Here is a 278,403-nt window from a genome sequence, read left to right on the forward strand (position 1 = left end):
GCTGCAGTGTCATGTGAGAGACTGAGGGGGGCACTGTGCTCTCTAAGCACAGCCCTGGATGCACTAAGCAATTCTTGGGTTCTTGGATGGTCATAACACAAACATCATCACTGTGATTGTATTCCGTAATGCCATAGAGGAGAACGACATTTCTGTGCCTAACCAGCTTTATTGTGGACCCAGCATTGCTTTTAATCTTTCATGTGACGTACATGCAAGCTCAGTTATGTGTCATTGTAACCCTGACAATGCCTTCATCTGCTTTTCTCTCCAGAAGGACGGCACCATCTTTGTTCAGGCATCATCCAGGGTCACCATTTAATTTCAGGACTGAGAGGGTCAGAGCTGACACAATCGGGTAAACCCAGGGTGCCTGCTTCTTGGCTGTGTTCACAAAATGTCTTACACAGCTCAGCCCCCTTCTGCATCCTCTCACCTTGACACAAAGTCACAATGTTGCAGTCTGATCACTGGGGGGGAGGGGAGACTGAGGAAATGCTTCTTCCTGCCTGCAGACTGATGACATCATCTCAACCTAGGCAAAGTCACTGATTTGAGGACAAAGACGGCTTTTTCATGATAAAAGGTGGAGCTTTTTCTGAATTATGATACTGTCACTGTGTATTGTGACATGTCAGGAATTTATTATGGTTGACAATAAAGTTACTGACAGATCCCTGAGTGTCAGTGGTAGTCATGCATTATATGTGCTCCCCATACTGCTGATGGCTATGCTCAAGATTACCTCCTAATTTTCTTAAGGCCCAACTCTACTTCACCCCCCCCCCATGCCCTCACCCCTACCCTGCACCCATACTTAATATTCATCGGTCATGAGGCTGGTCCTCTTCTGCTCTGGTGTCATCAATGGGCAGTCAGTGCTCTACACAGTGCTCAGTACCCAAGGCAAAAAAGCCCAAACTATGTCCCTTTCCCCCCTCAGCAGCACAGGTTGCAAGTCCCGCCCTTTATGAGTGCTCCTCCTGCTGAAGCACCCAAGGCGACAGCTTCCTCTGCCTACCCCTCAGCCCCAACTTGGCCGTACATATCAACCTATAAATGCAATTTGCAGATTTTGATGTAAATCGCGTATCATTCAGTGTTACTTTTCAACCCAGACAAGTCCCCATCTCCCAAACTGATCCCGGAGCAAGCCCCCATCTCCTAAACTGATCCCGGAACAAGCCCCCCACCTGCCAAACTAATCATGGACAAGCCCCCACCTTCCAAACTGATCCCTGACAAGCCCCCCTCCCACATTGATCCCAGACAAGCCCCCATTCCCAAATTGATCCCGGACAAGCCTCCACCTACCAAATTGATCCTGAACAAGCCCCCAACTCCCAAACTGATCCTGGACAAGCCCCCACCTCCCAAACTGATCCTGGACAAGCCCCCACCTCCCAAACTGATCCTGGACAAGCCCCCACCTCCCAAACTGATCCCTGACAAGCCCCCCTCCCACATTGATCCCAGACAAGCCCCCACCTTCCAAACTGATCCCTGACAAGCCCCCCTCCCACATTGATCCCAGACAAGCCCCCACCTCCCAAATTGATCCTGAACAAGCCCCCAACTCCCAAACTGATCCTGGACAAGCCCCCACCTCCCAAACTGATCCTGGACAAGCCCCCACCTCCCAAACTGATCCCAGACAAGCCCCCACCTCCCAAACTGATCCTGGACAAGCCCCCACCTCCCAAACTGATCCCAGACAAGCCACCACCTCCCAAACTGATCCTGGACAAGCCTCCACCTCCCAAACTGATCCCGGACAAGCCCCCACCTCCCAAACTGATCCCGGACAATCCCCCACCTCCCAAACTGATCCTGGACAAGCTCCCACCTCCCAAACTGATCCTGGACAAGTCTCCACCTCCCAAACTGATCCCAGACAAGCCCCCACCTCCCAAACTGATCCTGGACAAGTCTCCACCTCCCAAACTGATCCCAGACAAGCCCCCACCTCCCAAACTGATCCTGGACAAGCCCCCACCTCCCAAACTGATCCCAGACAATCCCCCACCTCCCAAACTGATCCTGGACAATCCCCCACCTTCCAAACTGATCCTGGACAAGCCCCCACCTCCCAAACTGATCCCAGACAAGCCCCCACCTCCCAAACTGATCCTGGACAAGCCCCCACCTCCCAAACTGATCCCGGACAAGCCCCCACCTCCCAAACTGATCCTGGACAAGACCCCACCTCCCAAACTGATCCTGGACAAGCCCCCACCTCCCAAACTGATCCCAGACAAGCCCCCACCTCCCAAACTGATCCTGGACAAGTCTCCACCTCCCAAACTGATCCCAGACAAGCCCCCACCTCCCAATCAGATCCCGGTCAAGTCCCCATCTCTCATCCCCCCAATCACCTGTCTGACCAAACCACACCCATTGGGAGAAGCAGCACGTTTATTGAAAGAAAAGCATACAAAACACGGGGTAAAGGTCTGTACATTATGTGCCCCCACAAAAAAAGGAAAGAAAAGGGGGCAACCAGCCTGAATCATCTGCCCCAGGCAGGGGTAAATACAGGGTTCAAGAAGAGGAAAGAAGCCTGCCCGTGTATATACAAGAGATTCCTCCCAACCGTAAAGCGGACCTGTACTCTCACTAATGAGGGGGACCTCTATTTATTATCTTAGAAAAGATGGTGTTACTGGGGGGATGTGGGGGGCAGCCAGAGAGAAGGCTATCCAAGACTCTCTTTAGAAAATTTCTGCAGGAAATATTTAGGTAGCTTTAGAAGCACAGAAAAGCGTTAGCTGGTGGTGACAGGTCCACTTTAGCGGAGGGGGTGCCGGGGGTGCTGAAAAGTGAAATGGAGTTATGATGAAGTGTACGATGGATATGAAGGGGATCTGTACATTTAGCCCAGCATCTATCAGGGAAATGAGGGGGGAGGGGATTCTTCTAACAGTGCAGTAGATCTCTAGCAACTAAAGGGTTAAAGAGTAATGCTTGGCCATAGCAGTGGAAGGGTTAATGGGGCGATGCGATGGGAGGTCAGCGCTGCAATTCTCTCTAGTGGGGCGGCAGCGGCATCTGTGCTCCTCCATCTGCTGCCGACCCGTCTGGCGGAGGAAAATGTTAATGACACGATGGCAGAGAAGCCCGTCGCGATGGAGGGAGAGGAAGGGTTAATGACGGTATGCTCTGCGGTGAGTAGGGTGTTGGCAGTTTGGATGGTCCTCATCCGGTGCCGTCAGGAGAGGGGCTGATCGGGGATGGCGTTTCTTCGGCTGGGGTGCTGGCGGGTGATGGTGCGGGGGTAGTCAGGCCTGGCGTCCGCTCGCTGTCCATGGATGGAGATGGGGTCTTGGACTCGGTCTGTTCTGGGGCCCTCAGGCGCTTCATCATGGTGGTCACCCGCACAGCTTTCTGTAAAGAGAAAGGAGGAAACATGAAGCAGGTCATCCAGCAACCAGGGCAAAGGTGGCAAATTGTGCCTCCCCCCACCAGGTGGAGTCCCCAGTAGAGTCCCCCTTTACATTGGGTGTACCCAGTAGAGTCCCCCTTTACATCAGTTGTCCCCAGTAGAGTTCCCCTTTACATCAGGTGTCCCTAAGAGAGTCCCCCTTTACATCGGGTTTCCCCAGTAGAGTCCCCCTTTACATCAGGTGTCCCCAGTAGAGTTCCCCTTTACATCAAGTGTCCCTAAGAGAGTCCCCCGTTACATCAGGTTTCCCTAAGAGAGTTGTTGCCCCCTCCCCTTTCCCCCTTGTACTGGGAGATTGGTACTCACAGCATCTCCTTCCTCTCTCCACTCACGTGACAAGTCACATGACAAAGGAAAGAGGAAGAAGGACACAGCCCACCCTCCTCCCTCAGCAGCACAGCACAGCACTGAGACTGAGGACAGTTCTGTCTCAGCACTGACTCATTTCAACCCCATGCAGGCTGGAGGAAGGAGAAAAAAGAATCCTCCCTCCAGCAGCAGCTATCAGCCACTGCTCCTTCTGACAGGAGTGACACTGCAGTCACTCCTGTCAGTAAAGAGTGGAACGAGTGGCCAACTCGGCAGCGCCCCCCTTCAACACAGCGCCCAGGGCAGGTGCCCACTTGCCCCCCCCTTAGTCCTGGCCCTGCTACCAAGCTGGACCAGGGGGTAGGTAGATGAGATGGCCATCTTGACTGCTTCAGTTAGAGGGGGGGTGCCAAAAGGGCAGCAGCTATGGGGGGTGCTCTTTGGCCTTTTCACCTTGGGTTCTTTAGGCTATTTTCTCTTCTGAAGGAATGCTCCTCCCCTATGGGCAGTCATAAAATACTGCATTATGGCCACTAGATGGAGCTGAGGTGCACATGAAATACATACATCTAACAAGAGATACAATGTAACAGTTCTAGAGAACATCAGGAATTAGCAAATAAATGTAACCAATACCATTGGTACATGATTACATTCAATCTCTTGTTACAAAAATATTTATTTCCTATGCGCCTCAGTTCCATCTAGTGGCCATAATTCTGTATTTTTATTACTGCCCTTAGTGGAAGAACATTCATAACAAGAGATACAATGTAATCATGTACCAATGGTTACATTTATTTTTTAATTCCCTCTAGCATTCTCTAATACTGTTACATCTTATCTCTTTTTACAAAGCCTATATATTTCCTAAGCTCCTCAGCTCCTTCTAGTGGTCATAATGTGGTATTTTACTACTGCCCGAAATAAAAGAGCATTATACACAGTGTGCCCAGAAATTGAGAATGCATCTTAAGCAAATCATTGTTGTTGCTCATTGCAACCAAGCAAGACTGGTCCAAGGGGTAGGCAGAAGAATTGGCCCTCTTGGCTGCTTCAATTGGAAGGTGGTACAAAAGGGGCAGGACATACACATTGTACCCAGAAATTAAGAATGCATCTTAAAGGGGTTTTTCTGACTGCAATTTTTTTAAAAAAAAGTCAGCAGCTACAAACACTGTAGCTGCTGACTTTTAATAAGGACACTTACCTGTCCAGCGAGCCCGCGATGTCGGCCCTCCGAGGCCGATCCGTCTATCGGATTGGCTGCTGGCACCTCCATCTTAACGAAGGGAAACAGGCAGTGAAGCATTGCAGCTTCACTGCCCGTTTCCTACTGCGCATGCGTGAGTCGCATGATGCTTTGTGAATGGCGCTTTTGTATTCTGGGACACACACATGTCCCAGAAGGCAACGTGGCCGCTAGCTGAAAAGGAGGAAGCGCCGTGGAATAGGAAGAGGCAGATTAGGAAGAATGCCTAGCAACAGGGGTTTCAGGTAAGTAAAATTTTTTCAGATACTGCAGATATCTATGCCCAGAAGTGGAGCAAATACCTGGATTAGACAGGTATCTGCTTCCCTCTACCCCCAGGAAAGATGCCAAATGTGACACCGGAGGGGGACATCCAAAAAGCGAAAGTTCCATTTTTGGGTGGAACTCCGCTTTAAGAAAATCATTGTTGTTGCTCATGGCAACCAAGCAAGGCTGGGCCAACGGATAGGCAGAAGAATTGGCCGTCTTGGCTGCTTCAATTGGAGGGTGGTACAAAAGGGGCAGGACCTTTGGGGGGGTGCTCTTTGACCCTGGGTGCAAAATAACCTTATCCCAGCACTGAAATTGGTCCAGGGAATCTGCATAATCATGCATTCTCTGTGGATTGGGCAAAAACAAATGTTCTTTAGACTATTTTCTCTTCTGAACAAATGTTCTTCCATTATGAGCATCAGTAAAAAAAAAAGAAAAAAACATTATGGCCATTAGAGCACAGGAAATACATACAGTAAGACTTGGTAAGAAGAGATACAATGTAACATATCTATAAAAACACTGGAGGAAATTAGCAAATAAGTGTAGCCATTGGTACATGAATACATTGTATCTCTTTTTGCAGACATGTATTTTCTATGCTCCTCAGCTCCATCTAGTGGCCATAATGCCATATTCTACTAGTGCCCTTAGTGGAAGAACATTCATAACAAGAGATACAATGTAATCATGTAATAATAGTTACATTTGTTTTCTAACTCCCTCTAGTATTCTCTAAAATTGTAACATTGTATCACTTGTTACAGACCTATGTATTTCCTATGTTCCTCAGCTCCATCTAGTGGCCATAAGTGGAAGAACATTCATAACAAGAGATACAATGTAATCATGTACCATTGTCACATTTATTTGATCATTCCCTCTGGCATTCTCTGAAATTGTTACATTGTATCTCTTGATGCAAAGACCTACGTATTTCTTAAGCTCCTTCGCTCCATCTAGTGGCCGTAATGTGCTATTTTAGTACTGCACATAATAAAAGAGCATTCATTCAGAAAAGAAAAAAAGCCTAGAACAGTTGCTTTTGCTCAATTCACCAAGAATGCATTTACATGTAGATTTGCTGGACCATGCCGGGGGGTGTACACTAGACATGTGCACTACCAAAAAATGTGTTCGTTTTCGATTCATTAGTTTTTTGTTTTTTTTCGTTTTTCGGGTCATTCATTATGACCTCAATTAGTAAAATTTGTACATTCGTAAATTCATAAATTTGTACATTCATAAATAACAAAATTCGTATATTCATAAATTAGAAGATTCATATATTCGTACATTTGTACATTCGTAAATTAGAAAATTCAGAAATTTGGAAATTCAAAATTCGAAAATCCGAAAACCCAAAAATTAGAAAATCTGAAATAGTGACTATTAAATTATAGGTATTGTATATTCGGAATTTATCCGAAATTACGAATTATCCGAAATAACGAATGCCGCATCTAAACAAATGGAACAGAACAAATTAAAAAATAAATAATAATGATAAAAAGTTTTTCTTCTTATTATTGTTATTTATAATTATTAATTTATTACGTTACATTTGTTTAGATGCGGCATTCGTTATTTCGGTTAATTCGTAACTTTGGATAAATTGGTATTTGTTACGTTCACTAACAGCCAAATTTGATAGGAAATTCCAATACCTATAATTTAATAGTTAGTAATAGTTAAGTTATTATTAGTTAACTATTATTTCAGATTTCCGAATTTACGAATTTACGAATGTATGAATTTTACTAATTGCGATCATAAGGAATGACAGAAAAAAAAACAAAAATGAATGAAACAAAAAAATAATAAATAATTTTTTGGCAGTGCACATGTCGAATTTACGAATGTACGAGTTTGCGAATGTACGGATTTACGAACTTGCGAATGTACGAATTTACTAATGTACAAATTTACAAATTTTAGAATATTCGAATTTACGAATATTCGGAAAAATTTGTTAAGCGGGTTTTCGTTAATTCGTATACTTCCAAATTAACGAATTTGTCGAAATTCGTTTAAAAAATGAATTCGGAACGAAACGAATTGCGCATGTCTAGTGTACACATGCCGGGGCCGCGATGCCAGGAATTGTCTCGGGAATTATATTCCCTGATGCTTTCGGCAGGCGTAGCGCCCGCCGAACATGATCTATTCAAGTGAATGGGGGCGCTCTTCAGGCGCCCCACAACTGCATCGGGGGAAGGGAGAGTAAGGAAATGCTGTTCTTTGGGGTTATAGTAACCCAGGTCCAGGACAAGGGGTGGGCCTAAGGGACGGCTGCCCTGGGCACAGCGTGTATTGTAGGGATGGGGGCGCCACAAGTTCCCTCTACTATAAGGCTGGCGGTAGTGACAGCGGCATTGACTACTTCTGTCAGCCCAGCGCTGGAAGCGGCAAGGAGAGTAGTAGAGAGCCGGGAGGAGTTGCAGGCTGTGCTCTCTCTCTCGCCCTCCTCCTCATAAGCTCGCACATAATGAAGGGTGGGGGAGGGGTGAGCAATTTGGCATCTTTGCCCTGGGCACTGGATAATCTTGTCCCGGCACTGTAGTAACCCTAATCCCGTATATTGTATTAATTCATGTATACTTGCAGAGATTTCTGATAGCCCCTCCCCCCGCGTACTCATAGTTATAAATTGCCCAGACAAAGGCGGCTTATAAAAAATTAACGAGATTCCTGAGATGACACTGATCACATATAATCATATCCAGTACAAAAGTCTTCCGTTTTCTTTCTTTAAACACTTTGCTGGATTTGAATCTCTCATCCGAACGTCTGCGGCGAGGGCTCGTGAAATATGCATCAAACCGCCGCTCCGAATCTCTTAAATATTACAAAGATGATAAGCAGAACTTGACTTTCTTCTCATGTGAAAAACATGAACCCCCAACGCGGGAGAATAATAGAATTAAATCCCAATAAAACAGCGACAATGTCGACATGAAAATGCTAATCGAGCCAACGAATGCGCGGGGTTCCTACGGCGAGGTGACGCGATTGCGGCGCACCTCCGCTAATCGCACGCGGCTGATGTTAATTTATGCATGTATTTATTGCTAAACCGATTACGGGGCCCTCACCTTTTCTCGCTGTACATAAATCACGCTGGAATTAGCGCCAGCGGGCTCGGACGCAAGGATGCGTAGGTATCTGGTTAACCATTGGTGTTCCGGCTGTACGGCGTGCCGTGTGAGGCTGGATTACAGATAATTCCTCATTACATTGGAAGGATTTGAGGGTCCGGATGGCGGCAGCTGCTTCTGTCGACAGCTGCGGGACGTCAACGCTGCGAGAGACCCGGCGAATGTGCGCCTTCTGCTGGAAATTTCCACTGTCTGGAGATCTCCGAAAATAACTCTGTATCTCTTATGGGACTTTGTTTTTTATTAAATATTAGAGTCCGGATTAAAGTGGACCTGTCATCAGATATATTAAAGGGGAGATTCACACCAGCCGCTGCTTTATGACGCAGCAGTTGGCACACGGCGGGATGCGGTGGAATGACAGCAGTGCCAACGCACCAATCGCAGCGCATCACACTATTCACTTTTTTTTTAATTAACTTTATTAAAATGTCACACAGTAACATTTCATTAAGTTCTTTTGGCTGCCACAAGGTGCAAGGTAGAGGATTGCCTCCCACCACCGTGGGATACAGACGGGAAGACGGCGATCCCCCCTCCCCCCCGCAGGAGATGGACGATCAGAGGCCTCCTTACTTTAGGGGGCAGATGACAAGGATCCATCCAGGGAAGGGCTGCTACTCCTTGCTACGGGGCCATTGCTTCTCCTCCTGGCCAAACAGCAAAGTGGGTCCTGAGACTTGATTGGCCAGGAGTCCTAAGACTCCCTGCCCAATCGGGTCTCAGGACCGCTTTCTGATTGGTGCTATTGCCACGCAGCTGGGTGGGCTCAGGGCGGAGTGCTCTGCTCCCCGAGCCCACCCTTTTTTTAAGCCAATTAGAGCCTCAGGCCCTAATCATGTGCTTAGGAAAAAAAAAAACATTGGAATCCATGTGTTCAGCGCCCTGCATGTAGATTAGGGGCCACGCGCATGAATTAAGGGGCGGTGCCCCTGCGCCACTGCCTCCCACTGTGCTAAAAAATTATTTTGACACTATTCCCCTGTCGGAGCTAAAATCCCACTGACACCAGTGATTTTGGAGTTTTTCTTTCCTAGAGCCATAATCCCAAAGATACCAATGATTTGAAGGCCATTCTCCCCTGTGGCCACAATCCCACTGACACAAACGAATATTGGGGCTATTCTCCCCTGGGGGCCATATTCCCACTGACACCAATGGTTTGTGGGCTGTTCTCCCCTGTGGTCCAGAATCCTACTGACAAAAATGATTTGGGGACTATTTTCCCCTGGGGGCCACAATCCCACTGATACCAATGATTTGGGGGGGTATTCTCCCCTGAGGGCCAAGATCCCAGTGTTTCCAATTATTTGGACACTATTCCCCTGTCGGAGCTAAAATCCCACTGACACCAGTGACTTGGGGGTTTTTCTCCCCAGAGGCCACAATTCCACTGATACCAATACATTTTAGGGCTATTCTCCCTTAAGGGCCACGACCCTACTGATACCAATGATTTGGGGCTTTTCCCCCCTGGGGGCCAAGATCCCACTGACACCAATCATTTGGGGGTTATTCTCTCCTATAGTCCAAGATTCCAGTGATTGCAATGACTTGGAACATGGTAGTTCTGGCTTAGCTCCAATGACCATAACTTTCCCCTCCCCCACCGTCCCATGTGTGGCCACCTTAGGGTGCCTCTTGCTCCTAAGTGTTTTGTTGCATTATAGGCTTCAGGAATTTCCACAAGGTATTGGATTCTGCAGCTGCCCACTTATTAGTATCAATTGAGAGGATATTCTCCTCTGGGGACACAATCCCACTGACAACAATGATTTGGGGGCTATTCTCCCTGGGGGGGAGACCAAGGTCCCAATTACTCCAATGATTGGGGCACTATTCTCCCATGGGGGCCACAACTTCACTGACACCGATGATTTGGTGGTTATTCTACCCAGGACCACAATTCATCTGATACCAACGATTTGGTAGCTACCCCCCTGGGGGGTCACTGACACCAATGATTTGGGGGCTATACTCCCACTGACACCAATGATTTGGGGGCTATACTCCCACTGACACCAATGATTTGGTGGTTATTATACCCAGGATCACAATCCATCTGATACCAATGATTTGGGAGTTATTCCCCCCCTGGGGGCTACTGACACCAATGATTTGGGGCTATACTCCCACTGACACCAATGATTTGGGGGCTGAACTCCCACTGACACCAATGATTTGGGGGCTGAACTCCCACTGATACCTATGATTTGGGGGCTTTACTCCTCTGGAGGCCATGACCCTACTGATACCCATGATTTGGGTGCTATTCTCCCATGGGGGGCCTGATCCCTCTGACACCAATGATTCAGAGGACATTCTCTTGGATCCCCATACTTTTATTGTATGAGTATAAACTGTTTTTTTTTTTTTTCCTGTTGGGGCATGGAAGGTTTTGGAAGAATTCCCTGGGTCCCGGGCTCACTAAGGTTGAGGACCCCATCTCTAGAGGTCTACATTGCGTCTTCCACGGTTCATTGGCAATGTGTGATCTGTACCTTGACCAATGAATAGATTTCCCATAGAATGAATACAATTGTTACCTTCCATTTGGCTTTAGCAAAGTTCTTCTCAATCTGCGCACACACTCCGTCCTTGATGTTTTTATCAGAGGCCGCATTCCCTGAAATCCTGAAACACAACAATGTCATTGTGGCTTCTATGTGCACTGGAGGAGGCCATACTGTGGGTATAGTTAATACTTAGCCAATCATCACAGATAATGCAGTGGTGCCACCAGGTCTAGGAGAACGGATTGGTTGCACTAAGCTGGCACGGTGCATTGATCATAGGCATGCGCACAGGGTGTTCCGGGTGTGACTGGGCACACCCTAATCACCCCATGTGCATTAGCATTATCCAGGAGCAGCACCAGGTGGGTTGCTGGGGGTGCCAATGTAAATGCCCCCATTATATTACAGTCTAGGTTCAACTCCTAATCAACTGCCTCCCACCACCAGAGCCCCCTTCCTGTGACAGCAGGTGGCATTCATGTGTGTTTGAACTTTGGGGTGCACACCCTAATGCAATAGGCTGCCCACACTTATGGCATTGATGAATACATTGTGGGCTCAATTCATAAAGCTAACACACCAGGATACAAAGAACAATATCTGCCATGCACCGCTTCCTTAATTTATACAATTATAACAGTAATATATAAAGTGACCACTTCAGTGATCACACCCAATGAAGAAGATAACGTCAATGTATCATGCTGTAGAAAATTTGGATTCATATCATGTTTTAGCTAAATTATTAGATTAGCAATAATAATCATAGAACATTAGAGGCACTCTGGCCTCCAAAGAAGAAGAGTGTCTCCAATACTTGCACTTAAATTTATTTAATTAGACAATAATCAGCATCACCCCCCCTAAAAGCCAAACTCCTACTTATGTCATTGGCTACCATAGTGCGACATTCTGCTGCTGCAACGTATCACCCTGAAATTCAGACATTCATCTCAGGAACGCTCTTCAGTAATTTTTTTCAGTAAAATAGTGTTTGAAAGTCACAGTCACATGGATAAATTAAGGCATGGGTGGACGGTAGAGCTGCACGATTCTGGCCAAAATCAGAATCACGATTTTTTTGCTTAGAATAAAAAGATTCTCGCAACATAAAATCTTTCACATTATACAAAAAAAAATTGGGCTAAGTTTACTGGTTAGTTTTTTGTTTTTTTTTAATTCATTAAAGTAATTTTTTCCACAAAAAAATGCATTTGAGAGACTGCTGCGCAAATATAGTGTGGTATAAAATATTGCAACAACCACCATTTTATTCTCTAGGGCAGTGATGGCGAACCTTGGCACTCCAGATGTTTTGGAACTACATTTCCCATGATGCTCAGCTACACTGCAGAATGCATGAGCATCATGGGAAATGTAGTTCCAAAACATCTGGAGTGCCAAGGTTCGCCATCACTGCTCTAGGGTCTCTACTAAAAAATATATATATATATAATGTTTGGGGGTTCTAAGTAATTTTCTAGCAAAAAAAAAAAAATTTTATCTTGAAACCAACAAATGTCAGAAAAAGATTTAGTGTTTATATGGTTAAACTGTCCTCGTTTACACACCAAAGTCTATTCCTTTGACAAATTGTTACAAAGTTTATACTTAAGTTCCACTGCTAAAGAATGTTGTGATTCTTGGCAGACTGCCCGTTTTTTTTTTTTTTTTCTTCCTTTCTTTTGAGGGCTGTGGCTTCAGAAGAGCAGAGAGAATTCTTTGCATAGCAAGAATCGTGAAAGACTTTTGTCAAGATCGCAACGGGGAAAAAAGTTGTGATAACGATTCTTGACGATTAATCGTGCAGCTCTAGTGGAAGGGCTTTGGACTTGTGTTGATGGGCTTTTGAGATCATTCAGAATTCATTGACATTTGACCTGCAGTTGACCTCCCTCTGACCTCCCTGCTTTATGCAGGTTTTGCTCTCCTATAGACCTGTATGGAAAGCAAAACCGTTTGACGAAAACAAAAGCCATCAGCACAGATCCTACTGCGATCATCTCCTTGTGTTAGCTGTGAATTCGAGCCTTGTACCTGTTGTTTCTTGTCATGGATATTTACTGCAGAATAGGATATTGGTGTAAACTAGACATCATGATAGGTGACGGTAGGTGACGGCATGGGAGCCTTACCATTCATGGCTAATGGCATCTGCTGCTGTGACCCTCTGGTCCTGGTCCACCTCCATCAGACGGGACACCAAATCTTTGGCTGCCAGAAGAGAACATTGTTCAGAGAAGATACACCACAGATATATATGGACATGGTTCTAACTGCTCTGCCATGTTACAGATACCATGTGGCTCAGTGGTTAGCACTTTCCCCACCAGGACTTGGCTCCTCTAATGTAGAGACTGATTTAACTTCTTGCTTACTGGGCACTTAAACCCCCCTCCTATCCAGACCAATTTTCAGCTTTCAGCGCTGATGCACTTTGAATGACAATTACGCGGTCATACAACACTGTACCCAAATGAAATTTTTATCATTTTTTCCCCACAAATAGAGCTTTTGATCACCTCTGCGGTTTTTATTTTTTGTTAAAAAAATGTAAAAAAACTGAATTTAAAAAAAAAAAAAATATTTTTTTTTTTATATTTTGTTAGAAAAAATTTAAAACAGGTAATTTTTCTCCTTCTTTGATGTACGCTGATGGGGTGGCACTGATGGGCACCGATAGGCGGCAGTGATGGGCACTGATGGGTGGCAGTGATGGGCACTGATGGGTGGCAATAATGGGCACTGTCAGTTACACTGATAGGCAGCACAGCTAGGTGGCACTGATTGTCACTATTGGTGGGCATTGATAGGTGGCACTTGTGGGCATTGATAGGTGGCACTGTGGGCATTGATAGGTGGCACTTGTGGGCATTGATAGGTGGCACTTGTGGGCATTGATAGGTGGCACTTGTGGGCACTGATAGGTGGCACTGTGGGCATTGTTAGGTGGCGCTGTGGGCACTGTTATGTGGGCACAGATGAGGCAGATGTGCCTCTTCCACTTCGGGGCCGATGTCCCTCGCATCCGAGCCAGCGATCGGGTTTTTTTTCTACTCACGCTGTCAGCGTGAGTAGAAAAGAAAAGCCGATTACCGATCTTTTGTTTACATCATGTGATCAGCTGTCATTGGCTGACAGCTGATCACATGGTAAGCGGCCGGGACCGGCCCCTTTCCGTAGATCGGTGATCACCCGAGTCTCAGTGACTCGGTGATAACAGCGCGCTCAGCGCGCCTTACACAGGGGATGGCGTCATATGATGGCCTCCCAGGAATTCTGGTCCGCACTGTGGCCGTCATTCGGCCATAGCGCGGATGTCAAGTGGTTAAATGGCTCACTGTACAGCACTGCAGTATATGCCAGAGATATTTAAATGTATAATAATAATAGCATGTGACTGTGGGATGACATTAGAGTGTAAGCTCCTCTGGTGCAGAAACTGATGCAAATGGCTTTTTGTACAGCAGTGTGGTATATGTCAGAGCTACAGTACTCACTTTTGTTGCCAGCGGTTTAGACATTAATGGCTGTGTGTTGAGTTATTTTGAGGGGACAGCAAATTTACACTGTTATACAAGCTGTACACTCACTACTTTACATTGTAGACAAGTGTCATTTCTTCAGTGTTGTCACATGAAAAGATAGAAGAAAATATTTACAGAAATGTTTATATATATATATATATATATATATATATACACACACTGTGCCTTGAAAAAGTATTCATACCCCTTGAAATTTCGCACATTTTGTAATGTTACAACCAAAAACCTAAATGTATTTTATTGGGATTTTATGTGATAGACCAACACAAAGTGGCACATAATTGTGAAGTGGAAGGAAAATGATAAATTATTTTCAAATATTTTTTACAAATAAATATGTGAAAAATGTGGGGGGCATTTGTATGGCGCCCCCCGGAGTCAATACTTTGTAGAACCGCCTTTCACTGCAATTACAGCTGCAAGTCTTTTTGGGGATGTCTCTACCAGCTTTGCACATCTAGAGAGGGACATTTTTGCCCATTCTTCTTCTTTGCAAAATATCTCAAGCTCTGTCAGATTGGATGGAGAGCGTCTGTGATCAGCAATTTTCAAGTCTTGCCACAGATTCTCAATGTGATTTAGGTCTGGACTGTGACTGGGCCATTCTAACACATGAATATGCTTTGATCTAAACCATTCCATTGTAGCTCTGGCTGTATGTTTAGGGTCGTTGTTCTGCTGGAAGGTGAACCTCCGCCCCAGTCTCAAGTCTTTTGCAAACTCTAATGCCGCGTACACACGGTCGGATTTTCCAACAGAAAATGTGTGATAGGACCTTGTTGTCGGAAATTCCAATCGTGTGTAGGCTCCATCACACATTTTCCATCGGATTTTCCGACACACAAAGTTTGAGAGCAGGCTATAAGATTTTTGTCGGAAATTCCGATCGCGTGTACACAAATCTGACGCACAAAGTGCCACGCATGCTCAGAATAAATAAAGAGATGAAAGCTATTGGCCACTGCCCCGTTTATAGTCCCGACGTACGTGTTTTACATCACCGCGTTCAGAACGATCGGATTTTCCGACAACTTTGTGTGACCGTGCGTATGCAAGACAAGTTTGAGCCAACATCCGTCAGAAAAAATCCTAGGATTTTGTTGTTGGAATGTCCGAACAAAGTCCGACCGTGTGTACAGGGCATAACAGGTTTTCTTCTAAGATTGTCCTGTATTTGTCTCCATCCATCTTCCCATCAACTCTGACCAGCTTCCCTGTCCCTGCAAAAGAAAAGCATCCCCACCACATGATGCTGCCACCACCATGTTTCACGGTGAGGATGGCGGGTTCAGGGTGATGTGCAGTGTTAGTTTTTTGCCACACATAGCGCTTTTATTTTAAGCCAAAAAGTTCAATTTTGGTCTCATCTGACCAGATCACCTTCTTCCACATGTTTGCTGTGTCCTCCACATGGCTTCTCACAAACTACAAACAGGACTTCTTATGACTTTCTTCCACCAATGTCTTTCTTCTTGTCACTCTTCCATAAAGGTCAAATTTGTGGAGAACACGACTAATAGTTGTCCTGTGGACAGATTCTCCCACCTGAGCTGTGGATCTCTGCAGCTCCTCCAGAGTTACCATGGACCTCTTGGCTCTTCTCTGATGAATGCTCTCCTTGCCCGGCCGGTCAGTTTAGGTGGACGGTCATGTCTTGGTAGTTTTGCAGTTGTGCCATACTCTTTCCATTTTTGGATGATGGATTGAACAGAGCTCTGTGAGATGTTCAAAGCTTGGGGTATCTTTTTATAACCTAACCCTGCTTTAGGCTGGGTTCACACTATGGCCGCATCCGTCGCACAGCAGGGAGTTCTAGTTCACCGTTTTTCAGGTCCGATTTCAGATTTTTGGGCTGGATTTGGAATTGAAACGGACCAAAAAAGGCACACGTTTTTCGTGCAAAACGCACCGGACCTGCTGTGGAGATATGTGAACCGACTCCGTAGAGAGCCAGTCACATTCTCCTGCTATGTGAATTGGATGTGGAAAAACCCACTTCCAATTCGCATAGGGGTGTGACCCCCACTTTAATCTTCTCCACAACTTAATCCCTGACCTGTCTGGTGTGTTCCTTGGCCTTCATGATGCTACTTGTTCACTAAGGTTCTCTAACAAACCTCTGAGGGCTTCACGGAACAGCTGTATTTATACTGAGATTAAATTACACACAGGTGGACTCTATTTACTAATTAGGTGACTTCTGAAGGCAATTGGTTCCACTAGATTTTAGTTAGGGGTAACAGAGTAAAGGGGGCTGAATACAAATCCCCCCCTACACTTTTCACATATTTATTTGTAAAACATTTTGAAAACCATTTATCATTTTCCTTCCACTTTGCAATTATGTGCCACTTTGTGTTGGTCTACCACAAAAAATCCCAATAAAATACATTTACGTTCTTGGTTGTAATATGACAAAACGTGGAAAATTTCAAGGGGTGTGAATACTTTTTTAAGGCACTGTGAATGTATAATAATAATAGTGTGTGACTGTGGAGGGGGCATTAGAGTGTAAGCTCCTCTAGGACAGAGATTGATGTAACTGTCTTAGTGTTCTCTCCACAGCGCCACGGAATATGTCAGTGATATATACGTAAACGTATGAAAGTTACACAGTAGGTGAGGCTGAAAAAAAAGACACAAGTCCATCAAGTCCAACCAATGGAAAGTTATATAGGCCTCAAGCACCTGTGACCAATTAAGCACTCCCCTTAATTAGTAGGCTGTTTAAAAAGTGACAGAAAGGGTGTTAAAAAAGCTGCAAGGAAAAAACTCCCCCCAAAAAACTAAAAATGCAACACAGCAATCACCAGCAGTCAAAAGCAAAACTTGTTCACACTCTCCACTCAAGGTTCCCACTGTTCAGCTTCCAACCAGCAAGTAATAGTAATAAAAAGTAATAATAAGTACAGTCATTCATGTACATCTCAGGTTTTGCACTTACCTGCTAGAGAAATATCATCCCAATATGGAGAGTCAAACTCATAATCACCATGTAGAATCTTCCGGAACAGGTTCTTGTCATGACTTTCGTAATCTTCCTCCTCCATCTCATCGTAGAACGGAGGGTTCCCAGAGAGTCTACAGAGGAGACACCACAAACAACGCCATCATCACACTGGAGATCCTGTACACAAGTGACTGAATTCACTTTGCTCCTTAGATGGTTAATCCTTATCCAGAGTTGGCACTGACCTCTACCCTCTGATTGGTTGCTTAGAGTAAATACAGATGCTTTCATTGAGGATAGCTCCATACAATAGGGTCCATATGAATATATGAAGGTGGCTGTGATTTTAGTTTAGCTCATATTACTCCGACTGCCTTAGGGTACTCTGGAAGTTCATGGTCCAGTGGTTTAGGAGTACATGCACTGGTATAGGTTTTTATCATTACAATCACAGTACTTCTCTAGATGAATTGGTACATGCAATGATGGCTTGAGGTAATAAAACAAAGGAGGACTCACAGTATGTACATAATGACTCCGATGGCCCAGCAGTCAACAGGCCGACCATATCGCTGGCGTGCAACCACTTCTGGGGCTGCAAAGAGACAAACGCGTGAAAGAGTTAGAGAGGATGAATGTCATGCCAGGGCAACACACGCAGGGGTCATATAAGAAGAGGACCTCACCCAGGTACTCAGGGGTGCCACAAGGCTCTTTGATGAGGCTTGTCTCCACTTTAGCCAAATGAAAGTCGCTGATGACTATTTTGGAATTCTTCAAACGGTTATAATACAACAAGTTCTCCAACTGGAAGGAGAGAAGGTCAAACACTTAAAGGTATCAGAAGGTCCCAAAAAGTACAACCTGTCTGAATTCACTGCTGCACCAGCCTTTCTGGGGCCCTCTCCACTATAGAACATGGGACCCTCCACCCTGGGGAACTGGGCCCTTTCTACCCTTATTTCTGGTGCCCTTTCAGTCCTAGAGTACGGGGTCTTCTCCACCCTGGGTCTTGAGGCCCTTACCTCCCTGGGTCATAGAGTCCTCTCCACCCTGGGTCATTGGGACCAACCCAGTCATGTCCTTTGGCCCTCTCCACACTGGAGCATGGAGCCTTTTCTACCCTGGGGGTCTGGGTCCCTCTCCACCCTGGGTCCAAATCCTTCTCCATTCTGTAACATGGGGCCCTCCCCTTTTTTGATCTTGACACCCTCTCTACCCTGGGCCTCAGGACCCTCTCCAGTTATGGCCTTAGGTTCTATCCACACTAGAGCATAGAACCCTCTTTACCCTAGGACCTGAGGGCTCTCTCTACCCTGGGGACCAGGGTCCCTTTCCACCCTAGGGGCCCAATCCTCCCCTTCAACTTGAGGTTCATGTGCACCCTGGAGCATAAGGCCCTCTCCACCCTAGGTCCAAAGCTATAGAGCATGGGTCCCTCTTCACCCTGGGTAACTTGGTCCTTTCCACCCTTAGTCCTGGATGCCTTTTAACCCTAGATTATGGGGCCCACTCCACCCTGGGTCCTCAGTACCTCACCACCCTGGGGCATAGAGTCCTCTCCACCCTAGGTCCTTAGGCCCAAACCATTCTTGTCCTTTGGCCCTCTCCACACTGGAGCATAGGGCCCTCTCTGCCCTGAGGGCCTGGGTCCCTCTCCACCTTGGGTCTAAATCCTTCTCTGTGCTGTAACATGGGGCCCTCTCCTCCTTTGGTCTTGAAACTCTTTCCACCCTGGGTCTCAGGGCCCCCTATAGTTATGTCCTTAGGTCATATCCACACTTCACCCTAGGTCCTGGGGCCCTCTCTACCCTTGGTCCTCAGTACCTCACCACCCTGGGCATACAGTCCTTTATACCCTGGGTCCTGGGATCCTCACCAGCCTTGTTCATTGGCCCACTCCACACTGGAGTGAGAGGCCATTTCCACCCTAGGTCCTGGGGCCCTCTCCACCCTGGGAGCCTAGGTCCTTTTCTCACCCTTGGGGCCTAATCCTCTCCATTCTTCCCTCACCTTGAGGTTCCTGTGCACAATACACAGTGAGTGAAGATAGGCCACAGCCTCCAGGACCTGCCGGATGACGTTACTTGTGTCCTTCTCTGAGTAATAACCCTGATCCAGGATCCAATCAAACACTTCCCGGCCTGAAGCTCTGGATGTGGAGTAAATAGTAAACAGATGTTATCTGGGGCACTGTAAGAAGATACAAGGATTTTCTCTATCATAAAGGGGATCTATGGTCTTTTAAAGGTTTTAAGTTGTCCATGTGAATCTGATCAACTGGGATATCCTTAGTAATGTGTTTTAATTTCTATAAACCTGTTTTTCACTCTTTGTATTCACTGCTACTGCTGCCTCTGCCATACTTGATTCCATAGCTGTAATGGATCATATGATTTTTATGGGGCCCAGAAGCACAGTGGGGGCCCAGAGCTGTCTAGTTAAATAGTGTAGGCAGGAATAGTATTTTGCAAATAGATTTTGATACAATTCTTGTACACATACATACATACTTACTCTCTTGTGTTTTCTTTCAGTGTAAGTCTTTATGATAGCTTAGGCCTCTTTATACCAAAGGAACCCTTGAAATCATTTGTAAGGTCTCAGGGTTCCCCTACTAAAAATGATTATATTTACAGCTCAACGTACCTGAGCAGAAACAGTAAGTTGTAGATGTATGCATGAAAGACATTTTTTTTGTAACCAAAAAATTATAATAATGACCAAAAAAGAGAAGCAGACAGTGAAAACCCTAACTAAGAAATGTCCCCTTACATTGGTGGCCAGTGAAGAAATTGCCTTTACGTTGGTGATCAGTGAGAAGAATGTTCCTTACATTGGTGATCAGTGAGAAGAATGTTCCTTACATTGGTGATCAGTGAGAAGAATGCTCCTTACATTGGTGATCAGTGGGAAGAATGTTCCTTACATTGGTGATCAGTGAGAAGAATGTTCCTTACATTGGTGATCAGTGGGAAGAATGCTCCTTACATTGGTGATCAGTGAGAAGAATGCTCCTTACATTGGTGATCAGTGAGAAGAATGTTCCTTACATTGGTGATCAGTGAGAAGAATGTTCCTTACATTGGTGATCAGTGAGAAGAATGTTCCTTACATTGGTTGTCAGTGGGAAGAATGCTCCTTACATTGGTGATCAGTGGGAAGAATGTTCCTTACATTGGTGATCAGTGAGAAGAATGTTCCTTACATTGGTTGTCAGTGGGAAGAATGCTCCTTACATTGGTGATCAGTGGGAAGAATGTTCCTTACATTGGTGATCAGTGGGAAGAATGTTCCTTACATTGGTGGTCAGTGGGAAGAATGTTCCTTACATTGGTGATCAGTGGGAAGAATGTTCCTTACATTGGTGATCAGTGGGAAGAATGTTCCTTACATTGGTGATCAGTGAGAAGAATGTTCCTTACATTGGTGATCAGTGGGAAGAATGTTCCTTACATTGGTGATCAGTGGTGGGCAGTGAGAAGAATGTTCTTTATATTGGTCATCAGCCGAAATAATGCCCTTATATTGGTGGTCAGTGGGAATAATGCTCCTTACACTGTTGGTCAGTGGGAAGAATGTTCCTTACATTGGTGGTCAGTGGGAAGAATGTTCCTTACATTGGTGGTCAGTGAGAAGAATGTTCCTTACATTGGTGATCAGTGGAAAGAATGCTATTTACATTGGTTGTCAGTGGAAAGAATGCTCTTTACATTGGTGGTCAGTGGAAAGAATGCTCTTTACATTGGTTGTCAGTGCAGAAGAGCCCCATTTCATTAGTGGTCAGCAGAGAAGGGCCTCTTACATTCATGGCTGCTGTGAGAAATCATGGGACCCCATACAGCCTAGCTGACAGAACACTGAACATAGCCTAACAGGCAACTCCAGCCACATGAACAAACTGCTCATTCCTGCAACCAGAATACCTGTGAGAATGAGCTCCTAATTGTGATTTTTAACTATTTTTTTACATTTTAACAGCTGTCTGACCTTTGAGACAGAGAAAGAAAATGAGGAGACAAATTGTTCAATCCTTTCTCTACAGCCTCAGCCTCAGAAGGGATGAACAGGAATCACTCTGTACTGAGGCTCCCTGTTAATTCACAAACTAAAGCATTGTAAACACAGGGTGGGTCACAGGGGGGATTGGTTCCAGTTCTACTCTGTTGAACTTATAGGGCCTGGGGCCTGTACAGGAGGGCAGGTGCTACCACCTTACCAGTGGCCCTGCCTACATTTAGGGTGGTGGGGCAAAGGACCCCTTTACATTGTAGACAGTTGATGAATGCCCTTTTCATCATAGATCAGTGAAGAAGGACCTCTTTCACACTGCTGGTGAGTAGAGAAGAGCCTCCTTTACCTCGGTGGTCAGCAGATAAGAGCTCCTTATATTTAAGTTTGAAGGACAAGGGCCCTCACATTGGTGGTCAGCAGATAAGAGCTCCTTATATTTAAGGTTGAAGGACAAGGGCTCTCACATTAATTGGCTGCCCGTGAAAGAATGGCTTCTGTTCAAAACTTGATGTCTTGTCCATAAGGCATTGCATGGATGTGGCCCAGTGTACCTGAAGGAAAAATTCATCAAATATGTGCCTACCCGATCCTTGAGATCGGCGAACTTGGCCATATTGTAGATTCCAAAATTCAAAAAGAAAACATGCGGAGGGAGAAATAGTGAAGTACAAGGAGCTGAATTTTGGAACTCCTTGCCTCTGAAACTGAGACTTTGAAACTGAAAGAATGACTTTCTGAAATTCCGAAAGAAATTGAAAACCGTACTTTTTGTACAAGCTTTTGGACTCCCAGGCTTTTATTCTGAATGTTGTCATGCTGGTATGTTGATTCTCCTAAGATTTTGTTAATGTCAATGTCTTTTGTTTTGAGCATCGAGGCCTTCGGGTAAGACTGCGTAGGTTAAGCATTTTATTAAATAAATAAAATAAATAAATAAATAATGGACAGTTGGAGGAATTATGTCCTTCAAATGAGTGGTTTTGTTAGAGGTTAGTCAAAGAACCCCTAGTAACCTCAGAAGGAACCCTGGTTGAGAAAAACTGGCTTAGAATGACTGGAAGCAATACCTTTTCTAGTTGTCTCAACCTGTAATTGGTTTTATTTCAGCAGCTGTTTAGCAAGGACTCTGAAGGCAGCTGATAGAATAAAGACATCTACAAATGTGTTTGGGAAATCCTGAAATAGTAATCAAATAAAATGTGCAACATTGAAAGTCACTTTTAGATGATGTCATGGGGCCTCTCCTGAAATCGGTTCTCTTCAGTTGCGAGGAGGTTTCTTCACCCAGAACAGTCTGAACACGGAAAGTTGTAAACATTTCTATACATCCATTTATGTCATCCTGTTCATCCCAGGAGATGTGACCTGGATAAGTGCAGAGTTAATTGGCCCGTAGATTTATTGAATGGCTTCTAGCAGTGAGTGAAGTTGGCTTTGGTGTCCATTGTTGGATGATCAAAGACAGAACACTCAGGTTGACCTCTATTCAGAGTCCTGAGTGACATGGATCTACCTGACAATAGCCATGTTTACTATAAACTCAGGAACAATCAGAGAGCAGTGTATGGAAAGGGAAGGTAGCCTGAGGGGGGTCTGGGACTCGGGATGAGAATCTACCTGCCGGCAGGAGAGACCTTCCCTCATCTCCCGTGACATCTGAGTGTCACTTGGCTTCCTGTGTCCTCATCACAGCTCAATGGAGAGAGGTTCTCCTTTATAATTAGGACTTGTCAGGTGGGCATGGAATGTTCTTCTCAGTAAGGGAAATCTTCTTGCCAATTTATGTAAGGAATTTTAACCATAAAGAGTCAACTTTCAATGACCTTAAAGTGAACCTTTCCATTCCGTAGGAATGTTAACATGGTGGTACCTCCATAACCCGCTCCATCAGATCTCTCCAATAGTTCTCCTTCTCTTCCGGAAATGTGGAAATGTACAGCTTGAGCACACTACACCCTCCTGTCACAATCTAGAGCATTGGTCTCCAAATTGCGGCCAAGGGGGGCCAGATGCGGCCCTTTGCTTGCCTTTATCTGGCCCTTGGGGCAGCGTTCCTCCCACTGATACAAGACACTATTCCTCCCACTAACACCAAGGATGGGGCATTATTCTTCCTACTGACACCAATGATGGTCCACTATTCCTCCCACTAACATCAATGATGGGGCACTATTCCTCCCACTCTTAACAGGGCATAATTCCTGCTACTGACACAAAAAATGGAGCATAATTCTTGCCACTGACACCAATGATGGGGCACTATTCCTCCCACTGACACCAATGATGGGGCACTATTCCTTGCACTGACATCAATGATGGGGCACTATTCCTTCCACTGACACCAATGATGGGGCACTATTCCTCTCACTGACACCAATGATGGGGCACTATTCCTCTCACTGACACCAATGATGGAGCACTATTCCTTCCACTGACACCAATGATGGGGCACTATTCCTTCACTGACACCAATGATGGGACACTCTTCCTTCCACTAACACCAATGATGGGGCACTATTCCTTCCACTGACACCAATGATGGGACACTCTTCCTTCCACTGACACCAAAGAAGGGGCAGTATTCCTCCCACTGACACCAATAATAGATTACTATTCCTTTCACTGACACCAATGATGGGGCATTGTTACCAACTCCAGGACATTTTCTTCTCCCACTGACCACAGTCAGGCCCCTCTAAAGTCCAAAGGACAGTAAACTGGCCCTTTGTTTAGGAAGTTTGGAGACCCCTGATCTAGACCAAAATAAATAAGCAGAAGTTACCTGTAGGCCATGCCCAAACACCAAAGACAAAGATGTATACTACTGAAGTTATAGGCAAATTTTGACTTTTTTTTGTGTCAGGCTTGGCCCAACATCCTTCTTCCTCCCAGGTTTCTCTATTGGTCAGGCATGTCTCCCATCAGATTAAAGGGACTCTGTGACTCTGGCCTGAGAGATGAATGCGCATGCCCAAATGTTGGACATTCTAAATCTGCAAGTGAAATTCTGATTTGTAAAATAAGTCTCTGTCGGTGATGGAACTACCAGGGCTGCAAAGGTTACACTTGCAACTGGGCCCTGGCGTTGTGCCACTGTGGGGGACCCAAAGATGGCATGAAGGGGGCCCGCTGCAGAACATGTGAAAGGGTCCTGCTGCAGTACCATAAGGCTCAGTTTACACTGCTGCGACCCCAAAGTCGTGCGGCTTGCTTGTGATCCACCGCAAGTGCAGTTGCTCCAGAGCTCAGTAAATGAGTGCAAACTCTGCTGATTTCCATCATCCATTGTGTACACAGTCTATTCCCCTTTAGTAAATCAACTAATATGTTTTTGGTTAGTTACAGGTACAGCGGGTAAAATAAGTATTGAACACGTCACCATTTTTCTAAGTAAAAATATTTCTAAAAGGTGCTATTGACATGAAATTTTAATCACATGTCGGAAACAACCCATGCAATCCATACATACAAAGACACCAAAACAAATAAGTTCAGAAATGAAGTTCTGTGTAATAAAATGGAATGACACAGGGAAAAAGTATTGAACACATGAAGAAAGGGAAGTGCAAAAAGGCATGGAAAGCCAAGACACCCGCTGAAATCTATCAGTAATTAGAAAGAAATCCTGACCCTTGTCAGTGCAAATTAATATCAGCTGGTTGTGTCTCAACGGATGGCCTATAAAATGGTGTCTCATTACCGAGGTGCCACACAAGAAACATCTCATGATTCTCTCTCGAGACCTTCGCAACCTTATTGCTGCAAAACATACTGATGGCACTGCTTACAGAATTAGGATTTTTAAACTTCTGAATGTTCCAGTGAGCACTGTTGGGGCCATAATCCGGAAGTGGAAAGAGCATAATTTCACCATAAACCGGCCACGACCAGGTGCTCCTCGCAAGATTTCTGACAGAGGAGTGAAAAGAATTAACAGAAGAGTTGTCCAAGAGCCAAGGACCACTTGTGGAGAGCTTCAGAAAGACCTGGAATTAGCCGGTACAATTGTTTCAAAGAAAACAATAAGTAATGCAGTCACCCGTCATGGCCTGTACGCAAGCTCACAATGCAAGACTCCATTGCTGAAGAAAAAAGCAGGTTGAAGCTTGTTTAAAGTTTGCTGCACAACATATAGACAAGCCTGTGAAATGCTGGGAGAATATAGTCTGGTCAGATGAGACCAAAATTGAACTCTTTGGATGCCATAATACACACCATGTTTGGAGGTCACATGGCGCATCACCCCAAAAACACCCCCCCCATACCAACAGTGAGGTTTGGAGGTGGGAACATCATGGTGGGGGCGGGGCGTTTTTTCTGCATACAGGACTGACAAACTTCATATCATTGAAGGAAGGATGAATGGAAAAATATACAAAGACATTCTTGATAAAAATCTGCTGCCATCTACCAGGATGATGAAGATGAAACGAGGGAGGACATTTCATAGACAATGATCCCAACACACAAAGCCAAGGAAACTCTCAATTGGTTTCAAAGAAAGAAAATAAAGCTGCTAGAACGGCCCAGCCGATCACCTGACTTGAATCCAATTGAAAATCTATGGAAAGAACTAAAGATCAGAGTTCATAGAAGAGGCCAATGGAACCTTCAAGATTTGAAGATTTGTTTGTGTGGAAGAATGGGCCAAAATCACACCTGAGCAACGCATGCGACTCGTTCCTCCATACAGGAGCCTGCGTCTTGAAGCCGTCATTACCAAGGATTTTGTTCCAAGTATAGAAATAAATTTCAGTTAGCATGTTCAAAACTTTTTTCCTGTGTCATTCCATTTTATTTCACAGAATTTAATTTCTGAACGTATTTGTTTTGGTGTCTTTGTATGTATGGATTACATGGGCTGTTGCCGACATGTGGGGAAAATTTCATGTCAATAGCACCTTTAGAAATATATTTACCAAGGAAAATGGTGACGTGTTCAATACTTATTTTACCCGCTGCATCTGAAACCCTTTGAGGAAACTTCACAAACCTGGGGAAAAGGTACAAACTCCAAGCTAATGGAAGTCCTGGTGGGAGTTAAGCCCAGGACCCCAGTGATAACCACCAAGATACTGTGCTTTTCTTTATATGCTCAATAACCAAAAAGAGACACATTGCCACCAGTTGAGAACTGTGGCTTGCTGAACTTTGCTGAGGAACTCTTGTGACCTGCTGTTACTCTCTATATCAGGTCTGCAGCGCACTTCCTAGTTCTACCACTGTGTGTCGCCCCAGAGCTGTGTAACTCTCACAGTCCCAGAGGCAGCAAATGTTCTGAGACTGCAATGCGCCTATGTAGTGCAGCGCCGGGAACTGCTCTGTGCTATTAGATACCAGATAGCACAGTCAAGAATGACAATTTCCTGTCCACAAGAATATATCAACTGCTGCAAGACTTCTGATTCCACTCACAGCTCCTTCTGCATGAGCTCTGACTGCCCAGAACATGATTGGAATTTTATAAGTGCTGCAGTGAAACACCAGAATAAGACAGTCTGATGGTACTGGATGCTTTACCTAGGTAAACCGAAATGTACTGGTTTACTGGAAATAACCCGGCAAGAACTTGCTTCCATATTTTCAGTTTTATCGGGTGACGTAACACGTAAAGGGTCGGATTCACTCAAACTGGGGGGAATGAGAAGAGACGTTGATACCCAAAGTGGCCAATTACAATTCCAGCAAAAAATTTTAATTGGCCGTTGGCATCATTTGTTAGCCTCAAATCCACAACGGCCAATTAGAAATCATTTCATGGTCTTTTGATTGGCCTACACTTTGGAAGTCATCAGAGTTCTGTTAATTTGGATAGAATATATCCAAAAGGACACTTCAGACTTTTCTCCTGGTTTCTAAACCAACCAAACTAACCGAAGTTTAGATCAATCACACAAATTCTACACACTGGTGAAAACTACGACATAAAACATATAAATTGTTATGTTTCTCAAATTTGTTACATTGTTTTCAACATTGGGGGTGAGATAAAGAAGTTGAAAACAATGTAACAAGCACATTTGTGAATACTTACATTTTATGTTTTTATGATACATTTATTTTTACAACATTCAGAAAAGGATAGAAGTGCACCTACATCCAGACCATGCTCTGATTCCCGCCCTCTGCCATGCTGCAGGAGTGAGGGCTCTGACGGGATGGTGGGACTCCGACATGAAGGGGGGACATCTGATGTGATGGTGGGACTCCGACATGAAGGGGGGACATCTGATGTGATGGTGGGACTCCAACATGAAGGGGAGACATCTGATGTGATGAGGGACTCTGACATGCAGGGGAACCTCTGACGTGACGGGGGGGGGGGGGGGGCCTGATGTGATGGTGAGACTCTGACATGAAGATTGGACTTTTCATGTGATGGTAGGACTCTGACATGAAGGTTGGACTTTTGATGTGATGGTGGGACTCTGACATGAAGGGGGGGGGGGGGCTCTGATGTGATGGTGGGACTCTGACATGAAGGTTGGACTTCTTATGTGATGGTGGGACTCTGACATTAAGGGGAACCTCTAATGAGATGGTGGGACTCTGACATGAAGGGGAACCTCTAATGATATGGTGGGACTCTAATATAAAGGTTGGACTTCTGATGTGATAATGGGACTCTGACATGAAGGTTGGACTTCGTATGTGATGGTGGGACTCTGACATGAAGGTTGGACTTCTTATGTGATGGTGGGACTCTGACATGAAGGTTGGACTTCTTATGGGATGGTGGGACTCTGACATGAAGGTTGGACCTTTGATGTGATGGTGGGACTCTGACATGAAGGGGAACCTCTAATGAGATGGTGGGACTCTGACATGAAAGGGAACCTCTAATGATATGGTGGGACTCTAATATAAAGGTTGGACTTCTGATGTGATAATGGGACTCTGACATGAAGGTTGGACCTTTGATGTGATGGTGGGACTCTGACATGAAGGTTGGACTTCTTATGTGATGGTGGGACTCTGACATGAAGGGGAACCTCTGATGTAATGGGGGAACCTCTGACACGAAGGGGGTGGTTGTGTGCATCACCCCAGGCTCAGGTTTCCCATTGATAAGCAATATTTCATTCTTTTACAATATAGACTGGGGGGCCTTGAGATTTTGTGTACTTTTAAAGGTTCTTGTGCCTAAAAAAAAAAAAAAAATTGAGGAACACTTAAAGTCCCAGTTGGTTTAGTTGATTTAAGAGGTGATGGTATTGGGATTTTGGAACATTTAGAATTGGAGATTACCTTCATAACCATATGGGGTTGGGGTTTTATATAGGATTTCCTCCTGGATTGTGGAGACACCAAAGCGGGCCCCCCGGCGCTCAGTCCTGACCTGCTGTGAGCTCCCTGATAGCACGCCATGATGAGGGTTTTACTCCAACCTGCTGGCGCATGACATAACACAGAGCACAGTGTGAGCGTTGTGTCATCCTGTGCTGCATCAATGCCAAAAATGGTTGTGACTTCCATTGGCGCTGGAAGCCATGAGAAAAGTCATTGGTGACGTGGTGTGGTGACTCCACAATTAAGAAGATTACATTTTCGATGTGTCTCACTTCTATATAAGAATTATTGCTGCAGCTCCCCACTGCAAGTGTGTTGGGGTGGCATTCAAAATGAATGGCACGCAATGCATGCAAACATGCGTTGCCACATGTTGCAGGAACATGTAAGTCTAATTAGCACCCCCACATTGGAAATAATTTCTATGCACAGAGTAATATTCCATAACGTGGAGGCTCATCACATCTATCCCTGGCTCCGGTCATCTATTATACAGGTGCAGTCATTAGTTCCACAGCTCTCTGAAATCATCCCCCCTCTGCTCCAGGGAGGAAATCCATAAAACATGGCCTGATGGGGGGACAGAAGCTTCACATCACACATTTCTGCTTCATCAAAGTTTATTACAGCTTTGTTCAAGGCAGAAAAGAGAACATCAGAGTCTGGGGACATCTGCTGCAACTCTGAGATGACAACATGGTTCTTCCATTGTAGAGAAAGTCACGGCCTCCATAGTGATGGGGAATGTGGATGTCTCTGCAGCTTCCTCAGATTATAAAAGAGCAACACACAGGAGGGGGCCTGTGCCCAGATGGTGCTGTGTGAGGGGAGGAAAGAGGTACCCCCTTCCACCCGGCCGTACTTTGGTTGGTCATAACTCTGTCTCTCTGTAATGAATAGCTCTGGACTTCTAGTGTATTGGGGTCTATTACCCCGACCATTGTTGTGCATTCTGCTCCTATTATGCATGCAGGGGGGTTGAAGACAGATCTGGGGACTGGGCAGCGGTCACGGCTTCTCTAGAGACTGTAGAGTGGACAGGGTGTCTCTAGGGACTAGACGGTGGTCAGGGCTCCTCTGGGGACTGGACGGTGGATAGGGTGCCTCTAAGGACTAAACAGAGTAGTGGGTGGCTTTAGAACAGTATGGTAGTTAATGTGGTTCTAGGGACTGTACGGTGGTCAAGGCTTCTCTAGAGACTGCACAGTGGAAAGGATGACTCTCGGGACTGGTCAGTGGTCAGGGTGCCTCCAGGGACTAGATGGTGGTCAGGGCTCCTCTAGAAACTGGACAGAGTAGTTAGTGCTTCCCGATCAGGATGGTAGTTAGTGTGCCTCTAGGGACTAGCCAGTGGTCAGAGAGCATCTATGGACTTGACAGTGGTCAAGGCTCCTCTACAGACTGGACAGTGAACAGGGCACCTCTCGGGACTGGTCATTGCTCAAGGTGCCTCATGGGAACTGAAAGGTGGTCAAAGCTCCTATAAGAACTAGATTGTTGTTAGGGCATTTCTAAGGACTGACCAGCGGGTGCTTTCTAGAGACCAGAAAATGGATGGGATGCCTCTCTGGACTGGTCAGTGGTCAGGGTGCCTCTAGGAACTAGATAGTGGTCAGGGCACCTCTAGGAGTCAGACAGAGTAGTTAGCATCTCTAGAACAGGATGCTTGTTAGGGTGCCTCTAGGGACCAGACAGTGGCCAGGGATCCTTTAGGGAATTGACAGTGGTCAGGGCTCATCTAGGAACAGGATAGAGTAGTGAGTGCCTCTAGGGACCAGACAGGGTGCCTCTAGGCACAGAACAGTAGAAAGGGTTCCTCTAGGGATTGGTTATAGGTGAGGGAGACTCTCTGAACTAAATGGCAGTCAAGGCTCCTCTAGAGACCGGACAGTGGACAGGGTGCCTCTGGGGACTGGATGGTGGTCAAGGCTCCTCTAGAGACTGGACAGTGGACAGGGTGCTTCTAGGGACTGGACAGTGGTCAAAGCTCCTCTAGAGACTGGACAGTGGACAGGGTGCCTCAAGGGACTGGAAGGTGGTCAAGTCTTCTCTAGAGACTGGACAGTAGACAGGGTGCCTCTAGGGACTGAACAGTGGTCAAGGCTTCTCTAGAGACTGGACAGTGGACAGGGTGCTTATAGGAACTGGACGGTGGTCAAAGCTCCTCTAGTAACTGGACAGTGGAAAGGGTGCCTCAAGGGACTGGACAGTGATCAAGGCTCCTCTAGAGACCTGACAGTGGACAGGGTGCCTCAAGGGACTGGACAGTGGTCAAGGCTTCTCTAGAGACTGGGCAGTGGACAGGGTGCCTCTAGGGACTGAATGGTGACCAGGGTGCCTTTAGGGACAGGATGGTGGTCGGCATGCTTCTGGGGTGTCAAGGACAGTGTTGGTTAGGCCTCTCCCACTGTAAGCACAATCTTGCCACACTCACAATTCACTGCAGTTCGCCATACATTCTTCCCCATAATCCTCTGGGTGCCCAAGGGTGCCTCTTATATTTTTCAAACCTTGGGATGTTTGCAAAGTGAACTATCTTATAATTCGAGAGAGCTGAACTCCCCCGCCAAGGAAAAAATGATCATTGCCCCCGTGTATATTGTGTTCTATGCTGTCCAGGTCCTTTGTGTTCTTGTCCTGCTCAGGTTCTCTTTATATTTTTTGGTATGGGGACATGGTGGTATCTCGGTGTATTAGGAGCTGAGCTTTGCTTTCAGGGTGCTTTCAAGATAATTTTATATCGGCTCAACTATTCATGAAACAAAACACAAATGTACTTCTTCAGATCACCCTCAAATATGCAACGAGCAAACAAAAAGTATCCAAATGTATTAAGACCCAAAAAGAAAGGGCTCTCAGAAAACAGAAAAATGCAAACACTTTGGAAAACCGCTGTCAGTTAACGTGGCTCTATTAAACTGTATGTCATTAGTGGGGTGATGATCCTTCAAAGTCCCAGGCGAGGAGAGGACACGGAAGACTCTGAAGAGCGGTGGCTCCCTCTGTGTCAGGAGTGTGAACAGCAAAGGTGTTCTTATAGATTATCATACATTTTGGTGGGATGAAGAATTGCTGTATATGTGTTGTGTGATGTGCAGCTCCACATTGATAGGTCAGACTGTAAACAGGATGGAAAATACTCACAGCTCCATGAAGATGAAATATTCCTTCTTTGTCTCAAACACATCGATCAGCTGCAGGATGTTGGGGTGCTTCACCCTGCGGAGAATGAAAGGGGGCGACACTAAGAGTAGGGGGCAGCAGACAGAAATTACTGGATCGAGGACAGGTATATAGGATATACATTACCACAACAGAATATATACAGGTGTATAGGGGATAATCCTCACAGTGGGATATATACAGGTATAGAGGGGACAATCCTCGCACTGATATACACTATATTGCCAAAAGTATTGGAACGCCTGCCTATACACGCACATTAACTTTAATGGCATCCCAGTCTTAGTCCGTAGCGTTCAATATTGAGTTACATAGTTACATAGTAGGTAAAAGACACAAGTCCATCAAGTCCAACCTATGTGTGTGATTATATGTCAGTATTACATTATATATCCCTGTATGTTGCTATTGATGCCCCCTGCGATGCCCCCCTGCGGAAGGGAATTCCACATCCTTGCCGCTCTTACAGTAAAGAACCCTCTACGTAGTTTAAAGCGGGATTCCGGGCGTAAAAAAAAAAATTAAAAGTCAGCAGCTACAAACACTGTACCTGCTGACTTTAAATAAGTACTTACCTGTCCTGGGTGCCCGCGATGTCGGCCGCCCGAGGCCGACCCGTCCCTCGGCCCTCGGGTCCCAGGACACCGCCATCCTAGGTAAGGGAAACAGGCAGTGGAGCCTTGCGGCTTCACTGCCAGTTTCCTACTACGCACGCGCGAGCGGCGCGGCGCTCTGTGAATGGCCCCGTGGTGTTCTGGGAACACACACAGTTCCCAGAAGACAACGGGGCCACTCACCGAGGAGCAGAACATGCCGCGGAATAGGATGAGGCAGATTAGGAAGACTGCCTAGCAACAAGTTTTTAGGTAAGTTTAAAAACAAAGTTTAATTTTTTCAAATTTTTTTAAAATTTTTTTTTAGGATCTTTGGTGAATTTTTTTCTTCAGGGTGGCCCTCCACTTTAAGGTTAAACCTTTTTTCTTCTAATTTTAATGAGTGGCCACCTGTCTTATTAAACTCCCTTCCACTGAAAAGATTTCTCCCTATTGTGGGGTCACCAGTACGGTATTTGTATATTGAAATCATATCCCCTCTCAAGCGTCTCTTCTCCAGAGAGAATAAGTTCAGTGCTCACAACCTTTCCTCATAACTAAGATCCTCCAGACCCTTTATTAGCTTTGTTGCCCTTCTTTGTACTCGCTCCATTTCCAGTACATCCTTCCTGAGGACTGGTGCCCAGAACTGGACAGCATACTCCAGGTGCGGCCGGACCAGAGTCTTGTAGAGCGGGAGAATTATCGTTTTATCTCTGGAGTTGATCCCCTTTTTTTCCAATATTCTGTTTGCTTTGTTAGCAGCAGCTTGGCATTGCATGCCATTGCTGAGCCCATCATCTACTAGGACCCCCAGGTCCTTTTCCATCCTAGATTCCCCCAGAGGTTCTCCCCCCAGTGTATAGATTGCATTCAGATTTTTGCCACCCAAATGCATTATTTTACATTTTTCTACATTGAACCTCATCTGCCATGTAGTCGCCCACCCCATTAATTTGTTCAGATCTTCTTGCAAGGTTTCCACATCCTGCGTTGAAGTAATTGCCCTGCTTAGCTTAGCAAATACAGAGATTGAACTGTTTATCCCATCCTCCAGATCATTTATGAACAAATTAAATAGGATTAGTCCCAGCACAGAACCCTGGGGGACCCCACTACCCACCCCTGACCATTCCGAGTACTCCCCATTTATCACCACCCTCTGAACTCGCCCTTGTAGCCAGTTTTCAATCCATGTACTCACCCTATGGTCCATGCCAACTGACCTTATTTTGTACAGTAAACATTTATGGGGAACTGTGTCAAATGCTTTTGCAAAATCCAGATACACCACGTCTACAGGCCTTCCTTTATCTAGATGGCAACTCACCTCCTCATAGAAAGTTAATAGATTGGTTTGGCAAGAACGATTCTTCATGAATCCATGCTGATTACTAATAATGATACCGTTCTTATTACTAAAATCTTGTATATAGTCCCTTATCATCCCCTCCAAGAGTTTACATACTATTGATGTTAGGCTAACTGGTCTGTAATTCCCAGGGATGTATTTTGGGCCCTTTTTAAATATTGGTGCTACATTCGCTTTTCTCCAATCAGCTGGTACCATTCCAGTCAATAGACTGTCAGTAAAAATTAGGAACAATGGTCTGGCAATTACTTGACTGAGTTCCCTAAGTACTCTCAGGTGCAAGCCATCTGGTCCCAGTGATTTATTAATGTTAAGTTTCCCAAGTCTATTTCTAACTCTGTCCTCTGTTAGCCATGAGGGCAGGGGCGTCAGGAGGGGGTGGCTAGGGGTGGCTGAAGCCCCGAATGTGACCCCGAAAAGCCCCGAGTCTATGGAATGCTGCATTCCATTGTTGGCCCCGAGTGCCGGGACCGATCTGATCGCGAGTGCGGCCGAAAGTGGCCGAGTGTGGCCGAAAGTGGGTGAGTGCAGCTGCGGCCGAAAGTGGCCGAGTGCGGCTGAAAGTGGGCGAGTGCCATAGCGGCCAAAAGTGGCCCAGTGCGGCCGAAAGTGGCCGAGTGCCATAGCGGCCAAAAGTGGCTGAGTGCGGCTGAGTGCCATAGCAGGTCCCGCCTTCTGGAGCCTGCAGCGCTAATGCCAGGACCGCAGGACGTGTGAGTGACGTCCATCTTAGCCTGCAGGCTCCAGAAGGCGGGAACGCCACATCCCCGCTCTCCGCTTGGGCGGGCCGCTCTCCTCTCCTTCTCGGCTCGGCTCCTCTCCTCTCTGATGAGTGACTGACTGCCTGCTGTGACCACACACCACGGCTGAGCTGAGGTAGGTCAGACAGTGTGTGTGTATGTATGTCATTGTCAGTCTATGTAGGTCAGTGCCCATAGATATGACGGACTCTGAGGCTGGTGTATGCAGAAGGTCTTACAAATCGGGGCCCCACAGGAATAAAAATGTCTCAACCACTTTTCACTACAACCTTCCCAGAAGAGTTGAAGCTGTTATAGCTGCAAAGGGTGGGACAACTCAATACTGAACCCTACAGACTACGACTGGGAAGCCATTAAAGTACATTAAAGTTCATGTGCGTGTAAAGGCAGGCGTCCCAATACTTTTGGAAATATAGTGTATATACAGGTGTATAGAGGACAATCTCCACAGTGGAATATATACAGGTATGTAGGGGACAATCCTCACAGTGATATATATATATATATATATATATACTGTATATACATTACACACAGGTGCATAAGAGATAAACCTTGGGGTGGTACATATACGGGTGTATAGTTGATCAGTCCTCGCAGCTCACATTTTTAGGATGTTAATTTCATTTTTGGCCGCCTTCCGGACTTTGCGCCCATCTCTCTTCAGGAAACGTTTGCAGGTGTAGAGTTTTCCTGATGATTTGTCTTTGGCTCTGAAGACTTCGCAGAATTCCTCTCTGTGGGGTAAAACATTTATGATTTCTTATTCCATCTATAGGATAATCGCTGCAATGACCCCCTTTGGTTCCTTTTTTGCCCTGTTCTATTTTCTGTTGACTCTGCTTTTTTTTTTTTTTAATCTCTTTTTATTAATCTGCAGCAAATTCTCTACCATGTTTTTTTTTTTTTTTTAGCTGCCTGTAGACCATGTGACTGTAGTTCCTCCCCCCTATTCCTCTAGTATAGTACGGCATGGCTCCTAACAGTCACTTCAAGGTTAGTTTAGGAATACAATGTAAGATTAGATTTTTTTATTTTGTATTTTTCATGAGACTAGGAAATGCTAGAGGGGGAAAGAATGGAAGATGTCTACAGTTTCTTACAATATATTGATTATTGATTAGGGATAATCAAGTTAAAGAGTAACTCCGCTTTTGTTGAGAAAAAAAATCATCTCCCCCCCCCCCCCCGAGTGATCTGTGTACATTGCAGGGATTTTAACAAACTTTGTTGCAGATTCCTACCTTTTGTTATTCTGAAGAAACCCCTGTTTGTTCCTCTGTGCCCATGTGGGAAAGTGAGTCTAATGGGAGCGGTTTCAGAATTGTCAGTCAGCTGCTGCACCTGCAGGGCTCTAGTGCAGAAAGCTGCTGGGCCTGCATCCATTTAGCTGTGATTTCCTATCGGGAGTATGAATTTTTGTATGACATTTTTGTTGCAGGGGATGCCTAAAAACTGACTTGCATCTTAGTGCAGGCTTCTGGGACAATCAGTGAGCCAATCACACAAGCGGGAAATTACATATCTGGGGGGGAGGGGGGGGCGCTCCGTATACATTCTGTATACAGAACACCTTCAGGTGGCCATATTGCATTTTCAGAAAATGATAGAGCTGTAGATTGAAAAGGAAAGGTCATTTTTAATAGCATTCAATTACAATATGACTTGTATCGCAATTGTATACAATATATATTTTTTTTTTTTTCGTTAAATTTCAAATTTAATTAGTCAATTAGAGCCCAGGGATAATAAGAATGGAATTTTATAAGTGGGATGTGGGAGAGTCACGTCAAGGGGTATTATTATTAAAAAAAAAGAAAAAGAAAAGAAAAAAATGTTTATTTCCACCCCCTGTGAAAGTTAAATATTAAGAATAGGGAACTTCAGTATAAGAATGATATGTTCATCTATAGGAAATGCAATACTGTATGATTTATATACATCAGGAATGTTATGTGTTATGTATCATGTATTTTTTTTTTTAATGTGTGATGTATATACTTGTATTTCTGTATTATGAGACTCCTCTTGACTGTTATGTACTATGCGTGTTTACGTTTTTAAAAAATCAATTAAAAAATAATTGAAAACAATTTATTATTTTTTCTTAATTTGCTATTTTTTTTTCCCCCACGAAAGTGGAGTTACCCTTTAAAGTGGGTTGTACTATGTGGTAGCGGAGAGTGGGCATTTTGTCATTTCTGTTTCATACTCACGTCTTGATGAGCTGGCCCAAGTCATATTTGTCGCTGACTTCTGTGGGTTGATTGTAATCCTTTTTGTCACCTAACGTCACACATCCAAACGGCATTGCCCGCCTGCAGGGAGAGGGGACAGTGTAAGTGATACAGTCCATGGCCCGTCATCCTCCGGGCACAATAATAGAACAGGTTACTTTGTTATCAGATCCCAATATTAATCATGATGAATAACCCACATCTCACTATTCAACCCAAATCACACACATCATTGTCCTGGACTCGAGGGGGGGGGGGGTGAAAGGCTGGGCAGGGGTGGTGTGGGGGGGGGGGGGGGTGAAAGGCTGGGCGGGGGTGGTGTAGGGGGGGGGTGCTGGAAGGCTGTCGGGGGATTTACTAAAGGAACAGAGAAGAGATAGTTCACAAAGCAAAATTATTGGGACATCCACACAATTCTAATCGTTTTGGCTCTATACACCACCACAATGGATTTGAAATGAAACGAACAAGATGTGCTTTAACTGCAGACTTTCAGCTTTAATTTGAGGGTATTTACATCCAAATCAGGAGAATGGTGTAGGAATTACAACAGTTTGTATATGTGCCTCCCACTTTTTAAGGGACCAAAAGTAATGGGACAGATTAACAATCATCCATCAAAGTTTCACTTTTTAATACTTGGTTGCAAATCCTTTGCAGTCAATTACAGCCTGAAGTCTGGAACGCATAGACATCACCAGACGCTGGGTTTCATCCCTGGTGATGCTCTGCCAGGCCTCTACTGCAACTGTCTTCAGTTCCTGCTTGTTCTTGGGGCATTTTCCCTTCAGTTTTGTCTTCAGCAAATGAAATGCATGCTCAATCGGATTCAGGTCAGGTGATTGACTTGGCCATTGCATAACATTCCGCTTCTTTCCCTCTAAAAACTCTTTGGTTGCTTTCGCAGTATGCTTCGGGTCATTGTCCATCTGCACTGTGAAGCGCCGTCCAATGAGTTCTGAAGCATTTTGCTGAATATGAGCAGATAATATTGCCCGAAACACTTCAGAATTCATCCTGCTGCTTTTGTCAGCAGTCACATCATCAATAAATACAAGAGAACCAGTTCCATTGGCAGCCATACATGCCCACGCCATGACACTACCACCACCATGCTTCACTGATGAGGTGGTATGCTTTGGATCATGAGCAGTTCCTTTCCTTCTCCATACTCTTCTCTTCCCATCACTCTGGTACAAGTTGATCTTGGTCTCATCTGTCCATAGGATGTTGTTCCAGAACTGTGAAGGCTTTTTTAGATGTTGTTTGGCAAACTATAATCTGGCCTTGCTGTGTTTGAGGCTCACCAATGGTTTACATCTTGTGGTGAACCCACTGTATTCAATCTGGTGAAGTCTTCTCTTGATTGTTGACTTTGACACACATACACCTACCTCCTGGAGAGTGTTCTTGATCTGGCCAACTGTTGTGAAGGGTGTTTTCTTCACCGGGGAAAGAATTCTTCGGTCATCCACCACAGTTGTTTTCCGTGGTCTTCCGGGTCTTTTGGTGTTGCTGAAATCACTGGTGTGTTCTTTCTTTTTAAAGATGTTCCAAACAGTTGATTTGGCCACACCTAATGTTTTTGCTATCTCTCTGATGGGTTTGTTTTGTTTTTTCAGCCTAATGATGGCTTGCTTCACTGATAGTGACAGCTCTTTGGGTCTCATATTGAGAGTTGACAGCAACAGATTCCAAATGCAAATAGCACACTTGAAATGAACTCTGGACCTTTTATCTGCTCCTTGTAAATGGGATAATGAGGGAATAACACAGCCAATTGTCCCATTACTTTTGGTCCCTTAAAAAGTAGGAGGCACATATACAAACTGTTGTAATTCCTACACCGTTCACCTGATTTGGATGTAAATACCCTCAAATTAAAGCTGAAAGTCTGCAGTTAAAGCACATCTTATTTGTTTCATTTCAAATCCATTGTGGTGGTGTATAGAGCCAAAAAGATTAGAATTGTGTCGATGTCCCAATATTTATGGACCTGACTGTATGCATTTTTTTGTGTGTTTCCAGTTTTGTAGAAACACACTACAGTCCATTTAACATGTTTTTTTTTCTTCTGGTTTTTGGTTCCACAGACTTCAATATATGAAAAGCATGTATTGAAAAATGCAAACTACAACCTGCATAGGTGTGAATCAGGCTTAGTGAACGTTCTTCTTTAATAAATCGTCCTGCTTACATTGGAAAAGTCACTTTAATGTCACTGTAAATACTGTAATACACCGACGGGGGGAGGGGGGGGGGGGTTTTACATCAGATTGTCCCTTTGAAATATGTAAATCTAGAGATGAGATTTTCTTCCATAATGGTTTTTTTTTTGGTTATATTAAGAGCACAAAATACAAAACCCTAAATCATAAACATGTATGATGGGTTTCTCACCGAGATCTGATAGTTACATAATGTTCAGCTGAAAGAACAATAACGTAGAGAATCCCTGTTTGCTCCTCCAGACATAGGAGGAAATAATGCCTTCAGTTTTTTGTTTTTTTTTCAATGTGAAATATTGTAGATTGGGGGAAATGGGGTCACGGGAGAGGTACGAGGTGTCTGCATTTATTTTATATTACATGTTTAGAGTACCAACAGTTTTTGTCATAGATTTCAGGACCATATCAAACTATAAAGTTCCACCTTGCAACAGAGCTTACAATCTAATGCTCCCCCCTCCCCTCCAACCCACCTTCACAGACGTGTGTTTACCTTCACCTCTCTCCTTTACACATACTCAATCTTCCAGCCCTTCTTCCTTCTTACTCCTCTCTCTCATTCTTTCGTTTCTTCCTTCCTGCTCTCTCTCCTTCCTTTCTTCCTTCCTGCTCTCTCTCTCTCCTTCCTTCCTTCCTTCCTTCCTTCCTTCCTTCCTTCTTTCCTTCCTTCCTTCCTGCTCTCTCTCTCCTTTCACTCCTGACCTCTCTCCTTCCTTCCTTCCTTCCTGCTCTCTCTCTCCTTTCCCTCCTGACCTCTCTCCTTCCTTCCTTCCTTCCTTCCTTCCTGCTCTCTCTTTCCTTCTTCCCCTCCTGCCCTCTCTCCTTCCTATCTTCCTGCCCTCTCTCCTTCCTTCCTTCCCTCTCTCCTTCCTTCCCTCCTGCCTTCTCTCTCCTTCCTTCCCTCTTGCCCTCTCTCCTTCCTTCCTGCTCTCTCTCTCCTTCCTTCCCTCTCTCCTTCCTTCCCACCTGCCTTCTCTCTCCTTCCTTCCCTCTTGCCCTCTCTCCTTCCTTCCTGCTCTCTCTCTCCTTCCTTCCCTCTCTCCTTCCTTCCCACCTGCCTTCTCTCTCCTTCTTTCCCTCCTGCCCTCTCTCCTTCATTCCTTCCTTCCTGCCCTCTCTCCTTCCTTCCTGCTCTCTCTTTCCTTCCTTCCTGCCCTCTCTCCTTCCTTCCTTCCTTCCTTCCTTCCTTCCTTCCTTCCTTCCCTCTCTCCTTCCTTCTTTCCTGCTCTCTCTCCTTCTTTCCCTCCTGCCCTCTCTCCTTCCTTCCTTCCTACTTCCTCCGCTCTCTCTCCTTCTCTCCTTCCTTCCTTCCTTCCTTATTCCTCCATGCTCTCTCCTTCCTTATTCCTCCCCTCTCTCCTTTCTTCCTTTCTGCTCTCTCTCTCTCCTTCCTTCCCTCCTGCCCTCTCTCCTTCCTTTCTTCCTGCTCTCTCTCCTTCCTTCCCTCCTGCCCTCTCTCCTTCCTTCCTGCCCTCTCTCCTTCCTTCCTTCCTTCTTCCTCCGCGCTCTCTCCTTCATTCCTTCTTCCTCTGCTCTCTCTTTCCTTCCTTCCTTTCCTTCCTTCCTTCCTTCCTTCCTTCCTTCCTTCCTTCCTTCCTTCCTGCCCTCTCTTCTTCCTTCATACCTTCTTCCTTTGCTCTCTCTCCTTCCTTCCTTATTCCTACGCTCTCTCTCCTTCCTTATTCCTCCCCTCTCTCCTTCCTTCTTTCTGCTCTCTCTCCTTCCTTCCCTCCTGCCCTCTCTCCTTCCTTCCTTAAGTACACAAGGGTGATAATCTCTAGGCATTCAAAACACAACATAGATGGTAAAAAGATGGTAAAAAACAAATTGCACATAAAGAGGACCACAATATGAAAAGAGATAGTATCATGTCATAAAAATATAGATATATAAGAACAAGTATACAAAGTATATGGATATATAGGAGAAAAAAACATGTTGAATGGAAATAAAATATTGATAGAGCCATGTGTGGGAAAAAAAGGCTGCATCGCGTTGAAGCTCGGCGCGTTTCGTCGATGAATACGACTCATCATGAGTGAATACGACTACAAATATATATAGGAAATGTGAAATGATATATAAAGAAAATGTATTATGGTCTGAGTAGAAGCCCATATTGTGGGGAAAACCTAAAAAGGAATGGATGGTCTATCCCAAAAGTCTTACATCCTATAGAAGGTTCAAACTAAGCGATGCTGGTGTAGGAGAGTCCCCATATATGTCTAACCCTGGAGCTGAGGTGTTGGGATCTGAAGGGACACCAGGCACACATGAGAGCGTCTCCAGGAGAATAAAAATGGTCATTTGTAATAAGTATTGTGCCAATGATTGGCTTCAAAGAAATCTGTAAGGTAAAAACATTATATGTGTAGCAAATCAGGTAGCACTGCTCAAGAATAGTGTAGGAATACCAATGTCCACTAGGGGTGCATAGGAACCTGAGAAATAGAAAAAGGAAACATAGGTGGATGTGGTGAAATAAAGAATGGGACATGTGCATAAAAAATTTACTCTCCCCCTCCTCTCTCTCCCCCATCTCTTCTCTCTCTCTCCCCCTCCTCTCTCTTCTTTCTCTCCTCTCTCTCTCCCCTTCTCTCCTCTGCTCTCCTCTACCCTCCCCTCTCTCCTATCTATCACCCTCTTTCTCCTCTCTCCCTCCCCCTCTCTCTCTCCCCTTTCGCCTCCCCCTCTCTCTCTCTCCCCTTTCGCCTCCTCCATCCTTTCTCTATCTCCCTCTCTACTCTCCCCCTCCTCTCTCTCCCCCTCTCTACTTTCTCCCCCTCCTCTCTCTCCCCCTCTCTACTTTCTCCCCCTCCTCTCTCTCTTTTCCCTCCTTCCTCCACTCCCCTCTATCTCCCCCCTTCTCTCTTTCTTCTCTGTCTCTCTCCCCCCGCTCCTTTTTCTCTCATCTCTTTCTTTCTTATCACCCTCTCTGTTTCTCTCTCTGTCTCTTCCTCTCCTCGCTCTCTTCTCTTTTCCTCCCTCTTCTCTCTCTCTTCTCTCTCTCTGTCTCTCCCCCCCTCTCTCAATCACTCCATCTCTTCCTTTCCCCCTCTCTCCCCCCTTTCTCCCTCTCTCTCCCTCCCCCCTTCTCCCTCCCCCCCCCTCTTCTCCCTCTCCCCCTCTCTCTCTTCCTCTCTTCTCCCTCTCCCCCCTCTCTCTCTCCCTCTCCCCCTCTCTCTCCATCCTCTCTTCTCCCTCTCCCCCTCTCTCTCCCTCCTCTCTTTCTCTCTCCTCTCTCTCTCCCCCTATTCCCTCTCTCTCTCTCCTCCCTTTCTATCTCCCCCCTCTCTCTCTCCCTCTCTCTCTCTCTTCTATCTCTCCCTCCCCCCTCTCTCTCGCTCTTTCCTCTCTCTCTCCCTCTCTCTGTCTCTCTCTCTCCTCTCTCATCTCTCCCTCTCTCTCTCTCCTATCTCTCCCTCCTCCCTCTCTCTCTCTTTTTCTCTCACTTTCTCTCTCTCCCTCTCTCTCTCTCTCTCTCTCTCTCTCTCTCTCTCTCTCTCTCCTATCTCTCCCTCCCCCCTCTCTCTCTCTCTCTCTCTCTTCTCTCCCCCTCTCTATCTCTCTCTCTTCTCTCTCTCCCTCCCCCTCTCTCTCTTTCCTCTCTCTCGCTCTCTCTTCTCTCCTCCTCTCTATCTCTCTCTCCCTCTCTCTTCTCCCCCCCCTTCGGTTATGCTGTATTAGTGAAGGTAGTAGGAATCTGGCGGTGTTGGGGGAGCGCAGTGTGTGCTCTTGCTGTGCTGCGTTCCCCCAGGAGCTGGGCACGGTGAACCCGCAGAGCGATGCGTAGTGACAGCACACAGGGGCTGTGCGCTCACTGACCTGGAAATGGAGCACTTAGGGGGAAGAGACGCTTCTACCTCCAGGATTTACACAAACTTAACTTCTGAACTGCTGGCTGAACCCGGCGCTGTTCCACCATGATGTCATTATTAAAGGGCTGCACTCGCTGACAGCTCAGCGCTGTCATCTCTTCACTGAGATCCATTAGAGCAGATGAATGTGTCACCATCAGCAGGACTAAATACCAGACAAAGAGCTCCCAATGTCACCCAGAAGACGCAGAGACGTTTGACAGACACGCGTAGGCTGATCGCAGAAGAGTCGATGACGCGCAGCTGCGGTATCCGATGGCAACCAGATCTTGCCATTCATCAGTTTATAGCAGTTAGGAATTTTGACATTATGCTGACATGCATTGGAGTGAATAGGTGTCAGGGCTGGGCTCAGCCCTTCCTTCTCTGAGCCGGCCGCTCAGCTGTTGGCTAATTGCCAGCTCCTACCTCTCCACAGTTACTCACCTGTTGATGATATCCTGCTCGTCCTCTGCCTTCGCCTTGGTCACATCTCTAGAGACACTATCTGTAAGAGAAGTCCGGCTAACAGACGCGCACCAGTGCGCACAAGTACGGGCACACCAGTGTAAAGAAGGACTTGTATTGGCGAATGCGCGGGCATGCACAGGAGCGCGCACACAGGTGCGCGTTTGGGCACCAAGTAGCCTATTTAAACTGAGCACTGACACATGAACTTTTCTGAGTGGTCTTTCAGCTAGTGCCTGCTTACCTGATCCGTTCCAGTTACCAGTGTTTTGACCCGGCTATACCTGAACCTTCTCCTTGACTTCCGTCTGCCTACCTGATCCCGGCTTGTGTTTGACTCCGCTTCTGCCTGATGTTCCTGTACCTTGCTGCCCGTCTGTGTACCGAACCCGGCTTGTATCCCGTCTCTGTCTCTGTCTCCGTCTCCTGTCTCGGTACCTGCTCTGTCCAGCTGTTGACAACCTCCTGGCTTTCGTCCCGGCTACGCCTCCATCTGCTGACCCAGCGATTCGGAGCTTCAGTTCTCAGAGCCTGCCCAGCGCTCTACAGCCACCTGGTTCCTTCCAAGGCCCAGCTAGCGCCAACAGCTATATCGGCCCTTGTGCCACTCTGTGTCCTTCATTCCTTGTCATCATTACCAGGGGTGTCAGACAGGAGGTGCAAGAGAAGCCCCCTCTCCAGTTTGATCTCCACCAGGTACGTGACACTATCCTGTGTTCCTGTTAAAGACTTGCTTGCCTGACATTCCTTCTGGCTCCAGATCCTGTTTGCTGTTCTACTATGCTCATCTCTGGCTCCCTGGTGTTTTGGCTTGTCTGACTATCCGTTCCGGTTCCTGAACTCTGGCTATGTTTTGACTACGTTTACTTTCTGACAGTAGGCAAAGGCCATGAATTCAGAAGATGCAGTTAATCCACTTGTTGGTAATATTTTTTCCAGATTGGATGAGCAGGATCACCGCATGGATCAGTTTGCCATGGCGTTACAAACGCTCCTGAGTCGCACAGCTCACCTGGAATCTCCCACTGTGGCTTCTCCGGTACAACCTGTGTTGCAGGCCGTCCCTGCTGCTGCTCCAGTCTCTGTGCAAGCACCCGCCTCGAGTATTACCTCTATAAGAGGTATGTCTGGTTCCGCTCCACTTCCCCAGCAATTTGGGAGTGATCCAGTCCAATGCAGAAGGTTTTTTCAACCAGGTTGAGATATACTTTGAGATGCTGCCCCAGGCGTTTCCCACGGACAGAAGCAAAGTAGGTTTCGTTATATGTTTGCTTTCTGAGAGAGCCTTGGCCTGGGCTAACCCTCTATGGGAGACGCAAAAACCTGTTGTCTTGAGTTACCCTGAGTTTGTGGCTTCCTTTAAAAGGGTATTTGACGTTACGGCATGCTCCGCTTGTGCTGCCAAGTGCCTCATGTCCATTAAATAGAGTACGAGAACTGTTCCGTACTCTGGCAGTAGAGGTTGAGTGAAATGATGAGGCCCTCGTGGATGCTTTTTCTCATGGTCTCTCGGATACCATCAAGATTGAGATAGCAGCCCGAGATATACCCACTGAGCTGGAGAGGTTGATCACGTTTGCCATCTTCATTGACTCCACACTCCACACAGAAAAAGACTCTCTTTAAGGGGCGCTTGCGAAAGCCTCCTGTATATTTGTCTCCGAGCTTTGCAGTCCCACCCGTGCCTCCCTCACCTCCCATGCCTCCTGGTACCGAGTCGGTCAGTTAAGATGAACCCATGCACTTGAGCTTCACGCGTCTCTCTGCGGATGAGAGAACCCTTAGGAGAAGCGAGAGATTGTGCCTTTATTGTGGCCAGGCAGCTCGTTTTTTGAAGTCTTGTCCTACCCGTCCAGGGAACGCCCGAACCTTGAAGTTCTGTCACGGACAAACCTTAGGTGGCGTTGTTTCGTCCCCAGTTATCCAGAAGGATAAGCCCCTGGTTTTGGTTACCCTTTCTTGGGCTGAGTCGTCCGTTGAGATACAGGCGCTAATCGACTCTGAGGCTGCAGGCCTGTTTATTGATGCTGCCTTTGTATCAAAGCACTCGATTCCGCTGCAGCTGCGTGACACTCCACTTGCCATTGAGGCTCTTGACAGGAGACCTCTACAGCCTGCCCATGTGACTCATGAGACGGTTCCGTTGTCTATGGCCCTAGGGGCTCTTCACCATGAGATAATCCAATTCCAAGTTCTTTCCTCACCTAAGTTTCCACTGGTTATTGGTTATCCTTGGTTACAGATGCACAATCCCTCTTTTGATTGGATCCATACTGAGGTTCTCTCCTGGTCGCCACAATGCAGTGAGACATGCTTCCAGAAGGCAGCCAAGGTCCTGTACACTTCTTCTCTCTCCTCCCTGCTGGAGGAGTACCGCAATTTTAGCGATGTCTTTGACAAAGGTCAAACCGGTAGTTTGCCTCCACACTGGTCGTATGATTGCGCAATTGACCTTCAACCTGGTGCCATAACCCCTCGTGGCCGGGTTTACCCTTTGTCGGTCTTGGAGGATAAGGCCATGGAGGAGCCTTTTGCAGATGCACTTTCTCGAGGTTTCATCCGCAAATCCTCGTCTCCTGCTGGTGTGGGGTTCTTCTTTGTGAAGAAGAAGAGTGGTGAACTGAGACCTTGTATTGATTATAGAGATCTCAATTGTTTCACGATTAAGAATGCCTATCCAGGAATTTATTAACAATCTCCTCTGAGATTTGTTGCAGTTACGTGTGGTTTTTTATTTCGATGATATCCTCATATTTTTCAAGTCCCTGGAGAGCCACCACACAGATGTTTGTCATGTGCTTCAGAAACTAAGAGAGAACAATCTCTATTGTAAATTGGAGAAGTGCGAATTCCCTCGTTAACAGGTTAAATTCCTAGGTTATGTCATTTCCACTGCTGGTTTTTCGATGGACCCAGAGAAACTTTCAGCAGTCCTACAGTGGCCTCGACCCGTGGGTTTACATCCTCTGCAGCATTTTCTTGGCTTTGCCAACTATTATCGAAAGTTTATTCCTAACTTCTCGTCTCTGGCCAAGCCCCTGACTGACATGACCAGAAAGGAGGGTAATCCACAGTGTTGATCTCCGGAGTCCATTAAGGCCTTTGAGAGTCTCAAGGCTGCCTTTGATTCTGCCCCTGTGTTGGCACATCCTGATCCTACGTTACCTTTTTTCCTTGAGGTTGATGCTTCTGAGACTGGAGTTGGCGCCCTTCTGTCTCAACGTCCTAACTCTGAGAGTGTTATGCATCCTTGTGGCTACTTTTCCAAGAAACTGTCACCTGCAGAGTGCAATTACGAGATTGGTGACAGAGAGCTGTTAGCAATCATTTTAGCCCTGAAAGAATGGCGACATCTCCTCGAAGGTACCACTGTGCCGGTTCTCATTCTTACTGACCATAAGAATCTCACATTCTTGTCTGAGGCTAAACACCTCTCTCCCAGAAGGGGTGCGATGGTCTCTTTTCTTGTCAAGTTTCAATTACATTGTCTCATTCTTACCCGGTACTAAGAATGTAAGGGCTGATGCTTTGTCACAACAATTTTCCTCCAGTTCCAAGATGGAGTTGGTTCCGGTTCCTGTGATTCCTCCTGATCGTATTCTGGCTACAGTTCGCACCAGTCTCACTTCTCCTTTGGGTGACAAAATTCTTGCTGCTCAGGTTCATGCTTCTCCTGAGAAACCTTGTGACCACTGCTTTGTCCCAGAGAGTCTCCGTACTGCCGTGCTCCAGACTCACCATTCTCCCAAGGCTGCTGGCCACCCTAGGAAGAATCAACTCTTTTGGGACATTTCCCAACAATTCTGGTGGCCTAGTCTACGTGCTGATGTAACTGCCTTCGTAGCTGCCTGTTCCATGTGTGCTCAGAGTAAGACTCCACGACACCTTCCAGTGGGCCTCCTACAACCCATACCCAATGGAGAGAGGCCCTGGATATGGATTTCATTGTGGAGTTACCCAGGGCAACACAGTTATCCTTATGGTGGTTGACCGGTTCTCGAAAATGTCTCATTGTATTCCACTTAAGAAGTTGCCCACTTCTAAGGAACTGACTTCCATTTTTGCTCCAGGGATCTTTCGCTTACATGAGCCACCCAAGGGGATTGTCTCGGACAGTGGTAGTCAGATTGTGTCCCAGTTCTGGGGAGCCTTTTGTGCACAGTTGGGAATTCAGCTTGCTTTCTCCTCTGCGTCCCACAGTCTAATGGGGCCGCAGAACAAGCCAATCAGTCCTTGGAGCGAGTCCTACATTGCTATATTTCTGGCCATCATAACAACTGGTCAGACCTCTTACCGTGGGCGAAGTTTGCTCACAATAGTGCCTTGAATTCTGCTTCCCGATTGTCCCCGTTTATGGCGAACTATGGTTTCCAACCTTCCATGTTGCATGACTCATTTGTTCCGCAGAGTATTCCTGCATTAGAGGAGCATCTCTGTGGTCTTCGTTCCACTTGGGCACAAGTCCAGGAGGCTTTGCAACATGTAGACTCCATGCTGACCGCAGACGCCTGCCTGCGCCTTCCTACCAGGTTGGGGACAGGGTCTGGCTGTCATCTCGCAACCTCCGACTTCATGTTCCCTCACTGAAGTTCGCACCTTGGTTTATTGGGCCTTTCCGTATTCTTCGCAGGATTAACCCAGTGGCTTAGGTATTAGACCTTCCTTCTAATATGCGTATCTTTAATGTATTTCATGTCTCCTTATTAAAACCTTAAAGTGTTTTTTTGGTGGTTTTAAAGCTACAGTGAGCTTTAATTCTCTATGGGGGGTTAACACACAGTGCCTTGAAAAAGTATTCATACCCCTTGAAATTTTCCACATTTTGTCATGTTACAACCAAAAACGTAAATGTATTTTATTGGGATTTTATGTGATAGACCAACACAAAGTGGCTCATAATTGTGAAGTGGAAGGAAAATGATAAATGGTTTTCAACATTATTTACAAATAAATATGTGAAAGGTGTGGGGGGATTTGTATTCACCCCCCCCCCGGAGTCAATACTTTGTAGAACCCCCTTTCTCTTCAATTACAGCTGCAAGTCTTTGTGGGGATGTCTTGCCACAGATTCTCAATGCGATTTAGGTCTGGACTGTGACTGGGCCAATTCTAACACATGAATATGCTTTGATCTAAACCATTCCATTGTAGCTCTGGCTGGATGTTTCGGGTCGTTGTCCTGCTGGAAGGTGAACCTCCCCCCCAGTCTCAAGTCTTTTGCAGACTCTAACAGGTTTTCTTCTAAGATTGTCCTGTATTTGGCTCCATCCATCTTCCCATCAACTCTGACCAGCTTCCCTGTCCCTGCTGAAGAAAACCATCCTCACCACATGATGCTGCCACCAACACCGTTCACTAAGGTTCTCTAACAAACCTCTGAGGGCTTCACATAACAGCTGTATTTATACTGAGATTAAATGACACACAGGTGGACTCTATTTACTAATTAGGTGACTTCTAAAGACAATTGGTTCCACTAGATTTTAGTTAGGGGTATCAGAGTAAAGGGGGGCTGAGTACAAATGCCCCCCCCCCCCCACACTTTTCACATATTTACTTGTAAAAAATTTGGAAAACCATTTATCATTTTCCTTCCACTTCACAATTATGTGTCATGTTACATGCACTGTTACCTTAAGTATTGATTACTGATCCAGTACTGCTTCCTCCTCCACTATCTGACATTACACGCAAAGTCACCGTATATATATTGATTACTGATCTAGCACTGCTTCCTCCTCCACTATCTGACATTACACGCACTGTCACCGTATATATTGATTACTGATCCAGCACTGCTTCCTCCTCCACTATACAGCTCACTAATCCAGTGCTCCTCTATGTGATAAGATGTGCACTATCGCGTTATATACAACTTACTGATCCAGCACTGCTTCCTCCTCCACTATTTGACAAGGTATGCACTGTCAGCTTAAAAACATATTACTGAACTAGCACTGCTTCCTCCTCCACTGACAAGAAAAAAACACTGTCACCCTACACACAAATTACTGATACAGCGCTGATTTCTCCTCCAATATCTTACAAGACAGACATGATCACCTTATTTATAGATTACTGATTCAGCACTGCTTCCTCCTCCAATATCTGACAATACACACACGCTCACATTATATACAGATTACTGATCCAGCACTGCTTCCTCCTCCACGACACAGTTCACTAATCCACTGCTGCTTCCTCCTCTTCTATGTGATAAGATGTACACTATCACCTTACATACAACATAAGCAACTTAATAATCCAGTACTGCTTCCTCCTCCACAATTTCACATGACACACCTCATTGCCTCATATACAGCTTACTGACCCAGCACTGCTTCCTCCTCCACAATTTCACATGGCACACCTCATCACCTCATATACAGATTACTGACCCAGCACTGCTTCCTCCTCCACAATTTCACATGGCACACCTCATCGCCTCATATACAGATTACTGACCCAGCGCTGCTTCCTCCTCCACAATTTCACATGGCACGCCTCATCACCTCATATACAGATTACTGACCCAGCGCTGCTTCCTCCTCCACAATTTCACATGGCACGCCTCATCACCTCATATACAGATTACTGACCCAGCACTGCTTCCTCCTCCACAATTTCACATGGCACACCTCATCGCCTCATATACAGCTTACTGATCCAGCACTGCTTCCTCCTCCACAATTTCACATGGCACACTTCATCGCCTCATATACAGCTTACTGATCCAGCGCTGCTTCCTCCTCCACAATTTCACATGGCACGCCTCATCGCCTCATATACAGATTACTGACCCAGCGCTGCTTCCTCCTCCACAATTTCACATGGCACGCCTCATCGCCTCATATACAGATTACTGACCCAGCGCTGCTTCCTCCTCCACAATTTCACATGGCACGCCTCATATACAGATTACTGACCCAGCACTGCTTCCTCCTCCACAATTTCACATGGCACGCCTCATCGCCTCATATACAGCTTACTGACCCAGCACTGCTTCCTCCTCCACAATTTCACATGGCACACCTCATCGCCTCATATACAGATTACTGACCCAGCACTGCTTCCTCCTCCACAATTTCACATGGCACGCCTCATCGCCTCATATACAGCTTACTGATCCAGCGCTGCTTCCTCCTCCACTATCTGACAAGACACATAGCAGTTGATTTACTACAACTGAGGAGTGTAAAATCATCTTCCAGGTCTTATTGTTAAAGCTTAATTGAACAAGCTGAAGATAGAAGCTGATTGGCTCCCATGCACAGCTGCACCAGATTTTGCACTCTCCAGTTTTAGTAAATGAACCTCACACTGTCATCTTTTACCCAGATTAGTGATCCAGCACTGCTTCCTCCTCCACCATCTGACATTTCTTTTCCATATGCAGCTCTTTTTTCCCCCCCGTGTTGTTTTAAGCCCTGATCCCTGTAGACAGAGCTCAGGCCGGCTCCTTTTATCTCTGTATATGGTTCTCTGAACAGCTGTATGCTTCACTCCGCGTGTCCCCAATGTTCCGCTCGCTCTGCACAAAGCAGATTTTTTTTTTTTGCTGTGTAATCTGCCAGCTCCGCTCATCTGACATCTTGCTGGCGAATTACAACATGTAAGAACATTTGTTACATTTCACATGCTACATTTCTTCTCTTCCATCGCGCCGCGTGATATCCAAACACAAGCCTCAGAGAGCCCACGCTGGCTGCATGACCTGGAATATCACACACGGCCAATACAAAGCCCTCGGATTGTGTAGAAAGGCACAAAAGGCTCAATTCACAAAGCTGCCACTCCGGGAAAAGCAGCCTAATTTCCAGGAAAAGTGACAGTTATTTTCAATCAGATGCAATATGACAGTTATTTTCAGCCCAAATGAGATTAGAAGCTGAGCTGCTGACGGAAAAGCTAAATGCATGGTTAACCCCTTTGGCGCCGGCCACATGCAAATATACGGGCCTCTCGGCGGGTGGGCCTTGGCACCGAGTGATCGCATATTTGCATTCATTAGTGTAAATACAGGACCGAGAGCGTGCACCCTGCGCGCTCCCGGGACAGTTACAGGTGGCTAACAGGAAGCTCCCGATCGATACTTGCGATCTGGTGCTTTCCGATAATGTGACCGGTCACATGATTATAAACCCCCGACCTGCCTCCTGACATCCTAAGAGGCTGGGAAGCACCAGCTCCAAGGGGTTAAAGGAAGAGGGAGTGGCGTAATCTTTGCTGCAATTTCACATTCACTTGCAGGTCTTCTCCCCATCCTGTGACTAGCAGAAGCAGCACACTGATTGGAAGCAGCACACTGAGTAACTCATGTATCAGTCATTCCCAGCGGCGGCCGGACCTTGAGGGGTGCAGGGGCGCCACCCCCCCTAATCTCCATGCGGGGCACCGGACGCATGGATTTCTATGAGGTTTTTTTTTCCTTTTTTGAAGCACATGATTAGAGCCTGAGGCTCTAATTGGCTTCAAACAGGTTGGGGGGAGGGGGGCAGAGCACTGCCCCCCCACTTGTGACATTAGCGAATCAACATTTGCTATTGTCTTCCTAGGCAAGCTCCCAGCCAATCAGGACAGGAAGCGGGTCCTAAGACCGGATTGGCTAGAAAGAGAAGCGACCGGATTGCCCAGGAGGAGAAGCCCCCGAAGACCTGGGATGAAACGTGTCAGGCTTGGCTTCCTGCTTCCCACATTGCCCTTCCTTTTTTTACTCTGTGATCTAGGCAAGCTCCCAGCCAATCAGGACAGGAAGCGGGTCCTAAGACCGGATTGGCTAGGAAGAAAAGCGACCGGATTGCCCGGGAGGAGAAGCCACCGCAGACCTGGGACGAAACGTGTCGGGCTTGGCTTTCTGCTTCCCACATTGCCTTTCCTTTTTTACTCTGTGATCACAGTTTTTATTCTTACCGAATGTATGTTGGTTTTTATAACATGTATGGTTTGTTTGCTGCCCCCCCCCCCAAAAAATGGAGCACCAGCCGCCACTGGTAATTCCACTCTTTCATTGGCTGGTCGGCTCCTTGTTCTGCTCCTCCCTCTCTCACTCTGAGCTCTGCTGTATCGGTACTAGTGTACAATGTAAAAAAAAAAAAAATTCAATGAAGTATTAACCTCTTGGCAAATATGCAGCCTCTAGATGGGTGGGCCTTGATGCCGATAGGCCACATATTTGCGTACCTAAATGTAAACGAACATGTGCCGAGAGCACGCGCCCTTCGCACTCCCGACACAGCTACCGACACCTAAGAGAAAGCTCCCGATCGCTACTTGCAGTTGGGAGCTTTCCGATCATGTGACCACTCTGACAGCCAATCACAGCGGTCACATGATCATAAACCCTGCCCCACTTCCCGGCATCAGAAACCCCTTAAAGGGGTGCGCCGGCGTTAAGGGGCTAACGACAAAGGAGCTGTATTCATTTGTGTCTTATAAATCTGCCTGGAGTTTAGTTGAAGTGGAAGTTAAATCCACAGATATTTTACCTTCTCTGCTTAACCTGCACCCCCATCCCCTTCTCCACCATCACATGATCATTATTATTTTTATTTATTTTTTTTTAGATAAACCCTGTTTTCACTATACAGTGGAACCTTGGTTAACGAGTAACGCGGTTAACGCGGTTGAAAGACGGGCAACTTTTTTTTTTTTTAATTCTGACTCGGTTTGTGAGTTTTGTCTCACAAAACGAGCAGAATTCAAGCTAATGGGGTGTGCAGTACCGCATTTGGCCAGAGGTGTGGGGGGGGCGCCGGTGACACTTGGAACGGTTCGGAGCCATTCGAAAATACTCGGAAACACTCGGAAATACTTGGAATCAAGAAATACTCTCTCCCGAGTGTTTCCAAGCCTTTCATAGGCTTTCTGAGTTCAGCCAAGCTGTCCCCGAATATTTCCAAGGCTCTCCGGCGCCCCCCCACCTCTGGCCACATGCGGTATTGCATGCAATAGAAGTCAATGCGGAATGAATTATCTTTGTTTCCATTGACTTCTATGGGAAAACTCGCTTTTATGCTCGTAATCCAAGGTTCCACTGTATACCTTATTTTAGTTCCTGTGATGTCATCACTAGGTCGCTGTAAATCTCTATGCAATGCAGGCAGATCGTGGCTGGCGGGAGGAGCCTGTACATAACTTTCTGAAAACATCCCAGCACCCGGCCTCAGTACTCCTTTAAAGAGCCCTCCAGCTCTGATGCAAGCAATGGGAGGAGTTATGCAAATATCAAAATGCCTTGATAGGTGGGTGTCAGCCTGGAGTTTTGGGCGTTTCCGAGGTGGTCTGTATTTACGTGGGAAACGCCCACTTGTGATGCTGAGCCTTCCAGATTGAACTTAATTGCAATGCCAGGGAGAGTCCAGCTGGGGAGAAAAGGGCTAGAGGATCAGGGCCGCTGATAAGGCAGTACAGCCAGCCCGGCCCAGGCCCCATCAGTTCAAAAGGGGGGCCCCAGACACATGCTGAGGAGGAGGGCCGGCTGTACTGTCTTATTGCAGACACCGATCCTCTTCTGTCTGCCACTGCTACGCTGCCGGCTTCTCCTCCTCTCCCTCCCCATGGCTGCACTGCAGGGGATTGGTTCTAGCACACCCCCGCAGCGCTACCGGCTTCCCTCCTCTCCTCCTGGCAGCAGCTGCGGGCACATGAGGGGGGGGTTAATTTACTTGCCCCTTCCTTTCATGAATGAACACAGTGAGCGATCGGTACCAATCACTCCTGTGTTCATTCCTCATTGAAGCATAGTACACTGTGTTTTCTATGCTTCGGTTTGTAAAAGAGCAGGAAGCCTCAGAGTGCATCCTATTCATTCATCTGTGCAGCTGAGGCTGTAGAGAAAGGGACTGACAAATCTATGTCCTCAGTCACTTTCGGCCGAGGGGGGGGGGGGGTCAGATAGGCTGTATGGGGCCCCGTGATTTCTAACAGCAGCCCTGTAGAGGGTGCTGGGCTTCCTCTAGCCAGGAAATGAGGCGGGGCTTTATCTGACTTGCCGCAGCTTCTAACGCACACAGTGAGAATCTCACAGTGTGCAGAGAAATCAGAGTAAGCCGTTTCAATGCAGGAGAGGAGCCGCTACAACTGTGAAAGAATAAAGAGAAAGCGGGAGACTTTAAAACTTTAAAAAAAAAAAAAGAAATAGTCATATGGTTAAAAAGAAGTTTTATGAATTGGGCCTTAATTGCAGTGAAAGGGTTAAAACTGCAGTGACTCTCAGCAACCAGTAAGATTTCACCTTTCATTAGTTTGCATCGGGTCAGGGCAATGAAAGAGGAAACCCGATTGGCTAGTACAGGTGGCAGTACGCAGGACACATTGCTCCAACGCGTGCTGTTTTGGTCGCCGTCTCAAGGCGATCCACGTGCAATCGTCCTCAATGCCAGACGCCTATAATAATGTCGCTAACACGCTGATTTTCGAAACGGCCGCCACGCAGCGCACGTCCCTTCTATCGGCTTCGTTATGTCTTTGTTCCGTCCCTTTGAGCTCTCCGTACATTTCCATCCGCGGCGTCCGTACTTCTTGATTTATTTTCTTGATTGTCTGCGCTGCCTTTTTCGCAAAAAAAAAAAAGACGACCCGCCGAGGGGAGCGCATCGCGGGATGATTTCATCAAAGCGCTCTTTTTACCTTTGGTAAAACGTGAATGCGCAGTCACGTGAATTCCACTCGGGTCATATTTTATTCATCGTCGCGGTCCTCTTATCTCCCCGCATTCTTTGTCTTGCTCATCTTTTTTTTTTTTTTTTTTCGGTCGTCTTTGCGCTCCGGAGGGGGAAACGCGATGCTGTGATGTATATTTTTCAGCCAGCCGCATTACGTGGGTTGAGTGAAGTATTCGTCTTTTACTTATTAATGACCTACAAAATAATTGATCTGCGGCACGCGGGCCAATAGATGGAGAAACAGCGATATTTACCAGTCATGGAAGGGCGCGCACACACGCGCGGGTTCAGGTGAAGCATTAGTAGATAAGAAGGGTTTAGGTTTAGATAATGCATCTTTAATGTCTCCTGCATCGTTAGCAGGCACTTAACTGCTGAGACGGGTCGGTTAATTGTTACACGGCGATGCCAGTGGATTGGTTAAAGACGCGAAATGATTCCCAAGTCCGCGCTGTCTTCACGATGGATGATTTCAATCCATTTCTGTCTGTAGAAAGAACGGCTTCACTTGGTACAGAATGTTCTCCTTCATCAATTCACACAGTACAGAATATTCTCCCTCACCAGTTCCCCCAGTACAGAATATTCTTCTTCACCAGTTCCCCCAGTATAGAATATTCTTCTTCACCAGTTCCCCCAGTACAGAATATTCTCCTTCACCAGTTCTTCCACTACAGAATGTTCCCCTTCTCCAGTTTCCCCAGTATAAGATGTTCTCCTTCACCAGTTCACCCAGTACAGAATGTTCTCCTTCACCAGTTCCCCCAGTACAGAATATTCTCCTTCACCAGTTCCCCCAGTACAGAATATTCTTCTTCACCAGTTCTTCCACTACATAATGTTCGCCTTCCTCAGTTCTCCCAGTACAGAATGTTCTCCTTCTGCAGTTCCACCAGTATAGGATGTTCTCCTTCCCCAGTACAGTATTCTCCTTTACCAGTTCCCTAGTACAGAATATTCTCCTTCACCAGTTCCCCCGGTACAGAATGTTCTCCTTCACCAGTTCCCCCAGTACAGAAAGATCTACTTCACCAGTTCACCCAGTACAGAATGTTCTACTTCACAAGTTCCCCCAATACAGAATGTTCTCCTTCACCAGTTCCCCCAGTACAGAAAGATCTACTTCACCAGTTCACCCAGTACAGAATGTTCTACTTCACAAGTTCCCCCAGTACAGAATGTTCTCCTTTACCAGTTCGCCCAGTTCCAAATGTTCTTCTTCATCAGTTCACCCAGTACAGAATGTTCTCCCTCACCAGTTTACCCAGTACACAAATGTTTCCTTCACCAGTTCACCAAGTATAGAATGTTCTCCTTCACCAGTTCACCCAGTACAGAATGCTATTCTTCTCTAGTTTACCCAGTACAGGATGTTCTCCTACACCAGGTCCCCAATTACAGAATGTTCTTTTTCACCAGTTTACCCAGTAAAGAATGTTCTCCAAACCAGTTCCCCCAGCACATAATGTTCTCCTTCACCAGTTTACACAGTACAGAATGTTCTTCTTCACCAGTTCACCCAGTAAAGAAAGTTCGCCTACACCAGTTCCCCCAGTACAGAATGTTCTCCTTCACCATTTCAAACTACCCCCCCCTTCTTCCATTTCTTTATTATCCTACGATTTTTTTCATATATTCATTTTGTATGATGACACAAATGAACTACCTACATATGTCTATGTTTCGTTGTATTGTTTTTAATGTTGTTTCTTAATAAAACTTGTTTTTTACTACTATACTGTTGTACACTTCGACATACTTCTATCTAAGCTAAACACTAGTGCCTTTAAAGCCCGCCTAGGGGAACCCCTTTTTTTACATTTATCTTGCATATTGGATGCGGCACTGCTTTAATGACTTATGCCCTGTACACACGATCGGACATTGATCGGACATTCCGACAACAAAATCCTAGGATATTTTCCGACAGATGTTGGCTCAAACTTGTCATGCAAACACACGGTCACACAAAGTTGTCGGAAAATCCGATCGTTCTGAACGCGGTGACGTAAAACACGTACGTCGGGACTATAAACGGGGCAGTGGCCAATAGCTTTCATCTCTTTATTTATTCTGAGCATGCGTGGCACTTTGTCCGTCGGATTTGTGTACACACGATCAAATTTTATAGCAAGCTCTCAAAGTTTGTGTGTCGGAAATTCCGATGGAAAATGTGTGATGGAGCCCACACATGGTCGGAATTTCCGACAACAAGGTCCTATCACACATTTTCTGTTGGAAAATCCGAACGTGTGTACAGGGCATTAGGTTAGCCTCTCGCCTCCTTCTTTTCACCAGTTCAAACAGTACAGAATGTTCTCCCACACCAGTTCCCCCATTACAGAATATTTCCCTTCACCAGTTCAGCCAGTAAAGAATGTTCTTCTACACCAGTTCCCTCAGTACAGAATGTTCTCCATCATCGGTTCATCAATCCAATCTTTTCCCTTTTTTAACTCTGGAGTCACATGGGAGCTTTCTGAAAATTCAACAATAGATTGATGATGATGGTGATGATGATGATGGGGATGATGGTGATGATGATGGTGATGGCGGTGGTGATGATAGTGATGACGATGATAGTGATGATGATGATGGGGATGGTGATGGTGATGGTGATGGTGGTGATGATGATGATGATGATGGTGATGATAGTGATGGCGGTGATGACGATGATAGTGATGATGATGATGGGGATGGTGATGGTGATGATGGTGGTGATGATAGTGATGGCGGTGATGATGATGATGGTGATGGTGATGGCGGTACTGATGATAGTGATGGCAGTGATGATGATGGTGATGGTGATGATGATGATGATGGTGATGGTGATGATGATGATGATGATGATGATGGTGATGGTGATGGTGATGATGATGATGGTGATGTTGGTGGTGATGATAGTGATGATGATGGTGGGGGTGATGATAGTGATGACGGTGATGATGATGATGGTGATGGCGGTGGTGATGATAGTGATGGCGGTGATGATGGTGGTGGTGGTGATGGTGATGATGATGATGATGGTGGTGATGATAGTGATGGCGGTGCTGATGATGTCGGTGGTGATTAGGGATGAGCCGAACACCCCCCGGTTCGGTTCGCACCAGAACCCGCGAACGGACCGAAAGTTCGCACGAACGTTAGAACCCCATTGACGTCTATGGGACTCGAACGTTCGAAATCAAAAGTGCTCATTTTAAAGGCTAATTTGCATGGTATTGTCCTAAAAAGGGTTTGGGGACCCGGGTCCTACCCCAGGGGACATGTATCAATGCAAAAAAAACTTTTAAAAACGGCCGTTTTTTCGGGAGCAGTGATTTTAATCATGCTTAAAGTAAAAAAAAAAAAAGTGAAATATTCCTTTAAATATCGTACCTGGGGGGTGTCTATAGTATGCCTGTAAAGTGACGCGTGTTTCCCATGTTTAGAACAGTCCCTGCACCAAATGTCATTTTTAAAGGAAAAAATCTCATTTAAAACTGCTTGCGGGTTTAATGTCATGTCGGGTCATGGCAATATGGATGAAAATCAGTGAGACAAACGGCATGGGTACCCCCCAGTCCATTACCAGGCCCTTTGGGTCTTGTATGGATATTAAGGGGAACCCCGCACCCAAATTAAAATAAGGAAAGGTGTGGGGCCACCAGGCCCTATATACTCTGAACAGCAGTATACAGGCGGTGCAAACAAGACAGGGACTGTAGGTTTGTTGTTAAGTAGAATCTGTTTGTAATTTTGAACATTTTTAACGTGTTTAGCTCCAGCCAAAAAATCTTTTCTAAGCTTTTTGGAAAACATAGGGAAGGGTTATCACCCCTGTGACATTTGTTTTGCTGTCTTTCCTCCTCTTCAGAAGATTTCACCTCACTTTTTTGTCCCAATGAAAAATGTTTTTTGAAAATTTGGGTTTTTTTGTGGAACAAGGATTGGAAAGCATCAGTGGAAAGGAGAAATTGTTTTCCCATATTAACTCTTACAGGAGAGAATTTCCCTTCCTAGGGGTAGATTTCATCTCACTTCCTGTTGTCTCCTTCCGTTTGCAAGTAGGAGTCGTTTGTAAGTTAGATGTTTGAAAGTAGGGTCCTGCCCTATATACTCAGCAGAAATTTGGGCCTTAGGTGTTGCTGTGGCCACAACACTGTAAGCCCTCACAGGGCCCTGCTGTGAAATATTAGATCAAGAATTGTAATTACACGCCCCTGTTGAACAGGAGCTGAAAAATTAGGCCTTAGGCACTGGTGCTGGTGCCACAACACTGCAACCCCTCACAGACACTCTAGTTGGAACGCAGGAACGAGCCCTGCTGCAAAGTATTGCTTCAAAAATTGTAATTACACGCCCCTGTTAGACAGGGGCAGAAAAATTGGGCCTTAGGCACTGGTGCTGGTGCCACAACACTGCAACCCCTCACAGACACTCTAGTTGGAACGCAGGAACGAGCCCTGCTGCAAAGTATTGCATCAAAAATTGTAATTACACGCCCCTGTTAGACAGGGGCAGAAAAATTGGGCCTTAGGCACTGGTGCTGGTGCCACAACACTGCAACCCCTCACAGACACTCTAGTTGGAACGCAGGAACGAGCCCTGCTGCAAAGTATTGCATCAAAAATTGTAATTACACGCCCCTGTTAGACAGGGGCAGAAAAATTGGGCCTTAGGCACTGGTGCTGGTGCCACAACACTGCAACCCCTCACAGACACTCTAGTTGGAATGCAGGAACGAGCCCTGCTGCAAAGTATTACATCAAAAATTGTAATTACACGCCCCTGTTAAACAGGGGCTGAAAAATTGTGCCTTAGGCACTGGTGGTGGCGCCCAGAACCAAAAATGTTCTTACAAGCTATCAGCGTGATGATTGAGGAGGAAGAGGATAATTACTCAGGGATAGTCACTCAGCATCAGCATAGGCAGTCTTTGAAGGGATCTGAGATTTCAAAAAAAATTATTCGGTTACATCAGCATCAGGTGCTTGGTAGCTGGTGGTGATCCAAGACTCATTCATTTTTATGAAGGTCAGCCGATCGACCGAGTCGGTGGACAGACGCACCCTGTGATCGGTTACCACGCCTCCAGCAGCACTGAATGTGCGTTCCGAAAGAACGCTGGATGCAGGACAGGCCAGTAGCTCAATTGCATACTGTGCAAGCTCTGGCCAGTGATCCATCCTCAAGACCCAGTAACCCAGAGGATTTTCGGTGGGAAAGGTGTCCAAGTCTGATCTTGCCCCTAGGTATTCCTGCACCATGTAAAACAGACGCTGGCGATGGTTGCTGGAACCGATCATACCTTGGGGCTGCGGACCAAAAAATTGTCTGAACGCATCGGTCAGACGGCCACCTTCTCCACCGCTCCTTCTTTGACTGACCGAAGCCTCAGCAACACGTTGTCCAGAAACAGGAGTTTGTAACCTCCCAGTCTCTGGGAACGCGTTGGACAGACCTTTCTGCAAGGCCTCCCGAAGATGTTTCATCCTCTGCTCCCTCTGCGATGGCAAGATAAGGTCCGCAACCTTACCCTTGTAACGTGGATCAAGGAGGGTTGCCAGCCAGTATTGGTCCTTCTCCTTGATACCACGAATACGAGGATCCTTACGCAGGCTTTGCAGGATCAGGGAGGCCATGCAGCGTAGGTTTGCTGAGGCATTCGGTCCGGAGTCCTCTGGGTCACTAAGAACGACATGGTCCGCAGCCACCTCCTCCCAGCCACGTACAAGTCCATGTGTTTCTTGGGACTGATCCCTTAAAGACTGCTGCTGATGCTGAGTGCCAGGCTCCACCTCCATACTGACACAATCTTCCTCCTCCTCCTCTTCCTCCTCGTCCTCTTCCTGTGTGATCGGCGGGCACGCAGGAACACTGTCTGGATAAAGGGGGCCTTGAGAGCTAAGGAAGTCCTCCTCTTCCTGCCTCTGTTCTGCCTCAAGTGCCCTGTCCATTATTCCGCGCAGCGTGTGCTCCAACAGGTGGACAAGGGGGACAGTGTCACTGATGCATGCACTGTCACTGCTCACCATCCTCGTGGCCTCCTCGAATGGTGACAGGACAGTGCATGCATCCCTGATCATGGCCCACTGGCGTGGGGAAAAAAAACCAAGCTCCCCTGACCCTGTCCTGGTGCCATAGTCGCACAGGTACTCATTGATGGCCCTCTGCTGCGTGTGCAGCCGCTGCAGCATGGCCAACGTTGAGTTCCACCTGGTGGGCATGTCACAGATTAGGCGGTTCTTGGGCAGGTTAAACTCCTTTTGGAGGTCCGTCAGCCGAGCACTGGCATTATATGACCGGCGGAAATGCACACAGACTTTCCTGGCCTGCCTCAGGACATCCTGTAAGCCCGGGTACCTGCCCAAGAACCGCTGCACCACCAAGTTAAGGACGTGAGCCAAACAGGGCACATGGGTCATTTGTCCCTGTCGGAGGGCAGAGAGGAGGTTGGTGCCATTGTCGCAAACCACCATTCCTGCCTTAAGTTGGCGTGGCGTCAACCACCTCTGAACCTGCCCCTGCAGAGCTGACAGAACCTCTGCCCCAGTGTGGCTCCTGTCCCCCAAGCACACCAGCTCAAGCACCGCATGGCATCTTTTGGCCTGCGTACTTGCGTAGCCCCTTGAACGCCTACGGAGCACCGCTGGTTCCGAGGAAGAGGCCATGGAGGAAGAAGAAGAGGAGGGGGTGGAGGAGAGAGGTGTGTCACAATCAGCATTTTGGAGGCGTGGTGGCGGAACAACCTCCAACACTACTGCACCTTGTCCTGCATCCTTCCCAGCTGCCAGCAGAGTCACCCAATGCGCCGTGAAACTTAGGTAACGTCCCTGTCCATGCCTGCTGGACCATGAGTCAGCGGTAATATGCACCTTACCGCTGACCGCCCTGTCCAGCGAGGCATGGACATTGCCTTCCACATGCCGGTAGAGAGCCGGAATCGCCTTCCGTGAGAAAAAGTGGCGTTTGGGTACCTGCCACTGAGGAACCGCACATTCCACAAACTCACGGAAGGGGGCAGAGTCTACCAACTGAAAAGGCAGCAGTTGAAGTGCTAGCAATTTTGCCAAGCTAGCATTCAACCGCTGGGCATGTGGATGGCTGGGAGCAAACTTCTTTCGGCGGTGCAGCAGCTGGGGCAGGGAAATTTGCCTGGTACAATCTGACGTCGGTGTACCAAAAGCAGATTGCCCACAAGTACTTGGCTGTGACACACCTAATTCTACACCTTCATTCCTCTCACTGCAGGTCTCAGAGAGGACTGAAGGTCTAGTGGGGTTGGAAATCTCAGCTGATGAGGAGCAAGGAGAGATCCTCTTTGTTCTTTGGTGTGGGTCTTTTAGATACGCTTGCCAACGAACTGCATGGCAGGTCAACATATGTCTGGTCAAGCATGTGGTACCCAAGCGGGAGATGTTTTGGCCACGCGAGATACGCTTGAGACATATGTTGCAAATAGCAGCGGTGCGATCTGATGCACTCGTCTCAAAAAAGGCCCACAACCAAAGAACTTTTTGAATAACGCGCAGAGACTGCAGCGCCCTGCACATGTGGAGCTTTGGGGTGTGATGCAGTCAATGTGCTGCCCTTAGGCTGGCCCCTGGAGGACATCCTGCCTCGTTGGTGATGTGCCGCCGCCTCCTCCTCCTCCTCCTCCTCCTCCTCTCTCCTATCAGGCACCCACGTTGAGTCAGTGACCTCATCATCCCCTCCCTCCTCATCACTGGAGCAAACCTGGCAGTATGCTGCAGCAGGGGGAGCATGACTGCCAGATTGCTGTCCTTCTTGGGCACCCCCTCTGTCCGTGCTCATGTTACTGCCTTCATCGAGCTCAGTATCGTCATCAGAGCCTTCCAAACGCTGGGCATCCTCCTGGAGCATGTACCCAACACTGTGGTCAAACAGTTCGAGGGAATCCTCATGAGGACATGGTGGAGCTAGGGAAGGAGTCACTGATGACATTGAGCTGAGGGAAGAGGCCGCTGCTTTGCCAGACAAAGCACCCTGGGCATGGGTGAGAGAGGATGAGGAGGATGAGGACGGCTTGGTCATCCACTCGACCAAGTCTTCCGCATGTTGCGGCTCAACACGGCCAGCTGCCGAAAAAAAGGCCAAGCGTGTCCCATGGCCACGTGCTGATGAGGATGCACCGTCTCCACGACCAGCACTAGACACAGAGCCTGCTTGCCCTCTCTTATTGGCTTGTGACTGTCTGCCTCTCCTTCTTGGCCTTCCAGACATACTAATGGCCTGTAGCTGCACTAAGCTGGGATAGAACACCTGTAATTTTCTTCAGGTAGCTTTATATACTGTAACCAGACAAGCCTGCCTGTCAGTAGGAAGATAACAGGAACGGATCTAGCTGAACACTGTGAGCAGGACGCACTGTACTAAATGTAAATAGTCTAGCTGCCTGACCGTGGTACTAATAGGATCAAATAGAACACCTGTAATTTTCTTCAGGTAGCTTTATATACTGTAACCAGACAAGCCTGCCTGTCAGTAGGAAGATAACAGGAACGGATCTAGCTGAACACTGTGAGCAGGACGCACTGCACTAAATGTAAATAGTCTAGAAGATAACAGGAACGGATCTAGCTGAATACTGTGAGCAGGACGCACTGCACTAAATGTAAATAGTCTAGAAGATAACAGGAACGGATCTAGCTGAACACTGTGAGCAGGACGCACTGCACTAAATGTAAATAGCAGGAACGGATCTAGCTGAACACTGTGAGCAGGACGCACTGCACTAAATGTAAATAGTCTAGAAGATAACAGGAACGGATCTAGCTGAACACTGTGAGCAGGACGCACTGCACTAAATGTAAATAGCAGGAACGGATCTAGCTGAACACTGTGAGCAGGACGCACTGCACTAAATGTAAATAGCAGGAACGGATCTAGCTGAACACTGTGAGCAGGACGCACTGCACTAAATGTAAATAGCAGGAACGGATCTAGCTGAACACTGTGAGCAGGACGCACTGCACTAAATGTAAATAGTCTAGAAGATAACAGGAACGGATCTAGCTGAACACTGTGAGCAGGACGCACTGCACTAAATGTAAATAGCAGGAACGGATCTAGCTGAACACTGTGAGCAGGACGCACTGCACTAAATGTAAATAGCAGGAACGGATCTAGCTGAACACTGTGAGCAGGACGCACTGCACTAAATGTAAATAGCAGGAACGGATCTAGCTGAACACTGTGAGCAGGACGCACTGCACTAAATGTAAATAACAGGAACGGATCTAGCTGAACACTGTGAGCAGGACGCACTGCACTAAATGTAAATAGCAGGAACGGATCTAGCTGAACACTGTGAGCAGGACGCACTGCACTAAATGTAAATTGCAGGAACGGATCTAGCTGAACACTGTGAGCAGGACGCACTGCACTAAATGTAAATAGTCTAGAAGATAACAGGAACGGATCTAGCTGAACACTGTGAGCAGGACGCACTGCACTAAATGTAAATAGCAGGAACGGATCTAGCTGAACACTGTGAGCAGGACGCACTGCACTAAATGTAAATTGCAGGAACGGATCTAGCTGAACACTGTGAGCAGGACGCACTGCACTAAATGTAAATAGTCTAGAAGATAACAGGAACGGATCTAGCTGAACACTGTGAGCAGGACGCACTGCACTAAATGTAAATAGCAGGAACGGATCTAGCTGAACACTGTGAGCAGGACGCACTGCATTAAATGTAAATAGTCTAGATAGAAGATAACAGGAACGGATCTAGCTAAACTGAATACAGTGTATATATATATATGCAACACCTGGGATGCATATATATACACAATACACTGTAAGTGCAGCTAACTGACTGACTGTTCTGCCTAATCTATCTAACTCAAATCAAATGACACTGTCTCTCTCTCTCTCTATCTCTCAGCACACCGGAACACACACTACACAGGGCCGCCGTGCAGGCGGCCTTATATAGTGTGGGGTGTGTACTAAATCCCCTGAGCCATAATTGGCCAAAGCCACCCTGGCTTTGGCCAATTACAGCTCTCTCTACTGACGGCGCTGTGATTGGCCAAGCATGCGGGTCATAGTGCATGCTTGGCCAATCATCAGCCAGCAATGCACTGCGATGCCGCAGTGAATTATGGGCCGTGACGCGCCACACGAATTTAGCGCGAACGGCCCATAACGTTCGCAATTCGGCGAACGATCGAACAGCCGATGTTCGAGTCGAACATGGGTTCGACTCGAACACGAAGCTCATCCCTAGTGGTGATGATAGTGATGGCGGTGATGATGATGATGATGGTGATGGCGGTGGTGATGATAGTGATAGCGGTGATGATGATGATGGTGGTGATGGCGATGATGATGATGATGATGATGGTGATGGCGGTTGTGATGATACTGATGGCGGTGATGATGATGGTGATGATAGTGATGGCGGTGATGATGGTGGTGGTGGTGATGGTGATGATGATGATGATGGTGGTGATGATAGTGATGGCGGTGCTGATGATGTCGGTGGTGATGATAGTGATGGCGGTGATAATGATGATGATGATGATGGTGATGGCGGTGGTGATGATAGTGATAGCGGTGATGATGATGATGGTGGTGATGGTGATGATGATGATGATGATGATGGTGATGGCGGTTGTGATGATACTGATGGCGGTGATGATGATGGTGATGATAGTGATGGCGGTGATGATGGTGTTGATGGTGATGATGATGGTGATGGCGGTTAAGATGATAGTGATGGCGGTGATGATGATGATGATGATGGTGATGGCGGTGGTGATGATAGTGATAGCGGTGATGATGATGATGGTGGTGATGGTGATGATGATGATGATGATGGTGATGGTGGTTGTGATGATACTGATGGCGGTGATGATGATGGTGATGATAGTGATGGCGGTGATGATGGTGTTGATGGTGATGATGATGGTGATGGCGGTTGTGATGATAGTGATGGCGGTGATGATGATGATGGTGGTGATGGTGATGATGATGGTGGTGGTGATGATGATGATGATGGTGGTGGTGATGGTGATGATGATGATGATGATGATGATGATGGTGATGGTGATGATGATGTTGATGTTGGTGGTGATGATAGTGATGATGATGGTGATGATGGTGATGGTGGTGGTGAGGATAGTGATAATGATGGTGGTGGTGATGATGGTGATGGTGGTGGTGAGGATAGTGATGATGATGATGGTGGTGGTGAGGATAGTGATGATGATGGTGATGGTGATGGTGGTGGTGAGGATAGTGATGATGATGGTGGTGGTGATGATGGTGGTGAGGATAGTGATGATGATGATGATGGTGGTGGTGAGGATAGTGATGATGATGATGATGGTGATGGTGATTATAATAATGGTGGCTGCACCTTTTTTTTTTTTTTTTTTAATCTTTTTTTTTTTAACAAAGGGGAAAAAAAGAACAGCTTCTTCCATAATTGGCATCTAGAACTGATATACAAATAGCAAACTATCAGGTTCAATATCATATAGCAATAAAATTAGATCTGGGATAACATAGAAAATGCATCTCACAGAAAATTAATCTCAGCTAAACCTACAAATCGCTATCTAGTCTGGGCCATGAGGAAATGCATCCCCCAGATCCAAGGCCAGGCGAAATATAACCTACTAGAATATTCCCAGTATAACAAAAAAAAGTATCAAGCCGCTCCCCTCCTTTCCTCTTTTCTTCCCTCCCCCCTCCCCCCCCAAAAAAGGGAGTCCTCTCCCCTCCTCTCCCCCCCCCCCCCCCCCCCAGTACACAATGTTCTCCTTCACCAGTTCCCCCAGTACAGCATGCTGTTTTTCTCCAGTTTACCCATTACAGAATGTTCTCCTACACCAGTTCCCCAAGTACAAAATGTTCTCCTTCTCCAGTTCACCAAGTACAGAATGTTCTTCTTCACCAGTTCACCCAGTAAAGAATGTTCTCCTACACCAGTTCCCCCAGTACAGAATATTCTCTTTCACCAGTTTAACCAGTAAAGAATGTTCTCCTTCACCAGTTCCCTCAGTACAGAATGTTCTCCTTCACCGGTTCAGCCAGTAAAGGATGTTCTCCTGCACCAGTTCCCCCAGTACAGAATGTTCTCCTTCACCGGTTCAGCCAGTAAAGGATGTTCTCCTGCACCAGTTCCCCCAGTACAGAATGTTCTCCGTCACAAGATCACCAATCCAATCTTTTCCCTTTTTTAACTCTGGAGTCACATGGGAGCTTTCCGAAAATTCAACAATGGATTGATGATGATGATGATGGTGGTGATGATGATGACAATGGTGATAATGGGGATGATGATGATGACGGTGGTGATGATAATGATGATGATAATGATGATGGGGATAATGATGATGATGATGGTGGTGATGATGATGGTGATGATGGTGGTGATGATGATGATGGTGGTGATGGGTAGCTGGCAAAGGGAAACCCCTCTCCCTTCAAATCCAGTCAGTACTGGTGGGCCAATTTCTAATTCCATCAACTAGTAGAGCCCACATCAATAAGTTTTCCTCCTTCCTCTGAACAATAAAGAAGTTCCATAATGACCATGTTTTCGTGTATATTTCTCGTTTTTGTCGAGATGTCCAAACTAATACCCCGTACACACGATCGGATTTTCCGACAGCAAATGTTGGATGTGAGCTTGTTGGCTGAAAGTCCGGCCATGTGTAGGCTCCATCGAACATTTGTTGTCGGACTTTCCGCCAACAAATGTTGGCTAGCAGGTTCTTTGTTGACGGAATTTCCGATCGTGTGTATACAAGTCCGACGCACAAAAGTTCACGCATACTCTGAATCAAGCAGAAGGAGCCGCACTGGCTATTGAACTTCCTTTTTCTCGGCTCGTTGTATGTCTTGTATGTCACCATGTTCGTAATTGTTGGCCAACAAATGTGTGACCATGTGTATGCAAGACAAGTTGGAGCACACATCCTTCGAACAAAAATCCATGTTTTTTTTGTCGGAAAGTAAGTCTTCCATTCAATTCCTCTACCTTCCTAAACCACAGTCCCACTGAAGGGGGTTGTGTCTGTTTCCAGGTAAGGGGGATGCAGGCCTTAGCTGCATTCAGTAAATGGGACAAAATGGACTTCCTATATATCTTAGCAAGGATTTCGGAAAACACGTAATAAGAAAAAAGCCGGGTCTTCCGGAATTTCATGATCACTAAATTTTTGAGTGATCTTCCGGACCTCTTTCCAAAAATGCCCAAGTCTAGGACAGGACCAGAAAAAATATGTAATAGTGTCCCCCGTTCCTCTTGACATCGCCAACAGCTGTCTGAAATTTTCGGGAAGCATCTATGAAGTACAACTGGGGTCCTACACCATTGGGAGAGAATCTTAAAATTTATTTCCTGCATTTAGCTTCCATTTTCATAAATAAGGCAACTGAAAGTCCTCCGGAGGTACAACCAACAAAGCATACATCTTTGAGATGCACCTTCTGACTTGCTCCAAAGTTACAATGTTGCAATCTGCCAGAGAGGAAACTGAAGGTATCATTTGAATTGTTGCATTGTATCCCACTGCTACAAAATCATAAACATTTCCTTTGCTCCCCAGCTCCATCCAGTATTTTATCTCTGCCCACAAGGCTGCATTCACACCTGAGCCTTTCCTAAATGTGCGAAAAAAACACAAAAAAAGTGCGCTTTGACTTGCATTTCAGAAACACTCTGCAAACGCGGGTTGCGCTTGCGGTGCCATTAATTGTTAATGGCATCCCAAGTGCAGGTAGCAGTTGTGTGTTTGTTGCACAGCAAAACACACTACAAATGTGCCAAAACGCACATTGAAATATTGCCCGGCACTCCGTGACTGAAAAGGTTCTGGAGCTGCTTTGGGGTGTTTGTCGCCATTCAAGTGAACTGGCTGTTCTCGGCGATCATGCCCGTTCCTGCTTTGCTCGAGTGTGAATGGGGCCTAAGCGGAGAACATTCGCTAAGAAGAGGAAATAGCCTAAAGAACATTAGCTTTTGCTGGATTCATACAGGATGCAGATTCGCTGGACCACTGGCTAAGCAATTTTTTTTTTTTAAATAGACCGTCGAGTGTCTGTTTTCGCAATAGTCGCATAAATGCACCTTGTGACTGGCTACAAAGTTACAATGTTGCAAACTATGGGGGGAGAAGATTGAGGAAATGCTTCCTCAGCATATAAATGGGCTAAAGTTGAAGTGGTTATACCAGTGGCGTAACTAGCAGGGTCACAAAGGTAGCGCTTGTGACTGGGCCTTTGCGTTCTGCCACCGTGGGGGGGGCCCGAAGACAGCAGCAAGTGACCCCGCTGCAGAACATGTGAAAGGGTCCCGCTTCAGCTCACTGCCTCGACCCAAAAGTAATGCTTGTAATTTCCTTGACTCCTTGCGACTTGCTTGCAGTTTTCTTGCAACTTCCTTGGGACTTGCTTTTGCGACTTTTGTGATTTTACATTGCAGTCTATGGCACTCAAATTGCACCAAAGACGCAGACAAGTAGTGCTGGAACCTTTGTTTTTTTTATCGCATTTATTTCCTCACCCAGTGAAATAAATGTGTTTTGACTTCTCATGTGACTTTATGTGTTGCAAGTCACATTATAAGTCGCAGTAGTGTGAACCGGGGCTTATAAAGGGCCCCACGACCGGAGCAAATAGTCCCGGGGCTTATAAAGGGCCCCCCGGGGACTGATAGGAAGGGCCCCAGGAACGATGGAAAGGGCCCTGGTTGTTGGGGGGGTCCCTTCATGGCTTCTTGTATCAGGGCCCTGAAGGTTCTAGTTATGCATCTGGCTTATACCGGGATCAGGTTGAGGCTACAACCATGATCCTGGTACCATTTTTGACAGCAGGCGATTCCCTACACAGTAAAAGAGACCTGAATGGCTATACAACCACTGGATTACTTTTACAGATGGCAGAAGGGGGTCCCCTTCTCCTATCTCCACCACCTTTACCGGGCTCTCCTGTTCGATTGGGGAGCCCAGCAGGGCTGGCCCAAAGCATTGTGCTGCCTGGGTCCAAGAATAAAGTGCTGCCCCCCCCCCCCCAAAAAAAAGGCCCCCACATCCATTATTTTATATCATGATAACTAAAACTAAAATTTATCAGAAAGTCAGATTTACATGCAACAGCACCTTGTCTATATGCAAAATCCAAGGGGTGGGCTAGGCAGTATATAGACAGGTTAGGGTAGTATAGGGGCAGGCTAGGATAGTATATAGATAGGCTGGGTATTATATAGACAGGCTAGGGTAGTATATGGACAGGCTGGGGTAGTATATTGGCAGGCTCCAGTAGTATATAGAGAGACTAGGGTAGTATATAGACAGGCTAGGGTAGTATATAGGCAGGCCAGGGTAGTATTTAGACAGGCTAGGGCAGTATAGGGGTGGGCTAGGGTAGTATATAGACAGGTTAGGGTAGTATATAGACAGGCTAGGGTAGCATATACACAGGCTAGGGTAGTATAGGGGTAGGCTCGGGTAGTATACAGACAGGCTAGGGTAGTATATAGACAGGCTAGGGTAGTATAGGGGCAGGCTCGGGTAGTATACAGACAGGCTAGAGTAGTATATAGACAGGCTAGGGTAGTATAGAGGCAGGCTCAGGTAGTATACAGACAGGCTAGAGTAGTATATAGACAGGCTAGGGTAGTATAGAGGCAGGCTCAGGTAGTATACAGACAGGCTAGGGTAGTATATAGATAGGCTAGGGTAGTATTTAGACAGGCTAGGGTAGTATAGGGGTGGTCTAGGGTAGTATAAACAGGATAGGGTAGTATATAGACAGGCTAGGGTAGTATATAGACAGGCTAGGGTAGTATAGGGGCAGGCTAGGGTAGTATACAGACAGGCTAGGGTAGTATATAGACAGGCTAGGGTAGTATTTAGACAGGCTAGGGCAGTATAGGGGTGGGCTAAGGTAGTATATAGACAGGCTAGGGTAGTATATAGACAGGCTAGGGTAGTATAGGGGCAGGCTAGGGTAGTATCCAGACAGGCTAGGGTAGTATATAGACAGGCTAGGGTAGTATAATGGCAGGCTTGGGTAGTATATAGAGAGACTAGAGTAGTATACAGACAGGCTAGAGTAGTATATAGACAGGCTAGGGTAGTATAGAGGCAGGCTCAGGTAGTATACAGACAGGCTAGGGTAGTATATAGATAGGCTAGGGTAGTATTTAGACAGGCTAGGGTAGTATAGGGGTGGTCTAGGGTAGTATAAACAGGATAGGGTAGTATATAGACAGGCTAGGGTAGTATATAGACAGGCTAGGGTAGTATATAGACAGGCTAGGGTAGTATAGGGGCAGGCTAGGGTAGTATACAGACAGGCTAGGGTAGTATATAGACAGGCTAGGGTAGTATTTAGACAGGCTAGGGCAGTATAGGGGTGGGCTAAGGTAGTATATAGACAGGCTAGGGTAGTATATAGACAGGCTAGGGTAGTATAGGGGCAGGCTAGGGTAGTATCCAGACAGGCTAGGGTAGTATATAGACAGGCTAGGGTAGTATAATGGCAGGCTTGGGTAGTATATAGAGAGACTAGAGTAGTATATAGACAGGCTAGGGTAGTATATAGACAGGCTAGGGTAGTATAGGGGTAGGCTAGGGTAGTATACAGACAGGCTAGTGTAGTACATAGACAGGCTAGGGTAGTATATAGACAGGCTCGGGTAGCATATAGAGAGACTAGGGTAGTATTTAGACAGGCTAGGGTAGTATTTAGACAGGCTAGGGTAGTATAGGGGCAGGCTAGGGTAGTATACAGACAGGCTAGGGTAGTATATAGACAGGCTAGGGTAGTATTTAGACAGGCTAGGGCAGTATAGGGGTGGGCTAAGGTAGTATATAGACAGGCTAGGGTAGTATATAGACAGGCTAGGGTAGTATAGGGGCAGGCTAGGGTAGTATCCAGACAGGCTAGGGTAGTATATAGACAGGCTAGGGTAGTATAATGGTAGGCTTGGGTAGTATATAGAGAGACTAGAGTAGTATATAGACAGGCTAGGGTAGTATATAGACAGGCTAGGGTAGTATAGGGGTAGGCTAGGGTAGTATACAGACAGGCTAGTGTAGTACATAGACAGGCTAGGGTAGTATATAGAGAGACTAGGGTAGTATTTAGACAGGCTAGGGTAGTATTTAGACAGGCTAGGGTAGTATAGGGGCAGGCTCGGGTAGAATATAGAAAGACTAGGGTAGTATATAGACAGGTTAGGGTAGTATATAGACAGGCTAGGTTAGTATTTAGACAGGCTAGGGTAATATAGGGGCAGGCGGAGCGGCCCAGGGGGGCAGTTGTCATCATGACACACAAAACTGCTGGAAAATAAATCTTGGTCGTCAATTTGCTAGGTAAATAGAAGACAGGAAGAGGCGGCCGTGGTTCAGTTTGCTGCCCCTCCCAAAGTGCTGCTTGGGTTCAATGAACCCACTGGGACCCATGGTTGGGCTGGCCCTGGAGCCCGGTAAGGATGCAACCGGTGGCATTGGCTTCCCCAGACACAGCGAGAGGAACGGATGTTGCCAGAAACCGGAAGCTACGAGGATATCTTCACTTCTGGTTTTGATTTGAAGCCCTCACCAGCTTGTGAAAGCATCTGATCCAACCGATCTCAGTTGGATCCAATGCTTTCAAGGCCAGAGGAGAGATTTGGGGTCTAATGGGATCTAATGCAGGGGTCTTAAACTGGCGGCCCTCCTGCTGTTGCGGAACTCCCATCATGCCTCTGGCTGAGGGAGTCATGCTTATAATGGTCAGCCTTGCAATGCCTCATGGGACTACCTCATGATAATTTGGCAACAGCTGGAAGGCCACCAGTTTGAGACCCCTGTTCTAATGGATCTCTCCATAAAGAGAGCCCATGCTATCACAAGGTATGTTTTTCATCTCTTCAATAACAATAAAGTTGATTCAACCTCTTGCCGGCCACCCTATCACACTTTTACTGCTACAGGGCGACCCAGCGGACCCGATGTCTGCCGGCACCCGCCGATCATTCACATCGCCATGTACACAGGCAGATCGCCGCTCTGTCAGTAAGGAAGGCATGGATCCTGGGTTCCCTTAGTACAAGCACCTCCCCCACAGTTAGAAAACACATTTTAAGCACACAGTTAACCCTTTGATTGCCCCTGATGTTTAACCCCTTCCCAGCCAGTGTCATTAATACAGTGACAGTGTATATTTTTTAGCACTGATCACTGTATTAGTGTCACTGGTTCCCAAAAAGTGTCAAAAGTGTCAGTTGGGTGTCTGATTTGCAAGCCGCAACACCACAGTCCCGCTATAAGTCACTGATCTCCGCCATTACTTGTAAAAAAAAAATAAAATCCATAAATCTATCCAATAGTTTGTAGACGCTATATTTTTTGCACAAACCAATCAATATACGCTTATTGGGATTTTTTATACCAAAAATATGTAGCAGGATACATATTGACCTAAATTGATGAAGAAATTTGATTTTTTATATTTTTTTATTGGATAGGTTTTATAGCAGAAAGCAAAAAATATTTTTTTTTTTCTAAATTGTCGGCCTCTTTTTTGTTTATAGCGCAAAAATTAGAAAAGGCAGAGGTAATCAAATACCACCCAAAGAAAGCTCTATTTGTGGGGAAAAAGGACAAAAATGCTATTAAAGTTACAACGTCATACGACCGTCCAACTGTCAGTTAAAGTAAAGCAGTGGCGTATTGCAAAAAAATGGCCTGGTCATGAAGGGGGGTAAATCTTCCAGAGGTGAAGTGATTAAAGCGGTTCTAAAGCCTAAACATTAAAGGAGTTATAAAGGCAGAAGCTGCATTCTATGCATTAAGATAAAAAGCCTTCTGTGTGTAGCAGCCCCCCTTAATTACTTACCTGAGCCCCATCTCTCTTCAGCGATGTCCACGGATGTCTAAGCCATCCGGGACTCTCCTCCTGATTGGCTGAGACACACCAGTGGTGCCATTGGCTCCTGCAGCTGTCAATCAAAGTCAGTCAGCCAATCAGGGGAGAGAGAGGGGGCGGGGTTGGGGCTCCGTGTCTGAATGGACGCTCAGAGCTGTGACTCGGCTCAAGTGCCCCCCATAGGAAGCTAATGGCTGGGGGGGGGGGGGGGGGGCACTCGACAGGAGGGAGGGGCCAGGAGCACCAAAGAGGGACCTGAGAAGAGGAGGACCCGGGGCTGTTCTGTGCACAGAGGAGGTAAGTATAACATGTTTCTTATTTTATTTTGCATTTTTTTAAACGAGACTTTGCAATCACTTTACTGAATTCCTTAATGCATACGTTAGGTATCTATTTACTCACCGTAACATCATCTTTTGTTGTTCTACCAAAAAATGGTGTATTATATTGTGTTTGTGTTCACTAAAACTCAATAAAGTGTGTTTTTTCCTGAAAATTTGCATTCGATAAACCGCTGCACAAATATCACGCAATATAAAAAAACATTGCAACTACCACCATTTAATTCTCCAGGGTCTTTGCTTAAAAAAAAAAATACAAAGTTTAGGGGGGTTCTAAGTCATTTTCTAGCAAAAAAAATGCTGATTTTTACATGTAGGAGATAAATGTCAGAATTGGCCTGGTGTTAAATGGGTAAACAACTTGGAGCCTATAGGCAGGTGCCTACTGTGCCTATTTGGTAATCCAGCACTGGATTGAACAGACGCAGGCTTAGACCTCATGCACACGAGACGCCAGTGCAAACTCTGCTGAACACATGTTTTTAAAAGCTGGAAACCAGCGTTTAGAAAAGCCAGTTTTGCCGCCTTTGCATGCCGCGTTTAGCTGCGTTTGCACCTAGAAGCGTCTGCAGAGCAGAAAATTACAATTTGGGGCCCCATATCTCAGGGCCACTTAGTACTAGAAACCCCAAATTTAGTGTGCTAACAAAATGGAACTAACACTACAACATATCCAAATTTGGGGCTCCTAGCACTAAGTGGCCCTGAGATATGGGGCCCCAAAGTCGGGTCGCAAAATGTCAAGCACTTTTCTGCAGCAGAGAATGACATTTTGTGACCCGAATTTGGGGCCCCATATCTCAAGGCCACTTAGTGCTAGGAACCCCAAATTTGGATATGTTATAGTGTTAGCCCAACTGTATTAGCACACCAAAGTTGGGGTTTCTAGCACCAAGTGGCCTCAAGATATGGTGCCCCAAATTTGGGTCGCAAAATGTCAAGAACTTTTCTGCAGCAGAGAATGACATTTTACAACCCAACTTTGGGGCTACATATCTCGGGGCCGCTTAGTGCTAGGAACCCCAAATTTGGATATGTTATAGTGTTAGTCTTTGTCAGCACACCAAATTTGGGGTTTCTAGCACCAAGTTGCCCCGAGATATGTAGCCCCAAATTTGGGTTGTAAAAAACACTTATAAACGCAAATGCGGCTAAACGCGGTACCGGCGTTTAGCCGCGTTTGGCGTCTGAAACATGGAAACCCATTTTTTTGCTTCTGGAAAAACGAGGTTAAACGCAACTGCCTAAAAACGCCAAAAAACGAGACTGTGTACATGGACACATAGGATAACATTGAATGGGTTCAGGGGCAGTTGAAAAAAGTGTCCAACTGCCTCTGAACGCGAGTTTAACAGCGTCTTGTGTGCATGAGGCCTAAACATGCAGACCGGACCGCGCTGAGCTGTGCTCCCCGCTATGATAACAAAGAGCAAGCATGTGGCCAGAAGCGGCTTTTATAACCAGGTGGAACTAACGACAGGCGAGCGCGGACGCCGCTGGTACGGAACGCCTTGGAGGCCTCTCAATAATGTCCTTTTCCAGAAACAATCAAGTAGAAAATTCATTATCATTGATCACGTCTTTTGTCCGAGTCAGCAGAGGCTGTAAAAGTGATGTAAAGGCGTTGGGGTTTTCGCCGATAGCCACGCTCTTGTTTTATTCCGGGTGGTTCTTGTGTTCCTTGCCATACAGCGCTCTATAAGAGCAATGCTTCCAGCTGCAGTTTAATAATCCTTCCCAACTCAACCGGCATTCCACTTAGAAGAGAGCGCCATGAATTATAGATGAATTTACGGCTTTAATAATGGCGCATTGTGTGCAGATCAGAGGACTAATGAGCGCAGCAATGAAAAGTGCGGCAATGAAGAAATTGTACGAACGTGGCAAGGCGAGGAAAAAGGAGAAGGAGAGCAGATGCTGTGATTTCACCCGGCATGATAAATAGACCCCAAAATTAGAAAGTCCCAATTCAGTTTAATAAACAGCTCAATGAAAGTGTTAAAGCGGAACTCCGGGATACGCGAATATTCTCTATACTTTGTGTATTCCCTCCAGATCTGTGCAGTAATCCAGTGTGAGACTTCCTGTAATAAAGACCGATCACTGCTGCTCTCTCTCCTTGTGCAGGGGGACTGGTCTTGTCTCCGCCCCCTCCTGTAGTTTTCTGCAGGGAGCCTTTGGTGGGTGGAGCTTGCTTGTCCCCTCCTCACAGCTCTGCGCTCTCTCCTTGTGCAGGGTGACTGGTCTTGTCTTCGCCTCCTCCTGTAGTTTTCTGCAGGGAGCCTTTGGTGGGTGGAGCCTGCTTGTCCCCTCCCACAGCTCTGCTCTCTCCTCTTGTGCAGGGTGACTGGTCTTGTCTCCTCCTCTTCTGTAGTTTTCTGCAGGGAGCCTTTGGTGGGTGGAGCCTGCTTGTCCCCTCCCACAGCTCTGCTCTCTCTTCTTGTGCAGGGTGACCGGTCTGGTCTCCGCCCCCTCCTGTAGTTTTCTGCAGACAGCCTGTAGTGGGGGCAGCCTACTGGGCCCCTCCCACAGCTTTGCTCTCTCTTCTTGTGCAGGGTGACTGGTCTTGTCTCCGCCCCCTGCTGTAGTTTTCTGCATGGAGCCTGTAGTGGGTGGAGCCTGTTTGTCCCCTCCCACAGCCACAGCTCTGCTCTCTCTTCTTGTGCAGGGTGACCGGTCTGGTCTCCGCCCCCTCCTGTAGTTTTCTGCAGACAGCCTGTAGTGGGGGCAGCCTACTGGGCCCCTCCCACAGCTTTGCTCTCTCTTCTTGTGCAGGGTGACTGGTCTTGTCTCCGCCCCCTGCTGTAGTTTTCTGCATGGAGCCTGTAGTGGGTGGAGCCTATTTGTCCCCTCCCACAGCCACAGCTCTGCTCTCTCTCTTTGTGCAGGGTGACTGGTCTTGTCTCCGCCCTCTCCTGTAGTTTTCTGCAGGCAGCCTGTAGTGGGTGGAGACTGCTAGGTAGGCATGCGCACTAATGAAAAATTTGTTTATTTTCAATTTCGTTTAATTTATCTCATTTTTTTTGTTTATCAGATCAATCGTTATGATCGGCATTCGTTACTTCGGATTATTCGTAGCTTCGGATAAATTCGTATTCCTTACGTTCACTAACAATCAAATTAGATAGGAAATTCCAATACCTATAATTTAATCGTTTATAATAATAATAATAATAATAATAATATAAACTATAATAATAGTTAATCATTTATTTTATAATAGAACATACAAAAAAACAAAATAATCCGAATGTAACTGATTTGTTAAACTCGTAGGTTAAATCGTTTTTCAGATTTTTGTTCTTTCGGACTTTCGTTCATTCTTTAAATTAGTTTTCATATGCATTTGTCCAAAGAGTCTTTCGCTCATTCGGATTGCCTCCGAATAAAGGAATATGCCGAATTTCGTCCAAAAACTAATTCGGAATGAAACAAGTCGCACATGTCTACTGCTGGGCCCCAGAGGTGGCTCTTTAATTAGGAAAATTGACGGTCGCCTTAGGCCTCGTGCTCACAGGGGCTAATCTGCACATTACCCCAGTTTTGAGGGACAGGGGACCCTAACGCTGCTGTGCTCAGGCAACAATTAGAGTCCTGTCTCACTTAAGTGGGCAGTGTGAGAGTGGCACCTTACCATATTTTGGTGCTCTGGTGGGGGGAGGGGCTTCCAAGGAGCAATAGAGATGAGCAGGATCAGGGGACTGCAGGCAGTATCGCCATCACTTCACATGACACGCAGCCACTGCTTCATGCCTTCTTACATAGTTACATAGTAGGTGAGGTTGAAAAAAGACACAAGTCCATTAAGCCCAACCTCTGTGTGTGATTATATGTCAGTATTACATTGTATATCCCTGTATGTTGCGGTCATTCAGGTGATTATCTAATAGTTTCTTGAAACTATCGATGTTCCCTGCTGAGACCACCACCTGTGGAAGGGAATTCCACATCCTTGCCGCTCTTACAGTAAAGAACCCTCTACGTACTTTAAGGTTAAACCTCTTTTCTTCTAATTTTAATGAGTGGCCACGAGTCTTGTTAAACTCCCTTCTGCGAAAACGTTTTCTCCCTATTATCATCCCGAGTGTCTTCACGTTCACTCTGCGCTGGAGCCTTGGAGAAGATCATGGAGGGAGGAAGTGGGTGGAGCCAACACTCTCACACAAGGCGCAGAGGTGGAAGAAGGCTCTGAATGTGGTGCCTCGCTTTCCTCCTCCTCAGTAGCGGCTGTGATGTGAGTGACCTGATATCACTGGTTGCTAGACACCAGGCGGCACAGGCGCTAACAACCAGTACAGCAGGCATTAGAGAGGCCGGGCCAGTGGCACGGCTCCACCCACCTCCTCCCTCCATCTTCTCCAGGTTCCAGTGCGGCATGAAGAGAAGGGGGTCTCTCTCTCAGCACCGCTACTGGCCTGCTGCTGATGTGAGAGAGACTCGGGAGTCATTAATATTTGGGGGGGGGGCAATTGCCCCATTGCCTCCCTTCCCTGGATCCGTCCCTGCTCTGTGAACTCTGATGTAAGGGAAGGCTCTGGTGACCAGAGAACCTCTTAACATAAGTTCATCTTTATATCAAGGTCCGCGAAGTTCCCCTTTACATCTGGGTCCACAGAGTGCTCTGGGAATACTGCGAACTCTGATGTGAGGGGGGAATCTAATGTTAAAGCAAGAAGGGAGCCTGCTGCAGAACATGGGAAAGGGTCCTGCTGTGGCAGCATAATAAAGGGTCCCACAATGGGAGTAAAGAGCCCAGGGCTCGGGTCGGGGGGGGCCTTCATGGTTTTTTGCACCGGGGTCCCATTATGGGCATGAGTGGGGCCTCGTGTCTAAGTTTTGTCTAAAGCCTCACAAAGCCTAGAGCCGCCTCTGCTAGTCCCCTCCCACAGCTCTGCTCTCTCTCCCTGTGCAGGGTGACGGGTCTTGTCTCCGCCCCCTTCTGTAGTTTTCTGCAGGCAGTCTGAAATGGGTGGAGTCTCTCTCTCTCTCTCTTTCTCTCTCTCTCTCTCTTTCTCTCTCTCTCTATCTCTCTCTCTCTCTCCTTGTGCAGGGTGGTTGGTCTTGTCTCCACTGCAGTCTTATGGCAGCTTCTGGAAACAGGATGAAGGCTAAACAGTCAGAAAAACTGAGAGAGCTCAGGAAGAGAATTCTATCAGATACAATGTATTCATGTACCACTCACATGTAAACCCCTGACATGTCACCATAAACATGAACAGTATCATATTTCAGAAAAAGCTCCACCTTTTATCTTTAAAAAGCCATCCTAGAGCTCCAGTGACTTTGCCTAGGCTGAGGTGGTGTCATCAGTCTGCTGCAGGCAGGAGGAAGCATTTCCTCAAGCACCACCCCCCACCCCCCCCCCCCCCACCAAGCAATCAAACATTGAAACTTTGTAGCATATCTAGGGCTGCTGTTATAAATCATGGGGTCCCCTACATCTTACCTGACAGGGCCCCCTTCACGTCACAAAAAAGTGACTGAGGACATCGATTTATCAGTCCCTTTTTTTGTAGCCTCAGCCGCACAGATTAATGAATAGGGAACGCTTCAACGCTTCCTGCTCGTTCATAAACTGAAGCATAGTAAGTTTACTATGCTTCAGTGATGAATGGACAGAAGAGTGATTGGTACCCATCGCTCACTGTGTTCATTCATGAATTAAACGGGCCAGAAAATGACCGGCATTATTACCGACCCTTTCCCCTGCTCTCCATCTTGAAACATCCCCCTGCGTTCCCACAGCAGCTGCCGGAAGGAGATGAGAGGAGGAAAACGGGGTGGGAAAGGGGCACAGGGGGGGGTCCGGACAACAGATGGAAAGAGTGCATGTGCAAGTACCAATCCCTCTGCAGTACAGCCGGGGGGGGGGGGGGAGCTGGCAGCGCTGCAGGGGTAGGCAGAAGAGGATCGGTGAACTTATGGGGCTGGGGCCTAGTACAGGAGGGCTGGCTGTACTGCCTTATCAGCGGCCCTGAGCACATCACAAGGTGAGAGGTCATAGTAGGGGCTGCTCTGTGTCAGACATTTGTGAACAAGAATACCACAGGCACCAGGATTTACATGATTGTGTCGTCTCTGAGACCAGAAAGTAGGTGGTGACCCTGGATGATAGCTGAACAAAGAGGGTGCAGTCCTTCTGGAGAGGAAAACAGATGAAGATATTGTCAGGGGGTACTCTGATCTCTATGTGAGGTAACAATTACCTGGAAGGACTACACCCACACACGAAGAAACGTATCTGTTGACAGGTCCACTTTGGGTGCTAAGAGGAATTGGAGCTGGAGGCATTCTGTGGCTCTCATTGGTGAATGCAGGCCTCTCGACGCTGTATCCAGCCTGCTCCATTAGGACATCTTCGGTATTTTAGGACACAGCGTTTCCATAATAAGTTTAGAAGCGATCATAAATTTGCAAGTATAATAGGACAATTAGCTGTTCCGCTACAGGCTGCAGGAATGAGATATATTGAGGGCCCCAGGCAAAAGTCATGGAAGCCACCGGATCTTATAGTCCTCGCTGACAACTAGAAGTGGGGGTCACCTGTCTTCAGTAATACCAATCCTCCCCGAGTGCTGCGCGGCGCGTCACTAATAGAGGTCGCAGTGTGACTCGGATCCGTGTCACGCCTCTGCCCGGCAATTTCCCAATGTATAAATAATCACATTACACGTTTCTCAGGCGTCTCAATTAGAAATCGCAGCTCGAGGGGGCAATAAGGAGAAGCGAGCGGCCGATTTCCCCCAAGAACACGGAACAAATTACCGGGGCCTTACTGACTAAACGTGTCCACAGCAGCTGGACAGATTCCAGCAGAATCACTCAGAGACGGTGAAAACAAGGGGAAAAAAATGGGCTGGTTGAAAATAGGTAATATCACGACATTTTCAGACTAAGAAACAAAACCTCATTTTGTGTCTGTGAAAGTTCTCATGCATCCAGGTCATGATATATCAGAAGTCCAAATAGACATGTTGCATAATGTTCAAAATGTTCTGTAGCTCCTCCAATCCACTTCTTCTCCCAGCCACTTCTTCTCCAAGACACTTATTCTCCAAGACACTTCTCAAAAGACACGACTTCTCCAAGCCATGTCTTCTCCAAGCCATTCTTCTCCAAGCCACGTCTTCTCCAAGCTACTTCTTCAGTTATAAGTGCCTGGAACATACCCCAACATTCATACCCACACAGGTAGTCCCAACACGTCCACCTAATCACCATGAATTGTTTCAAGGCAGATGTTGATTGTCCAAGTACAACAGGGTTGTCTTCGAAGGTTCTTAGTTGTCCAGGTCATGGTATATTTAGTAGTAGTCACATCCAACTGGTCTTGTTTTGTAAAGTTCAAAATTTTTTTGTGGCTTTTCCAAGCCATTTCTTCAGTTCTAATGAATGTTAGAAACATATCCCAGAATGTATATCCACACAGGTTGTACCCGCACCTTCATCCAATCATCAAGGAATGTGTCAAGGCAGATGTTGGTTGTCCAAGAACAACAGATTTCTCTGTGAAGGTTCTTAATTATCCAGATCATGGTTCATCTCGGAGTAATTCGTCACTTCCAACTGGACTTGTTCTGTCATGTTGAAGACGTTCTCTAGCCTCCCCAAGGCAACTTCTTTAGTTCTAATGAGTGTCAGGAACATACCCCAACATTTATATCCACACAGGTAGCACCAATACCTTCATCCATCACCCTGGAATGTGTCAGGGCAGATATTGATTGTCCAAGAACAACAGGGTTCTCTGTGAAGGTTCTCATTGTTTGAGGTCATGGTATGTCAAATAGTAGTAGAGTCACATCCAACTGGACTTGTTCTATAAAGATGAAGACTTTTCATAGCTTCTCCAAACCACTTCGTTAGTTGAATTGAGATTAAGGAACATTCTCCAACATTTATATCCACACAGGTTTTACCAACACCTTCATCCAATCATCATGGAATGTGTCAAGGCAGATGCTGATTGTCTATAAACATGGTTTTCTTTTACCATTCTCATGTAACCAGGTCATGGTATATCTAGAAGTAGTTAGTCACATTCAAATGGACTTGTTCTCTAATGTTGAAGACATTTCATAGTTTCTCCAAGATTTCTTTGGATCTAATGAGTGTCAGGAACATAGTCCAACATTTATATCCACACAGGTAGCACCAACAGCTTTATCCATTACCCTGGAATGTGCAAAGGCAGATATTGATTGTCCAAGAACAACAGGGTTCTCTGTGAAGGTTCTCATTTGTCGAGGTCATGATATATCTAGTAGTAGTTAGTCACGTCCAACTGGGCTTGTTCTGTGATGTTGAAGACATTTCATAGCTTCTCCAAACCACTTCTTTAGTGTTAATGAGTGTCAGGAACATACCCCAACATTTATATCCACACAGGCAACACCAACGCCTTCATCCAATCATCACGGAATGTGTCAAGGCAGTTGCTGGTTGTCCAACAACAGGGTTGTGAAGGTTCTTCTCTATCCAGGTCATGATACATCTAGAAGTAATTAGTCACATCTGAATGGACTTGTTTTGTAATGTTGAAGACATTTCCTAGTGTCTCCAATAAAAAATACTTCTTCAGTTGTAATGAGTGTCACTAACATACCCCAACATTTATATCCACACAGGTGACACCAACACCTTCATCTATCATCCTGAAATGTGTCAAGGCAGATGTTGATTGTCCAAGAACTACAGGGTTCTCTGAAGGTTCTCATTTGTCGAGCTCATGGTATATCTAGTAGTAGTTAGTCATGTCCAACTGGACTTGTTCTGTGATGTTGAAGACATTCTGTAGCTTCTCCAAAATTACTCCTTCAGTTCTAATGAGTGTCAGGAACATGCCCCGACATTGATATCCCCACGGGTAGCACCAACACCTTTATCCATCAGCCTGAAAAGGCAGCTGTTTATTGTCCAAGAACAACGGGGTTCTCTGTCAAGGTTCTCATTTGTTGAGGTCATGGTATAGAACACAAAAGAAGGTGCTTCCAAGTGCAGTAAAACAAAAATTGCCCAAAACAGTTAAAAACACAGGTTCATTAAACAATATTAGAAGTCCAGCAGGAGATCCTCCCTGGATTATCCAATCGGTGCGTCTCCTAGCCGGCCAGCATTGTGGAGCTGCGTGTCAGACACCTTGGAAGATCCGCCATGCTGCTGGAACCAGCATGGAATGCAGTACTCAGATGTGACGTCACATCCTGGTACTGTGTTCCTTTGCTGGTTCTGGCAGCATGATGGCTCATGCTGCCAGTGTAGTGGCCTATACACAGCCCCGGAATGAGTATCTATCATAATGCTTGCAATGGAAAGTGGTTATTGATAAGATATTAATAAGATATTGTCTAATGGGAAGTGCTTCTTTCTTTTGGGTCACCTACCTTAACCCCTTCCTGCCGAGCGTACGCAGATGTGCGTACTCAGCTTTCGGGGGATATACCGGGATAATGCCCGCAGCTGCAGGTATTATCCCGGTACTGTTTTTACTATTATCCTGGTACTGCTAAAAGCCCCTCGGCTGTTATACCGGAGGAGCAGGAGGGGGCGTCCCCCCTCCCGCTGCCTCCCGCCGCTCTTAGCAGGCCTCCCGTTCCTTCGGGAGGCCCGATGACCAAGCGGCCACCTCCGGCGGCTGGGGCCGGCCTGGAACGAAGCCGTGAGCGGCTTCGTTCCAGCCTCCTAATCGTAAACATGGAAGCGACGTCATGAGATCACTTCCCATTTACTCGGCTGCCAATGGCACCAGTTTAAAAAAAATATACAGTATTCAGAATCGCCGTTTTCGGTGATCTGAATACTTTGAAGTGCAAAGGAGGGATCGGGGTCTTTTAGACCCCCGATCCCTCCATAAAGAGTACCTGTCACCACCTATTACTGTCACAAGGGATGTTTACATTTCTTGTGACAGCAATAAAAGTGATCAAAATTTTTTTTTTTTAAACACAATATATAAACATAAAAATAAATAAAAATAAATAAGAAAAAAAATGTTTAAAGCGCTCCCGTCCCCGCGAGCTCGCGCAGCAAAGAAAACGCATACGGAAGTCGCGCCCGCATATGTAAACGGTGTTTAAATCACACATGTGAGGTATCGCCGCAATCATCAGAGTGAGAGCAATAATTCCAGCACTAGACCTCCTCTGTAACTCTAACCTGGTAACCGTAAATTTAAATTATGGAGATTTTTAGGTACCGTAGTTTGTCGCCATTCCACGAGTGCGTGCAATTATAAAGCGTGACATGTTTGGTATCTATTTACTTGGCGTAACATCATCTTTCACATTATAAAAAGAAAATGGGGTAACTTTATTGTTTGTTTTTTTTTAAATTCATGAAAGTGTCCCTTTTCCCAAAAAGTTGCGTTTAAAACACCGCTGCACAAATACCGTGTGACATAAAATATTGCAACAATCGCAATTTTATTCTCTAGATTCTCTGCTAAAAAAATATATATACAATGTTTGGGGGCTCTAAGTAATTTTCTAGCAAAAAATACGGATTTTAACTTGTAAACACCAAATTTCAAAACTAGGGTTAGTCATGAAAGGGTTAACAAAGGATGAAGCCTTAGATGTGCTTCTAATTGGTCATCATGGTCACATGGCTGCACTGACAAAGGAGCACTTGCCATTGTGGAAATTAGGATGAATACTCACTCAGGAGCTCTGTGTTGCATTGAATGGCGTCCACCTTATGTAAAAAGTAGTAAATGCAGCCACATTGATCTACTTGGTAATGTGCATTTACTCATTTTTGCAGTGAAGCCTGCAAAACATTGTCAGTGCAATGAATGAGTTCCTGCAATGTTCTCCCTTAGTCTCAGGTCTGTATAGAAGTATGGACCTGCTGGAGGAAGTGATTATTCAACCACAGAGCATGGAGAGGGAGAAGGGATAGCTGGTGCATGCTCTGCATAGTCCCCTTGCTGGGTTGGCAGATAGGACATGTAGGAATTAGCTGTTGGCGATCCCAGACCTTGAAGATGCACCATTCACAGCCACTCTGAATTCAAATCATCACAGAATTCTGCTGAAAGGTGGAACCTGTGAAACTGGGTGGGGGTTGGGATTTGGAGATGGGTTATGCGACCATGCTTCATGTTACACCCTAAATATGAGTGTAACATGAAGCATGGTCTAAAAAGTGGAATTAGTCTTTAATTAGAAACAGGATAAGGAAGGAAGAACAGATATACTGCAATAGTCATTAAAATAAAAATTAGGGGCCCACTCACATCTCTCATTGAGGTAATGAGTGCATTACCACAAAGCATGGCAGCACACATTACGTGCATTGGTGCGATGCCAATCATTTTTAATGGCACCCCAATGCACTTTGTTGACAGATCTGCCTTGCAGCACTAGCAGGCATAGCTGAGACATTGTGGTTGCATGAGTGTTTTTTGTCTGTTGTGGTGCGTTGGGTATTCCATTCAAATGAATTGCCTGGCCTAACTCAACACACATTCATTTGCATGTTCTTAACGTTCCGCAGCGGACAAAGCTAATGTGGATGGACCCTAAAATATATATACATTTAAAAAAAATGCAAAGCTTCTCCAACCTAGAAGCTGTCTAATGGAGAATGTATCTTTCTCATGCAGATATTCAGATGAATACAGCTGCTCTTGACATTGTTGGGGAAGGTATAGGACCAGCTCACTACTGGGGGAATGGTTTTCATCTGGAAGGTTTAGAACCTGCTCATGATTGGTGGAATGGTTCTAATGAAGAAGGTCCAGGATCTACTCACGATTGGTGGAATAGGTTCTGATCGGGAAGGTCCAGGATCTGCTCAAATTTGGTGCAGTGGTTCTGTTGGGGATGATCCAGGACCTACTCATGCATGGTGGAATGGTTCAGATGGGCAAAGTCCAGGACCTGCTCATGAATGGTGGAATGGTTAGGATATGGAAGGTCCAGGACCTGTTCACAATTTGTGGATTGGTTCTACTGGGAAGGTCTAGGACCTGCTCATGCATGGTAGAATGGTTGGGGTGGGGAAGGTCCAGGACCTGTTCACAATTGGTGGAATGGTTCCACTGGGAAGGTCCATGGCCTGCCTATGAATGGTGGAATAGTTTGATGAGGAAGGTCTGGGTCCTGCTCATGAATGGTGGAATGGTTCTGATTGGGATGATCTGGAATCTGCTCACAATTAGTGGAATGGTTTCAATGGAAAAGGCCCAGGACCAGCTCATGATGGAATGGTTCTGTTGAGGAAGGTGCAGGGCCTGTTCATGATTGGTAGAACAGTTCTTTTGAAAAGATTCCAAAACCTGTTCGTGAATGGTGGGATGGTTCTGTTGGGGAAGGCCCATCGCCTGCTCATGATCGGTGGGATAGTTCTAATAGAGAAGGTCCAGGATCTGTTTTTGAATGATGGAAAGGTTCTGGGAAGGTCCAGGATTTTCTCATGATTGGTGAAAAGAGTCTGATGAGGAAGGTTCAGGGCATTCTCATGAATAGTGGAATGGTATGGATGAGGAAGGTTCAGTACTTTCTCATGATTGGTGGAATGGTTCTGATGGGAAAGGTCCAGGACCTGCTACTGATCGCTGCAATGGTTCTAATTGTAAGAATCCAGGACCTGTTACTGATGGTGCAATGGTTCTAATAGTAAAAGTCCAGGACCTGTTGCTGAATGGTGGAAGGGTTCTGATGGGGAAGGTCCAGGACCAGTTCTTGAATGGAGGGAAGGTCCAGGAACTGCTTATGCTTGGTGAAATGGCTCTGATATGTATGCTGGATGATGAATGGATACCTCTGCTGTGTTTCCTTTTAAAGGATGTTAAACCTCACCATTTTGGTATAATCAGCATACAGGGCAAGAGCTCTGACCTTCAATGAATACACAGCCAGGCCCTCTGCACTATTCCTGACACTATGGCTGCTCTGTCTCTAGTTGCTTTGGGGACTTCAGCAATGGTGGCCTCGATTTACGAAAAGTGTTAAGCGGTGTGGGCATCCAGTCATCAACAGAGGAGTTCAAAAGGCAGAGTGCCTTGTCCATGGCTGCATGTTTGAAGTGCACACAGGTTCTCTTTATTGCACTCTACCTCGGTTCACCCTTCAGTAAATCAGGCCGATGCATATAATTAAATGGCGGAAATAAGCGTAAAAGAGATGTTGATGTGTAGGACAGTCACTGGCAGATGTCTCCGGGTCTGGTGATTGACAGATTGATGCCGAGCTCCGGTGCTGCAACTCAGCAATCTGCAACACTTGTATTTACAGCAGCAGATGGATTGGCTTTCGGGAAGAGCCGCGTCACGATGATTTCTTACAGCCCCATAATGTATTCCAGGAACAGAGAGCCGCGGGCCGCGCGCTGCCTCCACCCGTGCCTGACTCTCCACAGCCCCCATTACCTGTGACCTGAATTCGGCTTGTCAGTCACAATCCCTGCGGAACTCCGCTGGAAAATTCTACAGAAACGCAGCAATGTCACCATCTGCCCAGGACGAGTCCACAGATCCCAACTGACCGAATCCCCCGTCCATCCTTCCCCCTCCGCTGTCCCTCCGATGTAAAGACCTCAACAATGTATTATTTAACGATAACTACCATTTACATTTAAAGTGGACCAGTCAGAAACTTTACACATCTCCATAAATTAATTGGAAAAACGAAGAAGGAAAAAAATTCGGAATGTACTGGCCAGATAAGGAGTAAACAACTTCTCTACAAAATCATAAAGTTTTATTCTTTAACAAACATTAAAATTCATGCATTTAGTATGTATTTTGGTAGTTAGAAACAGTTATACAACAGTGCCAATAGAGTACATTGTATGTGTTCATACACAAAGGTGCCACAAATAGTAATGCTGGTAACAAAGGTGTTCATGTGCCGACACGTTTCACCAGACTTAGCTTCATCAGAGCCCATAAAACCAACACAAAACGTATCTAGAACGAGACAATGGCATTTAAATAATATCTATATACATAATATTACAAAATATCTGTGCATCTCTTATATGGGACATATAACAGCAAACAACTGCACCAACAAAGCAGACCCCACAGGGCTGGCCGTCTCATTGTTGCCCATCTAGTGCACCTGTTGCTAATTTCATTACAAACAGGAATGGTTTTACAGGTGGAGGCCATTGACATTTTTTCCCTGCTCATCTTTTCTGACTGTTTTTCACTAGTTTTGCATTTGGCTAGGGTCAGTGTCACTACTAGTAGCATGAGGAGATACCTGGACCCTATAGAGGTTGGTGTCACTACTGGTAGCATGAGGAGATACCTGGACCCTATAAAGGTTGGTGTCACTACTGGTAGCATGAGGAGATATCTGGACCCTATAGAGGTTGGTGTCACTACTGGTAGCATGAGGAGAGACCTGGACCCTATAGAGGTTGGTGTCACTACTGGTAGCATGAGGAGATACCTGCACCCTATAGACGTTGGTGTCACTACTGGTAGCATGAGGAGAGACTTGGACCCTATAGAGGTTGGTGTCACTACTGGTAGCATGAGGAGATACCTGGACCCTATAGAGATTGGTGTCACTACTGGTAGCATGAGGAGATACATGGACCCTATATAGAGGTTGGTGTCACTACGGGTAGCATGAGGAGATACCTGGACCCTATAGAGGTTGGTGTCACTACTGGTAGCATGAGGAGATACCTGGACCCTATAGAGGTTGGTGTCACTACTGGTAGCATGAGGAGATACCTGGACCCTATAGAGGTTGGTGTCAATACTGGTAGCATGAGGAGATACTTGGACCCTATAGAGGTTGGTGTCACTACTGGTAGCATGAGGAGATACATGGACCCTATAGAGGTTGGTGTCACTACTGGTAGCATGAGGAGATACCTGGACCCTATAGAGGTTGGTGTCACTACTGGTAGCATGAGGAGATACCTGGACCCTATAGAGTTTGGTGTCACTACTGGTAGCATGAGGAGATACCTGGACCCTAAAGAGGTTGCACAGGCAGTCCAACTCCTCCAGGATGGCACATCAATACGCGCCATTGCCAGAAGGTTTGCTGTGTCTCCCAGCACAGTCTAGGAGAGCTGGATAGCGCCATAGAAGGTCCATAACCCATCAGCAGGACCAGTATCTGCTCCTTTGTGCAAGGAGGAACAGGATGAGCACTACCAGAGCCCTACAATACTATGGGGTTGATCTACTAAAACTGGAGCATGCAAAATCTGGTGCAACTCTGCTTGTATGAATTATTTATTTTATTTTTTTACTGGTTGAACTAGATGGACTTGTGTCTTTTTTCAACCTGACTAACTATGTAACTATGTAACATATACTGTAAACCCTGTATAATAAAAAAACGATGATTCGATTTCACTTGTTTCTTTGATACATCTTATGTGGGATAATTGTCAGTATTTCTAAACATTGTAACATTGTAGCACTTCTTTATATGTAGTTTGTTTTATGTCACTCTTTTTGGGTTTTTTTAAGTCGCTCTTATTGATTTTTATATTTATTTTTGTGGAGGGGACCGTGTATTTATAGAACATTTATCATTTATAGATGATAATTTTCTGTGTCTGCGATAGTGTCACCTCTGTCCAGGATGGGATCACGGGGTCACCACAGTTGTCGGGTTTTTTGGGTCAGTGCAGGAAGAGCGAATTGTAAATCAGAAGTTGCGGCATTAATATTCTGTGTCCGGGCCTCTTCACCCTCCGATATAAAACAATGTGACAGAGTGCCCTTTACACGGAGAGCACATTGCAGTTTTCCCCGGGGTGACAGGCTTGCTGCATTCAACACTTTAACCTCCTGAAATACATTCAGTGTAAAAAGCGAAGAGCCGCTCAGTGTCGGCAGCAGTCTAGTGATGGCTTTTTTGTCATCCTGGTGTGACTGATCGGTGAGTAAAACTGTCCATACACATTACAATTTCATGGCACAAACTCAATATAATCTCTGTTAGATTTAACCATACTATGAAATATAAGCAGGGCTGCTATTAGAAACCATAGGGCCCCATACAACCTGCTTAACAGGGCCACCCCTCCCAGTGACTCCCCCTACACTCCCCATGTACCCCCCCCCCCATTATCCTGCACAATGCATCTTCTATTACACCTCACTCTGCACCCCTTGCATGCCCTTGACAAACAGCGCCCCTGCTGGCAATATCTGGGCTCTTCCCACCTCCAGGATTTAAGGTGAAACTTCGCATAGAGGGAGTAAGCCCGTTGGTCCTCATTGGCCCCTTCTGTAGCGGACGTCAAGGTGCCCAATTTACAGCATACAACCGGATCCTCTAAACTTACCATTACATAAGCTATACCAACCCCCTTGTTGGGTGTGGGGGTCTCTGGGATTTGTAGTCTGAGAGGCATTAAGAGCAGAGAGAGAGGGGACCTGGAAATGCGAGGATGCTCACAGGCAGGTGCCAATGGGTCCGAATCCCCCTGCGACTCAATAGGGCTGCATGGTGTGGCGCATTTTTGGAAAAGAGTCATGGACTTCTTTTCCGTGTAGAGCAGTCTACTGAAATGAATTGGCTACTCTACTGGCAACGTGCGGGACCATCCAAAAAGAAAGTGGAAAACGCCCATGCCTGGTCACACCTATAGCCTAAGGCTTTAAATTCTGGCAATTTTTAAGCCTAATGGACATACTCCTGTTAAAAAAGACACAGGAAGCTGTCCATGTCAAAACACAATGGGGGAAAATAATGATTTGATTCCCTGCAGATTTTGTAAGTTTGCCCACTTACAAAGAAATGAAGGGTCTATCATTTTTATCATAGGTGTATTTTAAATGATAGAGACAGAATATCAACCAAAAATCCAGAAAAAAACACAAGATACAAAAGTTATAAATTGAGTTGCAGCTCAGTGAGTAAAATAAGTATTTTATCCCCTACCAACCAACAATAATTCTGCCCCCCACAGACTGGCTACAGTAGGAGCTCATGTGGTACACAGATTAGTCCTGTCAATGTAAGAAGTTGCTCCTAACGACAACTCGTTATGTGTATAAAAGATACCTGTCCACAGAATCTCTTTCTTCCATTCAAACCTCACCATCATGGGCAAGACCAAAGAGCTGTCAAAGGACATCAGGGACAAGATTGTAGACCTGCACAAGGATGGAATGGGCTACAAGACCATCAGCAAGAAGCTTGGTGGGAAGGAGACAACTGTTGGAGCGATTATTGGCAAATGGAAGAAATACAAAATAACTATCAGTCGCCTTCGGTCTGGAGCTTCATGCAAGATTTCACCTCATCAGGTGAGGATGATCATGAGAAAAGTGAGGGATCAGCCCAGAAATACAGGGGAGGAGCTTGTGAATGATCTCAAGGCAGTTGGGGCCACAGTTACCAAACAAACCATTGGTAACACAATACACCGCCATGGACTGAAATCCTGCAGCGCCCGCAAGGTCCCCCTCCTCAAGAAGACACATGTACAGGCCCGTCTGAAGTTTGCCAATGAACATCTAAATTATTCAGAGAAGGATTGGGGGAAAGTGCTGTGGTCATATAAGACCATAATTGAGCTCTTTGGCATTAACTCGACTCGCCATGTTTGTAGGAAATGCTGTCTATGACCCTAAGAACACCATCCCTACAGTCAAGTATGGAGGTAGAAACATTATGCTTTGGGGCTGTTTATCTGCTAAAGGTACAGGCCGAATTTGAGGGGCCATGTATTGTAAAATCTTGGATGAGAACCTTTTTCCCTCACCCAGAACACTGAAGATGGGTCACGGATGAGTCTTCCAGCATGACAATGACCGAAAACATACAGCCAAGGCAACAAAGAAGTGGCTCAAGAAGAAGCACATTAAGGTTTATGGAGTGGCTTAGCCAGTCTCCAGACCTTAATCCTATAGAAAATGTATGGAGGGAGCTGAAACTTTGAGTTGCCAAGCAACAGCCAAGAAACCTTAAGGATTTGGAGAAGATCTGTAAAGAAGAGTGGACCAAAATCCCTCCTGAGATGTGTGGAAACCTGGTCACCAACTACAAGAAACGTCTGACCTCTGTGCTTACCAACAAGGGTTTCTCCACCAACTACTTAATCATGTTTTGCTTGGGGATCAAATACTTATTTTACTCACTGAACTGCAACTCAATTCATAACATTTGTATCATGTGTTTTTTCTGGATTTTTGGTTGGTATTCTGTCTCTATCATTTAAAATACACCTATGATAAAAATGATAGACCCTTCATTTCTTTGCAAGTGGGCAAACTTGCACAATCTGCAGGGGATCAAATCATTATTTCCCCCACTGTATGTGCCATAGAGAGGGTATTTTCCTGCGGACATTTTAAAAGGACAACTTTAAAAATACTTTAATCCTTTAAATAGCATGCTTAGGGTAAGCCTTAAAGCGGTATTAAATCCAAGACTAAAACTGTATTATCTCAAAACTCTAACTGCTACATTTGCAGGACAGCTTGTTCTGTTGAAAAAATAGCAGACCTACTGGACAGATCGCCAGGTGAGCAGAAAAGAAAGAAAGCCTTAAAAAAAGAAAACTAATGAAGCCATCACATCTAAGACTTAGTAAGCAGAAATATAATAAATGTTTGTTTTTGGGTTTTATACTGCTTTAAAGCTGTACGTGGCATTACGGAATGATACAATTTTCACAAGCAGTCTGAAAAACAGCGTACAGCGACAATGCATATTTGTGAAATTGATTTTTTTTTCTTTTACAATCTGCATAGCTTACATACAGCAGCAGCTTCCCAATCTGATTCATTTCAGGTTGATTAAAAGTCTTTATTTTTTTCAGTTTTAGCAGTGACATCAATATACTGTAGACCCGCTTTGATCAGCAGATAAAAGTCTGGAAGTAGTTCATAAAGCCCGTCCCTTTTTCTTGCTGATGTAAAACTATCCTGCCCCTGGCCAGTTTCTATAAAACACTTATTAAGATTTAAAAAGACCCTAGATACTACGGCAGTATAAAATTGCAGGACGATTTTAATGAAGTCGAACTGGCCAAAATGTACTGAACTTGAGCAATGTACTAGAGAAGAAGAGTACAATCAGGAGTTTTAGCAACATAATTAATAAACCGCAAATTTTCAAAGTAGTGTAAAACTGGCCAGCAGCAGGGCAGTTTTATTGAACAAGGCTAGGTCCAAATTTACTAGCAACAAGCAGCATAGACTACGTCTTTTCTACAAAAGTGAAGATGCTGCAGAGGATACAGCTGTATAAAATTGGCCAGCAACAGGACAGTTTTATTGCTAGGTCAAAATTTACTGGCGACAAACAGAATGGACTCAGGCTTTTCTACAAAAATTAAGAAACTGCTGAGGATATAGTAGTGTAAAACTGCCCAGCAGCAGGATTTTTTAATGAGGCAAGATTGGGCGAAAGGTACTAGCGAAAACAGTATAGGCAGGTGTTTTAGTAAAAGAATTAATAGACAGAAGATGATGTAGTGTAAAACTGCCCAGCAGCAGGACAGTTTTATTGAACAAGACGAGGTCCAAATTTACTAGCAACAAGCAGCAAAAACTCAGGCTTTTCTACAAAAATGAAGATACTGCAGAGGATATAGCAGTGTAAAACTGCCCAACAGCAGCACAGTTTTCTTGAGGGAAAATGTAGCAAAATGAAGTAGAGAAAAAGAGTACGAGCAGGTGTTTTAAACCGCAAATGTCGAAGTAGTGTAAAACTGGCCAGCATCAGGACAGTTTTATTGAACAAGGCTAGGTCCAAATTTACTAGCAACAAGCAGCATAGACTACGGCTTTTCTACAAAAATGAAGATACTGCAGAGGATACAGCTGTGTAAAACTGGCCAGCAGCAGGACAGTTTTATTGAACAAGGCTAGGTCCAAATTTACTAGCAACAAGCAGCATAGACTACGGCTTTTCTACAAAAATTAAGATACTGCAGAGGATATAGCAGTGTAAAACTGCCCAGCAGCACAGTTTTCGTGAGGGAAAATTTAGCAAAATGAAGTAGAGAAAAAGAGTACAAGCAGGTGTTTTAGACCACAAATGTCGAAGTAGTGTAAAACTGGCCAGCATCAGGACAGTTTTATTGAACAAGGCTAGGTCCAAATTTACTAGCAACAAGCAGAACAGACTCAGGCTTTTCAACAAAAATGAAGAAACTTCTGAGGATATAGCAGTGTAAAACTGCCTAGCAGTACCACAGTTTTCGTGGGGGAAAATTTTGCAAAAGGAAGTAGAAAAGAAAAATCAAGCAGAAGGAATTAACACACTGCAACAATTTTGCACAGTAGTGTAAAACTGGCCTGCAGCAGGACAGTTTTACAGAACAAGTCTAGACCCAAATTTACTAGTGACAAAGAGCATAAACTGAGGCTTGAATGCAATAGGATGCAGCTGTGTAAAACTGTCCAGCGGCAGAACATTTTTATGGGATAATAGGCCTAACTGGCGTATTCCTAACCTTAATTTGGGGATGGGGAGATGCAGTGAATATATGTGATATTTTGTGGGGTGGCTGAGGTACACTCTGTTCTTGCACTTCAATTTTTTGACTGCTTGCCGACCACCTCACGTAGGAGTACATCGACAGAGCAGCTCTCATGTGCCAGATCATGTATCTAGTATGTGATCCGGTAGTTCCGCCGCGCGCCGGCTGTGCTGTGATTAGTCAGGAGGTGCCGACCAATGGATGACAGCACCTGATGATCGATGAGGAGGAAGACAGACAGATACAAACAATACAGAGCTCTGTCCCATCAGCGGAGATGTGCCGGTTTTTGTTTCCCTGCGAAGCAGGGAATAAAAACTGGCACATCCTTTAGTAAAAGCACCTTACAGTACACACATAAACACTGGCTAGGCACACATTTAACCATTTGCATTTGACAGTGCATAATTTTAGCACTGATCATGTATAAGTGTCACTGGTTCGTACAAAGTGTCAAAAGTGTCAATTAGTGTCAGATTGCCTGCCAAAATATCGCAGTCCCACCATAAGTTGCTGATCACCGCAATTACTAGTATAAAAACAAACAAAAATTCCAGTATATATACCATTATTTTGTAGATGCTATAACTTTCATGCAAACCAATTAATATAGGCTTATTGGGATTTTTTTTACCAAAATGTGTAGCAGAATACATATTGACCTAAATTTCTGATGAAAACAGATTTTTTTTTAATTTTGGGATATATTTTATAGCAGAAAGAAAAAAATTTATTTTTTTCCAAAATTTTCTCTTTTTTTCGTTTATAGGGCAAAAAAAAAAAAAAAAACCTAGTGGTGATCAACTATCACCAAAGGAAAGCTCTATTTGTGGGTAAATTTTAAAAATCTGTAATCCATGTACAGCGTTGCATGACCGCGCAATTGTCAGTTCCATTAACGCAGTGCCAAAAAAATGGCCTGGTCATGAAGGGGGGTAAATCTTCCAGAGAACAAGTTGGTTAAAATGATTTTTATTGTTATTATTTTACAAGATTTATAAAGCACCAACAGCTGGTGCAGCGCTTTACAATATAACGGGAGACAGTAGAGTTACAATACAATTAAATACAAGAGGCTTAAGAGGGCCTTGGTCATAGGAGCTTACAATCTAATTATAAAGTATAATAACAGATTATCATTATTATTATACAGGATTTATATAGCGCCAACAGGTTACACAGCGCTTTACAATATAAAAGAGAGACAGTACAGTGACAGATAGTCTGTAACAGGCGAATCCTGCACTTTGAGCACCCCAAAAAAAAACCCTATCAACGTAAAATAACAATATACCCTCAAAATATATTAATACCCCCCCCCCCCCCCCCCCAAAAAAATAATATTTTTTTTAAGTGAAGCACGGGTTGCTATGAACCGGACAGCAAAAGTAACTGCTGAACTCAAATAAACCAACATTTAATAAAATTTTTTAAAAAGTCAAAAAGTAAAAAAATTCCCCAAAACCAAACAAAAGTAGGAAAAACAAAAGGGTGGCTTGGCCAAAGAGCTAGCAATCAGGATTAAAGTACAGTTCCCTAACTGACCCTAATCTCTCCCTATGCAGTTTTTCCCATCCTCGCCCCCACGTGCCTTTCAATACGCTGACACTGTGGGGTGTATTTACTAAAGGCAAATAGACTGTGCACTTTGCAGTTGCTCCAGAACTTGGTAAATGAGGTACCCAATCACGTGCAAGGAAAATTTAAAAGAACAGCGTTTTTGCTTGCACATGATTAGATGATGGAAGTCAGCCGGGCTTCTGCTCATCTACTAAGCTCTGGAGCAACTGCACTTTGCAAAGTGCACAGTCTATTTGCCTTTAGTAAATCAACCCCAATGGCTGCTCTGTACGGGGGTCTTTTTTATCCAAAAGCCTACTTTTTGGCCCTTCTAAAGCCGATCGGATTTTCCGACGGGAATTGTGTGATGACAGGCTGTTGGCGGAGAATCCGACCGTGTGTACGCTTCATCGGACAATTGTTGTCGGATTTTCCGTGGACAAATGTTGGATGGCAGGCTTTAAAATTTTCCGTGGACAACGGTCTGTTGTCGGATTTTCCGAGCGTGTGTACACAAGTCCATCGGTCAAAAATCCAAAGTCCAAACACGCATGCTCGGAAGCAAGGACGAGCCGGAAGCGGTCGGTCTTGTAAACTGGAGAATTAACATTCGTGTTGCGGCAAATTATGAAATCTGGAAATGCAGCGCACAATTCTTTTCTTCTTTAATGGGATAATAATGAAGCTGCTTTGCTGGTGATACTGATGGAGTTATTGCAAACGGATTTTAAAAGGCTTTTTTTTTCTAATGATATCAAGAATAATATTATTATGCTTTTTTATTTTTTATTTTTGGGGCAAGTTACCACAACACCATTATCCCGTCGTTTTTAAGATCAAAGATAGAACTATGTTGGTGTCCCTTGTCAATTTTACATTGTATTTTATAAAATGTAACTGCCGACTCCCAAACTGTCATTTGAAGTAAAACACATAGACAAGTATTATTCTACACAATTTTTTTTATTGTACATTAAAAAAGAAAACAAATAAAATTAGACATGCTATCTGCCAATAGAACTTAACCAAAAAGTGCATTCTATGCATCCAAAAATATAGAAAATATACCAAATCAAATCATTATTATTCAACCAAAAAATAAATAAAAGCCTCATGCATGTGTCCTGCTTCCTAACATAGGGGGTCAGCAATGCCAAGAGTTGGTGAAAGCAGGGGTCCGTCATCCGGAGATAATTCTGAAAATCATCCAGATTATTCTCCTGGAGCTCCCGCAGCAAAGGCATATGACATAATTCGTCACATTTAATAAAGCAACCAAACTTTGGTCCAAGAAATTCTCCTCCTCCGGTTCCTGGACTAGACTTGGGTCAAAGCAATAACTCCAAGGCCAATAATAAATAAAACGTTATCTCCTCCGATTCCGCAACATGGCTGGTTGACGAACGGCCGTTCAGAAACGAACTGAAAAGCGCGAAATGAAAAGCACAAATCACTTACCAAACTTCTACTAACACGAAATTAGGAGAAGGAGCCCAAAGGGTGGCGCTAAAGAGCTGGAAAAAAACGTAGTACGTTGCTACGTTCGTGTTTGTTGGCTGACAATTGTGTGCCGTTTGTATGCAAGACAAATTCCTGGCCAACGCCCTTTGGACAAAAGTCAGAGGTCTTGTCTGTGGAAAATCCGATCGTGTGTACGAGGCTTAAGTCTGCTGGGAGCATTGCGGTTTTTAAAAATTCTTCAGCGAGAATCTGCACAAGAATTCACCAGGACCACGAATCTCGACCCTGCAGGACCTTATGGAAGAGGTGATATTCATTCTCTATACTATATTTATAGTAGTGTAGTACATTTAGAGCACAGGGTGTATATAACTTGCACTGTACATACAGAACATTTGCATCCTGCATTGTATACATGTGACTGTCCCTTCCATGTGCACAGATCAGGTGTGCATTATGTACATACAGATCACGTGTGCATGCCGTGCAGTGCGGGGGTGCTGACATTCTACAGTGAGTCACACAGTAAACATGGCGGGCTCAGGTACATGCGGAGGATGAAATGCATTTAACTTTATAGTGGGGTTAAATCTGCGTGTTACTATGGTAACCTATCCACAGACACGGGAGCCTGCTCCTGCTATTGCTGCATCACTGTGATATCTCTAATAGTCAGACTTTGGGGTACACAGAGAACAGGGAAGCCAGGAAAGGGGGGTCAGGAGACAAAGAGAGATATAGAGAGAGGGGGGGGGCAGGACATAGAGAGAGGGGGGAGAGAGAGCGAGAGGGGAGAGAGAGAGAGGGGGGGAGCAGGAAATAGAGAGAGGAGGACCGCAGGACACAGAGAGAGAGAGAGGGGGGAATAGAGAGAGGGGTCAGGAAATAAAGAGAGGGGGGCAGGAAATAGAGAGAGGGGGGCCACAGGACACAGAGAGAGAGAGAGGGGGGGGAATAGAGAGAGGGGTCAGGAAATAGAGAGAGGGGAGCAGGAAATAGAGAGAAGAGGCAGGAAATAGAGAGAGAGGGGGGCAGGAAATAGAGAGAAGCGGCAGGACATAGAGAGAGAGGGGGCAGGAAATAGAGAGGGGGAAGGAAATAGAGAGAGGGGGCAGGAAATAGAGAGGGGGAAGGAAATAGAGAGGGAGCAGGAAATAGAGAGGGGGCAGGAAATAGAGAGAGGGGGGCAGGAAATAGAGAGAGGGGGGAGAGAGAGCGAGAGAGAGGGGAGAGAGAGAAACAGAGAGAGGGGGGGCAGGAAATAGAGAGAGGGGGCCGCAGGACAGAGAGAGAGAGGAAAGAGAGAGAGAGGGGTCAGGAAATAGAGAGAGGGGGGGCAGGAAATAGAGAGAGGGGGCCGCAGGACAGAGAGAGAGAGAGAGGAAAGAGAGAGAGAGGGGTCAGGAAATAGAGAGAGAGGGGGGCAGGAAATAGAGAGAGGGGGCAGGAAATAGAGAGAGGGGGGCCACAGGACACAGAGAGAGAGAGGGGGGGGAATAGAGAGAGGGGTCAGGAAATAGAGAGAGGGGGGCAGGAAATAGAGAGAGGGGGACAGGAAATAGAGAGAAGAGGCAGGAAATAGAGAGAGAGGGGGCAGGAAATAGAGAGAAGGGGCAGGACATAGAGAGAGAGGGGGGCAGGAAATAGAGAGGGGGAAGGAAATAGAGAGAGGGGGCAGGAAATAGAGAGGGAGCAGGAAATAGAGAGGGTGCAGGAAATAGAGAGAGCGGGGCAGGAAATAGAGAGAGGGGGAGAGAGAGCGAGAGAGAGGGGAGAGAGAGAAAGAGAGAGAGAGAGGGGGCAGGAAATAGAGAGAGGGGGCCGCAGGACAGAGAGAGAGAGAGAGGAAAGAGAGAGAGAGGGGTCAGGAAATAGAGAGAGAGGGGGGCAGGAAATAGAGAGAGGGGGCAGGAAATAGAGAGAGAGGGGCTACAGGACACAGAGAGAGAGAGGGGGGGCAGGAAATAGAGAGGGGGGACAGAAAATAGAGAGAGAGGGGGGCAGGAAATAGAGAGAGAGGGGGCAGGAAATAGAGAGAAGGGGCAGGAAATAGAGAGAGGGGGCAGGAAATAGAGAGGGGGCAGGAAATTGAGTGAGGGGGGCAGGAAATAGAGAGGGGGCAGGAAATAGAGAGAGGGAAAGGAAATAGAGAGAGGGGGCAGGAAAAAGAGAGGGGGAGGAAATAGAGAAAGAGAGGGAGCAAGAAACAGAGAGAGAGAGAGGGGCAGGAAATAGAAAGAGGGGGGCAGGAAAAAGAGAGAGATGGGGGGGAGGAAATAGGGAGAGAAAGAGGTGGGGCAGAAAATAGAGAGAGGGGGCAGGAAATAGTGAGAGGGGGCAGGAAGTAGAGCGGGGGGCAGGAAATAGAGAGAGGGGGGCAGGAAATAGAGAGAGAGAGAGAGAGAGGGGCCAGGAAATAGAGAGAGAGAAAGGGCCCTGGAGTTGTTATAGAAACAAAGAAAGAGAGGGGGCAGGAAATAGAGAGAAGGGGCCACAGGACACAGAGAGAGAGAGAGAGAGAGAGAGGGGGGGGGCAGGAAATAGAGAGAGGGGAGGACAGGAAATAGAGAGAGAGGGGGGCAGGAAATAGAGAGAGAGGGGGGGCAGGAAATAGAGGGGGGGGAATAGAGAGAGAGGGGGGCAGAAAAAAGAGAGGGGGGCAGGAAATAGAGAGGAGAGAAAGGGCCCTGGAGTGGTTATAGAAACAAAGAAAGAGAGGGGGGTGAAGACAGAGCCACTGGATGAGAAAAGGGGACAATAGATCAAAGAGAGAAAACAGGAGATAGAAGATACGGGAGAAAGAGCTTAGTGTGAAAAAATAAGGGGAAAAGGAAAGAAGACAGCGGGGACAGAAGACAGCGGTTGTTATAGTTCACACATACAAATACACATCGTATCAGACAGTAATAGTACACATGATATACTTAAAATAATCCATATCAAGTGTTTATAGGATTGTATAGGATATTGTATATTGTGAGGCCGTCCTGTTTTTGGTCCTGGAGCTGGAGGCTCTGTAGAGTTTTTGGTGAAGGATAAGCCTCCATTCCTGGTTTCACATCTTACCTGGTAGTCGATAACACCTCTTCATATTGTATCCTCTGATTGTATCTGATCGATAACACCTCTTCATATTGTATCCTCTGATTGTATCTGATCAATAACACCTCTTTATATTGTATCTGATCGATAACACCTCTTTATATTGTATCTGATCGATAACACCTCTTTATATTGTATCTGATCGATAACACCTCTTTATATTGTATCTGATCGATAACACCTCTTTATATTGTATCTGATCGATAACACCACATATGCTGTAATCATCCAACTATCAGATTAGACTGCAGTGGGGAATCTGACAATCATATTGTAAGATGTGTGGACAGACGAATGTCATTATTCTGCGCTGTGAGTTGAGTTTCCAGAGACAACCTGCCAGGGATTCGGTGATTTGTGAGTTTAAATAATTCTTTCTGTCTCGGCTTCTGTTCATCCTCCGTAGGATTTGCCATGAGGCCGCTCTTCACACAGTTTATTTCTGGGGTAAATCTGTCAGATTTCTGCGTGTCGGAGATCACGGGACGCGGATCAGAACTGGCCGGTTACAGGTCAGCTCCATCAGAAGAAAGCAAATATATATAAATTACAAACTCCATGCTCCCAACCCAACTAATAACTCTCCACAAATCAATGAATTCTCAACTTCATACAAAAAAATATAATAAAATATATCTACCATGTAATGTTCAACAGTGCAATATCCACTCAAGTATATACAGTATATATACAGTGCCTTGAAAAAGTATTCATACCCCTTGAAAATTTCCACATTCTGTCATATTACATCCAAAAACGTAAATGTATTTTATTTGTGTTTATTTATTACAGAGCCTTGAAAAATTATTCATACATTTCCCACATTTTGTCATGTTACAACCAAAAACATAAATGTATTTTATTGGGATTTTATGGGATAGACCAACGCAAAGCGGCACATAATTGTGAAGTGGAAAGAAAATTATAAATGGTTTTGCAAATTATTTACAAATAAAGCCCCAGAAGATTTTTTTTAAAAAAGCTAATTTTTCCTCAGTTTAGGCCGATGTGTATTCTTCGACATATTTTTGGTTAAAAAAATCACAATAAGCGTATATTGATTGGTTTACGCAAAAGTTATAGCGTCTACAAAATAGGGGAAAGATTTATAGCATATTTTTTTTAATTTTTAATTTTTTTTTATTTGTAATGGCGGCGATCTGTGATTTTTATCGGGACTGCGACATTACGGCGGACACATCGGACACTTTTGACACATTTTTGGGACCATTGGTATTTATACAGCGATCAATGCTATAAAAATGCACTGATTACTGTATAAATGTCACTGGCAGGGAAGGGGTTAACACTAGGGGGGCGATCAAGGGGTCAATTGTGTTCACTGGGTGTGTTTCTAACTGAAGGGGGAGGGGACTGTCTAGAGGATATGACAGATCAAGATTCCTATCTATTAGGAACACACGATCTGTCACTCCTCACAGAACAGAACAGGGATTTGTGTGTTTACACACACACGTCTCTGTTCTGCTTCTCGTGCCCACGATCGCTCGTGACCAGTAATATTTTTATGCGCCATTTTGTCTGGTAGTCTGATTTGTTGATTGATGGTTTCCATGGTAGTATATATATATATATATATATATATATATATATATATATATATATATATATATATTTATACGAGCAAGCCATCAACGTGTTTCCGACCCCACGCTGCAGAAGTCCCGCCCACGGATGAAACGCGTACGGGGGAGAGGAGGAGTCACATCTGACATCACCCGCGGCCATCTTCCTGGTTGGAAACCAGTAATATTTTTAACACGCACGTTTGCCTGCACTGGGCTGGAGTGTTATATTTGTAAGTAGTTTTCCTCTTGTTCTTATCATGAAATGAAATGATCGGCTCCCCCTTGTGCTGGAATATCGGCAAGATATCAATTGCGGCTGCGCCATTTTGTCTGGGAGTCCAATTTGTTGATTGGTGGTTCCCATGGTAGTATATATACGGGCGAGCCATCGACGTGCTTCCGACCCCGCGCTGAAGAAGTCCCGCCCACGGACGTAACGTGTATGGGGGGTGAGGAGTCACATCTGACGTCACCCGCGGCCATCTTCCTGATTGTAAACCAGTAATATTTTTAACACGCACGTTTGCCTGCACTTGGCTGGAGTGTTATATTTGTAAGTAGTTTTCCTCTTGTTCTTATCATGAAATGAAATGATCAGCTCCCCCTTGTGCTAGAATATGGGAAAGATATCAACTGCGGCTGCGCCATTTTATCTGGGAGTCTGATTTGTTGATTGATGGTTTCCATGGTAGTATATATACGGGTGAGCCATCGACGTGCTTCCGACCCCGTGCTGAAGAAGTCCCGCCCACGGACGTAACGCGTATGGGAAGAGGAGTCATATCTGACGTCACCTGCAGCCATCTTCCTGGTTGGAAACCAATAATATTTTTAACACGCACGTTTGCCTGCACTCGGCTGGAGTGTTATAGTTGTAAGTAGTTTTCCTCTTGTTCTTATCATAAAATGAAATGATCGGCTCCCCCTTATGCTAGAATATCGGCAAGATATCAACTGCGGCTGTGTCGTTTTGTCTGGGAGTCCGATTTGTTGATTGATGGTTTCCATGGTAGTATATATATATATATATATATATATATATATATATATATATATATATATATATATATGAGCGAGCCGTCTACGTGCTTCCGACCACACGCTGAAGAAGTCCTGCCCACGGACGTAACGTGTACGGGGGAGGAGGAGTCAAGTCTGACGTCACCCGCGGCCATTTTCCTGGTTGGAAACCAGTAATATTTTTAACACACTCATTTGCCTGAGTGTTATATTTGTAAGTAGTTGTCCTCTTGTTCTTATCATGAAATAAACCTGTAAAAACGGAGAGCACTAGATTGTCCCCTTCTTTTCGTTCTTATGTTTGGGGAGACCATCGACTGGACCGTATGTGATTGGTACCCCAGGTCTGGGTCAAAAGCTGTGTGACCTGTTTACAGGTCAAGTCTGTGAAGTGAGAGGCTGGAGTATCTGTGGTGGATGGGCTTCAATCACCACTTTACTGTCTTGTCCACTATTACACCTCAGGAGGCTTTCACTGTTTGTTCTTCTACAGGACTTTATTCATCACTGGATGATTTTATGGACTATTCATTTTATTGCGCTGCACTATATTTTGTTTATTACACACCAGACAGGTCAGGGATAAAGTTGTGGAGAAGTTTAACCACTTCCCGCCCGCCCAACGTCATATGACGTCGCAGACTTTGACTGGGAACATCTGAATGAAGGGTGCAGTTACAGGCATCATTCAGATATCTTCTTTAAGGCAGGGCCACACATTGGGTCGAATTTCGAAAAAATTTTCTTTTGAAAATCAGAAAATTTGCACGTTTTGTGATCCAATGGCGCCACCATTGATTTCGAAATTCGGCCAACCAAGCCTTCAATTTCACCTCCATGTTGCTACAGAAAAGAATTTTCGTGGCCGGGAATCTTCTTTTCTTTCCGGGAATTTTCTTTTCTTGCACATGCGCATTTCTTTTTCGATTACATTTCTCGCACGATTCTCCCATCATTGATTAGAAAATCGTTCGTTTTTCAAAAAATTTCCAACATGTCCGATTTCCTCAAATTTGATTGCCACACGAAAATCGGCTGTTGCTGCAGCCCAATAATGGTGCGAAATACGAAAGAAAATTCTTGGATAAGATTTTCGAAAGAAAATTCTTTCGAAATTCCACCCCATGTATGGCTAAGCCTTAGAGCCCGCAATTCCCTTCACCATAAGAACAATCATAGCGGCTGTTCAGCGCTTGATCATTCTTACAGGCGGCAGGAGGGGATACCCCCCCCCTCCCAACGCTCTCCAGTGCTTCTACTGAATCACCCGTGCGATCGGTGAGCCAGAGAAGGAACTGACCGGCGCCGGATGTTGACGCTAGAGATTTCCGGTGGGCCAGATGGTCCCTGAAGTCTCCATGATCGTTTTGAGGCTTGGCGCGATGTTATGACGTCACGCCCAGCCTCTGCATGTGAAATCCCTCGGCTGGGAAGCTGAGATCTTTTTTTTTATTTTTTTTTTTTTTATTTCAGGCTTCCCAGCCTAGAGGTGAGATCTGAGGACTTATGGACTCCCCAGATCTCACTGTAAAGAGGACCTGTCATGCCTATTACCTATTACAAGGGATGTTTACATTCCTTGTAATAGGAATAAAAGGGATCAAAAAAAATATATGTATATAAAAAGAAAGCATCAAAATAGAAAAATAAAAGTAAAACTAACAATAAAAAAAAAAAAAATCAAAGTGCCCCTGTCCCCGCGTGCTCGCTCGCGGAAGCGAACACATACATAGGTCGTGCCCGCATATGTAAAACGGCGTTAAAACCACACATGTAAGGTATTGCAGCAAAAGCGGGAGAGCAATAAATCTAGCGCAAGACCTCCTCTGTAACTCTAAATTGGTAACCTGTAAAAAAAATGTTAAAGCGTCGCCTATGGGGATTTTGAAGTACCGAAGTTTGTCATCATTCCACGAGCGTGCGCAATTTTACAGCATGACATGTTAGGTATCTATTTACTCGGCGTAACATCAACATTATGTAAAAAAAAATGGGCTAACTTTACTGTTTTGTTTTTTTTAATGCACGAAACTGTTATTTTTTTCCTAAAAAAAAAAAAAAAAACGCAATTGAAATAGTGCTGTGCAAATACTATGCGAGATAAAAAAATTGCAACAACCACCATTTTATTCCCTAGGGTCTCTGCTAAAAAAACATATATAATGTTTGGGGGTTCTAAGTAATTTTCTAGTTAAAAAAAAGATGATTTTTACATGAGAAGTGTCTGGTAGGTAAGTAGTTAAAGCAGTGTTAGGTTATAAAGAATCTCCCAAGCTTTGAACATCTCACGGAGCTCTGTTCAATCCATCATCCGAAAATGGAAAGAGTATGGCCCAACTGGAAACCTACCAAGACATGGCCGTCCACCTAAACTGACCGGCCGGGCAAGGAGAACATTCATCAGAGAAGAGCCAAGAGGTCCATGGTAACTCTGGAGGAGCTGCAGAGATCCACAGCTCAGGTGGGAGAATCTGTCCACAGGACAACTATTAGTCGTGTTCTCCACAAATCTGCCCTTTATGGAAGAGTGACAAGAAGAAAGACATTGATGAGAGAAAGTCATAAGAAGTCTCATTTGCAGTCTGCGAGAAGCCATGTGGAGGACACAGCAAACATGTGGAAGAAGGTGCTCTGGTCAGATGAGTCCAAAATTGAACTTTTTGGCCTAAAAGCAAAACGCTATGTGTGGGGGGAAAACTAACACTGCACATCACCCTGAACACACCATCCCCACCGTGAAACATGGTGGTGGCAGCATCATGTGGTGGGGATGCTTTTCTTCAGCAGGGACAGGGAAGCTGGTCAGAGTTGATTGGAAGATAGATGGAGCCAAATGCAGGACAATCTTATGCCGTGTACACACGAGCAGACTTTTCGACCGGACTGGTCCGACAGACCGAATCCGGCGGACAATCCGACCGTGCGTGGGCTCCATCGGACCTGCAGCGGACTTTTTCGGTTGAAAATCTGACGGACTTTAGATTTGGAACATGTTTCAAATTTGTCCGACGGACTCGAGTCCGGTCGGAAAATCCGCTCGTCTGTATGCTAGTCCGACGGACAAAAACCGACGCTAGGGCAGCTATTGGCTACTGGCTTTCAACTTCCTTATTTTTATTTCGGTCGTACGTCATCACGTACGAATCCGTCGGACTCTCGTGTGATGGTTTGATCGTGTGTAGGCAAGTCCGTTCGTTCGAAAGTCCGTTGAAAGTCCGTCGGAAAGACTGTCGGACCTTTGTTGCCGAAAAGTCCGCCCGTGTGTACACGGCATTAGAAGAAAACGTGTTAGAGTCTACAAAAGACTTGAGACTGGGGCGGAGGTTCACCTTCCAGCAGGACAACGACCCGAAACATACAGCCAGAGCTACAATGGAATAGTTTAGATCAAAGCATATTCATGTGTTAGAATGACCCAGTCACAGTCCAGACCTAAATCACATTGAGAATCTGTGGCAAGACTTGAAAATTGCTGTTCACAGACGCTCTCCATCCAATCTGACAGAGCTTGAGATATTTTACAAAGAAGAAGAATGGGCAAAATGTCCCCTCTCTAGATGTGCAAAGCTGGAAGAGACATCCCCAAAAAGACTTGCAGCTGTAATTGCAGAGAAAGGGGGTTCTACAAAGTATTGACTCCGGGGGGCGCCATACAAATGTACCACACACTTTTCATTTATTTATTTGTAAGAAAAATTAAAAACCATTTATTATTTTTCTTCCACTTTCATTGGTCGTCAGTGAGAAGAATGTTCCTTACATTGGTGATCAGTGAGAAGAATGTTCCTTACATTGGTGATCAGTGAGAAGAATGCTCCTTACATTGGTGATCAGTGGGGAGAATGTTCCTTACATTGGTGATCAGTGAGAAGAATGTTCCTTACATTGGTGATCAGTGAGAAGAATGTTCCTTACATTGGTGATCAGTGAGAAGAATGCTCCTTACATTGGTGATCAGTGGGGAGAATGTTCCTTACATTGGTGATCAGTGAGAAGAATGTTCCTTACATTGGTGATCAGTGGGGAGAATGTCCCTTACATTGGTGATCAGTGAGAAGAATGTTCCTTACATTGGTGATCAGTGAGAAGAATGCTCCTTACATTGGTGATCAGTGGGGAGAATGTTCCTTACATTGGTGATCAGTGAGAAGAATGTTCCTTACATTGGTGATCAGTGAGAAGAATGTCCCTTACATTGGTGATCAGTGAGAAGAATGTCCCTTACATTGGTGATCAGTGAGAAGAATGTTCCTTACATTGGTGATCAGTGAGAAGAATGTTCCTTACATTGGTGATCAGTGAGAAGAATGCTCCTTACATTGGTGATCAGTGGGGAGAATGTTCCTTACATTGGTGATCAGTGAGAAGAATGTCCCTTACATTGGTGATCAGTGAGAAGAATGTTCCTTACATTGGTGATCAGTGAGAAGAATGTCCCTTACATTGGAGGTCAGTGGGAAGAATGTTCCTTACATTGGTGATCAGCAGGCATGTACTGGCCATTGGGACTACAGGGAGTTTCCCGGTGGGCCGATGGCTCAGTGGGCCGATTTCAGTGACAGTGGACCGCTGCCTCCCTCCGGTCCTCTGTCCCCCCCCCCCGCAGTGCTCACCTCCTCTCCCTGGCTAGTTATGCAGCGCGCCTGAATACAGACATGATGCTCAGGAGTCAACACTGAGAAGCTCATCATATGATCTGGAAGGAGGGCGGCCTCACTTTCCTGCCTAATCTTGTCCCATTGGGGGGGGGGGGTGCCAAACTGATTCTTTGCCCCAGGTGAAATAATGTCTAGCTTCCCCACTGGTACTGCCTATAAGAGAAATAATGTAGAACGGCTAATGGCTAGTGGGGGGGGGCTTGGGTGGCAAGCCGGCATGGGAGAGATCTGTCAAAGTGGGCCAGTCTGGATGAAGTCCAGGGCCAAATTTTTGTCCCAGTCCAGCCCTGGTGATCAGTGGGAAGAATGTTCCTTACATTGGTGATCAGTGAGAAGAATGTTCCTTACATTGGTGATCAGTGGGAAGAATGTTCCTTACATTGGTGATCAGTGAGAAGAATGTTCCTTACATTGGTGATCAGTGAGAAGAATGTTCCTTACATTGGTGGTCAGTGAGAAGAATGTTCCTTACATTGGTGATCAGTGAGAAGAATGTTCCTTACATTGGTGATCAGTGAGAAGAATGTTCCTTACATTGGTGATCAGTGAGAAGAATGTTCCTTACATTGGTGATCAGTGAGAAGAATGTTCCTTACATTGGTGGTCAGTGAGAAGAATGTTCCTTACATTGGTGATCAGTGAGAAGAATGTTCCTTACATTGGTGATCAGTGGGAAGAATGTTCCTTACATTGGTGATCAGTGAGAAGAATGTTCCTTACATTGGTGATCAGTGAGAAGAATGTTCCTTACATTGGTGGTCAGTGAGAAGAATGTTCCTTACATTGGTGATCAGTGAGAAGAATGTTCCTTACATTGGTGATCAGTGAGAAGAATGTTCCTTACATTGGTGGTCAGTGAGAAGAATGTTCCTTACATTGGTGGTCAATGAGAAGAATGTTCCTTACATTGGTGGTCAATGAGAAGAATGTTCCTTACATTGGTGGTCAGTGAGAAGAATGCTCTTTACATTGGTGGTCAATGAGAAGAATGTTCCTTACATTGGTGGTCAATGAGTGCACTTGCAGCAGGACTTCCTCCTGCCCCATAACAGAAGGTCTATACCTCCATACAGACCTGGGGCCAATTGGGTTTCAATGCAATAAAAAAAAGTAGTAAATGCACATTGACCATAAGATGAATGTTGCCGCATTTTCTACTCTTTTGGAAAAGGCGGACCGAGCCTTTAATTATAAGAAGAGAGATCAGACCTTCCATTCCTGAGCGACGTACTCCATCCATTGATTTAATTATACTTACTACGGCGCTGGCTCTCTGCTCTCGTTAGCCCCATAAATCTCGGTATGGATGACGGCAACACAACTTCTCCCGGTATCATCGCAACCTCGCGCGGCTCGCTCCGTCCCCGCAACACGCAATGTGAATTCTTGCGGCATTTCTCATGTAATGGAGAAATTGTATCGGAGCGATGACCTTGTATCCTTCCGGCTCGCAATCACAATGCAATATTCTTCCTGAAGGGAATCAATCTGCGAAGCGCGCATTTCATTCTGTATGAGTAACTCGCCGGCATTCAGTCTTCAATCCACGAGATAGAAGAGGATTGAATCATCGAGTGTTTGTCACATAAACTGCATAGGCGGAGTGATAACTTTGAGACAAAAAATCATCAGTGAACTTTTATAATATCAAGTTATGTCCACCCCCAAGCCATACCCCCCCTTCCCTTCCCCCTCCCGACTACATTGCCACAATGTATTTAGTAAAATGAATGGTGTTAGAATTAATACTAACCCCCCTTCTTGCACAGTGTCCCCAGTCTCTATGGTCTATTGGGCGTGTCTGATCAGGTCGGCTACCTACTGAGTTCTGATTACTGGGTGGACTGGTTGGGAAAGCAAAGTTTCCTGTTGCTGATATTGTCTGCCAGAAAAAATATATATATACTTTTTTCCAGTCTAAAGCCTCGTACACACGATTGGACTTTCCGCCAACAAAACCGTGGAATTTTGTCCGAAGGGCATTGGCTCAAACTTGTCTTGCATACACACGGCCACACAAATGTTGGCCAACAATTATGAATGTAGTGACGCACTACGTGGTCTTTCAGCTCTTTAGCGCCACCCTTTGGGCTCCTTCTGCTAATTTTTCGTGCTAGTAGAAGTTTGGTGAGTGTTGATTCGCGCTTTTCATTTCGCGCTTTTCAGTTCGTTTTTGAGCGGCCGTTCGTCAACCAGCCATGTTGCGGAATCGGAGGAGATTAATATTATTGTTATACAGGATTTATGCCAACAGTTTGCGCAGCGCTTTACAGCATGAGGGCAGACATTACAGTTACATTATAATCTGGTACGAGAGGAATCAGAGGGCCCTGCTCGTTAGAGCTTACAATCTAAAAAGGAAGGGTCAATTGATACAAAAGGTAATAGCTGTGGGGGGATGAGCTGATGGAGGAAGCAAAACAGTGTTAGTTAGAAGCAGGATAGGCTTCCTTGAAGAGAAGAGTTTTCAGGGATCGTCTAAAGATGGACAGATTAGGGGACAGTCAGACAGATTGGGGTAGGGAGTTCCAAAGGATGGGAGAAGCTCTGGAGAAGTCCTGGAGGCGAGCATGGGAGGAGGTGACGAGGGAGCTAGAGAGCAGGAGGTCTTGGGAGGACCGAAGAGAGCGGCTTGGTTGGTATTTTGGGATGAGGTTAGTGATGTAGCTAGGGGCCGAGTTATTGTTAGTACTTTAAATTTTATTTGTTAGGTGAGTGGAAGCCAATGAAGGAATTGGCAGAGAGGGGTGGAGGACACTGAATGGTTGGTAAGGTGGATGAGTCTTGCAGTCATTATGGACTGAAGGGGGGAGGAGTCTATGTAAAGGTAATCCAATGAGGAGGGAGTTGCAGTAGTCGAGGCGAGAGATGACCAGGGAGCGAATTAGAAGCTTGGAGGTGTCATTAGTTAAAAAGGGGAGATAACGTGTTATTTATTATTGGCCTTGGAGTTATTGCTCTGACCCAAGTCCAGTCCAGGGACAGGAGGAGGGGGATTACTTGGACCAAAAATTGGTTGCTTTATTAATGGTGACCAATTATGTCATATGCCTTTGCTGCGGGAGCTCCAGAAGAATAATCCTGGTGATTTTTGGAATTATCTCCCGATGACGGACCCCTGCTTTCACCAACTCTTGGCATTGAAGGAGATAACGTGTTATTTATTATTGGCCTTGGAGTTATCGCTTTGACATTATTTTTTGGGTTGAATAATAATGATTTGATTTGCTATATTTTCTATATGTTTCGATGCATAGAATGCACTTTTTGGATAAGTTCTATTGGCAGATATCATGTCTAATTTTATTTGTTTTCTTTTTTTAATGCACAATAAAAAAATTCTGTAGAATAATTCTTGGCTCTGTGTTTTACTTCAAATGACAGTTTGGGAGTCGGCAGTTACATTTAAAACAATACAATGTAAAATTAACAAGGGACACCAACATAGTTGTATCTTTGTTCCTAAAAACTCCGGGATAATGGTGTTGTGGTAACTTGCCCAAATAAAAAAAAAAAAAGCATAATAATATTATTCTTGATATCACTAGAAAAAAAAAACCTTTGAAAATTCGTTTGCAAAAACTCCATCAGTATCACCAGCAAAGCAGCTTCATTATTATCCCATTAAAGAAGAAGAGAATTGTGCGCTGCGTTTCGAGATTTCGTAATTTGCGGCGTCACGAATGTTAACTCCCCATTAGTTTACTAGACTGACCGCTTCCGGCTCGTCCTTGCTTCCGAGCATGCGTGTTTGTACTTTGGACTTTTGACCGACGGACTTGTGTACACACAATCGGAAAAAGCCGACAACAGACATTTGTTGGCGGAAAATTTGAGAACCTGCCATCCAACATTTGTTGGCGGAAAGCCAGACAACAATTGTATGGAGCATACACACGGTCGGATTGTCCGCAGACAAGCTCACATCCAACACTTCCCGTCGGAAAGTCCGATCGCGTGTGCGGGGCTTAAGGCCTCATGGACACTGCAGCTACCCCCCCCCCCCCCCGCTCCAATTTTACAGGCTATATAGGCGTAGAAAGCAAAAGCATACCGGTGACCGTACACCATAGCAAGCCATAAGTCAGAACGATGGTAGCAGCCTCAGCTCACTCCATCTAGACCATGCCCCTGACGCGTTACGCCCCACTCCCAGGGCTGAGTCATGGAGGTCCTTCATCAAAAAACAAACACAGAGCGCCACTCTAAGTGCAGCATGTCACATAACCTACAAGTTTATTACCCGCTTGCCGACTGTATACCATAGATGTACGGCTGCAAGGTGGCTGCCCCATGCAAAATGACGTAGAGGTACGTGATTTTGCGCGTCTGGGCCACCGGCGACCCGCTCCCACTCTGATTGGACACAGCTGGAACCAATCAGCAGGTCCGGCGGGCCTCGATGTCTCCACCACCACTGGGATCGTTCCCGAGAGGGAGAACTGCGGTTTGCCTATGTGAACAAGGCAGATCGCCGTTCTGTTAGTAGGGGAGGTTGTGATCCTGTGTTTCTGCTAAGCAGTAACACGGATCTCTGCCTTCCCACAGTTAAAGCACCTCCCACACAGTTGGAAAGCACTCCCTAGGAACAAATTTAACCCTTTGATCGCCCCTGATGGTAACCCCTCTTCCCAGCCAGTGTCATTAGTACAGTGACAGTGCATATTTTTTAGCAATGATCACTTAATTAGTGTCAGTGGTCCCCAAAAAGTGTTAGTTAGGTGTCCGATTTTTCCACCACAATATCGCCGTCCCGCTATAAGGCGCTGATCGCTGCCCATTACTAGTAAAATAAGTAAATAAATAAAAATTCCATAAATATATCCCATAGTTTGTAGACACTATAACTATTGCGCAAACCAATCAATATACGCTTATTGGGATTTTTTTTTAACCAAAAATACGTAGCAGAATACATATTGGCCTAAATTGATGAAGAAATTTGATTTTTTTACTTTTTTTTTTTTTTTTTTGGAGGTTTGTAAGCAGAAAGTAAAAAATATTTATATTTATTTTTTCTAAATTGTCGGTCTTTTTTTGTTTATAGCGCAAAAAAATAAAAACCTCAGAGGTGATCAAATACCACCAAAAGAAAGTTCTATTTGTGAGAAAAAAATGGAGATACATTTTATTTGGCTACAGAGTCGCACGACCGCGCAATTGTCAGTTTAAGTAACGCAGTGCCGTATCGCAAAAAAAAATGGCCTGGTCAGGAAGGGGGTAAATCTTCCCGGAGCTGAGGTGGTAAATGGCAACTTACATTCACTAGCGCTCAGCCTCTATTTGTAATAACAGGCACTGTACGTGGAGGCAGCACCCAGGCTCAGGGGGAGTGGCCAGATTACTTTATGGACAGTATGTAATTAGTATGGAATCAGCCATCCTTTGCACCATCTATTATAGACTGCTTTTTCAATGGATGTCCTGGTAGCAGGACGAAACGCGGCGGTCGTGGCCTAGATGAACTCAGCTGAGAAGCACACCAAACAGGACTTGGGAAGGCTCAGCGGAGATCCTAAGTTGTATTAAAGAGGAGCTCCAGGCTCCCCCCCACCCCAAATTTTTTTTTTTAAATCAGTAGCTACAAATACGCTGCTGAGTTTTAATATTAGGGTACTTACCTGTCCAGGCATCCAGCGGTGTCCTCACCCGAGCCGATCCTTCACTTGGCCATCGGATGCTGGTGCCAACATCTTGACCAAGGGAAACCGACAGTGAAACCTTGTGGCTTCAAAGCAGGACTCCTACTGTGCATGCGTGCTTTGTGAATGGGCCGCAGCCTTCTGGGACTTGTGAAGTGTCCTACATTTTTGTGGGACACGGTGGGAAGTGTTTTCACAATTTTTATATTAAATACATTATTATTCAAATAATAATAATATTAATTTTTTTTTATAACTTTTTTTTTTTTTACAAAATTTTTTTACAATAATTTATTTTATTTTTTTACAATTTTTTTAGGAGCCCCACTGGGGGGGGGGGGGCTTTGGTGAAATATCGGGGGTCTAAACAGACCCCTGATGTCTCACTTTTGAGAAAGAGAAAGGGAGTGAATACAGAGATTCCCCAGTCCCTTTCTCTGTAGCCAAGCATCAGGGGGAAGCTGCGCAGCAATGCGTGATTTGGGTGTGCCCAGGCACACCCAGCACACCCTGTGTGCACGCCTATGCGATTGATCATACTATAAAGTAGGGACGTGGCTATGCGGAGCTTGGTGCATGTGCTGATTATAGGAGAGTGTGGAAGGTGACTACACTGACAGTTAAAACCAGCTGGGACAAGTTGTTGATCTGATACCTACCCATTTACATGCAATGTACGAGATGATTTTAAATGTGAGTTGTTTACCTGGAATTTATTCAATGTTTTATGGGATTAATGCACTATTGGAGGCTTTTTGTTTTCCCTCACACACATGCGATGAGATGAGACCTGCTGATTGTGGAGTGATACTTCCAGGTGGATATTGACCTAAAAGCTTATTTGCCTTTTCATAAGAGTGAAAGGCAATTTCAATCTGGTGAGTGCAAGGCAATTCAATCTGGTGAGTGCATTTCCATAGGGGAGACGTCCCTATTTAATCGCACTGGTGGTGGATATAAGGTGTATTATTCCTGGCTCTACTCACCCAGAGAGTTGGGCTGTTAATCACAAACTTTTCTGAACTGAATCACTTTGAAGATTGATTTTTTTATTTATACACTGTTATTTTAACAGCTGTATAGACTTATTTGTACGATTTTTTTTGTATTATCTTCACGTTTGATTATATCACTTGCAGACATATGATTGTACACTGCATAATAGCAGTGGTTGTGCTACTGTGGAATTGATTATTGGTTCACCTCTGGACCGGAAAAGGTTTTAACCCCCCCCCCCCTTTCCTGACCAGGCAATATTTATTATTATTATTATTATTGATAAAGATAATAATAATAATGTATTTAATATTTTTAAGGTTAGAGGTTAATTATTATTTATTAACATATTATTCATTTAGTTTACTTATTTATAATGATTTTGCAATACGGCACTGCGTTACTTTAACTGACAATTGCGTGGTCGTGCGATGCTGTACCCAAATAAAATTGATGTCCTTTTCTTTCCACAAATAGAGCTTTCTCTTGGTGGTGTTTGATCACCTCTGCGTTTTTTATTTATTTTTATATAAAAAAAAATGAGCGACAATTTTGAAAAAAAAAAAACAATATTTTTCACTTTCTGCTATAAAATATATCCAATAAAAAAAAATTAAAAATTGAATTTCTTCATCAATTTAGGCCAATATCCTCTGCGTTTTTTATTTATTTTTATATAAAAAAAAAAGATCGACAATTTTGAAAAAGAAAAACAATATTTTTTACTTTCTGCTATTAAATATATCCAATAAAAAAATGTAAAAAATCAAATTTCTTCGTCAATTTAGGCCAATATGTATTCTGCTACATATTTTTTGGTAAAAAAAATCCCAATAAGTGTATATTGATTGGTTTGTGCAAAAGTTATAGCGTCTACAAAACAGGGGATAGATTTATGGCATATATTTTTTTTTTTTTTACTAGTAATGGCAGTGATTTTTAGCGGGACTGCGACGTTGCGACTGACAAATCGAACAGCTAACTGACACTTTTGACACTTTTTGGGGCCCAGTGACACTAATACAGTGATCAGTGCTAAAAAAAAAAAAAAAAAGCACTGTCACTGTACTAATGACACTGGCAGGGAAGGAGTTAACATCAGCGGCGATCAAAGGGTTAAGTGTGTCCCTAGAGGGTGCTTGCTAACTGTGGGAGGGGGGGTGGACTGATTGGGGGAAGACAGAGGTCCTCCATCTTGTCCCCTTGAATAATGGCGATCTGCCTTGCTTACATAGGCAGATCACTGTTCTGCCTCTCCCGGGCATGATCGCGCCGGACCCATTGATTGACATCCCCGCTAGCCAATCAGGAGAAAGAATCGGTCCAATGCCGGAAGTTTACCATAGAGAATCCGGCGGGCTAGATGGCCCCCCGGATGTCTCTATGATCTTTCGGAGGCTGGGCGCGATGTTATGACGTCACGCCGGGCCTCTGCTTTTAAAAAAAATGCCACCGCCTCGGCTGGGAAGCCAGGATCGTTTTATTTTTTTAATTTTTTTTCAGGCTTCCCAGCCTAGAGGTGAGATGTGGGGACTTATAGACCCCCCAGATCTCACTGTAAAGAGGACCTGTCATGACATATTCCTATTTACATTCCTTGTAAAAGGAATAAAAGTGATAAAAAAAAGTAAAAAGAAAGTGTCAAAATAGAAAAATAAAAGTAAAATAAACAATAAAAAATAAATAAATTTAAAGCGCCCCTGTCCCCGCGTGCTCGCGCGCAGAAGCGGGCGCATACGTAGGTCGCGCCCACATATATAACTACTTTCAAACCACACATGTGAGGTATCGCCACGATCGTTAGAGCGAGAGCAATAATTCTAGCACAAGACCTCCTCTGTAACTCTAAACTTGTAACCTGTAGACATTTTTTTAAAGTGTCACCTATGGAGATTTTTAAGTACCGTAGTTTGTCGCCATTCCACAAGTGTGCGCAATTTTAAATCGTGACATCTTAGGTATCTATTTACTCGGCGTATCATCATCTTTCACATTATACAAAAATATTGGGCTAACGTTACTGTTTTTTTTTAATTCATTAAAGTTTTTTTTTTTTCCCAAAAAAATTGCGCTTGAAAGACTGCTGCGCAAATACTGTGTGACATAAAATATTTCAATAATCACCATTTTATTCTCTAGGGGCTAAAAAAAATTATATGTATAATGTTTGGGGGTTCTAAGTAATTTTCTAGCAAAAAAAAAAAAAACGTGTATGCAACAAATGCGAGAAAAAGGCTTAGGCATGAAAGTGTTAAGTATCAGCAATAAAATATGCAGTGCAGTGAAACACGCAAAATTTTCATAACATAAAGTACACTATGTCTAATACAGCATAGCTAGAACAGTACTAGGAAGTAATACTTTGGATAAAGCTTTATTATTACTGCTTCTACTGATAATAATAATAATAATAATACCATAATGATAATTTACAGTATATTAGAACGAAATGATTAATGTTCTTGCACACAATTACTCTAAAACCTCAATACAAATTTATATAAACTTCTTTTTATTTTATTTTTTTTTTTAAAGCGATATACTGTACTGGGATGTGTGATTGCACTAGGCATACAGGGGTAATTCCAGTCTATAACATCTAGTTTATGTATAAAATATTGTAAAAATGGGGTTTAACCAAAGTTACTTCTAAATAAAATTATTATATTACTATATGAATATTATTCTTTAGATTAATATAAAGTATTAAGTAATTAAATCATAAAATCATGAAAAAATTGTAGAATGTCATTATTATAAACTAAATAAAAATAGTTCAAAAATAGGGTTTAACCGCAGTTACTGCCGTATTAAATGAAATTCGTAATAATAATTATTATTATTTTTATTATAGTTGTTTTTACATTGTCATAGTTTGTAGTATTAGGTAATAAATCATAAAAAATATTAACATGCAACTATTATAAACTAAATAAAAATATTAATGTTTAAAATAAGGTTTTCATTAAGTAACTACTTAATTAAATTATTAAAATATGAATATATATTAAAATATGAAATTAATATTAATCTATATATTAATAATATTTCCATTTTAATCATAATGAAATTTAAAAATGGGGGTTTGAACAATGTTACTACCTTATTCAATTTTATAATAATTATTATTAATTTTACATTGTTATAAAGTATTAAAGTGGTTGTAAACCCTCAAGGTTTTTCACCTTAATGCATTCCATGCATTAAGGTGAAAAACTTCCTGTCATGCAGCAGCCCCCCAGATCCCCCCTTTTACTTACCTGAAGCCAATCTTTCCAGCACCAGGGATGAGCACACCAGTTCCAGACAGCGTCTTGGGTCCTGATTGGATAGATTGACAGCAGCACAGCCATTGGCTCCCGCTGCTGTCAATCAAATCCAATGACGCGGGAGCTGGGGGTGGGGCCGAGTCCGGCTGTCTGTGGCAATGGACGCAGCAGCAGGACACGGGAACGGCGCCTGCACGAGTGCCCCCAGGGAGAGCGACTCTCCAACGGGGCACTCGAGAAGAGGAGGAGCCAGGAGCGCCGCTGGGGGACCCCAGAAGAGGAGGATCGGGGCCACTCTGTACAAAACAAACTGCACAGAGAAGGTAAGTATAAAATGTTTTTTTTTTTTTTTTAAAGGAACCTTTAGTTATCCTTTAAGTAATAAATCATAAAAAAAATATTAAAATGTTTACAAATAGGTGACTCAGAGGGTTGGGTGTGTCATTGCCATCATCCCTTAAAGATTTAGAAAACAAATATATACCTCAATATGGGATTTTTAGGGCAATGTAGTAACGAAAGAATTTTGTATTTGGATAAAAAGATAATTTATTGATACATAGAAAATAGAAATAATATAGTATAGTAATCGGCGTCCTGGGGTGTGTGGGCCACGATAAAACCCGTGGCCCCCCCTGTGCCGGGTAGGGATAGGAGAACAGGGAGGGCAATCGTACATCCAAACCCACAATCTCGGCGTAATCGCCGTCCTGGGGTGTGTGGGCCACGATTAAACCGTTGTTGTTGTTTTCATTCCTGTTATCGTTTACGCATTTGAATATAACAACTTTGAATTTCCGCTTCCCAGTGCTGAGATTGTGCTGAGATTGTGGGTTTGGATGTACGACTGCCCTCCCTGTTCTCCTATCCCTACCCGGTGCTCCTCTCGGTGCACACGGCCTCCCCCCTTCCTCCCTAGGCCTGGTGACATATGATTGCAGCACCTCTGCTAATAAGAACAGTATTTTTCTGGTGTAATTTCTGCAGATTTTTTTTTGCAGCAGCTCCCCCCCCCCCTTTTTTTTTTTTTCCTACAGTGCTACTTCTCCCCAGAACCCCCTTCATAGCCCTCCGCAGTGGTGATTTACTAGAGGAATTGCCTGGATGACCCTCAGAGTACATACATGCATACTGTAAAGGTTATTTTTGCTGAGCAGTATCGTTGGGTGAGGGGCAAAACTGGCTTCAATAACGGGCCAAGAAAAGCAGAAAAAAAAATAAAACTGTACATGTGTTCATGTACGGGAAAAATGCCGCATGATGATTCTAAAATTTGTGAAACCTGGAAAAAGAGGAGTTTGAAGCGGACAAAGCTGGGATTCAGCTCACTCAGATTTGATCAGTTCCATGTGCACCCTGGTGATTAGATTGCCAATAATTCCCTGAATTAGGTATTTTATTTCTATAGACCAGAAGATTCGACCATTATTATTTATAAGTTAAAATATATATATATATATAAAAACTGCGCTATAACCATATATCCCTCGAAAATGAGCAGAAATTCCCTTGTAAGACACAATCACAAACAGTAAATATAAATATATAAGAATCGCGCTAAATATCAAATGATAAAGTCCATGTAAATAAATTAATCTTGAACAAATTAGTCCATAAGTAATGTGATAGTGGGTCAAATCTCCTTAATAGTAGCGTACATCCATCACCCAAAAACACAGTGAATCCACCACCAGCTGTAGAAACCGCTTACCAGCTCCCGTAGACCCCTTATTACAGGGGATCGGGGTACGTCTGTGGTTTAAAAACCAGTGGGGGGCCTTTCTCCACATCTCAGAGTTCCTCCTTCCTGGGGTCCCAGGACGACGACATTTGGGACGAAACGCATAGGGGGCGGATCAACGTGTCATCATCTCCATGAGGTTTTGAGAAAAATTCTGGGCAGCCGCACTCCAAAAATTAGCCTTTATTCGTTAAAAGGGATAAAAAAAATACATGCCACAGCAGAACGGACAGAAGAGCTGACGCGTTTCACACTATCAAACAGTGCTTAATCATAGCTAACAATCACAGAAATGAATATCATATATATATATACTTTCGTCTTTCAACCATGTGATCAAATGAGTGAATAATTGAGTCCAATCAACAAACAAGCAAGTGCTGCGAACACAGTCAAGGACATGAATAACCTCTGTGATTGAATGAGGTGCTCAATAAATTAGTTTTAACGAGATTAGAAAATATAATATAATTTTTTTAATTCCTTTTAACGAATAAAGGATCATTTTTGGAGTGCGGCTGGCCAGAATTTTTCTCAAAACCTCATTGCTCTATGCATTGCCAGCACCTGTGGCTTCCACAAAACAAGAGGAGAGGTTCATTCCAACCTGACCTGCCTGGAGCGGTGACATCCCTTTCTCTGGTGTCACCATCTCCCTCGTGTCCCGACGGACGGACGACACACCCAACTTTAGGTGTTTATATACTTACTGTTGTTAAGTGTTTTTTATCCAATCAACCAACCAAAGATCTTATGCTATGTAGAACCTTTCGTCTCTTTTTGGTATCCAATCTCCTTTCAACTCATTGAGCATATCGGAGGCGTGGAGGAACTCTGAGATGCAGAGAGAGGCTGGTTTTAAGCCACAGGCGTACACCAACCCCTTGTAATAAAGGGTCTACAGGAGCTGATAAGCGGTTTCTACAGCTGGTGATGAATTCAATGTGGTTTTTGGTGATGGATGGATACTACTATTAAGAAGATTTGACCCACTATCACATTACTTATGGACTAATTTGTTCAGATGAATTTATTTACATGGACTTTATCATTTGATATTTAGCGCAATTCTTATATATTTATATTGTTATTTATAAGCAGGGATTTTTTTTCAGCAGGAATGCAGAGGGAACGCAGTCACGGCACCTTTAGTGCTGAATGTATGCAAAGGCAAGGGGTGCTAGGGTGTGATGGAGGGTCTACTGATGCTGGTTGCTGGGGGATCCATTGTTGCTGGAGGAGGGTTATTTTTCATGACGATCTATTGTTGCTGGTGGAGAATCTTTTGTTACTGGAGGGTCAATTGTTTCTGGAAGGGAGATACTCTTTAGGGAGGGGTCTGCTGACTGCTGGATAGTCTATTGATGCTGGCTGCTGAGAGATCTGTTATTGCTCTGAAGGGGGGGGGGTCTATTGTTGCTGGGGGGTCTATTGCTGCTGGCTGTGAGAGATCTATTTTATTGCTTTTCTTGTCATCAATACTAAATTCCATACAAATTACTTAGCACTACAAAATTATACTTGGCACTATATTCTCTAAAAGGGGCCATACTGGGAGCTGGGTAGGGGGGGTGGAACCAAGGGTCAGTGCTCGGAGGTGGGTAGGGGCAGAACCAAGGGTCGGTGCTCGGAGGTGGGTAGGGACAGAACCAAGGGTCGGTGCTCGGAGGTGGGTAGGGACAGAACCAAGGGTCAGTGCTCGGAGGTGGGTAGGGACAGAACCAAGGGTCAGTGCTCGGAGGGGGATAGGGGCAGAACCAAGGGTCGGTGCTCGGAGGTGGGTAGGGGCAGAACCAAGGGTCAGTGCTCGGAGGTGGATAGGGGCAGAACCAAGGGTCGGTGCTCGGAGGTGGGTAGGGGCAGAACCAAGGGTCAGTGCTCAGAGGTGGGTAGGGGCAGAACCAAGGGACGATGCTCAGAGGTGGGTAGGGACAGAACCAAGGGTCGGTGCTCAGAGGTGGGTAAGGGGGCGGAGACACAAAGTGACTTAGAAGGGGGGAGTTCCTGCACCTATTTTCTGATAAATAAAAACACCACTTACAAGTCTCTTGATTGGCCATTTAAAAGCCACTTTTGAGCTCCAGGCTAGGCTGAGATGATGTCACCATTCTGCTGCAGGCAGGAGGTAGCATTTCCTCAGTCTCCTCTCCCACAGTGATCAGAATGCAACAATGTAAATTTGTAGCAAGTCACAAGGTGAGAGGTTGCAGCAGGGGCTGATCTGTGTCAGACAGTGATTACATGTCTGTGTCATCTCTTAACCAGCAACTCATGGAAGTAGATGGTGACCCTGGATGATGCCAGATCAAAAATCACTACATCATTCAGGAAAGAAAAGCAGATAAGTGTAAGGAAGAACCCAGTAGGTCTGACCCCAACTACTTCAGGGTCTCCTTGGTAGTCAAAAATGGCCCACTGATCACAAGTGATGATTATTACAATCAATGCCTGGATTTGTCAGTATGGCGACTGTCACGGAACGCCCCACACTCCGCTTGAGTGCTTCCGTCTGTATACCGCTTCCTAAGTTCTGGAACACGAGTCCAATGGATCTGGCTATAGAAACCCCAAGAACTAGACAACTAGACTAGAACTAGACAACACCAGTCTTGGAGTACATCAGAACTGCCTTTATTTTGAGATCTCACAGACCTTTTTATATCAGGGATGACTCAAAGCTAACCTAATTAACATGACCTAATTTACTACAAAATGTACCCAGACCAGATGACAGTCTTGTGGGCACCGGGCTTCACACATTAATACAATTAACAATACAAACAACAATCTCCCCCTCAGCCTAGACCATTCGTCTATTAGCCAGGGCTGGTGGCTAATGTGATCAGCTCTCTCAATTAACATAAACACATGTTGATAACACCAGCATCTCCTCACAGGATGTGTCCCAGCAGAATGAATCAGTCTTATCAGCAGGGGGCCCTCCCTCTTCAGGGACACAAATATACAGTAAGGAGTCCCCATACAATATATACATGACTGAGTCCGATTAATACAGTTCAGACTGGATTTCTCATTCACCTCAAATGCTAGGGCCCATAATCAGTGGGCAACAGGCTTGCACACAGTCCTCTCCAACAGCCTCCGCTCTGGCCATGCCCGTGACATTTCTCCCCTTTCGGCAGGAGACTAACACAGGAGGAGACCCCAGACGGGTTGACTCCGAAGTTAGTAAACAGCTCCAGTCCTCTACTGCCTGTACCCACACAGTACCCCAAACAAATTATCCCAAACAGTGCATTACTCACCCAGCCATCCTCTGCCTCTCTCAGAGAACATATCTGCCGCTGGAGAGAAGACAGGGTGACTGGGCTCACTCTGTCATGCTGTTGGGGATCTGGGCCCACTGCCCAGCATCCCTGGGGTATACAGGTGGAGACTGAAGTTCCATCCACCTTCACAGGAAATCCATCCTCTGTTAGTTGAGGGCAGAGTCCAGCAGTCCTCGGCCCTGTTGCCAGCCCTTCTGCTGGAAACCCCACACCATCTGTTCCGGCTAACTGTTGGAGAGGGAGGCCGACTGCCCCGCCTCCCTGGAACTCTGTAGTTGTTGCCGGTGCTGGGCAGAGGTTGGTAGCACTCTGCCCTGTTGCCAGCACTTCTGCTGGGGACTCCGCATCCTCTGCTCTGGCTAACTGTTGGGGCAGGCAGCTGGCTTCCTCCACTCCCAAACTGTGTAGCTGCCATTGGGGAGGTGAGCCGGCTGCTTCCTTTTCCATTCCCTCATCTGGCTGCTGGGACGACATGTCGATGGTACTGTCTCCCAGGTACACGGATCTTTGCTGGGGAGGAAAGCCCACTTCCTCCACCCTGGCCAACTGTTGGGGAGGGACAACACACACCTCCTCTTCCTTCTCCCCCTGTATCTGCTGCTGGGAAGTGATTGCCATCTTCTCACCCTGAGCCTCCACAATTGCTGCAGGTGTGGGGCAGAGGTCTTGGACCCTCTGTCCGGTTGCCAGCACTTCTGCTGGGGGTTTGCTAGGTGGTTCCTCCTCTACAGAAATGTCTATTAAATCCCCAGTCTCTGGAAGTGGTAAAAGTGTGGGACAGAGGTCTTGGACCCTCTGTTCAGTTACCAGATCTTCAGCTGGAGAAGTTTGTTTTAACTCCATAGATGCTGCTGGCAGAAAATCACATGTCCCTGTCAGTGTTGTGGGAGAAAGGCCGACTACCTCTTCTCTCAGGAAGGCCGAAGCCACTGTTGGTGCTGGGCAGAACACAGTGAACTTTGGCCCTGATAGCAGCTCTTCTGCTGGAGGCTCATCAGGTTGTTCTTCCTCAGCAGAAAAGTCTATCAAATCCCATGTCTCTGCAACTGATGTCGGGGAATAGGGGTTCACCATCTCCTGTCCATGGAACCCAGAAGATGTTATCATTTCTGGACAGAGGTTAGCAGAGCTCTGCCCTGTTGTCAGCACTTCAGGTTTGGGGACGGCAATCTCCGGATTTTCCACTGCCGATTCTCTGGCATGGTGCTGAACTTGTTCTAGCAGTTTCCTGTATGCCCTTTCCAGATGCTGCTCCTTCCTTAGCAAATGGTCCAGATCAGGTTTGAGCTCTGAGACCCCTGCAAGACCGAGCATAGACTCTCTATAGTCTCTCATGTCCTCAAGGTCAGGTTCCCCTTCATCGCCAAACATAAAAAGATCTGTAAGGTTCTCCCACAGCAATCCAGGGCCGCCAAAGTCATATCCCTCCGGAGAGCATTCTGTTGTCTCCCCTAAATATCCCTCCTCTGCGTGCCATTGCAGAGCCCGATATCGATTGTCCAGCTCTATCTCCTGCTGGACCAACCTGTCCAACTCAGTCACCCATTGCTCCTGGGGCTGCTCTCCCAGGAATGCCATCCGCAATGCCCGTTGGTCACTGGCCCGTTGCTCTTGGGTTGGAAAGCACTTGCCCTGTTTTATACCAGCGAGACGGAGGGCTGCAATCCAGAGCTCCACCCGAATCAGCTGCCTGAGCTCCAGGTATTCATCCTCAGACACAGTCCTGGTGTACGTTGAAAGGATGATCCGCAGCAGCCCCGGGAATTCTGATGCCAGGTCCATATCTCCGCTGGGGTGACTGAAGTCTGCTATGCTGATCTTGGATCCAGTTGGAGGTTTGGATGTCCCAGACTTCAGACTTCAGGAAGCTTATCCCACTGCTGCCACCAATGTCACGGAACGCCCCACACTCCGCTTGAGTGCTTCCGTCTGTATACCGCTTCCTAAGTTCTGGAACACGAGTCCAATGGATCTGGCTATAGAAACCCCAAGAACTAGACAACACCAGTCTTGGAGTACATCAGAACTGCCTTTATTTTGAGATCTCACAGACCTTTTTATATCAGGGATGACTCAAAGCTAACCTAATTAACATGACCTAATTTACTACAAAATGTACCCAGACCAGATGACAGTCTTGTGGGCACCGGGCTTCACACATTAATACAATTAACAATACAAACAACAATCTCCCCCCTCCTCAGCCTAGACCATTCGTCTATTAGCCAGGGCTGGTGGCTAATGTGATCAGCTCTCTCAATTAACATAAACACATGTTGATAACACCAGCATCTCCTCACAGGATGTGTCCCAGCAGAATGAATCAGTCTTATCAGCAGGGGGCTGCTGGAGGAATCCCCCCTCCCTCTTCAGGGACACAAATATACAGTAAGGAGTCCCCATACAATATATTCATGACTGAGTCCGATTAATACAGTTCAGACTGGATTTCTCATTCACCTCAAATGCTAGGGCCCATAATCGGTGGGCAACAGGCTTGCACACAGTCCTCTCCAACAGCCTCCGCTCTGGCCATGCCCGTGACAGCGACCAGTTATCAGTCAAGCAATGGCCACCTTTACTTCTCTAATTATTAGTTCTAGCTTGCTGTGTCAGCTAACAACTCATGTTGAAACTTCACCATACTAAATATTTCATAGAACACTAGCAGATGTGGTGGATAACACATTCAACACTTAGGAGGCCTCTCTGTACAGTGCTCTGCTTGTCCCTGACCATCTGCTGTGGCTACTCAAGAGTTTGTTCTCTGCAGCCCGGACATCGTCCTGTTCTGTAGATAATTCTCTTTGTGATATTCCGTCATTTCTCTGTCTCTTAAATAACATACATCTGCTTGTTCCAGGGAGACAGACTTATTAGCTTTCTTGATGTCCATTTAACCCAGCCTGCCATGTGATGATAGAACGCTGAACTTTGATCATGAATGTACCACCAGTGACCATGAGTGTACCACCACTGACCATGAACATCCCATCGGTGACCATGAACATAACACCAGTGACCATGAACATTCAACAAGTGACCACGTGTGTTCCAACAGTTACCATGAATGTATCACCAGTGACCATGAACGTTTAAAAAGTGACCATGATTGTTTCAACAAGTGACCATGAATGTTCCCCCAGTGACCATGAATGTTCCCCCAGTGACCACCAGTGATCATGGATGTTCCAAAAGTGACCATGAGTGTTCCAAGAATAACCATGAATATTCCACCAGAGACCATGAGTTTTCCAAAAGTGACCATGATTTTACCAGTGACCAGGAACATTCTACCAGTGACAGTGACCACAAGTGTTTCAACAGCGACCATGAACGTTCTCTCTGTGACCATGAATGTTCCACCAGTGAGAAAATTCACGAATGGTCATTGGTGGAACATTTATGATCACTGGTGGAACATTAATTGTCACAGGTGAACTGCTCTTGGTCACTGGTGAAACGTTAATAGTCCCTGTTGGAAAACTCATGGTCTCTGGTGGAATGTTCATGGTCACTTGTGGAACAGTTATGGTTACTGGTGGAACATTAATTGTCACAGGGGAACTGCTCATGGTCACTGGTGAAACGTTCATGGTCACTGTTGGAAAACTCATGGTCTCTGGTGGAATATTTATGGTCAATGGTGGAACATTAATTGTCATAGGTGAAACACTCGTGGTCACTGGTGAAACATTCATGGTCACTGTTGGAAAACTTGTGGTCTCAGGTGGAATGTTCATGGTCACTTGTGGAACATTGATGGTCACTGATGATACATTCATTGTCACTAATGGAAAGCTCATGGTCTCTAATGGAATGTTCATCGTAACTGGTGGAAAGTTATTGGTCATTCTTGGAACACTCATAGTCACTTTTAGAGCATTTATGATCACTGGTGGTCAGTGGTCAGTAGTGGAATGGTAATGGGTATGGTGACCATGAACATTCCACCAGTGAACATCAGTGATTATGAACGCTCCAAAAGTGACCGTGAGTGTTCCAATCATAATCATGAACTTTCTACCAGTGTCGTGAACATTCCTCAAGGGACCATGAGCTTTCCAAAAGTGACCATGAGTGTTAATCCAGTAACCATGAGTGTTTCACCTGTCCCTGCCACACTCTAACACATTATATTACTTGTAGGAGAAGATTCTCTGTAGTTGCCTTATTGACTGTAAGTTTATCACTGTTTGATGAATAGATTATCCCCTCCATCATCTTGGATACCTAGCAACATCTTACAGAATTTGCAGGACTGTATAGATCACCCCATTATGGACCTTTTTATTCCAGAGGAACCCCTAAAATGGAAAGTACTAAAACCAATTTATCAGGGTCAATGGGAACAATGCTCCTTACACTGGTGGTCAGTGGGAAGAATGTTCCTTACATTGGTGATCAGTGGGAAGCATGACCCTTACATTGGTGGTCAGTGGGAAGAATGTTCCTTACATTGGTGGTCAGTGGGAGGAATGACCCTTACATTGGTGATCAGTGGGAAGAATGATCCTTACATTGGTGGTCAGTGGGAAGAATGCTCCTTACATTGGTGGTCAGTGGGAAGAATGTTCCTTACATTGGTGATCAGTGGGAAGAATGACCCTTACACTGGTGATCAGTGGGAAGAATGATCCTTACATTGGTGGTCAGTGGGAAGAATGCTCCTTACATTGGTGGTCAGTGGGAAGAATGCTCCTTACATTGGTGGTCAGTGGGAAGAATGATCCTTACATTTGTGGTCAGTGGGAAGAATGATCCTTACATTGGTGGTCAGTGGGAAGAATTTCCCTTACATTGGTGGTCAGTGGGAAGAATGATCCTTACATTGGTGGTCAGTGGGAAGATTAATTCTTACATTTGTGGTCAGTGGGAAGAATGTTCCTTACATTGGTGATCAGTGGGAAGAATGCTCCTTACACTGGTGGTCAGTAAGAAGAATATCCCTTACACAGGTGGTCAGTGGAAAGAATGTCCCTTACATTGGTGATCAGTGGGAAGAATGCTGCTTACATTGGTAGTCATTGGGAAGAATATCTCTGACATTGGTGGTCAGTGGGAACAATGCTCCTTACATTGGTGGTCAGAGGGAAGAATGTCCCTTACACTGGTGGTTGGTGGAAATAATGTCCCTTACATTGGTGGTCACAGCTCAGGGAACCCCTAGCCACATGTGGAGGAACCCTAAGATTCCACCAAACCCTGATTGAGAATGACTAGTATAGACTGTATAAGCCACTTCCAAAATAAAATCTGTAAAGTAATGATATTTGCAGGTCAGAAAGCCAAATAAATTATCTCAATCACTAAATCTGCTCACGCTTTTACAGCAAAAAAAAAAAAAAACAACTTTCACCACTGACATCACATCACTGCTTCCCCCACATGTATCGAAATGTTCTCACTTTCTCTGAAGGAGTCCCAGCCTTCCAAATCCTCACTAAACTAATAACTGGTTACAGGTCCAACTTTTCCTATCACAGCATTGAACATCAACCCAACCCCCACCCCCACGCAGATCCATCCTGTACACTGCTGTGTGTGCTATTTGTAGGTTGTGTTATATGATATTATGTTGCACTGTGTAATGCTGTTTTGTTATGTTTTGTTATTTTACATTATGTTATGTTATGATACAATGTAACATAATGTATCTAGCTGTATTTCTGCTTTATTCTCAGAATGGGACTCATTTATCAGAATGTCTTTAAAAAGAGTTGCTGGAACAGACCATCACCATCCAAAGGTTGACTCTCTGCTCTTCATGTTGCGTAGCAGATGTTATTCTAATTGGTTAACATGAGAACTTTTATAAAAGGTATCTACTTCCTTTAAAGATGAACTCTGGAGAACAAAAGGTTTACCCTTGCACAGGAACTTGGTCCCCACTGCAAGGATTAACTGCTGGTTTTAACCCAGAAATGATGAATAAGGTGATATACATACCTTTTCCTTTCTCCCTCAGCAGCCAGTGCTCTCCTCTGCTGTCTGATGCTCCCAGGTTGTGGATGGACTCCCTGTGTCCTTCTATACAATGCAGGACTGATGGTCCAACACTGTATGGCATGACAATGGGCTGCTGTATGGGATTCTTCAGGGGACCGATGGAATGAAGCAGTGGAAGTCTGCATAAGTGGGGGGATAAGACAAGTATATCACTCTATTGATCATCAAGACGTTAACCCTTGTAGTGGGGAGGGGACCCACTGAAAGGGTAAATATTCCCCCTCCCCACCTTCTTTCTTCTCCCTCTCCATCTATCTCCCTCTCTCCTATTCACTTTACATATTTTTCTCCCCTTTCCCTATATCTCTCTTTTTCATTGTTTCCTCCCTTCACCCCCCTTTCTTTCTTTCTTGCTTTCTTTCTTTCTTCATCTCTCGCTTTTTCTTTTTTTTCTGTCTTTCTTGCTTTATCTCTCTCTTTCTTTCTTTTCTCATTTTTTACTTTCTTTCTTTCCTTTCTTTAGCTCTCGCTTTCTTTCTATCTTTTTTCTCTCTCGCTTTCTTTTCACTTTCTGTTTTTGTTTCTTTCTTTCCTTTCTTTCTTTATCTCTCGCTTTCTTTTCTCCTCCTTTTTTCTTTTTCTTTCCTTTCTCGCTTTCCTTCTTTCTTTCTCTGTCACCCCCCCCCCCCCCTCCATCTCTTTCTCTACTCTTTTTATCCTGTCTCCTCTCCTCTCTTCTCTTCTCTTTTCTCTAAGCTTTATTAGCAGAACCAAATACATTTTAACATTGAAAAGCAACTGAGATTGCATAGATTTTGGTGTGGGGGGATGAGTCCATGTAAAGTGTTTTTAGGTCTACAGTTTTTTATGTCTCTCTATCCATCTCCCTCTTTCCACTGCTGTTCTCGCTCTTTCCTCTTTCTTTTTCCTCTCTCCTCTTTTTATCGCTCTCCCTGCTCTTCTTTTCTCTCTCTCACTCTCCCTACTTCTCTCACTTCCTCTACCTGCTCTTCTCTCTCTCCTCTTTTTCTCTATCTCCTCTCTCTCTTTCTTTCCTCTCCTCTCTCTCTCCCCCTTTTTCTCTCTCTCCTTTCCATGTAACTCTCCTACTCACTCTTCTTTTTCTCGCTCTCTCTCTCCCTCGCTCTTCTTCTTCCTTCTCTCTCTCTCCTCTTTTCCTCTCTCTCCTTTCCCTGTATGTCTCTCCCTTACTTTTCTTCCTTCTCTCTCTCTCCTGTTTGTGTGTCTCTCTCTCCTTTCCCTGTATCTCTCTCCCTTGCTCTTCATCTTCCCTCTCTCTCTCTCTCTCTCTCTCTCTCTTTCTCTCTCTCTCCTGTTTGCGTCTCTCTCTCCTTTCCCTGTATCTCTCTCCCTCACTCCTCTTCTTCTTCCTTCTTTCTCTCTCTCCTCTTTTCCTCTCCCTCCTTTCCCTGTATTGCTCTCCCTCGCTCTTCTTCTTCCTTCTTTCTCTCTCTCCTCTTTTCTCTCCCTTCTTTCCCTGTATCGCTCTCCCTCACTCTTCTTCTTCCTTCTCTCTTTCTCTCTCCTGTTTGCGTCTCTCTCTCCTCTTTTCCTCTCCCTCCTTTCCCTGTATCTCTCCCTCACTCTTCTTCTGCTTCCTTCTCTCTCTCCTCTTTTCCTCTCTCTCCTTTCCCTGTATCTCTCCCTCACTCTTCTTCTGCTTCCTTCTCTCTCTCTCCTCTTTTCCTCTCTCTCCTTTCCCTGTATCTCTCCCTCACTCTTTTTCTGCTTCCTTCTCTCTCTCTCCTCTTTTCCTCTCTCTCCTTTCCCTGTATCTCTCCCTCACTCTTCTTCTGCTTCCTTCTCTCTCTCTCCTCTTTTCCTCTCTTTCCTTTCCCTGTATCTCTCTCCCTCGCTCTTCTTCCTTTTCTCTCTCTCTCCTCTTTTGCTCTCTCTCCTTTCCCTGTATCTCTCTCCCTCGCTCTTCTTCCTTCTCTTTCTCTCCTCTTTTCTTCTCTCTCTCCTTTGCCTGTATCTCTCTCCCTCGCTCTTCTTCTTCTCTCTCTTTTCTTCTCTCTCCTTTCCCTGTATATCTCTCCCTCGCTCTTCTTCCTTCTCTTTCTCTCCTCTTTTCCTCTCTCTCTCCTTTCCCTCTATCTCTCTCTATTGCTCTTCTTCTTCCTTCTCTCTCCTCTTTTCTTCTCTCTCCTTTCCCTGTATCTCTCTCCCTTGCTCTTCTTCTTCCTTCTCTCTCCTCTTTTCCTCTCTCTCCTTTCCCTGTATCTTTCTCCCTCACTCTTCTTCTTCCTTCTCTCTCTCTCTCCTCTTTTCTTCTCTCTCTTTTCCCTGTATCTCTATCCCTCACTCTTCTTCTTCCTTCTCTCTCTCCTCTTTTCCTCTCTCTCTTTCCCTGTATCTCTCTCCCTAGCTCTTCTTCTTCTCTCTCTCTCTCCTCTTTTTCTCTCTCTCTTTTCCCAGTATCTCTCTCCCTCTCTCTTCTTCTTCCTTCTCTCTCTCCTCGTATCCTCTCTCTCCTTTCCCTGTATCTCTCTTCTTCTTCTTCCTTCTCTCTCTCCTCTTTTCCTCTCTCTCCTTTCCCTGTATCTCTCTTCTTCTTCTTCCTTCTCTCTCTCCTCTTTTCCTCTCTCTCCTTTCCCTGTATCTCTCTTCTTCTTCTTCCTTCTCTCTCTCCTCTTTTCCTCTCTCTCCTTTCCCTGTATCTCTCTCCCTTGCTCTTCTTCTTCTTCCTCTTTCTCTCTCTCCTCTTTGTCTCTCTCTCCCTCACTCTTCTTTCTCTCTCTCTCTCCTCTTTTTCTCTCTCTCTTTTCCCAGTATCTCTCTCCCTCGCTCTTCTTCTTCTTCCTTCTCTCTCCTCTTTTCCTCTCTCTCCTTTCCCTGTATCTTTCTCCCTCACTCTTCTTCTTCCTTCTCTCTCTCTCTCCTCTTTTCCTCTCTTTCCTTTCCCTGTATCTCTATCCCTCACTCTTCTTCTTCCTTCTCTCTCTCTCCTCTTTTCCTCTCTCTCTTTCCCTGTATCTCTCTCCCTAGCTCTTCTTTTTCTCTCTCTCTCTCTCCTCTTTTTCTCTCTCTCTTTTCCCAGTATCTCTCTCCCTCTCTCTTCTTCTTCCTTCTCTCTCTCCTCGTATCCTCTCTCTCCTTTCCCTGTATCTCTCTTCTTCTTCTTCCTTCTCTCTCTCCTCTTTTCCTCTCTCTCCTTTCCCTGTATCTCTCTCCCTAGCTCTTCTTCTTCTCTCTCTCTCTCCTCTTTTTCTCTCTCTCTTTTCCCAGTATCTCTCTCCCTCTCTCTTCTTCTTCCTTCTCTCTCTCCTCGTATCCTCTCTCTCCTTTCCCTGTATCTCTTCTTCTTCTTCTTCCTTCTCTCTCTCCTCTTTTCCTCTCTCTCCTTTCCCTGTATCTCTCTCCCTCGCTCTTCTTCTTCTTCCTCTTTCTCTCTCTCCTCTTTGTCTCTCTCTCCCTCACTCTTCTTTCTCTCTCTCTCTCCTCTTTTTCTCTCTCTCTCTTTTCCCAGTATCTCTCTCCCTTGCTCTTCTTCTTCTTTCTCTCTCTCTCCTCTTTTTCTCTCTCTCTCTTTTCCCAGTATCTCTCGCCCTCTCTCTTCTTCTTCTTCTTCCTTCTCTCTCTCCCCTTTGTCTCTCTCTCTCCTTTCCATATCTCTCTCTCTCTCGCTCTTCTTCTCTCTCTCTCTCTCCCTCGCTCTTCTTCTTCTCTCTCTCTCCTCTTCATTTCTTTCCCTCATGTCTTTATATTTTGTAGCTTGCAATATTTCACTTCTGTCATTTTTTAATTTTTTACTTTGTCAGCACAAAAGTCACCCCCCCCTCCCCCTTCACACATACACGGGACCCTTCACGTGCCTGGTTGCTCACCCCCCTATCTTTGCTGTACACAGGGAGTATGTCATTATAGCCTAAATATAATCCATCTCCTCAGCACAGCTGGAAGCTCTCCCTGCACCCCCCTCCCCGGGGACCCCTCCACTCTCTCCCCCCCACTTTTCATTCCCCTGTCCCCACATTCTGCACTCATTCATCACCGCGTCACAGCGCAACGCATGTCATACTGTACAACCCGCTCCATTCCTGCACAAATTTCCCCCAAGACTTAAATCAACAACAAATAATGAAATACAGCGGAGACAAGTCACACTGGGCTGCAGATTACCGCACGTCACCGCACACAGCTGCATGTAATTGTTGTAGAGAGTTCTGTGTGCAATCTGGAGTCCCAGGCTGGGAAGTCAGCAGAACGTGCGCATGGCGGGGGGGGGAGGGCAGATTTGCAAAAGATTTAAAGATTTTGTTGACTTTTTCTGCTGTGCCTGTTTGAGGCTTTGTTCACACCTGTGCAGATGCGATCGATGTGCGTCACACAAGAGAAGTGCGTAACCCCCCTTTTTTTTTTAAATTGCTCCAAAACACTCAGTACTTTGCTGGCCAGTAATGATGCACCGAACTGAAAATTCAGGATGACATTGGCCAAAACCGAAACGGAAATGAACAGTTTTAAAAAGAAATAAAAACACTCACCGGCCACTTTTTTTTTTTTTTTTTAGGTACACCTGTTCAATTGCTCGGTAACACAAATTGCTAATCAGCCAATCAAATGGCAGCAACTCAATGCATTTAGGCCTCTAGACGTGGTGAAGACGACTTGCTGAAGTTCAAACCGAGCATCTGAATAGGGAAGCAAGGGTATTGAAGTGACTTTGAATGTGGCATGGTTGTTGGTGGCAGACGGGCCGGTCTGAGTATTTCCGGGGATTTTCACACACAACCATCTCTCTGGGTTTACAGGGAATGGTGGGAAAAAGAGAAAATATCCAGTGATCGGCAGTTGTGTAGAGGAAAATGCCTTGTTGATGTCAGAGGAGAATGGGTAGACTAGTTCCAGACGATAGAAAGACAACAGTAACTCAAATAACCACTCCTTACATCCAAGGTATGCAGAATACCATGCCACTCCTGTCAGCTAAGAACAGGAAACTGAGGCTACAATTGGCACAGGATCACCAAAATTGGATAATAGAAGATTGGAAAAACGTTGCCGGGTCTGATGAGTCTGGATTTCAGCCGCGACATTCAGATGGTGGGGTCAGAATTTGGCGCATGGATCCACCCTGCCTTGTATCACCGGTTCAGGCTGGTGGTGGGGGTGTAATGGTGTGGGGGGGATATTTTCTTGGCACACTTTGGGCCCCTTAGTACCAATTGAACATCGTTCAAACACCAAGGCCTACCTGAGTATTGTTATTGACCATGTCCATCCCTTTATGACTACAGTGTCCTCATCTTCTGATGGCTCCTTCCAGCAGGATAATGCACCATGTCACAAAGCTCCAATCATCTCACCACTGGACAATGAGGTCCCTGTACTCCAATGGCCTCCACACTAGGGATGAGCTTCGAGTTCGAGTCGAACTCATGTTGGAGTCGAACATCGGCTGTTCGCCAGTTTGCCAAACAGCGAACAATTTGGGGTGTTCGCAGCAAATTCAAAAGCCGCGGAACACCCTTTAAAATTCTATGGGAGAAATCAAAAGTGCTAATTTTAAAGGCTTATATTCATGGTATTGTCCTAAAAAGTGTTTGGGGACCCGGGTCCTGCCCCAGGGGACATGGATCAATGCAAAAAAAAGTATTAAAAACAGCTGTTTTTTCGGGAGCAGTGATTTTAATAATGCTTAAAGTCAAACAATAAAAGTGTAATATTCCTTTAAATTTCGTACCTGGGGGGTGTCTATAGTATGCCTGTAAAGGGGCGCATGTTTCCCGTGTTTAGAACAGTCTGACAGCAAAATGACATTTCAAAGGAAAAAAAGTCATTTAAAACTACTCGCGGCTATTAATGAATTGCCGGTCCGACAATACACATAGAAGTTCATTGATAAAAACGGCATGGGAATTCCCCACAGGGGAACCCCGAACCAAAATGTAAAAAAAAAAATGACGTAGGGGGGTCCCCCTAAATTCCATACCAGGCCCTTCAGGTCAATTACTGAAATGTACTGGAGATTTTAGTCGACTAAAATGTACTGGAGATTTAGTCGACTAAATACGACTAAAACTAAAGCAATTGCAGAAGACTAAAATAGGACTAAAACTAAAATGCCATTTTAGTCCTAAGACTAAAATTAACACTGGTTTCAGATGCGTTTCCTGTGCATTTCTGGTGGGCTTTTGGGGTTGCCTGCACCTGTGAAAAATGGACATGCGACTCAAAAACGTGCCTAAAACGTTGTGCGTTTTAACCACAAATTTTTTACCAGGATTGGTTGGTAAGTCCTGGAATGGGTCCTGGAGCCCAGAGATTTTGTAGAGACTTGGAAGTTATTAAGTCTCTACAAAGCCTCCAGCTCCAGGACCCATTCCAGGACTTACTAAACCCCAGAGGACACAAAAAAAAAGTTGCTTCACCTGAAAACATTCAATACTTTGTTTCCTCTTGTGTTGGTGTGCGTTTTTGTGCATGTGTTAACAAGATGCGTTGGGGTGGCATTAATCCACATGCTTGCAAAAGGAATGCACTTTTTTGGTCATTGTGGGAATACGCACAATTTTATGTGCATTCCCGCATCTCAGAAATATGAACCTAGCCTTATTCCATAGAGTGCCAAGCATGGTGTGACCCAGCAACATGGGCACACCAAAGTGGGTTTAAAGGTGACAAACTTTAATATAGAGCGCAGTGGCGGATGCTCCATCAGGGGCGCAGGGGAGCCACCCCCTATCCATGCGTCAGGCCCCCTAATCTACATGCGGGGCACGGGGCGCATGGATTCCAATCAGGGTTTTTTTTTTTTTAAGCACGTGATCAGAGCCAGAGGCTCTAATAGGCTTCAAAAAAGGGTGGGCTAAGGGCGCAGTGCTCTGCCCACCCAGTTGTCCTCTGGCCAATCAGGAAGCGGGCCTAGAGACCCGTTTCCTGATTGTCCAAAAGGAGAAGCGATCCTATTGGCCTAGGAGGAGGAGGAGGGAGGAGATGCATGGCCGCCGCGAGGAAATGCAGGAGAAGGCGCAGCCCTTCGCCCAGAGGAAAGCAATGCCCATGCAATAGTTGGGGTAAGTGCGGGCCAACCGCGACCGGGGGGGTTGTGATTGATCCGACCGACTAGGTGGGGGGCGGGTGACTGTGGGTGCATTGTATGCTCCGCCCGAAAAAAAAATCACCAACCGCCACTGATAGAGCGTCTACTGACTTTTAAATGTCAATGTGATTGTGATCATCTTCGAAGGCTAAGGCAGCATATACATTTATTTAATTTTGGTAAGCTTAGGAAATGTTGAAATTTCTGTCTGTGACTCCACTGGAGAGATTCCCCCTCACTTCCTGTCCCCTTGAAGAGATTTTTTTTATCAGAAAGGGAAAGATCTCCTCCTTAGGAACACAGGAAGTGATAAAACCATGACAGAGGCTCCGACCCCCCCCCCCCCTCAAAAATTGACATAAAATAGTTTACAGAGATACATTTTTTTATAGAGGCCCAGAAGTTAAAAAACAAAGATTTGCTATCTTATATGTAACATTTAGGAATGTTAATTGCACCTAAGCAGTATGTAGGAAAATGTAGATTTGTTGTTTAAATTAAAGTTAAAAACATTTTTTTTTTTTGCTAGAAAATTACTTAGAATCCCCAAATATTATACATTTTTTTTCGAACACCCTAGAGAATAAAATGGCGGTCGTTGCAATACTTTCTGTCACACCGTATTTGCACAGCGGTCTTACAAGCACACTTTTTTTTTGGAAAAAATACAATTTTTTTTTTATTAAAAAATAAGACAACAGTAAAGTTAGCCCAATTTTTTTTTATATTGTGAAAAATAATGTTACGCCGAGTAAATTGATACCCAACATGCCACGCTTCAAAATTGCGCCCGCTCGTGGAATGGCGACAAACATTTACCATTAAAAATCTCCACAGGCGACTTAAAAAAATTCTACAGGTTGCATGTTTTGAGTTACAGAGGAGCTAGAATTATTGCTTTTGCACTACCGAACGCGGCGATACCTCATATGTGTGGTTTGAACGCCGTTTTCATATGCGGGCGCTACTCACGTATACGTTCGCTTCTGCACGCGACCTCGGCGGGACGAGACACGTTTAAAAATGTATTTTTTTTTCTTATTTATTTTAACTTTTATTTTTACAAAAAATTGTGTCACTTTTATTCCTATTACAAGGAATGTAAACATCCTTTGTAATAGAAAAAAAAGCATGACAGGTCCTCTTAAATATGAGATCTGGGGTCAAAAAGACCTCAGATCTCATATTTACACTAAAATGTAATACAAAAAAAATGTGGTCATTTGAAAATAAAAAAAAATGACCCTTTAAGAGCTATGGGCGGAAGTGACGTTTTGACGTCGCTTTCGCCCTGCAATGGTATGGAGACTCGTGGGGGCCATCTTCCCCTCACTCGTCTCCATACCCAGGAAGACCAAGGATCCGATCTCCTCCGCCGCTACCAACGGCTCCAGTAAGCGGCAGAGGGCATCGGAGAGCGGCGGGAGGGGGGCCCTCACTAAAAAAAAGTGATCTTGCTGCGAATCCGCCGCAGAGACCACTATTATTGGAAACCGGACCGCCGGCTGAAGAAGAGGATACCGGGGTTATGGCAGCTAGCTGCTGCCATAACAAAGATATTCCTCTTCAAAGTTAGGATGTATATCGGCGTGCGGTGGTCCAGAAGTGGTTAATTTCTTTTGGAAAAATAGCAGTGCGCTTCCTGCGCCTAGGCAATCCTACTATTGGATAAGTTCCTGCGACATAGGCACTTCCTGTGACCAGGCACGTCTGATATTATTGCACTTCCTGTGCTAGTCTCTCCTGATATCAGTGAACTTCCTGTGCCTATGCACTCCTGATATTATTGTACTTCCTGTGCCTAGGCACTACTGATATTAGAGCACCTCCTGCCGCTTAGGAACTCCTAATATTATTGCACTTCCTGTGCCTAGACACTCTTGATTTCAGAGCACCTCCTGCGGCCAAAGTATTTCTGATATCAACGCACTTCCTGTGCCTAGCCACTCCTGATATCAGTGAACTTCCAGTGCCTAGGCTCTCCTGACATTGATATTGGACTTCCTGTACCTAGTCACTTCTGATCTTAGAGCACCGCCTGTGGCCTAGGAACTCCTTATATTATTTCACTTTCTGTGCTTAGACACTCCTGATATTAGAGCACCTCCTGCAGCCTAGGTACTTCTGATGGCAGCGCACTTCCTTTGCCGCCACGCCCGATATCAGTCAATTTCCCATGAGCCTAGGCACTCCTGTTCCTTATTCTCATAGCTACTGTATATATCTGCAGTGTGAGATCTATGGCACTGCTGCCCGTGACTGCTAGTTTCAACAGATTTGGAGTGAGATTTGGTAAGGCCACAACAGTGCTTGCTGTTTTCCTTGCTGGAGTAAAAGCTGTACCCGGGGATGTGCAGTGCAAGGATCTCCCTGTTTCTGCTTCATGCATGCTGTGGATCTGTGCTTCCTCTATCTCCACCATTACCCCACTGGTCATCTAGGGGAAACTATGACATGAGGAAGCAAAGCCCTGCTCCTCTACAAAGATGGCCATCTCCACACAAAAACAAAACAAGCCATGGTAAGTCAGTTAGGGCTTGTTTAGACTTGCGGTTGGAGGGCAGAAAATATGCGCAGTTGAGCCACCCCCCTTAAGCCGCAATAGGCAGCAGACGGGAGTATTTACATGCCATGGCTGCTATGCTTTCCTTTGCACCTGCGGCAAAGTTGACCCAACTTGTACCGATCAGGGGGTGGCAAGCTTGGTGAATGCTACACATTCAAGTCAATGAGGAAGAGCCACAAACGCCCTGCCACATTGTGTAATTAACGTGGTTGTGGTACAGTTATTGGCAAAAAATGGGGTTAAAACAGGCGTTGAGGAGGCATTGCATCATTTCCCTTGAACGCGAGCTTCGGAGGCAAGGGAGATTTAGAGGCAGGTCTAAATCTACCGTAATGGTAAAAAGGTGGGACATGGTGGACTTTGGTCTATTTTTTACTTTACAAATTTTTCTGTTTCAAAGCTCCACCTGCTGTAGCGTCCTGGGCTCCATGTGGCTCATTAGCCGGCTCTACCAGTATAAAAGCCCCAGTGTAGGATGATCTGTTCACCTCCTTAGTACTGTAAGACGGCATTTTGTATCCCTCCGCTTTTTCCATATACTTTTTTTATCAAGCAGCCTCTCTTTTTTTGGGGAAAAAGATAATTGTACAGTATCCATGGCACTGTCATCCGATACGACACAGCTGAATTCTATATTTTTTACTTTTATCATTTTTGCTAAAAAAAATGTTACTTTTACTTTTTTAAGGAAAAGCTTTCGGTAAGTTTACCCCTTTTGTCCGATCAGAGGAAGATGGAGATGAAATAAATCACTTCAGAAAACCAAATGGCATCATGACGAGTCTAGTTCAAGCCGTCTAGATATACGACCAGCACAGGGAATAGTTTCAGCACCAAGGTCAGCTCCGCCTGGGCACACCATAGAAATCAAGCTTTGTAAATGTTTTAGGGGGGAACTCAAGGATGTTTTTTTTAAGATAAAAGGTGCAGGTTTTCTGAAAAATTAAACTGTTGCTGTCTGCTGCCGGAATTTTTTTGTTTTTGGAGCCTTAAAGGTTACAAGTAGAAACATAGGAGTTACAGTTGGCTACACTGCATTCAAGTGACCCCTGGTGGCCCTCTTGGGTCAGCAGAGTCTTTTTAAGTCCCTGCCCTTGGGTTTTGGGAAGTGGTTAGGGCAGGGAAAGAGCACCCATCTGTTAGGGAAAGTGAATAGCGGTAAGGAAAGGTTCCGGACGAGTAGGGACAGGCTAGGGACACACCATCCTTTTTGGAAAGCCTCCCCTTTGGGACCAGACAGACCACATTCTATCCTCTGAAGACAGATGCTGTGGGTGCATCTTTACCCCCTGCCTCTCTGCATTGCACAGAATTGTAAGTGTTACCCGGTGGTGAGGTGCTCCCCCGCTGGTTCTCTGCAACTGGACTCCATGTCATTACTGCCCGTGCACCACAAGCCAACCTGCGAGGGTCTAGTTGGGCTGTCAGATGCTCCTCATGTGTAGATGTGGGTGGACATGTTACAAGACTGTGTTAGGGACAGCATCAAGTTTCCCTTGTGAGTTTATGGAACTCCTTCCATATGCACCCAAAAGGAAATTTGTTGTCATCCCTCACATAGTCCTGAAACATGTCCACCAACATCTACAATGGCCATCTACCCATGAGGAGCATCTGACAGCCAGTCTAGGCACTCACAGGTTGTCAGACCCATTTAGACTAAATAACTTTTGTGCACCTTAGTCTTTGCAGTGTTAAGCAAGCTGTGGAGTAAAGTACAGTTCTAAATTGAATGATAATTTCTTTAATATGAATGGGTCAGCCAACCTGCGAGGGTCTAGTTGGGCTGTCAGATGCTCCTCACAGGTAGGTGGCCAAAGTAGATGTTGGTGGACATGTTCCAGGACTGTGTTAGGCATAACACCAAATTTCTCTTGGGTGTGTATGGAGGGAGTTCCATGCACACCCAAGGGAAATTTGGTGTCATGCGTAACACAGTCCTGAAACATGTCCACCAACATCTGCATTGGCCGCCTACCCATCCAGAGCGTCTGACAGCCAGACTAGACACTCACAGGTTGACTGACCCATTCATACTAAATAACTTAGTTTTATGCACCTTATGCCCCGTACACACGGTCGGACTTTGTTCGGACATTCCGACAACAAAATCCTAGGATTTTTTCCGACGGATGTTGGCTCAAACTTGTCTTGCATACACACGGTCACACAAAGTTGTCGGAAAATCCGATCGTTCTAAACGCGGTGACGTAAAACACGTACGTCGGGACTATAAACGGGGCAGTGGCCAATAGCTTTCATCTCTTTATTTATTCTGAGCATGCGTGGCACTTTGTCCGTCGGATTTGTGTACACACGATCGGAATTTCCGACAACGGATTTTGTTGTCGGAAAATTTTATCTCCTGCTCTCCAACTTTGTGTGTCGGAAAATCCGATGGAAAATGTCCGATGGAGCCCACACACGGTCGGAATTTCCGACAACACGCTCCGATCAGACATTTTCCATCGGAAAATCCGACCGTGTGTACGGGGCATTAGTCTTTGCAGTGTTAAGCAAGCTGTGGAGTAAAGTACAGTCCTATAATGCCTGATAATTTCTTTAGTATGAATGGGTCAGCCAACCTGAGATGGTCTAGTTGAGCTGTCAGATGCTCCTCACAGGTAGGTGGCCAAAGTGGATGTTGGTGGACATGTTTCAGGACTGTGTGAGGAACAGCACCACATTTCCCTTGGGAGTTTATGGAACTTCTTCCATACACACCCAAGGGGAATGTGGTGCCATCCCTCACATAGTTCTGAAACATGTCCACCAACATCTACATTGGCCACCTACCCATCCAGAGCATCTGACAGCCATACTAGACAGGTTGGCTGACCCATTCATACTAAAGAAATTTGTTTTGGGCACCTTAGTTTTGCAGTGTTAAGCAAGCTGTGGAGTAAAGTACAGTCCTATAATGCCTGATCATTTCTTGAGTATGAATGGACTAGCCAACCAGCGAGGGTCTAGTTGGGCTGTCAGGTGCTCCTAACAGGAAGCTCGCCAATGTAGATGTTAGCTATGAAAATGGTCTTCATACACCGAAACTCATCAATGTTGGTTGTCCTATAGAACATTTTACTCCTTGTAGTCAATAAAGAAGAATGTTTTACTTTTAACTTGTTGCCAACTTTTCGTGGTTTGGATGTCTATACATAAGCAGATGGAGGCTGCTAGTCTGGCATGGTGATGTATAAGCTCCAGCCTGAGAACTATCGGATCGGGTTGCAGCACCATACTGTGGTCTTGATTTATGCAAAGTTCGATGCTAGTGGGCATGTTTCAGGACTGTGTGAGGGACAGCACAAACTTTCCACTTCTTCCATACACACCCAAGGGAAATGTGGTGCCATGCCTCACATAGTCCTGAAACATGTCTGTGACAGACCCAACTGGGACAGGGGCTTTTGGAAAGGAATGCAGGGATAACATCTTGCCTACTGACTATGGGCCCTGGCACTTGAGGCAGCTACAAGAATTCAGAAAGATGTCCTGTTATATAATGCAAGATGGCATTACCACATTTAACAGTCAAGGAAGCCATGATGGTCTCTCCCAACTTGAAACTCAGTGAGAATATGTATGTGGAAAGAAAGCTGGTTAAGGAGATTTGGACAGTTGTTAATTAGCTGTTCACTAGATGTACTGACATTACTGTTTACAGTTTGCATTGTTTATAATAACGTGATCAATCTCTTACCTGATCTTGTGTGGCTTATATTCCGTGTAAATTTACAATAAAACGAGTTCCAGTTTGCACCTAAGTTAGTGTTGTCTAGTTTGTGGGTGCAATATTCAGCTATAATACCTGGTTCCTGGGTTCCAGAGTGGTGGAAGCTATATTTTGGTGGAAGCACCCAAGCTGGGTGCTAGGCAGTCTATCACATTATGTGACGGACCCGACCAGGGCAGGGACTTTTGGATGGGACTGCACTTTAGCCTCTTGCCTACTGACTATGAGCCCTGGAATTTTAGGGAGCTACAATAATTCAGGAAGATTTCTTCCTTGACTGTTAAATGTGGTAATGTCATCTTGCACTATATAACAGGACAGCTTCCTGAATTCTTGTAGTTCCATCAAATGCCAGGGCCCATAGTTGGTAGGCAAAAGGCTACCCTGCAAAAGCCCCTGTCCTGGTTGGGTCTGTCACAATGTCCACCAACATCTACATTTGCCACCTACCCATCTGGAGCATCTGGCAGCCAGACTAGAACTTCACAGGTTAGCTGACCCATTCATACTAAAGAATTTAGTTGGGAGGGTTGTCCAGGAATGATGCTATCAGGGTTCATCCAAGGTTGGGGCAACTATCATCGCACAGATTGGTCCAACCCACCCTCACCAGGCAGGTTCCTGATTGGTCAATACTGAGAGTCCTTATCTAGTCACGTGTCTGAAGCAGCTCTGTTCAGAAGACACAACATGCCACCGAATGTATATTCTTATATCTACCATTTCCCTGTTAGCTTTCTTCTTTGTTCCTCATTCTGCACAAGTCATCTTAAATCCTATGAAAAATCCAAGTGAAGGAGGACCCAGGGTGACATTAATTCAATGTGCAGGTCCAGAAGATGAAAGCGAAAATCTGCTGGCCGTGTGGAGACAACGCAATATTTATTTTGCCGCAGGTTTTATAAATGATAAAAAAAATACTCAGCCCCAAGGGAAGCAGGCTGTCCTCTGACACTCGGGGTGATTTATTACAGGAGTAATGTTCACTCTCGGTGAAAAATCTGTCTTTGTATCAGAAATCAGATCACTGAACGGGATGAGCCCACTCGGTATAGTAATCAGATCTAACGACTCGGACGCAATCAAAGCTGCCCCTGAAAAATAACGATGGCACCTCTTCAGTGATACATGAGTGAGATGGCAGCACCTTCACCTCTATTAACATAACTCTCCTACATAACTAGCAATTCAAAGATGTGATGGAAGTCACTCTTCACTGCCACAATACTTCCTTCTATTCAAGAAACCTCACAAAATCCAAACATCTTTTTGTTCAGTATATTTAACATCATGCCTGACAATAATAATAATTAGTAGTAGTACTACTATTTACAGTGAGTTGAAAAAGTATTCCTACCCCTTGAAATTTTCCACATTTTGTCATGTTACAACCAAAAACGTAAATGTATTTTAATGGGATTTTATGTGATAGACCAACACAAAGTGGCACATAATTGTGAAGTGGGAGGAAAATGATAAATGGTTTACAACATTTTTTACAAATAAATATGTGAAAAGTGTGGGGGGGGGCATTTGTATGGCGCCCCCCTGAGTCAATACTTTGTAGAACCCCCTTTCTCTGCAATTACAGCTGCAAGTCTTTTTGGGGATGTCTCTACCAGCTTTGTACATCTAGAGAGGGCCATTTTTGCCCATTCTTCTTTGCAAAATATCTCAAGCTCTGTCAGATTGGATGGAGAGCGTCTGTGAACAGCAATTTTCAAATCTTGCCACAGATTCTTCAGCAGGGACAGGGAAGCTGGTCAGAGTTGATGGGAAGATGGATGGAGCCAAATACAGGGCAATCTTATGCTGTGTACACACGGGCGGACTTTTCGATCGGGCTGGTCCGACGGACCATATCCGGCGGACAATCCGACCGTGTGTGGGCTCCATCGGACCTGCAGCGGACTTTTTCGGTCAAAAATCTGACGGACTTTAGATTTGGAACATGTTTCAAATTTGTCCGACGGACTCGAATCCGGTCGAAAAATCCGATCGTCTGTGTGCTAGTCCGACGGACGAAAACCCACGCTAGGGCAGCTATTGGCTACCGGCTATCAACTTCCTTATTTTAGTCCAGTCGTACGTCATCACGTACAAATCCGTCGGACTTTGGTGTGATCGTGGGTAGGCAAGTCCGTTCGTTCAAAAGTCCGTCGGAAGTGCGTCAAAAGTCAGTCGGAAAGTCCGGTCGAAAAGTCCGCCCGTGTGTACGCAGCATAAGAAGAAAACCTGTTCTGCCGCGTACACACAATCGGACTTCTCGTCGGAAAAAGATATGATGGCTTTTCCGACGAGATTCCGCTCAAGTTTGCCTTGCATACACACGGTCACACAAAAGTTTGCTGAACTTACAACCATCAAGAACGCGGTGACGTACAACACTACGACGTGCCGAGAAAATGAAGTTCAATGCTTCCGAGCGATGCGTCGAATTGTTTCCGAGCATGCGTGGGAATTTTGCGCGTCGAAATTGCATACAGACGATCGCATTTTCGGATAGGAACTTTTTCCGACCGAAAAAATTGAGAACGTGCTCTCAATCTTTTGCTGGCTGGAATTCGGCCAGCAAAAGTCCGATGGAGCGTACACACGGTCGCATTTTCCGTCGAAAAACTCTCATCTGTTTTTGCGGGCCGAAATTCCGATTGTGTGTACACGGCATTAGAGTCTGCAAAAGACTTGAGACTGGGGAGGAGGTTCACCTTCCAGCAGGACAACGACCCGAAACATACAGCCAGAGCTACAATGGAATGGTTTAGATCAAAGCATATTCATGTGTTAGAATGGCCCAGTCACAGTCCAGACCTAAATCACATTGAGAATCTGTGGCAAGACTTGAAAATTGCTGTTCACAGACGCTCTCCATCCAATCTGACAGAGCTTGAGATATTTTGCAAAGAAGAAGAATGGGCAAAAATGTCCCTCTCTAGATGTGCAAAGCTGGTAGAGACCTCCCCAAAAAGACTTGCAGCTGTAATTGCAGTGAAAGGCGGTTCTAGAGAGTATCCACTTCACAATTATGTGCCGCTTTGTGTTGGTCTATTGCAGTGATGGCGAATCTATGGCACAGCTGGCATGCAGAGCCCTCTCTGTGGGCATGCAGAAGCTCCGGGCACACAAAGGCTCCTCGCACTTCACTAGGAGGACAAAGCGCCCAGTGTCCCTGCACTGTCCCGAGACCGCCTACCTCCTCCAGATCACACTCAGCACTTTGACTGGGCGGACAACTCTTTGGAGAAAGAGCTGCGGGACCGGCTCACAGACTGGCAGGAAGGGTGTCCAATCACCTCCCTCGGCCTGGGAATGAACAGCCAATTGACTGGCGTGGGAGGAGAAGCGGGCGTTTGTTTGCCTGGGGGTCGCCTGTGTGCAGCCGCTTCGTTCCATTGGTGAGAAAGTCCAGAATTGAGGCCAGTGATGAGCCACGTGACCAGGTTCTTTGCTATGGTGATAGCAGAAGTGTGCATGATGGGCAGAGGGAGCAAGATGAGCTACATGAGTGTCACTGCACCACTGCTGTACCACAGCAGAAGGGGGAGGGGGTGGCGAGTTGCAGGGGGGGGGGGACCAGATGTGTGATGGAGAAGAAAGTGTGCCATGAGCTGCACCATGTGATCGCTGTGGCCAATCACAGAAGATCACATGACAGTTGTACACAATGGATGGCTTCCTTTCATGCCATCCATTGTGCACAATTGCGTTGCTAGCTGTGAGTGGTCAATGTGATCACATGGTACAGACAGGGCCAATCACAGCCCATCTGTACCATGTGTTTAGCTCTGGCCAATCACAACAAAACAAACTTAATGAATCAATTTCATTCAGTAAAATGCTTACTTATAGCAATGAAATTCGCTGCTATAAGCAATCATAATGTGTAAAAAAATAAAAAAATAAAAATCCTGATCACTTCCCCAGAGTGGAACAATGTTACTATGGTAACATTATATTGCTTTGGTCACAGTGTGTTAAAAAAAAAAAAACGTACAAAAAAGTCACCAGTCAGTGTCCCTGATCACCACCACACCAGTTATATGATAACGTGGTGCTGCACTGGTGACAGTATGTACCAAAAAAAAAAAAAAAATTGTGAACATTTTTTTTTCAAATTTCTTCATTTTCCAAAAAATTATGTAGAAAAAAAATACAATTAAAAAAAAACTCACCATGCCTCCTACTAAATACCTCAGACTGTCTACTTTCCAAAAAGGGGTCATTTGTACTATGACTGTCCTGACAATTCTGTGCCTCAACAAAAAAGGTCGGTCATCAGTACATCAGGAATGATCAATTTTCAGATATACCCCATTAGTTTGTGGACTCTATAACTTTCATACAGACTAAATAATATACACTGATTTGGATTATTTTCACCAAAGAAATGTAGCAGAATACATTTTGGCCAAAATTTATGAAGAACAATTATTTATTTGCTAATTTTTATAACAGAAACTAACACAAACGCGTTTTTTTTTTTTTCAAAATTTTCAGTATTTTTTCCGTGATCTGATGACAGAAGTAAACAGGAACCGGTTACGGCTTCAGAAACCAGTCAAGCTGTCAGCGTGAAGAGAAGAATAATGCCGGTAACCGGTTTGTGTTAGAGGGACATCGGTCCCCTTAGTGCCCTCCAGTGCCGCTAATTAGTGCCCAGTGCCACCTATCAGTGCCACCTCTCCGTGCCGCCCATCAGTGTCACTTATCAGTGCCCTCCAGTGCTACTAATCAGTGCCGTCCAGTGCCCCTAATCAGTGCCCTGCAGTGCTGCCAATCAGTACCCATCAGTGCCCCATCATCAGTGTCACATATCAGTGCTGCCTATCAGTAGCACCTACCAGTCTCTATCAGTGCCCATTAGTGCCACCCATCAGTGCCTATTAGTGCCACCTCTCCGTGCCACCCATCAGTGTCACCAATCAGTGCCCATTAGTGCCACTTATTAGTGCCCATCACTGCAGCCTCATCAGTGCCTCCTGAACAGTGTCCATCAGTGCCGCCTTATTAGTGCCCATCAGAGCCACCTCATCTGTGCCCACCAGTGCCGCCTCATTAGCGCACATCAGTGAAGGAGAAAAATTACCCGTTTGCAAAATTTTATAACAAAATACAGTGGAGGATGCTCCTATGGGGCGTCACCCCCCATAATCAATGCGCCCAGCCCCTATTCTACATGCAGGGAGCCGGACGCATTGATTTTAATGGGGTTTTTTTTAAGTACATAATTAGAGCCTGGGGCTCTAATTGGCTTCAAAAAATGTGGGCTCGGGGTGCAGAGCACTGCGCCCTGAGCCCACCCAATTGTGTGACATTAGCGAATTAATATTCGCTAATGTCTTCCTGTTTCTCCTCCCGGCCAATCCGGTCTCAGGGCCCGCATCCTAAGACCCCATTGACCGCGAGTCCAAAGTCCCGATTGGCCGGTAGAAGAAGTGACCGTTGGGACTCGGAAGGAGATGCAGGGGGGGAAGCCGCCACTTGGATGGGGTAAGTGCGGGGCTGGCAGAGGGCCTGGCGGGCGGCTGGCTGGGTGCGGGACGCCCCCTCCCCCTCGGGTCTGGCGGGCGGCTGGCTGGGTGGGGGACGCCCCCACCCCCCCACCCAAGAAAATTAAGCACCAGCCGCCACTGACAAATTATGAAAAAGTTTGGGGGTTTTTTCAAAATTTTCAGTGTTTTTTTATTTGTTTAGCAAAAAATAAGAAACCCATTAGTGATTAAATACCACCAAAAGAAAGCTCTATTTTTGTGAAAAAAATGCTAAAAATTCTATATGGGTACAGTGTTGTATGACCGTGCGACAGCGCCGAAAGCTGAAAATTGGCCTGGGCACTAAGGGGGTGAAAGTGCCCAGTAAGCAAGTGGTTAATACGGAGTCACATTCATTTGAGTCTTTTACATCTGCCCGGATTTCACCCTTTAAAATGACTTTATTATATTTTTCCCTTCAGACTGAGCTCAGCCCATCCCGCCAGCCGCACCGAAAGAAAACATTATTGTCATTTTCTCTTTTTTTCTCCTTTAAAATATCAATTTCAGTTTTAAAGACGTTGAGAAGTGACGGATTACAGGCAGTAAGATTATCACTTTACATAACCGCGCAACGCATTTCTTCCACATCATCCTCATCTGCGTTTTTCACAAACTGCTCCGTAAAGCTCTTCCCTCTCCCCACTTAAAAATATTTGAAACATTAAATGGACAGAATATCCCGTTGAACGGGAAGCGTGTCTGATCCGCAGCACAAAAATAAGTCCAAAAAAACACTTGTCGGAAAAAAAAAGAATGTGCGTCACGCTTCTTTACATCGACGGAGCCGAAAAAGCGATAAATCCACCTCGAAAGCGTTTGTCGGGCCAAATAGCTGCAATGATGAACTCACACTACACTGTCAGAAAGGACATTAATGTGTAATAACTGTGAAGCTGGATGCTCATCCTGTCTCTTATGTATTAATAATGCATAATATAATAAAATAAAATAAATTATAATATAATAAAATAAAATATAATAAAATAAAATAAATTATAATATAATAAATTAAAATAAATTATAATATAATATAATAAAATAAAATATAATAAAATAAAATACATTATACTATAATAAATTAAAATACATTATAATATAATATAATAAAATAAAATAAAATAAATTATAATATCATATAATAAAATAAAATGATACTATAATATACTCATAAAGGGGAGATGGACAGACTAATATAGGATCCAGGAGGAACCCGTCAACCCAACCCTAGGGCCAATCTGTGGAGCCCAAGTACATGATCTTCCATTAACCCCCCCCCCAAAAAAAAAGGACCAGCTGAGTATGTTTAGGCCTATGGGGGAGCCATCATCAGCATTGCTCCAGCATTTGTCAGTACAGAAACGCAAGCAGAACGGGTGACAAGGTGTGTATAATACGACATGACAAGTCACCGGGGAGGGTGCCATCCATTAATGTCCCACTTCTACTACAACCTGCATCCATCATGACACATTCTAGGACACACAGCAGTCCTTATTCACTTTAAAAAAAAAAAAAAAAGATAGCTGAGCTAGCTCAAATATTAAATTCCCAAATTGCCCAAACTGCTGAACCTTCACCTTCTACTGATCTGATGGTGGTACAATGGGATCTGATATATACCCAACACTGTGCTCTGGGGCACTGCATCACAAAGGTGAGGAGTGGCTGCCCTGTCACTGTAGAAGAGGACACGGGTCACAGTAAGATCCTTCAACCAAGAAAGCTGTATAATCCCCATATTGGGTTCAATCTGCTCTATAAAAACAAAAGCAATAAAAAATTTGCATGAATAATAAGTGAAGATTCTGATACATATGTAATTGTACCCCAGATTTTACCAATCCGCCCTTCCCATCCCAAACATCACTTTTAGTCAGTGGCGGCTGGTGCTCAATATTTTCAGGGAGGGGGGGGGCGCAAACAAACCTGGCCCCCTCACTCGCACTACCATCCCCCATCCATGGCCTTTCTTTGGAGGACAATGACAAGGTGGTGATGTTGGTGCTAGATCCTGGGTAGGGCTCCTGGAAGAGGCTGTTGCTGCCCCTCTGCCCCTCCGCCCCTCCACCTGCTGCAGGTTGCTGATGGAAGAGCCGGGGCCATTGCTTCTCCTCCCGGCCGAACAGGAAGCGGGTCCTGAGACCCAACTGGCTGGGAGTCCAAAGACTCCCTGGCCAATCGGGTCTCAGGACCCGCTTCCTGATTGGCGAGGAGGAGAAGCAGGAAGACATTAGCGAATATTAATTAAGCGAATATTAATTAACACAATTGGGTGGGCTCGGAGTGCTCTGCGCCCCAAGCCCACCCTTTTTGAAGCCAATTAGAGCCTCAGGCAATTAGGGACCAGGCGCATGGATTAGGAGGGCGGCGCACCTGCGCCCCTAATGGAGTGGCCACCACTGCTTTCAGTCCTGATGAAGGGGAGCTTGACACATTCTGAAATGTGTTTGTGACAGACCCAACTGGGACAGGGGACTGCAGGATGGCCTCTTGCCTACTGACTATGGGCCCTGGCTTTTAAGGGAACACTACTTTTTGGGAGGTGGGTGCCTGGGAGACCCTTGGAGTGGTCTTGCTCCACTTGGGGAGCCTCCATCCAGAGTTCCCCGTGGATCGCTTTTCTCAATTCCAGTACGTCCTGAGCAGAACCAGGCTCTGCGTCCTGGGCAAATAACTTTTGCACTCACCACTGGAACACTCTTTAAATGGTGACCAGCTCCTGTAAAAATTCTCCGACTTCACCCGACATTGGGTTCCCCTTTGGTGGTATGGACTGCGCGAAGGGAGGAAGCAGATCCCACCGCTGCCACCAAATGTGACCGAACTGTCCAGCACCCAGCTTGGGTGCTTCCCTCAAAATATAGCTTCCTCCAATCTGGAACCAGGAACCAGGTATTATAGCTGGATATTAAACCCAAGATACTAGACGACAATAGCTTAGATGCAAACTGGAACTCACTTGAAAATTCACACAGAATATATAGCATAGAAGATCAGGAAGAACCTGATCATATTATCCTAACAAGGAAAACTGTACAGGAATATAATTAACATAGCTAAGGAACAGTCAACATAAGGAACAGCTAATAACAACTAGCCACCTAGGTGACTCAGTTCCCACCCAGACCGTTCGGCACCATGCCCACAACCCTGGATACAAAGTACATTACACATTATCATAAGCATAAACATAAACATTCCACAATGGTTCTATAACAAGGCAAAGTGGTCACCATATTGATCACATCTCCAAGAGATGATCAGAGAGACCGAAACAATAGGTGACTCAATTAACAATGGGAATGCACACTTAGGAGGCACACAATGGGGGAGACATACTTAATAATGAACATTTAACACCTTAATAAACAGACTATAGAAGGTGACCCCAGTATCAGGTTGCTTTGCAAGACTACTCCAAGCGTCCGCCAGGCACACACCTCCCAAAGAGCAGTGTTCCCTTAAAAATCCAGGGCCCATAGTCAGTAGGCAATAGACCACCCTGCAGTCCCCTCCAAAATCCCCCATCCTGGTTGGGTAACTATTTTGGATATTTATGATGTTATACGTATTTCTGGATTCTACAACCACCTTGTTTCCTCCAACTCCCCGATCCTGACACTACTTCTAGCGACAGTCAGAAATTCTAAGCAAGGATCTCTAACGAGATGGAGCGAGAGGAAAGTGTGAGCGACAAGAGCGACACAAAGACGAGAGTATCATTCGGTATTTTTCTGTGCCTGGGCCAACACTTTCAAATGCACATATTCACCAGCACACCACGGATTGTTAAATACGCCCAAATCTTTATTTGAAGAAAGATCACAGAAGACAGTCCTGCAATGTTTCGGAGCCACGCAGGACCCCTTCGTCAGGCATGTGACATCCAATCCTTGACTAAGGGGTCCTGCGTGGCTCTTCTGTGATCATTTTTCAACAAAGATTTGGACGTATTTGACGATCCTTGGTGTGCTGGCGAATATGTGCATTTTATCTGTGACGTCTCCAGTTCCAGCTGGTTGTTGCTGCAGCACCCGTTATTTCTAAAGCCTTATCCGGGAAAGTGTGCAATTGGAATATCGACACTACTTTGAACCAGCATTATGGCACCATATCCCTACATTCATGAGTAACAAATATAGACTATCTAGCCTGTGCTTTTACTGTGTTGGAGTCTTAAGTTTTTAAATAAATTTGTACAGCTAAAGAGATATTTTAACTACAAAGTTACCTCTGAATTGTAAATAACTGTGGTACCTGAAAAGTCTCTCATTGCAGATAAGTCATCATAGATGGTCATAGATAGTCCATAAATAATTGGGACCTCTTATTTGTCGTAGATACATCACAGATAGTCATAGGTTACATTGGGTTGAGGTAAGTGTCTTATGAGTAAGTGGCTGCCCCGTCCCTTCAGACTAGTTATAATGGAAGTATCTCCCAAGCAGGGCTGCTGTTAGAAACCACGGGGCCCCATACAGACAACCTGACACGGGGCCCCATACAGACAACCTGACACGGGGCCCCATACAGACAACCTGACATGGGGCCCCATACAGACAACCTGACATGGGGCTCCATACAGACAACCTGACATGGGGCTCCATACAGACAACCTGACATGAGCTATGAGTAAGCACTCAGTCCTGAGTGCGAAACGCGTCAGCTTATCTGTACTTTCTGCATGACAGTCTTGTTATTTTGATGATCCCATTTTTTCAATAAAGTGAAAATTTTTTGACTACATCCGGTGTGCGGCATCCGAATCTTCTCCTCCATTCAAACCTGACACGGGGCCCCATACAGACAACCTGACACGGGGCCCCATACAGACACCCTGACATGGGGCCCCATACAGACAACATGACAATGGGGCCCCATACAGCCAATGCTTCAGTTACGAATGAACACAGTGCGTGATCTGTGCAGATCACTCATTGTGTTCATTCAGGAAATGAAGGGGTTGGTAAATATGACGTATTTACCTAACCCTTCTCCCACTCTCAATTTTGAAGGATCCTATTGTGTGCTTTCAGCTGCCGGTGCGAAGAAGAGGAGGGAAGCTAGCAGTGCTGCAGAGGTAGGGGGTGCACACAGGGGGGCCTGGGCAGCAGGGGGAAACATATGGCGAACATGGAGGGTGATCAGTGTGGCAAGGGAGGGGGCAGTTACTGAGATCGTTCCCCTGTATGGCTCTCTCTGCAGCAGCTGAAAGCCAATGGGAGGGTAGGATAGGAAGCCAGCTTTCAGTAACAGCTTTCTACAGAGAGAGAGCCATACAGTGGATCGGTTGCAGTAAGTGCCCCCCTGCCGCACTGATCATACTCCCTGCCCACATCCGATTCACTGTGTTTCCTGGGTCCCTCTGCTGGCCCGGGCCCGGTACAGGAGGACTGGTGGAAACCCCTTATCTTACGGCCCTGCTCCCATGGGACTTTGTGGCAGCAAAAAAGGAATTTTTGTAACAATGTAGTTAAAAGGAAAAAAAGAGAAAAAATTACATTATTTTTTATTTTTTACAATATTTGTTACTTGTCATAGATAGTCCACATGTTACTTGTCGTAGATAGTCATAGATAGTCCACATGTTACTTGTCGTAGATAGTCATAGATAGTCCACATGTGTTACTTGTCGTAGATAGTCATAGATAGTCCACATGTTACTTGTCGTAGATAGTCATAGATAGTCCACATGTTACTTGTCGTAGATAGTCATAGATAGTCCACATGTTACTCGTCGTAAATAGCCATAGATAGTCCACATGTGTTACTTGTCGTAGATAGTCATAGATAGTCCACATGTGTTACTTGTCGTAGATAGTCATAGATAGTCCACATGTGTTACTTGTCGTAGATAGTCAAAGATAGTCCACATGTTACTTGTCGTAGATAGTCATAGATAGTCCACATGTTACTTGTCGTAGATAGTCATAGATAGTCCACATGTTACTTGTCGTAGATAGTCATAGATAGTCCACATGTGTTACCTGTGGTAGATAGTCATAGATAGTCCACATGTTACTTGTTGTAGATAGTCATAGATAGTCCACATGTTACTTGTCGTAGATAGTCACAGATAGTCCACATGTTACTTGTCATAGATAGTCACAGATAGTCCACATGTTACTTGTCGTAGATAGTCATAGATAGTCCACATGTGTTACCTGTGGTAGATAGTCATAGATAGTCCACATGTTACTTGTTGTAGATAGTCATAGATAGTCCACATGTTACTTGTCGTAGATAGTCACAGATAGTCCACATGTTACTTGTCATAGATAGTCACAGATAGTCCACATGTTACTTGTCGTAGATAGTCATAGATAGTCCACATGTTACTCGTCGTAAATAGTCATAGGTAGTCCACATGTGTTACTTGTCGTAGATAGTCATAGATAGTCCACATGTGTTACTTGTCGTAGATAGTCAAAGATAGTCCACATGTTACTTGTCGTAGATAGTCATAGATAGTCCACATGTGTTACTTGTCGTAGATAGTCATAGATAGTCCACATGTTACTTGTCGTAGATAGTCATAGATAGTCCACATGTTACTTGTCGTAGATAGTCATAACTAGTCCACATGCTACTTGTCGTAGATAGTCATAGATAGTCCATATGTTACTTGTCGTAGATAGTCATAGATAGTCCACATGTGTTACTTGTCATAAATATATCATAGATAATCCTAGCTAGTCCAAATTTTTTACCTGTCAAAGAAGTTGTAGATAGTCATAAGTAGTCCATATTTGTCACGTGTCATAGATAAGATGTAAGTAGGCATAGGTAGTCTATATTTGTTATTTGTCATAGATAAGTTGTAGCTAGCCAGAGTGTTCATACTTGTTACTTGCCATAGATAGTCATAGATAGTTCATTTGTGCTACATGTCAAAGATAAAAGATAAGTCGTAGATACACTATATTACCAAAAATATTGAGACACCTGCCTTTACACGCAGATGAACTTTAATGGCATCCCAGTCTTAGTCCGTAGAGTTCAATATTGAGTTGGCCCAACCTTTGCAGCTATAACAGCTTCACCTCTTCTGGGAAGGTTATCCACAAGGTTTAGGAGTGTGTCTTTGGGAATGTTTGACCATTCTTCCAGAAGCGCATTTGTGAGGTCAGGCACTGATGTTGGACGAAAAGGTCTGGTTTGCATCTCCACTCTAATTCATTCCAAAGGTGTTTTGTCGGGTTGAGGTCAGGACTCTGTGCAGGCCAGTCAAGTTCCTCCACCCCAAACTCCTTAAGAGTTCCCTTCACCGAAACTAAGGGGCCAAGCCCAACCCCTGAAAAACAACCCCACACCATAATCCCCCCTCCACCAAATGATTTGGACCAGTGCACAAAGCAAGGTCCATAAAGACATGGATGAGCGAGTTTGGGGTGGAGCAATTTGACTGGCCTGCACAGAGTCCTGACCTCAACCTGATAGAACATCTTTGGGATGAATTAGAGCGGAGACTGCGAGCCAGGCCTTCTTGTCCAACATCAGTGCTTGACCTCACAAATGCGCTTCTGGAAGAATGGTTAAACATTCCCATAGACACACTCCTAAACTTGGACAGCCTTCCCAGAAGAGTTGAAGCTGTTATAGCTGCAAAGGGCAGGCCAACTCAATATTGAATCCCAAGGAAGAAGACTGGGATACCATTAAAGTTCATGTGCGTATAAAGGCAGGTGTCCCAATACTTTGGTAATATAGTGTAGGAGAAGATAGTCATAGTGAGTAAAAATAATTCATACCCCTTGAAATTTTCCACATTGTCATGTTACAGCCAAAAAAATAAATGTATTTTATTTGGGATTTTATGTGATAGACCAACACATAATTGTGAAGTGGAAGGAAAATGATAAATAATATTCTACATTTTTTACAAATAAATACGTTAAAACTGTGACATGCATTTGTATTCAGCCCCCTTTACTGATACCCCTAACTAAAATCTAGTGGAACCAATTGCCTTCAGAAGTCACCTAATTGGTAAATAGAGTCCACATGTGTGTAATTAAATCTCAGTAAAAAAACAGCTGTTCTGTGAAGCCCTCAGAGGTTTGTTAGAGAACCTTAGTGAAAAAACAGCATCCTGGAAGCCAGGGAACACACCAGAAAGGTGTCCTTTATGGACGAGCAGCACGAAGAAAGCCATGGTTGAAAGAAAGCCATAAGAAGTCTCCTTTGCAATTTGCGAGAAGCCCTGTGGGGGACACAGCAAACATGTGGAAGAAGGTGCTCTGGTCAGATGAGACCAAAATTTAACTATTTGGTCTAAAAGCAAAGCAGAAAACAAACACTGCACATCACCCTGAACACATCATCCCCACCGTGAAACATGGTGGTGGTAGCATCATGTTGTGGGGATGCTTTTCTTCAGCAGGGACAGGGAAGGGAAGCTGGTCAGAGTTGATGGGAAGATGGATGGGCCATTCTAACACATGAATATGCTTTGATCTAAACCATTCCATTGTAGCTCTGGCTGTATGTTTAGGGTTGTTGTCCTGCTGGAAGGTGAACCTCCGCCCCAGTCTCAAGTCTTTTGCAGACTCTAACAGGTTTTCTTCTAAGATTGTCCTGTATTTGTCTCCATCCATCTTCCCATCAACTTCCCATCCCATCCCATCAGCCAAATAAAGGGCAATTTTAGAAAGAAACCTGTTTGAGTCTTCAAAAGACTTGAGACTGGGGCGGAGGTTCACCTTCCAGCAGGACAACAACCCTAAACATACAGCCAGAGCTACAATGGAATGGTTTGGATCAAAGCATATTCATTTTTTACAATAACTATGTGAAAAGTGTGGGGTACATTTGTATGGCGCCCCCCTGAGTCAATACTTTGTACCTTTCTCTGCAATTACAGCTGCAAGTCTTTTTGGGGATGTCTCTACCAGCTTTGCACATCTAGAGAGGGACATTTTTGCCCATTCTTCTTTGCAAAATATCTCAAGCTCTGTCAGATTGGATGGAGAGCGCCTGTGAACAGCAATTTTCAAGTCTTGCCACAGATTCTCAATTGGATTTAGGTCTGGACTGTGACTGGGCCATTCTACAACATGAATATGCTTTGATCTAAACCCTTCCATTGTAGCTCTGGCTGTATGTTTAGGGTTGTTGTCCTGCTGGAAGGTGAACCTCCGCCCCAGTCTCAAGTCTTTTGCAGACTCTAACAGGTTTTCTTCTACGATTGTCCTGTATTTGGCTCCATCCATCTTCCCATCAACTCTGACCAGCTTCCTTGTCCCTGCTGAAGAAAAGCATCCCCACCACATGATGCTGCCACCACCATGTTTCACGGTGGGGATGGAGTGTTCAGGGTGATGTGCAGTGTTAGTTTTCCACCACACATAGCGTTTTGCTTTTAGGCCAAACAGTTACATTTTGGTCTCATCTGACCAGAGCACCTTCTTCCACATGTTTGCTGTGTCCTCCACATGGCTTCTCACAAACTGCAAACGGGACTTCTTATGACTTTCTTTCACCAATGTCTTTCTTCTTGTCACTCTTCCATAAAGGTCAGATCTGTGGAGAACACGACTAATAGTTGTCCTGTGGACAGATTCTCCCACCTGAGCTGTGGATCTCTGCAGCTCCTCCAGAGTTACCATGGACCTCTTGGCTCTTCTATGATGAATGTTCTCCTTGCCCGGCCAGTCAGTTTAGGTGGACGGCCATGTCTTGGTAGGTTTGCAGTTGTGCCATACTCTTTCCATTTTCCGATGATGGTTTGAACAGAGCTCCGTGAGATGTTCAAAGCTTGGGAGATTTTTTTATAACCTAATACTGCTTTAAACTTCTTCATAACTTTATCCCTGACCTGTCTGGTGTGTTCCTTGGCCTTCATGGTGCTGTTTGTTCACGGATGTTCTCTAACAAACCTCTGAGGGCTTCACAGAACAGCTCTATTTATAAAATGTTGAAAACCATTTATCATTTTCCTTCCACCTCACAATCATATGCCACTTTGTGTTGGTCTATCACATAAAATCCCAATAAAAAACATTTACATTTTTGGTTGTAACATGACAAAATGTGGAAAATTTCAAGGGGTATGAATACTTTTTCAAGGCACTGTAAGTCGCACATAGTCATAGAGAGTCCATGTTTGTTACTTGGTGTAGATAGTCCATATTTGTGCTGACTTTTATCTGTTACATTGTTCCTAGCTATCTCTGTGTTAGAGAAGCATTGGGATCCTGTAGCCCTATCCTGTTTCTGCTGTCTTGATACAAAAAGGTGAGTTGTCACTCTAGGATAGGAAGTGTGTTACTGGCAGGATCACCAGGTGAAAATAAAAGGAAAAAACTGGTAAAAAGAAAATGAATGCGGCCACCACATCTAAGAAGTGGTAAGCTGCAATATATGATATTTTAATGTTTTGGGTTTAGAAACGCGTTAACTTTTCACATTGCTTTTTGGGCAGAGAATAAAAGTAGAGAAACGATTGATGGCTTCAGTTATTCATCTGCGTAGAACGTTGTATCGATCGTACAGAAATCATATCGCTTGCACGCGGCACATTCTGCAAACTGACACCGAACAAAAGCAACAAGCAGTGTAATAGCAAGCTGTGCAATTTCAGGGTCTCCAACCTCGACGGCAAAGATCACAGAAAAGGCTCATGGCACACTTTAATAGCACGAACAATCTCATGACATGGAGAGCAATTTTGTTACACGCCGACAAAACTGTTCGCAGACGGATCGGCTTGACGTCACGCGGAGCAATCATCTTCGTAGCGGGGCATTCGTAGGTTGTACAAGAGCAAATTCATAATGAGCAGAGAAGTAGCATGCCAATCGTTGGTGGCACTAAAGGGATTTGTGCTGCTCTATGGCGGAGCAGTGTGAACAATCCAGTGTCACTCAGCCAGGGGATCGTTTGTTGCCACTAAAGTCGCTCATACACCTGACCATTTTTATCGCTTTCAATCAGCTCTCAACCACAAGCATATCCTGGTTTTCAAGCCTAGAATCATTTAAAAGAGCCTCATTGAGGGGCTTTCAATCGGTTCTCAGCCCATTGTTGATCATTCAGTTGCTGGAATCTAGGGAATGATTGTAGCTCATAGCTAACCGAGAACCACAAAATTGCTACAAAATTGCCAGCATTTTCCAATGAGAAAAGAAAAGACTTCAACCCTTAATTAGGTCTTTTTAAGGCATGATGGCCACTTCAGAGCTTACATAAAACAGTACAAGGTTCACAGTTGTCTTGTAACCCCTAGCAACCAGGATTTACCTGGAGTCAGTTAGGTGCAGCTATCCCCCTAACCTCCCTTGGGTTGCTATGGGCAGTGGGTCACAGAGTGGTCTGAACATTCTTCTTCCTCTGGATTTCCTGGTGATGGGCAAGAGAAGAACTAGGTGGCAGATCAGAGGGGTGACAGTGCAGCACCAGTGCCCACTAAAGGCAACCAGGTGTTTCCTGGTGTCAGTTAGATGCAGTTATCCACCTAACCTTCATTGGGTTGCTATGGATGGTGGGTCACAGAGGGGTCTAAAACCCTCTCTTTCTTTAAATATCCCGGTGAGGGACAAAAGAAGACCGGGGGGGGGGGGGGGGGATCAGACGGACAACAATATAGCACCAGTGCCCACTAAAGCCAACCAAGATGTACCAGGTGTCAGTTAGATGCAGTTATCCTCCTAACCTCCTTTGGGTTACTATGGGTTGTGGGTCACATAGGGGTCCTGAAACTTGTTCTTCCTCTGGATATTCTGGTGAGGGGCAAGAGAACTAGGAGAGCAGATTAGAGGGGCAACAATGCAGCACTAGTGCCCATTGCAACCAGAATTTACCTGGTGTTACCTATACAGTTATCAGTCTAACCTTTGCAAAGTTGCTTTGAGTGTTGAGTCACGGAGGTGTCTGAACCTTGTTCTCTCTCTGGATCTCCTGGTGAGGGGCAAGAAAAGAACTAAGGAGGTAGATCAGAGGGGCAACAATGCAGCACCAGTGTCGACTGAAAGCAACCAGGATTTACCAGTTAGATGCAGTTATCCTCCTAACCTTCTTTGGGTTGATATGGGCGGTGGGTCACAGAAGGGTCTGAACCTTGTTCTTCCTCTGGATCTCCTGGTGGGGGGGCAAGAAAAGAAATAAGGGGGTAGATCAGAGGGGCAACAACTCAGCAGCAGCGCCCACTATAGCCAACCAAGATTTGGGTTGCTATGGGTTGGGGGTCACATAGGGGTCCTGAAACTTGTTATCCCTTTGGATCTCCTGGTGAGGGGCAAGTAAAGAACTAAGAGAGCAGATCAGAGGGGCAATAATGCAGCACTAGTGGCCACTAAAGGCAACCAGAATTTACCTGTTGTTAGCTGTGCAGTTATCCTCCTAACCTCCTTTGCAAAGTTGCTTTGGGTGGTGGGTCACTGAAAGGTCTGAACCTTGCTCCTCCTCTGGATCTCCTGGCAAGGGGCAAGAGATGATCTGAGAGGGGGGGCAGATCAGAGGGGCAATAATGTAGCACCAGTTCCCACTAAAGGCAACCAGAATATACAAGGTGTCAGTTGGATGCAGTTATCCTCGTAACCTTCTTTGTGTTGCCATGGTTGTGGGTTGCAGAGGGGTCTGAACCTTGCTCTCACTCTGGATCTCCTGGTGGCTTGGAGGCAGTTATCCTCCTGACCTCCTTTGGGTTGCTATGGATTGTGGGTCACAGAGGGGTCCTGAAACTTATCTTCCATCTGGATCTCCTGGTAGCTTGGGGGCAGTTATCCTCCTAACCTCCATTGGATTGCTTTGGGTGGTGGGTCACAGAGGTGCCTGAACCTTGTCCTCCCTCTGGATCTCCTGGTTGCTTCGGGGCAGTTAGTCTCCTAACCTCCTTTGGGTTCCTATGGGTAGTGGGTCACAGGGCTGCCTGAACCTTGTTCTTTCTCTGGATCTCCTGGTGGTTTGGAGCAGTTATCCTCCTAACCTCTTTTGGGTGGCTATGGATTGTGGGTCACAGAAGGGTCCTGAAACTTGTTCTTTCTCTGGATCTCCTAGTGGGCGTTCAAGAGAAGAGCTGGGTGGGGGGTTTCTGATCAGAGGGGCAACAATGGAGCACCAGTGCCCAGTAAAGCAGATACATTGTTGCAGTATATTGTTACATAGGTAAATTGTTACAAAGTCAGGCTTGGAAGAAGACACAATACCATCGACAACAACAGAAAACAGCCCTCAGCATCCTCGCTTGATCCAAAAGAAGGCTCACAATCGGTCCAATCTGATCCATCAGGGACTCACTTCCTTCCCGACCCCCAAAGACAATCAGCCCCCCACCCCCTTCCACAATTAATGTATATTGCTTCTTCCCCTCCCCCCAGAGCCGATCCTTTTGCTGACAAAAACTGTAACAAAATTTTATCTCCCATCACCATGGACAAAAATACCTCCATTAAGGATTGGGGGGTGGGGGTGGGGGTTAACCCTTCACATTCTGGTGGCGACTGCTCCTAAATGGCATCGGGCAGGAGACGGTTAACAGATCGGGTTATGTAAGCGATGTAGGCAGAGGGGGAGATGTAACCCTGGTGATGCCAGGCTGTGAAAAAGTAAATGCCCCCCTCCTGCGGTGACAGCACCCCCCATGCCCACGAGGCTGGCAGCACCTAGAGTATCAGCTCTGCAGACAAGAACACCCCCCCCCCATCCCCCTTTACCTTAGTGTCGTGGGGTCGGTGCCGGGAAGAATGGCTGGGTGGTGTCGTGCGATTTTGCTGCGCTTGTCCTTCCCCCCCGGAACGGCCGATGTCTCCGCTCACACCGCGATCAGGACCGATCCGCGCGCTCCATGTGTTCCGCACTTAAAGCCCCAGATTGTGAAAGTTGCAGCTCGGAACTGACTGCGGGGCCCTCCCACCTAGAGGAGGGGGGGGGGGGCACTGACATCAGCAGACAACTTTCATTGTATAACCAGCAATGTCTTCCTAAAATCCCCCCATCTCCACTGCCAGCAGCTTCCATCCGAGGCTTCTATTATATTGTGTGTGTGTGTGTGTGTGGGGGGGGGGGGGGGGGGGTCAATTGCCGACAATTCCAAATTCCATCCAATATATAATGTATGGAGGATTCCCGACAATTCCCAGGATTTGTATGTTTATAGAAAGAGATCAAAGACAATAAAAAACAATAATATTCCAAAAGTGTTACAATGTATCAGAGAGAGGAAACCAAATATCCATCAAATCCAGCGGAGACACATAATGCGGCATGGGGGGGGGGGGGGGCCTCTGGATCCATCTGTCTGTCAAATACTCCACCTAAAAGTCTTCTATTAAATACATAGCAGGTGCCTGTAGGGAATTGCTGTCCCCACCCCAGGTCTCTAAGCGCCCATCCAATGATCCATGAGCCAGCCTGATGGGGACACCTGATATAAGGGGGACTCTTATAGAAACCCTGATGTAAGGGGGGACTCTGATGGGGACACCTGATATAAGGGGGGATTTCCATAGGGATACTAACGTATGGAGGCATTCTCATAGGGACCCTGATGTAAGGGGGGGACTCTGATGGGGACACCTAATATAAGGGGGACTTTCATAGGGACCCTGATGTAAGAGGGGACTCCCATAGGGACATTGATGTGATGGGGGACTCTCATAGCGACCTTGATATAAGGGGGACTCCCATAAGGACACTGATGTAAGGAGGGATTCTCATAGGGACCCTGATGTAAGGGGCACTTTGATCTGGACAGGACACCTGATATAAGGGTGAATACCATAGGGATCCTGAAGTAAGGTGGCACTCTGATGGGGACACTGATGTAAAGAGGGACTCCCATAGGGACCCTGATTTAAGAGGGGACTCCCATAGGGAAATTGATGTAATGGGGGGGGGGGGGGCTCTCATAGGGATGCTGATATAAGGGGGACTCCAATAGGGACACTGATGTAAGGAGGGACTCTCATAGGGACATTGATGTAATGGGGGGGGGACTCTCATAGGGATGCCTATATAAGGGGGACTCCAATAGGGACACTGATGTAAGGAGGGACTCTCATAGGGACCTTGATGTAAGTGAGGACTCTGATGGGGACACCTGATATAACGGGCACTCACATAGGGACTCTGATGTAAAAAGGAGGATCTCATAGGGGCCATGATGTAAGGGGGCACTCAAATCCGACAGACAAAGTGCCACGCATGCTCAGAAGAAATGAAGAGACGAAAGCTATTGGCTATTGCCCCGTTTATAGTCCCAACGTACGTGTTTTACGTCACCGCGTTCAGAACGATCGGATTTTCCGACAACTTTGTGTGACCATGTGTATACAAGACAAGTTTGAGCCAACATCCGTCGGAAAAAATCCATGGATTTTGTTGTCGGAATGTCCGATCAATGTCCGACCGTGTGTACAGGGCATAACAGGTTTTCTTCTAAGATTGTCCTGTATTTGGCTCCATTCATCTTTCTCATTAACTCTGACCAGCTTCCCTGTCCTTGCTAAAGAAAAGCATCCCCACAACATGATGCTGCCACCACCATGTTTCACAGTGGGGATGGTGTGTTTAGGGTGATGTGCAGTGTTAGTTTTCTGCCACACATAGTGTTTTGCTTTTAGGCCAAAAAGTTCATTTTTGGTCTTATCTGACCAGAGCACCTTCTTCCACATGTTTGCTGTGTCCTCCACATGGCTTCTCACAAACTGCAAACAGGACTTCTTATGACTTTCTTTCACCAATGTCTTTCTTCTTGTCACTCTTCCATAGAGTGCAGATTTGTGGAGAACACGACTAATAGTTGTCCTGTGGACAGATTCTCCCACCTGAGCTGTGGATCTCTGCAGTTCCTCCAGAGTTACCATGGACCTCTTGGCTCTTCTCTGATGAATGCTCTCCTTGCCCAGCCTGTCAGTTTAGGTGGACGGCCATGTCTTGGTAGGTTTGCAGTTGTGCCATACTCTTTCCATTTTCGGAGGATGGATTGAACAGAGCTCCGTGAGATGTTCAAAGCTTGGGAGATTTTTTTTTTTATAACCTAACCCTGCTTTATACTTCTCCACAACTTTACCCCTGACCTGTCTGGTGTGTTCTTTGGCCTCCATGATGCTGTTTGTTCACTAAGGCTCTCTAACAAACCTCTGAGGGCTTCATAGAACAGCTATATTCATACTGAGATTAAATTACACACAGGTGGATCCTATTTACTAATTAGGTGACTTCTGAGGGCAATTGGTTCCACTAGATTTTAGTTAGGAGTATCAGAGTAAAGGGGGGGGCTGAATACAAATGCTCGCCACACTTCTCAGATATTTATTTGTAGAAAAAAATTTAAAAACCATTTATCATTTTCCTTCCACTTCACAATTATGTGCCACTTTGTGTTGGTCTATTACATAAAATCCCAATAGAATACTTTTACGTTTTTGGTTGTAACATGACAAAATGTGGAAAATATCAAGGGGTATGAATACTTTTTCAAGGCACTGTATAACCAGATACATAGACTCCCTGCTTTTCCATTATAGTCTATGGAACAAAAAAACGCAACCTGCTGCGGGAAAAAAAGTCCCTGACCCCTTCAGAAAAACGCAGAGATGTGAACGTGACCCATAAGAAACAATGTTAAATGGACTGTAATGTGTTTCTGAAAACTTGAAAATGCACTGAAAAACTCATAGGTGTGAACTAGGCCTTAACTTGGTTTGTGTGCAAAACAAAGAAGAAGAATTGAAGCCCCACACCACTGTTCAATAGTCCAGATACAATTTTTACCAGTAAGGATCAAAGGGACAATAAAAGGAGTAACTAACGTGTTTCAGAGATCTATGAATACCTTTTCATCAGGGCTTACTTAAGAAAAAATGTATCGCCGCCATTAAGGGGGGACAGCCCATACACATGTAGGGGGCCTGGGCGTTCTGAGGGGCCCAGGCCCTAACCAACGGGACCAAGTTGTTGCTGCTGTAGTAACTAGCAATTGCTAAAGCAGGGTGGCTGCAGAGTGAGCTGATGCAGCTGGAGGGATGTCTCTTGGCTTGATTGGGATGTCTCTTTCCTGGACTGGGATGTCTCTTTGATGAATATATGGGTATGTTTCTTTGCTGGATTGGGCTGTCTCTTTTCTGAATATATAGGGCTGTCTCTTTGCTGGATTGGGCTGTCTCTTTTCTGAATATATAGGGCTGTCTCTTTGCTGGATTGAGCTGTCTCTTTGCTGAATATATAGGGCTGTCTCTTTGCTGGATTGGGCTGTCTCTTTGCTGAATATATGAGGCTGTCTCTTTGCTTAATATAGGGGGATGTCTCTTTGCTGAATTGGGGTGTCTCTTTGCTGAATATATGGGGCCGTCTCTTTGCTGAATATATGGGGCCGTCTCTTTGCTGAATATATGGGGCCGTCTCTTTGCTGAAAATATGGGGCTGTCTCTTTGCTGAATATATGGGGATGTCTCTTTGCTGAATATATGAGGCCGTCTCTTTTCTGGATTGGGATGTCTCTTTGCTGAATATATGGCGGATGTATTTTTGCTGAATATATGGTGCTGTCTCTTTGCTGGATTTCAATGTCTCTTTGCTGGATTGGGATGTCTCTTTGCTGAATATATGGGAATGTGTCTTTGCTGAATATTTGCTGAAACCGATCCCCCCGTGGCTCCCCCCGCAGCACAGCCAGCTTCTCCTCCTCTCCCTCTTGCCAGATTTCAGCTGCTGCAGGGGGAGCCACAGGAGGATTGGTTCCAGTATCTGGACCCCTACCCCCTGCCCCTGTGTTCCTTCATAACTGTTTTCTGTGTTTACTATGTTTCAGTTTGTAAAGGAATTGGGAGCCTCTGTACAGAGCACTTCCTGTTCATTTATCTGCAGTGGAGCTGAGGCTGAAGAGAAAGGGGTTGAGGAATCTCTATCCTCAGTCCCTTTCTCTGTTTTAAAAGTGAGACATCAAGGGTCTTTTAGGCCCCTGATATTTCACCAAAGCCCCACCCCCAACAAGGCTGTTAAAAAAAAAAAAGAAAAAAGGGCTAAAAAAAACTTGTCAGGAAGGTTGTACGGGCCCGTGATTTCTAACAGCAGCACTGACTACAGGCTAACGCGTTTCAGCCAGCCTTTCTGAGTGAAATGCGTTAGCACAATGGTGTCTGTAGTTTTACCCTGTTATCTACCAAAGTGGATTGTACAGCTCAAGGACAAGTCCTGGTTTTACAAACATGCATTTGCTTGAAGTAGATGTTAACCCTAATCGAGTGACATTTAGCTCTGTGGACTTTGTATCATATAAAATATATATATATATTTTTTTAACAAAATTCTTTTTATACTTTGTTACATTTTAGCTCTGCTAATCTCCTGCAGCCTCTTTGCAGCTGCTTCAAGTTTGCTCACACTAGATTTGGTCTCTGAAGAGCGATCTGCATTGCATTGCCTCCTGCTTTAGCCCCTTGAACGCTGCACTAGCATGCCACAACCACAGGACTTGAATGGGGTTGCAGGACGCTTGCAGAGCTGCCCCATTCATATGACAGGGAGTATAATTATTGCCCCAGGATATGTACTCCGCCCGGCCGCTGTCTCTGCAGCTTAAGGGGGTAGCAGCTGGGGGAGTGTGGTTCAATCATGAGGTTTTACCACCCCCCCCAGCCACTAGTCTGAATGAGCCCTTCCTGTCTACATGTACTCCATGGATCGCTGCATGGCATTTGTCAAGGGGGGGATTTCCTTATGGTGACAACAGTGGACCCTGTCTGTGTAATGTGTGTTGAAATGGCCGCTTATAGTCTCTATCGGAGGCCCGTGTGACAACCCAGGGGCACTATTGGGAAGGAGGGTCGGAGCGTTGTCACCCTATAACATTCATTTTAACCTCTCACCGACCGCCCTACAGCAGATTTACAGCTACAGGGCAGCTGTTCTGTGCAGAATCGTGTATATATATGTGATTCTGCACTTCTGGGTAGGGGGCGCACTGATTTTGATGTGGTTAGTCACAGCAGAAGCCGATCAACAGGTCCCGGCCGATGGAAGTCTGCCGACACCCGCTGATCGGCGAGGAGAGACATACGATGGAGCTCTGCAAAGGTCTGTCCTGTCAGCCGGGATGTGATGGATTTTGTTTCCCTGCAAAGCACATCCCTTAGTAAAAGCACCAAACAGTACACACATAAACACTGGCTAGGCACACAGTTAACCCTTTGATCGCCCTAGATGTTTAACCATAGCTCCCAACTGTCCCTGATTTCGAGGGACTGACCCAGATTTGGAGCAATGTCCCTCTGTCCCTCTTTCACCCTCATTTGTCCCTCATTTCGATCTGATCTGTATAGTTGTATATAAAATGCACTTTTTATCCGATTTCTAAATTGCTGCATTTGTACATTTTAAAAGCCAATATAAAGGAGTAGTAGTCTTAAAGAAAAATCCTTGTGGATTTAATTAACCTTTTCTTAGTGGTTAATTCTCCTTTAAGGGGGTGTGTCGGTGGTGTGTCCTATGCCTACATACATTTGACAGTAGGTGTTCCTTATTCCCATCTCAAAATGTTGGGAGGTGTGCTTTAACCCCTTCTCAGCCAGTGTCATTAGTACAGTGACAGTGTATAGTATTAGCCAGTGGCAGCCGCTCATGTAAGGCACACAGCCCCCCCCCCCCCCCATTCATGTGTCCGGCCCCCTAGTCTACATGCTGGACGCATGGATTTCAATGTTTTTTTTTTTTTTTTTAAGCACGTGTTTAAAAAAAGGGTGGGCTCGGGGCGCAGAGTCCACCCACTTGTGTGACAATAGCGCATTGATATTCGCTATTGTCTTCCTGATTCTCCTCCCAGCCAATCAGGAAGCAGTTCCTGTGACCCAATTGGCCAGGGAGTCTTAGGATTCCCTGGCCAATCGTGTCTCAGGACACACTTCCTATTCACCCCAGGAGGAGAGTCAACGGCTTGGCTCTTCATTCCCCCTGACTCCAAAAGGTAATGTCCTGATCGCCGCCATCCCGTCCATCTCCCACGGGGGGGGGGGTCAATCGCTGCATTCCTGTCTTTCTCCTGCAGGTGACGGGGGGGTTCGATCGCCGCATTCACATCCATCTGTTCTGGTGGGGTGCGTGCGATCATTTCCGGCCGTCTCCCATGGGGTGGGGTTTGTTGTTAGTTTGTCACCACCCCTCCGAATATATTAAGCAGCGCTGGTATTAGCACTGATCACTGTATTGGTGTCACTGGTTCTCACAAAGTGTCAAAAGTGTCAGTTTGTGTCAGATTGTCTGCCGCAATATCGCACTATAAGTCGCTGATCACCGCCAATACTAGTATATAAAAAATTATAAAAGTACCAATTTATATACCATAGTTTGTAGATGCCTTTAACTTTTGCGCAAACCAATCAATATATGCTTATTGCAATTTTTTTTTTTTTACCAAAAACATGTAGTAGAATATATATTGGCCTAAATTGATGAAGAAATGTGATTTTTTTTTAATTTTATTGGAGGTGTTTTATAGCAGAAAGTAAAAAATATGTTTTGTTTTTTTTCAAAACTGCATCCTTTTTTTGTTTATAGCAAAAAAAAAATAAAAACCACAGAGGTGATCAAATACCACCAATAGAGACCTCTATTTGTGGGAAAAAAATTATATAAATTTTGTTTGGGTACAGCGTCACACGACCGCGCAGTTAAAATAACGCAGTGCCGTATCGCAAAAAGTGTTGTTACAGGTTCTATGAGATTGTAGTGATCTGCTTTCAGTTCTGCGTCGCTCTACGTTTTTCTGCATTTCTTGGATCGGTTCTTCCCACGCCGCGGCTGGGTTCATGTTATTAATTCTGCAGTTTTGATGCACTGACCAGAATTCTCCCATTCAAAGCTACAGTAAGCGGGTTCCTTCGTATCGAATGTACAACACGTCCAAAAATGTGTAGAAAGCAGATGGATGTGTTGAGAGTGAGTCATAACTTCAGACAGGGATGTGATAGAAGAGAAGTACAGGATTCACCGACATGAGCGCGGCGATCGGCGAGGGAGAAGGGGACTGCGGGAGAACATACGTTGGGCTAAGGTCTCTCTATACTTTATGATGAGATGAAAGAATCGTTGTATTTCCATTGATATAAAGCTGAATATTGTGGATGTGGTCTGAGCCTTGGGCTGCTCATCTCAGGCCACGCGCGGCTCATGATCACTTAGATCGAATATGATACATGCGGTCATTGGCAGCTCAGACCACACCTGTACCAAGTCTCTAAAGCTGCGCTCCTCCCCTTATTAGACTATTTCCAGGCCACAACCCTTCCTCCTTACATAGCCAGGCAAGCACCGGGTCTAGGACTAAACAGGGGCGTAGATAAGGGGGGGGGACAAGGGGGTCCAAACTGACCCCAGAGCATCCACAGCAGCAGCTAGTGCTGACAGCTACTTAGCGTCCAAAGCAGGAGCTACTCCTACGGCCTGTCAGATCTCAGAGACAGGCAGTTCAGAGCGAGGGAGGCTGTCCTCAGCTCCAGTCACATGACCCAGCCAAGGGAAGGCGTCCTCTAACTCTGAACTGCCTGGTCTGGTGTATTATGGAGGGGTATGAAGATCTGTACAGGGGGGGGTCTGTACTGGGGGGGAGGTGTGTACTGGGGATGATCTCTACTGGAGGAGCACTGTGCTGGTGGAGGGGTGCACTAGAGGAGATCTGCACTGGGGAGGAGCTGCACTGGGGAGAGAGCTATACTGGGCAGAGATCCGTACTGGGGGAGAGCTGTACTAGGGAAGAGATCTGCACTGGGGGAGAGGTGTGTACTGGCGGACATCTGTACTGGGGGAGAGCTTTACTGAGGGAGAGCTGTACTGGAGGAGAGCTGTACTGGAGGAGAGCTTTACTGGAGGAGAGATGTACTGGGGGAGATCTGCACTGGGGGAGAGCTGTACTGGGGGAGAGCTTTACTGGAGTAGAGATGTACTGAGGGAGAGCTGCACTGGGGGAGAGCTGTACTGAGGGAGAGATCTGTACTGACAGAGATCTGCACTGAGGGAGAGTTGGACTGGAGGAGAGCTGTACTGGTGGAGAGCTGTACTGGGGGAGAGCTGTACTGGAGGAGAGCTGTACTGGAGGAGAGCTGTACTGGTGGAGAGCTGTACTAGTGGAGAGCTGTACTGGTGGAGAGCTGTACTGGGGGGAGAGCTGTACTGAGGGAGAGCTGTACTGGGGGGAGAGCTGTACTGAGGGAGAGCTGTACTGCGGGAGAGATCTGTACTGGGGGAGAGCTTTACTGGAGGAGAGATGTACGCGGGGAGAGCTGTACTGGGGGAGAGCTTTACTGTAGCAGAGATGTACTGAGGGAGAGCTGTACTGGGGGAGAGCTGTATTGAGGGAGAGCTGTACTGGGGGAGAGATCTGTACTGACAGAGATCTGCACTGAGGGAGAGCTGTACTGTAGCAGAGATGTACTGAGGGAGAGCTGTACTGGGGGAGAGCTGTATTGAGGGAGAGCTGTACTGGGGGAGAGATCTGTATTGACAGAGATCTGCACTGAGGGAGAGCTGTACTGGAGGAGAGATGTACTGAGGGAGAGCTGTACAGGGGGAGAACTGCACTGGGGGAGAGCTGTACTGGGGGAGAGATCTGTACTGACAGAGATCTGCACTGAGGGAGAGCTGTACTGGAGGAGAGATGTACTGGTGGAGAGCTGTACTGGGGGAGAGCTGTACTGGAGGAGAGATGTACTGAGGGAGAGCTGTACTGGAGGAGAGATGTACTGAGGGAGAGCTGTACTGGGGGAGAGCTGTACTGGAGGAGAGATGTACTGAGGGACAGCTGTACTGGGGGAGAGCTGTACTGGAGGAGAGATGTACTGAGGGAGAGCTGTACTGGGGGAGAGCTGTACTGGAGGAGAGGTGTACTGGGGGAGAGCTGTACTGGAGGAGAGATGTACTGAGGGAGAGCTGTACTGGAGGAGAGATGTACTGAGGGAGAGCTGTACTGGAGGAGAGATGTACTGAGGGAGAGCTGTACTGGTGGAGAGCTGTACTGAGGGAGAGCTGTACTGGGGGAGAGATCTGTACTGGGGGAGAGCTTTACTGGAGGAGAGATGTACTGAGGGAGAGCTTTACTGGGGGAGAGCTGTACTGGGGGAGAGCTGTACTGGAGGAGAGATGTACTGAGGGAGAACTGTACTGGAGGAGAGATGTACTGAGGGAAAGCTGTACTGGGGGAGAGATCTGTACTGGGGGAGAGTTTTACTGGAGGAGAGATGTACTGGGGGAGAGCTGTACTGGGGGAGAGCTGTACTGGGGGAGAGCTGTAATGGGGGAGAGCTTTACTGGATGAGAGATGTACTGAGGGAGAGCTGTACTGAAGGAGAATTGTACTGGGGGAGAGATCTGTACTGACAGAGATCTGCACTGAGGGAGAGCTGTACTGGAGGAGAGATGTACTGAGGGAGAGCTGTACTGGTGGAGAGCTGTACTGGGGGAGCGCTGTACTGAGGGAAAGCTGTACTGGAGGAGAGATGTACTGAGGGAGAGCTGTAATGGTGGAGAGCTGTACTGGGGGAGCGCTGTACTGTGGGAGATCTGTACTGGGGGGGGGGGGGGGGATATGTACAGGGAGAGATCTGTACTGGGGGAGATATGTACTGGGAGAGATCTGCACTGGGGCAGATGTTCACTGGGGGAGAGCTATACTGGGGATGGTCTGTACTGGAGGGAGATGTACTGGGGGACATCTGTATTGGGGGGAGATCTGTATGAGAGAGGATCTCTACTGGGGGAGATCTGTATTGGGGGGGATCTGTACTGGGGGAGATCTGTATTGGGGGGATCTGTGCTGGGGGGGGGGGGGAGGGAGATCTGTATGAGAGAGGATCTCTACTGGGGGAGATCTGTATTGGGGGGGATCTGTACTGGGGGAGATCTGTATTGGGGGGATCTGTGCTGGGGGAGAGCTGTACTGGGGGGAGCTGTGCTGGAAGGAGATCTGTACTGGGGGGAATTTGTACTGGGGGGACGGGACCAGCGCTAGGGAGGACTGACTGAAAAGGATGAATTTGTTTATACACGCTGAATATTTTTCCTAATTATTGTAAATGATTAACACTTTCCAATGAGTCACTATATTAAAGAAATATTGGCATGAATTTCTTATTAACTGAATTTTCTGCTTAAACCAGTTGAATACATTCCAGGTGCAGCAAAACAAAACATGTTAAAACTCTAATGCCGCGTACACACGGTCGGCATTTCCAACAACAAATGTTCGACGTGAGCTTGTTGTTGGAAATTCCGACCGTGTGTTGGCTCCATCGGACATTTGTTGTCGGAATTTCCGACAACAAAAAATTGAGGGCTGGATCTCAAATTTTCCAACAAGAAAATCCGTTGTCGTAAATTCTGATCGTGTGTACACAATTCCCACGCACAAAATTCCACGCATGCTCCGAATCAAGCTGAAGAGCCGCACTGGCTATTGAACTTAATTTTTCTCGGCTCGTTGTACGTAATGTACGTCACCGCATTCTTGTTGTTTCCAACAACATTTGTGCGACCGTGTGTATGCAAGTCGGAAATAAATCCAGGATTTTGTTGTCGGAATATCTGATCGTCTGTACGCGGCATTACAGTTTATGAAATCAGCCACAGCCACAGTGTCGAGCCTGTCCCCTGACAGCATGCTGTAGAGAAGGACCCTTGCTCTGTGTGTAGAAGCAGTGGTCACTCTGCAGAGGTCTAACACACCCACTGCTGAGTCAGAGTTCTTCAATCAGCAAAGCTTTGTGCTCCCTGTTGATTGAAGAGCTCTAGTGGTCTTTCTGCAGAGGTTCAACACTTTTCCTGAGCTTGAGATTTCCAATCACCAGGGAGTGTGAGCTCTGCAGGCTGGAGAGCTCTAATTCCATCTCATCAAGGGGTGTGTCAGATCTCTCCAGAGGAATCACTGCTTCCACAACTGGGTAGCAATTGTGTTTCATATTATAGTTTTTTTTTTTTTTGCTATTTTTTTCCCATGAAAGTGGAGTTCCTCTTGACCTGTACTTGACCTCCTGCTGACCTGTATTTGACTAACTACTAAGCTGCTTTTGACTTGAATGGGGGAGACAAGGTGCTCTGATGCAAACAAAAGCCCAATTACATGCTGCGGTGCCACCCCTGCCCCCCCAGGGCCACTTATAAGGCAGTATAACCAGCCCACCCGTCAGTTCAACAGGGTAATCAGGCGTACTGCCTAATACCTGAAATCGATCCCCCTGCTTCTCGTTCTCTCCCTCCTGCCAGCGTTCAGCTGCTGCAGGGGAAGCCACACGGGGATCAGTTCAAGTATCTGCATTTGCGCCACCTTCTCCTCCTCTCCCTCCTGTCAGCATTCAGCTGCTGCAGGGGAAACCACAGGGGGAATCAGTTCCAGTATCTGCGCCGGCTTCTCCTCTTCTCCTTCCTGTCAGCTTTCAGCTGCTGTAGGGGAAGCCACAGGGGTATCAGTTCCAGTATCTGCATCTGCACCGGCTTCTCCTCCTCTCTGTCCTGTCAGCTTTCAGCTACTGCAGGGGAAGCCACAGGGGGATCGATTTCAGATTCCTCACCTGCGCTGGCTTCTCCTCCTCTTCCTCCTGTCAGTTTTCAGCTGCTGCAGGGGGAGCCACAGGGGTATCAGTTCCAGTATCTGCATCTGCACCAGCTTCTCCTCCTCTCCCTCCTGTCAGCTTTCAGCTGCTGCAAGGGAAGCCACAGGGGTATCGATTCCAGTTTCCTCCCCTGCACTGGCTTCTCCTCCTTTTCCTCCTGTCAGCTTTCAGCTGCTGCATGGGAAGCCACAGGGGTATCAGTTCCAGTATCTGCATCTGCATTGGCTGCTCCTCCTCTCCGTCCTGTCAGCTTTCAGCTGCTGCAGGGGAAGCTACAGGGGGATCGATTCCAGTTTTCTCACCTGCGCCGGCTTCTCCTCCTCTTCCTCCTGTCAGCTTTCAGCTGCTGCAGGGGGAGCCACAGGGGGATCGGTTCTAGTATCTGCATCTGTGCCAGCTTCTCCTCCTCTTCCTCCTGTCAGCTTTCAGCTGCTGCAGGGGGAGCCACAGGGGGATCGGTTCCAGTATCTGCATCTGCGCCAGCTTCTCCTCCTCTTCCTCCTGTCAGCTTTCAGCTGCTGCAGGGGAAGCCACAGGGGAGTCAGTTCCAGTACCTGCATCAGCCCCGGATTCTCCTCCTCTCCCTCCTGTCAGCTTTTAGCTGCTGCAGGTGAAGCCACAGTGGAATCGGTTCCAGTATCCGCCCCCCCCCCTCCCCCACCACAGGCTGCTATTTAAGCAGTACAGCCAGCCCACCTGTATGGGGCTCAAGCTCCATCAGTTTGACAGGGGGGTCAGCTGTATTGTCTTATCCCTGAATCCGATCCCCCTGTGGCTCCCCCTGATTCTCCTCCTCTCCTTCCTGCTGCAGGGCAAGCCACAGGGGGATCAGTTCCAGTTTCATATACATATATACAGTTTACATACAATCTCTGTCCTCCGTCCCTTTCTCTGTCTCAGAAGTGAGACATCAGGGGTCTGTTTAGAACCCTGATATTTCACCAAAGTCGCACCCCCAACAGGGCTGTTAAAAAAACAAAAAAACCCTGTCAGGTAGCCTGTACGGGGCCCCGTGATTTCTAACAGCAGCCTTACAGTACATACTAAGACTAAGTTTACAATTGCGTTAGGGGGGATGGCAAAAACAGGTGGTTGAGCTGCATTTTTACTGCCTCCCCTTACGCTACAAAGGCCATGCCATGGCTGTGATGCTTTGCACAAATGCTCCTTCCTGTCGCATTAAGCAGGCAGCACCCGCCCACCGAACACAACCCATTCAACTGAACGGGGGGGGGGGGGGGGGGGGGCGCACCGCAACCGCTCTGCAACCAGTTTTCAGGGGTTTAAAACAGACAGCGAGGTGGCGATCTATAACGTCTGTCCACGGCAATCCCCTGCAAAATTGTTCTTCGGAGGATAGACGCATACACAAAGGAGCCATTAGGCAATGCAAATGTGGTGCATCGCGTTACAAAATTTACGAAGCGTCCAATTTTTGGAAACGTTTTGGCGCACTGGAAGGCCGTGACTTAACACAGCACACGTTAACATTCAACAAAATACCCGTTAGTGGACCTGTGTTCACGCACAGCAAAAATGGGCCCCTAAGTCGGCTCTCCGGACCTGTTTGCTGAGCCTCGCTGTGTCCCGGGGCTACATAGAAGTCGCATGTTGTGCGATAGCTCTTTTTCCAGCCTCCTCTGATACTCTGGGGGTTGTGGAGGGGTGGGGGATTCCTGTTATGAGCCGGGACAGCGATGTCCTGCAACATGACAAGATAATGATCCAGTGGCGATATGTATGTGCTTCTTGACGCAACGCGGGGGGGGGGCCTCCGACCATCTGTGCACACACTCTGCTTCTCGCGTTCCCAGATTGTCAGGAAGACGCGGGAGACGCAACGGAGCGCCGTACAAATTGCTGCTCATTAGAGGAACAGACGGCTCCATGTTCTGCCATGCTCCGGAGATAATTATACGACCTGCGTTGAAGCGGCGTCACCACCGCCGGCGCACCACGCTACGGACGTACCTGGGGGTCATTATACGGGGGGGGGGGTGGTGATCTGCCAGTAACCAATTAGCAGTCATCGCTCAACAATAAAATAAAACTAGAATAGCCGTATTGTGATGGCATCTTGGCTTTGCAGGAGTCGCAATTTTGTTCGCCATTGGCGGTTAATTTTAATTCGCTAGCTAAAAAATCTTCCTCCCGTTATCGCAATTCCAAAGGAGTGTTCGACCTGTTTAAATTTGGCGTTTTCATTGAGGCTCCATTCACACTTCGCAAATTTTGGAATTGCGGACAAAATCCTTGTGATTCCAAATCGCGTGGTAGTTGCAGCACAATGTCTGGAGCGCATTTAGGTGCCATTCTTCTTCAATGGCACCCCCTCCCCTCCAAAAGGCGGTGTGATTTTGACGTGACTGTCACGCGCCAGGATCGCGTGGTAAACTGCAACTTTAAAAATCGCATGAAGCTCCTGCTCCTTCTCAGGCGACAAGCGCGCCTAGAGCTTCCCATATGTGAATTGAGCAGAAATCCAGCTGCCATAATGCGATAATGTGAACGGGTCCTGAGGGCTGGTTCGTGTCATTTTCGTTACGGGGAAACGAGCGGTTCAGCCTGCGTTTCCCGCACCACGTAGGAACGTGCAGATTCTTGCAGATGCGTACTGGTGCCATTCATTCTTGAGCCTGGGCTTACACTGCTGCGGTGCAGACACCACTTCTAAGTCACACAGGAATCGCAGCACATTCTGTGCGAATTACATGAGGTGTCTCTGGGGTGCGATTTGAGCCATGGATTTTAATGGCTCAAATGGCTTTTTTTCATCCGCACCAGAATCGGATCCCATGCGATCCGATTCTGCAAATCACTCTGCGTTTCACAAACCGATTGCAGCGTGTCGTAAACTCAATCGGTTCGCAAGGACGGATTGCGATTTAGATGCGTTTGCGAATCCGCAGTGAAGTCGCTGTGAATTTGCACCGCATCTAGTGGGAACTTAGGCCAAGGCTCGTTCATACATAGGCCAGGATTCTGCCCACGATTTCAAAACGCGCTGTTAAAATGTCAAATCGCACATCAGTGTGTGCAGGTGGCATTCATTTCAATGGCACCTGAAAACGCAGTGCGATTCTGCCTCGATTTTCGTCTTGACAAATTGCGCTGCAATCCCAGGACGCGTGCTGCCCAAAAGAAGTTCCGGAACTTTTTTGGGGGCGACACGCGATTTGAAATGCACAATTGCAGACAGAAAGGTGGCGATTCCGCCCGCGATTCAAAACACTGATTTGTGTGTGGGACCTAATGTCGCGCCGATGCATCTTGCAAATGCAGTTGCGTTCGCAGCCACCAAACTGCAGGGTAACGCGGTACCCTGCAGTTTGGTGCGGTGCGATTTTTAAAAGTCTGTTGGCACCATTTGCACGTTCCCGCACATTTGACACTCCTTTAAAATAAGTGGGCTACCAAAAACGCGGGAATGCGCCGATCCTCTCTCTTTTGTGTATTTGTTATAAGAGGAAATGCTCAGGTAGAGAAAAAGATAAAATGGGGGGGAAGATTTTTGGAAGCTGGATTAAATCTAACCTAAGTGGGAATGGGCTCAGCGATCTGTACTTGGACCCGGGGAAGATGCCCCCTTGCCCCCCCTCCCCCCCATCTCGATCTTCTCTCCTTTGGGTATTTGTTATAAGAGGAAATGCTCAGGTAGAGAACAAGATAAAATAGGAGGAAGATGATTTTTCGAACCTGGATTAAATCTACCCTAAGCGGGAATGGGTCCAGCGATCTGTACTTGGACCTGGGGCAAATGCCCCCCTTTTCCCCCCATCCCGATCCTCTCTCCTTTGGGTATTTGTTATAAGAGGAAACGCTCAGATTGAGAATAAGATAAAATGGGGGAAGATGATTTTTCGAAGCTGGATTAAATCTACCCTAATGGGTCCAGTGATCTGTACTTGGACCCAGGGAAATGCCCCTCTTGCCTCCATCCCAGTCCTCTCTACTTTGAGTATTTATTATAAGAGGAAACACTCATGTGGAGAAAAAAATACAATGGCGGTAGATCATTTTTCGAAGCTGGATTAAATCTACCCTAAGCGAGAATGGGCCCAGCGATCTGTACTTGAACCTGGGGCAAATGCCACCCTTGCCCCGCCCCCCATCCCAATCCTCTGTCTTTTGGGTATTTGTTATAAGAGGAAACACTCAGGTGGAGAAAAAAATACAATGGGATGGAGGGGGGGTTTGAATTTTCGAAACTGGAGCAGCTGTGCATGGCAACCAATCAGCTTCCAGCTTTCATTTTCAAAGCTTAATCGCACAAGCTGATGACAGAAGCTGATTGGTCGCCGTGCACAACTGATCCGGCTTCGATAAATTCCCCCTTATAGAGATTAGCCGGATAATTGGGAGACCTCCATCATCATCATCCTCAGCCAAGAACTGATGTTACGAGATCGCCGGCTACCATCGCCAAACGCGCCACGAGGAGCAAGGACGCGGTGCGACAGCGCTTCACCTGTTCACAGCGGGTCACAATGATGCTGACCGGTTGCTATGGGTTACTGCCCCTGATGGCTGTTGTCCTATCGGACCCTGGCCGCGGGATCTGTCGCCCGTCCGGTGAGCGACAACCCGGATCTTTAGCGAGATTTCCAACGATCGGCTTCTACAGAGGGATTTTCAGCACAGGGGCGATGTGTGCACTATATCTGCACTGTATAAAGACACTTACTGCCATCCTCTGCCGTCTCTATGGAGACACTCGCATCAAGTACTGTGACACAATGGATGCTGCCGTCACCATGGCAACCCAGCACAACAACCAGGGCCACCTCGCTGCCTCTGTCAAGGTCCCCTCATCAATGGGAAGAATAGGAGATCGCGAATACTGAGCGAGCGATACTTCTGCTGCGTGACGATGCCGAGTCTCCATTATACAGTCAGGTCCATAAATATTGGGACATCAACACAATTCTAATCTTTTTGGCTCTATACACCACCACAATGGATTTGAAATGAAACGAACAAGATGTGCTTTAACTGCAGACTTTCAGCTTTAATTTGAGGGTATTTACATCCAAATCAGGTGAACGGTGTAGGAATTACAACAGTTTGTATATGTGAATCCCACTTTTTAAGGGACCAAAAGTAATGGGACAATTGGCTGCTCAGCTGTTCCATGGCCAGGTGTGTGTTATTCCCTCATTACTTTATTTACAAGAAGCAGATAAAAGGTCCAGAGTTCATTTCAAGTGTGCTATCTGCATTTGGAATCTGTTGCTGTCAACTCTCAATATGAGATCCAAAGAGCTGTCACTATCAGTGAAGCAAGCCATCATTAGGCTGAAAAAACAAAACAAACCCGTCAGAGAGATAGCAAAAACATTAGGTGTGGCCAAATCAACTGTTTGGAACATCCTTAAAAAGAAAGAACGCACCGGTGAGCTCAGCAACACCAAAAGACCCAGAAGACCAAAGAAAACAACTGTGGTGGATGACCGAAGAATTCTTTCCCCGGTGAAGAAAATACCCTTCACAACAGTTGGCCAGATCAAGAACACTCTCCAGGAGGTAGGTGTATGTGTGTCAAAGTCAACAATCAAGAGAAGACTTCACCAGAGTGAATACAGAGGGTTCACCACAAGATGTAAACCATCGGTGAGCCTCAAAAACAGGAAGGCCAGATTAGTGTTTGCCAAACAACATCTAAAAAAGCCTTCACAGTTCTGGAACAACATCCTATGGACAGATGAGACCAAGATCAACTTGTACCAGAGTGATGGGAAGAGAAGAGTATGGAGAAGGAAAGGAACTGCTCATGATCCAAAGCATACCACCTCATCAGTGAAGCATGGTGGTGGTAGTGTCATGGCGTGGGCATGTATGGCCGCCAATGGAACTGGTTCTCTTGTATTTATTGATGATGTGACTGCTGACAAAAGCAGCAGGATGAATTCTGATGTGTTTCGGACAATATTATCTGCTCATATTCAGCAAAATGCTTCAGAACTCATTGGACGGCGCTTCATAGTGCAGATGGACAATGACCCAAAGCATACTGCGAAAGCAACCAAAGAGTTTTTAAAGGGAAAGAAGTGGAATGTTATGCAATGGCCAAGTCAATCACCTGACCTGAATCCGATTGAGCATGCATTTCACTTGCTGAAGACAAAACTGGAGGGAAAATGCCCCAAGAACAAGCAGGAACTGAAGACAGTTGCAGTAGAGGCCTGGCAGAGCATCACCAGGGATGAAACCCAGCGTCTGGTGATGTCTATGTGTTCCAGACTTCAGGCTGTAATTGACTGCAAAGGATTTGCAACCAAGTATTAAAAAGTGAAAGTTTGATGGATTATTGTTAATCTGTCCCATTACTTTTGGTCCCTTAAAAAGTAGGAGGCACATATACAAACTGTTGTAATTCCTACACCGTTCACCTGATTTGGATGTAAATACCCTCAAATTAAAGCTGAAAGTCTGCAGTTAAAGCACATCTTGTTCGTTTCATTTCAAATCCATTGTGGTGGTGTATAGAGCCAAAAAGATTAGAATTGTGTCGATGTCCCAATATTTATGGACCTGACTGTATATATATATATATACAGTGGGGACGGAAAGTATTCAGACCCCCTTACATTTTTCACTCTTTGTTATATTGCAGCCATTTGCTAAAATCATTTAAGCTCATTTTTCTCCTCATTAATGTACACACAGCACCCCATATTGACAGAAAAACACAGAATTGTTGACATTTTTGCAGATTTAATAAAAAAGAAAAACTGAAATATCACATGGTCCTAAGTATTCAGACCCTTTGCACAGTATTTAGTAGAAGCCCCTTTTGATCTAATACAGCCATGAGTCTTTTTGGGAAATATGCAACAAGTTTTTCACACCTGGATTTGGGGATCCTCTGCCATTCCTCCTTGCAGATCCTCTCCAGTTCTGTCAGGTTGGATGGTAAACGTTGGTGGACGGCCATTTTTAGGTCTCTCCAGAGATGCTCAATTGGGTTTAAGTCAGGGCTCTGGCTGGGCCATTCAAGAACAGTCACGGAGTTGTTGTGAAGCCACTCCTTTGTTATTTTAGCTGTGTGCTTAGGGTCATTGTCTTGTTGGAAGGTAAACCTTCGGCCCAGTCTGAGGTCCTAAGCACTCTGGAGAAGGTTTTCGTCCAGGATATCTCTGTACTTGGCCGCATTCATCTTTCCCTCGATTGCAACCAGTCGTCCTGTCCCTGCAGCTGAAAAACACCCCCACAGCATGATGCTGCCACCACCATGCTTCACTGTTGGGACTGTATTGGACAGGTGATGAGCAGTGCCTGGTTTTCTCCACACATACCGCTTAGAATTAAGGCCAAAAAGTTCTATCTTGGTCTCATCAGACCAGAGAATCTTATTTCTCACCATCTTAGAGTCCTTCAGGTGTTTTTTACCAAACTCCATGCGGGCTTTCATGTGTCTTGCACTGAGGAGAGGCTTCCGTCGGGCCAATCTGCCATAAAGCCCCGACTGGTGGAGGGCTGCAGTGATGGTTGACTTTCTACAACTTTCTCCCATCTCCCGACTGCATCTCTGGAGCTCAGCCACAGTGATCTTTGGGTTCTTTTTTACCTCTCTCACCAAGGCTCTTCTCCCCCGATAGCTCAGTTTGGCCAGACGGCCAGCTCTAGGAAGGGTTCTGTTCGTCCCAAACGTCTTTCATTTAAGGATTATGGAGGCCACTCTGCTCTTAGGAACCTTAAGCGCAGCAGAAGTTTTTTGTAACTTTGGCCAGATCTGTGCCTTGCCACAATTCTGTCTCTGAGCTCTTCAGGCAGTTCCTTTGACCTCATGATTGTCATTTGCTCTGACATGCACTGTGAGCTGTAAGGTCTTATATAGACAGGTATGTGGCTTTCCTAATGAAGTCCAATCAGTATAATCAAACACAGCTGGACTCAAATAAAGGTGCAGAACCATCTCAAGGATGATCAGAAGAAATGGACAGCACCTGAGTAAAATATATGAGTGTCACAGCAAAGGGTCTGAATACTTATGACCATGTGATATTTCAGTTTTTCTTTTTTAATAAATCTGCAAAAATGTCAACAATTCTGTGTTTTTCTGTCAATATGGGGTGCTTTGTGTACATTAACCACTAGGCGTCCGCGCTATAGCCGAAAGACGGCTACAGCGTGGACTCCAATTGCCGGGAGGGCGTCCCTGGACGTCCTCCCTTTTACTTCCGCGTTGCGCGCTCCCGTGGGCGCGCATCGGGGAAGTTTTGTGCTGGCCGTGTCCCTTGGACACAGCCAGTCACAGATCGCCATAAACGGCCAATGACAGCGGCCGTTTACGGTGCGATCGCTCTGCCAATGAGAGAGGATCTCATATGTAAACATATGAGATCCTCTCTCATCGCCGGCTCTCCCTCCTCACACAGAGACAGCGTGTGAGGAGGGAGAGCGGAACCGCTGCGGCGGTGAGTAAACAGAAAAAAAAAAAAAACGAAAAAAAAAGTGTCAGCACAGTCATCTGCTCCTGCCGTCTGCCCTGCCATCTGCCCCAGCCATCTGCCCTGCCATCTGCCCCAGCCATCTGCCCCTGCCATCTGCCCCTGCCATCTGCCCCAGCCATCTGCCCCTGCCATCTGCCCCTGCCATCTGCCCCAGCCATCTGTCCCCAGTGCCATCTGTCCTGCCATCTGTCCCCAGTGCCATCTGTCCTGCCATCTGTCCCTGCTGTCATGTCCCTGCCATCTGTCCCCAGTGCCATCTGTCCCCACTGCCATCTGTCCCCAGTGCCACGTATAAGTGCCATCTGTCATCAGTGCCACATAGTGCCATCTGTCATCAGTGTCACGTGTCATCAGTGCCACGTATCAGTGCCATCTGTCATCAGTGTCATGAGTGCCACGTATCAGTGCCATCTGTCATCAGTGCCACGTATCAGTGCCATCTGTCATCAGTGCCACGTATTAGTGCCATCTGTCATCAGTGCCATGTATTAGTGCCATCTGTCATCAGTGCCACGTATTAGTGCCATCTTTCATCAGTGCCACGTGTCATCAGTGCCACATATTAGTGCCATCTGTCATCATCGCCACGTGTCATCATCGCCACGTGTCATCAGTGCCACCTGTCATCAGTGTCACGTGTCATCAGTGCCACGTATTAGTGCCACCTGTCATCAGTGCCACGTATTAGTGCCATCTGTCATCAGTGCCAAGTATTAGTGCCATCTGTCATCAGTGCCACATCAGTGTCAGTGCCACGTATCAGTGCCATCTGTCATCAGTGCCACATCAGTGCCACGTATCAGTGCCATTTGTCATCAGTGCCACGTCAGTGTCACATATCATTGTCCTGGTGCTTCAGGGCCTTCAAAAGTGTAATAGGTAGTCAACAAATTCGATGTGTAATTTATGCTCCTAGAACACGTGATGGCGCTCCCTGCATGTTGGGCCTCTCTATGTGGCCAGGCAGTGAAAAAGTCCCACACATGTGGTATCGTAATACTCAGGAGGAGTAGCAGAATGTATTTTGGGGTGTCATTTGTGGTATACACATGCCATGTGAGAGAAATAACCTAATACAATGACAATTTTGTGGGGGGAAAAAAAAAAATCTTCATTTTGCAAAGAATTTTGGGAAAAAATGACAACATCAAAAACCTCACCATGCATCTTACTAAATACCTTGGAATGTCTACTTTCAAAAAAGGGGTCATTTGGGGGGTGTTTGTACTTTCCTGACTTGTTCGGGTCACAAGAAATTAGATAGGCCGCCAGTACATCAGGTGTGATCAATTTTTTATGATTTGCACCACATCTTGTAGACTCTCTAACTTTCACAAAGACCAAATAATATCCACTAATTTGGGTTATTTTTACCAAAGATATGTAGCAGTATAAATTGTGGCCAAAATTTATGAAGAAAAATTACTAATTTGCAAAATTTTATCACAGAAACAAAGAAAAATGCGTTTTTTTTCCCAAATTTTCGGTCTTTTTTCATTTATAGCGCAAAAAATAAAAAACCCAGAGGCGATCAAATACCACCAAAAGAAAGCTCTATTTGTATGAAAAAAAGGACAAAAAATTAATTTGGGTACAGTATTACATGACTGAGTAATTGTCATTCAAAGTGTGAGAGCGCTGAAAGCTGAAAATTGGTCTGGTCACGAGGGGGGTTGAAGTGCCCAGTTGTCAAGTGGTTAATGAGGAAAAAAATTAACTTAAATGATTTTAGCAAATGACTGCAATATAACAAAGAGTGAAAATTTTAAGAGGGTCTGAATACTTTCCGTCCCCACTGTATATACACGGGGCCTATGCACGTTGGCGCATCTAAAATTTGCGGCCAAGTTTGGAAAACGACAATGCTTTGCGTTTTTTTACCTCACCCCCCCGTGGTTGTATTACTCCTCCGGGAATATTGGAACCTCCATCAGATTATACTGCAGACCTGACGTGTGCGGCCCACTGCATTCTGAATCGAAATGCTGACAATTTTTTCATTATTAGGGGATTCGAATGTATCCGAATTTTTTAATTACATTAGTAACGAATCTGAAATAACGAAACAAAATTTCGTCTGAAGTTCTAATCGAATCAAATTAAAAAACAAAGTCGAATTTCAAAACAGAATCGAATTCGAAGACAAATTCAAAATATAAACATATTGCTGGCTATTGCTTATTTCCTTCAAAGACTGTGCGTATTAGTATTAGAATATAGACCATCTTCAAAAAATTATAATTTTGAAAAGAATAGAATAGAATAAAACAATACAATAGAATGAAAAAGTATAGAATAGAAAACTAAGGAAAATAATAGAATATATTTGAACAGAATAGAATAGAATAGAATAGAATAGAATAGAATAGAATAGAATAGAATAGAATAGAAATATAGCTGTCTTCCAAAATTCAAATTTTAAATAGAACACAATAGAATAAAACAGAATAGGATAGAAAATGAAAGAATTGAGTTTACCAGATGTCAGAAACCATGAAATCAGGCCAAGACAGAAGTACAGTTAAATCACACTAGTTTAATAATAAAAGTAAAAAGAACAAACGTAGTCAAAACATAGCCAAAGTTCAGGAACCAGAACAAATAGTCAGCCAAGCCAGAAGTCAGGGATCGATGTAGTGGAACAGCAAGCAGGCTCTGGAGCCAGAAGGGATGTCAGCAAAGCAAGTCTTGACCAGAATCGCAGAAGATCGTTTCTGTGATGTTGACCAAGGCGAAGACAAAGCTCCTCTGGACTGGACGGCTTAAGTAGGCAGGACTGACGAGCAGGATATCATCAACAGCTGAGTAACTGTGGAGAGATAGGAGCTGGCAATTAGCCGACAGCTGAGCAGCCAGCTCAGAGAAGGAAAAGCTGAGCCCAGCCCTGACGCCAGAATAGAATAGAATAGAAAATAGAAAAGAAGTCACCCACAATTAAGCCCATTGTCACAGGATGTCTCTGCCTGAGATCTGACCCTCACTGACGGGTTTCACCACAATGGGCTTAGTCGTCTACAGCTAGAAAATAAATCACCTGCAACTAAGCCTATTGCTGTGAAACGTGTTACAGATACATGTCACAGCATGTCCCTGCCTGAGATCTGCCCCTCACTGACGCATTTCACTGAAAGGGGCTTAGTTATAGACAACTTCTTGTCTAGTTGTAGACGACTAAGCCCATTTCAGTGAAATGCGTCAGTGAGGGTTAGTTCTCAGTCGGGGACATGCTGTGACGTGTATCTCTGAGAAACGCCCCCCACTGATGCATTTCATCAAAATGGGCTTGGTCGTCTATGACTAAGCCCATTGCTGTGTAACATGTTATAGTTACGTGTCACAGCATGTCCCCGTCTAAGAACTGACCCTCTCTGATGCATTTCACCGAAATGGGCTTAGTAATTTAGGTGCCTTCAGAAGGCCAAGATGTGGGGTCTAAGGAGCCGCCTGGTCTTCACCAGGACACAGAAGGTGTACAGACCCAGGAACTCAGCCCAGGGATGGTGGGAACTCCTCATGATGGGCATAGCAGGTGTACAGACCCAGGAACTCTGCACAGGAATGGTGGCAACACCTCATAATGGGCACAGCAGGTGTACAGACCTGGGAACTCAGCACAGGGATGGGGGGAACTCCTCATAATGGGCACAGCAGGTGTACAGACCCGGGAACTCAGCACAGGGATGGTGGGAACCCCTCATAATGGGCACAGCAGGTGTACAGACCCAAGAACTCAGCGCAGGGATGGTGGGAACCCCTCATAATGGGCACAGCAGGTGTACAGACCTGGGAACTCAGCACAGGGATGGTGGGAACCCCTCATAATGGGCACAGCGGGTGTACAGACCCGGGAACTCAGTGCAGGGATGTTGGGAACTCCTCATAATGGGCACAGCAGGTGTACAGACCCGGGAACTCAGCAGAGGGATGGTGGGAACCCCTCATAATGGGCACAGCAGGTGTACAGACCCGGGAACTCAGCACAGGGATGGTGGGAACCCCTCATAATGGGCACAGCAGGTGTACAGACCTGGGAACTCAGCACAGGGATGGTGGGAACCCCTCATAATGGGCACAGCAGGTGTACAGACCCGGGAACTCAGCACAGGGATGGTGGGAACCCCTCATAATGGGCACAGCAGGTGTTCAGACCAGGATGGATCCCACAATTATGGATAGAAGAAGCTCTCCAGCATCCATAAATAATGAAGTATCAGGTATGTGTGGAGTGACACTTTACCATACGAGCTGCTGGAGTTATGCGGTGATCGGTAAGCCCGGACTCCACACGTATCATACATCCCTCTCTGAGCTCGTCCTTGACATTGCAGAATGAAAATGTTTTGTTACTATCATAATGGACCTCTTATGACCATATCCCCCCCATGGCTCCATTATAACCTGCCCCCTGCTGGACCCGTTCGCCATCCTCCATTGTCTAATTACATTGAACCAGCAGGAGTAATCAGGAGGGTCCCTTCCATCACACGCAGGTGACACGGTTGTCATTGTCTGTTCTCTCTCTATTTATGGGCCGGATATATGATGTGGCGCTCGGTGTCATTGAGTAGCTCTGGAATTGTTTGATGTAATGTTCCGTCATTTACTTCTTACAGTTTCGGAGCTGTCCATCATTATCAGGCTTTATACTGAGCATTCGGCCATGTCGATGTGTGCAGCTTGGGTTCATGATTGTGAAACTCTGGCCTCCCATTCAAAGAAAATATGGTGCAGGACTTATAAATATACACTCACCGGCCACTTTATTAGGTCCCCCTTGCTAGTAGCGGGTTGGACCCCCTTTGGCCTTCATTCTTGGTGGCATAGATACAACAAGGTGTTGGAAACGTCCCTCAGAGATTTTGCTCCATAGTGACATGATAGCGTCACGCAGTTGCTGCAAATTTGTCGGCTGCACATCCATGATGCCAACCTCCCGTTCCACCACATCTCAAAGGTTGCTCTACTATTGGATGAGATGTGGTGAGTGTGGAGGCCATTGGAGTACAGGGACCTCATTGTCCAGTGGTGAGATGATTAGCATCATCAGCACACATCAGTGAAGAAGAAAAATGACCTGTTTGCAAAATTTTATAACAAAAACTTTTTTTTTTTGTGGCCTTTTTTTTTGTTTAGCAAAAAATTAAAAACCCCAGAGGTGATTAAATACCACCAAAAGAAAGCTGTATTTATGTGAAAAAAATGATAAAAATTTCATATGTGTACAGTGTTGCATGACCGCAAAATTGTCATTCAAAGTGCAACAGCGCTGACAGCTGAAAATTGGCTTTGGCAGGAGGGGACTGAAAGTGCCTAATAGGCAAGTGGTCCATTAAGAGATGTGGGAGGTCCATCCCTGCTAATATCTCTTGGAAAATGCTAATTATTTGGCAGGTTAAGCATGCAACAAGGGAATCCGAACAGCCAGAGGCGGCTCTCTAATTAGGCAAATTAGGCGGTCGCCTAAGGCCTCGCACTCACAGGGGCCTCGCGGCCGCCTAATTTGCCTGCTCTCAATCACTGAAGTTGACGCCGGCGGCTCCGCCTACCCCCACTGGGACTCTGTGGCTTAGGAGCTGACGGACAAATCAGATACTGCCCGCAGCCTGAGGAATAGTGGCCTCATCACGGAGCGTCCCAGTCCTTGGGGCCTCATGTTTAAGTTTTGCCTAAGGCCTCACAAAGCCTAGAGCCGCCTCTGCGAACAGCCAATGGATCAGCATTTTCAGAAGGAGAGATGAGCCATAGACGACCACCTCCATTCATATTCCTTCCATGGCAGGTTTTAAAGTTGCCTACTGGCTGGTCTCCACTTGGCCGCCGTGGGCTGTCGGTTATTGGCTGAATTTGAAGGAATGATCTTCTGTGTCCGTTTGACGTCTCTCATGGGGATATCATGGCTTCTATCTGTCAGAGAAGAGACTTCTGCCTTATATAGGACAATAGTGGAAGTATTTTTATCCTGCAGCATCAACGTCAGCTGAGTAATCACAGTAATGTGGCTGGAGGGGGGGCGGTGAGTGACAACCCGCAGGTGAGCAGACCCACATCTGTGCCTTCAGAATTTGGAGATTGGTTGAAGATTCGGGTTGGACGCAGGGCACCCTTCATTATAAATAACGATGAGCAGCAATGTTATACCTTGTAAATCACATCTGATCTCCGCTTGTTACAATGTATTCCTGGATTACGGTCGGCTCCCTCGATGGCTCAAGATGGCCTGAGGCATGAAACTTTATTTTCACCTTTTAGCCATTTTATCTCTACGGTATATCAGCGTTCCTCAACCTATTTTCAGGCACAACAACTTTTAATAGTATGCAAAATTTCACATTTCAAATTTCAAATTTAAATGTTACTTATCAATGGGAGACCTGACCCCCCCAGAGTCCCCCATCACTTCAGATGCCCAAACCCCTGTATCCCATCTACAGGGCTTCTTGTAATAGCCGGCCTACCTTTACGGGGCCATGGGCCCTTCAGTTCAACAGGGGGGCCCAGGCACCTGATGAGCAGGAGGGCCAACTGTATTGCCTTATCGCTAAAACCGATCCCCCCCTGTGGCTCCCCCTGCAGCACAGCCAGTTTCTCCTCCTCTCCCTCCTGTCAACTTTCATCTGCTGCAGGGGGAGCCACGAGGGGGATCAGTTTCAGCAATAAGGCAATACAGCTGGCCCTCCTGCTTGTCAGGTGTCCGGGCCCCTCTGTTGAACTGATGGGGTCTGGGCAGCAAGTTTCTCCTCCTCTCCTTCCTGCCAGCCTTCAGCTGCTGCAGAGGGAGCCACAGGGGGATCGGTTTCAATGATAAGGCAGTACAGCTGGCCCTCCTGCTTGTCAGGTGCCTGCCCCCCCCCCCCCCCCCCACCTGCTGAACTGATGGGGCCTGGGCAGCAAGTTTCTCCTCCTCTCCTTCCTGTCAGCTATTAGCTGCTGCAGAGGGAGCCACATGGGGATCGGTTTCAACGATAAATGCAGTACAGCTGGCCTGTCTGCTTGTCAGGTGCCCGTCCCCCCTGTTGAACTGATGGGGCCTGGGCAGCCATCTTCTCCTCCTCTCCCTCCTGCAAGCTTTCAGCTGCTGCGGGAGGAGCCACAGGGGGATCGGTTCCAGCATCTGCACCCCCTCACCCCCCGGCTCCTGTGTTAATTCATAACTGTGTTTACTATGTTTCTGTTTGTGAATGAAAGAGGAGCCTCCGTACAGAGCGCTTCCTGTTCCTTTATCTGCAGAGCAGCTGAGGCTGCAGAGAAAGGGGTTGAGGAATTTCTGTCCTCAGTCCCTTTCTCTGTCCCAAAAGTAAGACATCAAGAGTCTATTTAGACCCCTGATATTTTTTTAAAGCCCCACTCTAACAGGGCTGTTAAAAAAAAAAGAAAAAAGGGTAAAAAAAAAAAACAGTCGGGCAGGCTAAACGGGGCCTTGTGATTTCTAACAGCAGCCCTGGCCATCTATAGGCTGCTGGTCATTTCAGGTCCCTTTACCCAATCTATAGGCTGCTGGTCATTTCAAGTCCATGGAACCCATCTATATGCTGCTTGTCATTTCAGGTCCCTGTACCCAATCTATAGGCTGCTGGTCATTTCAGGTCCATGTAACCCATCTATATGCTGCTGGTCATTTCAGGTCCCTGTACCCCATCTATAGGCTGCTGGTCATTTCAGGTCCCTGTACCCCATCTATAGGCTGCTGGTCATTTCAAGTCTATGGAACCCATCTATATGCTGCTGGTCATTTCAGGTCCCTGTACCCAATCTATAGGCTGCTGGTCATTATAGGTCCATGTAACCCATCTATATGCTGCTGGTCATTTCAGGTCCCTGTACCCCATCTATAGGCTACTGGTCATTTCAGATCCATGGAACCCATCTATATGCTGCTGGTCATTTCAGGTCCCTGTACCCCATCTATAGGCTGCTGGTCATTTGAGGTCCATGGAACCCATCTAAAGGCTGCTGGTCATTTCAGGTCCCTGTACCCCATCTATAGGCTGCTGGTCATTTCAGGTCCCTGTACCCCATCTATAAGCTGCTGGTCATTTCAGGTCCATGTAACCCATCTATAGACTGCTGGTCATTTCAGGTCCTTGTACCCCATCTATAGGCTGCTGGTCATTTCAGGTCCCTGTACCATGCCTATGGGCTGCAGGTCATTTCAGGTCCCTGTACCCAATAGTTAGGCTGTAAATCATTTCAACTATTTCTACCCCATCAATGAGCTGTCGGTCATTTCAGGCTCCTGTACCTCATCGATGGGCTGTCAATCTTTTTGGTTCTCTGTATCTCATCAATGGTTTTCCCAGTCATTTCGGTCCTCTGTACACAATGGCTGGACTGTAAATCATTTCAGACCCCTGCACCCCAATCTATGGGCTTCCATTCATTTCAGACCCATGTACCCAATTATTGGGTTGTCATTAATTTAGGACCCCTGAACCCCTATATCTATGGGTTTTTATCCATTTTAGACCCCTGTACTCCATCAATGGGCTGCCTAACATTTCAGGCCCCTGTTCTCAATCAATAGGTTGCTGGTCATTTCAAGTCCCGGTATCCAATGCTTAGGCATGTAACTCACTACAGACCCTCTTGTAACCCATCAATAAACTGTCACTCAATTCCAGCACCTGTACCCCAAGGATGGACTGTCAATCATTTTAGTGCCCTATATCCCATAGTTAGGTTTCTGGTCATTCCAGACCCTTGTACCCAATAGTTGGACTGTAAATCATTTCAAACCCCGGTACCACATCCAATCACTTTAGGCCACTGGAACCCTCAAATGGGCTACCTAGCATTTCAGGCTCCTGTACCCCATCAGTGGGTTGCTGGTTATATCAGGCCACTGTACCCTATCAATTAGCTGTCAATCCTTTTAAGCCCCTTTAATCCATCAAAGCGCAGTCAATCATTTTATTGCTTTGTATCCTATAGATGGTTTTCTGGTCATTTCAGGTTCCTGTACCCAACTGTTGGGCTGTAAATCATTTTAAATCCCTGTACCCCATCTTTAGGCTTCCATGAATTTTAGACCCTGTACCCCACCAATGGGCTGCCCAACATTTTAGACCCCCGTTTCCCATCAATAGGTTACTGGTCATATCAGACCCTGTACCCTATCAATGAATTATTAATTATTTCAGGCCCCTGTACCTGATTGATAAGTTGCTGGTCATTTCACGCCCCTTTACCCCTTCATTGGGTTGCCAGTTATTTCAGGCCCCAGTTCAGCACAAGCTTTATATACCTCTCTTATGCAGCTGGATTTCATTGAACTCAGTGGCCCGCTGTACCAGATTAATAATCAAAGTACCACATTGTAAACTTTTACCCCTTGAAATGTTGTCAGCTGTAGTATAAATACAACCCCCAGGGTCCCGGTGCTGAGTCTGGACTAGAGTTGCCACCTCATCCCTTTAAACCCAAACACCTTTAAATTACACGGGTTCTGAGGCTAATTAAATGCAGATAAGGCACCAAGTGAGTTTAATTGCCACCTTAATCAGCCACAGAACCTGTGTAATTAATATGTGTTCGGGTTTAAAGGGATGAGGTGGCAACCCTAGTCTGGACAGGGGGACTTCAAATCCAACATGGAAACCTCTAGTAGGTCTCATTAACCTCCAGTGGCTAAACTTCTATAAAATATCCTTGGGATAATGTGTAAAGGGAAATGCTGCGCTCTGTCCAGAGTTTAGCCATCAGAGCAGTCGTAATTGGGTCCCCTGCCCTCAAGGGCCCTGGGATAGTTGTACCATGTACACCCTCACTAGCTATGCCCTAACCTTCGCTCTTCCAGAGAGCAGTTCATTTCTTACATTGAGCCATAATATAACAAAAAGCAGGAATATTCCAGGTAGAGTTAGGATCCCATAGTCCAGTCCGCTCCTGATTGGCGGTTTTTCCAGGATCCGTTGGTGTCACCATCATGGACATCGCACCTAGGGTTGCCACCTCATCCCTTTAAAACCGAACACTTATGAATTACACAGGTTCTGAGGCTAATTTAATGCAGATAAGGCACCAAGTGAGTTTAATTACCACCTTAATCAGCCACAGAAGCTGTGTAATTAATATGTGTTCGGGTTTAAAGGGATGAGGTGGCAACCCTAATCGCACCCCTGGGGCAAACTCAGAGGACTCCACTCACTAACTGGTTAAAGAAGTGACTGTGGGCCAAGCTGACTAAAGGCTGAAATTAGCATGTTTGTAGCCGTTCCCTGATAGAGGATTCAGCTGTTTACGATGCCTACTTTCCTGATTTATATAATATTTCACTGCAGGGGACGGGAGGCTTAGATAACCCTCCATTAACCATTTCTATGGATTTGTGTGGTACGTTCACACAGATATCTTCTAAGTACGGAAACCGGTGGATGGAAAAGTCCATTTAGCTGTTATTTCATGTGTAGATTCAACAGGAAGTATAGAGAACCGTCTCAACGAAACAAAGTAAAATCTACAAAGATATCCGTTAAGATAAGCCCAACATTTGGAGTTATGAACCATCCCAATTTCCTTCAAATCTTCTTAACGCTTAACTCCAGGCTGGGTCCCCAATAGATGGGGGGTGAGGGGTAGATTGGGCCCTCCTGTTATGGGCCTGGTCCCCATTTTTCTAGTAGGAGGGCCCAGGGGGCAGAGAAGGGACTTTTTATTTTCCATGGAGCACAGGTATTACCACAGGCCGTGGCTCCCAGCACTTATAGCAAAGTTCCATGGGACCCATTAGTTCAACAGAGGGGCCCGAGGCAGAGAGGGGAATATACAGAGTAAAATAATTAAGGGACTCAGTGCCTGACAGTCACTCCTGACCCCTGCACTCTGTACGTTACATACTCCGGACCCCTGCACTCTGTACGTCACATACTACCGACCCCTGCATTCTTTACGTCACATACTCCAGACCCCTGCACTCTGTACGTCACATACTCCTGACCCCTGTACTCTGTACGTCACATACTCCTGACCGCTGTACTCTGTACGTCACATACTCCTGACCCCTGTACTTTGTACGTCACATACTCCTGACCTCTGTACTCTGTACGTCACATACTACCGACCCCTGCATTCTTTACGTCACATACTCCTGACCCCTGTACTTTGTACGTCACATACTCCTGACCTCTGTACTCTGTACGTCACATACTACCGACCCCTGCATTCTTTACGTCACATACTCATGACCCCTGTACTCTGTACGTCACATACTCCTGACCTCTGTACTCTGTACGTCACATACTCCAGACCCCTGCACTCTGTACGTCACATACTCATGACCCCTGCACTCCGTACGTCACATACTCCTGACACCTGCACTCTGTACGTCACATACTCCTGACCCCTGTACTCTGTACGTCACATACTCCTGATCTCTGTACTCTGTACGTCACATACTCCTGACACCTGCACTCTGTACGTCACATACTCCTGACCCCTGTACTCTGTATGTTACATACTCCTGTCCTGACCCCTGCACGCTGTACGCTACATACTCCTGACACCTACACTCTATGTAGACTCTATTCCCAATGGATGGGAAGAGCCAGCCCTCCTGTACTGGGTCCAGACACCATTAGTCCAGTAAGGGGGCCCAGTGGCAAAAAGCAGACTTTTTGCTTTTGGGAATATACAGAGTAAAACAATTAAGGGACTCAGCACCCGACAGTCACTCCTGACCCCTGTACTCTGTACATTACATACTCCTGAATCCTGTACTCTGTATGTTACACACTCCTGACCCCTGCACTTTGTACATTACATACACCTGACCCCTATAAAGGTATACATAATATATATGTGTGAAGCGCACCTGCACTCTATGTAGGCTCTACCCTCCCCGAACAGGGGGTAGAGCCAGCCTTTTTGTACTGGGCCCAGACTCCAATAGTGTAATAAGATGAGTCACTAGTCCAGTAAAGGGGCCCAGGAAAAGAGGGGGGATTTTTTACTTTCATTGGGCAAGTTATATGCTCCTGACTCCTGCATTCTGTACAATACATGCTCTTACATGCACAATTCCTCCCAATGGCAACAATGATGGGGCACAATTCCTTCCAATGTCACCAAAGATGGGACACAATTCCTCCCAATGGCAACAATGATGGGGCACACTTCTTCCTAATGGCAACAATGATGGGGCACAATTCCTTCCAATGTCACCAATGATGGGGCACAATTCATTCCAATGTCACCAATGATGGGGCACAATTCCTTCCAATGTCACCAAAGATGGAGCACAATTCATTCCAATGTCACCAATGATGGGGCACAATTCCTTCCAATGTCACCAAAGATGGGGCACAATTCCTTCCAATGTCACCAAAGATGGGGCACAATTCTTCCCAATGACAACAAATATGGGGCACAATTCCTCACAATGGCAACAATGATGGGGCACACTTCCTCCCAATGGCAACAATGATGGGGCACAGTTGTTCCCAATGTCACCAAACATGGGGCACAATTCCTCCTAATCACACTAGTGATGGGGCACGATTCCTCCCAATGACACCAAAGATGGGGCACAATTCCTTCCAATGACACCATAATGGGGCACAATTCCTCCCAATGACAACAAAGATGGGGCACACTTCTTCCCAATGGTAACAATGATGGGGCACAATTCCTTCCAATGACAACAATGATGGGGCACAATTCTTCCCAATGAGACCAACGATGGGGCACACTTCCTCCCAATAGCAACAGTGATGGGGCACAATTCCTGCCAATGACAACAAAGATGGGGCACAATTCCTCCCAATGACAACAAAGATGGGGCACAATTCCTCCCAATGGCAACAGTGATGGGGCACAATTCCTCTCCATGGCAACAGTGATGGGGCACAATTCCTCTCAATGGCAACTGTGATGGGGCACAATGCCTCCCAATGACACCAATGATGGGGCACAGTTCCTCCCAATGTCAACAATGATGGGGCACAGTTCCTCCCAATGACAACAAAGATGTGGCACAATTTCTCCTAATGATACCAATGATGGGGCCCTATCCCTCCCCCTGACACCAACAATGGGGCACTATTCCTCCCACTGATACCAAAGATGAGGCATTATTTATTCCCACTGACGTTGAGACCTTTTCTTCTCCCAATGGCCACAGTCCGGTTCCCTCTTAAGTCTGAACTGTCCCTTTGTTTAGAAAGTTTGGGGACCCCTGGGCTAGATGATACTGGACATCCTCCAACCTGAAAAAGAGGCGGGGCTCATTCTGACTTGCTGCAGCTTCTGATGCACATGGTGAGAAGCTCACAGTGTGCAGTGAAATCAGAGGAAGTCTTTTCGGTCCAGGAGAGGAGCCGGTACAACTGTGCAAGACTGAAAGGAAAGTCCGGAGTTCTTCTTTAAATCATAATTTTAGCAGATAAGACTGAAAGGAAAGGCCGGAGTTCCCCTTTAGATCAGCATTTTAGCAGATAAGACTGAAAGGAAAGGCCGGAGTTCCCCTTTAAACCATCATTTTAGCAGATAAGACTGAAAGGAAAGGCCGGAGTTCCCCTTTAAATCATAATTTTAGCAGATAAGACTGAAAGGAAAGGCCGGAGTTCCCCTTTAAATCATCATTTTAGCAGATCATTATCTCTCGCTCTTGGTACTTTGGCTCAGAATAGCTCGGCGGATCTTCTGCGAGAAGGGGGTTAATTTATTTTAGTAGAGCGCAGTCTATCCCTTAGGTCTGTGGTGTATAAAGCTCGCCTTCCTCTCTCCCCACTTCTCTCTCTCTTATTCTCCTTCTCCCAGAGGTCCATGTATGAAATTCCTCACCTCACTCTTTTTATCTGGCTTCAAACAGCCCGAGAGCTGCGCAGTTCAAAGAATGTGAACCCCAGAGAATCTGCATGCGCTGCACCGCGCAGCCAACACAGAGCGGTAATGAGTGCAGCCCCGCCGTACCCGGTGAGGCCCCCCCCCCCCCCCACAGCGGGAAGGACGAGGTGTCAGGGTACGGCGTTGCTAAAAGCGTGCGCCATTTCTCAGTGGTGGTGGGGCACCGGCGCCTTGCTGGCCCGTTCATTATCGGCGCGCAGGTAGAGCTGCCGGAGCCTTCATCATCCCGCTATAGAGCAATTCTCATCCTCATTATGCAGTACAGTGTCTTCATTATGACTGGGCTGTTGATATATGGATATCCACCATCGTTATACAACACTACACCGGATTTTCCCCGCCAAAGTCTGACAGAGCTAATGACCCCAGCCTCCTTCCTGACAAGATTCTCACCGGCAGCACTAATGAGCAAACTGAACATTCCGTTGCAATTAATTCTGCCTCTGGAGTAACGACCAGAAACGGGACAGGTCCCCGGGGGGGTGGGGGGGGTGTGTCGGGTCGGGACAAATTAACTAGTGCCGTGCCGGTGAGAGCAAATGAGACAGAGATAAGAGGTCTCCAGGTGGGGGATAATGGAACGGGATCAATTCCAGCGCTAGATAACTCGGCTTGTTATATGTCGAGTCTGGCATCTTATTAAACCAAATCCTGAGATTCCTGAAGGCAGCCGAACGTTGGATATACCGCCATTCTGAGCTTTACCGTAAGAAAGCAGACCCTCAACCTTCCCACGAGAGAGGCCTAGTCACTCCTTAGGAAGGAGATGTGAGATAGATGCCAGGTGCAGTAGCAGCTTCGTGAATACAGGGGATGAGTTCAGAGATGGAGAGACTTGCAGAGACCATGGTCAGATCTAGGGGGGTACTGGTGGTGGGTTGCACCCCCCTCAGATTTCAATTGCCCCCACCAAAGCCTCCACCATCCCCTCCCCTGCTCATCTCCCATCATTTGCCTAGCTGACCCCCTATATACTTTATACTTCTCTGCTGACCCCCTCTGCACTTCCCTGCACACACCCTGAACACTGCCCTGCTGCCCCATGTCTTCTGCCCTGCTGACCCCTATATACTGCCCTGCTACTCCCTGTCTACTGCCCTGCTGATCCCCTATATACTGCCCTGCTGCCCCCTGTCCTCTGCCCTGCTGACACCCTGTACACTGCCCTGCTGACCCCTGTCCTCTGACCTGCTGACCCCCTACATACTGCCCTGCTGCCCCCTGTTCTCTGCACTGTTGACCCCCTATATACTTCCCTGCTGCCCCCTGTCCTCTGCCCTGCTGACACCCTTTTCACTGCCCTGCTGGCCCCTGTCCTCTGCTCTGCTGACACCCTGTAAACTGTCCTGCTTACACCCTGTGCACTGCCCTGCTGACCCCTGTCCTCTGCCCTGCTGACCCCCTACATACTGCCCTGCTGCCCCCTGTTCTCTGCCCTGTTGACCCCCTATATTCTTCCCTCCTGCCCCCTGTCCTCTGCCCTGCTGACACCCTTTTCACTGCCCTGCTGGCCCCTGTCCTCTGTCCTCCTGACACCCTGTAAACTGTCCTGCTTACACCCTGTACACTGCCCTGCTGCCCCCTGTCCTTTGCCCTGCTGACCCCCTATATACTGCCCTAATGCCTTCTGTTCTCTGCCCTGCTGAAACCCTTTACACTGCCCTGCTTCTCCTTGTCCTCTGCCCTGCTGACACCCTGTACACTATCCTGCTGCCCCTGTCCTCTGCCCTGCTGACACCCTGTAAACTGCCTTGCTAACACACTGTATACTGCTATGCTGCCCCTTGTCCTCTGCCCTGCTGACACCCTGTATACTGCCCTGCTGCCCCTGTCTTCTGCCGTGCTGAAACCCTGTATACTGTCCTGCTGACCCCCTACATACTGCCCTGCTGCCCCCTGTTCTCTGCCTTGTTGACCCCCTATATACTGCCCTGCTGCCCCCTGTCCTCTGCCCTGCTGACACCCTTTTCACTGCCCTGCTGGCCCCTGTCCTCTTCCCTGCTGACACCCTGTAAACTGTCCTGCTTACACTCTGTATACTGCCCTGCTGCCCTCTGTCCTTTGCCCTGCTGACCCCCTATATACTGCCCTAATGCCTTCTGTTCTCTGCCCTGCTGAAACCTTTTACCCTGCCCTCCTTCTCCTTGTCCTCTGCCCTGCTGACACCCTGTACACTATCCTGCTGCCCCTGTCCTCTGCCCTACTGACACCCTGTAAACTGCCCTGCTGACACACTGTATACTGCTATGCTGCCCTTTGTCCTCTGCCCTGCTGACACCCTGTATACTGCCCTGCTGCCCCCTGTCCTCTGCCCTGCTAAAACCCTCTATACTGTCCTGCTGACACCCTGTATACTGTCCTGTTGACACCCTGTACACTGCCCTGCTGCCCCTTGTCCTCTGTCCTGCTGACACCCTGTACACTGCCCTGCTGCCCCCTGTCCTCTGCCCTGCTGAAACCCTGTACACTGCCCTGCTGACACCCTGTACACTGCCCTACTGACCCTCATCCTCTGTCCTGCTGACACCCTGTATACTGCCCTGCTGCCCCCTCTCCTCTGCCCTGCTGACATCCTGTACGCTGCCCTGCTGCCCCCTGCCAGCTGCCCTGCTAAACCCTGTACACTGCCCTGCTGCCTCCTGTCCTCTGCCCTGCTGACACCCTGTCTACTGCCTTGCTGCCCCCTGTCCACTGGAGGGACTGGGAAATCTTTCTTCTCAATCCCTTTCTCTGTCTCAAATGTGAGTTTGTGTAGACCCTTGATATTTCACCAAAGGCCCCCAAAAATGTAAAAAATAATAAGAAAAATAAAATTGTAAAAAAAAAAAGAAAAATACTAAAACTTAAAAATTACTGACACTATTCTCTGCCCTACCGACATCAACCTCTGCCCTACTGACACTGTCCACTGCTCTACTGACTCACACTGTTCACTTTTAAGGTAGTGTAAGTTTATATTTTACAGTGAGCACTGCGCTCCGAGCCCACCCAGTTGTGTGACAATAGCGAATAAATATTCGCTATTGTAACACGGATTCTGCCTCCCAGCCAATCAGGAAGCGGGTCCTCAATTGGCTGAAAGGAGAAGCTACCCTATTGGCCGAGTAAGGAGGAGGGAGGAGACGCATGGCGAGGACACCACCGTGGTGTCAAGAAGGAAATACAGGGGAAGCCGGCCGCACATCATCCGGAGGGAAGTGCTGCCCGGGGTACGTGTTGCAGGTGACCGACAGACCAACACCGACCGCCGAGGGCGGTGGTGCAGGTGACCCGCCCCGGGGGGGTGTTAATTGGCTGTGCACTGTTTGCCACCCCCCCAAGAAAATATACCCCACCAGCCGCCACTGATTCAAGACAAAAGTGTACATTTTTCTTAGGTCCAATAAAGATTTCTAGATGCCATGAAAAGAAGAGTGCAATGCCCAGACAGATTCTTCACGAAGGTGGACTGACGGTGCTCCTGCTCAGAGCGTCTTCCCAATACTACTGGAACATGAAGGTATAAGATAAGGAGGTATATATCTCGTCCTTGGCAATAAGCCTTAATCATAGACTATGATTAAGGCTTACTGCCGAAACACGTAAGCCACTGTACTTTGTACACTCCACTCGATGCAATAAAGTGACCTTTTCAGAAGTTGCCGGCTCTTCACTTTATACCTCAACATTTCTAGATGTTCCCTGAAACATAGCAAGTCTTCACCTTTTGCATTCAGGTCATCTTTGTGGAACGGCTAAATGATTTTCGTACAACTTTGCATACTTAGGTATGGGTGAGGGGGGGGTTGTCCTAGATAGATAGATAGATAGATAGATAGATAGATAGATAGATAGATAGATAGATAGATAGATAGATAGATAGATAGATAGATAGATAGATAGATAGATAGATAGATAGATAGAGGGATAAATGAGGGAAATAGATTGATTGGAGAGATATATAAAAGGAAGAAAAAGACAGAGAGAGAGGATATACTGTAGCTGGATGAGACATATAGATATCATTTGGAATTGTTGGGACATTTGTCCACTCAGGCACTAAGCTATGCATTACGGAAGATCCAGGAAAGCATGCACATGTTCCTTATACCTGGAATATCCCAAGATTTTTTATCAGGGATGCAGCAAAGATCAGAAGAGTGGATAGGAGAGGAGAAGCCACGTATAGAACCTCTGGAGGGTGGGTTTAACACTGTTGGGGGGGGGGGGGGAGTTTTTTCTTTCCAATACGTTTTCATTGTGGGTTTCCATAAGTAGATATGCTATGGTGTGAGGGATACTTTTTATATGAGACATTTGGGGTAACAGGTGAAGGTTATATACTGAGCCTTGGCTCGGAGAGGGTTTTTGGGGGGGTCTGTACTAGAAGAGGTGATATGGTAGAGGGGGGAGGGCAATTGTGCTAGGAGGGCAAATGTTTTTCGGGGGGGGGTGGGATTTGTGCTAGTAGGGATGATTGGGGTATTTGTGCTAAGAGGGGGAAATTGGGGGGGGGGGGGGGTGCTAGGAGTGGAAATTTGAGGGGTAGATGATTTGTACTAGGAGGGGTGATTTTTTATTTTTTTTTTGGAGGGGGGCATTTGTGCTGGGGGGATTTGGGGGATAAACAAAGATTTGAGCTGGGAGGAGGGATTATAGCAGGGGTTTCGGAATTGTACTGGGCAGAGGGGGAATTTATGCTTAGGGGTAAGCATGCAGATTGATGGTGGAGGGGGGGGGGGTTGGCACAGTTTGGAATGTTTGCCCTGGTTTCTAGATGACCTTGTCCCAGCACTGCCCCCATAGGTGTGCACAGCCATTTGGATTAGGATGTGCACCTCAAAGCTCCAACACACATGCGTGTGTGACATATTTACGGGCCTCTTCCCAGCTCTCCTTCCTGAAGCAATGGGGGAAGGGGGGAGGGGCGAGCGAGGGAGCTCACAGGGGGACCCAGGCAGCAGAAAGAACAGGGACGGTGGGGTGGCATATATTGGTATGGTATTGGTATTTTCCTCCTGTGGCAGCTGAATGTCGGTGAGAGGGAGAGGAGGAGAAGCCTACTTTCAGCTGCTGCAGGAGGAAAATATAGATGGATTCCACTAAATTGCACCTCCTCTCCAAGTTCTTGGGCATACCTCCCAACTTTTTGAGATGGGAATGAGGGACACCTATCAGCAAAAGTATGCAGGCATATGACACACCCCTTGCCACGCCCCCTTAAAGGGGAATTGTACAAAAAACAAGATTGGCTAACCCACAAGTGCTTTTTTTACCACTATTACCTTTATATTGGGTTTTGGAATTTACAAATCCAGCAATATAGAAATCAGATGAAAGGCTTAATGCTGGAAAACACTTTTTGATAGATAAAAAGTGCATTTTATATACATCTATACAGATCAGACCAAAATGAGGGACAAATGAGGAGGAATGAGGGACAGAGGGACATTGCTCCAAATCAGGGAAAGTCCCTCAAAATCAGGGACAGATGGGAGTTATGCCTTGGGGTCAGCAAGGAAGGATTGCAGTTTACCTGTCACCTGCCTATGATCACTGGGGAGATCGCCATTGATGGGTTGCCAACCCCAGGATTAGGGTGTACCCAGGCACACCTGGCACACACCTTGCGCACGCCTATGACTGCCCCTGAGTGATTTGAATCGCTTTTCTAGAGGCACTTCAAAGCTTGACATGAAAATTCCAGTTGCATCCTATGGTGCTTGTTTACACCTGAGCATTGTGTCGCTTGAAACTGGTCACTTGAAGCACAAAAAAGTACATTCGCTTCTTTAGGCAGCTTAGGTCCCTGTAGACTTGAAAGCACTGACAAAATTCCCGAAAATGCAAGTTTTTCACACAATTTTTTGCCCCTCCTTCACCGAGGAACTCGCGAAAACGCTCAAGCCTTAAAATCCCAGAAAAAGGGGCTTAAAAAAAAGCTCCAAAAACTCTTGAAGTATTAAGCCTGAAAGTCAACATACGTTAGATATCTCGGCTTATTATGACATATGCAACAAAGTACGTTGAAGAGAAAACTCCAACCTCTGCATTTCATGATGGCCTACTTTTCCTAGAATTTAGGTAGACTATATATCCAGAAGATCCAGAAGTATGTGGGCCGCCCCCCAAAAATGATGGAGTCCAGGTTTTTTTAATGAAGGGTACTGTTAATACTACATCATACAAAGACATTGTAGACATTCCAACCTTGTGGTAACAGTTTGGTGAAGACCTTTTTCTGTTCCAGCATGGCTGTCCCCTGTGTACAAAGCCAGCTCCATAAAGACATGGTGTGACCAGTTTGGTGTGGAATAACTCGAATGTCCCTCACAGAGCCCTGACCTCTTCCCTACTGAACACCTTTGGGATGAATGGGAACAACGATGGTGAGCCAGGTCTTCTCATCCAACATCAGTACCGGACTTCACAAATGGATACAAATTCCCACATCCCAATATCTTGTGGAAAATCTTCCCAGAAGAGTGGAAGCTGTTGAAACCACAAAGGGTCCATGGAGGGGGACAAATATATAGTAAAGGCTATTGTGGGGCAACTCCATATTATTGGCTATGTTGAGGGGCAACTCCATATTAATGGCCATGTTGAGGGGCAACTCCATATTGATTGACATTGGGGATGGGGGCAACTCCATGTAATGATCATGGAGGGGGTGGAAACTCCGTATTAATAGCCATTGCGGGCAACTCCATATTAATGGCCATATTGAGGGGGAACTTAATAATGGCCATATTGAATGGCAACTCCATATTAAGGGCCATGCTAAGGTGCACCTCCATATGAATGGTCATGAAAGGGGGGGGGGGGTGGCAGGTCCATATTAATTGCCATGTTGAGGGGCAACTCTATTTTAATGGCCACGGGGTGGGGGGGAGGGCAGCTCCATGTTAATAGCCATATTGAAGGGCAGCTCCATAATAATGGTTGAGAGATAATGCCATGTTAGTGGCCATATTGAAGAGCAATTACATATTAAGGGCCATGTTGAAGGCCAACTCCATCTTAATGACCAGGTTGAGAGATAACTCCTTATTACTGGCAATGCTGAAGGGCAACTCCAGAATAATGGCTATGTTGAGAGATAACACCATGTTAATGGCCATATTGAAGGACAACTCCATATCAATTGCCATGTTAAGGGGCAACTTCATATTAAAGGCCGGGGGGGGGGGGGCAGCTCCATAATTATGGCCATGTTGAGGAGCAACTCCATAATAATGGCTATGCTTTAGAGATAACACCATGTTAATGGCCATATTGAAGGGCAATTACCTATTAAGTGCAATGTGGAGGGGGTACTCCATATTAATGGCCATGGAGGGGGGTGGCAGCTCCATATTAATACCCATGTTGAAGGCCAACTCCATATTAATGGCCAATTTGAGCGGTAACTCCATATTATTGGCCATGTTGAAGGCCAACTCCATAATAATGGCCAAGTTGAAGACCAACTTCATATTAATGGCCAAGTTGAAGGCCAACTTCATATTAATGGCCAAGTTCAGGGGCAACTCCATAATAATGGCTATGCTTTAGAGATAACACCATGTTAATGGTCATATTGAAGGGAAATTACATATTAAGTGCAATGTTGAGGGGGAACTCCATATTAATGGCCATGGAGAGGAGTGGCAGCTCCATATTAATAGCCATGTTGAAGGCCAACTCCATATTAATGGCCAATTAGAGCGGTAACTCCATATTATTGGCCATGTTGAAGGCAAACTCCATATTAATGGCCAAGTTGAAGGCCGACTTCATATTAATGGCCAAGTTGAAGGCCAACTTCATATTAATGGCCAAGTTGAGAGATAACTCCATATTAAAGGCCATGTTGAGGGGCACCTCCATATTAATGGTCATGGTTTTGGAATGGGGTGTTTAACAAGCTCTTATAGGTGTGATAGTCAGGTGTCTACATGCTTACACACAAGGTATTACACATCTTCCTGGCTCTGTTTCTTGTAGTGCATTTCTGGTCAGCCCCGCCATTATTGCATTCCTTCCATTTACAGTATTAACTTGTAAAATAGGACAAATCAATGAGAACGTGAGCGGCGGAGTGTGCGCAGTGTTTTCCCCCCCAGCCCGCCGAACCTCCCGGCGCACACAGCGGAATGTAAACACAGCGCCACGCTCTTCCTCTGACATCTCTCGGAGGACCCGCTCCGTCCCTGGGAGCATGTAGGAAAATCATTTTGTGTGATCTGAATAATTTAATAGCTTAGCAAATGTTTTCACTAATTGAGATTTGTGAGTTCATTAAACCTGCGGGAGGCGACGTGACGGATGGGGCCGCTACGTGGGGGCCAGCGTGGCAGAAGCCTCCTGCAGAGGTCCCTGGTTTTCAACGATTGCACGGATGTCGGCGGATCGCCGGATCTGGCCGGCTGCGCCATACAATTGCCCTTTTTGCCGCATGTCCCTGTTCCTTTCACTTATCATCACCTAGTCATAATTCTGAAGCCTTTTTAAGTAAATATTTATGAAGTCGGGGGATTTAAATGCAGTATTTATTTTCCAGATTTATAAACAAGTCTGAGTTCTGCTCAGCGCGTTCCGAGGTCCTCCGAGACCGCTTTACATTAAGCAGCAGATTGGGGAATTGCGGATCTTTGGTGGCTGTTTGTAGGATGAGTTAGAAGGCGGATACGTGGTAAGCTGTCCGGGGATAATAACGGGGTCTTAGAAAATGCAGGACAAAGTTTTATTTAAAAGAATTCATTGTAAAGTGGATCTAAACCCAATCACTAAAATCCGATGTAAGCTTTAAAGCCGAAATCATATTCTTTACTTTTTTGATTCTTCCTCTCCCCCCGTCATCGACATGCTAATAGGATGTTTAAATAAGGCCTTTCCATTTTCATTACACACCTTGTTTAAGAGACCCAGTGATGTCATCACTGGGTCCCTGTGCTTCTTATTGCGGGCAGATCATGGCTGGTGGGAGGGGCCTGGAGGGTGCTGTGCACACTCTCAAGAACCCTCAGTCCTGATGCAAGCAGTGGGAGGAGTTATGCAAATATTAAGTTGCCTTGATAGGTGGGTATCAGTGTGGTGATGGGGGCGTTCCTAGGCAGGCTGAATTTACATAGGTAACGCCCACAAGTGATGCTGAGCCTCCATGATTGGAAGAACTGAAATCCACCACAATGGATTTGAAATGAAACGAACAAGATGTGCTTTAACTGCAGACTTTCAGTTTTAATTTGAGGGTATTTACATCCAAATCAGGTGAACGGTGTAGGAATTACAACAGTTTGTATATGTGCCTCCCACTTTTGAAGGGACCAAAAGTAATGGGACAGATTAACAATCATCCATCAAACTTTCACTTTTTAATACTTGGTTGCAAATCCTTTGCAGTCAATTACAGCCTGAAGTCTGGAACACATAGACATCACCAGACGCTGGGTTTCATCCCTGGTGATGCTCTGCCAGGCCTCTACTGCAACTGTCTTCAGTTCCTGCTTGTTCTTGGGGCATTTTCCCTTCAGTTTTGTCTTCAGCAAGTGAAATGCATGCTCAATCGGATTCAGGTCAGATGATTGACTTGGCCATTGCATAACATTCCACTTCTTTCCCTTAAAAAACTCTTTGGTTGCTTTCGCAGTATGCTTCGGGTCATTGTCCATCTGCACTGTAAAGCCAATGAGTTCTGAAGCATTTTGCTGAATATGAGCAGATAATATTGCCCAAAACATTTAAGAATTCATCCTGCTGCTTTTGTCAGCAGTCACATCATCAATAAATACAAGAGAACCAGTTCCATTGGCAGCCATACATGCCCACGCCATGACACTACCACCACCATGCTTCACTGATGAGGTGGTATGCTTTGGATCATGAGCAGTTCCTTTCCTTCTCCATACTCTTCTCTTCCCATCACTCTGGTACAAGTTGATCTTGGTCTGATCTGTCCATAGGATATTGTTCCAGAACTGTGAAGGCTTTTTTAGATGTTGTTTGGCAAACTCTAATCTGGCCTTCCTGTTTTTGAGGCTCACCAATGGTTTACATCTTGTGGGGAACCCTCTGTTTTCACTCTGGTGAAGTCTTCTCTTGATTGTTGGCTTTGACACACATACACCGACCTCCTGGAGAGTGTTCTTGATCTGGCCAACTGTTGTGAAGGGTGTTTTCTTCACCAGGGAAAGAATTCTTCGGTCATCCACCACAGTTGTTTTCCATGGTCTTCCGGGTCTTTTGGTGTTGCTGAGCTCACCGGTGCGTTCTTTATTTTCAAGGATGTTCCAAACAGTTGATTTGGCCACACCTAATGTTTTTGCTATCTCTCTGATGGGTTTGTTTTGTTTTTTCAGCCTAATGATGGCTTGCTTCACTGATAGTGACAGCTCTTTGGATCTCATGTTGAAAGTTGACAGCAACAGATTCCAAATGCAAATAGCACACTTGAAATGAACTCTGGACCTTTTATCTGCTTCTTGTAAATGGGATAATGAGGGAATAACACACCTGGCCATGGAACAGCTGAATAGCCAATTGTCCCATTACTTTTGGTCCCTTAAAAAGTGGGAGGCACATATACAAACTGTTGTAATTCCTACACCGCTCACCTGATTTGGATGTAAATAGCCTCAAATTAAAGCTGAAAGTCTGCAGTTAAAGCACATCTTGTTCGTTTCATTTCAAATCTATTGTGGTGGTGTATAGAGCCAAAAAGATTAGAATTGTGTCGATGTCCCAATATTTATGGACCTGACTGTATATTATATTATATTATATTATATTGTTCATACTATATTGTATTATATTATATTGTTTATATTATATTATAATATATTATATTGTATTATATTACATAATAATATTATACAAACAATACAATATAATATATTATAATATAATATAAACAATATAATATAATATAATATATTATCATATATACAACATAATATAATACGATTTAATATAATATAATATAATACAAACAATACAATATAATATATTATATTATAATATATTATATTATATTGTATTATATTATATTGTATTGTTTATATTATGTTGTATTATATTAGATTGTTTATATTATATTATTGTATATTATATTGTATTGTATTGTATTGTATTGTATTGTATTTTATTATATTATATTGTTTATATTATATTGTATCGTATTATATTATATTATACTATATTATATTGTATTATATAGATTAGATTGTATTGTAATATATATATATATATATATATATATATATATATATATATATATATATATATATAGCACAGTCTTACTCTTACCTAAGTTCTTCTTAAACACCCCTCCTAGCCCCCTTTTACACCCTCCCCCATAATTATATTGTATTATATTAAAATATATTATAATATATTTTATATTTCATAGATATATAGATAGATATACAGTATATAGCACTGCCTAAGTCCTTCCTAAACACCCCTCCTAGCCCTCTCGCACCCCCCCCCCTCCCCCATCCCACAGCCCCCTGTGTGTGCGAGACCCCTCTGATCCCGGGACCGTAGGGCAGATTACAAATAAAATTTACATTATGATATTGTGCAGATTATATGGAGGGGGGAGGGGAGCTCTCATGCCACGGAGAGTATTATCAGTGTAAAGACAATATAAACAGGAGATTAATGTCAACATGATTGCATTGAGATCCTTGGCGGCGGTTGATGCGTTTCTCGATGTTCTTTCATTCCTGTCTGTTAATGAATTATATTTGTTTAAAGTGCTTTTGGCCGTTGTCATGACAACCCATCCACAGCGGACCGGCCCGCGGAGAAATGCAGAAGCATCATTAACCCGTTGGTGACCGAGGGGCCGCTTGTGATCGGCGCTCGCCGCTCCGGAGATGAGCAATCGCCATAAGTGGGAAAACTCAGGGAGGGGGATATTTATCGCAGGGAAGACACATCAGAGATAATGTGTGTTTGTATGTTGGAGGTTCCTTATGTACAGTTTAAGGCTCTGCTGCCCAACCTGCGGCCTTTTGGCACTTCTTGTTTGGCCCCCAGGGCCCCTTCAGGTGCTAATCTGTGTTTTCGCTATTGCTCTGATATAGTAGTTATTTCTAGCAGTCTCCTATCCCCAGTCTCCAACTACTCCTATAGCATATCTTCAGTCTCTGAACACCTCTTGTATCATGTCTGCAGTCTCTGACTATCTCTTGTATCATGTCTGCAGTCTCTGACCACCTCTTGTATCATGTCTCCAGTCTCTGACCATCTCTTGTATCATGTCTGCAGTCTCTGACCATCTCTTGTATTATGTCTACAGTCTCTGACCACCTCTTGTATCATGTCTCCAGTCTCTGACCACCTCTTGTATGATGTCTGCAGTCTCTGACCATCTCTTGTATTATGTCTACAGTCTCTGACCATCTCTTGCATCATGTCTGCAGCCTCTGACCATCTCTTGTATCATGTCTCCAGTCTCTGACCATCTCTTGTATCATGTCTGCAGTCTCTGACCACCTCTTGTATTATGTCTCCAGTCTCTGACCATCTCTTGTATTATGTCTCCAGTCTCCGACCACCTCTTGTATGATGTCAGCAGTCTCCGACCATCTCTTGTATTATGTCTGCAGTCTCTGACCACCTCTTGTATCATGTCTGCAGTCTCTGACCATCTCTTGTATCATGTCTCCAGTCTCTGACCATCTCTTGTATCAAGTCTCCAGTCTCTGACCATCTCTTGTATCATGTCTGCAGTCTCTGACCTTCTCTTGTATCATGTCTGCAGTCTCTGACCATCTCTTGTATTATGTCTCCAGCCTCTGACCATCTCTTGTATCATGTCTGCAGTCTCTGACCATCTCTTGTATTATGTCTCCAGTCTCTGACCATCTCTTGTATCACGTCTTCAGTCTCTGACCACCTCCTGTAGTATGTACGCTAAAACGCACCTAAACGCATATAAGCATGCCTAAGCACTTGGTGCAGCTTAGGCACATTTTTTTAAACTGCTTCTCTCCTGCCCCAGTGTGCATGTACTCTAAGGCTCCTGGATGGTGGGGGTGGGATTTGGTGACATCTCCTGTACTGTTACGATGTATCTAACTGTTTCTCATTAGGTACACTCACACATATTGAGGTGTGTCACCAAAGTTTAGTGTCATAAGAAGTGTAGGAAAATGCCTTAGAAGGGTTCATATAGTCCTAGTCAAAAACCTCTGTGTGACAGGGTGACAGCACAGCAGATCAACCCTATAACAGGAAGTACCTGAGTAAGGGTGAGAGGGTGACAACCCAGGAGCACAATTGGGAGACGGGGACACAGCGTTGTCATCCTATAACAGGAAGAGCCTAAATAAGGACGATAAGGGTGACAACCCATGAGCACAATATTGAGACAGGGACACAGTGTTGTCACCCTATAATAGGAAGTGCCTGAACAAGGATGACAGGGTGACAACCAAGGAGCACAACTGGGAGACAGGGACACAGAGTTGTCACCCTATAACAGAAAGAGCCTAAATAGGGACGATAGGGTGACAACCCGTGAGCACAATATTGAGACAGGGATACAGCGTTGTCACCCCGATAACAGGAAGTGCCTGAACAAGGATGACAGGGTGACAACGCAGGAGCACAATTGGGAGACAGGGACACAGCGTTGTCACCTTATAACAGGAAGTACCTGAACAAGGATGACAGGGTGACAACCCAGGAGCACAATTGGGAGACAGGGACAGATCATTGTCACCCTGTAACAGGAAGTGCTGAACAAAGTCCTTCATGGCAGGATCACCAGGGTAAATAATGAAAACAACCATCGAAGTGCTTCCTGTGAGATGCCGGGACAGACGTGCTCATTCTCTTGCGATTCTAGAAGAGTGAGGAACCTCTAGGAAAAAACATTTGATAAATAAAGAAGAACTAAAATACAAAATAAAAGTGCAGCGCTAATACAGTTAAAATTGTGTAGGTGAAAAAAGACTGTACTAGGATCACAGCGTCCTTACGAGCTTCATTCCACTTCCTGCTTTGCTTGTTCGTCAACCTCCTGGGAGGTGTAGCGTGATGACGTCACTGCCATAGGCCCCACCCTACGCACTGCGTAGGGTGGAGGAATCCTAATATCCCTCTCTCGATCTTATTGGATAGTCAGTGTTTTGGATTGGACGCCTAATGATATTAAGAGACATTTTATTCTAAACCCAATAGGGAACAAAAGTCAAATTGCCTACAGCACCTCATCTCAGGTTTATATGGGGGATATATAGGGGATGGGGCAATCCAGGATTTGTTGCTCCATCAGTTCAGGTTTTCAAAGAGATGGTCCTCAAGGATCTAATAGCCCTCAAGACCCCTAGAATAGGAAGTATGTGTGAGTTCCAGCAAGGTCTAAAAGAAATTTGCGTACGCAGTGACATTGTCATACGTCCTGCTGACAAAGGAGGAGGTATTGTCATTCTTGACAAATGCGGCTACCTCGAGGAGATGAACAGGCTCTTATCCGATCGTTCGACTTATACACCACTGGCTTCTAACCCTACGGAAAAAGTTCAAAAGAGAACTCCTAGGCCTAGTAGAGGATGGCTTCCGACAAGGAGTTGTGAATAAAAAAGAAAAGGCATACCTGGTACCCTCAGTTCTACTATTTACCGAAAATCCATAAGAATCCCTCAAAACCACCAGGACACCCTATAATCAGTGGCATCGATTCAGTGACGGCCAGGATAGGGAGGTAAGTGGATGGATTTTTGACGCCATTGGTTACAGCAACTCCATCCTATCTAAGAGATACGACACAAGTTATTAACCTTTTACAGGAACAAGAGTGGAGAGGTGGCTGTATATTGGCGACGGCTGATGTAGCATCGCTCTACACTATTATATCTCACTAACAAGGTCTAGAGGCGGTTAAATTTTACCTTAATCAGGACCATTCTTTACCACAGAAGCATTTTATTATTGAACTCCTGGTTTTTCGCAACAGGCCACAATTACTTTTGGTTCAGAGGCATTTTTATCTACAATCTTGTGGTGTGGCTATGGGCGCTAAATTCACGCCCAGCTTAGCCAATTTATTTATGGCTTATTGGGAAAAAGAGGTAATTGATACTAACCCCCCCCACCCCCCAGAAAGAGTTACGCCTCTGGCTGGAGGTACATTGATGATGTCCTCCTCCTTTGGGAAGGCGATTCATCCGAGCTGTTCTTTGCCAAACACAATCAGAATGATAGGGGTATCTCCTTGCAGTATGAGATGAGCTTTTCACAGATCCATTTCCTTGATCTTAACATTACTGTCAGAGATGACCATCTAACCACTACCACATATTTCAAGGAGACTGATCGTAATGCTTATATTCACTTATCCAGCTGCCATCATGGCTAAATGCAGTCCCCGAGGGTCAATTCCAGCGAATTAGGTGGAACTGCACAGATATCTCAGATTATCACCAGCAAGCACAAGTTCTGAGAACAAGGATCCTTGAAAAGGGATACTTGGAGAGGGATATCGATAATACAATAGAAATGGTTGGGAACATGGATAGGAATAGTATGCTACATAGGGTAAGAGGAACCACTCATGGACTGGACAATAATAAATTTGGATGGTCCATGATTACGGGCTATCCCAACCAACATTTTTCAGTAAAAAGGATCCTCAGTAAACACTGGGGTATTTAAAAAAATGATAAAGTACTCGGTTCAGTGATTCCAGATAACCCTGTAGTAGTATATAAGGGAGCACCATCCCTGCGACACAGTATTGCCCCTAACATTGTTCACCCACCAAAAACACCCACCTTCTTTCAATCCATGAAAGGTTTTTTCCTTGCAGAAAATGCAGCGTTTGCCAGATCAATTCCTTTAGGGGACGTAAGTGTGAATGTTTTCTATCCACACAGACACATAAGATGTATAACATTGAGTCATTTATTACATGCTCTACAGAATATGTGGTTTATATGATTCAGTGTCCATGCGCTAAACAGTATATTGGACGCACTAAGAGGGCTTTACATGTACGTCTATCTGAGCAAGTGGCAAATATCAAACGTGGTTTCAGAAAACACAACTTATCTAGACATTATGCGAAGTATCATGATAGGAACATTAAAGGTGCTACTTTTATCGCACTAAATAAGGTATCACCCCATTGGAGAGGGGCTAATATGGTCAGGTCAATTTCCCGGTTGGAAACACGGTGGATTATTGATATGAAATCTTACGTGCCATTTGGCTTGAATGTCGATTAGGACATTAATTGCTTTATAAACAATTCTTAAGAAGGACATTTTTTATTTTATTATAAAAAAAAAAATCTTTTTAATGGTTTTCACTAACTTTGCATTTTTATCTATTTTTTGATATTTCTTATTACGTGAATTCATGTCGCTTTTGATATTAGGCTGATGAAGGTTATTGGATTACTTACTCACTTATTTATCTATAAAGATCAATGTTTTTATGTCAATTTCATTGTTGTTACTACCTGCGGTGTTAATGCGATGTTCTTTGCTTCCTTCTTGACTTTGCTAAACTGATATTACAGTGGAACCTTGAATTCTGCTCGTTTTGCGAGACAACGCTCGCAAACCGAGTCAGAATTTAAAAAGAAAAAAAAAGTTGCTCGTCTTTCAAAACGCTTGTTAACCACGTTACTCGTTAACCAAGGTTCCACTGTAATTCTATTTGGTAATTTTGTATTTCTGCCACTAGGTGGCTGTGTTCTGTGTCCCATATGCGGCCCCCCTGCTTCTCTGTTTTTCGTTTTCCATTGACTAAATGAGCGACCAGTAGTTGTAATGGTGCCACTGTGTTGTTTGTTGTCCAGCGGCCATCGTGATGACACGATCACCTGGCCAATCCCCAGACGACGTCCTTTTAGTGACGAAACGCGTAGGGTGGGGGCCTACGACGGTGGCGTCATCGCGCTACACCTCCCAGGATGTTGACGAACAAGCAAAGCAGGAAGTGGAGTGAAGCTCGTAGGGACGCTGCCAGTCCTAGTACAGGGACATGCTGTTTTGAAGAATCCTTCTTGTAAGTGCAACTGTTTTATAACATTAAATTTGTTATTTTTAAAGTACTATGGGAGCATTTCTTTTTATCTTTCATCTCTGAGTTCCATCTGCAAAGTGGAGATCCCGGCCATTACCAGAGGTTTTTGGGGAGACCTATTTCCCTGTGTTTGGTTAGACCATTTTATAGTGGTCACGGGAAGCTGGTAAGCGGGATTGCTTACTCTCACCTGGATGTGGAGCAGGATTTATCCTATGTGAAGGATCATCACCTTTTCTCTTACCTGTGGCTTTTCCATCCATATGAAGCATGGATTTTGGTTTCTGCTGTCTCCTACATACGTGGACTGTGCATTTGGGACTCCTCATTAGTTTTCCTTTTTCAGTCTTTTTTTCACCTACACAATTTTAACTGTAATTAGCGCTGCACTGTATTTTGTATTTTGTATCTATTGAGTTTGTATCTGACTTGAAAGTGCTAGCAGCTGTATCTTATATTCTATATTTCTAGCACAGCGTTAGCCTTTGGGCTACAATCTTTTGCTAAATAAAGAAGAGCGCTCGATTCATCGGCACTTCAGATCGGAATTCGCAGGAGCGGTGCTGCAGTGATATGTTAACATTTCCAAATCTGGGAGTACAATGGTAAACCAAACAACCCCCCCCCCCCCCCCCCGGCGTCTCAGCGCGGCTCATCCGAAGGAGAGTCAGCACTAAATGAATAACATAAATCACTCTGGGCCGCGGTCCCGGTGTTTTCTCCTTTTTAATTGGATGCGAAGGAGCTGAGGGGGCCCAGGTGCGAGCCTGACTCGCTGCCATGTTTCTGCGTCACCCCCGACACGCACATCAGGGCTGCCAACCATCTTAGAAATCTCCGGAGAGGCCACTTCTGCTTGTTTGTAACGTCCTTAAGAAAAAATAATAATGTGGATGTGTAAAGCCAAAAACCCGTCTCAGTGCCGCGGAATCGCGATTCTGCCCGCGACTCCAAATCGCAGCAAAATGGGTGACGCGCGTTTGCATGCCATTATTCTTAATGACACCCCAAACGCGTTGCGATTCTGCCGTGAGCTTTGCGTGTCAGAATCGTGCGGCGATTGTGGCAAAAAAGGGAGCAGCTGCTTCTTTTTTGGGGTGACGAACACGCATAGGGCAGCCTCGTTGAAGTGAATGGGATGCCCTATGCGCGACGCGGGGGATTGCGTGAAAATCGCGAAAACGGAAAATCAAGAGCGGCAGCGCGCGCTCCTGCCAAACAATATGCTAATGAAGCCTCAGCCCCGGTTCACACTGCCGCAACTTGTCATGCGACTTGAGAGTTTAAAGTCGCACGACAGGTCGTGCCCCATTAACGGTAATAGAATCGCTCTAATCGGTGCGATTCAAGTCGTTCCTGTATTACTTTGGGGCGACTTCATCCCGACTTGCATTGACTTCTGTAAAATAAGTCGTATACAAGCCGCAATGAAGTCGTGCAGGGATGTCAGATTCAAAGTCGCACAGCTTTGAGGTCGCGGCAGTGTGAATAAGGGCTTAAAGCAGAACTCTGGACAAAGCGCTAAATGTCAAGTTGAAATTCATATAAGAAAGTTTTTTTTATTTTTATTTTACTTGCAAAAGATTTCCTATTCTGTCCATGCGGGCCTGAGATTTACACACACCCGTCAGACTGTCCAACCAGGCTGGTGACCTGACTTTTCTGTGCTACCATTAAACAATAAAGTTGGGTCACCTCCCCGCCCCTCTTGCCTGTGATTGGACAGTGAAAAACCAGCAGCAGTTGATTCTTTGCTCACTCCTGCTGTCAGCGTGCTCCTTTTTTATGCAGGATACCTGATTGCCCCATAGCACAGCCCCTCTTTCCCTCTTTCTCCCAGTCTGTGTACAGAGGATTACAAGCCATGTACCTAGTACAATGTAACATTTGCTACACTGTGCTACATTTGTAGCTACAATGTTACCAATAAAATGTGGGAGTGACCCAGCAGGCTCCACCTACTACAGGCTGAGAAGGGGGCAGAGACAAGCCCAGTCACCCTGCAGTAGAAGAGAGCAGAGCTATGGGAGGGGACAAGCAAGCTCCGCCTACTACAGAAAACTACAGGAGGGGGCGGAGACAAGACCAGTCCCCCTGCAAAAGGAGAGAGAGCAGAGCTGTGGGAGGGAACAAGCAGGCTCCACCCACTACAGGTTGGCTGCAGAAAACTACAGGAGGGGGCGGAGACAAGACCAGTCACCCTGTACAAGGAGAGAGAGCAGCAGTGATTGGTCTTTATTACAGGAAGTCTCACACTGCTCAGATCTGCAAGAAATATACAAATCTCACCAGGATTTCTAATTCTGTCCATTCAAGTCTGAGATTTACACAGCCCTGTCAGACTGTAAAACCAGGCTAGTGACCTGACCTGACCCCCCCCCCCCCCCCCCCCCGCTTGTAATTCAAGAAACAGCAGTTGACTCTCCTCTCACTCCTCCTGTCAGCGTGCTCCTTTTCAGCACATGTACAGTGCCTTGAAAATGTATTCATACCCCTTGAAATTTTCCACATTTTGTCATGTTACCACCAAAAATGTCAATGTATTTTATTGGGATTTTATGTGATAGACCAACACAAAGTGGCACATAATTGTGAAGTGGAAGGAAAATGATAAATGGTTTTCAATTTTTTTACAAATATATATGCGAAAAGTGTGGGGGGTACATTTGTATGGCGCCCCCCGGAGTCAATACTTTGTAGAACCCCCTTTCTCTGCAATTACAGCTGCAAGTCTTTTTGGGGATGTCTCTACCAGCTTTGCACATCTAGAGAGGGACATTTTTGCCCATTCTTCTTCTCTGCAAAATATCTCAAGCTCTGTCAGATTGGATGGAGAGCGTCTGTGAACAGCAATTTTCAAGTCTTTCCACAGATTCTCGATGTGATTTAGGTCTGGACTGTGACTGGGCCATTCTAACACATGAATATGCTTTGATCTAAACCATTCCATTGTAGCTCTGGCTGTATGTTTCGGGTTGTTGTCCTGCTGGAAGGTGAACCTCCGCCCCAGTCTCAAGTCTTTTGCAGACTCTAATGCCGCGTACACACAGTCAGCAAAACTCCGATGAGAGCTTTGTGTCGGAAAATGCGACCGTGTGTATGCTCCATCGGTCTTTTGCTGGCGGAATTACGGCCAGCAAAAGATTGAGAGCAGGTTCTCTATTTTTTGGTCAGGAAAAGTTCCTATCCGAAAATGCGATTGTCTGTACAAATTCCGACGCGCAAAATTCCTACGTATACTCGGAAGCATTGAACTTCATTTTCTCGGCTCGTCGTAGTGTTGTACGTCACCGCTTCTTGACGGTCGAAAGTTCAGAGAACTTTTGAGTGATCATGTGTATGCAAGGCAAGCTTGAGCGGAATTCCGTCGGAAAAACCATCCAAGTTTTTTTCCGATGCAAAATCCGCTCGTGTGTACGGTGCATAACAAGTTTTCTTCTAAGATTGTCCTGTATTTGGCGCCATCCATCTTCCCATCAACTCTGACCAGCTTCCCTGTCCCTGCTAAAAAAAAGCATCCCCACAACATGATGCTGCCACCACCATGTTTCACAGTGGGGATGGTGTGTTCTAGGTGATGTGCAGTGTTAGTTTTCCCCCCACACATAGTGTTTTGCTTTAAGGACAAAAAGTTCAATTTTGGTCTTATCTGACCAGAGCACCTTCTTCCACATGTTTGCTGTGTCCTCCACATGGCTTCTCACAAACTACAAACAGGACTTCTTATGACTTTCTTTCACCAATGTCTTTCTTCTTGTCACTCTTCCATAAAGGGCAGATTTGTGGAGAACACGACTAATAGTTGTCCTGTGGACAGATTCTCCCACCTGAGCTGTGGATCTCTGCAGCTCCTCCAGAGTTACCATGGACCTCTTGGCTCTTCTCTGATGAATGTTCTCCTTGCCCGGCCGGTCAGTTTAGGTGGACAGCCATGTCTTGGTAGGTTTGCAGTTGTGCCATACTCTTTCCATTTTCCAGTGATGGATTGAACAGAGCTCCGTGAGATGTTCAAAGCTTGGGATATTTTTTTATAACCTAACCCTGCTTTATGCTTCTCCACAACTGTATCCCTGACCTGTCTGGTGTGTTCCTTGGCCTTCATGATGCTGTTTGTTCACTAAGGTTCTCTAACAAACCTCTGAGGGCTTCACAGAAAAGCTGTATTTATACTGAGATTAAATTACACACAGGTGGATTGAATTTACTAATTAGGTGACTTCTGAAGGCAATTGGTTCCCCTAGATTTTAGTTAGGGGTATCAGAGTAAAGGGGGCTTGATACAAATGCCCCCCCCCCCCCCACTTTTCACGTATTTATTTATAAAAAATGTTGAAAACCATTTATCATTTTCCTTCCACTTCACAATTATGTGTCACTTTGTGTTGGTCTATCACATAAAATCCCAATAAAATACATTTAAGATTTTGGTTGCAACATGACAAAATGTGGAAAATGTCAAGGGGTATGAATACTTTTTCAATGCACTGTACATGCAGGATACCTGATTGGCCCATAGCACGCCCCCTCCCAGTCTGTGTTCTGTACAGAGGATTATAAGCCATGCACTTATTGCAATATAATTAGATGCATTTGTAGCTACAATGGTACCAATAAAATGGAACAAGTATAAACGAGCTTTTTGGGTTGTAGGATATTATGGGATGTGTCAGTAAAAAGCCTTTTTTGGGGGTGTAAAATTCTGGGTTTCCCCCACCTTCATGATACAGTTTTTGCACCCCAACCCCTCCGTATGGCTTTATATGAGGAGCTGGTTTCCATTGTCTCACCGCTGCCCCCGCAGGCTGCATCTTGCGCACAATCTGTACCCTCTGCACACTCATCACTTTATGTTTCTGCTTTTCATCTCGGCCCATTCAGGTCCGGCTTTGTTCCAGCTGGTACAGAGACACCCCCCCCCCCACACACACACACCTATCTCCCCCTCAATGTGGCTCCATTAACCCCACAGCCGCCGCAGGAGCTTCACACCACCGCCAAGGCTGATCAGTCGCCGCAGCTTGCTGGCATGGGAGGGGTTAACTGCTACGGCGCACAGAGAGCGCGGTACATTTATTTTCTGTGTGGCCTTCACATTGTCATTGTTGATTCAGCTGGAGAAATATCATCTGCTGCATTGTGAGGATCGGTGAATTGTGTGCGCGGCCTTCACTCCGCTGACTGTGTTTTCTCTCTTATGTACAGTAAGTGTCTTTTTGTGTTCCAGGGTCAGAGTGGGCGCGACCTGCATCCTCGCACTCTGAAAAATCCACCACCGTACCTGTAACCATTCATAAAGACAACTTGTCCTGCATCCCTAATCTCTGAAAAACCACCACCATACCTTTAACCATCCATAAAGACAACTGGACCTGCACCCCAGTTCTCTGAAAAACCGCCACCGTACCTTTAACCGCCCATAAAAACAACTGGGCCTGCATCCCCACTCTCCGAAAATCCACCACTATATCTTTAGCCGCCCATAAAGACAGCTTGTCCTGCATCTCACTCTCTGAAAAAACACTACCGTACCTTTAACCGTCCATAAAGACAACTGGATCTGCACCCCAGCTCTCTGAAAAATCACCACCCTACCTTCAACCGTCCATAAAGACAAATGGACCCGCATACCCACTCTCCGAAAAAACCACCGCCCTCCAAAAAACACCACCATAACTTAAACCATCCTAAAAACAACTGGACTTGCATCCCCACTCTCCGAAAAACCACCACCATACATTGAAAAGTCCATAAAGACAACTTGTCCTGCATCCCCACCCTCCAAAAAACCACCACCGTTCCTTTAACTATCCATAAAGATAACTTGTCCTTCATTCCCACTCACCAAAAAACCACCACCGTTCCTTTAACCATCCATAAAGACAACTTGTCCTGCATCCCCACCCTCCAAAAAACCACCACCGTTCCTTTAACCATCCATAAAGACAACTTGTCCTGCATTCCCACTCTCCAAAAAAACACCACCGTACCTTTAACCGTCCATAAAGACAGCTGGACCCGCGTCTCCACTCTCCGAAAAACCACCACCGTACCTTTAACTGTCCATAAAGACAGCTTGTCCTGCATCCTTGCTGTCTGAAAAATCACCACCATACCTTTAACCGTCCATTAAGACAACTGGACCTGCACTCCAGTTCTCTGAAAAACCACCACTGTACCTTTAACTGTCCATAAAGACAACTGCATCTGCACCTCAGTTCTCAGAAAACCACCACTGTACTTTCAATCGTCCATAAAGACAACTGGACCCGCATCCCCACTCTCTGAAAAAACACTGCCCTCCAAAAAAACACCACCATACCTTTAACCATCCTAAAGACAACTGGACTTGCATCCTCACTCTCTGAAAAACCACCACTGTACCTTTAACTGTCCATAAAGACAACTTGTCCTGCATCCCCACCCTCCAAAAAAAAAACACCACTGTTCCTTTAACCATCCATAAATACATCTTGTCCTGCATTCCCACTCTCCAAAAAAACACCACCGTACCTTTAACCATCCATAAAGACAGCTGGACCCGCATCTCCACTCTCTGAAAACCCACTGCTGTACCTTTAACTGTCCATAAAGACAGCTTGCCCTGCATCCTTGCTCTCTGAAAAACCACCACCATACCTTTAACCGTCCATAAAGACAACTGGACCTGCACCCCAGTTCTCTGAAAAACCACCACTGTACCTTTAACTGTCCATAAAGACAATTGCACCTGCACCTCAGTTCTCAGAAAACCACCACTGTACTTTCAATCGTCCATAAAGACAACTGGACCCGCATCCCCACTCTCTGAAAAAACACTGCCCTCCAAAAAAACACTATACCTTAAACCATCCTAAAGACAACTGGACTTGCATCCTCACTCTCCGAAAAACCACCACAGTACCTTTAACCATCCATAAAGACAGCTGGAACCGCATCCCCACTCTTCGAAAAACCACCACTGTACCTTTTAACCGTCCATAAAGACAATTGGATCTGCACTCAAGTTCTCTGAAAAACCACCACCGTACCTTTAACTGTTCGCAAACACAACTTGTCCTGCATTCCAGCTCTCTGAACCACCACTGTACCTTTTAACTATCCATAAAGACAACTGCACCTGCACCTCAGTTCTCTGAAAACCACCACCGTACTTTCAACCGTCCATAAAGACAAATGGACCCACATCTCCACTCTCTGAAAAAACGCCGCCCTTCAAAAAACCTCCACCATACATACCTTTAACTATCCTAAAAGACAATTGTTCCTGCATCCCCACTCTCCAAAAAACCACCACTGTACCTTTAACCATCCATGAAGACAGCTTTAAAGGTACAATGAGCTTTAAATGGCTCCTGAAAGTTACAGAAGCTTCTTTCACCTACCCAGGACCTGTTCTTGCACCAGAAAACAACCCCTCATTAGCCTCATTATTTTATGTTTTTGTATGCAAAAAAACAAAAACCAGTGAAAAAAAAATGAAATGAAAAGTTTAATGCAAAAAGACACAAAAAAAATCATCAAATGCTGACAAAAAACAGAATAAAATAAATAAAAAATAAATACAACATACACTAAATTAAATAAATGTAAAGCTCAGCTCAAGGGGAAAAAAAAGCAGTTCATTTAAAAACATTCTTTAATAGCCACAAAGGATATAAATCATTTTTGTGTGCACCAAAAGGCTTTTGTAAACCCAGATGTTACCTTGTAACCCTGCACAAGGAGAGAGAGAGAGCAGAGCTGTGGGAGGGAACAAGCAGACTCCACCCACTACAGAAAACGACAGGAGGGGGCGGAGACAAGACCAGTCACCCTGCACAAGAAGAAAGAAAGCAAAGCTGTGGTAGGGGCCCAGCAGGTCCCACCCACTACAGGCTGCCTGCAGAAAACGACAGGAGGGGGCGGAGACAAGACCAGTCCCCCTGCGCAAGGAGAGAGAGAGCAGAGCTGTGGGAGGGAACAAGCAGGCTCCACCCACTACAGAAAACGACAGGAGGGGCGGAGACAAGACCAGTCCCCCTGCGCAAGGAGAGAGAGAGCAGAGCTGTGGGAGGGAACAAGCAGGCTCCACCCACTACAGAAAATGACAGGAGGGGCGGAGACAAGACCAGTCCCCCTGCGCAAGGAGAGAGAGAGCAGAGCTGTGGGAGGGAACAAGCAGGCTCCACCCACTACAGAAAACGACATGAGGGGGCGGAGACAAGACCAGTCCCCCTGCGCAAGGAGAGAGAGAGCAGAGCTGTGGGAGGGAACAAGCAGGCTCCACCCACTACAGAAAATGACAGGAGGGGGCGGAGACAAGACCAGCCCCCCTGCGCGAGGAGAGAGCGAGTAAAGCTGTAGGCAGGGACAAGCAGGCTCCACCCACTACAGAAAACGACAGGAGGGTGCGGAGACAAGACCAGTCCCCCTGCGCAAGGAGAGAGTGAGCAGAGCTGTGGGAGGGGACAAGCAGGCTCCACCCACTACAGAAAACTAGAGAAGGGGGGCGGAGGCAAGACCAGTCACCCTGCACAAGGAGAGAAAGCAGCAGTGAGCGGTCTTTATTACAGGAAGTCTCACACTGGATGACGGCACAGGTCTGGAGGGAATACACAAAGATCACCGAGATACAAGAAGAAGACACATGACCGATGGAATTGTTCACTCATCCCAGAATTCAGTTTTAACGACCATAAATATAGCCCTCCTTAGTGATTACTGCCCCTGCCTTGCTGCACTGGGATCTCTGGTTCAAATCCTGGTCAGGATTATCTGCATGGAGTTTGCATGTTCTCCATGTACTCCAAAAACATGCTGGTAGGATAATTGGCCTTGGTATTAGACCTTAGATTGTAAGCTCCTTTGGGTCAGGGACTGATGTGAAAAGTGCTGTGTACATTGTTGGTGCTCTATAAATATCCTTAAGAAGAAAAATCTTTTTTTTTTTTTTTTTTTTTTTGCTAGCTGATTTCATGTCAGCATTTCTGCGAAATTGAGAATTTCCGCTTGGAACAAAGATTTCTCTGATGGCCACATTGATCATTTCGCAGCTCCATCAATCTCACCAAAAATGACTTCTTTCCTCTCCAGGCTCAGTAGATAAAATATTCCTCATCATCCGAGGTCAGGGTAGATTTACACATCAGCGCTTTTTGTGCGGGAACTTGAAAATGCGTGTTACTGCCCACTGTCACATGTTGTGCGTTTTAATAATGCGCCAATCTGCAGCGCAGTGACTGGGCTTCATAGAATGGGGGGGGGGGGGCGATGGTGAAGATCTCCATCCGGCCGATGTGGGAGCGCATGTTATCTCGATGACCAATCATTACCAACCACCGTGTGTGCCAGAGAGGAAACAAATGTGTTACAATGTTTCTTTTTGTTTGTTTATAAACATTTGATTGTCAGATCTTATCTACTTGACCTCCAGAAGATTTACCCCCCTTCATGAACAGGACAATTGCGCGATCATGTGACGCTGTACCCAAATAAAATTGATGCCCCACTTTTTATTGGAGATGTTTTATAGCAGAAAGTAAAAAATATTGTTTTGTTTTTTTTTTTTTTGCACTATAAACAAAAAAAGATTGACAAAAAAAAAAATAACAAAAACATTTAAACATTTTTTACTTTCTGCTATAAAACATATCCAATAAAAAGTGTAAAAAATCCAATTTTTTCTTAAATTTAGGCCAATATATATTCTGCTGCATATTTTTGGTTAAAAAAAAATCCCAATAAGCGTATATTAATTGGTTTGCGCAAATTTATAGCGTCTACAAACTATAGTACATATACTGGAATTTTAATTAATTTATTTCTTAGTACCAATGGCGACGATCAGCGACTTATAGTGGGACTGCGATAATGTGGCGGGTAATCGGACACGAAGTGACGTTTTTGACACTATTTGGGAACCAGTGACACTAATACAGTGATCAGTGCTAAAAATATCCACTGTCACGGACAATCGGACACGAAGTGACACTTTTGACACTATGGGGGTTAAACATCTAGTGCGATCAAGGGGTTAAATATATGCCTAGCCAGTGTTTTTGTGTAAACTGTGTGAGGTGCTTTTACAAACGGAAGTCATGGATTTTATTCCCTACTTTGCAGGGAAAGAAAATCCACCACATCCCCACTGACAGGACAGAGCTCTGCCTTGTTTACATCGGCAAAGCTCTGTCCTGTGTGTGTCTTCCCGAGGATCGGCGGGTGCCAGCTAGGGTTGTCACATGTCCGGGCATTCACCCGGACAGTCCGAGTTTGGAATCATGTGTCCAGGTTTCAGTCCGCCTGCAACCCGGACACATTCAGACCGGACTGTGGCTCCCTCAGACTTGTGAGAGAGCCAGTGTCTATTGCCAGAGGTTTGAGGATGACAGAAAGTGGCCAGTATAGTGTACAAACTCCTCCCTTCTCCCTTTACAACATGGGCTGTTCCCCTCGGCAAAGTCTCTGCACACTGTCACTCTGCCCTGTCCACTCACATACCAGCATACCGGCCGAGCAGACCCCGCCCCACTCTCATTATTTCTGCAGCTGCATGGGGCACTATTCTTCCCCCTGGTACATGTTTACATACACGTACTAGGGTAAGGTGACCAGATCTTTAAAATGAAATTTGGGGACATATTTTTTTTTTTTACCAGTAATGGTGGCAATCAGTGACTCCGCCGCTGCCGCCGCCTGCCTCACAGCCTGTTAGGTCTTACTCTCAGGGCCCCGGCTACTACTGGATGGGGAGCGGAGGAACATCACTCCACCAGGGAAGACAAGGAGATAAGCAGGCAGGCGGCTGGCCGGGACTTGAGCCAGGCAGAAGAACATGCGAGCGGGCTAAATGGCATGCACCCAAAACTGAAGAAATATTCCCTCTGCTCCGATCATCAGAAAGGGGCACAGATAATGGAAAAAACACCCCTAAGCTAGTAAGATTTTTTTTTTTTAATTCTGCACTGACTGTCTTTGAAATTGCCCCATCCCCTGTTCAAATCCAATCCGGGGACAGACTTGGTCTGGGGACAGTGTCCTCAATCCAGGGACTGTCCCCAGAAACCGGGGATGTCTGGTCACCCTATACTAGGGGGATGAATTGTTTTGCATTGTTTACTCCCACTGATGCCAGAACAATTTCTACCCCACAAGTCACCATCCAGCCCCCCCCCCCCCCCCCCGTCAGAAGGACATTAAAGCAGAGCTCCGCCCCCCCCCCCAGCAAGAAATTTAAAGTCAGCAGCTACACATACTGTAGCTGCTGACTTTTAATACTAGGACACTTACCTGTCCTGGGATCCAGTGATGTCGGCACCCCAGACAATGTTTCCATCGTCTCTCAGGTGCTCCTCCACCATCGTGGTGAGGGAAAGCAGCAGTGAAGCTTTTCAGCTTCACAGCCAGCTCCCTACTGCTCAAGCGTGAAGCGCGCTGCGCTTTCTGAATGACCCGGCTGGGGGGAAAGGAGGAGGGAAGCCGCGCCGAGATCTCTCGGAAGTGGGGACGGGTACATATCAAAAACAGGTTCCCACTCCCCCCGAAAGGTGTCAAATGTGGCACCGGAGAGGGGGAGGAGGCAGATAAGCAGAGCTTCATTTTTGGGTGGAACTCCGCTTTAAACTGGTCCTTGGTTTAGAATGTTTGGAGGCCCCTGTTATAGTGTATACCAGGGATATGCAAGTAGCGGACCCCCAGCTGTTGCAAAACTACAAGTCCCATCATGCCTCTGCCTCTGGGTGTCATGCTTGTGGCTGTCAGAGTCTTGCTATGCCTCATGGGACTTGTAGTTCTGCAACAGCTGGAGGTCCGCTATATGCATATGCCTGGTGTATACCAATGTTTCTCAACTTCAGTCCTCGAATACCCCGACAGGTCATGTTTTCAGGCTCTCCATTATTGTGCACAGGTGATTGATCAGTTCACTACCTTAGTAATTACCACAGCTGTTTCATCTGAGGGAAGTCCTGAAAACATGACCTGTTGGGGGTACTGGAGTTGAGAAACATTGGTGTATACTGTGACGTGTGCCACTTTGGGTGGGGGGCTCATGGAACCGAGCTTACTTTAGAGAGGTCGGGAAATAGCTCCACAGGTCCTTCTTACGTCTGAGTCAACCTGTGTCTATTAGGGCCACAGGGTGACCGAGAAAAGGATGGACAACTACTTAACGGACACTGAAAATGTGGTTTTGTTTACTTTAGATGGGACAGTAATATTTATCAACAATATCCCTCAAGAAATATATGAAGACTGTTCCTGGTTTGTTGATTCTGAACTATACATGTTCATTAAAAGAGCTGATCACATTGGCCTCTGTTCCATGTAGGAGCCGGACAGTCTGCTACTGGAGGCCTCCTGCTATTGTCTGAAGGTGTTCTGTGTTTCTACTTATGATAATGTGTATTGTACTGTGTGAGCTCGGTGACAGCAAGTCTGACCTGAAGTGGAGATCTCTGATTAATCACAACATTGTCCAGGTGGCTAATTAACATAATGTTTATAGAATATGTCGGTGGTTGTATTTAAATTCCTGTGTGCAGTTTGTATTGTTAGGGTAATATGATCAGGAGGGGGGGGGGTGTCCTCCTGTGCATAAATTCTATGAGAGTTTTCAAATAAACAGTTCTTATTCTGGTTTACTCCAAAACTGATGTTGCCTAGTTCTTGGGGTAACTATAGCCAGATTCACTGATCTCTTGTTCCAGAGCTTGGGAAGCAGCTTCTTGGCGGAGATACCCGGTCAGGGTGTCCGGAGGCCGTCACATATACTACAAAAAACAAATATCATACGCTGCTAAAGTGTTTGGGTTTGGTTTAAAGAAAACTTGACAACCCTAGTGCTGGCGGTCATCCATTGACCAGCACCCGTTGATCGGCATCTGCTGTGTACAATCACAGCACAGCCGGGGTCGCCAGTGGCATGCGTGTCCCCTACCTGGAAGTGTCGTATGACGTACCTAATACGTGATCTGGCACAGCAGAGTCGCCTTGCCGCAGTATATGTAAGTGAAGCGGTCGGCAAGCGGTTATATTGTATCCTGGCTGAAGGAGAATCCTGATTGGTTTAGGGCCCCACTCTCACCTGAGCATAGCGGGAACACGCGTTTCCGTTTGCACTTTTTTGTGTGTTTTTCACGTGGCAATGCACGTCGCATCTAGGGCTGCCCTTTCACTTGAATGGGCTACAAATGCCCCAAAGTAGCTCCAAATTTTTTGGGGTCGCGCAGCATTGGACAATATTTTAGTGGGCGTTTTGTTGCGTTTGCCTTCTGATAAGTGATACAACGTGGATCACTCTTCAGACGGTAGCTCGTGTGTGAACAAGCCCGGTGTTTTTAGTACTCCCCCCTTAAGCTGCAAAGCCAGCAAACGGGGGTGTTCACATGCCACAGTTGCTAGGATTTGCTTGGCAAAGCCTATAACTCCTGCTGGGCTCAGTGGGCAGTACCACCGCCAAATGCAACCCAGGATCCAGCGGTGTCCTTACCCGGGCCGGTTTCTTCGCCGGGCTTCGATCCCCGGCGCCAGCATACTAACCATGGGCAGCCGGCTGTGACTGCTTGTTGCTTCATAGTCAGCTGCTTAGTGCGCATTGCGTGAGCCTTGCTGCGCTATCTGATTGGGTCCGCAGCTTTCTGGGCATGAAGGCTGTCCCAGAAGGCTGCGGGGAGGAGGAGGGGGGCCAAACTTCCGCTCACTGGGAGAGAAGAGACTGAGGAAATACTTCCTTCTGTCTGCGGCAGACTGATGACATCAACTCAGCCTAGGGAAAAATACAATGTTGCAGTCTGATCACTGGGGGGGGGGGGGGGGGGGACTGAGGAAATGCTTCCTCCTGCCTGCAGCAGATTGATGACATTCTCTCAGCCTAGGCAAAGATACAGTGTTGCAGTCTGATCCCTTGGGGGGGGGGGGGGGTAGACTAAGGAAATGCTTCCTCCTGCCTGCAGCAGACTGATGACATTCTCTCAGCCTAGGAAAAGATACCGTGTTGCATTTTGATCACCCGGGGAGGGGAGACTGAGGAAATGCTTCCTCCAGCCTGCAGCAGACTGATGACATAATCTCAGCCTAGGCAAAGTCACTAACTGGAGCTCAAGGACAGCTTTTTAAAGTCCAGCTTCAGTCCAAAAAAAAAAAAAATCACCAGGATTACAGCCGTTAAAATTTCTTTATCATTCAATATTATACATTCTTACATTCATCAGTCTGCTGCAGGCAGGAAAAACCTTTTCCTCAGTCTCCCCCCCCCCCCAGTGAACAGGCTGCAGCACTGTTTAGCCATGGCTTGGCACGTCGCTGCCTCTCCCACATACGCCGTAGCGCAGCCTCAGATGGCTCCCCGGGAGTGGGTGACGAGTCAGCAGAGCTCCGTGTTCCTCTCAGGCTTCTGATAAACATGTTTGGATCTCTGACTCTTCTCATACAGCAGCTGGCGGAGTCTGGAAGGATGGAAGAGAGTGGGAGGTGCAGGAAGAGAGCGCCGGGGCCTGGCGGGGAAGGGGTTAAATAAAATCAGGAGGACCTGTCATTGTGCCAACGGCTTGTTAAAGGGACGTGATCGCTTGCTTTATCTTCCCATCGATTAACGGATTTGTTTGTCTTCAAAAGAACCGGTCATGACTCTCAAACCCGTTGTTAAATTATCGCCAATATTTTGCTGATCTATAAAGCAGCATTCACACTTTTAGCGTTTTCGCACATAAAATCTTTCGTTTTCACGCACGTTTACAAAAAGCCTGTAATGCTTGTGTCGCCATTCATTGTTAATGGTACACCAAATGCGGCAAAAAGGTCGCGCATTTGTCGCGCAAAGAAAAAATGCATCAAACGTGGCAAAACGCATGGGTAAGAAAACGCACAAAGATTGAAGCTCAAAAAAGGAACATGGACTAATTTGCTGCATTTGCCGCACATAGAGCCCCCCATTGAAAAAAATACCCCGCTCTAAACATGCAAAAATACGTGGCGCGATTTTTCGCGCTTTTACAAAACACAAAGTGGGAGGAGTGTAAAACTCGCCCGACTGCGCACCTTGTGGTCTCATCACCCCATCCCCGCACACACGCCGCGCTGTGTACTCATCCAATCGCGTTTCTGCTAATTAGCGCCGTCCCTGGACACACCGCACCCCGCGTAATCTCCAATCTCTTTCAGCAGAACGAATTCTCAGTCTCTGCTTACACAGCAGCTTGTGGCGAGCGCAGGGCCAGAGGAAGAGAATTTGTCATCTCTGACACCGCCGCATGCGAACTCTGCTCTCCCTGCGCACAATCCACCGCTCCGATATTACACCGCTTCCAGGGAGATCACTGAGGTCTGCATTAACCCTTCACGTGTCACGACGCTCCGACATCCCACAGTCTGTATTTTGTTCGACGATAAGTCCGTTGGTAGAGCGCAGAACACAAACCAGAAAAATCGAGATTTTGGAGGCTGTTCCTTACACTGGTGATCAGTGGGAAGAATGTTCCTTACATTGGTGATCAGTGGGAAGAATGCTCCTTACATTGGTGGTCAGTGGGAAGAATGATCCTTACATTGGTGATCAGTGGGAAGAATGTTCCTTACATTGGTGATCAGTGAGAAGAATGCTCCTTATATTGGTGATCAGTGGGAAGAATGTCCCTTACATTGGTGATCAGTGAGAAGAATGCTCCTTACATTGGTGATCAGTGAGAAGAATGTTCCTTACATTGATGATCAGTGAGAAGAATGTTCCTTACATTGGTGATCAGTGGGAAGAATGTTCCTTACATTGGTGATCAGTGAGAAGAATGCTCCTTACATTGGTGATAAGTGGGAAGAATGTTCCTTACATTGGTGGTCAGTGAGAAGAATGTTCCTTACATTGGTGATCAGTGAGAAGAATGATCCTTACATTGGTGGTCAGTGGGAAGAATGTTCCTTACATTGGTGGTCAGTGGGAAGAATGTTCCTTACATTGGTGATCAGTGAGAAGAATGTTCCTTACATTGGTGATCAGTGGGAAGAATGTTCCTTACATTGGTGATCAGTGAGAAGAATGCTCCTTACATTGGTGATCAGTGAGAAGAATGTTCCTTACATTGGTGATCAGTGGGAAGAATGTTCCTTACATTGGTGGTCAGTGGGAAGAATGTTCCTTACATTGGTGATCAGTGAGAAGAATGCTCCTTACATTGGTGATCAGTGGGAAGAATGTTCCTTACATTGGTGATCAGTGAGAAGAATGTTCCTTACATTGGTGATCAGTGAGAAGAATGTTCCTTACATTGGTGGTCAGTGGGAAGAATGTTCCTTACATTGGTGATCAGTGAGAAGAATGCTCCTTACATTGGTGATCAGTGAGAAGAATGTTCCTTACATTGGTGATCAGTGGGAAGAATGTTCCTTACATTGGTGGTCAGTGGGAAGAATGTTCCTTACATTGGTGATCAGTGAGAAGAATGTTCCTTACATTGGTGATCAGTGGGAAGAACGTTCCTTACATTGGTGATCAGTGAGAAGAATGTTCCTTACATTGGTGATCAGTGAGAAGAATGTTCCTTACATTGGTGATCAGTGAGAAGAATGTTCCTTACATTGGTGATCAGTGAGAAGAATGTTCCTTACATTGGTGATCAGTGAGAAGAATGATCCTTACATTGGTGATCAGTGAGAAGAATGTTCCTTACATTGGTGATCAGTGAGAAGAATGCTCCTTACATTGGTGATCAGTGAGAAGAATGTTCCTTACATTGGTGATCAGTGAGAAGAATGTTCCTTACATTGGTGATCAGTGGGAAGAATGTTCCTTACATTGGTGGTCAGTGGGAAGAATGTTCCTTACATTGGTGATCAGTGAGAAGAATGTTCCTTACATTGGTGATCAGTGGGAAGAACGTTCCTTACATTGGTGATCAGTGAGAAGAATGTTCCTTACATTGGTGATCAGTGGGAAGAACGTTCCTTACATTGGTGATCAGTGAGAAGAATGTTCCTTACATTGGTGATCAGTGAGAAGAATGTTCCTTACATTGGTGATCAGTGAGAAGAATGTTCCTTACATTGGTGATCAGTGAGAAGAATGTTCCTTACATTGGTGATCAGTGAGAAGAATGATCCTTACATTGGTGATCAGTGAGAAGAATGTTCCTTACATTGGTGATCAGTGAGAAGAATGTTCCTTACATTGGTGATCAGTGGGAGGAATGTTCCTTACATTGGTGATCAGTGAGAAGAATGTTCCTTACATTGGTGATCAGTGAGAAGAATGTTCCTTACATTGGTGATCAGTGAGAAGAATGTTCCTTACATTGGTGATCAGTGGGAAGAATGCTCCTTACATTGGTGATCAGTGAGAAGAATGTTCCTTACATTGGTGATCAGTGGGAAGAATGTTCCTTACATTGGTGATCAGTGGGAAGAATGTTCCTTACATTGGTGATCAGTGAGAAGAATGTTCCTTACATTGGTGATCAGTGAGAAGAATGTTCCTTACATTGGTGATCAGCCACAGCTCCAGAAACCCCTAACAACCTTTGGTTAAGCAAGGCTGCTGTGTATACTAAACACCACAAAAACATAAATACAACAAGATATGAATATTATCCTAATAAAAAGTAGTAAAAAATAACAATCATAAAGTTCTAAAGTACTAAAATGTGGATAACATGAAAAAAAAATGATTTTGAGTTCTGAGACCCGAAATGCATTGGGTATTTTTGTGGCCTGTTGTGCAAAATAAAGATTTACTGAACTTCCACTATCATTGTGACAATCTCACTCTTGCTACAATTCCTATAGTTTATTTGCAAGAAAGTTACTTTCTAACTCATCTCTTTCTAATTACTTTACCTGTTGCAAGCTGCAGCTGTTTCCCACTGTGTACAACTTTTAAGGCAGGCCATAGACAAGTCGAAATGTGAACGTTCTGTCGATCGAAAAGCGAGAATGACGCATATACAATTGTGCCATCATTTGTTTCGTTTTTTTTAAATAAATTCCAGCATGTTGGATCAGGCACATTCGATCACGGCACTAATATCGCGTGTCACAGCCAGCTCACTAATGATGAAAAAAACGAACAACCATGAATTTTCACTTTCTGTTTTCGACTCGTCTATGGCCTTAGTAGGTACTACTGGACTCCACTGATAAAAGATCCTGTACACGTGTGCTGCCTATTCTAACCCCCTGTCGGTGTCTCTGGCGGTGTCATTCCTGGACGGCGGTGTCTGTGGCGGTCTCACTCCTGGACGGCGGTGTCTCTGGCGGTCTCACTTCTGGACGGTGGTGTCCCTGGCGGTCTCACTCCTGGACGGCGGTGTCTCTGGAGGTCTCACTCCTGGATGGTGGTGTCTCTGGCGGTCTCACTCCTGGACGGTGGTGTCTCTGGCGGTCTCACTCCTGGACGGCGTTGTCTCTGGCGGTCTCACTCCTGGACGGCTATGTCTCTGGAGGTCTCACTCCTGGACGGTGGTGTCTCTGGCGGTCTCACTCCTGGACGGCTATGTCTCTGGAGGTCTCACTCCTGGACGGCGTTGTCTCTGGCGGTCTCACTCCTGGACGGCTATAAATCTGGAGGTCTCACTCCTGGACGGCGTTGTCTCTGGCGGTCTCACTCCTGGACGGCTATGTCTCTGGAGGTCTCACTCCTGGACGGCGGTGTCTCTGGCGGTCTCACTCCTGGACGGCGGTGTCTCTGGCGGTCTCACTCCTGGATGGTGGTGTCTCTGGCGGTCTCACTCCTGGACGGCGGTGTCTCTGGCGGTCTCACTCCTGGACGGCTATGTCTCTGGAGGTCTCACTCCTGGATGGTGGTGTCTCTGGCGGTCTCACTCCTGGACGGCGGTGTCTCTGGCGGTCTCACTCCTGGACGGCGTTGTCTCTGGCGGTCTCACTCTTGGACGGCTATGTCTCTGGAGGTCTCACTCCTGGACGGCGTTGTCTCTGGCGGTCTCACTCCTGGACGGCTATGTCTCTGGAGGTCTCACTCCTGGACGGCGGTGTCTCTGGCGGTCTCACTCCTGGACGGCGGTGTCTCTGGAGGTCTCACTCCTGGACGGCAGTGTCTCTGGAGGTCTCACTCCTGGACGGCGGTGTCTCTGGCGGTCTCACTCCTGGACGGCGGTGTCTCTGGCGGTCTCACTCCTGGACGGCGGTGTCTCTGGCGGTCTCACTCCTGGACGGCTGTGTCTCTGGAGGTCTCACTCCTGGACGGTGATGCCTCTGGCGGTCTCACTTCTGGATGGCGGTGTCTCTGGCGGTCTCACTCCTGAACGGTGGTGTCTCTGGCAGTCTCACTTCTGGACGGCGGTGTCTCTGGAGGTCTCACTCCTGGACGGTGGTGTCTCTGGCGGTCTCACTTCTGGACGGCGGTGTCTCTGGAGGTCTCATTCCTGGATGGTGGTGTCTCTGGCGGTCTCACTTCTGGACGGCGGTGTCTCTGGCGGTCTCACTCCTGCATGGCGGTGTCTCTGGCGGTCTCACTCCTGCATGGCGGTGTCTCTGGCGGTCTCACTCCTGGATGGCGGTGTCTCTCTTTTGTTTTGTGCACAAAGTATTGTACATTAATCCTCCTCTTTTAACACATGTAACATCCCGCTAATCCCTTTCTCTGCAGACAGGAGGCTCTGCTAATCTCTCTTCTCCTCGCTCACCGATTTGTGCTAATCCTAATTTTCTGCGCAGAACAGCCGCCTGTAACCCAAACCGGCCACCACTGTCCCTGCGCAGGAGAAGGACCGCACACATACCTTCCCTCCCTGTACTGGATCAGCATCGCAGCCAGGCAACTAGCATTTTCAAGAAAAAGATCCTTGGAGCTGATTGGAGTAGGAGAGAAAGGGCTTCTGGGAAAACTTTCTGGCTTTGAGAACCTGTCACCTGTACTGCCATTCCCAAGCTCCTTCTGGATATGCTAGTTCCCGGGCTGTCATGCCGATGCTCTGGCTTTGCCACTGTGTAAGTGACCCTCCTGGCATTGTAACCTTTTGTCCACTATGCTAGCTCCAGCTAAGTCTGCGTGTGGATCGCTCTTCAGAGATCGTCTCCTCACCACCTGCTTTAACCCCTTGACCCTTGATCCCCGCCCTAGCATTGTGGTTGCAGAACGCTTGCAGAGCGGCCCTATTCCCTTCACTTGGTCACATTTGATGGGCGTAGCAGTGACAAGGGGTGTCATTTTTGCTACGGCTGCAAAGCATCATGGCCGCCAGTGCCAGGACGAGGTCATCTAGAGCCAAGGGCGAACATGCCAAATTGTGCCCCCCCCCCCAAGATGTATGAGCATTATCTGTCAGTAAAAACCCCTCCTCCCCCCAAAAAATTGAGCTCTAACCTGCATGCTTACCCCCTAAACATAAATTTCCCCCCTCCCAGTACAAATCTGCACCCCTACTGAAATCCCCCCTGCCAGCACAAATCATTCCCATCCCCCCAGCTCAAATCCTCTTTCCCCATATGCCCCAGCACAAATACCCCCCACACACACACAAAAAAAATTCCCCCTCCTTGCACAAATCCTCTACCCCCCAACACATACCCCCCAATCATCCCTACTAGTACAAATCCCCTCCCGCCAAAACAATTTCCCTCCTAGCACAAATCATTCCCATCCCACCAGCTCAAATCCTCTTTCCCCATATGCCCCAGAACAAATACCCCCCCCCCCCCAAAAAAAAAATTCCCCCTCCTTGCACAAGTCCTCTACCCCTTCTACCCCCCCAGGCACAATCCCCCCCCCCCAAATCACAATTCCCCCCAATCATCCCTGCTAGTACAAATCCCCTCCCGCCAAAACAATTTCCCTCCTAGCACAAATCATTCCCATCTCACCAGCTCAAATCCTCTTTCCCCATATGCCCCAGCACAAATGCTCCCCCCTCAAAAAAAAAATAAATTCCCCCTCCTTGCATAAATCCTCTACACCTTCTAACCCCCCCCAGGCAAAAATCCCCTCCTAGCACACATACCCCCCCCCCCAATCATCCCTACTAGTACAAATCCCCTCCCGCCAAAACAATTTCCCTCCTAGCACAAATCCCCTTCCCCCTTTACTATATCACCTTTTTATAGCACAAATCCCCCAAATCCTTCCTCCTCCCAACACAAATCCACCCAAATCACCACTCTTATCACACTTCCACAAACTTCCCCTTCTGGAACAATTCTTTCCCCCTGCCACCCCCCACAATTCCCCCTACCAACACAAATCCCCCCTCTCATCTCCTCGTGGTGCCCCCCCCCCCATCTCACATGATACCGCAGTGCCCCTCCTGCCCACCCCTTGTCCTGTCCTTGTTGTCCGCAGCATGTGTACACCTCCAGTCACTGTCTCTGCAGCTAAAGGGGGTATCAGTTGAGCCGTTACCCCCCCTCCCCCCCAGTTGAGCAGCGCTCTTACTGCCCCCCGACTGCTAATCTGAATGATCCATAAGGGCTCCTTAAGACATGTGTCCCACCCCTAAAAATAGATCTGTGAATGGATCGTGTTTCAGAGAGCGTTTGACAGACAGCTAGGAACTGATATGTCACCTCTTCACCACCATGTCAATTGCACCCCAACACATATCTACAGTACATTGCACCTTCACACCACAATATGGGGATGCAAATGCTCTGTGCGTTCCAGCACGCTACGGTTTGGAAATCACGCGGGACCAATTTTTTTGTGCATTGAGGTGTATATTGATTTAAAACAAACAATGCAGCATTTGGTCACTAGATGGCGCCGAGAAGTATAAGAAATTCCTATGATAATTAGTGGACAAATGCAGTATTTTCTGGTTTAAACAAAAACATTTATCCGGCACAGGAAATGGCCTAATAACATTTGTTTGTTTGACCATCTTCTCTAGCAGTCTCTGATAATCTCCTGTAGTATGTCCGCAGTCTCTGACCATCTCCTGTAGTATGTCTGCAGTCTCTGACCATCTCCTGTAATATGTCCGCAGTCGCTGACCATTTCCTATAGTATGTCTGCGGTCTCTGACCATCTCCTGTACTATATCTGCAGTCTCTGACCATCTCTTGTAGTATGTCTGCAGTCTCTGACCATCTCTTGTAGTATGTCTGCAGTCTCTGACCATCTCTTGTAGTATGTCTGCAGTCTCTGACCATCTCCTGTAGTATGTCTGCAGTCTTTGACCATCTCCTGTAGTATGTCTGCAGTCTCTGACCATCTCCTGTACTGTCCACAGTCTCTGACCATCTCCTGTAGTATGTCTGCAGTCTCTGACCATCTCCTGTAGTACGTCCGCAGTCTCTGACCATCTCCTGTAGTATGTCCGCAGTCTCTGACTATCTCCTGTACTATGCCTGCAGTCTCTGATCATCTCCTGTAGTATGTCCGCAGTCTCTGACCATCTCCTGGAGTATGTCCGCAGTCTCTGACCATCTCCTGTACTATGTCTGCAGTCTCTGATCATCTCCTGTAGTATGTCCGCAGTCTCTGACCATCTCCTGTAGTATGTCCGCAGTCTCTGACCATCTCCTGTATCATGTCTGCAGTCTCTGATCATCTCCTGTAGTATGTCTGCAGTCTCTGACCATCTCCTGTAGTATGTCTGCAGTCTCTGACCATCTCCTGTAGTATGGCTGCAGTCTCTGACCATCTCCTGTAGTATGGCTGCAGTCTCTGACCATCTCCTGTAGTATGGCTGCAGTCTCTGATTATCTCCTGTAGTATGTCTGCAGTCTCTGACCATCTCCTGTAGTATGTCCGCAGTCTCTGACCATCTCCTGTATCATGTCTGCAGTCTCTGACCATCTCCTGTACTATGTCTGCAGTCTCTGACCATCTCTTGTAGTATGTCTGCAGTCTCTGACCATCTCCAGTACTGTCCACAGTCTCTGACCATCTCCTGTAGTATGTCTGCAGTCTCTGACCATCTCCTGTAGTATGTCTGCAGTCTCTGACCATCTCCTGTAGTATGTCTGCAGTCTCTGACCATCTCCTGTAGTATGGCTGCAGTCTCTGACCATCTCCTGTAGTATGGCTGCAGTCTCTGACCATCTCCTGTAGTATGGCTGCAGTCTCTGATTATCTCCTGTAGTATGTCTGCAGTCTCTGACCATCTCCTGTAGTATGTCCGCAGTCTCTGACCATCTCCTGTATCATGTCTGCAGTCTCTGACCATCTCCTGTACTATGTCTGCAGTCTCTGACCATCTCTTGTAGTATGTCTGCAGTCTCTGACCATCTCCAGTACTGTCCACAGTCTCTGACCATCTCCTGTAGTATGTCTGCAGTCTCTAACTATCTCCTGCACTGTCCACAGTCTCTGACCATCTCCTGTAGTACGTCCGCAGTCTCTGACCATCTCCTGTAGTATGTCTGCAGTCTCTGACTATCTCCTGTACTATGCCTGCAGTCTCTGATCATCTCCTGTACTATGTCCACAGTCTCTGACCATCTCCTGTAGTATGTCCGCAGTCTCTGACCATCTCCTGTAGTATGTCCGCAGTCTCTGACCATCTCCTGTATCATGTCTGCAGTCTCTGACCATCTCCTGTAGTACGTCCGCAGTCTCTGACCATCTCTTGTAGTATGTCTGCAGTCTCTGACCATCTCCTGTAGTATGTCTGCAGTCTCTGACCATCTACTGTAGTATGTCTGCAGTCTCTGACCATCTCCTGTACTATGTCTGCAGTCTCTGACCATCTCTTGTAGTATGTCCGCAGTCTCTGACCATCTCCTGTAGTACGTCCGCAGTCTCTGACCATCTCTTGTAGTATGTCTGCAGTCTCTGACCATCTCTTGTAGTATGTCTGCAGTCTCTGACCATCTCCTGTAGTATGTCTGCAGTCTTTGACCATCTCCTGTAGTATGTCTGCAGTCTCTGACCATCTCCTGTACTGTCCACAGTCTCTGACCATCTCCTGTAGTATGTCTGCAGTCTCTAACCATCTCCTGCACTGTCCACAGTCTCTGACCATCTCCTGTAGTATGTCCGCAGTCTCTGACCATCTCCTGTAGTATGTCCGCAGTCTCTGACTATCTCCTGTACTATGCCTGCAGTCTCTGATCATCTCCTGTAGTATGTCCGCAGTCTCTGACCATCTCCTGTAGTATGTCCGCAGTCTCTGACCATCTCCTGTACTATGTCTGCAGTCTCTGATCATCTCCTGTAGTATGTCCACAGTCTCTGACCATCTCCTGTAGTATGTCCGCAGTCTCTGACCATCTCCTGTATCATGTCTGCAGTCTCTGATCATCTCTTGTAGTATGTCTGCAGTCTCGGACCATCTCCTGTAGATGTCTGCAGTCTCTGACCATCTCCTGTAGTATGTCTGCAGTCTCTGACCATCTCCTGTAGTATGTCTGCAGTCTCTGACCATCTCCTGTAGTATGGCTGCAGTCTCTGACCATCTCCTGTAGTATGGCTGCAGTCTCTGATTATCTCCTGTAGTATGTCTGCAGTCTCTGACCATCTCCTGTAGTATGTCCGCAGTCTCTGACCATCTCCTGTAGTATGTCCGCAGTCTCTGACCATCTCCTGTATCATGTCTGCAGTCTCTGACCATCTCCTGTACTATGTCTGCAGTCTCTGACCATCTCTTGTAGTATGTCTGCAGTCTCTGACCATCTCCTGTACTGTCCACAGTCTCTGACCATCTCCTGTAGTATGTCTGCAGTCTCTAACTATCTCCTGCACTGTCCACAGTCTCTGACCATCTCCTGTAGTACGTCCGCAGTCTCTGACCAACTCCTGTAGTATGTCTGCAGTCTCTGACTATCTCCTGTACTATGCCTGCAGTCTCTGATCATCTCCTGTAGTATGTCCACAGTCTCTGACCATCTCCTGTAGTATGTCCGCAGTCTCTGACCATCTCCTGTAGTATGTCCGCAGTCTCTGACCATCTCCTGTATCATGTCTGCAGTCTCTGACCATCTCCTGTAGTATGTCTGCAGTCTCTGACCATCTCCTGTAGTATGTCTGCAGTCTCTGACCATCTCCTGTAGTATGGCTGCAGTCTCTGACCATCTCCTGTAGTATGGCTGCAGTCTCTGATTATCTCCTGTAGTATGTCTGCAGTCTCTGACCATCTCCTGTACTATGTCTGCAGTCTCAGACCATCTCCTGTAGTATGTCCACAGTCTCTGACCATCTCCTGTAGTATGTCCGCAGTCTCTGACCATCTCCTGTAGTATGTCTGCAGTCTCTGACCATCTCCTGTAGTATATCTGCAGTCTCTGATCATCTCCTGTAGTATGTCTGCAGTCTCTGATTATCTCCTGTAGTATGTCTGTAGTCTCTGACCATCTCCTGTACTATGTCTGCAGTCTCTGATTATCTCCTGTAGTATGTCTGCAGTCTCTGACCATCTCCTGTACTATGTTCCCAGTCTCTGACCATCTCCTGTAGTATGTCTGCAGTCTCTGACCATCTCCTGTAGTATGTCTGCAGTCTCTGACCATCTCCTGTAGTATGTCTGCAGTCTCTGACCATCTCCTGTAGTATATCTGCAGTCTGTCTATACTTAGTGAATATTTTGTGGGGCCCTTGGATGCATTCAGGGGCCACAGTTGAGGCCTCCTATACCTCATAGGTTGATATACAGCGTTGTCTACATAGTTATCATGTCACATTTCATCTGTCATCATTATCAGAAGATCACAGCTGACTGGTTGCTCTGGGTTTTGGCACACACTGCTCTCTGCATTATCACGTAATCCAATTATTGAGGTCCATGTGTTGATTTTATATAACAATTATTATAAATGAATATATGAACCCAGTATTGATATACTCCTATAACGGAAGGCTACATTGTATATCTAATACAATTTAGCAGAAAATGTTTGGATTTTGCACTCTGACATCCACATTTCAGCCGTGTTGTTAAATATATAACAAATGAGGGGAATTGTAGAACCTTGTGGGACCAGAATCTGCTCTACTTTCATCTATGAGACCTGCACTGTGTCAATAATTAATCATACAATATATATATAAATGATTATTAATACATGGCCTTAACACATATAGGGAGGGGGCAGCGTTCAGCTCCCCCTCACTTAGGGGCCACACGAGAGCCCCCCGTTACAGACTGAGGTGAGCCAAATGAATCTGGAGAGATAAACTCCATGCCGACCCCGGTATCCAGATCAGCACAAATAATCCCATTAGCTACCAATCACAGGGTTTTCTATTTTTTATTTACAGTTCTAATGTTCTGGTCGGCTGTTCCAAGGTTAGTGGCTTAGTCACCAATACATCATCTTTACTGGGTCACGATGACTGCCTTATAATTTCTTCCTTATTATAAAGGTGACCATGCTAAGGGTCTGGTATTGGAAAAAAATAATTGATGTCTATAGCCATATACAGTAGGTGGTGTGCAAGTGGTTGCACGGATGTTGTAGAAGTGGCTGAAGCTGGATGAGTGTATGGAGACTGAGGACACATTGGAAGAGTGGTCAAGGACATGTTGTAGGAGTGGTTGGAGACCAGGGAAAAAGTTTAAGCAGTGTATGAAGACTGTGCGCATGCTGTAGGTGGGGATGTAAACTGAGGATATTCTAAAAGTGTGGATGGAGAATGGGGAATTACTGTGGTAGGTTGGAAAATAGAGACATGTGATAGGAGTGGTTGGAGAATGGGGGCTTGCTGTAGTAGGCTGGAGAATAGAGACATGCAGTAAGAGTGGTTGGAGAATGTGGACATGCTGTAGGAGGTTGGAGAATAGAGACATACGGTAGAGTAGTAGGGGATTGGGGACATGCTGTAGGAGGTTGCAGAATAGGGACATGTGGTAGGAGTGGTTGGAGAATGGGTGTTTGCTGTAGGAGGTTGGAGAATAGAGACATACGGTAGAGTAGTAGAGGATTGGGGACATGCTGTAGGAGGTTGCAGAATAGGGACATGTGGTAGGAGTGGTTGGAGAATGGGTGTTTGCTGTAGGAGGTTGGAGAATGGGGATTTGCAGTAGGGTAGTTGTAGGAAGGGAACTTTCTGTAGAAGGTTGGAGAATGGGGACTTGTGGTAGAGTAGTTGGAGAATGGAGATTTGCAGTAGTAGGTTGGAGAATTGGGATTTGCAGTAGTAGGTTGGAGAATGGGGATTTGCAGTAGTAGGTTGGAGAATGGGGACTTGCAGTAGGGTAGTTGTAGAATGGGGACATGCTGTGGGAGGTTGGAGAATAGAGACATGCGGTAGAGTATTTGGAGAATGGGGACTCGCTGTAGGAGGTTGAAGAATAGAGACATGCTGTAGGAGTACTTGGAGAATGGGGACTTTCTGTAGGAGGTTGGATAATAGAGACATGTGATAGGAGTGGTTGGAGAATGGGGACATGCTGTAGGAGGTTGGAGAATGGGGACATGCTGTAGGACAGGGGTCTCAAACTGGCGGCCCTCCAGCTGTTGCAAAACTACAAGTCCCATGAGGCATTGCAAGGCTGACAGTTAAAAGCATGACTCCCACAAGCAGAGGCATGATGGGACTTGTAGTTTCGTAACAGCTGGAGGGCCACCAGTTTGAGACCCCTGCTGTAGGAGGTTGGAGAATGGGAACATGCTGTAGGAGATTGGAGAATAGAGACATGTGGTATGAGTGGTTGGAGAATGGGGATATGCTATAGGAGGTAGGAGAATGGGCACATGCTGTAGGAGGTTGGAAAATAGAGACAAGCTGTAGGAGTTCTTGGTGAATGGGGACTTTCTGTAGGAGGTTGGATAATAGAGACATGTGATAGGAGTGGTTGGAGAATGGAGACATGCTGTAGGAGGTTGGAAAATGGGAACATGCTGTAGGAGATTGGAGAATAGAGACATGTGGTATGAGTGGTTGGAGAATGGGGATATGCTATAGGAGGTAGGAGAATGGGCACATGCTGTAGGAGTGATTGGAGAATGGGGACATGCTGTAGGAGGTTGGAGAACAGAGACATGCGGTAGAGTAGTATGGTATTGGGGACATGCTGGTTGTAGAATGGGACATGCTGTAGGAGGCTGGAGACAGTGGAGAATAGAGACATGCTGTAGGAGTGGTTGTAGAATGGGGACATGCTGTAGGAGGTTGGAGAATGGGGACACATGGTAGGAGTCGTTGGAGAAAAAGGACATGTTAGAGACTGAGGTCATGCTGTAGGAGTGGTTGGAGAAAGGGGGACATGCTGTAGTAAAGGATGTAGACTGAAAACATTCTAAAGGAATGGTTGGGAAATGAGGACATCCTGTAGTAGGTTGGAAAATGGAGACATGCCGTGAGAGTAGTTGTAGACTGTGGACAGGCTGTAGGTGTGGTTGGAGACTGAGTACATGATGTAGGTGTGGTTGGAGAATGGGTCATACTGTAAGGGTGGTTGGAGACTGGACTAGTGGTGTAGGTGTGGTTGGAAGCTGGGGATGTATTGTAGAAGTGGTTGGGGAATGGGGATGAGCTGTAGGTGTGTTTGGAGATTTGCAATTTGCTGTAGATGTGATTGGATACCAATTACATGGAGTAGGTATGGTTGGAGACATACTGTATGTGTGGTTGGAGAGTGGGGACATGCGGTAGGAGAACTGGAGAATGGAGATGTTCTGTAGATGTACTAGGGACTTGCTGTAGGTGTGGTAGGAGACTGTGTACATGCTGTAGGTGTGGTTGGTGACCAGGGTCGTACTTTAGGTGTGGTTGGTGACCAGGGCCATTCTTTAGGTATGGTTGGAGACTGGGGACGTGCTGTACGTGTGGTAGGAGACTCTGGACACGCTGTAGGAAATATTTACAGACTGGAGACCTGTTAAATGAGACTGCTTGAGATTACTACAAATACAGTCCTTTTACAAATCTGTGCACCTGCTACTGACTGCTGGGGTCCAAGGACCACACTGCAAGGGCAATATATAGCCCTTGGGCAGTAGTTTGGGCACCAGGGTACTGAGGTCACCCCCGCCTCTCCCCCTGCAGGAAGATCATGGATTCCTTTGTGTCTTCTCACAGCAGAGTAGTGGACATGCTGTAGGTGTTATTGGTGACCGGGGTCGTGCTTTAGGTGTGATTGGAGACTAGGGACTTGCTGTAGGTATGGTTGATGACCGGGGTCGTTCTTTAGGTATAGTTGGAGACTGGGGATGCTGTCAGTGTGGTAGATGACTGTGGACATGCTGTAGGTGTTATTGGTGACCAGGGTCATTCTTTAGGTGTAATTGGAGACTAGGGACTTGCTGTAGGTGTGGTTGGTGACCGGGGTTTGTTCTTAAGGTGTGGTTGGAGACTGGGGACTTGCTGTAGGTGTGGTTGATGACCGGGGTCGATCTTTAGGTATAGTTGGAGACTGGGGATGCTGTCGGTGTGGTAGGAGACTGTGGAAATGCTGTAGGTGTTATCAGTGACCGGGGTCATTCTTTAGGTGTGATTGGAGACTAGGGACTTGCTGTGGATATGGTTGGTGACCATGGTCATTCTTTAGGTGTGGTTGGAGACTAGGGACTTGCTGTAGGTGTGGTTGGTGACCAGGGTCGTTCTTTAGGTGTGGTTGGTGACTAGAGACTTGCTGTAGGTGTGGTTGGTGACCAGGGTCGTTCTTTAGGTGTGGTTGGTGACCGGGGTCATTCTTTAGGTATGGTTGGAGACTGGGGACGTGCTGTCGGTGTTGTAGGAGACTCTGGACATGCTGTAGGTGTTATTGGTGACTGGGGTCGTTCTTTAGGTGTGGTTGGAGACTATGGACTTGCTGTAGATGTGTTTGGTGACTGGGGTCATTGTTTAGGTATGGTTGGTGACTGGGGTCATTGTTTAGGTATGGTTGGAGACTGGGGACGTGCTGTCAGTGTGGTAAGAGACTCTGGACACGCTGTAGGAAATATTTACAGACTGGAGACCTGTTAAATGAGACTGCTTGAGATTACTACAAATACAGTCCTTTTACAAATCTGTGCACCTGCTACTGACTGCTGGGGTCCAAGGACCACACTGCAAGGGCAATATGTGGCCCTTGGGCAGCAGATTGGGCACCAGGGTACTGAGGTCACCCCCGCCTCTCCCCCTGCAGGAAGATTATGGATTCCTTTGTGTCTTCTCACAGCAGAGTAAGTGACAGAGACAGATCGGGGCTGTGGGAGAACAGCTCAGTCCCTCTATATAAAGTCACAGTGACACCGTGTATCTGTGTGTGCCAGACATCTGTCTGCCCATATCCCGGCTCTGCTGCCCCCGGGCACTTGGCTGGATGTCCATTTTCTTTAGAGTCTCAGAAGTCTTTGGTGAGCGGATACAGAAGAGACGGGAGCCTCGCTGTACCGGCCTAGCCAATCCTCCATCTTTATAATTCCTATTGCCAGGGAATTCTGCAGATCGCTAATAGGTCACCATACAGAAAGTGCGCAAGGAGGAAGCCGAACCCGAATATGGAATGAGCACCTCAGACTGCAGCGTGTACTGTATGTGAAAACTAGACATGTGCGGTTTGTTTTGTTACGAATTAATATTCGGACGAATTTTCGTTATTCGGAAATTCGGTTATATCCATGTGATATATATTCGGATATAACCATGTGATCGGCTGTGTCCAATCACAGCCGGTCACATGTAAACACGGAGATGACGTTAATCGGCGCTCCTCGCCTCACACTGACAGAGTGTGAGGAGAGGAGAGACGATCAGCGGCATCTCCTTGCAGAGGACATCTAGGTATGTAATGAGGGCACTGATCATCAGTGCCCTGATTATAATAAAGCCCCCTCAGTACCAGCAATGAGTGCCCACCAGTGCCAGCAATGAGTGCCTAACAGTGCCAGCAATCAGTGGCCATTAGTGATGCCAGTCAGTGCTGGCCATCAGTGCTACCCATCAATGCCCATCACTGCTGCCCATCAATGCGTATCACTGCTGCCCGTCAATGTCACCCATCAATGCCCATCAGTGTCGCCTATCAGTGCTGCCTATCTGTGCCCACCAGTGCCACCTATCTGTGCCTACCAGTTCTGCCTATCAGTGCCTACCAGTGCCACTAATCTGTACCCACCTGTGCCACCCATCAGTGCTGCCTACCAGTGCTCATCAGTGCCACATATCAGTGACACCTGTCAGTGCCCAGAAGTGCCACCTAATCGGTGCCCATAAGTGCCACCTCATCAGTGCCCATCAGTGAAGGAGAAAAATTACTTATTTACAAAATTTACTGAGAGAAAAGGAAAACTTTTTTTTTCCAAATTTTCCGTCTCTTTTTTTTTTTTTTTTTTATTAAAAAAAAAAACACAGGAGTGATTAAATACCACCAAAAGAAAGCTCTATTTGTGTGAAGAAAATGATAAAAATTTCACAAGGTTACAGTGTAGCAAGACCGCGCAATTGTCATTCAAAATGTGACAGCGCTGAAAGGTGAAAAATGGCCTGGGCAGGAAGGGGGTGTAAGAGTATGGAGGTGGTTAAAGGAATTGCTTTATAGAAAAATATAAACCTAATATCAAGATGATACATTCTTACATTGCTACTATACATAACATACAGATCCATATTTCTGATACACTGTATTGTTTCATGTGACTGTGGCAGGTTGGGGTGGCGGAGCGGGATGCACGCGCATGCGGATGGGTATACGGAGAACGCGCGTTCCTGTGTCAGACGCGGGGCAGGTGCAGAGACAGCTGTTCCTCCATCTGCCTCCTCGTCAGGAGGTGAGATGGGGAATATTAACCGTCTCTGTGCCGGCCTGCAGGCCTCCTAGGAAGCAATATACAATATTTGATGAGAGAATTCATCTCCCTCACTCCTAAGGCGATATGGAGATGATCTGAAGAGCGCCGCGCTCAAATAACCGTCTTATCTCTCATCCACCTTTCCAAGAAGACGAAGGGCCACGGGCTCGCCTGGGAGGAACTCCGGCTTCTTCATCTAACAGCTTGTGACATTTAATCAATATATTACCAAATGAGGGAGAGATTTGTGTCAGAATTCCGGAGTAGAAAATATCAAATATATATATATATAGAGAGAGAGAGAGAAAAAGAGAGGGAGAGATACGGCTGGATATATCTGTAAGGTTTATAACATTCACAGAGATTCTGGAGAGCTGAAGGTCCAATATCCCCCAATTGTTACCCAGTTGCCCCCTAATTGTTACCCAAATGTCCTCCTTCCATTGTTCCTCAACTGTTCCCTGTTATTACCCAATTGCCCCCCTAACTGTTGCTCAATTTCCCCCCTTTTGTTTCCCCATTGTTCCTCAACTTCCCCCCTATTGTTACCCCATTGTCCCATATTGTTACCAAATTGCTCACCAATTGTTCCCCCAGTGTGTTCTCAGATTGTGTCCCCATTGTTGCCCAATTGTCTCCCCGTTGTTAACCCACTGACCCCCTTTATCCCCTAATTGGCCTCAAATTTCTCCCCAGTGCTTTCCCATTGTACCCTAATTGTCCCCCATTAATTTCCCATTGTTCCCCCACTCTGCCCCAATTGCCCCGCTGTTCCCCAGTTGTCCCCCTACCGTTACCTACCGTTACCCCATTGTCCCTTATTATTCCCAAAATGCTCCCCAATTGTGCCTTCTGTGTCCCCTGCCCCCCCCCCCCCCTGTTCCTAATTTGTTTCCCTATTGTTCCCCAATTGTCCCCTTATTGTTACCTTATGAGCCCTAAGTGGCTTTGATTGTGCCCCCAGTGTTTTGCCATTGTTCCATAATTGTCCCCCCTCTATTGGTATCCATTGTACCCCATTGGATTCCTCCCCCAGTTGTCCCCCATTGTTACACTATTGTCACCTAATTGTTCCCCAAAAATCCCCCCCTTTGTTTTCCTATTTTTCCCAACTGTCCCAAATTGCTCCTCAATTGTTCCCCCAGTATTTTCTCATTGTTCCTAAATCATTTATCTCATTGTTCCTCAACTGTTCCCTGTTGTTACCCCATTGCCCCCTAGCTGTTGCTCAATCGCCCCCCTATTGTTTCCCCATTGTTACTCAACTGCCCCCCTATTGTTACCCCATTGTCCCATATTGTTCCCAAATTGCTTCCCAATTGTTCCCCCAGTGTGTTCTCAGATTGTGTCCCCATTGTTACCCAATTGTCTCCCCATTGTTAACCCACTGACCCCCTTTATCCCCTAATTGACCCCAAATTTCCCCCCAGTGCTTTCCCATTGTACCCTAATTGTTCCCCAGATGTCCCCCTACCGTTACCCCATTGTCCCCTATTATTCCCAAAATGCTCCCTAATTGTGCCTTCTGTGTCCCCCGCCCCCCCCCCCCCCATTCCTAATTTGTTTCCCTATTGTTCCCTAATCGTCCCCTTATCGTAACCCTATGAGCCCTAAGTGGCTTTGATTGTGCCCCCAGTGTTTTGCCATTGTTCCATAATTGTCCCCCCTCCATTGGTATCCATTGTACTCCATTGGATTCCTCCCCCATTTGTCCCCCCATTGTTACACTATTGTCACCTAATTGTTCCCCAAAAATCCCCCCCTTTGTTTTCCTATTTTTCCCAACTGTCCCAAATTGCTCCTCAATTGTTTCCTCAGTGTTTCCTCAGTGTTGCCATATTGTTTTCCTATTGTTCCCCAATTGTCCTCCTGTTTATAACCCATTGACCCCTATTATCCTTTAATTGTCTCCCAACTGTCCCCCTATTGTTACCACATTGTCCCAAATTGTTTCCAAATTGTTTCCTCTCCCCCCAGTGTTTTCTCATTGTTTCCAATTGTCTCCCCATTGTTAACCCATTGACCTTTTTTATCCCCTAATTGGCCCCTAATTGTTCCACAGTGTTTTCTCATTGTGCCTCAATTACCCCCCCCCCCCTCCCCAGTTTTACCCCCATTGTTTCCCCATTGTGCTCCAATTGTCCTATTATTACCCCATTGTCCCATATCATTCCAAATTTGCTCCCCAATCACCCCCCCCCCCCCCAGTGTTTTTCTCCCTTGTTCCTAATTTGTTTCCCTATTTATCCCCAATAGCCCCCTGTTGTTAACCTATTACCCCTATTATCCCCTAATTAGATTTGATCGATCCTCCAATGTTTCCCCCCTGTTCCATATTTGGCCCCCTCCATTGTTATCCATTGTTCCCCATTGGATTCATCCCCCAGTTGTTCCCCATTGCTACCCCATTGTCCCCTAATTGATCCCTAACACCCCCCGAGCCGAGCAGGAGGAAGTTCACAGCATTATAACATTTTATTTTGTTTCTGAGCTCAGACCTGTTTGGCTATTATATGCAAAAGAGAAACATTGGAGGAACTCAATTCAAAGATTCGGGGGGGTTTATTTTTACAGAAAGTGTTGGAGATTTCTGAAATGATAATGTTGCATGATGAGAGGATATACAAGGAATGAATAGTGAGTCTTCAGCAGGCAACAGCGGGATGAAACGCATCAATTCATGGACCAGATGGGCCGGTATAGACGTAGTGCCAATTACTGTGACATCATGTCAATGTCCTGAGCCATGGCAAGTGAAGGGTTAACAATCGTTTGTTGGAAGTGTCTGTAACATGGTGGTACAAGATTATGAATGTTTGGGGTAATTCCATCCCTTTATAAAGCCCTTAGCTGTCACTCGTTACGTTATTGAGCCCTTGCTTCTATGCCATTTATTGAGGGGGTCCTTTCCTCAAATACCTTTATTGGGTCCATACCCCCCACCCATCCTTTTATAAAGCCCTTACCCACCTACCATACCTTAATAGAGCCCTTAGCCCTCACCATCCCTTTATATAGCCCTTACCCCTACCCATCCATTTATAGGGCCTATACCCCTTACCCATCCCTTTATAGAGCCCTTACTCATATCCCATCTACGGAGGGAACCCTTCGCCTCACCTATCCCTTTATAGAGCCCTTACCCCAGTCCATCCATTTATAGGGCCCATACCCTTCACCCATTCTTTCTTAAAAACTCTTACCCCTCACCCATCATTTTAGAGAGCCCTTACCCCTCAACCAGTTCTTTATAGAGTCTTTACACCTCACCTATCGCTTTATAGAGCCCTTACCCCTCAGTGATCTACTGTATATATAGGGCTTTTACCCCCTCCACTGCTCTTTATAGAGTCCTTATTCTTCATCTGTCCCTTTATAGGGCCCTTAACCCTCAAACAACCCTTTATAGGGCCCTTACCCCTCACCCATTCCTATAGAGGGCCCTTACCTCTCACCATCCGTTTATAGGTCCCTTACACCTCACCATCCCTTTAGAGGATACTTAACCTTTGCCCATCCCTTTATGGGGCCCTTACTTTTCATCATCCCTTTATAGGGTCCTTACAACTCATCATCTTTTTATTGGGCCCTTACCCCTCACCCATCCCTTTATAGGGCCCTTACCCCTTATCATCCCTTTAGAGAGCCCTTACTCCTCATCATCCCTTTATAGGGCCCTTACCTCTCATCTTCTCTTTTTAGAGCCCTTACCCCTTATTATCCCTTTATAGAGCCCTTATTCCTCATCATCTTTTTATAGAGCCCTTACTCCTCATCATCCCTTTATATGGCCCTAACCACTCATCATCCCGTTATAGGGCCCTTACCCCTCATCTTCTCTTTTTAGAGCCCTTACCCCTTATTATCCCTTTAAAGAGCCCTTACTTCTCATCATCGTTTTATAGAGCCCTTACCCCTTATTATCCCTTTATAGAGCCTTTACTCCTCATCATCTTTTTATAGAGCCCTTACTCCTCACCATCCCTTTATAGGGCCCTTACCCCTTATTATCCCTTTATAGAGCCCTTACTCCTCATCATCTCTTTATAGGGCCCTAACCCCTCACTCATCCCTTTAGAGGGCCCTTACCCCTCACTATCCTTTTATAGGGCCCTTATCCCTCATCATCCCTTTATAGGGCCCTTACCCCTCACACGTTCCTTTATAGGGCCCTTACCCCTCATACATCCCTTCAAAAACCACCGATCCCTAAAATATTTATTTATGAAGCTCTTATCCCTCATCCAGCTCTAGTTATTGGACTCCTATCCCCTCCCTTGCACAGTAGCTGTAAATCTGGGGGAGGGAGGGAGGGGCAGACTTTGGAGCCAATCAGGACTTTTAGGAAGATGAGGTTTTACATTCTACCCCCAACCTTGTCTTTCTATATTTTTTTATCTTTTTGCTTATTTTTACAATAATCTATTTACAGATCCCACACGCGCTTGCTCCTGACGAGTGGCATTAAAGCGACGAAACGCGTAGAGCTACTGGTTGCCGTGTCTTTATCAATTTTACCCAGATTATCCAAGTTACCATTTAATATGTACCCCCACAGGTCCAGTGAGGCCTTAGGCCCTGCAGGCAATACCTATGAATCATTGTTTTTTTTTTTTTTTAAAAACCCTCCTTGTGGTGAACCAGGGAATTTTGTGTGGTTATTCCATGAGAGATTGCTACTAATTCTATTGTTATTATCCTACCTATTGTACACCATTGTTATCAGTGTTGCATGTACTGTATGTACTGTGCTATCTGCCTAGGTACATTATGTATGTTACCATATACCTTGGTTACTGGAATTATGTATGTTTATAACTCAGCTCTCAATAAAAAATCCTTTTATGTTCACCCAATTATCTATCTTGCTGCCACATGCTTCACACAAAGTCCCACCCTCCTTGTAAATAAACTCCTTTCTCCCAATCAGGACATTGTTGCCTTGTACATTGATGTCATTCAAAATGCTTAGTGAAGGGGAGAGCAGAGTGGTGACCTGATCAGTAGGTGGCATTTCCTTCACTATCCAACTACAGACTGGCTGGGGACAGACAGGTTGGTGGTCAAACTGTAGTGCTTAACCTCAATGGAGAAAAGCAAGGCCAATGACCTGGCTGTCCTGTCCGACAGGGGTATCCGAATCCCAGGAATGGCTGAGCACAATTACCAATCTCTTACCAGGTAAACGGTTCCCTTCCACTTATTCGGAGTGTGTGTGTTCAGCTGTCTGAAGTTCAGCTTTAAGGTTACAGCTCATCCTGTCTTGAACATGTTTGGTGCAGGATGTGGGCATTCTGTGCCCGTGGGAGGCTGGCTGCCTGCCTGCAGCAGATCCTGCCATCCTGCTCTACACTGCCAGGGCCCCTGGCAGCAAATCGCAGCAACATAGCGCTAATTGGCATCTGTGCCGCTAATAGGAATCTGTTAACTCTTCCACTTCTGTGTGCCAAAGAGTGGGAGCGGGTCCCCTCGGGATAGGAAAGGACATCGAGCAAACAATGCAGCTTGAACTGTTAGCTCTTCTGTCTATGGGTCTCAACGTGCACAAAACGGAAAAGACCTGGAGGATCTCAATAGATCTGCCAGGGAGTATACAGAACATAACAGACCCAACACAGGGGGTGAGGATCTAAAGAGTACCTGTACTGCCCAGAGAGTATACAAGACGTATCAGACCCAATACAAGGGGCAAGAATCTAAAGAGTACCTGTACTGCCCAAAGAGTATACAGGACATATCAGACCCAATACAAGGGGCAAGAATCTAAAGAGTACCTGTACTTCTCAGGGAGTATACAGGATATGTCAGACCCAACACAGGGGATAAGGATCTAAAGAGTACCTATACTTGTCAGGGAGTAAACAGGACGCATCAGACCCAACACGGGGGTGAGGATATAAAGAGTACCTGTACTTCTCAGGGAGTATACAGGACATATCAGACCCAACACAGGGCAAGAGTCTAAAGAGTACCTGTACATCTCAGGGAGTAAACAGGACGCATCAGACCCAATACAGGGGGCAAGAATCTAAAGAGTACCTGTACTTCTCAGGGGGTATACAAGACATATCAGACCCAACACAGGGGATAAGGATCTAAAGAGTACCTGTACTGCTCAGGGAGTAAATAGGACGCATCAGACCCAACACAGGGGATGAGGATATAAAGAGTACCTGTACTTCTCAGGGAGTATACAGGACATATCAGACCCAACACAGGGAGCAAAAAGCTATGGGTCTCAACGTGCACAAAATGTAAAGGACCTGGAGGATCTCAAAGGATCTGCCAGGGAGTATACAGAACATAACAGACCCAACACAGGGGATGAGGATCTAAAGAGTACCTGTACTGCTCAGGGAGTAAACAGGACACATCAGACCCAACACGGGGGGCAAGAATCTAAAGAGTACATGTACTTCTCAGGAAGTATACAGGATGTATCAGACCCAATACAGGGGGCAAGAATCTAAAGAGTACATATACTGCTCAGGGAGTAAACAGGATCCATCAGACCCAACACAGGGAACAAAAAGCTAGCTCTTTTGTCTATGGTCTCAACGTGCACAAAACAGAAAAGACCTGGATTTCAAAAGATCTGCCAGGGAGTATACAGAACATAACAGACCCAACACAGGGGATGAGGACCTAAAGAGTACCTGTACTGCCCAGAGAGTATATAGGACATATCAGACCCAACACAGGGTGCAAGAATCTAAAGAGTACCCGTACTTCTCAGGGAGTATACAGGACATATCAGACCCAACACAGGGAATGAGGATCTAAAGAGTACCTGTACTGCCCAGGGAGTATACAGGACATATCAGACCCAATACAGGGGGGCAAGAATCTAAAGAGTACCTGTACTTCTCAGGGACTATATAGGACGTATCAGACCCAACACAGGGAACAAAAAGCTAAAGAGTACCTATACTGCCCAGAGAGTATACAGGACATATCAGACCCCACACAGGGGATGAGGATATAAAGAGTACCTGTACTTCTCAGGGAGTATACAAGACATATCAGACCCCACACAGGGGATGAGGATATAAAGAGTACCTGTACTGCTCAGGGAGTATACAGGACGTATCCATAGCTCCCAACTGTCCCTGATTTCGAGGGACTGTCCTTGATTTAGAAACAAAGTCCCTCTGTCCCTCTTTCATCCCTCATTTGTCCCTCATTTTGGTCTGATCTATAAAATTGTATATAAAATGCACTTTTAATCTTTCAAAAAGTGTTTCCCAGAGCTAAACCTTTCATCCAATTTCTAAATTGCTGCATTTGGAAATTTCAAAAGCCAATATAAAGGAATAGTGGTGGTAAAAAAAAAGCACTTGTGGGTTTAATTGATCTTATTTTTTGTACAATTCTCCTTTAGGGGGCGTGGCAGGGGTGTGTGTCCTATGCCTACATACTTTTGTCAATAGGTGTCCCTCGTTCCCATCTCAAAATGTTGGGAGGTGTGCGTATCAGACCCAACACAGGGGATGGGATTCTAAAGAGTACCTGTACTGCTCAGGGGTTATACAAGACATATCAGACCCAGCAAAGGGGGCAAGAATCTAAAGAGTACCTGTACTGCTCAGGGGGTATACAAGACATATCAGACGCAACACATGGGGTAAGGGTCTAAAGAGCACCTGTACTACCATATTAAAAGTAACACTGTAAAGAGAACTGCCTTGTGTACAGCTGGCATTACCCTTCGAGCAAAACCAAGTTTTTGGGTCACACCCAGCCCCTTACTTCATTCTTTTGGCCCTCATCTAGTCAAAGGACTTGAATACTCACATCTTTTCTATAACTCATTAGGAAGAAAATATTTTCTACAAGGTACAACAATGTAACAGAGAAAATCTATTTTAAACAGAGTAAATGATTTTGTTTTAAACAATTTTGGATCATTGATAGGGTGATCCTTAAAGGGGCACCGTGATATTCTTGAAGGTGTGGTCTTTTATAGGACTACTTGGGCCCCTTCTTGGGTTACCCTATACTGATTTGGTGCTGAGTCTCCCTTGAATTTGCCATTCTTCCTGTGTAGTATAGCCAATCTAACATCAAACACTTCCAGAAGACGTGCTACAGACAGTTGCTGCATAATGTGGGACTTACCAGTGTGTAATGTACTGCTGTCTCCAGGATATGGTTGCCCCCCATACATCCCCCTATACACTGTACTTGCCAACCATCTGACTGACTGAGACCCAATTGAACAAGAAGCGCTGATTCAGGCACCACTAGCGTGTTTCGCCCATCATGGGCTTAATCGTAGACTGACTGACTGTCATCCCAGACAGCAGAGGGCCATGTGATATGTCTGCAACATGATACCGACTGCCTTTCATGTAGTGAATACTGTGCTTGTGAACCATCTAAGTGACTGATCCCAACTGAACATGAAGCTCCCTAGGGGCTCGTCTTGCCCAATCAGCAGAATGAAGGAGATTGATGGCTGCGCACACCAAAAGACGATCAATTTCAAATATGGGAGAAAGGCTTTGGCCCAGTGCTTGTCAACCATCTGACTGACTAAAACCCAACCAAACACGAAGCGCCGCTCCAGGTCCAGCTTACAAATCAACCTAGTGAGTCAATCCTTGTTGGGTGCAGCTCCCTAGGGGACCATCTTGCCCAATCATCAGCAGAATAAAGGAGATTGATGGAAGCGCACACCAAAAGACGGTCAATTTCAATCCACATGCTAACGCGTTTCACCCATCATGGGCTTAATCATAGACTGTCTGAAAGTCACTGCTCATCCCACACAGCAGAGGGCCATGTGATCTGTCTGCAACATAATACCGACCGCCTTCCATGTAGTGAAAACTGTGCTTGTGAACCATCTGAGTGACTGATCCCAACAGAACACAAAGCGCCCCTCCAGGCCCAACTAACAAATGAACCCATTGAGTCAATCCTTGTCAGATGCAGCTCCCTAGGGGCTCATCCTGCCTGATCATCGGCAGAATGACGGAGAAAGGTGGAAGCGCACACCAAAAGCCGCTTAATTTCAAACACGAGAGAAAGGCTTCAGCTCCATCCCCTCCCAAACCACACACTTTAACGCGTTTCGCCCATCGTGGGCTTAATCATAGGCTGTCACTGCTCATCCCAGACAGCAGAGGGCCATGCGATCTGTCTGCACCATGATACCGGCCGGCTTTCATCTTATAAATAGACTCTTATGCCGCGTACACACGGACGGACTTTTCAGCTACAAAAGTCCGACAGCCCGTCCGACAGACTTTTGACTGACTTTTAGCGGACTTTCAACAGACTTTCTAACGACCGTACTTGCCTACACACGATCACACCAAAGTCCGACGGATTCGTACATGATGACGTACACCGGACTAAAATAAGGAAGTTGATAGCCAGTAGCCAATAGCTGCCCTAGCGTAGGTTTTTGTCCGTCGGACTAGCACACAGACGAGCGGATTTCTGGGTCCGGCGGAGTTACGACGTAAAGATTTGAAGCAAGTCCGTCAGATTTGCGTCTGGAAAAGCCAGCTGAAGGTCCGGTGAAGCCCACACACGATCGAATTGTCCGCCGGATTTGGTCCGTCGGCGTCCGTCGGACAAGTCCGGTCGAAAAGTCAGATCGTGTGTACGCGGCATTATAAATGGACTTTCATCCTATAAATGGACTAAACAGAGCAGTAACACTGACCTAACTCCACATAGGAGGGGGTAAACCCCAATGGACGAACGCAGGAAAATGGATCTTGATTGCCAAAAGTCATATCTATATACTGCATGTAGGAATATAAAGCCAATGCTTGTCAAGGCAATTTCCCAGAACACCAGCTGGTTACATATTCCTATGAATTTATATAACAATGCTATTTAATCTGTTCATAAACGACCTGGAGGATAGGATAAACAGTTCAATCATATAATCACACACATAGGTTGGACTTGATGGACTTGTGTCTTTTTTCAACCTCGCCTACTATGTAACTATGTAACTTTGATTGATTTGTCTCACTTTTTAAACACTGAGCTTGACCCTTCCCATTGAGCGTTCATAGTCTACTTATATTTTGGTTTAATCTCACCCAACATCTAGTCTTATACTAGTACTCTATTCTCAAAGCCAGATTAGGGCAGAATGGGGCCCTAGGCAAGTTGCCAGATTTGCCCCCCCCCCCCCCCCCCGAAATCCCATCTGTTAGGATGGCTAGAGATTGCAGTAGGCACAGAGAAGTCCCCCCATTGATTGACATTGTACTAGAATGGACCCATCAGACACCAACTGCCTACAAGTTCACCCTCCATTGTTAAGTGTCAGGCAGGTACACCGCTTTAACCAATCACCTCTGGTCAGGAACATGAATTTCGTAGCTGGGCCCCCTGGACATCCACTGGGCTCTGTGCATTAGCCGAGGTTGCCTTGTTGATGATCCAGTTCTGTGTAAAGTGAGCCTCATGGTCTACTCACTCTTCACCAATCTGATGGATTTCTGCTGCAACTAAGTATATTTCTTCCTTTAACTGTAGGGGCACAGTAGCTTAGTAGTTAGCACTTCTGCCTTGCAGCACTGGGGTATGTGGTTGGAAACCCAACCAGGACACTATCTGCATGGAGTCAGGCTCTTGTGCAGAAGCTTCCTGTAATAAAGGCCACTCACTGCTGCCCTCTCTCCTTGTCCAGGGTGACTGGTCTTGTCTCCGCCCCTCCTGTAATTTCCTGCAGGCAGCTTGGGGTGGGTGGAGCTTGCTGGGCCCCTCCCTTAGCTCTTCTCTCTCCTCTCGTGCAGGGTGACCTGTCTTGTCTCCGCCCCCTCCTGTAATTTCCTGCAGGCAGCCTTGAATGGGTGGAGCCTGCTTGTCCCCCCCCCACATCTCTTCTCTCTCTCCTTGTGCAGGGTGACTGGTCCTGTCTCCGCCCCTCCTGTAGTTTCCTGCAGGCAGCCTGTAGTGGGTGGAGCTTGCTGGGCCCCTCCCACAGCTCTGCTTTCTCTTCTTGTGCAGGTTGACTGTTCTTGTCTCTGCCCCCCCCCCCAACCCCCCACTGTTTTCTGCAGGCAACTTGTAGTGGGTGGGGTCTGCCAAGCCCCTCCCACAGCTCTGCTGTCTCTTCTTGTGCAGGGAGACTGGTCTTGTCTCCACCCTCTACTGCAGTTTCCTTTAGGCAGTCAGAAGTGGGTGGAGCTTGCTAGGCCCCTCCCACAGCTCTGCTCTCTCTCTCTCTCTCTCTCTCTCTCTCTCTCTCTCTCCTTGTGCAGGGTGACTGGTCTTGTCTCCGTCCCCTCCTGTAGTTTCCTGCAGGCAGCCTGTAGTGGGTGGAGCCTGCTGGGCCCCTCCCACAGCTCTGCACTCTCTCCTTGTGCAGGGTGACTGGTCTTGTCTCCGCCCCCTCCTGTAGTTTCGTGCAGGCAACTTGTAGTGGGTGGAGCCTGCTGAGCCCCCCCCCCGAGTAATATCTGGGTTTTCCGAGGCATTTGGTTCACACAAAGTGGATTTATATCCTTTGTGGCGGGTGAGAAGTATGTTTTAAAAAAAAATATTTATTTTTTTGCCTGGAGTTCACCTTTAACAATTAGGAAGCCTAACAAATCTTTGGGATTATTTCCGGATTGTGTACTCTCTGGAACAGGATGAATGTGAACGTCACAGATCGACAGAACTCCATCAACTCTTCCAAGAGTCCATGAAACTGCGCAGTAATTAGCAAACGCGGCTTCTGCCAAAGGTGCATCTGTCAGCTAATAATGGCTGAACAGAACCGCGGCTTTAATTATTTATTCCGTCTTGCGATGAGCCTGTAGATTTGAGCTCCCAGAAAGAATATTTATGACTTCTGCCTTCTCCTCTACGCAACGCAATTTACTTGCCGCAAGGACAGCGGTAATAAGTGTTCACACCACAGCAAGCTCATTTCTGGGAAACATCTTTATTTAGTCTCATCCAAGGGACCAGAAATAAGCGAGAGGTGAAATTCAGGGCACGGTCCCAGCTATCTGGGCACCTCAATAACACAGCCATGGCGTCCCATCACCAGTCCTGGCCGAACGCACGCTCACAGATGGCGCCAGTCCGGACACGAATAAGGGTTTGGCCAGACACCGCTAAGAAGTTTTGGCCGCGTTGCTTTTCTCGTGGTATAAGTGTGAATTTTATTTGTATTCACATGAAAACATAACGGGGTGGAAGATATAGATATCATCGTTATCCCAGTAGCCAACAAGGACGAGCCAATGTCAAACAGTGGGCATCAAGTCAGGTGATATCACTGAGCGCCAATATCGTCCTAGTACCATAATCATCTGCTTTCCAATGACAGCTTCTGACCTTGGCCATTATTACCAAAATCTATCACGTTGAAGGTGACCCAGAATAAAGAGAGCCAGGAGCTCGGACATATGCCATCTTCCGGTGTCTCAACTGGAAAAAAACCATTAAAGGTCTCGTTCACTTCTAGTCTATTCACGTTGTTTTTAATCCCAAACACTGATGAATGGAGCAGTTTATGGAACCCCTTCAAGTCCAATAGTCCATTTATATTGTTCTCAATCAAGCCCTGATGAAGGGTGGTTTTTGGACCCCTCGAAACACATTGGCTACTCATTGGATTGTCCCCATGACTTTTATTCAAATAAAGTCATGTTCAGGCCTTTCATCAGTGGTGTGGTGCTTCAATTTACATCAATGCCTTAATGTGACTGGGCAGGAACTGGATTCCCACTATCAACCAGGTGGATGGGCAGAGAACACAAACGATGTTGGTCACCAACATCATCCCGGTGCTATAATCACCTGTTTTCTTATGCTGGCTTCTTGGACATTAATATAGAAATCTATGATACTACAAGTGACCCAGAACACGGCTAGCCAGGAGCTCCAACATACTGTATGCCGCCATCTTCCCATGTCCCAACTGGAAAAAATAATAATTAAAGGTCCAGTTAACTTCTAGTCCCTTTACATGGTTTTCAATCCCAAGCACTGATGAAAGAGTGGTTTTTGGTTTTTGGACTTCCAAAATGTGTTGGCTACTCTTTGGATTGTCCCCATGACGTTTATTGGAAAAAAGTCATATTTGGACCTTTAAGCAGTGGTGTGGCCCTTCAATTTACATTGATACTAAAATGTGACTTGGCAGATACTGGATCTCCACTATCAACCAGGAGGATGGGCAGAGAACACAGACAATGTTGGGTGCCAACAAAGTCATGGTGCCATAATCACCTGTTTTCTTATGCCTGCTTCTGACCTTGGCCATTAAGATAGAAATCTATCAAACTGAAGGTGACCCGGAACATGGCTAGCCAGGAGCTCCAATATATGTTGCCATCTTCCCATGTCTCTACTGGAAAAAATACCATTAGAGGTCCTGTTCACATTTGGTCCATTCACATGATTTCAATCCCAAGCCCTGATGAAGGGTGTTTTTTGGACCCCCGAAATGTGTTGGCTACTCTTTGGATTGTCTCCATGACTTTTATTCAAATAAAGTTATATTTGGACCTTTCAGTGGTGGGGTGCTTCAATTTACATTAATAACATAATGTGACTGGGCAGGAACTGGATCACGACTACCAACCAGGTGGATGGGCAGAGGACACAGAAGTGCCAAACTTATTGTCTAGTGGTGGGATGAATCACACGATGGGTGAGATCTTCCTCCTCCAAAGGGTGTTCTTGTCATTTTCTGGGTGTTCCAAAATCTCCCTAATTATCCAGAACTAGTGCCCCCATTGAATGTTTTACCCCCTATTCCTGTTCTGCCGGAAACCTGAAATTTGGTCAGTTAACTTTCACTTTCAGTGATGACGGTCACCAGGACAAATAAAGGAAGTGAATCTCCGAAACAGGGGGCACAGACAGCGATAAATACTGACTGGGGTTCCAATCCTCCTACACTCCATCCAAAACTAAAAAAGTCTTCAGTTCTATTCTAAGGATAATTTAGACAAAATTCAGTAATCTTCAGGTTTCACTCAATTCTGCTCATCCCTACTCTTCTCCATTTCACGGCTACACTTTCATATCGGGAAGACAGATATGATTTTGTTGCCTGGTAAAGTTTCTCGTCCTTTCATGCCCTCAAGTGGGCTTTAATGCCCAGGAGGGTGTGTGGCTTCTTTATCATGTGATCGCTTTGGTTGGCTTTAACAGCAGTCACATGATCGGGGGCCAGGTGACAGCTTGGCCAGCTTAATAAAGTTCCCTGGGCCCCTTCAGTTCAGCAGCAGGGGCGGAACCGGGGCTTCAATGCCCAGCCGCTGCACATATGCAGGGCCGATGATGGAGGGGGATAGAGTTGGCCCTCCTGTACCAGGTCTGGGTCCCTTCAGCTCAGCAAGGGGCACTCGGGTAGATAGAAAACTCTTTAAATGCCCTTCAGTTCAGCAGGAGGCCCTGAGAAAGAGAGAGAACTCTTTAAATACCTTTGTGGGCTTTAAAGCGCAGCCTCTGATGTGGGGGTAGAGCTGGCCCACCTTGGCTGGTCCTGGGCCCCTTCAGTTCAGTAGGAGGCCCTGGGGTAGAGAGAGAGCTCTTTAAATACCTTTTTGGGCTTTAAAGCCCAACCCCTGAGGTGGGGGTAAAGCTGGCTCGCCTTGGCCGGTCCTGGGCCCCTTCAGTTTAGCAAGGGGACCTGGGTTAGAGAGAGAACTCTCAAAATAACTTTATGGTCTTTAAAGCCCAGCACCTGAGGTGGGGGTAGAGCTGGCCCACCTTGGCCGATCCTGGGCCCCTTCAGTACAGTAGGAGGCTGTGGGGTAGATAGAGAGCTCTTGAAATACCTTTGTGGGCTTTAAAGCCCAGCCCCTGAGGTGGGGGTAGAGCTGGCCCACCTTGGTCAGTCCCAGGCCCCTTCAGTTCAGTAGGAGGCCCTGGGGTAGGGAGAGAGCTCTTTAAATACCTTTTTGGGCTTTAAAGCCCAACCCCTGAGGTGGGGGTAAAGTTGGTTCACCTTGGCCAGTCCTGGGCCCCTTTAATTTAGCAAGGGGACCTGGGGTAGAGAGAGAACTCTCAAAATACCTTTTGTGGTCTTTAAAGCCCAGCACCTGGGGTGGGGGTAGAGCTGGCCCACCTTGGCCGGTCCTGGGCCCCTTCAGTTCAGTAGGAGGCCCTGGGGTAGAGAGAGAGCTCTATAAATACCCTTTTGGGCTTTAAATCCCAACCCCTGAGGTGGGGGTAAAGCTGGTTCGCCTTGGCCGGTCAAGACTTTTTAAATATCTTTGGGCATATGTACAGTAATCCCATGGCCTGTGGCTCCCAGAAATTAAATAAAAGTTTCCCGGGCTCTTCCAATTCAGCAGCAGGGGCCGAGCACAAAGATTGGACTCAGGACCCCCGACAATTAATTTAGAGTTCCGGTCTGCCCTGGCAGATTGATATAGAAGAAGAGCCCGGAAGTTTAATTGTCAGGATTACTCCAGGGCCTCCTGATCCCAAAAATGAGGAAACAGCCCCCTCTGTGTCCCCGGCCCCTGCTGCTGAAGTGATGGGGCCCCAGGAACTTCTATTTGTTTTCTGGGAGCCACAGCCCATTGGAAGTACTGTACATAGGACCAAAGGTATTTAAAGAGTCCTCTCTTTGCCTCCTAGCTGAAAGTGGCCTGGGCCCGGGACCGGCCAAGGCGGATCAGCTCTACCCACTCCTCAGGGGCGTGGCTTTAAAGCTAATTTTTTTCTGACACCGTAAACATGCATTACACAGTCTTCAAGAGGTTAACAAAGAAACAAACAATTGTAAAACTTAGATGCGGTTTCTCTGCTAAGTACATTTGGCGCTCGGCGTCCCATAAACTCCTCGCCGCGCAGGCTGCTGCCGCGCATTTTGTGTTTATTGCTAAATGCTTCCCCAATTAGTAAATGACACCGGCGGTGCGTATTTATCCTGGACTAGTTCCCGGGTGCCGGAGGGAGCGGTGTTGTAAATTTAGCCCGCGGCCCTCGCGGTGTCCCCACAGGCTGCGGTTTTGTTGTCACGCCAAGTAGAAAATCTGACATTGCATTTTCCGCCAGTCAGATCTTCACTCTCCGCTCCCCGAGGAAACACTCGCCGTCTTTTTTTTTACCAACAAACTGAAAGGATTTCAGCAAGATAAAAAAAGACAAGAAAGTTCTCAGGTAGCGGGAGCGGAGAAGGGGATGCGTGGAGGTGACCCGTGTAATATGCGCCATTTATTGCATCGGCTCGCAGATCGCGGCCCGGGAACGATGAGCATATCTGCGCCAAACAACCTTCGCAGCGCAAGCCGGTCATTTTCCCCATGAGAGCCCACCCCCCCCCGCGCGTCCCCGAATCAAACATGAAATGATTGTGAGTGTCAGAGGCCTCCGCCTGCCTGAAGAATCCACAGGAGACTCCGCCAAAAAAAAATCGCAGAATTCTACAGACAGAACAAAGATAAAAGTCAACAGGCAGCGGGAGGCCGAGGAACACACAGAGGACAATGTACGACACGACTCCCACCGAGCACAAAGACGATCGTTCATCTGACGTCCTCCCAGGAACCCCATCCTGACTTCTCACAATGAGGACACCGGGGGTGGGGCGCAACCCCACCATGGCCCCCCCCACCGAAAATACCGATTTATAGGAGATGAACATTTTATCTTCTCTGTGATCTGTGAGTTAGAAACTCATTGTCATAGAATATCCTCATTTTTATCTTCTTTCATCCTTTGTTACATTTCAGTGCTGCTGATCTCCTGCAGCCTATTTGCATTCACTTCGTGTCTACATTAGATAGATAGATAGATAGATAGATAGATAGATAGATAGATAGATAGATAGATAGATAGATAGATAGATAGATAGATAGATAGATAGATAGATAGATAGATAGATAGATAGATAGATAGATAGATAGAAAGCCTTAAGAGTTCCCTTCACTGGAACTAAGGGGCCAAGCCCAACCCCTGAAAAATAACCCCCACACCATAATCCCCCCTCCACCAGATGATTTGGACCAGGAACTTGACTGGAACTTGACTGGCCTGCACAGAGTCCTGACCTCAAACCAATAGAACAAATTAGGGATAAATTAGAGCGGAGACTGCGAGCCAGGCCTTCTCGTCCAACATCAGTACCTGACCTCACAAATGCTCTTCTGGAAGAATGGTCAAACATTCCCATAGACACCCTCCTAAACCTTGTGGACGGCCTTCCCAGAAGAGTTGAAGCTGTTATAGCTGCAAAGGGTGGGCCAACTCAATATTGAACCCTACGGACTAAGACTGGGATGTCATTTAGATAGATTGAATATTACACGAATGGATCGCAGATTGGAAAATTATTTTGTCCGGATAGATTTGTTTCTTCCAGTAATAAGTATTTTCCCCCGGGGTGGGGGAGGGGAGGGGGATCTCTTCTGCGGCTCCTGGATTAGAAACATTTTGTATAAATCCTGTAACATGCACTTGACACAAATATTCAGATTAATCCTCCGCTGTATAATATTATACAGAATCAAAATCACCCCCCCTGACCCCCCTTCCATGTATTGCAGACAGCACTGAGCAACCAGTCCTTCACAGCACAGCACCCTTCCCCCCCTTAGTCTTTCCCGGACCAATGACCCCTTAGTACCCCCACCATGCCCCCCCTTAATACTCTCTGGACCAATGACCCCTTAGTACCCCCACCATGCCCCCCCTTAATACTCTCCGGACCATAGACCCCTTAGTACCCCCACCATGCCCCCCTTAATACTCCCCGGACCAATGACCCCTTAGTACCCCCACTATGCCCCCCCTTAGTACTCCCCGGACCAATGACCCCTTAGTACCCCCACCATGCCCCCCCCTTAGTACTCCCCGGACCAATGACCCCTTAGTACCCCCATCATGCCCCCCTTAATACTCCCCGGACCAATGACCCCTTAGTACCCCCCACTATGCCCCCCCTTAGTACTCCCGGACCAATGACCCCTTAGTACCCACACCATGCCCCCCCCTTAGTACTCCCCGGACCATAGACCCCTTAGTACCCCCACCATGCCCCCCTTATTACTCCCTGGACCAATGACCCCTTAGTACCCCCACCATGCCCCCCCTTAGTACTCCCCGGACCATAGACCCCTTAGTACCCCCACCATGCCCCTCCTTAATACTCACCGGACCAATGACCCCTTAGTACCCCCACCATGACCCCCCCTTAGTACTCCCCTGGACCATAGACCTCTTAGTACCCCCACCATGCCCCCCCTTAGTACTCCCCCGGACCAATGACTCCTTAGTACCCCCACCATGCCCCCCCTTAGTACTCCCCAGACCAATGACCCCTTAGTACCCCCACCATGCCCCCCCTTAGTACTCCCCAGACCAATGACTCCTTAGTACCCCCACCATGCCCCCCTTTAGTTCTCCCCAGACCATAGACCCTTTAGTACCTCCACCATGCCCCCCTTAGTACTCCCCGGACCATAGACCCCTTAGTACCCCCACCATGGCCCCCCTTAGTACTCCCCGGACCATAGACCCCTTAGTACACCCACCATGCCCCCCCTTAGTACTACCGGACCAATGACCCCTTAGTACCCCCACCATGCCCCCCTTAGTATTCCCTGGACCAATGACCCCTTAGTACCCCCACCATAACCCCCTTAGTATTCTCCGGACCAATGACCCCTTAGTACCCCCACCATACCCCCCTTAGTATTCCCTGGACCAATGACCCCTTAGTACCCCCACCATAGCCCCCCTTAGTATTCCCCGGACCAATGACCCCTTAGTACCCCCACCATACCCCCCCCCTTAGTACTCCCTGGACCCGTGTGCCACCTTAATACTTCCCAGCACGGCGCCCTCTCCCCGCCCCCACCTTAGTACTCCTCGGATCTATGTTCTGCCTTACAACTCCCCAGTACAGACCCCCTTAGCACTCCCCAGTACACTGCCAATAATCCCCCCAGCACTCCTCAGGACAGCCCACCTTAGACCTCCCAAACCAGTGCCCCCTTTAGTACTCTCCAGCATAGCCCCCCATTAGCACCCCTTAGCAGTGTGCCCCCCCCCCCCTACTTAGTACTCTTCTGGCTATTGCCCCCTTAGTATCCTCCAGAACAACCCCCTTAATACTCCCCTAAATAGCTACTTTGTACTTCCAGATTTAGTGCCCCCCCCCCCCCTTAGTACTCCCTGCATAGACCCCTTTAATACTTCCCCGTATAGTGCCCCCCACTTTAGAGTGCCCCTCCTAGTGCTCCTCAGCACAGCCCCTTCCTTAGTACTTTCCAGATCATGCCCCTTCCTTAATACCCCCCCCCCTCCACCTTACAACTGCCCCCCTAGTACTCCCAGGACCCATGTTCTACCTAATACTCCCCAGTACAGCCCCCACCCCTCAGTACTACAGTGAATATCGTGAATATTGTGAATACAGTGAATATCGTGAATACAGTGAATACAGTGAATACCGTGAATACAGTGAATATCGTGAATACAGTGAATATCGTGAATATCGTGAATACAGTGAATACAGTGAATATCGTGAATACAGTGAATACAGTGAATACAGTGAATATCGTGAATACAGTGAATACAGTGAATACCCTGAATACAGTGAATATCGTGAATACAGTGAATACAGTGAATACCGTGAATATTGTGAATACAGTGAATACCGTGAATACAGTGAATACAGTGAATATCGTGAATACAGTGAATACAGTGAATACAGTGAATACAGTGAATACAGTGAATATCGTGAATACAGTGAATACAGTGAATATCGCCCTCTCAGTATTCCCCAGCATAGCCCCCTCTTAGACCTCCCCAATCTATAGCCCCCCTCCCCCCCCACTTAGTAATCTTCTGAACCCCTTCAGTGCAGACCTCCCCCCAACACACTGTCCCCCTCCCCAGTACACCTTCCCACGGACCCTCCCCCACAGTGCACCCCCAATTAGAAACTTGGGGGCCCCCCTCCCTTCCAGCCCCCCCCCCCCCCCCCAGCACAAGGAACGTGGTAAGGATTGTTTAGGGATAAAAGGGAAAATGTTCTCCAATCATTGGCTCATTAAAGAAGACACCGATAACCCGGAGTAACCAATCACATTCCAGAATGACGGGATTTTAAGGAGATCGTTGATTGGTTGTGATCCGTGTTTAATACTCAACACACAAAATGTTATTTATTACAGAAATGTTATCATTACAATTTAATGTGGGGCTAAAAACACAAATACAGATCTCAGTATTGAGCTACACACTCACCGGCCACTTTATTAGGTACACCTGTTCAATTGCTCAGTAACACAAATTGCTAATCAGCCAATCACATGGCAGCAACTCAATGCATTTAGGCCTCTAGACGTGGTGAAGACGACTTGCTGAAGTTCAAACCGAGCATCAGAATGGGGGAAGAAAGGGGATCTCGGTGACTTTGAACGTGGCGTGGTTGTTGGTGGCAGACGGGCCGGTCTGAGGATTTCTGGGATTTTCACATACAACCATCTCTCAGGATTACAGAGAATGGTGGGAAAAAGAGAAAATATCCAGTGAGCGGCAGTTGTGTGGAGGAAAATGCCTTGTTGAGGTCAGAGGAGAATGGGCAGACTGGTTCCAGATGATAGAAAGACAACAGTAACTCAAATAACCTCTCGTTACATCCAAGGAATGCAGAATACCTTCTCTGAACGCACAACACATCCAACCTTGAAGCAGATGGGCTACAGCAGCAGAAGACCACACCCGGGTGCCACTCCTGTCAGCTAAGAACAGGAAACTGAGGCTACAATTGGCACAGGATCACCAACATTGGACAATAGAAGATTGGAAAAACGTTGTCTGGTCTGATGAGTCTGGATTTCAGCTCCGACATTCAGATGGTGGGGTCAGAATTTGGCGCATGGATCCATCCTGCCTTGTATCACCGGTTCAGGCTGGTGGTGGGGGTGTAATGGTGGGGGGGATGGGGTATCACCGGTTCAGGCTGGTGGTGGGGGTGTAATGGTGGGGGGGGATGGGGTATCACCGGTTCAGGCTGGTGGTGGGGGTGTAATGGTGGGGGGGATGGGGTATCACCGGTTCAGGCTGGTGGTGGGGGGGTGTAATGGTGGGGGGGAGGGGGTATCACCGGTTCAGGCTGGTGGTGGGGGTGTAATGGTGGGGGGGGATGGGGTATCACCGGTTCAGGCTGGTGGTGGGGGTGTAATGGTGGGGGGGATGGGGTATCACCGGTTCAGGCTGGTGGTGGGGGTGTAATGGTGTGGGGGAGGGGGTATCACCGGTTCAGGCTGGTGGTGGGGGTGTAATGGTGTGGGGGATGGGATATCACCGGTTCAGGCTGGTGGTGGGGTGTAATGGTGTGGGGGATGGGGTATCACCGGTTCAGGCTGGTGGTGGGGGGTGTAATGGTGTGGGGGATGGGATATCACCGGTTCAGGCTGGTGGTGGGGGTGTAATGGTGTGGGGGATGGGGTATCACCGGTTCAGGCTGGTGGTGGGGGTGTAATGGTGTGGGGGGATGGGGTATCACCGGTTCAGGCTGGTGGTGGGGGTGTAATGGTGTGGGGGATGGGGTATCACCGGTTCAGGCTGGTGGTGGGGGTGTAATGGTGTGGGGGATGGGATATCACCGGTTCAGGCTGGTGGTGGGGTGTAATGGTGTGGGGGATGGGTATCACCGGTTCAGGCTGGTGGTGGGGGTGTAATGGTGTGGGGGATGGGATATCACCGGTTCAGGCTGGTGGTGGGGGGTGTAAAGGTGTGGGGGATGGGATATCACCGGTTCAGGCTGGTGGTGGGGGTGTAATGGTGTGGGGGATGGGGTATCACCGGTTCAGGCTGGTGGTGGGGGTGTAATGGTGTGGGGGATGGGGTATCACCGGTTCAGGCTGGTGGTGGGGGTGTAATGGTGTGGGGGATGGGGTATCACCGGTTCAGGCTGGTGGTGGGGGGTGTAAAGGTGTGGGGGATGGGATATCACCGGTTCAGGCTGGTGGTGGGGGTGTAATGGTGTGGGGGATGGGGTATCACCGGTTCAGGCTGGTGGTGGGGGGTGTAAAGGTGTGGGGGATGGGATATCACCGGTTCAGGCTGGTGGTGGGGGTGTAATGGTGTGGGGGATGGGGTATCACCGGTTCAGGCTGGTGGTGGGGGTGTAATGGTGGGGGGAGGTATTTTCTTGGCACACTTTGGGCCCCTTAGTACCAATTGATCATGGTTTGTACACCACAACCTACCTGAATATTGTTGCTGACCATGTCCATCCCTTTATGACTACAGTGTACACATCTTCTGATGGCTCCTTCCAGCAGGATAATGCACCATGTCACAAAGCTCCAATCATCTCACCACTGGACAATGAGGTCCCTGTCCTCCAATGGTCTCCACACTCACCACATCTCATCCAATAGAGAACCTCTGGGATGTGGTGGAACGGGAGATTCGCATCATGGATGTGCAGCCGACAAATCTGCAGCAACTGTGTGATGTTATCATGTCACTATGGAGCAAAATCTCTGAGGAACGTTTCCAACATCTTGTTGTATCTATGCCACCAAGAAAGAAGGCAAAAGGGGGTCCAACCCGCTACTAGCAAGGTGTACCTAATAAAGTGGCCGGTGAGATGGTTCAATTCTCCAACTTCCACCAAAAATTGAAATATCAGCCTAATAATGTTCTTAGAGCACCATCTGCTGGAAGCTCTGTATCACTGCAGCTGCCTTATAATGTCTGTAGTGCGCCATCTGCTGGAAGCTTAGTAGCACTACAGTGGTTTTATACTGTTCATGGAGCGCCATCTGCAGGACACTTTGTAGCACTGCAGCAGCCTCATAACGTTTGTAGAGTGCTGATTGCCACTTTAAAGTAGTAGAAAACTCACGTGTGTTTTTTTTTTTTTTTACCTATAGGCTATAATAAGGCTTACCTATAGATACAGTAACTATCTGCTAAACGTGCGTTGTTACTGTGGCAGCAGCTGGTGACGTCACTGGCGCATGCGCACTGGGCTTTGAATGGACTGTGCTGTCCATCCGGAACTCTGTGCCGCGGGAGTGACATCATCGTAGCTCTGCTATTCATATCGCCGAAGCCCGCAAGACCCAAGAAGAAGACCAGGTGAAGATGGAAGCGCCTGGAGGGATCAGTTTTCAGGTAAGTCTGTCATAACGTGCTAGTATGTAGTGCATACTAGCACATTTTAACTTGACATTATGACTTACACTTTTTTTGGTGCAGGTGTTTACCACTTTAACTACTTCAATACCCCCATCCTGCCCAGGCCACTTTTCAGCTTTCAGCGCTGTCAAACTTTGAATGACAATTGCGCGGTCATGCTACACTGTACTCATATGACATTTTTATCATTTTTTCCCCACATATAGAGCTTTCCTTTGGTGGTATTTAATCACCTCTGGGGCTTTTATTTTTTGCTAAACAAACGAAAAAAAAGACTGAAAATTTTGAAAAAAACTAAAACTTTTTTTGTTACAAAATTTTAAGTGATTTTTCACCTTCACTGATGTGTTCTGATGAGGCTGCACTGATGGGCAGTAATTGATGGGCACTCATAGGCGGCACTGATGAGGAGGCATTGATGGGCACTGATAGATGGCACTGATAAGCAGCACTGATGGGGAGGCATTGATAGGCACTGATAGGCAGCACTGAAAGGCAGTACTGATGAGGAGGCATTGATGGGCACTGATAGGCGGCACTGATGAGGAGGCATTGATGGGCACTGATAGGACGCACTGATGGGGAGGCATTGACGGGCACTGATAGGAGGCACTGATGAGGAGGCATTGATGGGCACTGATAGGAAGCACTGATGGGGAGGCATTGATGCGCACTGATAGGAAGCACTGATGGGGAGGCATTGATGGGCACTGATAGGCAGCACTGATGAGGAAGCATTGAAGGGCACTGATAGGCAGCACTGATGAGGAAGCATTGAAGGGCACTGATAGGTGGCACTGACGGGGAGTCGTTGATGGGCACTGATAGGGAAGCATTGATGGGCACTGATAGGCGGAACTGATGGGGAGGCATTGATGGGCACTGATAGGGAAGCATTGATGGGCACTGATAGGTGGAACTGATGGGGAGGCATTGATGGGCACTGATAGAAGGCACTGATGGGAAGGCATTGATGGGCACTGATAGACGGTACTGATAGGCGGCACTGATGAGGAGACATTGATGGGCACTGATAAGCAGCACTGATGGGGAGGCATTGATAGGCACTGATAGGCGGCACTGATAGGCAGTACTGATGAGGAGGCATTGATGGGCACTGATAGGCGGCACTGATGAGGAGGCATTGATGGGCACTGATAGGCAGTACTGATGGGGAGGCATTGACAGGCACTGATAGGCGGCACTGATGAGGAGGCATTGATGGGCACTGATAGGCGGCACTGATGGGGAGGCATTGATGGGCACTGATAGGCGGCACTGATGGGGGCATTGATGGGCACTGATAGGCGGCACTGATGGGGAGGCATTGATGGGCACTGATAGGCAGCACTGATGGGGGGCATTGATGGCACTGATAGGTGGCACTGATGGGGAGGCATTGATGGGCACTGATAGGCAGCACTGATGGGGAGGCATTGATGGGCACTGATAGGGAGGCATTGATGGGCAGTGATAGGCGGCACTGATGGGGAGGCATTGATGGGCACCGATAGGGAGGCATTGATAGGCACTGATAGGTGGCACTGATGGGGAGGCATAGATGGTGCACTGATAGGAAGCACTGATGGGAAGCACTGATGGGGAGACATTGATGGGCACTCATAGGCAACAATGATGGGGAGGCATTAATGGGCACTGATAGGAAACACTGATGGGGATGCATTGATGGGCACTGATGGGGAGGCATTGATGGGCACCAATAGGCGGCACTGATATGGAAGCATTGATGGGCACTGATGGGGAGGCTTTAATGGGCACTGATGGGGAGGCATTGATGGGCACTGATAGGCAGCACTGATGGGGAAGCATTGATTGGCACTGATAGGCAGCACTGATGGGGAGGCATTGATGGGCACTAATAGGCAGCACTGATGGGGATGCATTGATGGGCACTGATAGGGAGGCATTGATAGGCGGCACTGATGGGGAGGCACTGCTGAGGAGGCATTGATGGGCACTGATAGGCGACACTGATGGGGAGGCATTGATGGGCTCTGATAGGCGGCATTGATGGGCACTGATGGGGAGGCATTGATGAGCACTGACGGGACTGCACTTATAATCATGCCAATGATGGACAGTGCCCTGATTACAATGTACATGTTCCCTGTCACACTTGCCGGGTGATAGCACGTGAGGAAAGTACTGCCTATAACCAGCAATTCTGTTTAAATTGTGATCAGCTGTGATTGGACCCAGCTCAGAAGGACCCAGCAATCATTGAGCACGCCGGATGCACGCCCCAGGGGGCATGCGGGAGGCGTGGTTTCCAGGAGGACGCCCATACACTTCCTCCGGGAACAATAGAGCTGTGCTATAGTCGTCTTTTAGCTATAGAGCAGTAGCCAGGGCTGGACTGGGATAAAAATTTGGCCCTGGACTTCATCCAGACCAGACCACTTTAATTGTGCAAACAAGCACAAAAACAGTATATAAACTATACGCAATTGTGCAAAAAAACATTTAAAAAAAAAGTAGCAGAACATAAGGAGTCCTCACTAACCTCTTTTATTATTTCACTTATTCTCCTCTGTATTTTTCTCGTCTTTCTCACATCACTGCATGAAGTTGAGGGCGAACCAAGAAAACCATTACTTTGACAGGCTTTCACTGAAACCGGCCCACTGAGCCATCGGCCCACCGGGAAACTCCCTGTAGTCCCAATGGCCAGTACATGCCTGGCAGTAGCACATAGCTCCCAACTTTCACTGATTTGGAGGGACTGTCCCTCTGTCCCTCTTTCCTCCTTCATTTTGGTCTGATCTATATAGATGTATATAAAATGCACTTTTTATCTATCAAAAAGTGTTTCCCAGTGCTAAACCTTTCATCCGATTTCTAAATTGCTGCATTTGTAAATTCCAAAAGCCAATATAAAGGAATAGTAGTGGTAAAAAAAAAAAAAAAAAGCACTTGTGGGTTCAATCAATCTTGTTTTTTTTTTTTTTTTGTACAATTCTCCTTTAAAGGGGTGTGGCAATGGGGTGTGTCCTATGACTGCATACTTTTGCTGATAGGTGTCCCTCATTCCCATCTCAGAAAGTTGAGAGGTGTGGTAATGAAGTGCTAGCAGGCTTTCAACAAGCTTCAAGAAGTTCTGAAGCCTGCCAGCAGCTTGTCTAAAGTGGCAATCAGCACATCCATTAGGATTTGTGTTTAAACATTTAACAAACTGGAGATGAATGGTAATTCAAAAGCTTCTGAAAAGCTCGGTGTTCACACTGCTCTTATACAAGCGGAATCCTGTGTGCGTGAAACAGACCTAAGATAGCGGTACCTGATGGTTGAAAAAAAAAAAAAAACCTGCTTGCTGCATTTGTGGAAAACGAACAGAAAATGCCCTATAATGCAAATTGCATTTTAATTGGGAAATATGATGTGACTTGAAAACGCACCAATGTCCCCACAGGAAGAAACTGCATGTAAAACGCACCCTGGGCTTCAATGCAATGCATTAAAAATACAAAACCCGCTCACACTAGGCGATTCGGGAATCGCAGGCAGAATCCCTGAAATTCTGCCACAAGTTCCAAATCTGGCTGCCAAACTCACGACCTGCGTTTTGGGTGCCATCGATTCTTAACGGCATCCCAAACACGTTGTACGATTTTTGCTGCGACTGTCACAAGACAAAGCGTGAATCGCGTCGGCAATCACGGCAGAACACGCGTTTAAAAAAAAAAAAATCACATGAAGTTTGTCACCCAATAAGGTGAATGAGCCTTTTTTTTTTTTTTTTTTGCATGACAAACGCGAATAGAGCCGCCCTTTCAAGTGAATGGGCTGTCTTAGGCGTGCCACACGGAGACGCATGAAAATCGCCCCGCACAAAAAAATCGAGTGCAAGTTCCCCACTACATGATAACTGAATGGGGAATTCTGTGCATTTTAAGGAAAACTCGCGGGCGACGGTGTGAATGAGCCCCCAATGAACTTCCAGCAGGTGGTGCAGCATCTGCGTTATTTCTTTGCCTTGTGTTACTAAGTTTCCAGCAGGTGGCGCTCTATCCACTTGCCGACCGCAATACGTTAGAGCCGCACGATTAATCATTAAGAAATCGCGATCTTTTTTTCTCTTCCCGATCTTCAAAACACAAGTGCAGAGAGTTCTCACAGCTGGGGAAAAAAAATAAAAAATCCGGGCAGCCTGCCAAGTTTAATCGCAACAAGAGAATAAGTAGAAACAAAGTATCTTTTCCTTCTTTTATCAAAGGAAAGAACTCCGGAGTGTAAATGAAGGAAGTTTAACCATTTAAAGACCAAACCTTTTCTGACATTTGTTGATTACAAGTAAAAATCATTACTTTCTGCTAGAAAATTACTTGGAACACCCAAACATGATTTTATATATACCGGGGTTATGACTGAAGATATCAGCCATAACCCCACAATTTTTTTATTTTTTTTATTGTTTTTCCAGGTGGCGATTGGCTTTCTCATGAAAGCGGTCCAAGTGGCCGATCAGTGCTGGATTGCTTACCGTTTTTACCGGTGCGCCCGGGGAAACGATCCAAAAAGGTTGACGCGGCTGGCCATAGAGGTGAACCGAGACCAGATCATCTCTGATCACCTCTATGATTTTGGAGGAATGGAGCGACATCACAATGTCACTTTCGGTGGAAGGTAAAAGGAAACCATTTTGCTTTTAGAGGTGAGATTTGGGGGTCTTTTAGACCCCCAGATCTCTCTATAAAGAGGACCTGTCATCCCTTATTTCTATTACAAGGGATGTTTAACAACTTGCTGACCAGCCGGCGCAGTTGGCACAGCTGCGCGAACCGCCGTCATTGCACATCGGCCGCTTTAAGAGCTATTGGAGGCGGGCACGCGTGCGCTCCCCGGCGCGACACTAGAGCCAATGCCCATGGCCGGCGGCCGCGATGTCCGCCAGGCCTCCCGCGATCGCTCCACAGAGAGACAGAAACGGGGATCTGTCATTGTAAACAGACAGATCCCCATTCCGACAGGGGAGTAGAGAGAGATCTGCTGTTCCTAGTGATCAGGAACAGCGATCTCTCTCTACTCCCAGTCAGTCCCCTCCCCCCCACATTTAGAAACACCTCCCTAGGGAACACTTAACCCCTTGATCGCCCCCTAGTGTTAACTCCTTCCCTGCCAGTGACATTTATCCAGTAATCAGTGCATTTTTATAGCTGTGATCGCTGTATAAATGTTGGTGATTACGAAAACGTTTCAAAAGTGTCCGATCTGTCCGCCGCAATTTCGCAGTTCTGCTAAAAATCACTGATCACCACCATTACTAGTAAAAAGAAAATAATAATAATAGTAAATAAAAATGCCATAAATATGTCCCCTATTTTGTAGACACTATAACCTTTGCACAAACCAATGAATATACGCTTATTGCGATTTTATTCTACCAAAAACATGTCGTATTTTAATATAATATAATATAATACATATTAGCCTAAACGGATTAGGAAATTTTTTTTTTTTTAGATCTTTTTTTTTTTGCATATGTATTATAGCAATAGGTAAAAAAAGATTTTTTTTTTTTTTCAAAATTGTCAGTCTTTTTTTTGTTCATAGCGCAAAAAATAAAAACCGCAGAGGCGATCAAATACCTCCAAAAAGAAGCTCTATTTGTGGCAGTCCCGCTAAAAGTCGCTGATCGCCACCATTACTATTAAAAAAAAAATCCCATAGTTTGTAGACACTATAACTTTTGCCCAAAGCAATCAATATACGCTTATTGGGATTTTTTTTTTTTTTTTTTATTAAAAACATGTAGCAGAATACATATTGGCCTAAATTGATGAAGAAATTCGATTTTCTTTTCATTTTTTTTTATTGGATATGTTTTAAAGCAGAAAGTAAAAAAATATTGTCTTTTTTTGTTTATAGCGCAAAAACTAAAAACTTGCAGAGGTGAGCAAATACAACCAAAAGAAAGATCTATTTGTGGAAAAAAAAGGACCTAAATTTTGTTTGGGTACAAGGTCGCACGACTGCGCAACTGTCAGTTAAAGGGACGCAGTGCCGTATCACAAAAAATGACCTGGTCATTAAACGGGGCAAGTCCAGTTAATAGGAATAAAAGTGATCCAAAAAAAAAAAAAATTAAAAAGGGAAAGTGTAAAAATAAAAAATATTTTAAAAAAATTTTTTTAAAAATTTAAATTAAAAAATTAACCCCCCCCCCCCCCGATCCCTCTGTGCTTATGTGCAGAAGCAAAATGCATATGCAAGTCATGCGCGCATATGTAAACGGTGTTTGCATCACACATGTGAGGTATCGCCACAAACCTTAGAGCGAGAGCAATAATTCTAGCACTAGACCGCCTCTAACTCTAAACTGTGAAAAATGTAAAAGCATCGCCTATGGAGATTTTGAAGTATCGTAGTTTGCCGCCATTCCATGAGCGTGGGCAATTTTAAAGCATAACGTTAATTTACTCGGCGTATCATTATCTTTTATATTTCACCAGAAAATTGTGTTATATATCGTTTTTTTTTTTGTTTTTTTTTTTTTGCATTAACATTCATTAAATGTATTTTTTCCCTACAAAAATTGCATGTAAAAAAAAACGCTGCGCAAATACCACGTGACATAAAAAAAATTTGCAATGATCGCCATTTTATTCTCTAGGGTCTCTGCCGAAAAAAAATATATATATACATCATTTTTGCGGGTTCTAGCAAAAAAAAAAAAAAAAATACAGATTTTTACTTATAAACAAAAAGTGCCAGAAAAGGCCGGGAGGTGAAGTGGCCAAACACATTATATAGCTGCTGCAGTGCTGCGGAATGTTCAGCAGGTGGTGCTCTATGGACAGATTAGTTCTACTGCAGTAATACTGAGCTTCCAGCAGATGGCACTCTAGTCATAGGGATATTCTCTATAGAGCGCCATCTGCTGTTCTTGCTTTATTTCTTGACACTTTAAAAAACTGTTAGTTCTGTAGGTGATACTTTCCTTATTTCAGATGATTTTTCAGGAGAGTTCAGCACATCCGCTTCCTTCTACCGGTCACAAGTCAGCAATCTGAATATAATCACTTTACATGTAATGCGATAGGCAGTAAATCGAGGGGGAAGGCTGAGCATCATTGTTGACCTTATATTACTTTATTAAATATATTTTTAAAAGTTAAAAAAAAAAAAAAAAAAAAGAAAAAAGAAAAAAAGAAGAGGGACAGGGAGAGAACTAACACCACGTGCATTAAGCCTGCAATGATCAATGCAGGCTCAGTGCAAGAACACACAGAAAACAATTGCTGTGTACCCTTACCGGACGCTTTATTAGGTACAATTGCTCGGTAACACAAATTGCTAATCAGCCAATCACGTGGCAGCAACTCAATGCATTTTGGCATCTAGACGTGGTGAAGACGACTTGCCGAAGTTCAAACCGAGCTTCAGAAAAGGGGGAAGAAAGGGGAATTAAGTGACTTTGAACGTGGCGTGGGTGTTGGTGGCAGACGGGCCGGTCTGAGTATTTCTGGGATTTTCACACACAACCATCTCTCGGGGTTTACAGAGAATGGTGGGAAAAAGAGAAAATATCCAGTGAGTGGCAGTTCTGTGGAGGAAAATGCTTTGTTGAGGTCAGAGTAGAATGGGCAGACTGGTTGGAGATGATAGAAAGGCAACAGTAACTCAAATAACCACTCGTTACACCCAAGGTATGCAGAATACCATCTCTGAACGCATAACACATCCAAGGTTGGAGCAGATGGGCTACAGCAGCAGAAGACCACACCGGGTGCCACTCCTGTCAGCTAAGAACAGGAAACTGAGGCTACAATTGGCACAGGATCACCAAAATTGGGCAATAGAAGATTGGAAAAACGTTGCCTGGCCTGATGAGTCTGGATTTCAGCTGCAACATTCAGATGGTGGGGTCAGAATTTGGCGCATGGATCCATCCTGCCTTGTATCACTGGTTCAGGCTGGTGGTGGGGGGTGTAATGGTGTGGGGGATGGGGTATCACCGGTTCAGGCTGGTGGTGGGGGTGTAATGGTGTGGGGGATGGGGTATCACCGGTTCAGGCTGGTGGTGGGGGTGTAATGGTGTGGGGGATGGGGTATCACTGGTTCAGGCTGGTGGTGGGGGTGTAATGGTGGGGGGGGGGGATATTTTCTTGGCACACTTTGGGCCCCTTAGTACCCATTGATCATGGTTTATACACCACGACATACCTGAGTATTGTTGCTGACCATGTCCATCCCTTTATGACTACAGTGTCCTCATCTTCTGATGGCTCCTTCCAGCAGGATAATGCACCATGTCACAAAGCTCCAATCATCTCACCACTGGACAATGAGGTCCCTGTCCTCCAATGGCCTCCACTAGACGTGTGCAATTCGTTTAGTTACGAATTCTCTTTTTCTTTTTTTTTTTTTAACGAATTTTGACAAAATTTGTTAATTCCGAAATTTCCCAATTTTCACATTTCCCAAAAATTCAAAATTTGGAAATTTTAAATTTCGGAAATTTGGAAATTTGAAAATTCAAAAGAATGAAAATCCAAAAAATCGAAAATAACTAACTAATAATAACGATTAAATTGTAGGTATTGGAATTTCCGTTCAAATTTGGCTGTTTGTGAACGTAACGAATACGAATTCATCCGAAGTTACGAATTATCTAAAATAACGAATGCCACATCTAAACGAATGGAATGTAACAATCTAATAATAATAAATAACAATAATAAGAATAAAATGTATTATTATTATTAATTTGCTTCTGTTCCATTTGTTTAGATTCGGCATTCGTTTCGGATAATTCGTAACTTCGGATAAATTCGTATTCGTTACGTTCACAAACAGCCAAATTTGAAAGGAAATTCCAACACCTATAATTTAATAGTTAGTTATTATTTCGAATTTTACCGATTTTCTTTTTTTCAGATTTTCGAATTTTCATTCGAAAATGCGAAATTTGGAAATTCAAAAATCCAAAATTCGAAAATCAGAATTTTCAGATTTCCGAATTTCAGAAAAAAGCAAAAAAAAAAAAATGAATCAAGCAAAAGAATTTTTGTTTGGTCTAGCCTCCAACACTCACCACATCTCATCCAATAGAGCGCCTTTGGGATGTGTTGGAACGGGAGATTTGGCATCGTGGATGTGCAGCCGACAAATCTGCAGCAACCGCGTGATGTTATCATGTCACTATGGGGCAAAATCTCTGAGGGACGTTTCCAACACCTTGTATCTATGCCACCAAGAATGAAGGGGGGGTCCAACCCGCTACTAGCAAGGGGGACCTAATAAAGCGGCCGGTGGGTGTAGATTCAATTTTCAGGCCATTTACGTTGAAGCCTAAAATACAATGAAGTCATTTTTGTAACTTTTAGGTTTATAAAAAAAAAAGAAAAATGTAACCCGTGTGATTCACTGTAACGATGCTTTGCGAGAAAACAAAACAAAACATTCCATGCACTTGATGACGCGTGGTCATGCCCTGAGGCGTTTCGTCATTCCGTCTTCAGAGGGCACCCTCTGAAGACGGAATGACGAAACGCCTCAGGGCATGACCATGCGACCTACCAGCTTGAGACAGGCGGACATCAGTAAAAGGGAAAGGAAGGGATTCTATTTCCTCTGGAGTGCACACATGCAAAGGTCACTACACCTCCACCACATCATGCCCTGACCACGCGACCTACCAGCTTGAGACAGTAGCAGACATCAGTAAAAGAGAAAGGATGGGATTCTATTTCCTCTGGAGTGCACACATCCAAGGGTCACTACACCTCCACCACATCATGCTCTGACGCGTTTCGTCATTCCGTCTTCAGAGGGCGCCCTCTGAAGACGGAATGACGAAATGCATCAGGGCAATTCCATCTTCAGAGGGCGCCCTCTGAAGATGGAATGACGAAACGCATCAGAGCAATTCCATCTTCAGAGGGCGCTCTCTGAAGACGGAATGTCGAAACGCGTCAGGGCAATGATGTGGTGAAGGTGTAGGGACCCTTGGATGTGTGCACTCCAGAGGAAATAGAATCCCTTCCTTTCCCTTTTACTGATGTCCGCTACTCGCAATGAACTTTACATAGGAAGTTTCTGAGGCTGTGCAGTGGTTGCAACGGATTTATATGCTACTGCTGGCATTTGTTTGAATGACGGACTTGGGATATTTGATCTCTTTTTTCAGTGCATGGAATGTTTTTCTCCTTTTTTTTTTTTTTTTTTTTTTTTTTAGAGTTTAACATTGAGAGATTATTTTAGCTGTTTATGAAGTTATTGCATGCCTGCAGTTTGTCAGATTACTTCAGCAGCTTATGAGCTCTTGTCCATTTATGTTTTATTTTACCAAGCGCTGTTAATAGTATCTTTTGTAAGAGAGTATGTTTTGTTTTGTTTTGTTTCCTCACTTTTGCTTTCCTTATAACAGCTGTTAGAATTACGTAACAGATAGATTTTTTCTGCTAGGACCAGTGTTGTTTTGTTCAACGGTGGTATGTGTGTATTGTCGATGCTTTGCGAGAATCGCTACAAACGCCCACCAGTACGTGCGTTCCATGGAGCACGACGCACGCCCGCCAGTGTGGACGGGTCCTAGAGGATTCCCCGCCCCCACAATACACGGGAGGACAGGTTCTCTTTTATCCTCGCCCTCCCGTTTCCCGGTCACATTCGGACATCCCGTCACTAAAATAAAATTCTGCTTCTGGATATTTTCTCTCCTCTGAGGCTCCTCGTTGCTTTATATGGAGGAATGTAGAGAAGACGCCGATGGCAGCCGGTCCGCGTCATGTAAAGTCCGAGCCGAGGATTGTGAAAGACCCGAGGAATGCACAGTCTACTGCGTGGTGGGCGTGGCTTAAAGGGGGTGATTAAATAGATTCCGGGACTCCATTCGCTGGACGGACTAAAAACTATTTTATGAATGTGCCAAAGTGACCAACGTGACGGCCTCACTGACACTCAACATTCAGGGATTAAAAAAAATGATATATATTTATATTAATAT

At 46.0% G+C, this 278,403-nt stretch overlaps 1 protein-coding gene across 2 annotated transcripts; it reads right to left on the reverse strand.

Moving 5' to 3' along the window:
• Positions 1-2,397: 2,397 nt before the first annotated feature.
• Positions 2,398-161,929, reverse strand: CAMKV (CaM kinase like vesicle associated). Of its 2 annotated transcripts, none has more exons than XM_073591662.1 (11): positions 161,593-161,929; positions 36,878-36,979; positions 35,267-35,398; positions 31,897-31,971; positions 19,462-19,600; positions 18,135-18,255; positions 17,968-18,043; positions 17,443-17,579; positions 13,086-13,164; positions 10,981-11,068; positions 2,398-3,384 (listed from the first exon to the last, which is right to left on the reverse strand). In XM_073591662.1, exons 2-11 carry the CDS (start codon positions 36,970-36,972, stop codon positions 3,196-3,198), a joined length of 1,131 nt encoding a protein of 376 aa, XP_073447763.1. In that variant the 5' UTR covers positions 36,973-36,979; positions 161,593-161,929; the 3' UTR covers positions 2,398-3,195. The 2 variants fall into 2 exon arrangements, with proteins under 2 accessions (XP_073447763.1, XP_073447764.1); XM_073591663.1 differs by lacking the exon at positions 161,593-161,929 and adding an exon at positions 160,254-160,276.
• Between the last annotated feature and the right edge of the window lie 116,474 nt (positions 161,930-278,403).

This window comes from Aquarana catesbeiana, linkage group LG07 (assembly GCF_042186555.1).
Source record: "Aquarana catesbeiana isolate 2022-GZ linkage group LG07, ASM4218655v1, whole genome shotgun sequence".
Taxonomy (NCBI): Eukaryota; Metazoa; Chordata; class Amphibia; order Anura; family Ranidae; genus Aquarana; species Aquarana catesbeiana.

What these genes read in the sequence shown, in the direction of transcription:
- CAMKV (XM_073591662.1), bottom strand. Translation starts at nt 36,972, where the DNA reads ATGCCGTTTGGATGTGTGACGTTAGGTGACAAAAAGGATTACAATCAA. An exon ending in GAAATTAACATCCTAAAAAT is followed by an intron (nt 31,972 to 35,266) that starts GTGAGCTGCGAG and finishes CATTCTCCGCAG; the next exon opens with GGTGAAGCACCCCAACATCC. An exon ending in GGAGTCATTATGTACATACT is followed by an intron (nt 17,580 to 17,967) that starts GTGAGTCCTCCT and finishes TCTCCTCTGTAG; the next exon opens with ACTCTCTGGGAACCCTCCGT.